Raw genomic sequence first — 288,358 nt, forward strand, 5'->3', positions numbered from 1 at the left:
TTTTTTAAAGTTGCATCCTAACTTTGAAAAATATCCCACCATACAACTAAGCTGATCAATCAGAGGTTGCACAGTAGCAATAAAAATTCACACATGGAAAATGTTGAATACATTAAGATATTATGACAACATTTTTTTTTTAAAAGTCAAAAATTCAACCAAGATGTTTGTTCTTAAGTTCCGACCTGTTCTACTATGATATATTTAGTTTAGCAACATATTATTTACTTCAATGTGCTCCTTTGATGCAGTTTGTGGTAACATGAAAGTTCTTATGAAACTGTACAGAGCAAAAAGATGTTGACAATGTTCTTAAATTTAAGTTAGAGTATTAAAATACACTCCAGAATACTTCTTGCTCAACACATTTATTCCTCCTATGTAGTACAGTGGATTATATACAGTTGTAGAATTGTACAATGCTTATGCGGTCCAATTAACTTCCCTGTGATGGTAGCTTGCTTCATTTACAGCAGAGATGACAAGTCATGGAATGCATACTCAATGAAGAGCCATTTAATGATGGCCAGAAACAGAAGATTCTGAAACAAGCACACAATTTAGATACACAGTTAACAGATACAGTTAAGTATCCACAGCTATGACTATGCAAAAATTAGATGAATCAGTACCTCAAAATATTTGAAAATTCTTCATATCTACAAGGGTAGCCTAATATTTTAACATTTACATAATCAATATTATTGGTTAAATTTGATTTAATGGGGGAAAAAGTTCTCTCTAAATTCAGGATATATTTATGTGCGGTAAATAGTTATTGCAGTACAGTGCAATGGGAGGTATTTTCATTTTACCTGTAAAGTTAGATAACATGTCTTTATGTACAAAATTGACTCAATTTGGAGCAAGTGAATTGTCTATCTTTTCAGTCAGAATTGAAATAGGACAATTGCTTTAGTGGAGGAGAAATAAGAAAATTATGACTTTAAAATAGTCACAAGCAATGATACTTAATCTTAAGGATTGCATATTACACTTTTACAAAAAATAATGTTAAAATGAATTAGTTTGTTGATAGCTAAAAATGGTAACCTAGTTAAACATAAGGTCTACCTGGTTAGATTAAAAAAAAAAAAAAAAAACTCTATAAAATGGTTAAGCCCATAAAATACATATTTTAGAACTCTTTTTTAAAAATTTACTTTCCTGAACTACCACTACTGTTCTGAGGCAGAGATTAACTTAGTTTATTACACAAAGGAAAAAGTATCAATGGAAAGTGGAGCAACAGCTATGTCACCAGGGTTGTAAACACTCTGACAATGATATCAGAGTAATAGAGAGAACTATAACAAAAACTGAAGGTTCCCTCTAAGATCTACTTTGCAATATCATAATATAAAACAAACTAAATTAAAATTAATATGTTGGTCTATTTGCTTTAAATCTCATGCATGGTTAAAATAAACTACAGAATACTCTGCTGTATAACACAAATACTTACTGTTTGCCACTGCTTTTTTACCTAGAAACAGAAGAAAAATTGAAATGTTCAAAATTTAGCTTTGCATTTTTCACTTTCATTTTCAAGTTTTAAGCTCCTGAAAAACTAGTATGCAACCAAACTTGAACCAATTTGCAGTGATGACAGGAAATTTACACGTTCTGAAAAGTTAAGCATACTGCAAAATATATTTTGTTAAAATAACTATCAAAACAAGCTGTTTAAAAAAAAATCGGTATTACTGTAATTTTTTTTATAAATGTAATAAAGTGTTATAAGATCTCATTATAGCATGCTGTTAAACCTGAGATGCAAGGAGAGTTTTTGGAAGAATTACGGGGACCACAAATTAAGGCTATAAGGCTTTTAAAGATATATATTTATACACATTAAGACTTCTAACTGTAAGTTCACAAGTTACCCAGGGGAGAAGATCGCACAAGTTTGTATAATCATATCCTGTACATTTAGAGATATTTATCTAGATTCTCTGTTGACACGATTATTTTGAGCCATACCGTTGGTTTACCTGGCCACAGGAAGATTTTCCTAGAGCAAAGGCATAGAGCAGGGATCGGCAACCTTTGGTATGCAGCCCACCAGGGAAATCCATTGGCAGGCCTGGCTGGTTTACCTGCAGCGTCCGCAGGTTCGACCAATTGCAGCTCCCATTGGCTGCAGTTCGCCATTCCAGGCCAATGGGGGCTGCGGGAAGCGGCATCGGCCGAGGGATGTGCTGGCTGCCACTTCTCACAGCCCCCATTGGCCTGGAACAGTGAACCACAGCCAGTGGGAACTGGTATCAGCCGAACCTGCGGACACTGCAGGTAAAAAAACTGTCCTGGCCCGCCAGAGGATTTCCCTGACAGGCCGTGTGCCAAAGATTGCCGATCCCTGGTATAGAGCTAGCAGTGTAAAACCAGCATAGTAGTGCCTACTGCACTCTAACTTCAGCAGGAATGGAGCCATGGTCAGATATCCTCTATGCTCTGCCAGTCCTTGTCAGCAGTTTCTAGCCCTTTATGGCTATTAGCAGTGGGCAAAAGAGCAGTCTTTAGGGGGCCAGCAAAACAGACCAGACTGAAAATTAGGGAAGTGCAAAGGTGAGCTTAAACCAACTTTGTAAAAAATATATGGAGATATACCTATCTCTCAGAACTGGAAGGGACCCTGAAAGGTCATTGAGTCCAGCCCCTGCCTTCACTAGCAGGACCAAGTACTGATTTTGCCCCAGACCCCTAAATGGCCCCCTCAAGGACTGGACTCACAACTCTGGGTTTAGCTGGCCAATGCTCAAACCACTGAGCTCTCCCTCCCCTCCTGCATAGTGCTGGGTGCATTTTGGCCAGTCTCCAGGATCTAGCATGTAAAAATGTGTACCTTTAATATGACACCTCACAGTGGTTTGCAAAACCACAGTTTTTCTGTGAAATTTGCTTCAACAGCACCAAATTACCATTTGTTCAAAACATCTGCTGTGATACTGGAGGTGAATACTCCTGGCCCAAAATATACCAAATTCATTAGTAGTAGGGCTGTCAATTAATCAGAGGTAACTCATGCAATTAACTAAAAAAAATTATTCGTGATTAATTGCAGTTTTAATTGCACTGTTAAACAGAATATCAATTTAAATATATTAAATATTTTGGATGTTATTCTACATGTTCATATATATTGTATTCTGTGTTGTAATTTAAATCAAAGTGTATATTATTTTTGATTTATAATTTTTACAGTGCAAATATTTGTAAAGAAAGAGTATTTTTCAATTCACTCATACAAGTACAGTAACTCCTCACTTAAAGTTGTCTCGGTGTTATGTTGCTGATCAATTAGGGAACATTCTTGTTTCAAGTTGCACAATGCTCTCTTATAATGTTGTTTGGCAACTGCCTGCTTTGTCCACTGCTTGCAGAAAGTGCAGCCTGTTGGAGCTAGCTGGTGGGGGCTTGGAACCAGGGTGTACGTCTCTGTCTGCCATGTTGTCTCACCTCCCTCCATTTGTTCTGCCTTGTAGAGTGTGAGGCTACATTAACAACATGTTAATCCTCAAGGGCTCAGCTGATTGCTAAATGATGAACTAGCAGTAAGGCATTGCCTGGGAAATATCCCACCCTCTGACCTCACCCAAGCTTCACAATCATCATTGCTGTGTACAGTATTAAACTGTTTGTTTAATACACACACACATACATATAGTCTTTGGTGAAAAAAATGTCCCTGGAACCAACCCCCTGTCCCCCCATCTCTATTAATTCCTATAGGGAAACTGGATTCACTTAACATCATTTCACTTAAAGTTGCATTTTTCAGGAACATAACTACAAGGTTAAGTGATGAGTTACTGTACTGTAGTGCAATCTCTTTATTGTGAAAGTGCAACTTACAAATGTAGTGTTTTTTTTTTGTTATGTAACTGCACTCAAAAACAAAACAATGTAAAACTTCAGAGCCTACAAGTCCACTCAGTCTTACTTGTTTAGCCAATCGCGAAGACAAACAAGTCTGTTTACATTTACAGGAGATAATGCTGCCTTCTTCTTACTTACGTCACCAGAAATTGAGAACAGGCATTTGCATGGCACTTTTGTAATTGGCATTGCAAGGTAATTACGTGCCAGATATCCTACACATTCATATGCTCCTTCACGCTTCGGCCACCATTCCAGAGGACATGCTTCCATGCTGATGATGGTTAAAAAAATAATGCATTACTTAAATTTGTGACAGAACTCCTTGGGGGAGAATTGTATGTCCCCTGATCCGCTTTACCTGCATTCTGCCATATATTTCATGTTATAGCAGTCTCGGATGATGCCTCAGCACACATTCATTTTAAGAACATTTAACACTGCAGAGATGATGCAAAGAAAAATGCAAACAAGATACCAATGTGAGAGTTCTAAAGATAGCTACAGCACTCAACCCAAGATTTAAGAATCTGAAGTGCCTTCCAGAATCTGAGAGGGACAAGGTGTGGAGCATGCTTTCAGAAGTCTTAAAAGAGCAACAATCCAATGCGGAAACTACAGAACCCGAACCACCAAAAAAGAAAATCAACCTTCAGCTGGTGGCTTCCGACTCAGATGATGAAAATGCATATGCATCGGTCCGCACTACTTTGGATTGTTATTGAGCAGAACTCATCATCAGCATGGACTTACATTCCCTGGAATGGAGTTTGAAACATGAATGGACGTATGAATCTTGAGCGCATCTGGCATGTAAATATCTTGTGACGCTGGCTACAAGAGTGCCATGCGAACGCCTGTTCTCACTTTCAGGTGACATTGTGAACAAGGAGTAGGACTGAGTGACTTACTGGCTCTAAAATTTTTAGAGTTTTATTTTTGAATGCAGTTTTTTTGGTACATAATTCTACATTTGTAAGTTCAACTTTCATGATAAAGAGCTTTCACTACAGTACTTGCATTAGGTGAATTGAAAAATACTATTTGTTTTTTTACAGTGCAAATACTTGTAATCAAAAATAAATATAAAGTGAGCACTGTACACTTTGTATTCTGTGTTGTAACTGAAATCAATATATTTGAAAGTGTAGAAAACATCCAAAAATATTTAAATAAATAGTATTCTATTATTGTTTAACAGTGTGATTAATGGCGTGATTAATTGCAATTAATTTTTTTAATTGCATGACAGCACTAATTAGTACACTCAAAGTTCCATTGGTTTTCAGATTTAAAAAAAAAAAAAAGTCAAACTACTAAACCTTTTTTTATTAAAAAAAAAAATCCCAGTTTTAACCTTTAAGGCACTTGCCATTCAAGATGAAGTTGCAGGAGTAAATAAACTTTGACTTAAAACAGTAATGTTGATTAGAAGTGTAATTTTTTAGAGACATTTCTATACCAGCAAAAGCCCTAGTGTAGATACAGGTGTAGTGGCACAGAAGTGCTTTTGCTTTTTTAGTTTATTTCATTTTGGGAACCAGTATAAGCTATAATGGCAAAAGCACTCTTTTTGCTGATATAAGCTCTATCTGCATGAGGAGGGTTTGCTAGTATAGCTTTCCCAGTAAACCTTTTCTAGTGTCTGGCCTTAGTGAGGTGATAAAGCAACTGCTGATACTTTTAAATAAAATATTTGGGCATTTCCAATTAATTTCAACAGTTTTATTTACAACAAAGGTTTCAAAGAAAGTACACTAAAGCTAAGATTGAAACAATGTAACTTACGACCAAAGGAAAGTTTGTAATAGGCATAGGAGGTTACGGCCAACCCAACCCATATTTCCTGGTAAACCGTAGTGTAGTAAATCCTCATGTTGCGCCACGTCTTAGTAAAATATTGTAACATCTGAAAGTTATAAAAAAAAATGGTCATGAAGATGAATTTTGCTATTACATCCTCACCTGATGTTTTACATGAATAAAGAAAGGATTTGTTCTTGATTGTACTTGAATCAGGACAAAATAAATAAGGAACTTTATATTTAAAGGAAACATTTAATTGTATCCATAAATAGGGTTTTAAAATGGTAACTGTTTAACCTATTAAAATTCTATCAGTTAAATGGTTAACCATTAAGCAGTTCATATGGAGGGGAACTATGGGTGCAAGGGGTGCTGCAGCACCCCCATGTTTTACATGGGGCCCCCGCTGCCGGTCCTGTGCCCAGGGTCCTGGCCTTGCACTTGGGGTCCTGGCTGCATGCTGGCAGCGGAGTCCCAGACACAGGATGCAGGGTGGCAGCAGAGTTTAATTGTTAACCGAAACCAATAAGACTGATGCTTATCGGTTAACCAGTTAAACTTTTACATCCCTATCCCTACGCTGAATTTAATTTGATTTCCTGTTTTTATTTTAAAATGTATTATATTAATTGAATGCTTGTGAAAAGTGCACATACATACATACCCCTGGGAACTGAAGTTCTCTATTGCCAAACCAAAAAATTGTATTAAATGGAATCAAGGTCAAGAGTAAATAGCAACACCAAAGGTAAAAAACAGTAGACCGATGTAGTTATTATCCCCAAACCAAGCATTAAAAACCCAGAAAATTCAGAGTTAAGGTTACAAGGGGTTGCTGGGTGATACCACAATAAAAAGAATGATGAATAAGGATAATGAGTCAAGTAATCTACCACTGAGAACTCTCGACACATATCCACTCATCCTAAGGCTGCTCACGACTCACTGCAACCAACAGAATTGTTGCATACAAATTAGACAAAGGGTGATTCATTGAGTTACCTCTGATATCACAATTATACCATTTAGAAGTTATCTGAACTTTTGATCTGATACTATCAATAGGCTATGTAATCGTAACTAGATACCATAATTGCTAACATATCTTATTTCTTCATATCTAGTTTCTTCAAATATAACTTATGTACAGATTACAATGAATTTTAATTACTTGGAAAATTTGAAGAGTTTTATTCCTTGATTAAGATCAGACTCATTGGAACCAGGCCCACTGATGGAGGGGGAGGGAAAGGGAAATTGCCCAGAGGCCTGGGGGCCCCCAGCTGCTGCTGTGGTAGTGGTGGTGGCCAGATGCCCCGGGCCCTTTTAGATTGTCTGGGTGGGCTACAGGGTGCCTAGGCACATGAGACCACATCAGGCCCTGCGGACTGGCGTGAGTGGTCCCGGAAGTGACAGATACATCATTTCTGCCCCAGGCCCCAGCGGCTCTAGGGACAGCCCTAGCCCTGGGGCCCAGAATTTCTGTTGGTGGGCCTGTTTAGAACAAAGAAAATATTAACATGCTACATTTCTTAAAGGACACATTTTAAAATGAACGTTAAACTAATTAGTGAATTTGCAGAATTGCAAATTTACAGAAAATCCACTCTATACTGTGGCAATGTTTGTAACAGACATCTTATCACTAGACACTGGACTGAGACTAAATATTTCGCACAGGCCACCTAATAGCCATCATGTGTCACAATGTATTTGTCTTCACAGGGAAAAGAGGTGTGTTCTTAATTCAAATTAGCTAACTCAAGGTAAAAGACTAGTGAAGACAAGGCCCTAAAGGTGAAAATGCTCCTTACACCCTCATTTTTCTATACTGTAATATTGTTACATCTAGGTAACAAGGATTTTTGGGGGACTGGGAGGAAGTAATTTTAAATTAACAATAATCAAGATGCCCTTCCTCCCCTTACCCCAAGCCAAAATTAAAGAGAAAAGAGTCTTACCTAGATTTACTTTAAAATAGTCGAGAGGGGAGATAGAGCAAGAACATGGTCCAGAACAACAGATGCCCATCCCTGTTCTACTGAGCTTTATTTAATAAATAAATACATTTAATTAAGAGTCTACCATTTCCTCTCCCAACACGGCATGTTCACCTTTACTCAGAAAAGCAGAATATATAGTTTTATGAGGCTGCTAAAAATACCATTTGACAGACAGTTCAGAGGTGATTAAAATTAACACCATTACTCCAAGTACACTATCTTTGACACATGGCCAAGCATCAAGCAATCTTTCAACATGTTTTATTTCTGTATGCCCATAGATTTGGTATTTACAAGTATTTTTGTGAAAAACTTGAGATATTTTAATATAACTTCTTCTCAACATTCCAAAAGACATGAGAGTATATGTAAGAGCACCACACTGTATAATACTTTACATTTCTGTAACATTTTACCTTGAGAAACCTAAAGCATTTAACAAACTACACACACAGCATATCTAAACCAACCACATGTGGATAAAGGACAGCAGCTAGAACACTGCAAAACTGTAAGAAGGAAGGACAGAGTCTGCAAGGGACTTCAGGTCCAGGTTCCACTGACCTATTTGCTAATAGTAAATAGGAGTCTCCTCCTGCCATGTGTGTGGAGAGAGAGGGGCAGAAGGGGAAAAGGAAGTGAAACTAATGTCATCTTTCAAGCAGAGACCATCTTTCTTTCTGTTGTTTGCTTACAGTGCCAAACAAAACGTTGTCCTGGTCCATTACTAGAGCTCCAAAGCACTATGCATCCACAAATAGGCAATATGTAGGCTTTCACTTAAAAGGACATTTAACCCTTCTGTGAAAAACTTCTCAATATACAGCAATGCAATGTTGTCTTCCCTGGATGACAACTCTATTACACCTGTTACCTTTCCTGATATGAAGCAGAATGAAGAAAAAAAACCACAGTGTTGCGTTTTCACTGCTGCCATTCAGAACCACGAGAAAGATTTCATGCATTTCAAATGGCTTCTACTTAGAACAAGGGTTAGGAGGCAATGCAGACTAACAGATACATATACCTATCAAAGAAACAGGAAACTGTGACGTAAACGGGAAAAAAAGGAACATATATGGACAAAATGCTTTTTCTCCCACTATCAACTAAATTGTATTGCATTAACAATAGGCTAAAATGAAATCCCCACTAAATAAACACACTAAAAAGCTCAGCACCCTTCAGCTACTGCGGGGGGAGGGGACGAAATCCGGGCATCCTACAAGGTATTGACCCCTCTTTTACATCAGCTTCTGGCAGAGAAAGCCTTTGCGAAGGACTCACCCACCATGACGTGCCTGCCATCCATCCACCCACCTTTGAGGCGGAACGTGCATCACCACGGAGGGAACCCCGAGACTGCCCCCCAGAGAGAGGCAGGGCAGGCTCCGACGAGACCGATCTCCGCGCTCTCCCTCCCCCGGCATCGCCAGGGCGCAGCCCCTGGATTTCCTCCTCAGCTGCCGTCCCGGGCCGGGCCGGCTCCTCTCCTCTCCCCGCTCCCCCCGGGCTTCTTAGCAGCCCGTCTCCGGCATGAATCCCGCGGGCCTACAGCGCCCGAGGAAGGCCGCAGCCCGCGCTCGCGGCAGACCCAGGGGAACCCGCCTTCCCGAAGCTCCCTCAGCAGGACGAACCGGGCCGAACCCACCTTGGAGCCAGTGACACACGGGCCGTTGGCGAAGGTCACGGAATGGAACTGCCGCTGCCGCCGCGCGCGGGACGCTGGGAAAAGAACCACCAACAAGAAGAGAGGCTAGAATGTCTCCAGCGGCGCCCCTCCCCCTAGACCAGAGAGGAGCGGGAGCGACAAGCAGCCCAGTAGGCCCTGCTTCCCTCGCCTCAGCGCCCCCTGCTGGCAAGGGCCCCGCAGCGCCTTTCTCTCACCATGCAACCTAGTCAGTGACCTTCCCTCCCCCACTGCACCCGTGCTAGGGAAGCCGCGCTTCTCAACGCCCTGTTTCCTATTGCGTGCCCTGCCCGGAGAAACCCGATCAGCCTCATGCCAATTGCCAAAAAGCCCGATCGATGCCCTGCCATCCCCACGGCACCCGCTACTGCGGAAAAGCCCGCTCTGCACTATGCCCGCTATTGCTCCCCCTGCTGAGGAAAAGAGATCCCCCTCCAGAGGAGAAGCTAGCTTAGGGCTCTGCCCTTGCCCTATGCCCCTTTGGTGGGGGGAGGGAGCACACTCAGCTGTTCCTTAAAAAAAGAACAGGAGTACTTGTGGTACTTTAGAGACTGATAAATTTATTTCAGCATACGCTTTTGTGGGCTATAGCCCACGTCATCAGATGCATAGAATGGAACATATAGTAGCCATACCAACTGTAAGAGGCTAATTAAGATGAGCTATTATCAACAGGAGAAAAAAACTTTTGTAGCGATACTCAAGATGGCCCATTTTAGACAGTTGACAAGAAGGTGTGAGGATATCCAGTGGTTGGGTCATTACATATATTGAACCTATTTCCCCATGTTAAGTATCCTCACACCTTCTTGTCAGCTGTCTAGAATGGGCCATCTTGATTAGCATTACAATTTTTTTCTCCTGCTGATAATAGCTAATCTTAATTAGCCTCTTACAGTTGGTATGGCTACTTTCACTTTTTCATGTTCTCTGTGTGTATATATATCTTTCTACTGTATTTTCCACTGCATGGATCTGATGAAGTGTCCCATAGCCCATGAAAGCTTATGCTCAAACAAATTTGTTAGTCTCTAAGGTGCCACAATTACTCCTGTTCTTTTTGCAGATACAGGCTAACATGGCTGCTACTCTGAAAGCTGTTCCTTCAGTGTGACTTCAACCCAGCACAATATCCCCCCTGCACTGCCCCAATGGAGAGTAACCCCCACAGCCCTTAGCCCCCTCCACAGTGGCTCCTGCGAGTAGGAGTATAACCATGCAATCTGGGGCATGGCTTATTTTAGAGGCAGGCAGCGGGATTTGCCAGGTGGGAGTCATACGGGTTATGGTGTGTGTATAACCTATGGGAGTGGTTACACGTGGATGCTATTGTTCACAGGGATGCTAGGGGGATTTGCTGAGAGTAGCTGGGATTCAGGGAGGGAGAGGTGCGTTACCCTGGGATGTGGGAGACATTGGCAGGGATGCAGGAAGGAAAGGGTGCAGTTGGTACCCTACTAGATGTGGGAGGAGGGGAGGCTGTAGTGGGGGGTTATCCATAGTACTGCACGAAGGAATTGGAAGGACCAAAGAGAGCTGCGAAGGGAACTTCGCGCAAAGCAGTGCAGTGAACCGAGCAGCTCCAGTCCCATCCCCGGCTGCGCAGCGTGAACACGTGGCTAGGGGGCGGGGCCAGCCGAGCGCGCGGGATGCACGTGGCGGCGTAAGGGGTTCTGGTCCGATCGACTGCCGCGGGGGAAGCCTCTAGCCCGGTGCTTTACGGCCCCGGCGCCGCCATGCTGCGGAAGCTCACCCTCGAGCAGATCACTGACTGGTTCACTCTCGGCAAGGCTGTCACCAACGTCGAGTTACTGGGCGGTGAGCCTCAGGCCGCCTGGCCCGCCCCGCGCCGCGGTGCCGGGCCAGCCGCGTCGGAGCCTCCCGCCGCCGCCAGGTGAGCGTGGGAGCCGCCCGGGGAGGGGAGCGGTGTAGTGGGCCGGGCCGGGATTATTCCTCCTGCCTTTGACACGGATCTGGAGCGGGCCCCAGCTGTGGCCGGCCCCACTGCAGCGGCGCTTTCCTTGGGCGGGGAGGTGGTGGGGAGCGGCCTGGGGATTAGCGGCAATAGGAAGCTCCCTCTGCCTGGTACCTTTGGCCCCCTGAGGCTCCTGAGCGGCGGCAGGGAAGGCGGGGCTTGAACCGGGAGAGCGCTGGAGCCTTGCCAGCAGTGCGGGCTAATACTGGGACAAGACTGTCTTGAGCCGAGACAGGCACACATCTGAGAAACGTAGCCATGAGGTGGGAGCTAAGACAGAGTGAAGTTCTTGAGTTGGGAGGAGTGTTGGGGGCAAAGAAGGGATTCAGATAACGTGGAGATTTGGATAATAGAGAGTAGGTACCCCTGGCCAGGACTGTGAGGAGGAGGAGGATGAGCCTATCTCCCCAGCTGTGGGGGAAGCCAGCCAGCCTGCAACTGAATGGCTTCTGCAGCAGCACAGGGAGTGCTCTGCAGCTCTGATGTCGTGGGAGTGAGTGAGCAGGGCTGTGACAGAGGAGCTGCAGAGGACTTTCTGTGCTGCCACAGTGCTGGTCACGCCCGATCCTTGAAGGCTCCAGGTTCAAGGAAGGCGTGGACTTGGCAGAGCAGAGCCCTGGCTCGGGGATGCGTCTGTGCTCCTCCAGAACTGCAGCCATGCCATCACACACTGGGCTTAGAAGCGGCAGCAAAGGGAGCCCTCTGCAGCCTGGTCTTACAGGAGTCAGTGAGCAGGGTCATGACAGCGGAGCTGCAAAGGGTTTGTTGCCATTCCTGCAGTTATCCAAACTCCCAATTATCTGAATAAAATCTCTGTCCCTTATGCTGTTCAGATAATTGGGAGTATACTGTACTCATAAATCTCTATGTCTAACTGTAAATACTCTGCTGTTTGATCATCTCATATTGTTTGAGGCTAGCCTTCTTTGGAAGCCCATGTTATTTCTATATTGCAGCAGAGTGGTGCTTTGACCACTAAGTCACTGATTTTTCAGCCTTGATTCTCTGACCTTAGAAGGAAGTAGTTTCACAACTCCTTTACCTTTTTAAATTAGAAAATGGCAAAATAGAAAGATACTACTACTTAAGTGGACTCCCATAGCAGAGATCTAGTGCATATGACCAAAATTTTCATTGTCTTAAAAAAATTAACTTTGTGTTTTTTGGAGCTGCACCAGAATGTGTCAACTCTGGAATGCTTAATATAGCATGTCTGAGTCCTGGAATTATAAACATTCAATTACTTTTCACATTCTTTTGCAGAGAGAGAGCTCAAAGTATAACTTCTTGGTCATTTGGGACATTTGACAATGAAAAAAATGTTATTCAAAAAGCTCAGCAGGTTAATCCCCTCTCTTAGGTCTCGGGAATCATGGTATATGCCCCTTTCACTTCTTCCCACCAAAGTGTCCCTGTTCTCACCCTAGGTACCAACTTTCTCCAGTGCTGGTAGGAGCCTGTGGCTCCCCCCTGTCCCTGGCCCCACCCCAACTCCACCCTTTCCTCCTAGCCTGCCCCCATTCCAACCCCATCCCCAAAGTCCCTGCCCTAACTCTGCCCCCTCCCTGCCTCTATCTATTGGTTCCCTTCCCCAAATCCCTGCCCCGGCCCTGCCTCTTCCCCCAACGTGCCACGTTCCCCCTCCTCCCACCTCCCTTCCTGCCCCGCAAATCAGCTGTTTTGCGGTGCAAGCGCTGGGAGGGAGAGGGAGAAGCAGGACACAGTGGAGGTGAGCTGGAGCCAGGGGCGGGGTGGGGAGGGGAGCTGCCAGTGGGTGCTGAGCACCCACCAATTTTTTTCCAACCCCAAAGCACCCATGGAGTCGACGCCTATGGTTCTCACACAGTCATCGCTCCCTATGGACTTCCTGAGACTTGTAGGAAAGGAACTCTACTTCTGCAGACCTGAGTGTTGCATGATGGTGAGGCTAGAGTAATTAATCAAGAGGGTGTTCACTCCGTTTCTTTCGACCTACTTTATATGCTCATTAGTTTCAAGAGGCTTTTTGTAGGGCTGCTGCCACTATGAGATGTAAGCTCGTTGGGCACCCACTCCCCGGGTGTGTCTACACATCCTGGGTCGACAGACCTGGGCTTGTGCAATGGTGCTAAAAACAGCTGTGTAAACCTTGCAGCTCAGTCCCAAGTGCAGCTGTTTTAGTGCTGTAGCATGAGTCTGCATCTCTGACTTGCCGCTAGTTGTAGCATAGATATACACACTGAGCTTTAGAATGCTTGTGAGGGTTCTCTCTCGTTTCCCAGTGTTTTTCATAGCTTATCCAATGAGTTACTAAATATTCTAAAAAGAACAGGAGTACTTGTGGCACCTTAGAGACTAACAAATTTATTCGAGCATAAGCTTTCGTGGGCTAAAACCAACTTCATTGGATGCATGCAGTGGAAAATACAGCAGGAAGATATATATACACAGAGAACATGAAAAAATGGCTGTTGCCGTACCAGCTGTAATGAGAGTAATTAATTAAGGTGAGCTATTATAAGCAGGAGAAAAAAACTTTTGTAGTGATAATCAGGCTGGCCCATTTCCAACAGTTGACAAGAAGGTGTGAGTAACAGTAGGGGAAAATTAGCATGGGAAACAGCTTTTACTTTGAATAATGACCCATCCACTGCCAGCCTTTATTCAAGCCTAATCTAAAGCTCAGAAGGTAAGGGGAGGGCCTATTCCTATGGGCATGGAAAACTAATCCATGTCTAGAGTTATAGACAGTTATAAGAGTATAAGCTCTTAGGAAAACAAATTCTTGCTTAACTAAACTTTCAGATTTTTTTTTTTTTTGAGACTGCCTTGCCAACACTAAATGAAGGTAAGGTAGAAGATAGTGACCTTTATCTCATGAGTCTATTTTCCAGGTAGTTTTTCGTACTTGGAATGTTCTTTGTATTTCCAAGCTTTTCAAAGTTTAGTGTTTTAAAAATTCGAATGTGTTCTTGTTTTGTCTACTCAACCTTAATTTCATTGTAACCTTTATTTTTTAATCTGGAAATCTATAGATGAATATCTCTCAAAGCTTCAGCTGTCCTTTCTCTACGTGTTGAGGAACTCTATTGAAGTGTCTTACTGGTATACTGTAGTAGGAGAATAAGCAGAGGAAGTGTTTCTCCATAGTGCCTTTGTGAAAAGACACTTAGAATTGAGGCCAATTTTTCTTTTTTTAATGATGTGACAGACTAACAAAAGGAAAGAACATCTGGAGAAAGAAGCTTTTTGTGTAACAAAAGTGTGCAGAAATCTTTCTTCTGTGATGGTGGGAGTTAAATCTAACCCTTTCACAATTGCAGCAAAAGTGTGTTTTTGCATCATGTTCATTGATTTTTCTGCTCTAATTGTGCCAGTTGCGGCCACAGTTACTACATGTCACTTGAGTCTAATACAGGAGTAGGCAACCTATGGCATGCATGCCAAAGGCGGCATGCGAGCTGATTTTCAGTGACATTCTCACTGCCTGGGTCTGAGGGGCTCTGCATTTTAATTTAATTTTAAATTAAGCTTCTTAAACATTTAAAAAACCTTATTTACTTGACATACAACAATAGTTTAGTTGTATATTATAGACTTATAGAAAGAGACCTTCTAAAAACTATAAAATGTATTACTGGCATGCAAAACCTTAAATTAGAGTGAATAAATGAAGACTCGGCACACCACTTCTGAAAGGTTGCCAAGCCCTGGTCTAATACAACTTTATTATGACCCCATATTGATGGCTTGGGGCAGCAACTTTTATGTGTGTGTGGTTTTTTAATTTTATTATTATTTTAAATTTCAAATGCCTAAGTAATGTATATCCTCTGGAACAGATTTTCATACTCAATCACCACTACAGAAAGCTGATTCTGTAAGATACCAAATCACTGAAAGTTATTCTACAGCCCTGATAATTAACTTTTTCCAAGAAAAGCAAAGAGATGAAGTAAAACCACTTTTATTTTGAAATAAAAAGGTATCTCTAAATCTCTTCAAGGAGAGAGAACCAGCCACTAAAGCTAGTTAAATATCCAGATTTTCTCTTCATTTGAGCAGCTTTGCAGTATTGCAACATGTTCAAAAAACTAACCATAAACAGTACAGACAATGTTACAACATTTGATTATTTTCCCTTTACAAGTTCTTGTTGGACTTGTGAAATAGTTTTCATCATCAGAACTTCTCCTCGGTTATACTGAATAAATAGTTTACTGTTTTAAAGCATACCTCAGACGCGGTATATTATTTCCTTAGAAGAATCTCAAAAAACTATGTAGATTACTGAACAGAAGTCCCTGCTAACATTTTGCACAGTGATCGGATATTGAAATATGGAAAATGGCTATTGGTTGTTACAGTAGATGCTATAGGTACAGTACAAACAGGATAATTTCAACACTTTTTGGAAAAATCTACAGTTATATATTTTTAATCTCTTTATATTAAAAGGTTCTCTTAAACACAATATCCTTGGAATAGTAATGGTAAAAAGGGTAATTATTTTAATTAAAGTTTTTAAAATGTATAGAGACTATAGGGATTTAAAATTCGGAGGTCGCAACAAAGGGGAGCATGTCATATTTCTTATTCCTATACGTTTTTATGTCTCTGAATTGGGATGATAAAAGGGAATTCAGATAACTGAAGAAAAATTTTAACTTGATGGATAGTAATATGGAAGATTCCAGATTCGGTGAGTAAAAGTGGGAAACATGCTCTGTGTATTTTTGTCAACGTAACTTGAAACTGTGGGAATTTCATCTTTGTCCGATTTGTTAGAGCTGTCACCAGGCACTGTGAAGTGTTCAGAGCAATTTGTATTCCATACATCTACCAGTTGGTCTTGTTGGTTTTCCTTCTCAATAGTAGTTAGAAAATCTTTTAAAACTTGCTTGAATATGTAGACTATTTCCCAAGGTAAGACATCATTTTCTGCCAAAACTTCACGAAATCTAGAAACAAAAAAGGAATTGAAATCTAATTTGTCAGTGCTGAAAACTATTCCAGCACACTTTTCCTTCTCTTCTCTTTTTTAGGGAAAAGAACTACTTTCTGGCCTCACTTGTTTCTTTTCTTCCAAAAAAAAAGAAGAGAAAAATAAAAAAGCTCCTACATTGTATTTGGATACAGTACAACTGTTAAGATCAGTGGATAGTAGGTTTTTTTTTTTATTAAGCCATCTTGGTAAATTGATTCAAACTGACTTTGCCCTCAAGTATTTTCTGGGCTTTAAAGGGAGCATAGGTTCTGTTCTTCCTGCACAGTCCTGGAAAATATATAAAAATACATCATCTGGGGAATTTATATATACAGTATCGCATAGAAAAAGTTAATTATTAATGTGTTTTAACTAAATGTTGAGACATGCTTAATTGCAATCCCTTTAAAATGTGAAGAGATTGGAGGCTTGTATGTGTTACTCTAACTCAATTCTGTGATCATCAGGTAAATGATGGGTGTCAGATGTCTAAGCATTGTGTACCTCTCTGGTACTTCGAAGATAATGCAATAAAAAGGCATTATAGAAGACCTTTAGTCAGTGTACTGTGTTATAAAATTAAAGAGTTTTATTTCTAGAAAAGCTATAGGAAGCTGTACAAATAAGTCTTCATTTAAATTCCTAATCATTGTTACTTTGGGGAAAAAACACAACCAAATTTTAACAACTTTGTAATTGTCAATTTCTAGTTTGATAATAAGAAAGAAAAATTGTTACCTGCTAAGAACAGTTCCAGTTTGGCAAGGTTGAATTTGTGAACAAAGGACTTCAAGCTGCCTTTGTTCAGTAGCTGGGATTGTGGCTTGCGGATTTTGGTAGTTCTTCAACCAGTTGTAATCCACACCATTTTTCTGGACTTTTTGTTCATTTTCAATCTCTTGTACTAATCTTTCACGCTCTTTCAGGTGCCATTTCAATTCCCTCAGCAAGGTCTTGGTCACTACTTCTGAGCCAGGATATTGTGCAGATTTGTAGGACTCATTTTTTGACCATTTCATCCAACCAAAAAGCGGCATTTTTTAGCTATGAGAAGATTGAACATTATAGTTCTTGGTATTGTAAACTGTAGGTTTGTTTTCCATGAAAAAGATTAATGGAAAATTCAGAATGCTTTATGTGGTGCATTGATATAGATTGGCATATGCTCATTATTAAAATATTTTGCAACACACTTTAAGAAGTTACTGATCAAAGCCTCCAAACTCAAATTAAATCTGACACGTTACAATTTTTACAAAGATTGAAAGAGACTTGTAGCAGTTTATCTCTTCAATTGTTTTATCTGCACCATTAAATCATACTAAAATTTTCTAGACTTTGAAACTGAATTGTCATCCTCAGTAGAAAATATCATTTGATAAATTGTCATCCTGAAATGCTTTTAATATATGAAGTTCAAAATGGTAAACTTGCAGTTAAAGCAATTCTTAAGCAGTTGTTGATCAATTTTTAGAGCTAGGTAGTGTGATTCTACATTTTTCACTCTTTAAAATTCAATACCTATATTTTATTTTCTTATTTACACATTAGCATTTGGAAAACTGTACTAGAAATAGATTAAATTATATATTTTTATTATGTAGGTGTAACTTGTCACATCTATTACAAAACAGTACACTAACTTGGGTAAAATAACATACTGTACCTTTGATGCACTTGTTTGTGAACAAGTTGTTGCGGTTGAGTTTGCTTGAATTGAGATCTCTTCTTATTCTAGCATATTCTGTTTCCGAGCTGTAACCACTATTGAAAGAAAAAGAGTTTCTCCATTTACTCACTTAAACTGTGCTTGGAAGAATAACTATCTGGATGAGCATGAGATTTCGATTCCTTCTGTTTTTAAGATTAATTCAACTTGTAAAGTAGAGAGAAATGCTGTTGACCTAGCATTGGCAACCAAGTACTTTTCACTGACTCCATTAAGGTCTCCTACCTTTGAATTGAGTTCTGCCTATGGCAGCAATTTAAAAAAAGATGGCAGCAATTTCAGATGCTTGTTGCTAAATACATCCAAAGGTATTGTTGATCATCAGATGAACAATGATATCTGAAGCAACTACAGATGCGCTCCTAGCTAAAGTTAAGACTGTCGCATGATGTGATGCTTGGCTGTGCATAGCTGTAGGTCATAATTTTTATGCCTTTAGAGCTCTAAATAACTGTTCCTTTTATTGTCTGTCTAAACTTTCAGGTCACTTAGATGCTAAAGATTTTTTCTTCTTCTGTTAGTGTGAGGAAAATATATATCAGACTTTCTGTTTACAGTTCTAAATGTATAACAATAATTTTCTGGTTAGACCTTGTGAAAGCTCATCTTAACTGAGCAGTGACAGTAAAGAGTGACTTACGAGGTAGCTGTTCAGAGATTTTTAGGCTATTGTAATACTCTGTTTTCTGATGAATTTCATCTCGTAGTATTAAAACTGTTTTTAGTTGTAGTGTTTAACTGTTAGCATTTTTAATTATCATTTCAAATGTAGTAAAAGAAGCAACTTTGCAACACTACAGTACCCCATGGAAAATATATTAATCCAATTATAATGGATAAAGGGTTAGAACAATGGCGTAAATTAAACTCAGACTGAAGTAAAAACAGAATTTTAAGTCTTACCATAGACTTTTTTTCCTCCCTTAACTGAACGTGTATCTCTTGTTCTTTTTTCTTGTTGATTATATTGGAAAATATCCACTTCAAGATTCATTTTCAGGGATAATATTGTTCATGCTAAAGGTCGCTGAAGCAGCCATTTTCCGTTCCAGTTATCAGGTCTGTTCCTATTAATCTAAACAGCAGGCATGATATATGAAATGCCTTCTGTTCTGCTCTCTGTATTGTTTGTTTTAATGACTCTGTCTTCTGCTTTAAGTATTGTTCTCTCCTGCTTTTACCTCTCCACTGTTTTGTTGAACTGTTGTAAGAACAGGGGTTGTGTAAATCTGTTCCAATGTCATGCAACATAAAGGATGATGTGTATGGCTGTTATTAAAGCTGATAGTACTTATACATTGGAAAAATTCAGATGTCAGTATTAATCATCTTCAACTGGAAGGTTTTCACATTGCATTGTATGTGGTACTATGAAAAAGGAAAAGAGCTGGGCTTATAATGACAGAACTGTCGTCACAAATTTTCAGTTGAAATTAAAATGTTTCCTGCCACCTCTCTTCCAGTACAGTTAGTGTGTCACCACTTTTTTCCCCAAAAAGTATATCAAATTGTATTGTATTAGAAAGCAAACTGTTGTAGAATACATGTACGATATAAACTTTAAAAAGCAAGAAGTTGAACACTGGAAGATACATGACTTTAAAACCACAGTGAGCAGTCTTTGAAGATATTGTATCTACAGTGCTTTGCTTGGTACCTTAATGTATTTTGTGGGGATATACATTGAAAATGTTTAACGTTCCACTGGCTTAAAACAGTTAAACCCAGCATCCATGCTATATGCCTTCATATAAACTTCAGATCCTGATTCAGTGAGGAATTAAGGATGATTCAAAGCAGAGCAATAGTTAATCTAGTCTGATATCCAGTGGCCAATCCTGAATGCTTCCTGGGAGGAATAATACCTCCCACTTACCACAGTACCATTAGAAGGACATTTCTGTTTGGCCTCAGCTGGTAAACTGGCTTATACCCTAAGTATTAAGGAATTTTATCTGAATTAGTAAATTACAGCTGCTATTATTACTTACATAAATTCTTATGAAAAATTCCTGTTTGCCTCAATGATATCCTTTATGTAGTTCCATAGTTAAATTACGCATGGCACAAAGTATTTCCTTCTTAACATTAAATATGTGGCCTTTTAATTGTGAGTGCTCTCTGGTTCTTATCTTACTGGAAATAGATGCATCTAACTGGCTTTTTCGAGATCATTATGTTAGCAATCTGTACTCTCTCTCTCCTCACTCTTGTTTTTCCTTCCTCACCTAGTAGATCTAGGGAAAAACTTTCAAAAACACTTAAATCACACTTTCAAAAGTGATTTAGGCACTTAAGAGCATAGATCTCATTGACTTTAAGACTTAGGAACCTAAAATCACTTCTGAAAATGGGACTTAAGTGCTTCTGAAAATTTTACCCTTAGTCCTTTAGACTCATAGACTTTAGGGTCAGAAGGAACCAATATGATCATCTAGTCTGACCTCCTGCACAAAGCAGGCCACAGAACCCTATCCATCCACTTCTATAACAAACCCCTAACCTATGTCCGAGTTATTGAAGTCTTCAAATTGTGCTTTGAAGACCTCAAGCTGCAGAGAATCCACCAGCAAGTGACCCATGCCCCATGCTGCAGAGGAAGGCGAAAAACCTCCAGGGCCTCTGCCAATCTGCCCTGGAGGAAAATTCCTTCCCGACCCCAAATATGGCGATCAGCTAAACCCTGAGCACATGGGCAAGACTCACCAGCCAGCACCCAAGACAGAATTCTCTGCAGTAACTCATATCTCATCCCATCACAGAGCACTGGGCATACTTATCTGCTGATAATCAAAGATCAGTTGCCAAAATTAAGCTATCCCATCATACCATCCCTTCCATAAACTTATCAAGCTTAGTCTTAAAGCCACATATGTCTTTTGGCCCCACTACTCCCCTTGGAAGGCTGTTCCAGAACTTCACTCCTCTAATGGTTAGAAACCTTCGTCTAATTTCAAGTTTAACCTCCTTCTCTCCACCCACCTCCAAATCAGTACATTTTTACCATTTTCATTGTCCTCCTCTGAATCTCTCGCTCATTTTTAAGATATAATGACCAAAACTATGTGTAGTACTTAGGTGAAACCATACCATCAGTTGATACAATTCTGTATATTTTTTCTATTTATTTTGCTGCTGCAGATCGAGCAGATGTCTTCAATTAGTTTTCCACAATATTTTTAGCTCTTTCCTGAGAGAAATAAACTAATCAGTATATAGATAAATCTCAAATTGTAGTCTTACCTTGCACTTTTCTCTAACTTAATCTGCCCATTGTGTTGCCCTATTATCTATTTTCCTTAGGTTCTTCAGGAATTGATCACAATCCTTCCTACAAATTCACTAATTTAAATTAGGTCATCAAATCGTTACCACACCATTCACCTCCTTTTCTAGATCACGGTAAATGTATGGAATGCTATTTCTAGTATTCTGCTTGGAGTGCCCCACTGTTATACATGTCGAGTTGGCTATGTACTCAACCATTGCTGCCGCTCTATTTTAAGTAATAATAGCCCTTTCTGAACTTCAGTGGTAGCTCCTCCTGTTATGCAGATAAGGCCAGAAGGCAGCTAGTCACCTTTTGGACTCACTAGCCGCCTTTCCATTCTCCATTTCCTAGACTTCCTCTTGACTTGTTTAGCAGGGCAGCTGTGTGTTCATTCATGTGCGCTCTCTCTCTCTTTCTTTCTCTCAGCAAGAAGTGCGCATGCCAGAGTGAACTACTTTCTTGAATCTCTTCAAGCAGTTTTGATAAGAGCCTTCCTTATGAATATGTTGAACAGAATTGGTCCCAGTACAGACCCGTGGGGGACACCACTATTCACCTCTTTCCATTCTGAAAACGGGCTATTTATTTCTACCCTTTGTCTCCTATCTTTTAACTACTTACTGATCCATAAGAGGACTTTCTGTCTTACCCCATGACTGCTTACTTTGCTTTAAGAGCCTTTGGTTAGGGACTGTGTGAAAGACTTTCTAAAAGTCCAAGTACACTATATCCACTGGATCACTCTTATTGACATCCTTGTTGACCCCATCAAAGAATTCTAGTACATTGGTGAGGCATGATTTCCCTTTACAAAAACCATGTTGCCTCTTCCTGCAGCAAATCATATTCATTTATGTGTCTGTTAATTCTGTTCTTTACTATAGTTTCAACCAGTTTGTCTGGGACTGAAGTTAGGCTTACGGGTCTGTAATTGCCAGGATTGGCTCTGGAGCCTTTTTTAAAAAATGGCGTCACATTAGCTATCCTCCAGTCATCTGGTACAGAAGCTCATTTAAATTATCCGTTACATACTACAGTTAGTAGTTCTGCAATTTCACATTTGAGTTCCTTCAGAACTCTTGGGTGAATCCATCTGGTCATGGTGACTTATTGCTGTTTAATTGATCATTTTGTTCCAAAACCTTTTCTTAATGACACCTCAATCTGGGACAGTTGCTCAGATTTGTCACCTAAAAAGAATGGCTCAGGTTTGGGAATCTCCCTCACATCCTCAGTTGTGAACACCAATACAAAGAATTAATATAGTTTCTCTGCTATGGCCTTATCATCCTTCAGTGCTCTATTAACATTTCAATTGTCCAGTGGCCCCACTGATTGCTTAGCAGGCTTCCGGCTTCTGGTGTACTTAACTTTTTTTTTTTTTTTTTTTTTTTTTTTTTTGCTGTTACTTTTTGCATCTTTAGCCAGCTGTTCTTCACATTCTTTTTTAGCCTTCCTAATTATATTTTTGCACTTCACTTGCCAGAGTTTATGCTCCTTTCTATTTTTCTCAATTGGATTTAACTTCCAGTTTTTTAAAGGATGCCTTTTTGTCTCTAACCGCTTCTGTTACTTTATTGTTTAGCCACGGTGGAACTGTTTTGGTCTTCACTGTTTTTTAATTTGGCATATACATGGTTCAAAAAAGAACTAACAGATTTCAAAAAAGAACTAAATAAATTCACGGAGGATAGGCCCCTCAGTGGCTTTTAGTCAAGTTGGGTGGGGCTGGTATCCCTACGCTCTGTTTGCCAGAAGCTGGGAATGGGTTACGGGAGATCAATCACTTGATGATTACCTGTTCTGGTCATTCCTTCTAAAGCACCTGGCTTTGGCCATTGTTGAAAAACAGGATGCTGGACTGGATGGACCTTTGGACTGACCCTGTATGGCCGTTCTTATATTCTTACATTTAAATTGAGCCTCTATTACAGTGTTTTTAAAAAGTTTCCATGCAGCTTGTAGGGATTTCACTTTTGGTACTATGCCTTCTAATTTCTGTTTAACTTCCTCATTTTTGTGTAGTTCCCCTTTCTGAAATTAAATACTACTATAGTGGGCTGCTGTAGTGTTCCCACTCTCCCGCAGGGTGAGGGGGACAGGGCAGAAATGGTCCCGTCAAAACCATAGAAAGTTCTCTGGATGCTGAAAGGACCAAGGATCCTTGCTTTGGCTAGTTCTGCCCCTAACTGCTGAAGTCTCTGGCTGGTTCCTCTTTGCAGTTTTCTACCAAGCCTGTTAAATTAATCCAATTTTTCCATAAGAATTAATATAAATGTGTGTGAGGGTTAGGTTCCAGGGAAAATTTTTTCGCTAGACAAAAGACATTATATACATATACTGTATAAGTTTTAAACTTAAACAATTTAATATAGGTATAAGTTTTAAACAAACAATACTGTATTCAGCTATGATTGTGAAGCTTGGTTGAGGTGGTGGAGGAAGAGGGTGGATCATCTGGCTGCTCCTTTTGCTGTTCTTGCTGAACTTTTCCAACTTGAAAAAACATATCTAGAGATTGTTTTGCTTTCTTTTTAATTTTTTTCCTTTGTAAATTTCTTTATAGCAATTCATTACATGACCAACTCTCCTAATCTCTTTGGAGCTGTGTTACCTGTCAGGATGGTCATCACTAAGGATTTGCAAGCCAGCTTCAGTCATTTGGAAAGCTTCAGAAAGACAATTGGTAGTCAAATTTTGGTGGGTTTTTCTTTTTACTTCTTGGCCCTCTTCTTCCATTGCTCTCATCACTTCTAGTCACATCAGATCTTCATTGGTTAGCTCTTCTCCATGTGATTGCAGAAGTTGTGTAATGTCAGATTCTTCCACCTCATCAAAACCTGCTTTCCTGGCCAAGCCAAGGATATCTTTCTTCATAGAGGGGACAACGTTTTTAAATCTTTTAGAGTCATTGACACATTCAGACCACAACACCCCCCCCCAACACACACTGTTCATGCATGCCTGAGTAACTTGAGCCCAGGACTCACCGATGTTGTTGATGCATTTGAGGATGTTGTAGTCATGCCAAAATTACTGAATCGTAGGCTTGCCTTCCCCATTGGTGCCTCTGATGAACTAGTTGAAAGTATGATGTAAGTAATAAGCCTTAAATGCAGCGATGGCTCCTTGGTCCATGGGTTGGATGAGTGATATGGTGTTGGGTGGCAGAAAGACAACTTTGACGTTTTTGCACAGGTCTTCCAGGTTGATTGGATGAGCCGGTGCATTATCAATAAGTAATAAAATCTTGACATCAAGATTTTCCTTGGCACAGTATTCCCAGCCATTCTGAAAAAATAGCTCCAGTTGTCCGTGCCTTCTTACTGGCTTTCCAAATGACCAGAAGGTGTTCCTTTGAAAATTCCTTCAGAGCGCGTGGTGTTTCGGATTGGTACACTGTCAGCAGTTTCATCTTCATGTCTCCAGCAGCATTACCACTTAGAAGCAAGGTTAGATGGTCTTTAGCTGCTTTAAATCTGGGTGCTGTTTCTCCTCTCGGGTAATGTAAGTCCATCCAGGCATCCTCTTCCGGTAGAGGCCCGTTTCATTGACATTGGAGACTTGCTTAGGGGAATAGTTGCCTTCCTCAATTATTTTCTTGAGATAGGGAATTTTTTAGCTGCTGCAGTATCGGCATTAGCCGCCTCGCCGGACCTCTTGATGTTATGCAGGTGAAAGCGCCTCTTGAACCGATCAAACCATCCCCGACTTGCTGTGAACATCCCTGTACCTGATCCTTCACCTTGGCCTCTCTTCAAATTGTCATACACACTTTTTGCTTTTAGCTTGTATCACTAGCAAACTTATAGGTGTGTTCTGCTGGTTTTGGTCCTCTGTCCACACTGAGAGAAGAAGCTCCATGTTTTCCATCAAAGTACTTCCTGATCAATTTATTTTAGTAGCACGAAGTGGTGTTACACACCGAGCACTAGCCCTGATCTTGTTGGCATTATTCCGAATTGTTCTCTCAGTGGTCGGAGTAAGACTTAGTGATGTCAATGTCTACTGAATGCTTGCCTGGATCAAATTGCCTTAAAATGTCTAATTTAGTACCCAAGCTAATGGTTTTCCTGGTTTTCTTACTGCTAGTGGTACTGCTACTGCTAGGCACTCCACTATCGCTTGCTGCGTGTTTTTTGACTCATGATGCTGGGTTATACTGTACAGTATAATCACAACGAGCCCTCCATTATTACATTTAAAACAGACTTGCACAGGGCCACTGGAACAATGTCCTATGTCAGCTCCTTGAGCCCCTTCTGTTTCTTTCTCATGCATGTTAGCAGCAGCTCCCCTTTCACCAAATCTCCCTGCAGTCACTGATCAGAGGATTTCTGGGGACCTGCTCAAAACTTTTCCTAAAGTAACCATGTTGATATCAGGTGGGATATTTCCCAGGGAATGCCTTGCTGCTAAATGATGAACTAGCACTCGGCTGAGCCTTCAAGGGTTAACACATTATTAATGTAGCCTCACACTCTACAACGCAGGAGGGAGGAGAGACAATAGACTCATGGCAGTGGCTGCAAACAATTCCCTGCAGAAACTGAAGGTGATGAATGCACGCTACCCCGGCCTGCTGGAGCGCACCACTCCCTCCTCCAGATGGTGAATGCACATACTACTCTTCACTCCCTTCAGCTTGAAGTGATTGGGGTCATGCAGCATCAGTCAACTATTGAAAGGGAAAGAATTTGGAACACCCGTCATTCTCCATGGTAATCTGCTCCCCTACTGGAAGCCCTGTGGGTTTAGACTAGGACTAGTTATGGAGTTAGATTCACTTGCAGGTTCTTAGTTTCACAGGCGCTCTGCTCGAGGACTAAAGGCCTGTTTTCCAGAGTATGCTGGAAAAACTGGCCCGACTGTACCTCCCATAGTAACCATGCACTCAGCACCAGGGCAGCACTGCAGCCAATGCAGCTGTGACTGTTGTAAGAGGAGGAAAATGTTTGCTGCAGGGCTGTGCTCCTCCCTGCTGTGTGCCTGCAGGGGCAGAGAGATGCAGCTGGCATTAAAGTGAATGGCAAAGCTCCCGTGGATTTCACACTTTCATGGGAGCAGGGCCAGGTTCTGTGCATCCGTGAGCCACTTCTCCCCCTTGCTAGAGTGAAGCAGGTTCTGGAACTTTATTAACTTGCTGCCGCCCTGTGTTCTTGAAGAGAGGGGAGTGGATGGAACGTTGTGTTGGCAGGCACAAGACAGTAAGGCAGGGCAGCTGCTGTGCACCCTCCACAGCTGCTTTGCAGGCGGCTGGTGGCCTCTGGCGGAGTCTCTGCAAGTGCTCAGCGTAGCACCCTATTCCCGAGGAGGGTGGCGGCTGGGCCATAAAGCGATGATGAATTTCTGGGGGGCAGAGTGCACGTGGAGTGTATTTACAAACATAATTGGGAGGTGCCCCCGCCTTACTCCATGCAGGCACAGCTCGCTGCAGACAATGAAGCGGGCAAGGAGGCTGAAGGTACCACATTAGGCTAGGAAGTGCCTTGAGCAGCAGCAGCTTCTCCCATTGCAACTTAGGTACAAGCACAAGCGCCGACTTTGTTGGGGGGGTGCTCAACCCCCTGCTGTGCCCCGAGACCCGCCACCACTCCACCCCTTCCCCCAGGGCCCCACCCTCATCCCAGCTCTCCTTGCCCCTGCTCCACCTCCTCCCCCGAGCACACTGCATCCTCGCTCCTCCCCAACAGCCTTCAGAACATCGCAAAACAGCTGATTGTGGGATGCAGGGGATGCAGGGAGGGAGGGGGGAGGCGCTGACCCGCAGGGCTGCCGGTGGGCGGGAGACGCTGGGGGATGGTGGAGGGGAGCTGATAGAGGGGCTGCCGACCCACTCTGGTTCCATGCCCCTATGAGGGTGGGCTGCTCTTCCAGAGAATCCTGCAAGCAGCGGACAAAGCAGGCAGCCAAACTGTTCAAAGGGCTAATACGATTCTTGGATGTATAAGCAGGGGACTATCAAGTAGGAATAGGGAGGTTGTATTACCTCTGTATTTAGCTACTGTGTCCAGGTCTGGTGTCAACAATTTAAGAAGGCTGTTGATAAATTGGAGAGGATTGAGAGAAGTAGAATTGGAAAATGTCTTGTAGTGAGAGTCTTGAACTCAATTTGCTTAACTTATCGGAGAGAAGGTTACTGCCTGATCATAGCCTTTAAGTACCTACATGGAGAAAAGTTATTTAATAGTGAGCTCTTCAGTCTAGCTGACAAAGGTATAACAAGATCCAATGGATGGAAGCTGACACTAAACAAATTGAGGCTGGAAATAAGGCTCAATTTTTTTATTAGTGAAGGTAAATTAACTGTTGGATAGTTTACCAAGGACTGTGGTGGATTCTCCATGAATGGCAATTTTTAAATGAAGATTCGTTTTTCAAAAAATTGTGTTCTAGTTGAAACGGGAATTAATTCAAGGAAAACCTGGACTGCACTTCGGATGATCCTTGAACTCTGGTATGAGTTTTGTAAAATTGCTAGTGTGTTGTTTTTTTCCTTTGAATTTTTAGACTTGTGGTCTCTTGGCTAGACCACAGTTGAAACCATTGCAAGGCTGGCTGAGCATGTTTCCTCCTTCTCCTGGATAGTGTAGATTGACAGGTCGCTGCCTTCTGTGATTTTGCTCTCCTTGTGATGGGTGAAGTCAGGATGTGCTTGAAATGGTACCTCTTCAATCAGTCTCAGTCTGTAGTGTTGGTAATGGATGCTTCAGTATTATAATTCAAGGCCTCTAGACACTAACCTTCATGTGGCTGTTTTGGCATTTAGCACAGTCTGCCTGGCCTACAAAGCATTCCTTTCCAGGGCTTGATCTAGGCTGAGTTATGCTAACGTGGAAGCCTGCTGCTTTGTTCCCTAGGATCATTTTTTGTTTTATGAACATTTCAAGCCTTTATGGTTGTGAAGAAGACCTTGTAAAGATGAACAGTGTGTAGCCCACTATATAGATATCTGCAGAGAGCCCAAAACAATAGCTTGAGAGGGGGAAAGTGCCTTATGCATCTCTATGATGGATTAATTTGTTTGGTGAGTTACAATAATGTAAACATTTCAATGATTTCACATATTAAAGCTTGTAAGAAAGGAGTGGGACAATTATGGTATGAAGGGTTATACAACCTGCTGTGACAGCTCATTTAAGTATCCTGAGTGAGTGGTTCATGGGCGAGTACTGTTACCCTTCCAAATTGTGCTGTGGAACCAAAAGACCACAGGAGAGAAGATGGAGCTCAGAGATCACAAAGGGGAAGCCAGTTCCACAGAGCTCAGCAGGGTATCCCAAGTGTCCTCTGATCACGAAAGTCATCCTTCCCCCAAACCCTCTTTAGGTAGTGAGGTGTTGTCTGCTGTTTTGGTGAGTGTGTGGCTTTCTCCCTGGTGTTAGTGGTTGCTACTCTTTCTTTTGCTGTAGAGTTGGCAGGATATAGAAAGTCTCAAAGAACTATTGTTATAGTAAAAGGCTGGTATTTTTCAGACACTTAAACTAAATAACTTTTGGTTTCACACAAAACTTTCTTTTCTGTTCTTCAAAATGAGTATTATGGTGGGGTTTGTTTTTTGGTGCTTATTCTTCAGCTGAAACTTGTAGTTGTGCAGTGGACTTTTTTTGACTTGTAACTTCCTAAGAGGAGGAAAATTGAGTAACTAGCATGAGAAACAACTGTGCAGTCAATTTAAATTTTTAAATAATGCATTTATTTTGAGAAAACAGTGTGTCTCTTAAATTTTGAAAAATCCATTATTACAGAGCCTGAGGGAGTTAAGAGCATAAAACTCATTGACTCTTAAAAATCCTTACCTTAGCTCAGCTTCTGTATTGTGTAACTCAATGTTTGATGGCTACACTTTCCTAATTCAGAACAGTAATATTTCCACTAGGGACTTCCTGTTGTTGTGCTACCACTTTCAGGTTTTTTTATTTAGAATGTAAATATAAAGCCCTGAAGCTGAATTTCTAAAATAATTCTGCATGTCTTGTCTGATTGAGTATTGGGACTTTTGACTAGCAATACATTTTCTTTTAAGTTAGCGTATCTTTGTAGTTAAGACTACATACTCAAAATATTGAATATCAACTGTCAGTAAAAGGAAAGTCACTTTTATTGTGACCTTCAGCAAACCCTAGTTGAAGGTTATTTGCTGTTATAGCAAATGTTCAGTTATGTAAAGTGTCACATTATTTTAGCTTCAGAAAAGAGGCCATGAAACAGTCTACTGTGTGTATTATACTAAAATTTTAAAGAAGTAGTATTGCTCCCTCCACTACAATTCTGTTGCAGCTATCCTTTTTCCTGAGGTTTGCGTGAAGGGGAGAAAAGAGGGAGCTATGCTGCTGGGAGAGAAGTGAGAGAGCATTCTTGTACTGGAGAGCAGCAACTTAGTTCAGACAATTTCTTATATGATCTAAAAAGTGAGTCACATTAGTTTTTATGTATAACTCTTAGTCCCATACTAACTGGTGTTATGGTGAATGAAATATGGAAATAATAAATGTATCAGAAATATGACAATTAAATGTTTTTGTAAACCTCACCCAAGAACACTTCGTTTGCGATCGTTCATTGACTGTTTTGATTAAACTTATGCATGCTACACAATTTAGGGTGCATTCACATCCTTCTTAAAGTGAAATTTAATGACAGATCCAAGACTGGAACGATTGCAGATTGTTTTTTTTTTTTTTTACCTTCTCCCCAAACAGAGTTGTATTAAGTGGAAAATTTCACAGTCTCTTACTACTTTGCCAGTAAGCATTCTCCTCCTTAAAAGGACAGATCCTTAACAATTTTTCTTGCCATTACACGCTTAACTTTCTCTTCATAGGTCAAGCATTTGCTGGGGGAATCACTCATTTTTCAGGGAACATCATTATGTATATATCTTTTGTATTTAACAGTTTTTAAAACACTGGTGCCTAAAACGCTCTGTTAAGTGCATATAAATATTTTAGCATGTTTCATTAACCAAGATATGTTTTCTTTATTTGGGCCTGGGATGTTAATGTAATATTGGCTGAGCTTTGTAATTTTTTCCATTGTGAAAACTGTTCGAAAAAGTCTATTTTGTTTTATATTTCAAAGACTGTTCCAATTTAAAATTTACTGAGTGTTTTCCTTTTATGTTTGCCTGGTTGACCTATTTGAGGGTCATTTTATAGCTTCAAGTAAAGGAAGACCTTTCTCTTAGTGAATTTATTTAAAGCAAGGCGCCCTCAGTGCACTGAGAGCATTTACAGCTGAATGTGCCAACAATTTCTGGTGTTAAACTGTGTTTCCCTTCCAGTAATTCTCCTGAAATGACAGTTGTATTTTGTTCATTTGACATTTTTTTTTTAATATTGTTTTGGATTTGTAATACTATCACAAAGGTGTCTGTTCCAAACAGGTGCCAATAAGTTACTTAAAAACAGTGGATGTGAAAAAAATAAAATCAGTACCAGCCCAGCAAAAATGACAGTCGTTAAATCATATAGCAAAAGGTAAATGAGGAAAAGTATACCACCTTCTATAAATATTTCCCCATAAACAACATCCAGGTGTCTTCGTGGAGCACATCTTGCCAGCCAAACTTCCCTTTGGTTATGTCTACCTGCCGTTAGACCTCTGCAGCGGGCGCCTGTCTCAGGCTCATGGGGCCCAGACTAAGGGGCTGTTTAATTGTGGTGTAGGAGTTTAGGATCCGTGTGCAGCCAGAGCTCTGGGACCTTTCCACTTCGGAGGGTCCTAGAGCCTGGGTTTCAGTCTGAATCTGAACATCTACCATGCAGTTAAACAGCCCAAGCCAGCTGGCACGGACCAGCTGCTGGTGTCTAATTGCAGTGTAGACATACCCTTTGAAGCCAAGGAAGCTCCAGCTCAGGCTTATCCACTGATCTAAAGTGTTTCTAAAAATAGGCAGGACACAGGCTATTTAGGGCTTCATAGGTATATACCGACATGTTATGTTCCAACCACAGACAGCCATGACAGATCATAGAGCATTTGTATTATATGTGGGGGCATTAGTACTCCCTATAGGTTGCTTAACACTTCGTATGTAAGGCATTGTTTTCAGTTGTGTATAACTAAGGCTGTGATTATGTCACGAAGGTCAGTGGAAGTCATGGAATCCATGACTTCCCTTGACCTCCGTGACATTTTTTGTCCCAGGGCTGGAGCTCCCAGCCAGCACCCCTGCAGCTTCTCACCCCTGCCCTGGTGCGGGAACCCCCTGTAGCTGCCCAGTGTGAGAGGGGAGCTGTCCTGCTTGATTGTTTGGGTCAAGGAAATATGTAGACTAGATGTTCCTACAACAAAGTGTTTCTGTAAGAACGTCATTGGAATATGGTTTGAACTAACAGTGGACTGAGATTAGCAATGGACTAAACAAAAGTAGCTGCGGGTGCAGAGCGCTAGTGGTAATATCTAATTGCCATAACATAGTTTTGATTTATGAGTTTGTGATGGTGTTCTGGGGTAGAGGAGAGACTGAAATGGTAGACTGGGAAGGGAGCAGAATGACTGAAACTGGTGACGAACTAGTTATTTTGTAGTCCAAACAAGCAAACAGCAATTATTAGAAAGGAATTATCACTAAAACTTTTTTCGCTGTGTAGATTTTGATATATCACTCTAACAATAAGCCAAATTGTTTACTTTTAATTATTTAAACTTTTAAATTCTTTATTGTACATCTGTTGCTCTTGTTTCCGAGGGGATCCATAAGGCAGCTTGTTTGCTATGTGTTACGTAGAACAGAACGCTTTATGAATTGGCAGGATGTAGAAGGGTATATTCCTGATTTTAGACATAACTAATATAACTTTGAGGATTTCAAGTGAGGCCATTGATCTAATGCTAGTTAATAGTGTTGTTCTCTCCCCTCCCTGCAAAAACAAAACTAAACCCCCCACCCTTTTTTATCTCAAGGATAACAAATTTTTTTAAGGTAGCAAATATTATCATATTTTCTCATGTTGCTATTCTGCCTCCAGAGAATCGTGCAAGATGGATATTAAAAAAAAAATTATAGTGTTCTGTTCAGTCTTTTCTTGGCAGAATTATCCAGACTTTTTGTCCAAAAGAAATCTTAATTTCTATTTTGTTGGAAAAATTAGGTACTAAATGGGCATTTCCCCCTCCCCCCCCATTATTGGTCACTCAGGGGTTTGGAATTCAGAGCATAAAGATGCTCAGAAAATGTGGTGCCATAACCAATGTAACATCTAAGTGCTAGGGACAGCATTGATGCCTGGGTGGTGCATTCTGTAGGGTAGATCCTGCCATGGTGTAATGTGGAGGCCCTGAAGTTACTGAGAAATCCTATTATCCCCAGGGATTTGTTTACTTTTTTCCTTGAGGTTGGAAAGCATACATTAACTGTTTTCATTTCTTCTTCAGGATACATAACAAAGAGAATGCTGGAGCTGAATATATTGAAAAGTACAGACAACTGGAGGCGCTAGAATTGGACAAATTTGACACCGTTCACTTTATCCGTGGACCAGGTGAACAATGAATGCTCTTTCCCCACTTTGATCCTAATATAAAAAACCCAAAAAGATTAAACTGTGGGGTTTGTTTGTGGAGTATTATGTCTGCATTTGTTGTATTTTGTTTAAGGATGGCCTGGTATTTAACAAGTGAACAGTTGACTTACATGTATAAGTGGGTTGTGTGCAGATGCAAATGCACAGATGCAGTGCACTTTAATAAGGTTATATATACTTGATTTAGAATTGCAATATATGCATATATTTGTGTGAGAAGGTTTATCCTTGTTTACTTAAAGAGGTGGTTTGTGGTAGTAATTGGGACCTAGTAAGCCTTTCCCAGTTGTAAACCCAACTGTGGGAAAGTAGACTAAATATAAAATATTCTAATCACCTGTAACAATAAATTTTGATGGAAAAAGCTACAAATAGAAGATGGACTGAATTAGTCCAAACAGAAAGGCCTATTGATATAACTCAGGCACTGTGTTGAGATGTCATGCCTGGTAAACAAAAGGAGTGTGGAATTGGAAACTAATAGCCTAAAGTTGATGGGTTGTAAATTAAGCCTAATTGGTGGATAAAATGAGAGAATGGGCTATTATCCCCATCACTCTCTTTTGGGGTCCTTTCAAAAAAGTAGTCTTTTTCAGGGAGAATCTCAAGTAATCTGGCTGGGAGACAGGTGGACTGTAAAGAGTGAGCTTTCACCATCATGGCTGCCACTTCCACTGTGGCCTGGGACCTTGGGATTCACCATCAGACCATTGGGCCTTCGCTATCCTGAGCCTGAGGGATGTACAGGCCAGAGAGAGGGACCTAGATGATTTTACCACCTCCTCTGGCTTTGGGTAAATCCTGAACACTGCCTGGAATGTGAGACTTTGTCTACTCCCTGCTTTGCTTCATTCACCCACCATATTTCTTCTTTTGTATCTTTTTGCCATCTCTTTAATTTGAAGAGTTGGCTTAGTCAGACAGGACTATATCCTTTGCAACACTGATGAAAGTTCATGACCGAAGAAGCAGCTAAAGCAATCCCCTAAATAGCCCTGATACTGGTAAAAATTTGTCATGTTTTGGAGTGGCTAATGAGACTGTTTGTTTGCTGGGCTGTGTTTCTCGAGCAGTGAGGTTGCAAATAGGAGTCAGCACCAGAGACGGTAGCTGTTCTTTGCTCGTCCCTTTTGTGTGTGTGTGTTTTCTAGGAAGCATAGTCTGGAGCTGTTAAAGTCCAGTTTTCTCAACTGACTTTTCTTCTCCCACTCTGCCTCCCAAAAGGACAGCTATTACCCTCTTTAATACTACTGGAAAAACTGTCCAACAAGGATTTTTTTTCCTTTTAAAAACTCTATAGCTAAAGTGAAAATGAATAAGGAATATTGTTAAAATGAAAGTCTTAATCTTACATTTCAAACACTGTTTTTCCTTTCTCTGTACCTTTAATAAAAGTTTTTTTTTTTTAAATTTAATGGTTTGCTTGCAGTGGCTCTAAGCATGTTGAGGTCTCTGTGTTCAAAACCTTAAACCAGGACTGTTTAGAGTTGTACAGTGACTGGGTCTCATTAACACCTTTGACTCGCTGGGCCCATTTAATCAATCAAAACAAACACAAAGTGTCTAATATAGAAATTAACTCTTTATTCTATATTGTTCCAGTTACCAATCCAATTGATTGTCATTTCTCTGAGCCTCTTTTTCCTGCACTGCTGTCATCCACTTCAGTTTATTCCTGTGTATGTGTGTCTCCCCCTTCAAAATGCCCTTAGTAGAGGGAAATTTGACTGCACCACTCTTCCAGCAGCTTTGGTAGAAGGAATGTGAAACTGACTAGTATGTCAAGACAGCTCAGCTTCAAACAGTTACCATGCTACTTAACCTCAAAATTAGTTGATGTAGGACAGCCCTTTTTTTGAGAAAGATACAGTGCATGCCCTAGTCTTTTCATGTCTTTCAGTGACGAGGTGAGAGGGCATCAAGTTGGCCCAGTTTGTGAAGTTTCATAAAAGAAATTAGCTAAATAGCCATTTAATTGCAGAATGCCTACTTGTACCATTATATATTACTAGTGATTATGGAAAAATGTCATTTGTACATCTTTTCCTTTGCTAACATAAGATTTCTACCTAAAGTATATTTTCTAGTGCTTTCACCAATTTATTTTTAAATGAGATTGGTGCTTGCAATACTTTCCATGAAAGAAATAGGAAGTTTATATATTCCAGCTGAAAAATCTTTACTGATATTCTGCCTGATAAATTTATCTTTTCCTAATTTCCTTCCATTTCTTCTATTTCTGTTTTCTTGGTCTGCCCTAAAACTTCTCCTTCATGTTTATGCCCTCAATATACTATAAATAGTTACATCCCTCCTTTAGTCACTTCCTTTCAGTCACTTACTGAAACAGCATTTATCAATTATCCCACTGAATATAAATAAAAACACGGAATCGCATATGGATGCTCTCCTATTATTTCTCTGTCTGCTTCCTCTCATCCCTTTTCTTTTCCTGCTGTTCCACTTCGTCATGATGTAGGAGCTCAGTTCATGCAGATTTGTGTGTTGCAGTCAGTCTCTTCTGATCAGTGCTCTGCCTCCAGCTGTATAGTATCAATTGAGGGGAAACTAAACAGACTAGATAGTGATGGGACTAGAAGATGCCCTGTAGCATTCTGGGACAAAGCAGCAAAAACCTAGCAAGACTTTCCGTATCACAAAACATTCAAGACATTTGAAATGTAGGGCTGCTACCACTTCTTCCAAATAAGCAGATTCAAGGTTCCTATGGCTGGATAGTGTTAAAAGGGAAAGCAGCATCTGAGTTTGAGAAAGGTGAGAACAATACCTTCAGCTTCAGCCTTTAGCTTCTTGGGCACATGGTGTCATGGACACCTCGCATGGACACATGAGGTGTCTATAGACATGGCTCAGATCTGTTTACACTCCGAACAATGACAAGCTACGCAAGCCACTGTCAATGCCCTCCAGGGTCATACACTTCCTGGAATGATGGAAAGACCCATTCAGTGTCTGTGTAGGGATCCCATTCACACAACCTCCATCAGCACTGATCTGAACAATAGACACCTCTCTGATAGACTGGGGAGCCCACCTAAACAACTGCAGACTTCAGGGAAAATGGCCTCCCATGGAAGCTGTACTCGATATCGACCTTTGGGAATTAAAAGCCATCAGAAATGCCTGTGAACAATTTCTCGCATTCATCAGGGATACTTACACAAAAATCATGACAAACAACATAGCGTGCATGTTTTACATAAGTCATGAAGGGGGCACTAGATCACCTTCCCTTTGCACGGAAGCACTAAAACTCTGAAATTGGTGCATCCACCACAATGTACTCATATCAGCCACTTGCCTGGCAGGGATATAAATGTATCAGCCGAAATTTCTCACATGACCATGAATGGGAAATGAACCCAACAGAGCTGCACAGCCTAGTCCGTTGAAGGGGGAACTCCAACAACAGACCTGTTTGCTACTTACCAGAAGGAGAAATGTCTCTGCTACTGCTCCAGAGCTGGACTGGGGAAACAGTCCCTAGGAGATGCTTTCCTTCTTCAATGGGGCAGAGAGCTGCTGTACGCCTTTCCTCCATTCCCTCTAATATTGAAGGTCCTATTAAAGATAAGGCAGGGAAAAAGCAGAAGTTATATTTATTGCCCCCACCTGGCCGAGACAAGTGTGGTACCTATATCTGACACAACTAGCAATGTATCCTCCTATTCCTCTTTAACCCCTTCCTCGCCTACTCTCCCAAAAAGACCGACAGATCCATCCGGCTCCAGGCTTGGCTTCTTCATGGTTCTAACACATAGAGAGCTGCTGCTCCGAGGAGATGAAGGAAGTGTTACTACATGGTAGGAAATTGATGACTCGTCGCACTTACCTACAAAAGTGAAAATGACTCCAAATTTGGTGCAATTCCATTGAAGTTGCTCCCTCTCTTTGATCTTAGACTATATACAAAAAACTCAAAAGGGCTAGTCTTTCTCTTATCTCGCTCAAAGTACATCTGTGGTCATAACAGCCTTCCACCAGCATGTGGGTGGATATTTAGTATTCACCCATCCAACAACATGAAGATTCCCCAAGGGCATGCAAAACCTCTTCCAGCATACCAGATGCCCCACTCCAGCATGGGACCTCAGTCTGGTTCTAAAGACCCTCACTAGACCACCCTTTGAATGTATGGCCACTTGCTGTCTTCCACACCTATCAGTGAAGACAGCTTTTCTAGTGGCCAGCATCTCGGCACAATAAATGGGAAATAGTGACATTGATGGCGCACTCACCCTTCATGGTGGGTCTTTAAAAACAAAGTCACTCTAAGGCTGCCCCCAAAGTTCCTCACCAAGGTGTCACAGGAACCAGCTCATTCCCCTCGCCATCTTTTTCTAAAGCCACAAGGTAACAACAGGGAGGCAATACTACATGATGTTAGGAGAGCCATAGCATTTTATTTACACAGGACAATGGGCTTTAGGAAATCTCCTAAACTCTTTCCCTCCATTGCTGATGGTTCCAAGGGCTCTGCAATATCAGTTCAAAGGCTCTCCAAATGGGTCTTGAATTACATTAACTATTGTTATTATGCCCATAACCTGTTACCTCCATCAGGAATTTGCATGCAGTCCACAAGATCTGTTTCCACCTTGGTCGCATTTGTTAAAGATGTTCCCGTCTCAGAAACCTGCAACGTAGCAACTTGGACCTCTGCTCATACTTTCACGGAACATTATGTGATTACTTGAGATTCAGCTTCTGATGCTGTCTTCAACTCCACTATATTATCATCAATAAAAGACTCCACTTTGAAGCTCTAGTCCTCCATAGGGGAATTCTGCTGTGAAGTCATCTCCAGTGGAGCACCCATAGGGACACTACTTGAAGAAGAAGAAGAAGAGGAGGAGGAAGTTACTCACCTTGTGCAGTGATGATAGTTCTTCAGGATGTGTGATGGTGCTCCATGACCTGCCCTTTCTCCTCTGCTTCGAGGTTCTCAATAAGGGGCTCTGCAGTAGGGAAGGAACTGAGGGCAGTTTGCCTGTGCAGCGCTAGATAGCCTTGAGGCAGTACATGAGGTTGGAGTGTATATGAGTGGGTTTGAACAGACATTGCTACCTAAAATCTCTGATCAGAGTGTAGATACATCTACAGTGGAGAATCCATAGGGACACACATCTCAAAGAACCATTGTTAATGAACAAGGTGAGTAACTTCTTCTGGTAAACATTCTGTACAGAGAGAAACCTGAAGCAAATTACACAATTATATTGTTCCTGATTTAGGACAAACACAAACCCATGGTGCCAGGAAAGTCAGTCAAAGGATTGATCCTCAGCCCATGTTCTGCAAAGCCCACCTTTGCAGAACATCAAAAGAAGATTAAGATGACCATAATGGAAAACAAGTGGTGTCACAGAAACAAAAAATCCAATTCTTATTGGAGCCTGTTGGGAATTCTGATCTCATGGACAGCTCCCACAACTGGTGAAGGCAGAGAATCTTTTTTTTTAATTTTAAGCAATCTTCCTGATTTAGTTTAGGAAATGGGCACCAGAAAAAGAGTGCAGCATCCACCAGCTGGAACAAAGTCAATCCTTGAGCCTCAGAGAACTGTTCCTTCCATGGATAACGGACCTGTTTTGGTTGCAATTGTCAGTGTCTGATAGGGTTTTGATAACAACTTTGGAAGAAAGTGATCCTTAGAGATTCTGTAAATCTGTTTGCCTTGTAAAAATGTGGAATTTGCATTTTTACAGACAATCTTTAGTTTTTATAGTTTAAAAAAAATATTAACTATTAACTGAATTTTATAGAAAATACCACTGTCACTTATTCAATGTGCGCAAACTCATGCTCCTTGTGACTGATTTTTTTGAATGCTCTTTAAATTTACATAGCTAAACATACTGTAATAAACTGCCTCCAGTGTATAGAAGTTACTCAGCAGCATATAGGGGTTTGTGTTTTAATGCATCTGAAATTACACTTCAGCCTCCAGATGTGAGTAATTAAAGTTATGGAAAGATCCTGAAACTTTAAAAATCACCCCCAAAGACTGTGTCACTGAGTTTGGCAGGGACGAATTTCATGTTGATGGTAATGTGCTGTTCTGTACTGTATGCAGCAAGGCTGTAGATTACGTTCGAAGGCAGACAACTGTAGAACACATGGAACTTGCTAAACCTAAACTGAATGAAAAGAAACAAAAACAAGAGGGTGAAGCAGCAGGGCCATCGACAACAGTAAAAGAATAATGAACTGTGACTGGATCATTCCAGTATTTTTGTGCATTTAACCCCCCCGTCCCCTCCCCCCCAATTCTATAAATATAAATACAGACATAGAAATATTTCGAATATGTAAGAAATACAAATTGCAAATCTATTTTATTATAATGATTGATGGAGGTGGTAGGCTTCGAACTTGCTTAAAATTGTAAATATATCAATAAAACGTGTTCAGCTGATACTTACATATAGTGGGTAAGGAAACTACAGTTCAGTGTTTGATTTTAATTGCAGAAAACCATGACTTTTTATATTTATTTTTATCAGAGAATTTTGGGTCATGGAAAACTAGAATCCCTCTCCTGGGCAGATCAAAGTTTCATGTCTGTTTACTGCCCACAAAAGTGGAGATGAACACTTGGCAGAAGTAAAATTTAACAGAATGGCTCCTACACCAAGAAATATCTTGCTCATCATAAGTCAATTTGGGCTGGTGAGTGCCTGGAAACAGTAAGTAAAATATTCTGTAACTTCCCTGTGCTTCAGGATCCAGAATATGAGGTCGTGAACGACCTCTTGCAAAGCTGGGCAAGGCCTCTGTTATGTCTTTCCACTTTTTCACTGCTCCCCAGATCAGGAACAAGAATGGCAGTAATACTGTTTTATGCCTTTCTGGCTGAAGATGGCTCTCAGGCTTGTTTGACCTCACATTGGATCTTTGAATGTGTCTGTCTCACAGATGAGGTCTGCTACTGCAAGACGAATCCTCTATCTGGGACCAAAAAGCTTTAAAATGAATACATGCCTGAAAGAAAAGTTAACAAATAGAGTTTATTCTGCTAGCTGGAGCAAAGTCTGTCGTTTAAGTACCATGTTAAACCAGTGTAACACAGCTTTAAGTTCCCTTCTGAGGACTTTATTTTGGATGTATAACAATGTCCAAGTAAAAAGATCAACTCTCTGTTACTAATAAAACTCTTAGCATGTTTACGGAAAAAGAGGTTTAGTACAAATCCCATCATTAAATGCTGCTTAGGACATCAGCCTTAGTCCTGCCCCTTAAGATCATAGAGCCCAAACTTGGAACCTCATTCTGCTCCGTAGAGAACTATCTAGATGGAACCCTGGCAGAAGGTGATGTTATACTTCCTATCCATTGTAGAGCTCTTCCCGATGTGACTCCAGTCAGATGAGGTTTTTTATTTGAAACTGAGATAGTCATAGAATATCAGGGTTGGAAGGGGCCTCAGGAGGTCATCTAGTCCAACCCCCTGCTCAAACCGGGACCAATCCACAAATAAATCATCCCAGCCAGCGCTTTATCAAACCTGACCTTAAAAAACCTCTAAGGAAGGAGATTCCACTACCTCCCTAGGCAACCCATTCCAGTGATTCACCAGCCTCCTAGTGGAAAAATTTTCCCTAATATCCAACCTAAACCTCCCCCATTGCAGCTTGAGACCATTACTCCTTGTTCTGTCATTTGGTACCACTGAGAACAGTCTAGATCCATCCTTTTTGGAACCACTCTTCAGGTAGTTGAAAGCAGCTATTAAATCCCCCCTCACTCTTCTGCAGACTTAAATAATCCCAGTTCCCTCAGCCTCTCCTCAAAAGTCATGTGCCCCAGCCCACTCATCATTTTTGTTGCCCTCCGCTGGACTCTTTCAAATTTTTCCCCATCCTTCTTGTAGTGTGGGGCCCAAAACTGGACACAGTGCTCCAGATGAGGCCTCACCAATGCCAAGTAGAGGGGAATGATCATGTCCCTTGATCTGCTGGCAATTTTCATACTTATACAGCCCAAAATGCCATTAGCCTTCTTGGCAACAAGGGCACACTGTCGACTCATATTGAGTTTCTCATCCACTGTAACCCCTAGCTCCTTTTCTGCAGAACTGCTGCCTAGCCGCTCGGTCCATAGTCTGTAGCAGTGCATGGGATTCTTCCGTCCTAAATGCAGGACTTTGTACTTATCCTTGTTGAACCTCATCAGATTTCTTTTGGCCCAATCCTCTAATTTGTCTAGGTCCCTCTATATCCTATCCCTATTCTCCAGCGTATCTACCACTCCTCCCAGTTTAGTGTCATCTACAAACTTGCTGAGGCTGCAATCCACACCATCCTCCAGATTGTTAATGAAGATATTGAACCATTGATCACTACCTGTTAAGCCCGACAATCTAGCCAGCTTTCTGTCCACCTTATAGTCCATTCATCCAGCCCATACTTCTTTAACTTGCTGGCACAAATACTGTGGGAGACCGTATCAAAAGCTTTGCTAAAATCAAGGACTAACACGTCCACTGCTTTCCCCTCATCCACAGACCCAGTTATCTCCTCATAGAAGGCAAGTAGGTTAGTCAGGCATGACTTGCCCTTGGTGAATCCGTGCTGACTGTTCCTGATCACTTTCCTCTCCTCTGAGTGCTTCAAAATGGATTCCTTGAGGACCTGCTCCATGATTTTTCCAGGGACTGAGGTGAGGCTGAGTGGCCTGTAGTTCCCCGGATCCTCCTCCTTCCCCCTTTTAAAGATGGGCACTACATTAGCCTTTTTCCAGTCATCTGGGACCTCCACAGATCGCTTTGAGTTTTCAAAGATAATGGCCAATGGCTTTGCAATCACATCCACCAACTCCTTTAGCACTCTCGGATGCAGCCCGTCCAGCCCCATGGACTTGTGCTCATCCAGCTTTTCTAAATAGTCCTGAACCACTTCTTTCTCCACAGAGGGCTGGTCACCTCCTCCCCATACTGTGCTGCCCAGTGCAGCAGTCTGGGAGCTGACCTTGTTCATGAAGACAGAGGCAAAAAAAAGCATTGAGTACATTAGCTTTTTCCACATCCTCTCTCACTAGTTTGCCTCTCCCTTTCAGTAAGGAGCACACGCTTTCCCTGACCACCGCCTTGTTGCTAACATACTTGTAGAAACTCTTCTTATTATTCTTTAACATCCCTTGCTAGCTGCAACTCCAAGTGTGATTTTGCCTTCCTGATTTCATTCCTGCATGCCTGAGCAATATTTTTATACTCCTCCCTGGTCATTTGTCCAGTCTTCCACTGCAAGCATTTCACTGTTAAGCCAAGCTGATCACCTGCCATATTTACTATTCTTTCTACACATCAGGATGGGTTGTTCCTGCAACCTCAATAAGGCTTCTTTAAAATACAGCCAGCTCTTCAGGACTCCTTTCCCCCTCGTGGTGTTCTCCCAGGGGATCCTGCCCATCAGTTCCCTGAGGGAGTCAGTGTCTGCTTTTCTGAAGTCTCGAGTCCCTATTCTGCTGCTCTCCTTTTTTTCTTGTGTCAGGATCCTGAATTCGACCATCTCATGGTCACTGCCTCCCAGGTTTCCGTCCACTTTTGCTTCCCCTACTAATTCTTCCTTGTTTGTGAGTAACAGGTCAAGAAGCGCTCTGCCCTCAGTTGGTTCTTCCATCACTTGCACCAGGAAATTGTCCCCTACACTTTTCAAAAACTTCCTGGATTGTCTGTGATCCGGTATTGTACTTCTAAGTCAGACAGGTAAACCTAACAAGTGTCATAGTATTCATTCCCTAAGTAAATTCAAGAAATATTTTCCCTTTAGTTAAGCATCAAAGTTCAGTCCTTAGGAGCACTGAAAATTTTTAGGCAGAGCTGTCATGTCTCCTGTATTCTGAGCTGATGCCACATGGCTGTTAATACGTAAGATTCACCAAGTTCTGCATATTTGTTGTCCATTCTTAGCCATTGTTAACTTCTACCAAAGAGAGGAAATTTCTCCACACTTCCGTGCCCAAGGGAAGTTAAGAAAATACTAGAGGTGGACTGATAGTGCCACCTTTTATTATGGTTGCCCAATGCTTCACGTTATAAGACCTGATTTTCGGTTGCTTATACCTTTTGCCAAACTCTAACCATTTGAGCTGAAATTTTCAGGCAGGTGTCTGCCTCAGCCTGAATTCCTTTTTTTTAATTTTTATTTTATTTTTTTAATTTTCAGTCAGAATGTTTGTTTCCAAGAATGAGGCTCAGGAAATATACAGTGTGTTGCCCATTTTATTTTATTTTATTTTTTTTAGACATGCTTAAGTACCCCCATATTTTTGGAGGAGGGACTTAGTGTCAGGGATGTGCCTTTGGCCAATCCACTTAAAATCTGGACAAATTTGGTCAAGTTATAAGTTTTTGAAAGATATTGCTGTTGACACATAGTACAGACTTGTTAGATATAATTAAAACCTCTGAAGATTTCATCCTCACTCTCTCTCACTGCTCCCACTGCTGACCAGACTGCATGTGTGCCATCCACATAGAGCAATTGATCTACAGTGGCTGAGAAGGACCTTTCCTTCAATTACTGCTCTGAGCTGCTTTGGATCAGGGTGGGGCCAGTCACTGGAACTGAGAGCACAGAGCCTCTCTCTCTCTTGTGGTCTTGTGCGCCCTCCCCTTCCCTTCATCGCCCCTCCCCTCACTTGCACCCATGCAGCATGGAAGAGGAAGCTATGTGATTCCAAGGCAGAAGGGACTAAGAAAGATGATGGAAAGAGGTAGATTGGGACACAGAATCTGGTCATTCGGGCTGGAGTGAGGGAGAGAAATTGTGACTAAGAATTGGGGAAGGGGTGGGGACTGGGACTATAATCTGATGAGGGGGTGGGACTGAAGTCAGTTGGCTGGCGAATGGAAGCATTGGGATAGGATGAGCAGTTGAGATGGGGAGACTATCTGGAAAGGAAAATGGGACTAGGAACCAGATGGGGTGGGAAATGGGGATTTGGGGGAGAAGAGACTAATTTGTCATGGTAATGGGATGCTGGGGGAGGACTAGGGGGCTCTGGAAAAAGAAATTGGGACAAGGACCTGCAGGGGCTGATATTGGATAAGGAGTCAAGGACAGGAGACAGGAAGCCAGTCGGAATGGGAGGAGACAGATCGGATGAGGATCTGGGGCTGTCTAGGGAAGGAGAGAGACCTGGAGATGGGGATGACTGGGACAGTGAGTCTGGAGGGTGAGTATGAGATTGATGGACTAGAAACTTGAGTAGTGAAGACTGGGCAGGCAAGGAGACTGGGATAGGAGCAGGTTGGAGGCAGTGGTGTCAAAGGGATTGAGATTGGGGGAAATGAGCAGAAGTCTGTGCCCACTAGGGCAGAGGTTCTTAACCTTTTTCTGTCTGAGGCTCCCCCTCCACCCCCGAATGCTATAAAACTCCATGGCCCACTTGTACCACAGTAACTAGTTTTCTGCATATAAAAGCCAGGGCCAGTGTTAGGGGGTAGCAAGCAGGGCAGTTGCCTGGGGCCCCATGCCACAGGACCCCCACAGAGCCTACATTGCTCAGGCTTCAGCTTCAGCCCTAGGTGATGGGACTCAGAGACCTGGGCTTCAGCCCCGTGGGGCTTTGGCTTTCTGCCCTGTGCCCCAGTGAGTCTAATGCTGGCCCTGTTTGAAGGCCCCCCTGAAACCTTCTCAAGGCCCTTAAGGGGCCCCAGGCCTGTGATTGAGAACTACTGCACTAAAGCACACCTCCTTCCAGAGCATAGAATGGAATCTGTTTCCTGATTCTCAACATTCCTCTTATGTCAGCAATCTGTGAAACCCATTTCGCAAGTTGTCAACATTTTCTTGTGCTGATGAACGTAGAGGATGACAACCTACTATTGTTATCGTTATTCCCTTTGCTTGAGAGGTGGAGGTTTGTGTGGTGGATCTAAAGCAGTGGTTCTCAACCATGGGTATGCATACCTCTGCGGGTACACAGAGATCTTCCAGGGGATACATCAACTCATCTAGATATTTGTGTAGTTTTACAACAGGGAAGTCAATACAAACGAAAATTTCATGCAGACAATGACTTGTTTATACTGCTTTCTTTATACTATACACTGAACTGTAAGTACATTTATTTATATTCCAATTGATTTATTTTATAATTATATGATAAAGATGAGAAAGTAAGCAGTTTTTCAGTAATAGTGTGCTGTCACATTTTTTTGTATTTTTATGTCTGATTTTGTAAGCAAGTCATTTTTTAAAATGAGGTGAAACTTGGGTGTACGCAAGACAAATCATACTCCTGAAAGAGGTACAGTAGTCTGGAAAGGTTGAGAGCCACTGATTTAAAGGTTCCAACCTGCTGATGAACCATGTCTATATTAGTGTGGTGCCACCCGATTTTTCTATCCTTTTCAGTTTGCTCTGTTAAAAATCTAGGAAATTAAACATGCAAAGCTGCGATGAAAGAACATTATTAAGTTTGGAAAGGCACGCATTTTAAGAGTAAAATGCTAGAATGAGAGTTGCCTGTGCAATCTTAATTCTGCTCCCTTGAGATTATGCATTATAATAGTCTGTTAATTATGTGGTCCCATGCTATCATAATGAATCATAAGATTGCACAGGCAACCTTAATTCTGGCATTTTCCAACTGCTGTATTTATTGACTTTGGAATCTTTTAAAAACTTTTTAATTGTTTTACATCCTGGAAATACTGCCATTAAAATCTTATTGTAATGTATGTATGGACCTTAGCACAAAGAAGAATAGAGAAATTTGTCAGTTTGTACCTGAAAGTTTCCTATCTTCAAATCATGGAGTCTAGAAATCTGACCCATCCTGGAGACAGTGGATCCGATAGACTGGAGAAGGGACTTGACATCTAAGGATTTGGGTTTATTATCGTTATGTGAGATTTCCCATATTCTGCAGTAGGAGAAATTATTGTACTTTTCCCTCCAAAGTGTATTTAATGCACATTGTGATTTAGGAAAGTAGACTTGAATTGTCTTGGCTATAGAAGTTATCTCAACTGGAGGGAGCTTCCTTGTGTGGGTCGTTTCCTGGCTGCCAATGACTGGCTGGGCTGGTTCTGTCCCCAAATTGCAAGCAGCTAAAGTGTGTAAACTGATCTGTGGACCTTATGACTTGAAGAAGGGAAACTTGATAAATTTTCCTATTGTGTGTCATCATTAAGAAATTTGAAATGTTATCCCTCGAGGTTAAATTGATCTTCCTGTTGCTCAATATATATGTGGAGTCTTATTGGCCCTGGCTACATTAAAGTTCGGTTTGTTGAGATTGGGGTTAGAACAGTTGTCTGTCAATAGTCCACGTACCACTTATAAGGATTCCACTATTGTGTTTAAATCTGCAATATATCATGCTTTTGCTATGTTAAGCCCTAGAGTGTAGAACTCATGCCATCTTTTTCCATCCTTTCCCACTTTTAAAGAATACCATAAAGCTTCTTTTAATAACTTGTCCTTAAAGCTACTGCCACATCTATATTTATCATCTTTTCATTTAATTCCTTTCTTTGCTTTTGGAATTGGACTTTCATGCTTATATCCTTTATATTTTTAACAGGGTGTTGTTTTTTGTTTTGCGGTACTGAGCGTAATAAAATTATTGCATGGAAATATCTTAAATAGCTTAAAATTGACATTATTTTAGGAACAATGATTTAAATACACTGATGCCAGAAGCATTTCCCTAACAGCTTGAGACTTCTTCCAGTGTTGGTCAAATCATGCAGAGCTACTGATGTCTCAGTAGTGACATCTTTGAATGTGCTAGAGGGCAGCCAGTTATTCTTTGCTTCATGTTGTGACAGAATGCTATATATGAGTTTTCCTGGGAAATGTATTTAGAATCCTGTCCCAAAAGTCTTTTAGAAAAGGACAATGTTAATATTCTTTAGGGACTTTTTGTTTTGATATGAACTTCTGTCTTGTCCGTATTTTGTTGATGTGAGCTGAACCAGTATGTAGCAATTATCTGAACCTATTGCTCTCATGTATTATATTAGAATCTAGGCTTCTCTACATTCTTTCCACGTTATGGGAAGGATTGTTTGTAGAGAGTTCCTGTTGACAGTAGAAACTATTCTAGAAGTGCCTAACAAAAAACTAATTGCTGCTTCTTGTATAATTACTTGTATTATTTAGCTCTGAGTTCTGATATGTTCGTTGTTATCGGTATAATAATACAGATATGTTACAAATGCGTAGGAAGACAGTCTCTGCCTCAGAGTTTTTAATCTAATCTGTGTTCTGTGAAAACATTCATAGTCATTATTCCTCAGAAAATCAACAAAACTGGGAAAGGTATTTATTCATAGCTTATTTTACTTTTTAAAATAAGGACTCTTCCTATTTTGAAACAACTTTGTTTTTACATTATGTAACTTTAAAGTTACTCTTTACCTGTTCATATAAGTGAATTTTATGACTTAAGGTGAAATCCTGACTCTTCTGAAGTCAATGGGAGCTCTACCATTGATTTCAGTAGGGCTGGGTTTTCACCCATAATATCTAATTGCACTTTCATAAAAGTATTTACCTACAAAGCAGGTATTGGGGTTTTTCAACCTGTTCTAAAGCTAGCATTTACTCTCTTTTTATTATACGTGTGCCATGGTGACATGCGCATCAAAAGGTTTTATGTTCTTCCATGTTTCCCCATAATAATTGTGCCCATAAATGAATTTGGAAATTCTCTTAGCTTGGTGTCCCCGCCACGAGACTGTAAAATTTATTTAAGAGAAAAGTTAATGATCAGATATTAGATGAAGAAGACAGTGTTTAATATCAGACTTTCATGTCCAAATTTGACTTTAGCTTGTAGTTCAAGGAGAAGGATTTCATTGTGAGGATGGGGGATGAAAGGAAACAAGTGGCGCAAGAGTGTAGTTAAGGGTCTTGCCATTTTATCCAGCTGTTTGGAAGAGTTGGATAAATTGGTAGTTGCTCTGAAAACCTGGATGTGATTCCTAGGAACTGGGATGATAGTAATAGTTGTGAGGACTGTGCAGGATATTTGGCTCTCTGAGGTAAAGAAGAAAGGAAAAAAGCTTTATGCAGAGAGTAGTTCAAATAGCATGTAAGATTGGAAAGTAGTGTGTGAGCATGACACTAGCGTACAGAAACAATGAGGTAAACAAATGCTTTCTAGAGTAACTACCAAAAAAATCCCAAGAGTTGCTCATATGGAGAAAGTTTGTTAGAAGAATTACGTAATACATTTCCGAGTATTAATAAGCAAATGCATGAGCTAAACCTTGATATAGTACTCCTGGTGAAATTCTGTGCCAAAAAAAATTCTGCACACAATATTTGAAAATTCTGCATATTTTATTTGTCAAAATAACACAATGTAATCCTGCCAATTTCAATTATTTTGGTAATTTATTTCAAAATATCTGTCAGTGAGTATGTCTGTAACAATACAGACCAAAACAAATTCTAGTCAATTTTTTTTCTTACAAATAGATTCCTCATTAGGCATATTAATGCATAACGTTGAGTAATTTATTTAAATTAAAATACAGAACTGTATTTCCTGCACCTGTAAGAAGTAGTGCAAAGGCTTGTGGGAAGTCAGGGATAATGGAGGAGTTGAAGGAGAGGGAAGGAACCTAAGAATGAACTTGGAAGAGTGTTGGGTGTGGGTGGGAGAAGGTGGTGGGTTTTTTTTTTTTTGTTTTTTTTTTTTGGGAGGGAGATTGTTAGGGAGTTGGGAAGCCTGCCCCATGCAGACCCTGGCTGACCCCAGGCCCCACCTATTCAGTCAGGCACATCTGCCCCTGTCTCCGCACTCCCCATCCCTATGGGTCTCTGCACTCTCTCCCCCATCCCCAGGCTCAACGTTGTAACCCCAGTAGTTCCTGAGCCTACGCCCCAGTCTGTCCCCACCACTAGCCATTCTGAGCCGCAGTCTGTGACCCACCAGCAGTCCTGTGTGCTTTGCTCTGTCCAAACCTGGCTCTTCCGGCAGGGTGCTGTGATGAACTTCTACTCTTGGGGGAATTCTGCAGCACTAGGCAGAGAATTTTTTTTTCTTCACTGAAAATAAGTTCCACCCCAGAACTGCAGCACTGCTTGCGCAAAATGTATTTTATGTGGGAAAATACAAAGTTATGCGGGACAGAAGAATTCTGTGCATCCGCAGATGTGCAGAATTCCCCCCAGGAGTAATATAGGGTCCTTTGAAGAAGTGTGCTTTTCAGGTACAATGAATGTATTCACTAGCTCACATTTCTGTTGTTGTAACTACAGGAACTTGACTTAGATTCTTTCTTTCTTTCTTTCTTTCTTTCCAGCTACTCCATCACCACTTCCACGTGAATCCCATGATGTGACTTGTGTACCAAAAACTAATTATAAATACCCTGATTTGCCCATAACCAGATGTAAGGAAGAGGTAAACTATAGTTATTGAATGAATCGAACTTCTGCTGTTAATGGACTAAAACTGCAAATCCACACTTATCAAAATTTTCCTTCTGAAAAATACCATATTAAATTCATCCCAGATTAAATGTATAGTTTCATTGAAAGGCTCTGTTTGTAGCACAGGGCCAATTTTTACTACAGTTTTTTTCATAATTGAAACATTTCAGTTACTGTTTCTAGCTAGACATTATTCTTCATGTGTATATATGTGCACATCAGTTTGTTACCTTAAATGAGTTCTTAAAAAAAAAAAAATCATGGAAGTAAATAAGGAAATTGTTAAATACTATTTGAAATTCTATACTGAAATATTTTATGGTCTTATGAGCATTATTTAAAATTTTTAATTTCAGGTAGTTTCTTTGATAGAAAGCAATTCAGTTGTAATTGTACATGGAGCAACTGGTAGTGGTAAAAGTACGCAACTTCCACAGTATATTTTGGATTACTACAGTCAGCACTCTACCTACTGCAACATTGTTGTTACCCAACCTCGAAAAATTGGTGCCAGCAGCATTGCAAGATGGATTAGCAGGGAGCGATCATGGGCATTAGGTGGATTTGTAGGCTATCAGGTATGATAATGTTTCAAACTGTATGAAGTGCATGATTTGGAAATGAGAGGAAAAAAATTCCTTTTCTGCTTTCCGTTATCATGTTGGTTATACCACAAGTAACCCAGGAGCAGTGTAAATAGCTTTTAAAGCAGAACTGTGGCAGAAGTGGAGGTTGTTAGCTGGTGGTGGTTATTAAAATCAAACCAATTTTCTCTTCTTTTTTAAAGTAGCGCAATTTAAATGATCAACCAGGAAATCCAAAAATTAGACTCCAACAGATATTTTAAATTGTCCACATTGTCTAGTTATTACATTTTATGGCATAGATTTTGCAACATAAATAGTTTGATTCTCCCTAACTGTGATTTCTTGTCATGGCCCAAATCTGATGAGTTTTTGCTATCACCTGTCACAATTTTGGGGGCATGGCAAGAAACTATGGCTTGTGGATATGGATGAGGGAGGGAGGGTGTCACCTGGTACATAATGGAGTAGTGCTGCTTCCCTTCCCCATGCACTTGCTGTTCTAGTGAAGAGCTGGCAAAGCCCTGCAAACAACAGCAGGGCTGTGGGACCAAGATAGCTGGCACCTCACCACCCTGAAGTGGTGTTTCACTGGAGCAGAGCATGGCCCAGGGAGGAGGAAGAAGTGTGAGTGAGGCAGGAGGATGAAGCAAAGGGTTTTGTACTCCTCCTCCTTTCCTTTCCCATTGCTTGTTCTTTCTGTGTCCCAGCAGCAGTTCTGTTTGAATTATTATTATTATTATTATTATTTTATTTTTTGGTTTCTGCTCAGCACCTCAAGAAAAAATGGAAACCGTGTGGCCTTCCTCTAAGTATTTGTCCATTCAGCTTCATTTTTCTTGTGAAACAGCGTTTTCCTTCCTCTTTGTAAAATAAAGATTCTGTCCTTGCTGCCTTCTCTTCATCTACAACTTGCTCTGCAATCCCTTCTCCTATTAATCCTCTCTGACCACAATCTCATAATCTTCTTTAAAGGGAATTGTGATGGGTTGGGTCACAGAGAGCCCCTTGTGACTGTCACCTGATGTGCTGAGGCTACCTCTGAGCCCGTTTTCTCTGCCAGTTTGGGCCTTTAGAACCCTGCCTTGTTGAGCCAAACATGCAAGCCTGCTGCAACACAGACCCAGAGTCTGAACCATGTCCCCAAAGCTGCAGACTTAACTGAAAACAGCTTGAGAAGTGCCCCTGTCTCCAGTACCCAGACACTCAGCTCCCATGGGATCCAAACCCCAAATAAATCTGTTTTACTCTGTATAAAGCTTATACATGGTAAATTCATAAATTAACTGCCCTCTTTAACACTGATAGAGAGAGATGCACAGCTGTTTGCCCCCCCAGGTATTAATTACTTACTTTGGGTTGATTAATAAGCAAAAAGTGATTTTTATTAAATATAAAAAGTAGGATTTAAGTGGTTCTAAGTAATAACAGACAGAACAAAGTAAATTACCAAGCAAAATAAAACAAAACATGGAAGTCTGAGCCTAATACAGTAGGAAACTGAGTAGAGGTAAATCTTACCCTCAGAGATTTTCCAATCAGCTTCTTTCGCAGACGAGACTCCTTCCTAGTCTGGGCCCAATCCTTTTCAGACTAATGTCGTGGTACATGGCCTGGGTCCAGCAATAATTCACACCCCCATAGTTAACAGTCCTTTGTCCCAGTTTCTTTCAGGCATCTCTTTGGGGTGGAGAGGCCATCTCAAGCCAGCTGAAGACAAAATGGAGAGGCTTCCAGGTCCTTTTATATTCTCTCTTGTGGGCAGAAACCCCTTTGTTCTGCTGTGCAAAATCACAGCAACAAGATGGAGTTTGTAGTGGCATGTCCATGAATAATTCAGCTTTTTGCTCTTCTTTTTTTTTTTTTTTTTTTTTTGCTTTTGCACTGTTTAATGTTATTTTGAACATTCCCAGGAAAGCTCAGATGAGGATTGGCGTCTCCCAAAGTCCATTGTCAGTTAAATGTTTCTTGATTGGGCACTTACTCAGGGTAGTCCTTTCTCAGGAAGCTGACCAAGTGCTTCACTGATGCTACTTAAAATCAAACACCTTGAGCTACAAGTACACAGCCAATATTCATAACTTCAAATACAAAAATGATACACAGATACAGACAGCATAATAATAACCAGCAAATTACAACCTTTCCATAGACACCTTACTTCATCTCCTTTTGTACAAGATTTGGTGTAACTAGAGGACCTTAGTTGCAACAATGATCTGTACGGTCATAGTTCATGTCAGTAATGTCACAGGAATATTTTAGATCAAAGGTATGGGCCTGATGAAGTTGGGTGCCACAGTGAAAAGCACTATTAAAACCCCAAAGTAGATGCTGAGCATGTTGTTGATGCTTAACAAATAACAAACTGTCAAGCATAAGCTTTCCTCTCCTAACCCCATTCTCCATTTTTTCCGCTTCAGCACCCTGGTCTTAGACTCACTTGGTTCTTTTTGAAACTCACCTCCTCTTGCACAGTCTTGGCTTTCATAGCTCTTCTTTTTCTTTCTTTCTTTCTTTCTTTCACTGGGTGTGTCCTTTTTCTGTTCTGTAGCATTATTCAGTGGGAACTATAGTCTTTCTGTTCCTTTGTTCTCTTTAGATAATGTCATCCAACTGCTTGGCTTTACCATGTCTGTGTTAATACCTTTAGATCGATCTTCTCCTGTCTGTCCAAACTTGCATCTGATTGTCTCAAACATCTCTTCATGGATGTCTTGGTACCAACAACTTCTCAACCTGTCGAAAGCTTAACTTCTTTTTCCTCCTAAATCCACCCTTCCCCATCCTGTCTCAGTTATTGGAGCAGCTCTGTCATCCATTCTGCTCCACTTGGTTACAACCTTGGTGTCACTTTCAACTCCTTCTCCACTCAAATATTGTCACTAAATCCTACGATTTCCTACTCCCCACAATCTCCAAAATGTCCATTCTCACTTGCAGAAGTTGGATTTTCTAACAGCAGTTAGATTCTGGACCTGTGAGGTTGGGCATGGAAAGGCAGAGCTGGCAGGAAAGAGCAGGACTTCATAAGATTTTGCTTGGTGAAAATTTTCAAGCACGTACTATGCTCATTTTCAGTCTACATTTCCTTCTCCCCACCAACCATGCAAAAGTGCTGTAGTCCTCACTACAGATTGTCCACGTCAAGTTTCGGATTTGAGCTGATTTTGCTGTAGCCTTTGTCATAACGTTTGGTTAGCTCAGGTGTCGGCAACCTTTCAGAAGTGCTGTGCCGAGTCTTCATTTATTCACTCTGATTTAAGATTTCATGTGCCAATAATACATTTTAACGTTTTTAGAAGATCTCTTTCTAGAAGTTTTATAATATATAACTAAACTATTTTTGTATGTAAAGTAAATAAGGTTTTTAAAACGTTTAAGAAGTTTCATTTAAAATTTTAATTAAAATGGTGGCCAGGACCCAGGCAGTGTGAGTGCCACTGAAAATCAGCTCGCATGCTGCCTTCAGCACATGTGCCATAGATTGCCTAACGCTGGGTTAGATTTTCAGGTCAGAAGGGACCATTGTGATCCTCTCGTCTGACCTCCTGTATAACACAAGCTGCGTAACTTCCCCAAAATAATTCCTAGAGCATAACTTTTAGAAAAACATAAATTAGGAGTCTTTATAGTGGAAAAGTTTGAGTCTTCACATGACTTCAAAAAAACTGAAGGAATTTTGCTCAGTCTTAGGAAAAAAGAGAAACACATCTTCAGACAGGGAGCAAGTATGGGAAACTTCCACTCCCAAAGGTGGAAATTCTAAATATTTATGTAAACATGAGCTTATAATTGAAAACTGTTTTATAACTTTAAGAAAAGCGGACACTGTTGCCTCTCAGTTATAATTTGGTAGAACAAATACATCCATAGAATATCAGGGTTGGAAGAGACCTCAGGAGGTCATCTAGTCCAACCCCCTGCTCAAAGCACTACCAACCCCAACTAAATCATCCCATGTCTCTGTCAAGCCAGGCCTTAAAAACCTTTAAGGATGAAGATTTCACCACCTCCCTAGGTAACTCATTCCAGCGCTTTGCCACTCCCATAGGGAAATAGCATTTCCTAATATCCAACCTAGGCCTCCCCCACTGCAACTTGAGATCATTGCTCCTTGTTCTGCCATCTGCCACCACTGAGAACAGCCTAGCTCTGTCCACTTTGGAACCCCCCTTCAGCTAGTGGAAGGCTGCTATCAAATCCCCCCCTCACTCTTCTGTGGACTAAACAAGCCCAGTTCCCTCAGCTCCTCCTCATAAGTCATGTGCCCCACCCCCCTAATCATTTTTGTTGCACTCTGCTGGACTCTCTCCAGTTTGTCCACATACCTTCTGTAGTAGGGGGACCAAAACTGGGCACAATACTCCACGTGTGGCCTCATGTCGTTCCAGTTACTTTATTTTTAGATGGGATCCTTTCCCTTCTACGCTGAGATTTTGAACTAAAAATCATATAATTGCTAGTTGGTTCACTATGGGAGGAAAAGGCTTAAGTGTAAAATGGTAGCATGTGTCCTGTTGTTTTCAGGATATTTTTCTTGTATATTTTTACCAGGATTTGTGTGGGCTGAGCACAACCCAAAGAAATAAAAAATAAAGAGGATAATTTTGCCCTGGAAAACTAGTTGAAGTCTAGCAGCACCCAAAATAGTTAAGGTTACAAAACTTACAAAATGATTAAAAACGCTTCTTTTAACATAGCTGGCCAGAACTTTCTTCTCTTTGGGATTACACAACCCATGTTTGGTCTCTTTCTGAAAATAGTCTCCTCCCCATTCCCTGCCAGGTTAATTTTTTGTTTAGTTTTGAGCAGAACATTTGGCCACTTTGAATGAAGATGAGATCAGCAATTTTTTTTCTCCTACTTTAAAATCTCTTAAAGAACAGTTTTTCAGGTTGGACCTACAGCAGGAACAGCTGAAGTTTCAAACTACTCTCAAACATCCTTGATTTATGTAAATTTCTTTATGGTTCTGAGATTTGCCAAGGAGATACTGTACCATTCCACCTTAGTTAATTGGCTGTGGGCTCTAAAGTTATGATGCATGGAAAAGACACTTCATTAATTGCTTTCATAAGTTTAAATGGGCCCTCATAACTGATTTACACTGCATTTCAATCTGCGGTGCTTCAGATATACTTGTTTATGGGAAGCCTCACACATCTGTGCTTTTTGCTTAGAATTTTGAACTGTCTAATAGCATGTCATGTATGAAACATATTTGGAGCAATGAAATATTTTCCCCCACGTTTTAGGTTGGGCTAGAGAAAGTAGCAACGAAGGACACAAGATTAATGTACATGACAACTGGAGTGCTCCTTCAGAAAATAGTTGGTGCCAAAAGCCTTGCAGAGTTTACACACATCTTCATAGATGAAGTAAGTTGAAGATAAAATCAACCTCAGTTTGAAGGAAAAACTCATGCTGCTTTTATCATTATTACTCTCATTTAAGAGAATTAAATTGAGTTGAGTTGTGAAGATTCCTTTGAACATTTATGAAGATCCTTATATGATTGTTCTGGGAGTATCATGGCTAAGTTCTATAACTTCTGACTTGACTAGGTTCCAAAGTGATTCTTGGCATAGAGATGTTAAAGGCTTGAGGAAATGTTTGTAACTGAAACGTTTATGAGGTGGCATCTAACTCTTCACACATCTCGTCAAATGACTGATGTCTGAAATCTACTATGAGGATTTCTGCAGAGGGGCTCATTGCTAGCCAGGCATCTCTTTGCCTCTGGGGAGGGGACTACTTTGTGATTGTTGCCTTAAACAAGGATCCTTGGTCTTCAGAGACTTCAGTACAGCACTAAAGGCTGTATTGGAGAAAAAAATATGGCCCTCCTATGGCCAGGAGTACAAGCAAGAAAGAACCGTTAGACTGGCTTTGCAGTTCTCTGCATTTTATTAGATCTGGTAAAACAAGGTACCGTTTTCATTCCTGATTTATTCACTGATAAGAGTTTTCTCTATTGCTGTCCTGAAACAATTTGAATAGATGCTTCCAGTCGATCCTCTCAAGAATGCCATTCATTAATTTTGAGTACTTTTTTATAATGTCCCTATTTATCCTCCTCTATTCTAAGGTAAATAGACCTGAACATTTTTATATAGGGAAATGCAAGTTCCTGTATCTAGAAAAAAGATAACGTAGGTCACATTTACAAGATGCATTGACTGCAGTGACACTGAAAAGGACTTGGGGGGTCATTGTACATAATAGATTAAACAGGAGTACTCCTGGTGTGGTGATGTAGCCAACAAGGTGGATATAATTCTTGAGTGTATAGGCAAGAGAATATCAGGTAGGAATAGAGAGATGGTTTTTAACTCCTGTATACAGCATAAACAAGACAATTACTGGAATAATACCCAATTTTGATGTCCATACTTCAAAAAGGAAGTTGGAAAAATGGAAAGCATTCAGAAAAGAATGATTTGAGGTCTGGAAAAAATGCTATTATAGTTAGAGATTTAAGGTGCTCAGGTTTATCCAGGAGAAGGTGTGATGGGGCCCTCATGCATGGAGTGCCCCTAGTGGGCCAGTGCAGGTCCGCAATTACATCTCAGCCTCCATTTCACTTAGTGGGCTTTCAATAAGTCCAATGAAGCTTATGTATATTGAATAGTGCCCCTTCAGGGTTCTGGTTTTCTTAAACCAAAGGCAGAACATTATATAAATAGGCCAGCATTCCAGCATCTTTAGCTGGAGGGAGAAGGGACTAAGTTAACTTTAGTCTGTCAAACTCACAAATGTCAAGTCCCTTACCAAGTGCCTTCTTGACCTGGTATCCTTTTCAGGAGTCAGGGCCTCTTATCTGAGGAAAAGTCTCTCCTCTTGGGTCAAGATCCCCACAGTAGTGAAACTATGACGACCCTTCCTCAGAACTATATATAAATCCTCTCATTTGGGACTTCTGCTGCTACTTGACAAAGTCCTTCCAGGTTTTGCTGGGACTTGGCATTCATAGTTGCTCCCTTTCTGAGCCTCTCCCACCTAGGCATATTCTTCCTTTGTTTCCTTTCCTAGTGAGCTCCCTCATCAGCTTCCCCAAGGAGCCCTCCACTTGGAGAGTTTCTCTTTTTGCATTTTGGGGACAGAGCTTCTCCTAGGAGCCTCTGTTCTCTAACCAGACCCTTTTAGGGGGTAGCTTTGTTTTGTCGTGCATGGGTGCTCCCTGCCTCTGCCTCCCACTCAGTGAGTCACAGGTGAACCTGAGTTGCCTCATTTCCCCCTTGTGGAGCCTGTTATTGGTAGGCAGAGCCCATGACCCCGTCAGAAGGCAACATACATGACTAGGTCAGTTTGCATGTTCTTATGTGCGAAAGATTTCTGATAAGAGAGAGCTCTTTAATCTTAACAGAAAAAGGCATAATGAGATCCTGTGGTTGGAAGCTGAAACTTGATAAACTGAGAAGGGAAATAAGGTGCATTTTTTTTCTAACAGAGTAATTAACTTTTGGAAAAGTTTGCCTTGGACTATGGTAAATTTTTCATCAGTCAAAGTCTTTAAATCAAGACTGGATATCTTTGTAATATATATGCTATAGTTCAAACTGAAGTTAATGGGCTTGATGCAGAAGTATTTGGTTAGGTTCTATGTCCTCTGTTATATGGGTGATCAGACTAAATTAGAAGTGGTCTGACTTGAAAATGTATTAATCTCTTCAGTCTCTCTTCAGATGAGTCCTGTCTGTGCCCCCTCATATTCTAGCTACTTAAGACCCCACTTTTAGTTCTTCTACATAATTTGAGGTAGGATGACCTGAACAGATCACAGGATTCTAGATGAGGATGTACCACTGATTATATAACAGAAATTTTAGTATATTTAATATTATTTTCCATCCCATTCCTTATGCATCCTAATATTTTGCTTGCTTTGGCTTTGCTGCTGTACATTGAGCAAAAAGGTCTTCTTTGAACTGTCAGTAGTGATTCCCAGATCTCTTTCCTTAATAAATATAGTTAATACAGAACTCATTAAGGTATAATATTAGTTCAGTTTATTCCCACCAATATGCATTACTTTATATTTGTCAATACTGAATAAATAATGGCATTGAATATGTACTCTACCTCCAAGGGTTGTCTGATGCCAGCCCTGTTTGACAGTAATAATTCAGGTATTATTGGTTTCAGAGTAGCAGCCATGTTAGTCTGTATCCACAAAAAGAACAGGAGTACTTGTGACACTTTAGAGACTAACAAATTTATTTGAGCATAAGCTTTCGTGGGCTACAGCCCATTTCTTCAATGCATCTGATGAAGTGGGTTGTAGCCACAAGTAGTCCTGTTCTTTTTGCAGGTATTACTGTTCCGCCTAGTGGAACTAGTAGCCAGTGGCTGATTATTAGCTACCTATCTTTACCCCACAAAGTTAATATTTTATAAAAAATCTTTAACAGGAATTTTCAGGTTGTCAAAACTGCTGTGGTGCTTAAAAAGACACACTTCCAGCCATGAAAATCTTAGTCTAAATTAGAAAAATGTAGAATGTGACATTAACCAGTAAAAGAATAGGTTAGGAAAAGGAGGAATGGAGGTTAAAACAAATATACCTGAATCATATGTATATATTATTTATTTTTCTAGGTGCATGAACGTACTGAAGAAATGGATTTTCTCCTATTGGTAGTCCGTAAACTATTACATACAAATTCACGATTTGTGAAGGCAAGTTTAAATTGCTTTCCACTCTTCTTTTATAGAATAACATTCTCAAGATCAGCTTTATTCGTTTGCATTCTGCACTGCATATAGTTTTTGAAGAGCTGATACGAAAATAGTGACTCACATTAATTTAAAATATTATAGAGTTCCTCAGTCCTAGTAAGTTACAAGGCTAACGGGCATTCTTCTTTGACCAATATAATGTATTCTGAGATTTTTTTTCTTAATGTTAGGATGCATTAATTCTAAAATGTGCTTAGGGCTACAGAAAATATAAGATGAATATTTGACTGGAATTAAATATTGGATGTTTAGGGCAGTGCTTCCGCTTGGATAAATATGATATTTTTAGGCACAAATGCATTTGTTATGCGTATTTTTCTTTTAATGGAGCAAAATTTTTGAGAAAATAGCAGAAATACAAATACTATGTTACCGTATATATACAGATCTGCTAATACAACTTTATGGTTGAAATTTTCTGTGCATATATGAAGAAATAAGTTTTAATTTTCTCCTTTGTGCAAATGTAGTGTGCAGAGTCTTAGTGTGGAAATGTTCAATCAGGTCTCTGCTGTTTAAGTCTTAAAAGTGACTTAAATTGCACAGTGGGCTGAGGGAATGACACAGATCATAGGGTAGTTCTGCCAGCCTAAACATTTAAGTGCAGCTCAGTGCTGGTTCTAGAAAATGTGGGTCCATGGTTGATGTCAATGCTCTTAAAGATTTCACCACTCTGGCTCTATAGCTCCTGTGGTATGGTATCCCACATTAGTGTGGAACTGCAGAGGCACTGTAGTCAGAGAACTCTTGTTACCTACTAGTAACAAATCAGATGTGTGTATGGTCTGATCTTATTAAATCTCTTCATTAATGATCTAGAAGGGAAATAAAGATTAATTCTGAGTTATTGTACTGGGAGGAGTTATAAACACCTAGTAGACCAGAGAAATATTGCAAAGGGGCCTTGAGAGATTAGAATTTTTAGGCAGAAAGTACCAATGAGACTCAGTTTGGAAAAATGCAAATTAAGACAATAGGGAAAAATAATATAGGACAAGTTAAGTAAGAGTAGATGTCTTAAAAGTTCAAATGCTTAAGTAGGAGTAATGCAAGATGGCAAATCAGATGAGTTTGAAATGAGAGTTGGAAACAAAGTCAGCTCAGTTTTGAGCTGCAGAGGCATCATGTCACAAAGCAGGAGGTAGTAGTTACTCTATATAGCTTTGGGAGACAGAAACTGCAATATTGCACTCACCTTCAGCCTTATGCTAAAAGAAAGATATTGTCAAATGGAAAGGGGGTTGGGGAATAGTAGCAAACATGATTAGGGTGTTGAAAAATGTATATGTGTGTGAGAAAGAGCTAATATAGCTTGACTAAGCAACTTGTGGGGATGAGGGGAAACTAGTCCATGGCAGTGGAATCCAACCTTTGATCCAGGGTCATTTATGGCCCTTCAGGGCAACTGTTAAAAAGACTGTTTGATCATGAAATATAAATATACTCATTGAGATGCACCCTGTGGGTTTTAAACAGAAGAGTGTAAATCAGCCTTGAGGCTAGAGAGCACCAGCTCCTCAACTGGCTGCCACTGCATTGCAACCCCAGAAAAATTTGTGATGTGAACTGGCAGCTCACTGAGCAGCTGCTGTAGCATTCCTGCTTCAGCAGCTCCCAGGCCGACCACCTACTGCATCACAGTGGAAGCGGAATAGTTCTGTTGTTTTGTTTCTGTTCTGGGCTGTAGGAACCCTCATAGTTAGCTTGACTGATCTTGGCCAAGTGTAGGGGAGCGTCTAGCAAAAGATGACTTCCATCCACTATAGTTGCTCAGGGCATCCCAGGAGAAGGAGAAAAAGAAGCTGAGAACTAACAGCCATTTGTAGTTCCCTGATTCTCTGAGATCACAAGTTGTTCCAACCTGGGCTAGCAAACTCACACCATCTGTGTGCCAGCTAAGGATAGCTAGAGGGATGTGCACTCCAGTGATTTGTTTGGCTTGCCCCAGTAAGCTTTGTCCCCCCAGGGAGGAATGTATCTAGGCTGATTATGCTGGCTGTATGCTTTTTGATGACTTCTATGCCAGGGAATTGCTAGCAGGTGACTTGTAGCTGACTTCTGCTTTCTTTGTGCTTCCATTGTAGCACCCATAGTATAGACTTGGCCTTAAAAATTATTTTAGGCAAATGTTAAACTTGGGTATAATTTCCCAAAGAGAGTGATAAGTCCCATCACTTGAGATGCTTAAAACTAGATTAGTAAATGAATCATAGGGGAGTAGTCTTGCTCTTCTGGGAAGGAAGTCTAGGTGACCTGTATCTCTTGCATTTAAATTGCCCTTCGAATTCACAAAATATCTGCCATAAGCTTTTCTTCTGTTAAGGATTGTGTAGGAATCATAAGCTAAAGAAGAGTTAAATATTCAGTTAGGTTTTCATTCATAGCAATAACTTCGTTTACTCTTTTGAATCTCAGTGTGACGTGATGTGGATTACTGCTAATATTTAACTAAATAATACAAATTCTTTTTAACAGGTAATCTTGATGTCTGCTACAATCAACTGTAAAGAATTTGCTGACTACTTTGTGCTTCCGATTCGTAACAAACTGTATCCAGCCTATGTGTTCGAGGTGGAAGGCAAGCCCCATGCCATTGAAGAATACTATCTTAATGATTTGAGGCACATTAGTCACATCAGGGTATAGTGAACAATATTCTGTTTCCTTTGTTATAATAAGATAGCAATTGGGATGGGCTCTTCAAAAATATGATCCCTTTATGTTCTTGATAAATTATTAAACTGGTTCTGAAAGTCTGGATACTAATTACAGTATTATGTGTTACAGGCGACTATACATTCTACCCAGCAACAGACTTTACAGTGGCTTAATGCCTCCACCAATCAGGAAGCAGAATGAGAAGACTTGTGAATTAGTATATAACCCCCTCCCCTCCACCCACTTTTTGTTCTTTGCTTCCTGCATTCTGGGAGCTTGGAGTAGTGGGTACCTCAGTCCTTATGCCTCTCTAAATCTGCCGCCTTTTCCTCCTTATAGTATAAAAAGAGCGAAGGTTTTTGTTCAGCAGTGCACTTTTTCTGTAGAGGGTCTCCCTCAGTTTTACGTTATGCTCTGTCCCTGTTGTTGATCTGAGCTTCACCACCACCCTTCCAGTCTGGTTTGCGTCATAATGAAGGCACGTTTCATTTTTGGGAACATGGCTCCACATTTCTCATAGCCTCAGCATCATTGTGCTGGAGTCTTAGATGATCTTTTTGGATTTGCGGTCCCAGTAAATGCTGCTATTGCACGCAGCCTAGTCTGGTGTGACAACCAGACTGGGTAACTTGCATCCTCCAATCTCCTGCTTCCCTCATCACTCCCACCTGCATCTATTTATCTTAGTTTCATACTGCTCCCATCACCATAGTACACAAACTCCTTCCACCTAAAATCAATAGCAATAGTGCAATTCCTAGTGGGGTTTCTGTAGATTGTGTGTCCTCCTTTTTAGGGTAAACACTGGGCTTTTTTGGTTGGTTGATTTGTTTAAGTGTTTGGTGGAGTGGGAGAGAGAACGTTTCGGTAGTTAGAGGTATCAATTTGAGAAGGAACCTCTCTGTTCCTTCCTGCTATTTCTTTAGGCAAGGAAAGCTACAAGACTGTGGAGACTTTGGGCCTTCACTTTCATATTTTCTAGTAAGTTTGTCAGCATTTGAGATCTACAAAAGCTGACTGATTCATCTGCAGCAAGAAAACCCAACCAACCAGCCAGGTTCTGAAAGCAAGTTGATCCCAGATTTTTGAGAGAAGCTTTCAGAAACAATTTCTGCTTGTTTGGCAGGTGGCCCCATTACTCCTGGTTCCGTGACCTGTGGAGCATCACTTTATACTGTGCTTTACTCCTGTCACAAAGTCTGGTTATTTTCTGCAACCCCACTGTAGGCAGATTTTTGGTAACCCCCCCCCTTCCATATTAGTGTCTCATCCTAATCTCTGATAGTTAGAGACGGGTTTAAGCCTTTAAGATTGAGGTTTAATATCCCTTACAAAATACTTGTTGTTACTAACTGTGGGTTTTCTTGATATCCATATGAATTTCTTATCCTCCTTTGAATGTTGCTAAATTCTTGGCCTCAGTGACTTCCTGTGGCAATGAGTTCCAGAATCCAGTGGCACGTTAAGTGAAAAATTATTTCCTTCTATCAGTCTTGTGCTCCTCAACTTTTAGATTTAATGGAATGTCCCTTTGTTCTTGTGACTGTTCTCAGGATACTCAGGGCTGTGAGTCACTTCATTACCCACCTGATTTCAGCATGAAGGTGTCAACTCCCTGACATCACCAGCCTGTTAGCCACTCACGCACTCTCTTCTGAGGTATTCTAGTCTGTCTTTGCTTTGCGGGTGCACCCTAGTCCCCGAGTATTTCTGAAGTGTTCAGCCCCTTATCCACTGAACACCAACAGTGTCCATGTCAGATTGTATCACTGAACTCATGATCAGCACCTTGCTTAATGTCTCAGTATTTAGCTCTATCTGTAGTGAAAACAAGAATAAGTTTATCAAAGATTCAAGGTTCAAGTGATTAGTGAGTAAGAAGGAGTTTCTCACTCCCTAAGTCAGGGGTCAGCAACTTTTCAGAAGTGGTGCACCGGATCTTCATTTATTCACTCTAATTTAAGGTTTTGCATGCTGGTAATGCATTTTAACATATTTAGAAGGCCTCTCTCTATAACTCTGTGTTATATAACTGAACTATTGTTGTATGTAAAGTAAAGTAAACAAGGTTTTTAAAATGTTTAAGAAGCTTCATTTAAAATTAAATTAAAATGCAGGTCTTATCAGTTTAGCTCAGTGGTTCTTAACCTGGGGTGCATGCACCCCCTGGGGGTGCGAGATGCCCTTTCTGGTGGTATGTGACATGCAAGATTTTTTTTTTTTAGAAGGTAAATCATTGAAAACACAAGTTAAGCACAGGCACATAAGTACAACTACTTTGTTTCATCAAACCTATGTATTTATTAACATTATACATGTTTTAATGATTACTGTAATATACAAAGTTTTTAAGTTTTCAAGTTTTTAAGCTAATTGTAGTGTAATTTTTTATAAGGGCTGCAGAGCCCTGGGTTGGCTGCCGGTACCCCCAGGCTGGCGGCAGGAGGGCTGAGCAGGGCCGGAGGCCCGGACCCCGGCTGGCAGGGGGCCGGGCGGCTGGAACCCCAGACCAGCAGCGAGGTGAGTGGGGCCGGCAACTGGTATCCCAGGCCGGCAGCAGGCTGAGCGGGGCTGATGGCTGGGACACCGGCTGGCAAGGGGCTGGCAGCCAGAACCCCAGACCAGCGGCAGGCTGAGTGACTTTTATTCTGGGGAAGGTGATTTTATAGTTTTTTTTTGTTTTGTTTTGTTTTGCTTTATGGCAGGGGTTGGCAAGCTATGACATGCGTGCCAAAGACGGCACGCGAGCCCGTTTTTAATGGCACACTGCTGACTGCCGGAATCCCGGCTTGCTCCCTTCCGCCCTCCACTTCCACTGGGCACCTCCCCACCGCGGGGGCAGGGGACAGAAGCTTGGTTCTTCTTCGAGTGGTTGTTCATGTCCATTCAAAGTAGGTGTGCGTGTGCCGCGTGCATGCCAGCCGGAAGATTTTTCCCTAGCAGCGTCCGTAGGGTCGGCCCTGGCGCCCCCTGGAGTGGCACCACTACGGCGCCCTATAAAGGGGCCCGCCTACCCTCCACCCCCTCAGTTCCTTCTTACCACCGGTGACGGCTAGCTGGAACTTCTCTTGTTCATAGCAAGTTAGCAGTGTCCTATCCTTGTGTAAGTCTGTGTATATAGTTACGTTAGTTTACTTAGGTCATTGTATATAGTTCTTGGTAGTTGGGGGGGTCTCCCCCTAAGTTTTTGTCGCCCGCTGGGGCATGCCCGGGTCTCCTGGGTTTAAACTCTGCAAGGACTGCGGGAAATTCATGCCCAAGAGTGACGTACACTCTGCTCATTTGAGGTGCCTCGGAGACAGCCACCAAAAGGACCTGTGCTCTATCTGCAGACGCTTTCGCCGGAGAACTCTCAAAGACAGAGCTCAAAGACTTAGAGTCCTCCTGATGGAGGCTGCCCTGCGGCCACCCTTGGACCCGGAACTGGCCGAGGCGGTACCCAGCACGTCTTCCTCGGTGCGGAGAGCCCTGGCACCGGCATCAGGACTTAGGGCCCAGCCCAAATAGTCTAAAACCCGTCACTGGATGGAGTCGGGTCATAGGAAGTCGGCCTCAGTGCGGCACTGCTCACCGTCGCTGGTGCCCGCTAAGAAGAGAGAGCCAGTGAGGGAACGGTCACCCCACCAGGACCCGAGGTCGACGCCGTCCGCGGGTGCAAGCGGACAGGCTGGGCTACAGCCCTCGGCTGCTCCGTCGACTCCCGCACTGCAGAGACGGCAGTCGAGTCCGGACCGGCCTAGATCCCTGGACCTCAGCAGAGACTTGCGCCTCCCTTTGATACCGGAGGTGTTCGAGGCAGCCTCAGACTTGATGGGACTCCTGGTGCCGGCCTCCCCGCACTGTAAGGAGTTGCCTACCGCGGTCCGTCCTCCAGTACAATCGAGGGGCAAACCGGCCATGCTGTCGCCTCCCTCCCTGCACCGCGCCACTAAGGCAGCACAGGACCAAATAAGAGGCTCCCTGCCGCCTCAGCACTGCTCTCCAGTGGCACCGGGTGCTGCTCCCCCTAGGTCCTCGTAGTCAGAGACTTCAGACTCAGATGCAGACTCCTACTGCTCCAGCCGATCGCAGAGCAGGAGATCGGTTTTGGGGGCCAGCCACCAGCGTTACCCACAGTGGCAGCAGCAATGGCATCCGCCCTCGCAGTGGCCGTTTTGGACCCCCTGGGCCTACCACCAGTCAGTAGGTCAGGCGCTGGGTCCTCGACCAAGGTCAGCCTCGGTCTCCTCGGCGTCAGTGGCCCCGCGCAGCTGCCTCCTCCACGGACACTGTCGCCGGGCAGGGGTGTGCCATATCTAAGTTCAGCACCCCCTAGCCGGGCAGCGGCACCAGCAGTGGCTACAGTTCGGGCTCAACAGGCACCACCCGATACGTCAAGCCGCTCACTGGCGACCCCGGTACCAGTTGCGGTGCCGCATTTAGAATCGGAACTGACCCCGCAACCACAGTACCATGTGCCACAGGACCCCGAAGGACTGCACGCACACGGGAGGAAGGGCTGATCCATGTAATTTCCTCATCTTCCTCCCTGGACGAAGCGGTCTCGGGCACGGCTGTGGTTCCGGCCCTGGAGGACACGCGAATCCTCCAACATCTGCTCCGGTGAGCAGCTCAGAGCCTCGCAGTCCAAGCTGAAGAAATCGAGGTGGACGCGGACCCTGTAGTAGACATCCTGGTTCCCTCAGGGCCATCTAGGGTGGCTCTCCCACTGATAAAGACCATAACGGATACTTCCCGCATCTTATGGCAAACGCCAGCCTCACTGGCCCCTACTTCCAAGAGAACGGAGCGGCATTATTTCGTCCCCTCTAAAGGGCACGAACACTTCTACCCTCCGGTGGTGGATGTGGCCAACCAAAGGGAGCGTCAAGGGTTTCAGGGGTCAACACCAAAGAGTAGGGACGCTAAAAGACAGCCTCTTCGGCAGAGAAGTGTACTCCATGGCAGGCCTTCGACTCCACATTGCCACCCAACAGGCAATTGTAAGCCGATATGGTCATAACACGTGTTCAGCCATGTCGAAGTTTACGGAGCTCCTTCCCCAGGACTCGAGGTCAGAGTTTTTGGCCCTCGTGGAGGAGGGCAAGCTGATCTCCCGAGCCTCTCCAGGCTGCCCTAGGTGCGGCGGACTCAGCCTTGCGCATCTCTGGTCAGGCGTCCGGTAAATCAAGACCACGATCGGGGCCTAGACCCCCTATTTGATGGTATGGTCGAGGGCGACCTACCTATCGAGACTCTGGATCCTTCTACCCCTACCTTTTGGGTCACGTCTGTCCCCCTTCTACCGTACCTGGTCCCGAATCACGTCGGACAGCTGGGTGCTCCGCACGGTAGAGAGGTGATATTCTATCCAGTTCTCCCTCCCTTCCTACCAGCCCCCCTCCCCGTCCCTCTTCAGGGACCCATCTCACGAACAACTTCTAATTCAAGAAGTGCAGTTCCTCATGGAGGCAGGGGCAGTGGAGGAAGTCCCTTGGGAACTCAGGGGCAAAGGCTTCTACTCCCGGTATTTCCCAATACCGAAGGTGAAAGGGGGGCCTGAGACCCATCCTAGACTTGCAGCAGCTGAACAAGTTTGTACGAGAGCTCAAGTTCTGCATGGTCTCCCTGTCCTCGATTATTCCCTCCCTGGATCCAGGAGATTGGTATGCCGCCCTCGACTTAAAGGACGCTTATTTCCACAATGCCATAATTCCCCGACACCATCGATACCTCAGGTTTGTCGTGGCCGATGCCCATCTGCAGTTCATGGTGCTCCCGTTCGGCCTGTCAGCCACTCCAAGGGTCTTCACGAAGTGCATGGCAATCGTGGCGGCCTTCCTGCGCGGGCGGGGCATCCAGGTATTCCCCTACCTTGCCGACTGGCTCATAAAGGACCGCTCCAAGGAGCAGGTGGAGACTCAGGTGTCGTTCATCAGGCGGACCTTTCTCAATCTCAGCCCCCTCTTGAAAGAAGCCAAGTCCACCCTGTATCCAACGCAACGAATAGAGTTCATAGGAGCAGTTCTGGACTCCACCCATGCCAGAGCATACCTGCCGGAATCCAGGTTCCGTGCAATTTCCGAGCTCATCCTTGGACTGCACCGCGCCCCGATTACCACGGCATGAGTCTGCCTCCAGCTGTTGGGTCACATGGCGGCGTGCACCTATGTGGTAAACCATGCCAGACTCCGGATTTGCCCGCTACAGTCCTGGTTAGCGACAGTATATCGCCCGGCCAGAGACCCCTTGGACTCAGTGGTGTCCATTCCCCACTTGGTGCTAAGCTCTCTGCGGTGGTGGCTCGACCCGCAGAAAGTGTACATGCGTGTCCCCTTCGCTGCCCCTCAACCCTCCCTCTCCCTGGTAACGGATGCCTCGGATCGGGGTTGGCGAGCGCACCTGGGACACCTCAGGGTGCAGGGCTTGTTGTTGCCGGAGGACCTCGAGTTGCATATCAGCATCAGGGAGCTGAGAGCGGTTCGCCTGGCTTGTTTGACCTTCTGGTCCCACCTGGCTGGCAGATGTTTCGGTCTTCTCGGAAAACATGTCGGCAGTCTTTTATATCAACAAATGGGGGTGCACGCTCCTCTCCCCTGTGCAGGGAAGCCCTCGCGCTGTGGGATTTCTGCGTCCAGAATGCTACCCACAATTCTACCTTCCGGGGGAGCAGAACAGTTTGGCAGACACCCTCAGCCGCTCGTTCCCGGGTCACGAGTGGTCCCTCCGATGGGACGTGGTACGCTCAATTTTCCACCTCTGGGGCTTTCCCCAGTTAGACTTGTTCGCCTCGAGGGAAAACAGAAAGTGCCGACAGTTCTGCTCCCTCCTGGGCTGCAGTCAGGGGTCTCTGTCGGACGCCTTCCTACAGTCTTGGTGGGTCGCTCTGCTCTACGCCTTCCCTCCGATCCCCCTGATACACAGAGTGATTTTGAAGATTCGCAGGGACTATGCACAGGTAATCCTGATAGCTCCTGCGTGGCCACACCAACATTGGTACACGTGACTCCTGCACATGTCCGTTCAGGCACCCCTGATGCTGCCCCTGCTCCCAGACCTGATCACACAGGACCGGGGCTCCCTCCGCCACCCGAAGCTGGAGTCCCTTCACCTCACAGCATGGATGCTTCATGGCTGAACCTGGTGGAGATGCAGTGCTCCCAGCAGATCAGACAAGTGCTGCTCGGTAGTAGGAAACTATCAACTAGGGCCACCTACCCCTCCATATGGTCGGGTCAGCGAGGTCACAATCCGCTGGGGGTCCCAGTCCCCATTGTCCTAGACTATTTGCTCCACCTCAGACAACTGGGCCTCTCCATCTCCTCGATTCGTGTTCACTTGTTGGCCATCTCGGCCAACCTTGTTTATTTTACAATACAACAATAGTTTAGTTGTATAATACATAGACCTATAGAGAGAGACCTTCTAAAAAACATTAAAATGTATTACCAGCACGAGAAACTTTAAATTAAAGTGAATAAATGAAGGCTTGGCACACCACTTCTGAAAGGTTGCCGACCTCTGCTTTATGGCCTTGCACAGAACCCATAATGTAACTAGGGAAATGACAGGTTACTTACTCATACAGATCTTATCCAAGCAGATCCGTGGTATTTTGTTTTTGTTTTTTAGAAGGGATTGTTGTGCAAGAGAAAAAAATCTGAATAGAAGTTACTGAACTTTTTGCCTCCTGATTATTTAAAGGGGTTTCAATAGTGCTCAAGTGATGCACATTGGGTTGTGTCAAGCAAAGGGTGAGGGCTTTATTATGTTGTTGTGATATCAGAGTTTAAGGCCAGAAGGGGACCACCAATACCAGCCAGCACTCACACGCTAAACCAAAAACTGAAATTAGACCAAAGCATTACAGCCCTCAGGAGATTAAGGTATAATGTGCTACATGCAGAGAATAAAAGGGATGGTGGTGCACCAGTGCCTCAGGCTACTGCAGTAATAGGAAATTGACTGAGATGTACCTAGATGATCTTAGCAAGTGACTATGTCCCATGCAGCGGAAGATGGAGACTCCCTCCCCCCAAGGTCATTGCTAATCTGACCTGGGGGAAAAATGCCTTTCTGACCCCACCATGGTGATCAGACCCTTAGCATCTGAGCAAGAAGCAGCTAGACAAAACCCCAAAAGAGAGAGTGCTCTGTACCATCTCACAACTCTATCTCACCATATCCAGTGTCCCCCTTATAGCTGTGTCCATCTCTGGTGCTTCCGAGGAAGGAGATAAAGAAACCCCAACCCAGAATGCACTGAGGAAGGAGGGAATTCCTTTCCTGACCCCTGCAGGTAACTTGCTGAAACTCTGAAGCATGAGCTTTTAGGAACATAAGACATGAACTGGAAGAGATGCCCGGAGCTGCTGAGCCCTGCCCCCACTACCAGAAGCAATCTTATTATACAGTACTGCTCATTGTCAATCTCTGTTAAAAATGGATTAAGTTGTTTGTGCCCTCAACGCCTATTGGGAGTCTTTCAGAACTACTCTGATGGTTAGAAACCTTATTCTAATTTCTAGCCTAAACTTACTCATGACCAGTTTTATACCCATTTGTTCATGTGCCAACATTGTCCTGGAGCTTAAATAACTCTTCACTCTTGCCTCCCTGGTATTTATCCCTGATGTATTTAGAGAGAGCAATCCTATTGCTTCTTAGCCTTTGTTTTGCTAGGCTAAACAAACCAAGATTTTAGTCTCTTCTCATCAGATAGACTCTATTCCTCTGGTCATCCTAACAGATCTTCCTTGCTTCTGTTCTAGTTTGAATTCATCTTTCTTGAACATGGGTGACGACAATTGTACACAGTATTCCGGATGAGGTCTAATTAATGCCTGGTACCAGGGAATTAATACTCCTCTATCTCTACTGGAAATGCCTTGTTTAATATATCTAGAACTGCGTTAGCCTTTTTTGCAGCCACCTCACATTGGTGGCTCATAGTCATCATGTGATTAACCAACACAACAGGTCTCTTTCTTCCTCTGTCACTTTAAACTGATGAAGCCTCCAGCTTATAGCAGAAAGGGTGTTGATATGTGCGAGAAGGATAATTAACCATAAAAAGTTATTAAACATTTCTGATAAGCAGAATCACCAGGTGCCACACATCTCAGTAGCAGCCCAGTGTGAATTTTTCTAATTTGTTGCATCATTCATAATTAAGTTTCTAAAGGGCATGGTACATCTCATTTGCTTTGTAATGGTGTTAGCACACATCATCATCATCATCACCGCAAATCCCAAAGGGATATAGTCTCCTTGCAGATCAAGTGCCAACCAGATCAGTCTTTAGCAAGGTCCTTAAGGTGGTCTGTCTGGTTATTCAGTTTATGTCCATCTTTGGCAAGCTTATTATGCCACTGAAGTTTTTGGTGGCAACATGATCACCAGCCATTTAGTGGCATTCCTTGATAAACACTTTATAATGTATTGACCTTCCTAATGTCCATTCCCAGAAAGCCTATGAAACTGAAACAGTGCTGATGGATGCAGTTGTTGGGTTCAGCTGTGAACATTCTCCATTACTGATCTTGTCCTGCCACTTAATATAGAGAAAGAGAAACTGAGTCGAAAACATCCACTTGCTGTTCTTCTGCTTACCGTGTTTCACTGGTGTACCAGAGTTGGTATAATTCTTATTTTGTAGCTCCACAGCATGATAGCAAGCTAGATGTCACTACATCTCCTTGGAGGCCACTGAAGAGCCTGAAACATTGCAGCATCCACTGCTGTACAAATGTCCACACCTTTTGAGCGTCCTTAAGCCTTGTCTATGCCACCTAAAAGGTATTTAGCAGTTGCCACTTGCTCAGTCTCCTGTTCAGAGAAGTTAATACCAAGCTGATTACAATCTGAAGTTGAAGGTTGCTTGTTGGTAATGGCTAGGGACTTAGTTTTATCTTGATTACTAAAAAGACCATTGCACTGTTCTTCTTGCCTGACCAGATCAGCCATCAGTATCCATGATTCACCAAACCAAGCCAACAAGACAATGTTATTGGCATATGCAAGATATCAAAGCAGAATGGTGGTCAGCTCAGCGCCACCAACAACTGCATCCTCAAACTTACCCATCAGCTACAGTGCTGATATTGAACAACGATGGTGACAGAATACAGCCTTCCTGAACTCATATGGAAATAGGAAACCATGCTATGGATCAGCTATTGAATTGAACCCAGCTGTTTGTTCCACTATAGACTTCTTCTGTCAATGATACTATCTTTTCTCAGGGACACTGCGTCGCCTCATCAGACCCTGCGGCTTGTTGAGTGCACTGAATCAAAGACCTGATGGAAGTCTATAAAGTGCTTTGCAAGGTTTATTTAATTAATCCATCTTCTCAAAAAGCTGCCTTAAGGTAAAGATCTGTGAAATGAGATCTAAAGCTGCTCTGAATATCCCAGCCTTTGCCATGAAGTGCATCCTTGATTCGAGACATTAACACAAAAGCCAAGAGCTTCTCTGGGACTGACAACTGCATAATTCCTCTATAGTTGCTACATTTGGGTTTATCACCCTTTTTAAACAGAAGCAGAATAACAATTTCCTTCCAGTCACTGGGGATTATATTCGTGGCCCAGATGGCCTGGAAGAACCTATGCAGCAGTGATACGACAGTATTCTCACCTGTGTTCATCAGCTCAGGGATAAAGTTACAAATCCCTGTTACTTTCCCAGACTTCCGTTTATGGAGTGTGATCCACTTGGTTGAAGGAAAGTGTTCTCTGGAACTTCCTGCCCCATTTCAAATGGAAGAGGGACTGCAGGTGACAGACAGTTGAGGAGAGTTTTTTTTTTGAAATGATCTTCTCATCTGGGCAACTGATCTTGTAGACTCTGGCTGATGCTGCCATCTCAATTCTTTACTGGACAACCTGGTGCTGTCTCCGCTAGCAAACATCTCAACACTGAATAAGGGCTGCAGAGGTTGTGCCTGGTGGCAGCATGTTCTAAACTGGCTTCGTGAGTTGACCCCCAGGTTTCCATATCTTTTCTTACATAATGCCTTGATGACATTCCAAAGTCGAATCCATTTGGCCTTTGCTTTTTGTCCTTGACAAACGTGTCTTTAAAGACTTGAATTGTAGCCTCGCTGTTTTTCTTACACCCAACTGCAGTGAGTGTCTCTGTCCTCCCTGATCCATAGATATTTGAAGATCTGAGGCCCCAGCACTGAGCTGGCAACAGTCAGCACTGATGACTTGAATTACAGTAATGCTGTTCCTCATCAGATGACAGAGGAAGTGAGGCTCAAGTCTCTAATGCTTCGGCAGCCTTCAGCCGTTCAGAATGGAAAGCTGTCTGAGAGCTCAGCTCTAATAAAAGCTTTTGTTTGAATTGGACTAATTAGCTGGCTGTCATTGAAGTGGAAGGTGCACTTTTGTCAGCAGAAGCCCATGGTTGGTGTCAAGTTCAGCACCTCTGCAAACTCAGACATCCATGACTGTTGACTGCCAGTGATTGTTAAAAGGACATGATCAATAACAATCCTAGTGAAACCCTCTGGACTGTACCAGGTCTGCCTGTGAATCTTTGAGCGTCACAAAACAATGATATTGGACACAAATTGGGATTATTCTATGTGCTGCATTGTGATACAAGGCTTTGTTGAAACATTTGTGAGGAAGCTTGCACTTGAATGTCCTGTTTAACCCTATTGCATTATTTTATAGTGGCATGGTGTGAGATGAGATTAGGAAACATTGTAGGTTAACAAGCTATTTGGGATAAAATGAAAAGCCTGTTTCTGGACCTCAGTACAGTGATAGCCTAGACTGGGGTGGCCGAACTTACTGACCCTCCGAGCCACACATGGTAATCTACAGAAGTTCGAGAGCTGGGGCGCACCTGCTGGGGTTCGGGGCTTCTTCCCTGAGAGAGGCACCTGCCACGGCTCCGGGGTGAAGCCCCACTCCTGCTGAAGCCCTGAGCCCCGGCAGGTGTGTCCCCTGGGGCTGATGCCTTCAGACCGCCACCCCCACTGGGCAGAAGCCCCTACCTCCCACCCTGCTGAAAGGCAGATGTCCCAAGCCTCCCCCAAAGTCTGGTAGGTGGAGAATGGAGGGGGCATGTGGGGGGCTCTGCAAGCCACACTTTAACTGTAAAAGAGCCACATGCTGCTCGTGAGCCACAGTTTGGCCACCCCTGGACTGGACCTTACTACAGGGATAATGATTCTAAAAATAACTAGGAGATGGAAACAATCCATCAACCAAACTTGATTAATTGAAGCTATTCATATAATGCCCATTGAGTGACACGTAATGTAGAAAATTGATGAATTAATAAAACTATAGTATATCTGGTTCCATTACAGTTTCTACCATATCAAAGGATAAAGCCTATAGAAAAAGGAAGGACCAGACAATTTTAAGAGGGTTAAAAGAAAGATTTAATTGACTAAATTAGTCAAATGTTTTTTTCTCTTGAACACGACTACCAAAGAAACTAATAGATTCCTGCAGCCATCAAAGTTCTGATGCATCAGAAAAAGCCTGCAAGAAATGTATTATAACAATGTCCTGTCAGCATTCATATATTTTGCAATGACATGTTGGCTCAAATGGACAGCATGGAAGAGATTATGTAATCTCTGATGTCTTTGAAAGATTCTTGATGATAGGTGGCAACAAAAAGATAACTGGGAACTTCGCAGAGAAGTCTGTCTATCAAGTTGCATTTATCAAAATGGTGGCAAGTTGTAGGTCAGTTCCCACACCTTTCAATCCAAAGATTGTGAACGGGATTGCGGGGGAGTTACTTAAGATGGATCATTTTTTTTTAAAGCATTTTGATTACTCCCCGTGTCGCACATGGCCTTTCAGTTTTAATTCTCCTGACTTTGTTTATTTCTTACTATTCTGCTCTTTTTTCCTCTTGGCTACAACTATTATTTGCTTAGTAGGGAGGAACAAACATAATGGTACAGGCAGCTGTATTTGTACCTTAGGGCTACTCAAAAGCACACACAAAACCTCCTGATTTTTATATGAGCAGGAGAAAAATTGGAAAGGAATTGTGAAGTTGTAGTTAATTGGCTTCATTGCACAGCTTTGTGAGAAATACAGACTTGGAAATTGTCTTCAGGTTATAGATGGCAATGTTTATTAAGAGGGTGGGCAAAGGAAAGGCTTATGGGGAGAAGGGAACTGTAAGTTTTGATAGCCAAAGAAAAATTGAAGTGTATTTTTTGAGACATCAACATGATGTACGGTAACACTATTATTGCCATACCACAACAGAAGTCCATCTATTACGTTATCGTACTTCTGACAGTGACAAATACCAGATACTAAAGAGAAGTTGCCAGTAGATTTTGAAAATTTGGATTAGAAGCCTAAGGCTCCTATTTTTTTTCAAATTTTGGTCTGAGTGTATAAAATGTGCAGTAATTTTCTTAATGGATTGAAAGCCTAAACAACATTAAAGCAATTATCTTTTGAAGTGACACAATTTATGATTTTAGTAAATACAACTTTAGCTCCTGATGCTACACTTCTTCACATTAATTCCATGAGTAACTTCATGTATCAGCACAGCACTTATTATTTAATTCATTAGAAGTTTTAATCTAAAATTGCAGTAGCATAAATCTTCAAATTAATTTTACAAAGCCTCAACCTGATTTAAAATCAATTTAAAAAAATTGGATGACTTAAATCTCGTCTTACATCACCTTGATTTAAATCAGTCCACATTGGTTTCCTAAAACCCATCTGTTACTTGTTCGCATATGCCATGAAATATGAGGCTTTATATTCCTTCATTTAAAAAAAACCCGTCTAATGTAACTGGCTGTTCTTATTATCTGGATAAATGTCTAATCCTTTTTTGAATTTGACAATGAGATCCACAGGTTGTTTTATGTGTGTGTTGTTTTTTTTTAATTATATATACATATACCTATTTCTTTTAATCAAATTCAATGTAAACATCTTTTCAAATTCATTAAATGTTCCCTTGTTCTTGTATCATGGGAAGGTAAATAGGCGGGCCCAGTTGACCATCTTTATATTATTCAGTATTTTGTGTACCTCTATCCTGTCCCTGCTTATAATACCTCTTATGCTTTGAATAGACGTATACTCTTGATCTGATGTATACATTGTCGTCGTCTTCACTTTTCTTCTAGAAGAGGGAGGAAAAGTGTTAGGTGAGGGAAAGGGAAGTCACTTCATAATATGTGCTTGTGCTTCCCAGTTGTGAGAGGATATGCAGAGGTGATGCTAGTCATTCATGACTGTAAAAAGGCATAAGGCATGATTTAGTGTAATTTCCCGAGGGCAGTATTTTTCCATTCTGTTGGCATGTTCAAGTATTTTATAAATTTGTTAGATGTTTACTTACTGTTTTTAACTGGACCATTATTTTATTGATCATATGTGCTTGCATATCAGCTTCAGGAGATTGATAAACTGCAGGGTGTGATATGGAAAGAGAAGAAAGGAATCAGCATAAACACAAACTTTAGAAGGTTGGCTTACAGCACTCTTGGAACATTTGGAATATTAATATATTCAAGACGCTGAATACAGTTCCATTCTTATGTACGGTAACAGTCTCTCCGAAGGTTGACTCTGCCAGGTCTTTTGCTCCTGGGTGTCAGGTCGTTGATACTAGGCCACTGGAACACCGCCTTCTTGCAAAGATATTTTTACCTTAGATGGCAGTGGGCAATAAATAAGCCAGTGCCCATGTGGAGCATAAACACCATTGTGACGTTGTATACTTTGTGGAAACACCCCACACCCCCATATTCATCCTTATATGATTGTGTGGTATCTAATGCAAAGTTTGTCATGTTGTGTGTCTTTGGAAGGCTTATGATGTGCTGAGCATTATTGTTATGGTAATGTTATAGTAATCGTTGTTATAGTAATGTTATAGGTTGTAATTTCATGTATATAGTTGAGGCTGAAAATGTGTCCTCATGGCTTAAATCAAGCCAAGGCAAAAACTCTCCCAAGAGCAGAGGGGCAGTTCATACCTCATCAGGGCATGTATGCAACAAACTCAACCCTGCCTCACAGGAACAAAGGACACTGGCCTAAGCAGCAACTAAGGATCTGTTGGATTCTCGAGTGAGTCATCCCCCTTCCTTTGGTCAGTTTGGGATTGTGATGAGGTAATGCTCAGCTGACTCTGAAGGGGGAAAGCAAAGCCAAGAGGGAAGAAAGAACATGAGAAAAGGGAGAGATGTTTGCCAGGCTCGTCTTCTTTCTTCCACCTCCATCTACAGACATCGTCACCAAGCGGCTGAAGCGCTGATCAAAGGGGAGAGCCTGGCTGAAGGGCAACCAGCTAGCCTGTGGTGAAAAGTATCTAAGTTTTGTAAGGGCATTGAAAGTGTTAAGATCAGCTTGGAATGCGTTTTGCTTTTATTTCATTTGACCAAAGCCGACTTATCGTGCTTTGAGTTACAATCACTTAAAGTCTATCTTTGTAGTTAATAAATCTGTTTGTTTATTCTACCTGAAGCAGTGTGTTTGGTTTGAAGCATGTCGGAGACTCCCCTTGGGATAGCAAGCCTGGTGCATATCAATTTATTTGTTAAACTGACGAACTCGTATAAGCTTGCAGTGTCCAGTGGACATAACTGGACACTGCAAGAGGGAGGTTCCTAGGGTTGTGTTTGGGACTGGAGATATTGGCTAGTGTCATTCGGTTGCACAATCCAAGGAGAAGCTTACAGCCCAGGAGTGGGGGTTCTCACAGCAGAGCAGGATAAAGGCTGGCTCCCAGAGTCAAGAATTGGAGTGACCTAGTAGCTCACTGGTCTGGATAACACCAGAGGGGAATGTCACAGTCCAAAGGTTGACTCTACTAGGACTTGCTCCTGGGTGTTGGGTTGTTGGTACTAGGCCAGTGGAACTCCTTCTCGCAAAGATTTTTTTATCTTAGATGGCAGTGGGCAATAAATAAGCCAGTGTCCATGCAGAGCATAAACACCACCCTCTAAATGTTCCAGGCAGTTCCTTTTTAAATGTGGCAAGTGAAGGTGCTCCCTGTCAGTTCACTTCTGTGTTTCTCATACTCCTTATGATCTAAGGCTCCATCTACATTTGGAACTAGGAGTGTAATTCCTGGCTCATGTAGACATGCTCACACTGGCTCTCATTGAACTAGGGTAGCCATGGTAACATGGGCAGTGGTAAGTGGTGGCATGGGCTAGCTGGCCTAAATACAAACTCACCTAGACCACCATGGATACATACTTGATTAAACTAGCCTGTGCTGATGCTCGTTGCTCCCTGTGCTGCTCCAGCTTTACTACCACCGTTAGCATGCTAACTCAACGAGAGATAGCATGAGTATGTCCATAAGAGCTGGGAATCGCACCCCTAACTTGAAGTGTAGGCATGTAGTCTTCATGTCACATCAGTGGCACATAGTGGCTTCTTTCAGTCTTATACTATTATATTTTGAGATGTTAGTTGGAGTGTTGCAGTGCATTTTGTAAGCAGCTGGACACCAGAAAGCCTGCACTGCCACCTGCCTTTGTTCTTCCCTGTTTCTAATGAATAACGTTTAAGAATGTTTCCTTTGAAAAAAAGTTGTATACGTTATTTGCAGTGAAAGCTTTGTCATTTGAAGTTTTGTGTGAGAAATTCGTATTTGGTAAAATCAGTAGTAAAGTCCCTCATTTCTTTTTATGGGGGTGACTCTTTTGTGTGTGTTTTGGACTGAATTTCTAGAATCCAGATGTCAGACAGTGAAGTGTATATATCAAAATCAGTTCTGCTTTTTGATGGGTTATTTCACTCATCTATGTTAGTACTGATGGATTTTATGCATTATCATATTGTTACCTTTTTATGGGCTGTGTGGCAGTCTTGTCATGTTGAGGAATAGCAAAGGGAGCTGCAGTAGCTCTGGCAAAGTGAAAAGACAAATTTGAAAGCTGTTCAAGCAGAGAGTTCAAAAAGCAACATCTTAAATTCAAGCAGCCAGGGGAGAGCAAGTCCTCATTGAACATGAAGTCCACAAAGAAAGGTACAACTTCATACCAAAGCCATTGAAATTAAGTTGATTTAAAAAAAAAAATCACTATACCCTTATATTTCAAGAAACTAAATAAACCTCAGTGGAAAAGTTAAATTCTTCAAGTCCTAGTTACAGCATTCACAAAGTTCATACAGCATGTGCTTGTGTCCTGATGTGACTGTTCAGTCTGAATTTTTTTTAATAATTCTAGTTTTATACCGGTAGAAGTGAAGTAGAATGTGAACAAGTGATAAATATGTCCTTACTCTGTTCTTTACACTCAGACTATCCAAGTTTTGTTTATATTCTCACCAAATAGTCCTCTGTCTTTCAGCTTCCACTGCCAGCTTCTTAACTGTCCAGCACTGTCTTGTTACTGTATTTTGGCTTCATTTAACATTCGCTTTTTCCCTAACTTATTCCACCATTGCTATAATTGGTCTTTCTCTCCCAGTGGCAGCCACAGTGGGTGTATTTCAATGATGGACGCTGCTTTTTAATCAGTGTCACATAATCCAGGTTTAGAGGATGCAGTGCTTAGAATGCCGGTTCCTTGACTTCTCTGGCATTCCCACTGATACTGCCACTGGAATAGTTGGACTGATGGTAACAACAAGAAGAGAAGTCCAAGCATAGATGAGGCTGTAATTCACATATGTGTAGTTCGCAATCAGGAGATGCAATTGCAGCTCCTGTAGTGATTCTTGATGTAGATTTCATCTGGCTAGATCACTGCTAACTTGAGTGACAATAGCAGTTATCTGTGGCAGCAGGGACAGAAGCGCATGAACCAGCCTCCTGAATATAAGCCTACTCAGGACCCTGGATATATACTTGAGCGGCTAGCTGCTGCCATGGCTACATTACTATTGTTGTTTGAGCTAGTTGTGGTCTACCTGATCAGTGGTTCTCAAACTTAATTGCACCGTGACCCCCTTCTGACAACAAAAAATACTATACAACTGAAGGGTTAAAATCCATGCGCATTTATATAACAGCCAGGTATATAGATTGTGCCAGCTCTTTTTCAGACCCAAAGTCCAGAATATAGTCAAGAGACCAGAGGCCTAGCAAACAGTAATCAGCTAAGAGAAAGCTGGGGTTAACAGATAATCTTGTTTTGCTAAAATAGGATGAGTCAGCAAATTGCCAGATGTTGGAGCTAAGAACTAAATAATTGTGTCTTATTCAAAGTTGCAAATTAAACAAAGAATCCCTGTTCCTATTGTTAGTTTCTTCTGTAGGGAGATGTTCTTCCCACAGATCGAACCTAGAGTTTATGAAAAGTTGGCACATGTCAGTATAAGATATGGCAACCTCCCACCTCCCCTTCCAAGGGACCAATGCCTGCCTTTAGACACACAGAAGACAATCTTTATTGCCATATACTTTCCTGTTTCTTTTGCTTTAACTCCTAGAAATGTACCTGTTGGACAATCAAAGGAGTTACTCCATTCCTATAGACCCCAAATCAGAATTCAACATATATATTTTATACTAATAACATTTTATCAAAGTATTAATTAAATGTTAGCTTGCTAACTTAAGACCATGGGCGGAGACACTATGTAACCTGTTAACCATTGGCCACTGTGCTATCTTGTCTTGCTACAGAACCTATCAGGTTTTATACCTATTAGGTGTAAAACTGCCTACCCCGTCACTTTCCCCTGCCCATGAAAAATCTATATATTCTATTGTAATCAATTGATTAACAGTGTCTCTGAGCCTAATAAGCAAGGTAACAGTCCGCCAGGGCTCTGCGTAATAGACTCCTATGCTTGACCCCTACACAGTGTGGATTTATGTCCTTCAACAACCCCAGAATTGGGGTCTGAAACCTGAGCCCTGCCTTCAGCACAATGTGAGGGGACTGAAGCCTGAGCCCCAGCCTCAGCCCTGAGCGGGTGAGGCGGGCTTGGGTTTTTACTTCAGCCCTGAGCCCCCACAAGTTTACCGCCAGCCTTGACAACCCCATTAAAGTAGGGTCACGACTCACTTTGGGGTCCTGAGCCAGAGTTTGAGAAGTGTGAAGCTAGATCAAAACTGGCTTGGGAATGCCTGCAAACTCGTGCCAAGACGCACTGTTCTCTCTCTGTCGTGACCAGGCCTAGCCAGTTTTGTTTCTGTGCTTGGCAAATATTCGTCTTCACTATTCAACTTCCTTTGACAGCTGCGTACAATTTTACCAGTGCTTTGTCACTATGGGTGTGCCTACATGAGTTGCACATACCCATAGTGACAAAGCATTCCTTGAGAGTGTTAAGCAGCTGGTAAAGGAAGTTGAATACTGACGAGGTATATTTGCTGACCAAATGAACAAAACTGGATGGGTCTGGTAATTGGAGAGAGAATATAGTGTGCCTTGGAGCATGAGTTCCAGGGCTCGCAAAGTTCATAAGAAGGAAGAGGCTGTGGAAAAGAGGCACTCAAGCCTCCCATTTTTTCAGGGGTGTGTTAAGTGACTTTGACAATGAGAAAATTTGGACAAATGTCTAATGAAGCATTTCAGTCAGAAAAGTCAAGAGTGAGCCAGATGGAGATGGTTGTGGAGGTTGAAGTTTGAGTGAACATGCTTTGAAAGCAGAGTCCTGGGTCAAGTGCACTACTAGTCTAGGATGTATGATTACAGTACATGTGGCCAGTGAAAAGACTGAGAGTACAACATTTAGGGGTAGTCTGGGAAAGAGTAGCTTGAAGAAGACCAAAAACCCAGTGGCTGTGATGAGAAGTATGGGATGCCAGAGGCTCTCCCAGAGATTGACTGACTTATTTCACAACACCAAAACATGCTAGCTGCTTAGGACATGTATAAAAGAAACCCACAACTTTGGTCGTCGTCATATTCTTTTTTAAGATGTGAAGCATTGGGTGGATAATGGACAGAGAGGTAAAGAAGGAAACTGATTATAGTAATAGGGTCATATGGAGACTCAGTTCTGGCATATGTGTTTTTACTGATACGCAGTGGAACCTGAGCTTTTTAGTTTCTTTTTAAATTATTCTAGTTCTTGTAGATCAGTGGTTTTCAATCTTTTTTCATTTGCGGACGCCAACAAAATATCAAATGGAGGTACGGAGCACTTTGGAAGTCTTAGACATAGTCTGAGGACCGTCAGGAGTCTGTGGACCACAGGTTGTAAACCACTATTTTAGATGGTAGTACAGAAGCAAGGTTAAGAGTGGATTTAAATAAGAAGAGGGGAGTGTGGCTTGGCATTCAGGTTTTAGAAGGCATGCCATATGTATGCGTGTCCATGATGAAATGACAAGGAGTCCAGTGACACCTTAAAGATTAACAGTTTTATTTGGACTTAAGCTTTCATGGGTAAAAAACATCACTTCTTCATATGCATGGAGTGAAAATTACAGATGCAAGCATTATATAGTGACACATGAAGAGACTTGAGTTACCTCACAAGGGGAGAACCAGTGTTGACAGGACCAGTTTGATCAGGTGGATGCACTCAGTGACTTGATGGAGGTGGAGCCAGCGTAGGCTTGGTTTGAGGTGGTGATCTCTTGAGCAGCTAACACAAATCTCAGTCTACTTAACTGCTGATTCTTAATTACCACTTGAACAGGTCTTTCAGAGGACTCTGCAAAGCCAAGTAACGTTTTAACTTGCAAAAAATCAACAGTCTTAAATAAATTGTTTTGAGATGAAACTAATTTATAGTCTGGCCTTTGCAGCAGACTGCAGCAAAAAAGGAGGAGATAAGAAAAAGTCCTGATCACTAATACTTCTGTAAAAAGAAATATAGCTTTAAGTGCCAGATGGTGCCAGCACAAACATAACACAGTCCTGTGTTGCTCATGTGGAACTGCACTTCCTATAGGAATTCTGACAGGGATTATTCCTCGCCTAGTATGAGGGTGAATCGATGCATTCCATCATCCTTTTGGATCTTGCAGCCTTATCTGTCATGACCTGCAAACTTTACTGGAAATTGGGAGTTGATTGTGCTTATCCTACGTAGGTAACTGTTACACGGAACATCTTTAGTATTTTTTTTAAAAACTGATGTACCCCAGTAGGTGTTGAACAATGCTGTAATGCGTGCAAAATGTCTGAAGAAATAATGTATTCAATAAGATCAGTTGTGGGAATCAAAAGTTCATCCCTCTGAGTAGATTAAGTTCCGTGTAAAGTTTCAGGTTGACTTTAGTGTCTTCTCTATTGGAATGGTTTTAATACATTCAAGAAAATTTGAAAGAATTCAGGTCAGGTGCTAGTTTAATTTTGAACTGAGAAAGTGTTTGGCAATCTACTCACAATGTTTAGGCTTGAAAGTGTTAGTGTTACATGTCAATATGTTAACATCAAGTTTTTTTCCCCTCCCTCTAGGTTTCTCCTCAAATCTTTGATGAACCAATGATTGCTAAAGAAATGTATGAAGTTGCAGTCTCTCTGATTCAACTGTTTGATGAGTTGGAAATGAAGGAAAGTGGGTAAGATGTGCTCCAGGTCTGTTTGTGAAGAACTTGTGACTCTCAGTCGAAATGAAAGTTGAATTCGGGAATATGATTCCTTGGAGTACCTATATTGCAATTCTGATGTGGCTTTTATTTTTTGCACTTTTCCTCCTTTTGTCTTGAATGATGACTTATTGGCGTGATTTCTGTTCACATTAATTGTATTTAGACCCCTTGTAGCTTTTATTGAATTTCTTGAATTTTTTAAAATACACGGCAGGGCACAATGTGTAAGTGACCATCAAAGCTATGTCAGTTGAAAACTTAATAGACTCTTGCTGCAGGCTGGGATTGAATGTTCTTCATATGAAGCAAAAATGCAGAACTCGGATTGATTAACAAAGGAATGAAGGAAAGTGGTGTTATATAAGAACCAATGAAGGCTGATGTCTTTTCTTGTTTGTATTTTTCAGACTTTCATGCTTAATGTGCATATTAGGTTAGAGTGTAGAACAGATTAAGGCAATTTCATTTGTCGTGCTCTGTAGCATTTTGTAAATTGGTATTCAGTATCTGCAGGAATGTGGTTAAAAAAAATCTAAAGCTAGTAGAACTTTTTCTAGTGCTGAATTGCAACTTAAAGCTACACTTTTCTGTCGTGCTGATTTTTTTTACGAAGTTGTAAATATGTACTGAAGAAATAGCTTTAATTTTTAGACTGAAAGCTTTTTTTAATGTTATTATGTAAGCTTTTGACATTTTAGAAAAAAATCATGAAACTTAAACTGTACCAGATTGCACTATAAAACGTAAGTGTCGATGGGGATGTTAATGTGATAAGTATGCTGCTCATTTATCACTTTCATTATGAGGATTATTTTGATCTTATTTTTTTCTGAGGAACTGAATACTCCCTATAGTGCTGCTTTGTTGGACTGTTTTAGAAGACTAGTCAAAAGCACCATACAAAATGTTCTCATGACCAATATTAGTATATTTATTATTGTAGTTTTTAATTTCAGAAAGGGAACTGCTCATAATAGAAAGAGACATTACTACCCTCTAGTGAAAATACATTTCTGGTATTGCTATAAATAAAACGTTTATATGTACAGTAAGGGAATAGTGATTTTCATGCTACATTTACAGAATACGTTACAACAGTATGAAGTTACTGCTACCAAGTATAAGATTTTTGTATTACATTAAATTGATTGTGGCCTCTTGTCTCTGTCACACACAGGCTTAAGCAGAGTGATGTCTCTAGCAGTTCATGTCATGGCTTAACTTATCAGTGCTTATGAAGTGAAAGGATTCCTTTTGTTTGCTATTGTAAAACTGACTCATTCAGTTGTAGCTTTGCAATTTTCCTTACCGTTACATGCTGCTTATAATAGGAAACTTTTTTTGTTAGAGCTATCTAACATAGCATTTTTTTAAAGTAAGGATAGAGTTTTTGCTTCACAAATTTTTAGCTAATTCTCAAGTAGTGATATCAGAGAGAGAGATTTTTATATAACACAATTTTGATGCAAGGGAAACAGGAGTACTTCTGCATGTGACGTAGTTCTAAAGGCCATGGAGCAGGTTTGCTTTCAGTATTTATGTACATGTTTTATGAAAAATATAGCTTTAGGTGATGTTTTGTATCATGTCTCTTCAGTGAACTTAAATAGCACAGCTGATAGGAAAAGTGCACTTGTGTTAACTCTTACAAGATAAACTGTTTTTTAGGGAACTGAAACATAATAGGTTGAGGTTAGTGAAGTATGAAATGAATTAAAATATATTTTTGATATTAGGGAGAAGAAAAATTTGGGCCTTATGTCAGAGCGTGGCAGTGTGTTGGTGTTTCTGCCAGGTGAGTACTGACCTTTTCTTGTTGTGGTTTTGGTGAGGGGGGATGCAGCTTGTTAGTATGTATTGAAATTGCATCTTTTTTCTCTGACATCACTCTTCCTCTAATTGATAACATGAACATCAGTACATATATCAGTCTTCCATTTTACCCCAACCCTGTATGAACATGGCAGCAAATAAAAAGTAACCTTCTTTGTAAAATACTCTATTCTAATCTTAGAATTTTTAAATAAAGTTGCAGTATAGCAAAAGATACCAACCCTTCTCTCCCCCCCCCCCCCCCCCCGTCACCTCCCCTCCAAATGTTTTTTGTTTCAGCTACTGGGTTAAATAGTGAATCATGTCATACTTGAAATTCTGCATTCAGTTTCTCCATTCTATATGGTTACACAGCTCCTTCATGTGACTGTATGGTGAGTAGTGCCTCATATCCAGCCTTCATCAAGATCCTTGAAGTTGGAGCTAAGCATCTTTTTTTTTTTTTCCCCCCTGTATGTTGCTTGGCACATTTTAAGCATTTAATAAATAATGTGTCAGGGACCACACAGCACTGCATGAATGAACAAGAGGCTGTATTGGTTTCTGAAGAACCAATTTAAGTTGGAAAAACTTAAACTCGCCCATTAGCCTTTCCAAAAGTATGAATCTAGTTGTGTAGCTACTACCAAACAAAAGCCATGTATCAAGTAATACATGTAGGGCTGTCAAACGATTAAAAAATATTAATTGTGATTAATCATGAGATTAAAAATAATTGCTATTCATTGCAGTTTTAATCGCTCTGTTAAACAATATAATACCATTTATTTAAATATTTTTGGATGTTTTCTACATTTTCAAATATATTGATTTCAATTATGACAGAATACAAAGTGTACAGTGCTCACTTTATATTATTTTTACTAATATTTACACTGTAAAAATATTTTTCAATTCACCTCATAGAAGTACTGTAGTGCAGTTTATCATGAAAGTGCAACTTGCAAATGTAAAATTTTTTTTACGTAGCTGCACTAAAAAATAAAACTATGTAAAACTTTAGAGCAGTTGTCCTCAATCTTTTTCGTTTGGCAGGCGCCAGACGATGAGCAGCGGAGGACTGTGGTGGCAGACGAGCATCTGCTGAAATGCCGCCGACAAGTGGCAACATCAATAGATGTCACCACTGAAATGCTGCCGACAAACAGCGTCATCCAGAGGCGTTGCCACCAAAATGCCATCACTTGTCGGAGGAATTTCAGCAGATGCTTGTCACCCGGCCAGTATGCGGGCATACTTAGACGCCCTGGCGGGTGCCATGACGCCTGCAGGCACTGCGTTGAGGATCCCTGCTTTAGAACCTACAAGTCCACTCTGTCCTTTTTCTTGTTTAGCCAATTGCTGGGTCCACAGTGACCTAGACAAATTGGAGGATTGGACCAAAAGAAATCTGATGAGGTTCAAGAAGGACAAGTGCAGAGTCCTGCACTTAAGAAGGAAGAATCCCATGGGCTGCTACAGGCTGGGGACCGACTGGCTAATCAGCATTTCTGCAGGAAAGGACCTGGGGATTACTGTGGACGAGAAGCTGGATATGAGTCAGCAGTGTGCCCTTGTTGCTAGGAAGGCCAGTGGCATATTGGGCTGTATTAGTAGGAGCATTGCCAGCAGATTGAAGGAAGTGATTATTCTCCTCTATTTGGCACTGGTGAGGCCACATCTGGAATATTGCATCCGGTTTTGGACCAGCACTAGAGAAGGGATGTGACAAATGGAGAGAGTCCAGCAGAGGGCAATTAAAATGATCAGGGGGCTGGGGCACATGACTTACGAGGAGGGGCTGAGGGAACTGAGCTTGTTTAATCTGCAGAAGAGAAGAGTGAAGGGGGATTTGATAGGGTTTGATAGCCTTCAACTACCTGAAGGGGGGGTTCCAAAGAGGATGGAGCTCAGCCGTTCTCAGTGGTGGGAGATGACAGAACAAGAAGCAGTGGTCTCAGGTTGAAGTTGGGGAGGTCTGAGTTGGATATTAGGAGGATGGTGAAGCACTGGAATGGATTACCTGAGGAAGTGGTGGAATCTCTATCCTTAAAGGTTTTTAAGGCCCAGTTTGACAAAGCCCTAGCTGGGATGATTTAGATGGTGTTGGTCTTGCTTTGAGCAGAGGATTGGACTAGATGCCCCCGCGACATCTCTTCCAACCCTAATATTCTGTGATTCTAAGACAAACAAGTTTGTTTACCATTTGTGGGAGATAATGCTGCCTGCTTCTTATTTAAAATGTCACCTGAAAGTGAGAACAGGAATTTTGCATGGCATGCTGTAGCCAGCAGTGCAGGGTATTTACCTGCCAGATATGCTAAACATTTGTATGCCCCTTCATACTTTGACCACCATTCCAGAGGACCTGCGTCCATGCTGATGATGGGTTCTGCTTGATAATGATCCAAAGCAGTATGGACTGATGTATTTTCATTTTCATCATTTGAGTCAGATGACACCAACAGAAAGTTGTTTTTCCTTCTGGATGGTTTGGATTCTGGAGTTTCCGCATCAGAGTGTTGCTCTTTTAAGACTTCTGAAAGCATGTTGCACAACATGTCCCTCTAGGGTGACCAGACAGCAAGTGTGAAAAATCAGGACAGGGGTGGGGGGTAATAGGAGCCTATATAAGAAAAAGACTTAAAAATTGAGACTGTCTCTATAAAATCGGGACATCTGGTCACCCTATGTCCCTCTCAGATTTTAGAAGGCCCTTCAGATTCTTAAACCTTGCATTGAGTGCTGTAGCTACCTTTAGAAATCTCACATTGGTACCTTCTTTGTGTTTTGTCAAATCTGCAGTGGAAGTGTTCTTAAATCGAACTACATGTGCCGAGTCATCATCTGAGACTACCATAACATGAAATATATGGCAGAATATTTGTAAAACTGCAGAGCAGGAACTGTGGTTCTCCAAGGTGTCGTCAGTGTGGGTCCCACAACTCGGCTTGTATCCCCACTTTTTTTTGATTTCTCTGTGTCTATGACTCTGAATTAGTGAGGGACTGGGGAGGGGTGGTTGGGGCGCACAGGGGACATATGCAGCACAGACATGGCCCACAGGACACTGCGATTCAAAAGATTTCAATCTCTGGATTGTGTAGTAAATGAAGATGCTGTACATAGGACTCCTGACTCATTTGTTGCAGAAATTAGAAAGTAAATTGTGCATGAGCCCAGAGAATGCAGATGGAGAGAAAGGAGGGTCTTGTAGTTATGGCAGCTGAATGTCACCTTGGGTAACTGGGTTCTATCCCTGCCCCTGCCACAGAGTTCCTATTAATAGTACCCCATTTTATGGGCACCCAACTTGCAGAGTTCGCAGTTTTCCAGGAAAAACTAGTTTAGGAGAGGATGCTGGTAAATACTGAACCTGTTTTAAATTGGAAAGAATAATTGCATCAGTGTCCAGCAAGTACAGAACAGATATTTTCAAATTTTTGACCCCAAGCTCCAGAGAATCCTCCAGCAAGTGACCCATGCCCCATGCTGCAGAGGAAGGCGAAAAACCTCCAGGGCCTCTGCCAATCTGCCCTGGAGGAAAATTCCTTCCTGATCCCCAAATATGGCGATCAGTTAAACCAAGACTCACCAGTCAGCATGCAGGAAAGAATTCTCTGTAGTACTCAGATCCCATCCCATCCCAGACCACTAGACATACTTACCTGCTTGATTTGATTGATAATCAAATATCAATTGCCAAATGAATTGCCAAAATTAGGCTCTCTCATCATACCATCCCCTCCATAAACTTATCAAGCTTAGTCTTAAAGCCAGATACGTCTTTTGGCCCCACTACTCCCCTTGGAAGGCTGTTCCAGAACTTCACACCTCTAATGGTTAGAAACCTTCATCTAATTTCAAGTCTAAACTTCCTAGTGTCCAGTTTATATCCATTTGTTCTTGTGTCCACATTGGTACTAAGCTTAAATAATTCCTCTCCCTCCCTAATATTTATCCCTCTGATATATTTATAAAGAGCAATCATATCCCCCCTCAGCCTCCTTTTGGTTAGGCTAAATAAGCCAAGCTTTTTGAGTCTCCTTTCATAAGATAGGTTTTCCGTTCCTTGGATCATCCTAGTAGCCCTTCTCTGTACCTGTTCCAGTTTGAATTCATCCTTCTTAAACATGGGAGACTAGAACTGCACACAGTATTCCAGATGAGGCCTCACCAGTGCCTTGTATAATGGTACTAACACCTCCTTATCTTTGCTGGAAATACCTTTCCTGATGCATCCTAAAACTGCATTAGGTTTTTTAACAGCCATATCACACTGGCGGCTCATAGTCATCCTATGATCAACCAATACTCCGAGGTCCTTCTCCTCCTCTGTTACTTCCAACTGATGTGTCCCCAAATTATAACTAAAATTCTTGTTGTTAATCCCTAAATGCATGACCTTGCACTTTTCACTATTAAATTTCATCCTATTACTTTTACTCCAGTTTACAAGGTCATCCAGATCTTCCTGTATGATATCCTGGTCCTTCTCTGTGTTAGCAATACCTCCCAGCTTTGTGTCATCTGCAGACTTTATTAGCACAGTCCCACTTTTTGTGCCAGGGTCAGTAATAAAAAGGTTAAATAAGATTGGTCCCAAAACTGATCCCTGAGGAACTCCACTAGTAACCTCCTTCCAGCCTGACAGTTCACCTTTCAGTATTGTAGTCTCCCCTTTAACCAGTTCCTTATCCACCTTTCAGTTTTCATATTGATCTCCATCTTTTCCAATTTAATAATTCCCCATGTGGAACCATATCAAATGCCTTACTGAAATCAAGGTAAATTAGATCCACTGCGTTTCCTTTGTCTAAAAAATCTGTTACCTTCTCAAAGAAGGAGATCAGGTTGGTTTGGCACGATCTACCTTTTGTAAAACCATGTTGTATTTTGTCCCAATTACCATTGACCTCAATGTCCTTAACTACTTTCTCCTTCAAAATTTTTTCCAAGACCTTACATACTATAGATGTCAAACTAACAGGCCTATAGTTACATGGATCGCTTTTTTTCCCTTTCTTAAAAAATAGGAACTATGTTAGCAATTCTCCAGTCGTACGGTACAACCTGAGTTTACTGATTCATTAAAAATTCTTGCTAATGGGCTTGCAATTTCATGTGCCAGTTCGTTTAATATTCTTGGATGAAGGTTATCTGGGCCCTCCGATTTTGTCCCATTAAACTGTTCGAGTTTGGCTTCTACCTCGGATGTGGTAATATCTACCTCCATATCCTTGTAGAACTGATAAATGAAATTGTTTTTAATTGTTCACTTTATTAATGTAACTTCTGTTCACCATTCACTACACCTGCCTACACTGTAACTTCTGTTCTATATTGTAATTCAAACCCCATTTTAAAACACTCACTCCATTTTGTAAAAGCTTCCTCCAACCTTCATTTTTGCAAACCCTGCTGTAATCTTATTAGTTTAGTTTAGATGTGTGAATGAGGTATGTATGAATGACGGAATCAACCTCCAGCCTCAGCCTGTCCTGATGAGATAAAAGTTCAAATACCAATGGCTGAAGACCTAGACAACAGCCCTAAACAAAGTAAGAAGCATCCACCTTAAAAAGAAAAGGACAACAGAAGGAAGATCAAAGCCAGGTTCAAGGCTGAAAGTCACGCCTGCAATTGATGGATGATCAATCTAAACCCAGAGGCAGCGTGACACAGCAAGACCTATAGACTTTGAATCCAAACTAAAAGCCTATAAAAAAGAAGGGTGAGATGAGAGACTCTGGGTAACATTCTGCTACCAACATGGAAGAACATCGGTGCCTGCCCAACAGAGATCCAGCTCGGCCTTGTGCCCGGCTTTCCTGGCCAGTTAGCCGCCACAAGCTATGAACCCAAGCTGCAAAATCAAGCCATGAACTTAAGCTATCTTCAGGACTGGTAACTATGCAGCAGCTGCAGAACACCTGATAAGTGTGTGTGTGTATAGGTATTAGGTATAGAGTGTGTGTGTGTATAAGAATTAAGATATTAGTTATTAGTCATAAATCAAATTATCATAATAAATGTGGCATCTTTGTCTTGTCCCCTTTAATAAGATCCTGCTGGTTTTTACTGGTCTAATATAATTGGTATAACATCCTCATTCCCATTTGTCATCCTACCATTATCCCTAAAGGCCTCATTAGCCTCATTAAAGACTGAGGCAATGTATTTGTCATTCCAGTGTTTAGTATTATAATTACAAATACCCTCTGCAGTTTTACTTTTTATTTGTACAACCCTAAATTAATCTATGAATCTACTGCATTATGTAACCATAATTTGAATATGTAATTAAAACAAAGTGTAATGTGGTGTGCATTAATAAAATGGCTTTTAAAATAGAAAATGCCTTAAGCTAGAACTAACAAGTTTTTCATGAGGTGGTAAAAATCATGATTTTATCTGGTAAAAATCACCTCCGGTAAATGGTATGCCATTCCTGCTGAGTTTTGACACCTAGGGCTTGATTTGCTGAAGTGCTGAGCAGTTTCAACTGAAGTAAATGGGAGTTGTGTTTGAATATATTAAGTGGTATAAGTGCTAAGAACTTTGAAAAATCAGGGCCTGGGCATCTCAGTTTGGGCACCCCAAATTAGTGGACACTTGAGAGTTTTGGACTTTATCTCTATTCTTTAGTTCCTCATCTGTAAAATGAGGATACCTCCCTAGATCACAGGGGCTAAGACAATGAATTTATCTCTGTTTGTGAGGCACTCGGTCACTACGGATATGAGGGTCAAAGTAAAGCCCATATGGAAACTAATAATGCAGTGTTCAGTGTAGGGTTGGATGATGTGGTATGAATAAGGAATAGAGCTGAACATTGAATGATGAGGATAAAAAGAAATCTTGAATAGCTACCCATTCAGTGACCACTGTTTTTCCTATGCCCTATACAAGGCAGAGGTCCTGTGGAAAAATACTATGTGATCATCCAATTAAAGATGGCAATACAGCAGGCAACAGTTAATTCTGGCACGTCCTAGATTTTCAGTGATTGACTTTGCCACTTTAATTGTCTTTCAATATAGCTTTCTCATGGGGAAGAAATATAAAGAATAGTGTCAGGCAACTTTAATTATGGGGTAGAACTGCTTGTTCCACATATAGTAAGTGTAGGGGTGTGTGTGTGTGTTTGTCATTTTATTTGTAATGTAATTTTATAGTAACTTTTCATTGCATCTTTGCTATTTAACCTCTCTGTTGTAATTGTATATGAAAAGGGATAAAGAAATAGAAACAGAATTAGGAATTAAGCAGAAATGAGGAGAATCCATTTTAGAATAAAATCATTAACTTCTTTGGTTCTGAGTGAGCATCAAAATGTTTAATTTAACTCAGCTGTTTATTCCCCCCTAGGTTTGGCTGAAATGAATTACATGCATGAACTTCTCACAAGCATGATTCACAAAAGGTAAGTTAAAATGAGTAACGTGGTAAAATATTTTCATATGTGCAGTTCTGTTTTAATTTCATTAAATTTCTGTTGAGTATTTTAACATTAATCCTTCAGCTATGTGAGTTGTAGTCCCAAAAGACATTGTGGGGCAATTACGCCCCTGACTACTGTGAACCACTATACAGATGTTACAGTGATGCATTTCCTCTAGGTTGCAAGTATATCTGCTCCATTCAAGTGTGACTTTAGAAGAACAGAATAATGTGTTTTTGACTCCAGTTCCTGGTTACAGAAAAGTAAGCAAGTATTGAAACATGGCTTAATTTTTATAAAAGAAGTGGATGGTTTTGGCCATAGCCTGAGCAGCTAATGTTGCCTAAGATCACTGTTGGTGGAATCTCTACTATTTGAAATAATTGTGAATTTTTATTCTTGGTTTTATAAAGAACAAAAAGACGTCTTGTTCTTGTGAAACTCAAATTAACTGTCAGTTAAAACAGTCTTTTTGATTTTTCTAAAGCATATGATACAAAGTCATATTCAGATTATGTACCTAGCATAGCAATATTTATGAACAGTGTTTTATGTTCCACCTAATGTCTTGGCAAGAATAAGTTTTTAGGAGATGAAGTGACTTGCTGAAAAACACAGTGCTAAATTCAAAGTAAAAGCTAAGAACTGGAATGTCCCATGTCACGACAGAATGAAATCAGACCAGTGAGTTTGATTTTCAGAAGTAATTTGAGCATTTAACCTCAAACTCCCGTTAATTTCAGTGGGAGTTATGTAGCTTAATCTATAGGTAGCCTTTGAAAATTGCAACCTGTAACTCAGGTTAAACAAACTCCTGTCAGGGATGGTCTAATTATGCTTCAGTGCAGGAGGATGGACTAGATGACCTCTTGAAGTCCCTTCAGTCCTAGTTCCTATTTTCTATTATTCTGTATTGAGACAGGTAACTGAACATTATTGGGACATATATATATTCAATGAGTATCATAGCTTGGTCACTAAACTCCAAAGTCCTCTCCCACAGTGAGATGAGGTTTCTAACCATTAGAGGAGTGAAGTTCTGGAACAGCCTTCCAAGGGGAGTAGTGGGGGCAAAAGACATATCTGGCTTTAAGAATAAATTTGATAGGTTTATGGAAGGGATGGTGTGATGAGATTAGCAGCAGCAAAGTATGCCATGTGGGCGGTGATGGGATGTTGGATGGGATGGGATCTGAGTTACTGCAGAGAATTCGTTCCTGCTGGCTGGTGAGTCCTGCCCACATGCTCAGAGTTTAGCTGATCGCCATAATTGGGGTCGGGAAGGAATTTTCCTCCAGGGCAGATTGGCAGAGGTCCTGGAGATTTTTCACCTTCCCCTGCAGCGTGGGGCATGGGTCACTTGCTGGTGGATTCTCTGCAGCTTGAGGTCTTCAAACCACAATTTGAGGACTTCAATAACTCGGACATAGGTTAGGGGTTTGTTATAGAAGTGGATGGGTAGGGTTCTGTGGCCTGCTTTGTGCAGGAGGTCAGACTAGATGATCACATTGGTCCCTTCTGACCTTAAATTCTATGAGTCTATATGGGAAACTACCAAACACTAATTTAAGCATAAATTCCTTTATTAAATCCAAAGGCTAAATGGTATTTATATGACTGCTCTGGACGTGCTTATTAGAATTTTTATACAATTTACTACAACCAAACAGTAACAAAAGCATTTGATCAAGATACTTACAAATGGACTAAACACGGGTGCTTAACCCCATTTTGGTTGGCTCCAACGTGGTCAGGCAGGTATTAGCAATGAACTGCTTTAAGAGTTTACTTTTTATATTCTTTAACAGACAAGTAATGTCATTGCCAATCACTGACTTCAGCTAAAAAACAATTTGAGACAATTCACCCTTATTTCCAGTCTTAATTCAGATACGTTTTACAGCCTCTTTTCTTCCCAAGGCCTTTCCTTTCTTATCTTCTCCCCGACTCTGTGTTTGTTAGCAGAACAGTGGGAAGGTTCGGGATTCTTTCTTTTAAAACAATTTTCCTTTGTCTTGTTACTGCAGCTCTTTGTTTTATTAGTTACTTTAGAAACCATAAATCCTTCCCACACTACAAGTAATACTACTTATTCTCATGGCCTTGTTTTATTTGCTGATTGGTGCCTCCTTTACAACACACATATATCCTTAATCAAACATAAGCCAACTTTTGATTCTTTAATTTTACTCTTCTTCTATAACTGTATAACGGCAATCTAGCTTTGTTCAAGTTAGAAACTGATCGCTTTTCTGGTAGATCAGAAAAGCATTCTTCAATTCATTTTTTTTAGCTGTTAACACTGACCACAGCTAAAAAAAAATGGATAGGGGCTATAATAGACTTGATGAAGTTATAATTAAATTATTGTATATTGCCCTATTCCTGCAAAGTGAACTGCAGATGTGGATTCCTGCTTCTGGGTGTCAATTCTCCATGCTGCATCAAGCCATATGTTTGTTAGCTTCTTGATTTCTAGTGCTGTTAGATTATTGAATAGTTGCTGTTAAAAACATAAAATATACATGCACTGTGAAGTTACAACAACTATTTCCAAAACTTTTTTTTACTATAGCACTCTTTGGTTTATTTTTTTTAAGCGCCAGAAAAATAAAATCGAAGTACTGTGACATCTTTTATTGTCTAGACACAATACTGATGAAAATGACTTTGGAAAACACAAATATAATATTTCTATTTCTATTTCATTCACAATTTTTCCTACCTGCCAAGGAAAGCTATATAAGTACATATATTAATATAGATGGATGAACTTTTCTTTGCATATTTTTTTTCTCTTTTTGGATTTGAACTAGATTATTCTATCTACAAATATGGCTGAGAGCTCTGTAACAGTTCCAGATGTAAAATATGGTGAGTATTCTATATCGTAATTAGGAATAAGTGTATCCTATATGTACTTCACCTGCATTTCCCTACTTTGGTCCTTCCCATCACCAATTGAAAAAGTCCTTTATCACTGCCTGCACTATGTAATAACTTTGACAGTGAGATTTCCACCCCCTTCCACTTCCTCAGCAGCAGGGATTCTCTTACAGACTTTCTTTAAAGGTAACAAGGAAAAGAGAGAAGAAATTAAGATTGACCTACTCTGCTGTATATGAATTAGGTAGTGAAGCGCTTTTAAAATGTGTCTGACTCTTGAAATAGTATTCCTGCTTGTGGATATTATTGTGGAAGAGGTAAAAACAATTGGTATGTCTTTAAGGCATAATAACCTAAGTAACTCTGTTAGAGGAATCTTTATGCTGTGAAAAAATGCTTACATGTGGTGGATAGTAACATTAGACATGAACCATTTAAGCTATGTGAAGATGCACCTTTATGACTGAGACTTTCAGGTCAACGCAAGCAACTATTGACAAAGAGGACTCTCTCTCTCCCATAGATTTGAAATAAGCATATCTTCATATCGCATCTTAGCAGCTCACAGGTATATCTTCACTGTGCTTATGAGCCCAACACTTGATTACAACTCCTTACTCTTGGACTTGCAGCCAGCTCGGAGTATCCAGACACATCGTGGTAGTGTTGGTAGCAGCTCTGAGGTCGGAAAGGAAATATATATTTTGATCAGAGTTCGCTCCATAGATAAAGCATAGTAGAATATTTGGAGATTTAACAACATTTCTGAATTCATACAGACTTGCTTTAAACAAAGATAAAAGCCAACTCCTGGCATCCCAAGCTGTCCTTCATCTATGGGGGTAAAGATTGACATAGGCTCCCTCAAGGTGTTTCTTTGGATAGCTGAAACCAAGGAAAAGTATAATTGAATTAGGTGGTGACAGTTGATTATCTGCATAGGTATCCTTCAGTCAGCAAGTGCATCCTACTGTCCTTCCCTCTGTCACCCTACACAGATTGTAAAAGTTACTTGGGAGGTATTTTAGTCCCTTGGTGGATGATTGCAATTGGATAACGAAAGAGAAAAGGGTCAGGGAGCCAGTGGTATTGGGAAAATGTGTGGGAGCTGATTGATGACTGGAGGGTGTGGGGTAGGGAATGGAGAAATGGATGGGATGAGGAGCTGGGAGAGAGAGAGAACTGAAACTGGCTGGACAAAAAGAATGGGAACAAGGAGTCAGTGTGGGAAAGTGACTGGGAGTAGTGGAGGAAGACTGGGACTTGGACAGGGAGTCTTGAGGCAGAGACTAGGACTGGCCAGGTAAGAAGCCTGAGGAGTGGAGAGTGGGACTTGGACAAGGAACTAAGGGTGAGCGAAAGACAAGACTGGGACAAGGATAGGTTTGAGGGGATGGTAATGAAGGGGTGAAGTGTTGGGGGAGGGGAGTCCAAAAAAAAACAGCCATAAGGTTCTGTGCCAGTGAGACCACCCTCCCCTTCACAGCCTGGAATGGAACCTAAGATTCCAGAGTCTCACCATTCCTTTGCCATCATCAGAGGTTGGTGAAATCTACTGGCAGAATGTTTAATCTTCCTCGGGTGCTGGTCTGCACACAGGATGACGCTGGTAGTGACTGTGTACCACAGACCCTCTGCAGCGGCACCAAGTGAGCCAACAGTGCTGCAAAAGTTCGGTACCCTAGTGTGACAGTTGGGAAGAACTGCAATCCTCATTACTTGGTACCAGGGCCCTGGTTCTGAGCACATACTGGCCGCTGGAATTCGTCTCGACATTAGGCTATGTAACACACAAACACTAGTCAACACCATCCTTACCCACTGACGAGTCTGACGGTGACCAGGAGGATCTCATTTCCCTGGCCTCTCACCATCATAGTACAAGGGGCCTCCTCAGTTCCATCAAGCTAACCTGCAATCATGGTATGGGCCTCCTTAGGGACCCCTTGCCCCCATGACCCCCCCCGATGGTCATACAGATCCTGTCTAGGTGCTGACTTTCCAATGTGTTTGGGGGGGGAGGTGCTTGACCGCTGGCTCTGCTCCAGGCCCCGCCCCCTTTCCACCCCTTCCTCCAAGGTCCTTCCCCCACTCCATTCCCAACCTGCCTCTTCTGCCCCTCCCCCCCAGCACACCGTGCCCTCTTTCCCAAAGCCGCCTGCATGCTGCAAAACAGCTGATCGCAGAGGGTGGGAGGTGCAGGGGGGGATAGGGGGAGGCGCTTATCGGTGGGGCCGCTGGCGGGCGGCAGACACTAGAGGGACAGTGGCGAAGCTAATGGGGGGCTGCCGGTGGGTGCTTAGCACCCACCATTTTTCTCTGTGGGTGCTTCAACCCCAGGGCACCCACAGAGTCAACGCCTATGGATGCTATACTTCACGGGAATCTAGTGTCTCTGAGAGAGAGTCTGCCAGACTGTCTCCTACAGTGTCACTGTTTGAAGCCCATGAGTCGGGGGAGGAAGGAGCTTTGGAAGAACAGGAGGAAGGGCTTGAAGGGGAAGCTACCCCTCCAGCAAGCTTCTTCTCGTCTTCACTAGACGAGGCTGTAACACCCCTCCTCCATTACTAGCTGATTTTAAGAACTTTTGGGATTTTACCAAGAGGGTAGTGGATGAGCTGCACATTCCCCTGCAGGAGGTAACAGATATACATCACAAGCTGGTGGATATTCTCCATACTGCATCCTCATTATATCTTATATCTCACAAGTGATTTACTTATTTCGTTCACATTGTTAGTGCTTTATTTGTAAAAGAAATTTAGCGGATGAAACAAGTATTAGGATAAAATATCCAAATACAGAAATGGTTGCTTTGTACGTATGTCATCCAGTGTGCACTAAGTTTCTTTTGTAATTCAAAGTAAAACTGGAATTCTAGTTCGGAATTATACTGTAGACATTCCGACTATTCTAAGTGTAATTGTGTATATATAGAGCTTTAGCCCACTTTCTTTAAATTCATTGTGTTTTTTTTTTTCATTTAAGATTATCCTTTATGGCTACACAAAATCAACCAATATTTGTTTTATTGCAAAAATGTTTGTCCTAATTGCAGTACTTGAACTACTATTTTATTTGTTTTGTTTTAAATTGCAGTCATTGATTTCTGTTTGACTCGAACTCTGGTTTGCGATGAAGACACTAATTATCAGAGCCTGAGAATTTGTTGGGCTTCTAAGACTAGTTGTAATCAGAGGAAAGGTAAGGCAACAATAGTCTTATGTTAAGAAGCTTCAGAGAAACTTGTTAGGTATGGCATAGGAGTTGTGCCTTGGCTTTTGGCAGCTTTAATATTTCTGTGAAACGGCCTTTTCACTTCTTTCCTTTGTGTGTAGGTCTATTGTAGCTTTTGGGTTATTTGATTTGTCACTGTTCCAGGATATTCAAATGTGATTTCATTAATATGTTGATACATACTGCTCAAATAATGTTTTTCTTTTTATTTCAGAAGTGCTTTTCATATGGAAACTTGCATAACACCCTAAAACTTGAGAGGATTGCTTATTATACTTTTAGAATAATGTAGCTTTAGATGGTACTTGCTTTTAAATGCAGAATTCTGTTTTTTAAAGTAAGGTATTTACTCCTTCCTTAACTCATACACTGTGTTCTCTGGATAAATTTAAAATGAACTGCCTTGCTTTTTTTAGCAAAATTTATTTGCACCCAAAGTGTGGTAGTGTCTATTATTAAAATGGGACACAGTTCCTCAGGTTAAATGTTGCCAAACTTACCTTAAATGTGTATTTCCATACTGATTCTGGAAAATGGATACATTCTTGAAAACAAAGGCTACAGCATGGATAACATACAAAATATTCTGCGTAGATGCTACAATAAAGCCCCAGGACCTTGGATTTGTGTGATATAGTTACATGCATTTTGCACTGTCCCTCTGCTTTGTCTGTCAGTTCTGTTCCTGTGCACAGGAATGGCAATTAAATGTTCTAGAATGTTGCTCTGCTTGCAAAAATAGCAGGTTTGCTGAATGGAAGAACAGTACTATATGTTCCAGCAAACCAAAACTACAGTAGTAGCTTGGTTTAATTTTCAGCATGCCAGTCTTGATCCTGTCGGTTCCATGTATAATGGAAAAATCAAAAGTTATAGTTCACTGTTATTAAAAAATCAGAAAGTGTAACCACTATATCACCTTTTTATTTTTATTTTTTTGGTGAAATTTTTCACTGTTGCTTTTAAGAACTTTTTAATGGTATAGGGATTAAAAGTGTCTAAGCAGTGCCTAAACGAGCACTCCCACCAGTGGAGTTGCACTAGTGCTAGCGCAGTTGTGGAAGAATTCTCAAAAATATGCAAATGTTGACCAGACTTAGATGCTTAATTGCATCCTGCAGAAATAAAATATACAGGGACATTGTCAGGTAGTTGATGCACTGTATTACTGCATTTGGGTTTTAGGTCTTACAGTTTACAAAATCAGGTATCAATAGGAATGCTTTAATTAAGTAATAATTAAGAGAGAGAACCATTCTCCCACCCCTCAAGCTTTCAGCAAACCTCTCTGTGAGCATATTGCATGACTGGTAATGTACTGGTCAGGAGAGGGTAGCAAGATAAGGATTAGTCCTAGTGCACCTCTCTGGATCTTGTAGATTTCCAAGAGAAAAGCTATGCTGGGAATTAAAGCTGCTGCAATCACATCTAACTTATCCTTTATGCTCTAAGTGGAGAATCAGTGGTAGCGCAAGGCTTTTGAGAACCATGTTGCCAGGAATATGCGGTTTAGGTGTATCAACAAAGGAGGCCAGCTCCCTGCATGATAGCCTCTGATCTGTGCAAATGTGGTTTTATTTCCCTAATGAGCCATAAACTCCATTTGGTATTTACAGACCAGACCCTCTATTCCAGTGCAAGGTCAGAACCACTTTTCCTTTCAAAGGGGAGAATTAAATGAAGTCCTTAATTTCTAGCAGAAATTTTTTTCTTACAGGGTTTTGTTTTTTTTTGGATGGGAGGATGATTAAATTCTAAGGTGAAATTTTAAAAAGTGCTCAGGTGACTTTGGAGCCTAACTCCCATTTCAGAAGTGATTTAGGAGCCTAAATCTCACTGAAACACTTTGTCGTTTCCTGTTCTGTGTGCATATAAATGTGGAAACGTAACATGCTGCATTGGCTTTTTTCAAACGATGTTCACTCTGTTCGCGTTATATGAAATCCATGAATCATCAGTGTACGAGGTGCTGTACAATAGAGGAAGTGTGCCTAAAAAATCCCAGCTCCAAAAAGCTTAGACTAAGGTGCTGATCCTGCAATGAGCTGTGTAGTTTGCTCACTGCAAGTTCAGGACTTGTGCACCTTTTGCCACAAAGTGATATAATATGCAGCCGGATATTACTATACAAAACAAACAGATGAACTCAGTATGGCTCATACACTTCAGGGGTTAGGTGGGTTATTGGATAATCTCAACTTTCTATACTACTTATAGCAACCATAATATTTGCGACTGCTACACACTCTTTAATATATTTATCCTGCCAACACCTTGGTGAGGCAGGGAAGTGCATTTATTCCCATTTTATGGATAGACGCTGAGGCCTGAGACAAAGTGATTTGCCCATCTTCTGTGAGTCTGTGGCAGAGCAAGAAATTCAGTCCAAATCTCCTAAGTTCCAGGCTACCATACTAACCACTAGTTGTCCTTACTCCCATCTTCTAGTTCCTGACTTTGGATCTCATAGGATTCATTCTGCAGTTGCTGCATAAGATGGGGTATCAGACAGATGGGGATTTTCAATTTGAATTTCCTTCTTTGAGTTTTACTCAGTCTTTTAGCTTTGCTGCTTTGTCTTGTAGTGAAATATTTTCTGTGTGTGAATGAATCTTTTAATTTTAGTATAACATGTTTAAGTCTGAGATTGTCGGTTTACAAATCATTGCCAAACCATGCCTTAATCTGCGGTATTATTTAAAGGCCGGGCTGGACGTGTTTCCAAAGGGTACTGTTATAGGCTTATACACAAGGACTTCTGGACAAACTGTATACCGGAGAATGCTGTACCTGAGATGCTGGTAAGAATTATTTTCAAATGTAATATGTTTTTATCTATATTTAGTGATGCAAGTGGTAAGTGTGACTACATTGTTGTTAAAGGTAATGTATAATTATGAAAGTTATTCACATATTCAAAGAGGGTAAAAATGATTGACATTTTGGAGTAGTAGCTAGTAATTTGACTAATATTTAGTAATATAGAACAAAGTTGGTAAAATACTTTCAGGATGCTTCTACTGGAAAAATAGACATATTGTGTTAACCATTTTCTCTTTGTAGAGGAAGGCATATCAGGTCAATAAAACTTCATTATCTTGAATGGTTCCGTAGCCTGGCAAAAGTAGAGTATATCCTTAGCTGTGGGAAGTACAATTCAATTATCTAATAGATTTATTTGGCTGTCTATATCTAAAATGTGTCTCTTATAAAAGGAAACATTCCATTAAGTGAGTTAACTTCTGCCATTTGTGGAAAGATAACACTTCCCAATTTATTTTTCCTTTCAGCGATGTCCATTAGGAAGTACAGTCTTAAAGGTTAAATTGCTTGACATGGGGGAACCAAGAGCCTTATTGGCAACAGCTCTGTCTCCACCCAGTATAGGTGACATTGAGCGCACCATTCTTCATCTTAAAGAGGTAGGCACTGTGACGGGTGCCTGGGACTGGGGTACCACTGAGCCCCCCAACCCACCAGCCTGGGCTCCCATTCACCCTGTAAAGCTGTAACAAGCTCCTAGTTTCACATTTTCATCAGCATACAGGTAGGGACACATACAGCTACATAAAAGAATAAATGAACACAAATCGGACATCAGGAATGGTAACATACAAAAGTCTGTAGGAGAACACTTCAGTCTTCTTGGACATTCTAGAACAGATTTTAAAGTAGCCATACTTGAACAAAACAAACTTCAGAAAAAGACTTCAAAGAGAAACTGCAGCACTAAAATTCATTTGTAAATTTAACACCATTGATATGGGCTTGAATAGGGACTGGAAGTGGCTGGCTCACTACAAAAGCAGTTTTCCGTCTCTTGGTATTGACACCTCCTCGTCAGTTACTGGGAGTGGACCACATCCACCCTGATCGAATTGGCCCTGTCAGCACTGGTTCTGCACTTGGGAGGTAACCTCCCTTCTCTTCATGTGTCAGTATAATAATGCCTGCATCTGTAGTTTTCACTCCATGCATCTGAAGAAGTGGATTTTTTACCCACTAAAGCATATGCCCAAATAAATCTGTTAGTCTTTAAGGTGCCACTGGACTCCTTTTTGTTTTTATCTAGCTGTAGTAACACACAAACAGGCTTTCTAACCAGCCCTTCCATGGGAAGGCTATTTAGCTAGGGCACTTACTAGCTTCCGGAGAGTAAACCCAAAATTATACTGTCTTGCACTTCACAGGGAACCGTACAGCACAAGCTCATGAAATTCACCCATCTCCCTCAATGTGGAGGAAAATATGCAACAGCTTTCTGCCCCCCCTTCCTGCACCCCCATTATGATTTCCACACACTGGTTTTAGACCAAGCAAAAATAAATATATTAACTACAAAAGATAGGTTTTATGTGATTATAAGGGATAGCAAACTGATCAAAGCAGGTTACCTAGTAAGTAGGAAAAAAAACAAACACAATCTAAGCTTAATATACTAAATGATGATGTAAGCAGTTTGCAGAGATTCTTGAGGGTAAGCTACACTTGCTTGCAGCTTCAAACCCCAGGTAGTCCTTTCACAGACTAGAAATCTCTCTAGCCTGGGTTCAGCCCTTCTACTCCAGTTCAGTCCTTGTTTCTCGGGCATTTCCAGCAGTTTTCTTGGGTGGGGAGTCAGTGAAGAACAAACCTGATGTCACTCCCCTGCCTTAAATAGCTTTTGCATATGGTGGGAACCCTATGTCTCCAATTTTTTAGTTATAATACAATATATGGAGATATACCTATATCATAGAACTTGAAGGGACCCTGAAACAGTCCATTGAGTCCAGCCCCCTGCCTTCACTAGCAGGACCAAGTACTGATTTTGCCCCAGATCCCTAAGTGGCTCCCTCAATAATTGACCTCGCAACCCTGGGTTTAGCAGGCCAATGCTCAGACCACTGAGCTATCCCTCCTGCCCTTCAGTGGAAAAACACAGGTATTCTACGATGGAGTCCAGTACCAGGTGACTTGGTCAGATGCCTCTGTAGGGCCACAGCAGCCATGAGTCTGAGGCTGTTTGTACATCCTCAGGAAGACTCCCCAGGCAGGCTCCCTGGTGGGAGATAGACATCTTCTAAAACCTATTGTTCTGCCTAATGGCCCTTCCCAGCCAACCATCTAGACTGATTGCTTTCTCTCTAGTGGGCTTTCCCCAGATGTAAACACATTTATAACAGATGCATAGACAATATTCCTAACTGCAGATACCAAAATGATACATGTATACAAACAGGATAATCATGTTCAGTGACTCATAACCTTTTCAATTATATCTCATTTGACCTATCTTGTATAAACTACATCATAGTGATGCCATAATCATATCAAATATTACTATGAAGAATATAGGACGTAATGCCAAAGGTACTTCTAATTGTTTTGCTAAAGCCCAGATAGTCTAAATATACTGTAAATATATAAATAGTCTGAACTTATGTCTAATAAGACATTTAAAGAGATACTGGCTCCTCATGGAAAACTGAAAAATAAAAAAAAAACTATCAATTTAGAAACACTTGATTTTTTTTCCCCTTATTGGGGGACATCACCCCCCTTTTTAACGTAATTTCTGCAGCCATCAATTTTAATGTTGCTACAACAGGATTATGGCTTCATTTAGGAGCAGGCACAGATGAATATTGGGGAAATAATCCTGTTTGTAGACAAGCATCCTTAATGAGAAAGTATGGAAGAAATAGTAGCAAAATTATAAGAATTGTTTATAAATAAAAGCCAAAATTCTGTCCCCCTCTTCCATACCGAAAGGATAGTGCGTGGGGAGGATGGTTCTGATATTGTGCAACTCTGCACAGGGCTTGTGCTTCCTGCTCATAAACACTGTGGGAACATTAATGACATGAAACATATCCTCCTTTCGCCAAACACGTGAGTAACAGTTTAAAAATAGCGTAGTTCATTTGTATCTTCAGTTTCTACCGCACAGGTTTCAGCTGCAAAAAAATGGGTTTTTTAACTTTTGGTTTAAGCTCTCCAACCTTTTTTCTCCCCCAAGCACCTATGGTGGTTTCTGCTACTAATTTCAATTATTGTTCTAGGCCAGATTTTTTTTTTTTTTTTTGGCTGCAAAGATCTTAGATGTTGGCAAAGTTGAGTCTATTAACCAGATAATTAATTTTATAAAGATGGGAGCACTTGCAATTAGTGCACATCCTGATGAAGAAAACCCTTATGATGGTGAGCTAACCTTCTTGGGAAGAGTATTGGCACAATTACCTGTGGACCAGCAGCTTGGAAAGTTAATAGTTCTTGGCCATGTCTTTGGATGTTTAGAAGAATGCCTTATTATAGGTAGGTGAGGGAACAAAAAGCATTTAAGAACAGTCATCATAAAACTACATCCAGACTTGTTGCAGCTCTCAATTTTCATCTGTTTTTGTTACAGCTGCAGCACTCTCTTTGAAGAACTTTTTTGTAATGCCTTTCAGGCAACATCTTGATGGATACAGGTATTTTATTTCAAGATATTTGACTTGTTTTTAAAACAAATACGCAGCCAGCCATGCTTCTTCTCCAGGGAGTCGTAGACTGTAAGCACTTTGCGGGGAGCGTGCGTGGGGATTTGATCTCTTCTTGTCAGTCACAATGCTAAGAACATATTACTTTGCCTTTTTACTATAAGAATAAAGCTTGTCTGTACAGAAAACCAAGCTTTCTCAGAACTGGACTGAAACACTGGAATGGACTTCCGTGTGAACTAAATACCACCCACCACCCCCCATCTGCTCTAAATGCAAGCCACACTTCATCCTTTGCCTTCTCTAACATAAATGCATATTTGTGTGCACATTCTAAAAAACACCCCGAACCCTTCTAAAACACTATATTACACACGGTTTGCCCCATCGGGTGGTGGCATGAGAGAGAACAAACCATACAAGACAGTTGCCTAATGCACTGTTGGAGGGCACTGAGATACTACCGTGATGAGGGTGATGTAAGAACCTTATAGAATAGCCTTAAACTTATTCATTGTTTATCTTGTGATACATTTTTGTTTGCATTCCCAGGAATAAAATGATTTTTTCTGGAAATAGTAAGAGTGACTGCATTGCACTTGTGGGTGCATTTAAGGTAATCCATGTTTTCTAGTATTCTAATGAAAGGGCTGATCTCCCAATGAAATTTAACAAACATAAAGATGTGTTTACTTAGCCTTGTAGAACCTCTACAGTGTCAATAGGGCTGATAATAGCTGCTTAAAATATAATCTGTACAATGTTAGTTTGAGCTACTTATTTCATTATTCTCCTCTTTAGTTGGTTTCCAAAAGAAGTTTCTATCATAACCCTTGTTTCTTCAAGTATGTGTCAGTGTGGAGCCCCCTGTAGGTGCACCCTTGGCTCATGCATGTAACGGAGACTTTTGAGTAGCAGTTTCTGGTGGCGGACCCTGTGCCGCATCGTGCTCCCGTGTGAGGGTATAAAAGGACAAATGACCCTCCCACAGCTCCTTCTTACTGCTGCGGTAGCAAGATGGAACCCAGTGATTATCCAATCCACTACTCTTTTCAGAGCTTCAAAAGTCTGGGTTTTTTTTCTCAGATCTTCTGAGAAGTTGTTGTTTTCCTCTTTGCAAATCCCAGAATTGGACATTTTAGAAAAAGAAAAGTAATTGGTACCCCTCCAATAATGAGGTGAGATGCTTATTGTAGTGGCATGGCAGACTCTAAACTCTGGATTCAAACTCTGCCTCGTTTTCCCCCTCACCGAATGCCTTACTTGATGTCTATTCTGCTTGGTGGAAAGTAACATCCTGTACCAGTGCTCAGCATGTTGGTCCTGTTCATCAAGGACTTGCAAATCTAGGGATGCTTGACTCAAGCTACATCTCTTAGTGCAGTCCATGCAAGTCTTTTCTATCCTCAAGGAAGCAAGATCTGCTAGACCAGAGCCGAAGAAATCATCATCAGCAACTAGCACTCCTTCAATCTGACACAATGATCCAGGACTGAAAAGTAGGCATTAAAGAGGGAACTGACAACATTGGCACAGACAACCTCAGCTTTTACAGATCTGGGCCTGTGCCCCCGACAGTGAAAGGCAGAACTGGGGCTGGACAGCGCATAAGCATAATGAATATTGCACAAGGAGGACTCCAACGCTAGTCCTCTAAAGATAAAATCTCCCAGTTTTCATTCGCTTCCAAGATGAACCACTAGCATGGCACAGTTGGCTAACCTGGCTAGTGACACCACTGGAGGGTAAGATCTGCTTCTCCTCGATGCAGCCTGCAACCAACTAAGTCACAGATATTTGTACTACTGACTCTGCCCATCAAAGACCGGAGATGTATCCTAATGGAGGAATCTGCATCCTTTCTTGAGAGATCTTCCACATCAAGACTACAGCTGGTGCTGGATCCAGGGTCACACCAAACTATGACATCACCATTCGAGAAAATATACTCATCACCCTTGCTGACCTACTTGTTTTCACTAATTTCAACTAGAGACCCCTCTGTCCCCTACAACTGGAACCCATCCCTAAGGAGAATGTGGGAAGCCCCTCAAGTGAGGCACAAGTGACACTGGGTCGGCCAACCTGTATTTTATTATGTTTTTACAATGTTACCTTGGCCCTGAATTGGGGTCCATCATCACACATGTTCTAGAGCTGATCCCTCTCCCATGCATCAAGGAGAAGCAGATCTTACTCTCCAGTGGTGTCACTAGCCAGGTCAACCATGCCTGAGCCAGACATTGGTCTCAGAAAGCACCTTGATGTGACAATGGAGGGACAGCACCAACCTCCATCCACGCCTGAGACATTGTCATTAACAGAGGAGAAAGTGATAACAGGTCTAAACACCAGCGATGGATAGCTTCAAGACCACCTCTCCTGGATTGCAGTGACCTTGGACATTGAAACCACAGTGACCCAGGAAAAGGTGGTGCAGGCTCTTTGGTGTACCACAACCCCGACAAGGATTGCTTCCTTATAAAAAAGCAGGGGATGATGGTCACCTCTGCCACCCTCTCAGAGGCAGTAGGTTTGATGGGGGGGTTTTGTCGTCACATAAATGGCAGTCCAGAGCCTGTTTACCACATTTGCCTTTCATCTTTCCAGTAGGCTTGGTCTCCTATAACAGCTGACAAATGGTTGCTAGGTGGCATTGCCCCAGGCTGTCTCATCTATATCCACTCCTTATGCTTTACCCACCCTTCTTCCCCATCCCTCTTCAGGGTTCACCCAGCTGGGCCTCCTGATGAACCCCATGAAAAAGTCTCTTATCCCATCAGACAAGATTGAGTTCATAGGGGCCATGATAAATTCCAGGTTGGTCAGAGTGTACCTGCCTCCTGTTGTTGCAGTCACTGTTACTAGAGAGAAAATCAAACCCGACTACAATAGTATGGACTTGCCTTAGGTTGTTAGGCCATCGGTCAGTGTTCACGTACATGGTGAAATGTCAGATTTTTTTTCCCCAGGAGGGATGTGAGCACAGGATCATTACCAGACCCCCTCCTTCTGCAGTAGAATTAAGGCCTGATATATGGCTTCTCACCAAGTCCCCCTTCCCTATCCTGGTATCCAAAATCACAAGATAGAGCCATGATCATCCTCCTAGCTTCCCGTTGTCCAAGTCCAGTTTTGGCTGGCAAACCTGCTACAGATGTTCATTCAACCACATTTCCAGTTCCCAGACCTGATTTCACGCCACAACTGTCAGATACTCCATCCAGACCCAGGGTCACTGAATCTGACAGCATGGCTGTTTGGTTAAATACCATGGACAGAGACTGCTCCCTGCAGGTTCAAGAGATCCTAATACAGAGCAGGAAGATGTCTACCAGAAAGACTTGGTACTCAAAATGAAAGAGGTTCTTAGTATGGGCAGCTTAGCACAGACAGGGCCCTTGATACCAAAAATCCTTGACTACTGGATGCATTTCAAATATTTCTGGCCTTGTGTTCCACTCCATTAATGTCTGACTTGTAGCAATGTCTGCTTGCCATCCACCTGTGCCGTCGTGCTTGGTCTTCTCCCGCCTGATGTAAAAAATTTTCTCCAGGGCCTACTGCCTGAGATCTCAGTATCATCCTTCTGAGGCTCACTGGGCTTCCCTTTAGAACAGGGGTGGGAGAACTTTTTTAAATTGCATACAGGGCCATGAATGTAGGGCTGGGGGAGGGGGTTGGAGTGTGGAAGGGAGTGCGGTGTGCAGGAAGGGGCTCAGGGCAGGGGTGTAGGGAGAGGTGTGGAGTGAGAGAGGAGGCTCAGGGTAGGGGGTTGAGGTGCAGGAGGGGTGGAGCAGGGAGCTCAGGGCAGTGGGTTGCGGTGCAAGGTACGGCATGGGGCTCAGGGCAGGGGGTTGGGGTGCGGCAGGGAGTTTCATGTGGGGTGTTGGAGGGGGTTGGGGTGCAGGCTCCAGCCTGGTGCCACTTACCGGGAGCAGCTCCAGGGTGGCAGCGGTGTGCAGTGAGACTGACAGGCTCCTTGCCTGCCCTGGCCCCGCGCCGTTCCCGGAAGCGGCTGGCATCCCATCTCTATGGCCCCTGGAGGAGGGGTGAGGGGGCAGAAGGCTCTGTGCTGTGCCCTCGCCTGCAGGTACCTTCCCCAAAGCTCCCATTGGCCACGGTTCCCTGTTCCTGGCAAATGGGAGCTTGCGGGGGCATGCCTGCAGATGAGAGCAGTGTACAGAGCCCTCTGCCCCCCGTCTCCCAGGGGCCACAGGGACGTGGTGCTGGCTGCTTCCGGAAGCGGCGTGGGGCCTGTGGCGCCACGGGAGTGGCAATCCCGCGGGCTGGATCCGCTCATCCCTGCTTTAGAACCTCTTTTGGAATGCTCCTTACATCATCTCATCCTGAAGACAATCCTTCTAGTTGCCATCACTTTGGCTGGGAGATAGTGAACTTCAAGCACTTAAGGCTGAATCTCTCTGAACAACATTTCATGTGAGCAAAATGGGGCTGAAACCTCACTCTTAAATTAATTCCCAAGATGGTCTAAGTTCTGTGAGAATCATTCAATCTCCCTATCTTCTTTCCTGAATCCCCACTCTATACCAGAAGAGAAGAAATTGCATTTTGCACGTTTCCAGAGCCTTGCTTTATTAGACTGATAGAACAAAACTGTTCGGGCTGTCTTCCCCGATAGACACTACTAATCAGAAGACTTCAATCTCGTGTGTGAGACGCATGCATCTCTACAGTGGGATCCACACAGACAGCTTCTTGAAGAACCACAGTTACCGTATGGTAAATATCTGTTCTTTTCATTAGCTTGAACTTCCTAATATTCTTTTGAGCTTAAATTTTCCATAGTTGTCACCCCAAAAGATTATTTTAAGAACAAAAGAATGGCCATACTTGGTCAGATCAGTGGTCCATCTAGCCCAATATCCTGTTTTCCAACAGTGGCCAAAGCCAGATGCTTCAAAGGGAATGAACAGAACAGGGCAGTTATCAAGTGATCCATCACCTGTTGTCCAGTCCCAACATCTGACAATCAGATTTAGGGACACCTAGATCATATGTTACCCACAGGGTTTCAGTATGGTAGGGTGGTCTCAGGAATTCCCCAAGCACGTGGCATAAGTGAGTGATGCAAGCATTTCAAACACAGAACACCTTTATTTTTTATTAATACAAAACTCTCTACTGCAGTAAGCTAAAAGCACCTCAAATTGCAATTGCATACAATCCAAGGTGATGCTTAATGAGCAGGGCCCCGCATCTGATGGTCAGTAATCTAGAGTCGGGTTGTTGTCTTTTCTCTTGTCACGTCTCTTTCCTGTTATGCTTTTGGCTTATTTTATAGTCTGAATTTTGACCATGCACCAACGTTGTGGTTAAGCCCTTGCTGCTGCACTCAGTGACACAGAATCATAGAAGGGTAGGACTGGGAAGGGACCTTGAGAGGCCTTCTAGTTCAGTCTTCTGCACTCAAGGCAGGACTAAGTATTATTTAGACCATCCCTGAGAGGTGATTGGAGATTTTTAAGAGCAAGTTAGACAATGATGATGGTTCCACAACCTCCCTAGGCAATTTATTCCAGTGCTTAACTATCCTGACAGTAAGTTATTCTTAATGTCCAACCTAAACTGCCCTTGCTTTAATTTTAAGCCCATTGCTTCTTGTACTATCTTCAGAGGTTAAAAAGAACAATTTTTCTCTTTTCCTTGAGCAATCTTTTATGTACTTGAAAACTGTGATCATGTCCCCTCTGTCTTCTCTTCTCCAGACTAAACAAACACAATTTTTTTCATTCTTCCCTCACAAGTCATGTTTTCTAGTCCTTTAATCACTTTTGTTGCTCTTCTCTGGATTTTCTCCAGTTTGTCCATAATTTTCCTGATGTGTGGTTCCCAGAACTGGACACACTATTCCAGTTGAGGCCTAATCAGTTCAGACTAGAGTACAAGAAGGACTTCTTGTGTCTTGATTACAACACTCGTGCTAATATATCCCTGAATGATATTTGTGCTTTTTTAATTTTTTTATTTTATTTTATTTTATTTTATTTTTTTTGCAACAGTGTTACACTGTTGACTGTTATTTAGCTTATGGTCCTAGATTACTTTCCACAGTACCCTTTCCTAGGCAGTCATTTCCCATTTAGTATGTGTGCAGCTGATTGTTCTTAAGTGGAGTCCTTTGCATTTGTCCTTATTGAATTTCATCCTATTTACTTCAGAGCATTTCTCCAGTTAGTCCAGATTGTATTGAATTATAATCCTATCCACCAAAGCACTTGCAACCCCTTCCAACCTGGTATTGTCCACAGACTTTGTAAGTGTACTCTGTATGCCAATATCTAAATCACTGATAAAGATATTGAACAGAACCCAGACCCAATCCATGCGGTACCCCCCTTGATATCCTCTTCCAGCTTGACTGTTGAGCCACTGGTGTCATGATATGCTGCCTTACCACTTTTCCATAAACTTGCTATTTTTCTGCCCCAGATCAGTCTATGTGATCTGCCTGCTTTCAGCTAATGGTAAGGGTTTCAAAATGGAGTAACGCTTGTTTTCCACTATCAGATTGGAATCTTGGGTAATAGCCATTGATGAACCTACCTTCCATGAATTTATCTAATTATTTTTTGCACCTGGTAATACTTTTGGCCTTCACAACATCCTATGGCAATGAGTTCCACTGGTTGACTGTGTATCGTGTGAAGAAATATTTACTTTACTTTTATTTAAATCTGCTGCTGGTTAATTTCATCAGGTGACCCCTAGTTCTTGTATTATGTGAAGGGGTAAATAACACTATCTTAGTCACTTTCCTTACAACATTCATGAATTTACAGACCTCGATCATATCCTCTATTAGTTGTTTCTTTTCCAAGTTGAACAGTCTGTCTTTATAATCCCTTCTCATATGGAAGCCTTAATCATTTTTGTTACTTTTATCTTTTCCAGTTTTAATGTATCTTTTTTGAGATGGGGCAACCAGAACTGCATGCAGTATTCAGGGAGTGGGCATACCAGAGATTTTTGTAGTGGCATTATGATATTTACTGCCTTATTATGTATTCTTTTCCTAATGGTTCTTAACATTCTGTTAACTTTTTGGACTGGCACTGCACATCGAGCAGATGTTTTCAGAGAGCTATCCACAATGACACCAAGATCTTTCTTAAGTTTTAAAAACTAGTTTAGACCCCAACAGTTTGTAGCTGGGATTATGTTTTCCAATGTGCATTATTTTGCATTTACCAACACTTAATTTCATCTGCCATTTTGTTGCCCAGTCACCAAATTTTCTGAGATTCCTTTGCAACTCTTCGTAGTCAGCTTTGGACTTCACTGTCATGAGTAATTTTGTATCATTTGCAAATGTTGCCAGCTCACTGTTTGCCCCTTTTTCCAGATCGTTTATGGATATGTTGCACAGCACTGGTCCCAAAACAGATCCTTGGAGGATCCTGCTATTAACCTCTCGCCATTCTGAAAATTGGCCATTTATTCCTACGCTTTGTTTTCTGGCTTTTAACCAGTTACTAATCCATGAGAGGACCATCCCTCTTATCCCATGATTACCTGCTTTGCTTAAGAGCCTTTGGTGAGGGATCTTGTTAAAGGCTTTATGAAAGTCCAAGTATACTGTATCCACTGGATCACCCTTCTCCACGTGTTTGTTGACTCCCTCAAAGAATTCTAATAGATTGAAGTGTGATTTGCCTTTACACAAGCCATGTTGACTCTTTCCCAACATATTGCGTTCATCTATATGTCTGATAATTCTGTTCTTTATTGTAGTTTCAACCAGTTTTCCTGGTACTAACGTTAGGCTTAGTGGATTGTAGTTGCCAGGATTGGTGCTGGAGCCTTTTTAAAAAATTGACATGATATTAGCTATACTCCAATCATCTGGTACAGAGGCTGATTTAAGCGATGTTACTTATCTTGGGTGGTGTTTTTGCAATTTCATATTTGAGTTCCTTCAGAACTCCTGAGTAGATACCATCTAATCCTTATTATTGTTTAATTTACCATTTTGTTCCAAACCCGTCCCTGTTGACACCTCAGTCTGGGACAGCTTCTCGGATTTGTCAGCTAAAAAGGATAGCTCAGGTGTGGGAATCTGCCTTGTATCCTCTGCAGTAAAGACCTATGCAAAGAATTTGTTTAGCTTCTCCACAATGGCCTTGTCTTCCTTGAGTCTCCCTTTAGCAACTCAGTTGGCCAGTGGCTCCACTAATTGTCAGGTGTTTTTGCTGTTAATTTTTGTGTCTTTTGCTAGTTGCTCTTCAATTGTTTTTTGGCCTCCTTAAATATACTTTTACACTTACCAAGGTTTATTCCTTTCTGTTGTCCTCAGTAGGATTTGACTTCCAATTTTTAAACAATGTCTTTTTGCTTCTGTCTCTTTTACTCTCTTGGTTAGCTACGGTGACATTTCTTTGGTTCTCTCACTATTTTTATTTAATTGGAGTAGACATTTCAGTTGTGCCTCTATTATGGTGTTTTAAAAACGTTTTCATGCAGCTTGCAGGCATTTCACTCTTGTGATTGTTAATTTTAATTTTTGAGTAACTAGCTTCCTCACGTTTGTGTAGTTGCCCTTTTTTAAGTTGAATGCTACTATGGTGGGCTTCTTTGGTATCCCCTCCACTCCAGTGATGTTAAATTTAATTATATTATGGTCACTATTACTGAACTGTTTAGCTATATTCATGTCTTGGACCAGATCTTCTGTGCCACTTAGGACTAAATCAAGAATTGCCTCTTCCCTTGGGGGTTCCAGGATTAGCTGCTTCAAGAATCTGTCATGTATGGTGGCTAGAAATTTTATCTGTGTCCCATCTTGAGGTGACATGTACCCGGTCAATATGGGGATAGTTGAAATCCCCTATTAATGAATTTTCTAATTTTGTAGTCTCTCTAATATTTCTAAGCATTTCATAATTGCCTCCACCATCCCGGGGTGTTTGAATTAGGGTAGAAAAAATACACTTGCTTTTTCCTGCTACAGTTTTCCATGCAAAGTTTGGAAAAAATATTTGTTACTTTTAAATGTGCTAAATCCATGTGTTGTGATAGACAATGCAACACGTTCTTGAGAACTAAAAAAGTTATGTGTTATTTTAGGCATGGCAAGCCTGCAGACAAAGAGGAGAACTGAGGCATCCGAAGGTTAGTTCATGTTTTTTTCATTTGTGGTAGAAGACACTGACACTGAAGTGTCATATTTCCAGTACAGGAAGCAAACTTCAAAGTAGTCTCTATGTTAATCTTCAGCTTCACAAAGTTGTAAATGGGAAGTACAGGCTGAGTAATTAGTCAGTAATCAGATGGTACAGCATTCATTCAGAAACATGAATGGTGAATTACGTTATATTTCATTATGAACTTTCACTCTGTGTTGCATATGATGTGTGGCTTTGTAAAGAATTATTTACAGCTATAAAATAGTCTTGCTGGATCCTGACCTTGCTCCCAATCCAACATTAATAAGCTGTGACTCTCTCTTAGTTAATATCAGAGATGGTCGTGATTCATGACTGTAGGGCTCAGTCATGCTGTATCTGGTGGTGTCCACAGTCAGCAGGTTTTGCATCCGCCAAAGTAGTAGTATATTGCCCACTTTTTGACTCCTGTCCTGACCCTTTTTCCCCCCCTTTTCCCATTTGGTCACCCTTTTCAGTTGTGCTCCTTTCTCTACCATAATGAAAGTACAGAGTAAAATGCACATTCCAAGTGGAAGAAATACTCCATGTTTAGGAAGCCTTTCTTCAGCAGTGCTGGTGTGCTAAAACTGCTCCCAGCCCAAGTTAGTTCCACCATTCTACTACACACTTTCTTCAAGGAAGTCATGAGCAAAGAGTGATGGATACCAGCTAAAGGGGAAAAATGACTTGAGGCAAGCTGCTGATGTGGTTCTGAACCCAGGAACCCAAAGGTACCTTTCATTACCTATTGAAAAACAACTCCTTTATTGCCTCCGTGGCAAGAGTCATGATACCCACAGAGGTAACTTTTTTCCCCATTAATGATCGCATCAAAAAACACATAGCATGATGTGGGCCATTTTGGCTTCTCTCAATACCCTTCTGATTTGTTACATTGTGAGCACCAGTGTACATTTACTGAAACTCCAGTGAGTAGCCAGGACAAATTATCCGCAGGACCTATCTGTCTGATGTCTGCTAAAACTGTGCATCCAGAAAAAGTGAAATCCTGTTTTCCCAGGGCAATGTGTGTTAAGAAGGAGATCATGTGAAAGGTTTGGACTGGTAGGTTTATTTAAGGTACTTATAAGGCCCCAATTGCTGTGGTATACGAGTGCCATAGTTATTATGTTGATTTAGTTGGGGATTGGCCCTGCTTTGAGCAGGGGTTTGGACTGGATGACGTCCTGAGGTCCCTTCCAACCCTGATATTCTATGATTCTATGTTTCTAATTGATACCTAGCATCTTTACACCTTTGGAAATACATGACTGACGAGCACATGGGTATGTAAATAGTGTGGCCTAATTCTGCAGCTTTCTATCGTGAGTCTGGACTGCTTATCCAATATCTATGCAGAGGGCGTCAGAGCCCATTAGTGGTACATTGCTGAATAAGTTGGGAACCAGTATGGAAATAAACAGGTAACAAATATTCCATGTATGCATTATATCTTTAATTTTCTCTGTGCCCTTCAGGAAGAACTTGACTGGGGTCGATCAAATTATATTCAGATCAAGAGAATCAGAGAGGTGAGTTGAAATGGGCAACAATGTTTGTGATATTTATCAAGTATGTCGCTTTCCTAATTTTCTAAATATATTGAGACTCTGGATGAATCTGCTGCTCTTTTAAAAAAATATTAACAATTAAGATATTCTACTTACTGGTTTTGGTATATCTTTGCAAGAAGACACTACATTTAAAGTGAAGTAAAACTGATAAGTATTTAAAACTTCTCAAGTACATATATCTTAACCTCATAGGCGTATGCAGCACATTTCATTAGGGTTGCACCCAGGGAATTTTTTTTTAAAGGCAAACATGTATTGAATACTCAATCAAAAAGGACGTTATTTTTATTCATCAAACAAACTAAAGAAACTAAAACTTAACTTTCTTTTTTTAGATTAACAACTAAACTTTACTTAAAAAATACAAACTTAAAAAATGAGACACAAAATACCAAATTTTTGCTCTAGTGATAACCAGGTGTATACAAAGATACAGTCAATTTTCATGATCTTTATCTTTAACCAGATAATGAGAGAACCCAAATTGACCAAAACAGATTAAGGTTTCTTCATCTTTCTGTCCTAGAGAATGAGACGTCGCTATCCAGGTGTTATGGACTTAAATTCCTCAATCACATCATTGTAATTAACTGACGAATCCAATTCTTGTTCAGTGTACAAAATCATGAGTGAGTCGAGACGCTGTTGGTACATTGTACTTCCTAGTTTGTTTTTTACATGTGCTAGTTTTGAAAATGCTCTTTCACATGAACAGCTTGTAACAGGTAAGACTGCAAAGCATTGAATAGATTTGTAAAAGGCCTGGAACATGGAAGACTGATCCTATTCCTTTAGCCAATCAAGCCACTCTCTGGTGGTATTCGTAGTGCTGCCTTTAGGAACAGATCCGTCATAACCCCGAAGCAATCTGACTTCAGCTTCCAACTCATCCAGGGATGCTTTAAATTTGTTGGCAGTGATTCTCATCTCATCCCTGCCAACATCTAAGCTCAGCAGTTTTCCCGTTGCAGACACAATTTTGCAGACACAAGTCTCCTGTTCAAATCACTGGTCAATGCCAGTAATCATTGAGTCTAGGAGTGGGTAAAATGAAGTTATTCTCTCCTGCTCCTCTTTTGTATCAAAGTGATGCTGGGACTCAAACACATCATCAATACGAGTGGATGTTTTTCTCTTCTTAACTGCAGGAATCGATATATCATTCTCTACACACATTTTCAAACTGTCCTTGAAAATAGATTGAAAATATTCTGAGCCATTTCTCATCGCAGCCAAAGAGTTATGTAAGCTTTTCACTGCCTGTCATTGCAGTAAGTAAGTTGAGATCTGGAGCTTGAAGAGCCTTACTCACTTTTACCCCCATCTGAAGAATCAGGTGCATCATGTGAAGGGCAAAGATGAACTTGAATTAATTTTTTTTAGGGTTAGCAAGGCGAGTTGTTTCAATAATCTCTTGTAAAGCTTGTAAAATGATGGAGTAGTTTTGTTTTCCAGCAGCCACTGCTTCTGCTCTGCATGCCCATCTTGTATTTGACAGTGACTTCAAAGTCTTCAACTGGGATTCTACTTCTTGTGAAATCTTCTCCTTTGCTGCATGTCGCACAGGACTCCCTTCCATGAAGGCATAAAGAGTCTGAATAACACCAAAAAAATCAAAGACAGTTCTGTTTTGTTTACTTGAAGTGCTTGCATCTACTAGGATGAGTTTCAAACAGTGCGCATAGCAGTGTACGTAGAGTATTTCACTGTTTCTTCCTTTACAGAACTCCCGCAGTACACCCAGACATAGTAGCTGCACCATCAAAGCAGACAGACATCAGTGACGACCAGTCAATTTTAAGAATGCCAAGGACATCATTTAACTGGTTTAAAATAGACTGAGCATCAACTGTTAATAGTCTCTGAACAGACACAAAGTGTTCAAATGGACTATGTTTTTCATTGTCAAAATACCGCTCCACAATGGACATCTGTTCATGGTGTCCACAGTCAGTAGTGTCGTCGGCAATTATTGAGACCATTTTTCCATTTAGTGAAGACACAATCTTTTGTTGCACATAAATCATTTTGGATGCGATTACTCGGATAAGTAACGTTTTGAGGAGATTGTTGCACATGCTTTGCTATGGGATCATATTTTTGGAGCATATTGACAGGTTTATTTCTAAATCTTTTCTCAAAACTGTCAGCTTTTTCATTGTGACCCCCGCATGGTCTCCCACCTTTTGCCAAACACAGAACGTCAATCAGTTGCTCCGTTACACTCCAGTCATGCACCGTTCTTCTTCTTATTTAGATAGATAAGCCTGCTTGCCGTCATCCAACAATACATCAGTAGGTTTCCCTTCATTAAAACTTGACCATGAAGAACAGCTCAATGCATGAGATTTTGACAGTTGGTGGTTTTTAAAACGTTTGTTAGCCCTATGCCAGTTTCTGAGTCCCTTATCCATAAATGCTGGATCAGCGTGACCTTGGTTTGCTGCATCATTACAGGAGAAGAAACGGCAGTAAAAGCAAAATGCTGCATCCTTTGATGGGCTATATTCTAACCACCTGTACTTTTCATACCAATCGGACTGAAAACTTCTTTGTTTATTCCCTATTTTAGTTCTAGGAAACATGCTCAATCTAGGCTGATAAGGACCTCTAGATAATCGAGGCCGGCGTTCTAATCTGTTTTTTGGAATATCACAGACCGGGCCATCAGATGGAATGTTTGATGGCTTTGAATAGGAGCTACACTGACCTGAACTAAGAGGCAAAGTCTGTTTCTGTTGGTCATGACTCAGTTTATTGCACGCACTGGAACTAGTGGCAACATTATCTTCATGTAAGTTCTGAACCGAGGAGTCCGAGATATTTACACTGCTATCAGCACATTCATTATAATTCAGTTTGTCTGCTCCTTTTCTTACCTTAACAACAAACTGATCCCCATTTTAAAATTAAAAGGAGGTATCATACGATTGAATTAAAACGTAAAGCCATGGGCTTGTTAAGCTATTTCAGTAGAGTACATGCGACAGATTACAAACACTGTAGACACTGCACTGGGCACGCCTTACGTGGCCGCTGATATAGGTCAAAGAATTTTCTAGAATAGTAGTCGGAGGGGGAGGGGAGGACCAATGGTAATGTGGCGCTGCAGTTGTGGGGACGCATGCTGCGAACAAACGTGGGCTTTCCATACATTTCTACAACATCTATATTACGCAATTCAGCGCTTATTGCATAATACAACAATCCATACTTTAAAACTAAAAGCGTATCATGCGATTAAATTAAAATGCAAAGCCACCTTTTTTTTGAGACATTAAGCACACCCCGTACACATGCCTGTGCTGAACCCTTCTCCAAGATTTACTTATTATACAGGTACCTGAAGTACACTGGCTGGAGTTGGAGTTTTGTGGGTAGTCCTTCCCAATGCAATATAACATTGTGCTCTATCGTTAGAGCAATTAAACGATTATTAGGACAAATGTAACAAACAGAACTGTATCGTGAGAATTAAAATGGGTAAGTTGCATGGCATTGTGTTACTAATGTTAGTCCTGTGGATAATGGAAACTGCTTATCACAGAAGTGCTTCAAGCTTAATGTGGCATGCTGAGTGAAAAATAATTAGAACTCCTGAATAACCTTGATTAGCTGAACATGCCTTTGCCCACTTACACTTGCTAGTAGCAAGGTTCCTAATTAGGCAACTGCTTTATTTTCTCTCCCTCACATGCACACACACACTCTCACACAATCCAAGCATGATTCCATCACAGAATGCTCATAGCATGAGTACTGTTTTACTGCAGTATGCAAAGTGCACTTCTGAAATAATATGAGGTTCAAAAATATGTAAAAAGGGAAAGCCATCCCATGAGGAATAGTGGTGAATGTTAAATTAAAGTACACTTATTTAGTTTGCATATTTGTCACACTTTGTTATAAACTATTGAATTGCAACATCTTACTAAAATGAATTTCAAAAAATTAAACTCACTGACAAAAATGCCTGCAAATTAACCAAGAAAAAAGTAGAGATTTTTTACATAAAGAAAAAGCAAGTTTAAGCAAAAAAAAGCCAATGCAATATATAGGTAACATATTAGGAGATTAAGATTGTAAAATTAAGCACACAATAGTTCAGAAATGGTTGCCTGTGCAACCTTTAAATTGGTGGTATTATACATATATTGTATGATAGTCTTTAATTACATGATCAAATACTATTTTTTCCACAGAATTCCAATTTCATTCAGCATATAGGATGGATGGTGCTAAGTGAATGAATTCAATATTTTTTTTATCCTCTTTCAATGAGTGGCCCCAGTCCTTAGTGCACATACTATCCAAATTCTGCCCTGAATGTAGAATTAATTTCCTCATAGGCTTTTATAAGGCACTCATCACCACAATATCTGAGTACTTCAAAATCATCATTATCTTTACAACATCACTTTGAAGAGAGGTGATGTCATCCATCCCCATTTAACAGCTGTGGAACTGAGGCACAAAGATTAAGGACAAAATTGTTGTGTGCTTTAAATTTGGGTACCTAAATTGAGATGCCTAGAGCTTGATTTTTCAGACTACGTAGCATTTTTGCCTTGGCCTGCTAAACCCAGGGTTGTGAGTTCAATCCTTGAGGGGGCCATTTGGGGATTTAGTTGGGGATTGGTCTAGCTTGGAGCAGGGGGTTGGACTAGATGACCTCCTGAGGTCCCTTCCAACCCTGATATTCTATGATTTTTCTGGCACTTCCTATGCTCAGCTTACAGGACCTAGTGAGCTTGATTGCAGCTGTGAGTCTTGAACACTTGTCCAGATATGGGCTCAGATATATCCAATTAAGCACCCAGAAAGTAAGAAATGCAGAGTTAGATGCTTCCTGTAGAAAAAATTGGTTTTTGTGAGTTGCCCAGCATCACATGGGAACTTTGTGACAGAAGCAGGGATACAGTCCAGTTTTTAATTGCGTATTCACGTACTCTCATAATGCACACATGCAAAGGGGGTGGGATGAAGGTTGCGTGGACGATCTTTCTGGCATTTCCTAATTTTGAGTACTTAACTTTGCAACTTCAGCTTTCTTTTTACTTAGTCTTTTGGATGTCATTTCCTAGATTTTTAAAAAAAAGCAAACTGAAAAAACTGACGTTTCACTGCAAGGGACTATATTGACTCCCCAACTCTCACACTTGGGTAATTAACAGAGTTGGAATATTTATATTGAAACCACAAGCTTCCGTCATGTGAGCTAATTGAATAAATGGTGCTGTTAAGACTATTATCTTCTCTATGAATCGGCAACTAAAAGTTGATGACACAGTTTGCCAGTAGGTTTCACAGCTGTTTTTAGATACCAGAAGAATCATAGAATATTAGAGTTGAAAGAGACCTCAGGAGCTTATCTAGTCCAGGCCCCTGCTCAAAGCAGGACCAATCCCAATTAATCATCCCAGCCGGGGCTTTGTAAAGCCAGGCCTTAAAAACTTCTAAGAATGGAGTTTCCACCACCTCCCTAGGTAACCCATTTCAGTGCTTCACCACCCTCCTAATGAAATAGTGTTTCCTAATATCCAACCTAGACAGCCATATGTGAGTGGATTTTCACCTGCCAGTATTCAAGTTCCTGTTCCAAAGTGTGGAGGCACTAGAAATTCTCATTAAAATGATTGCAAGTTTTTTTTTTAATTAAGAATTGGCCAAAATACATTTTCCCCAAAACCTTGTTCCTGGGAATTGCTGAACTATTTTTGTTGAAATTTTGTAGGAAAAAAATTTCAGGCATTTTCAACCTGAATATTTACAAATTTGCTAAAGTAAGTGACTGAAAACAGTGCCTTAGAGTGCAAAGTGTTAGGCAATCTTAACTATAAGCAATGCAGCCAGTCCTACCTATAATGAAGATGACATCTGGGTGACTGTATTTAATGGTAGAAATTGCAAAGATATTGGAAAAAAAAATAAGGATCCGTCTGGATAAAATTGTGTGAAAGGAGAAGAGTTTGTTTAAAGAGCCAACAGAATGGGAAACATTACTAAACACTTCAGAAAATTTTAATTATACAATGAACACAATACCAAAAGGAAGGTATTACAATATGTGATGAGATGACGACAGATTATCTTCAGTTGAAGAACAGGAAGAGCTTGTGTCTTGCACACGAATGCCTTCTAGGAAACATGGTTTCATGTCATCCTTTTGGCCAGGCTGCATATGAGCCCTAGAGAAGTTCGTGTTGACATAATGTTTAACAAGTCCAGTGTGCCCAGCCACTTCAGCATCCTCCCACAGAGTGCTAACATGCCTTCAAAAAGTAAACTGGCTAACTTTTCAGTTTGCAATTTTTAACTGTCTTATCCAGAAATGTGGATTTATCAAGGCAGCCATTTTGACTGGGCTTCTGATCAGGGTTGTTGTCCAAGAAAAAAATCCACAGGAGTATCAGTTTCCTGGAACGTTATGCTGTGTGATGGGCACTGTTGGTTCAGAAGGAATACCTGGTTGGCTACTATATTATAGTCCGACTGGACAGCATTTCCACAGTTGCTTCCCTCAGAAAGCAATTGCGTGGGGAAGACCTTAAGTGGGCATTGTTGCACAGCTAAGACATGTCTCTTATTTGGTGGACCCAAGCTCACTTAGAGTTCCAGGGGCTACAGGAAAGTGATGAGCAGTCTTCTAGCTTCACAGAAAGCTTAACAGAACATTCAGCTTTTAGCAGAGTAAGTTTGCCCACTGTTATAGTTGCAGAGCCAGGCTATCCCTTAAGGCAAAGCTAGATGGGGTTCTTGGCTGAGTTCCGGATGCTGTGTGCTTGATCACTGCCACGGCTCCCTGAAGATGCACACCTTTGTGTTGGCAAGTGTCCTGGGGTATGTCTGCACTATGGGATTATTCCGATTTTACATAAACCGGTTTTATAAAACAGATTATATAAAGTCGAGTGCACGTGGCCACACTAAGCACATTAATTCGACGGTGTGCGTCCATGGTCCGAGGCTAGCGTCGATTTCTGGAGCATTGCACTGTGGGTAGCTATCCCATAGTTCCCGCAGTCTCCCCCGCCCCTTGGAATTCTGGGTTGAGAGCCCAGTGCCTGATGGGGCAAAAATCATTGTCGCGGATGGTTCTGGGTACAGCCTCACCCCTCCCTTCGTGAAAGCAGCAGACAACCATTTCGCGCCTTTTTTCCTGGGTGAACTGTGCAAACACCATAGCACAGCAAGCATGGACCCTGCTCAGATCAAGACCGCAATAGTGGACGTTGTAAACACCTCGCGCATTCTTGTGCAGTCTATGGTGAAGCGGGACCTGCAAAGCCAGGCGAGGAGGAGGCGGCGGCTACGGCATCGTGGCAACAAGAGTGATGAGGATATGGACACAGAATTCTCTCAAACCACGGACCCCTGCGCTTTGGAGATCCTGCTGGTAATGGGGCAGGTTCTAGCCAATGAATGCCGATGTTGGGCCCGGGAAACAAGCACAGACTGGTGGGACCGCATAGTTTGGCAGGTGTGGGACGATTCCCAGTGGCTGCGAAACTTTCGCATGCATAAGGGCACTTTCATGGAACTTTGACTTGCTTTCCCCTGCCCTGAAACGCCATAATACCAAGATGAGAGCAGGCCTCACAGTGGAGAAGCGAGTGGCAATAGCCCTCTGGAAGCTTGCAACGCCAGACAGCTACCGGTCAGTCGGGAATCAATTTGGAGTGGGAAAATCTACTGTGGGGGCTGCTGTGATGCAAGTAGCCAAAGCAATCATTAAGCTGCTGCTACGAAAGGTTGTGACTCTGGGAAACGTGCAGATCATAGTGGATGGCTTTGCTGCAATGGGATTCCCTAACTGTGGGAGCGCGATAGATGGAACCCATATCCCTATCTTGGCACCAGAGCACCAGGGCACCCAGTACATAAACCTCAAGGGGTACTTTTCAATGGTGCTGCAAGCACTGGTGGATCACAAGGGACGTTTCACCAACATCCACGTGGGATGGCCAGGAAGGGTTCATGATGCTCGCGTCTTCAGAAGCACTGCTCTGTTTAAACTGCTGCAGCAGAATTACTTCCCAGACCAGAAAATTACAGTTGGGGATGTTGAAATGCCTATAGTTATCCTGTGGGACCCAGCCTACCCCTTGATGCCATGGCTCATGAAGCCATACACAGGCAGCCTGGACAGTGGTCAGGAGCTGTTCAACTACAGGCTGAGCAAGTGCAGGATGGTGGTAGAATATGCATTTGGCCGTTTAAAGGCGCGCTGGCGCACATTACTGACTCGCTCAGACCTCAGCCAAACCAATATCCCCATTGTTATTGCTGCTTGCTGTGTGCTCCACAATCTCTGTGAGAGTAAGGGGGAGACCTTTATGGTGGGGTGGGAGGCTGAGGCAAATCACCTGGCCGCTGATTAAGCGCAGCCAGACACCAGGGTGATTAGAAGAGCACACCAGGAAGTGGTGTGCATCAGAGAAGCTTTGAAAACGAGTTTCATCACGGGCCAGGGTACAGTGTGACTGCTGTGTTTTTTTTCCCCTTCATGAACCCCCCCCTTGATTGACTCCTTCCCTGTAAGCAACCCACCCTCCCCCTTCGATTACAGCTTGCTTAATGAAATAAAGTCACTATCCTTTAAAAATCATGTATTCATTATTAAAAAGTAATTATAAAAAGAGGCAGAGAGCTGACAAGGTATGCTGGGTGTGGTTTGGAAGGAGGAGAGAAGGGAAGGAAAAGGCCATTAAACACATTTCAATGTAAAGACAGCCTTTTGGTTGGACTGTCCACGGGGGTGGAGTGGGCGGGTGTACGAAGCCTTCCCCCACGCATTCTTACACGTCTGAGTGAGGAAGATATGGAACATGGTGAGTACTGAGGGTGGTTAAACATGGGCTGCAGCGGCACTCTGTTACCCCGCTGCTCTTCCTGAAGATCCACCAGATGTCGGAGGATATCAGTTTGATCACGCAGCAGCTCCAGCGTTGCATCCCGCCACTGCTGATCTTCCTGCCTACACCTCAGATCTTCCTGCAGCCACCTCTGATCTCGAGCGTCCCTCCTATCCTCACGTCGGTCCCTCCTGTCCTCACGTTCACTGGCATCTTTCCTGTACTTTGCTACCACATCCTTCCACTCATTCAGATGAGCTCTTTCATTGCGGGTTACTTCCATGATTTCCGAGAACATTTCGTCTCGCGTTGTCTTTTTCCTCCGCCTTATCTGAGAGAGCCTTCGGGATGGAGTAGGGAGGCTTGAAAAATGTGCAGGTGCATGAGGGAGGGAAAAAAGGGAGAGAAGTATTTTAAAAAGATACATTTTACAGAACAATGGTTATACTCTTTCACAGTGAACAACACTATTCACCTTACATAGCACATGTGATTTCACTACAAGGTCGCTATTGAGTGCCTGCGGCTCTGGTGTTACAGATCTCACAGACGCAGGTCCGGGCATCAGAATTCAGCTTGCATGCGGCCATGGTAAGCCATTGTCTTTCGGCTTCTCCAGCCTTCGTATACACAGTGCCCTCTGATGCTTCTTTCCTGTTAACATGCAGCAGCAGAAGCCAACCCCCCCCCATCCAATTGTCTAGGATGATTGCTTTACCCCTCCCCCCACCACATGGCTGGTATCATGGAAGATCACTGCTAATCACCCCCCCTCTCCACCCCCCTACCGCGTGGCTGGTAGCTGGGAAGATTCCTGCTAGCCAAACGCAAAAAAGCTCAGTGCTATCGTTCCTTCCCTCCCCCCGCTTGGCTACGTGCAAGGAAGGATTTCTTTTAAGCAACAACTTAGTAGGAAAATGGCCATCTCCGTCCCCTTAATTAAATTCCTGAATTTCAACCAGGTTACCATGAACGATATCACTCTGCTGAGGATAACAGAGCGAGATAAAGGACGGATGTTTCTTGAATGCCAGCAATCACCGGGACCATACGCAGCTAGGCTTTGTCATGCAGTGATACCCGATTACTTGCTACATGCATGGCGTGGTAAAGTGTCCTACCACGGTGGACAGAACAAGGCTGCCTTGCCCAGAAACCTTCTGCAAAGGCTTTTGGAGTACCTCCAGGAGCGCTTCATGGAGATGTCCCTGGAGGATTTCCGCTCCATCCCCAGACATATTAACAAACTTTTCCAGTAACTTTACTGGCCGCGAATGCATCCCAAGCCCTCATGGCAAATCAATCATTAAAAAATGCTTGCTTTTAAACCATGTTTTATATTTACAAAGGTACACTCACCAGAGGTCGCTTCCATGGCTTCACTGTCTGGGCTACTGGCTTGGGAGGGCTGGGAGGGTAATTCCGTCTGGGTCACAGAAAGTTCCTGGCTCTTGGGGCTAACGGAGTGCTGTGTGCTTGCTGCAAGGTCGTCCTCCTCTTCCTCCTCCTCCTCCACAGAATCCTCAGCCATGATTGAGATTACAGCCCCCACCTCGGAATCCACGGACAGGGGTGGGGTAGTGGTAGCGCAGCCCCCTAAAATTGCATGCAGCTCAGCGTAGAAGCGGCATGTTTTCGGCCCTGACCTGGACCTTCTGTTTTCTGCTTTGGTTTTCTGGAAGGCTTGTCTGAGCTCCTTAACTTTCACTCTGCACTGCACTGAGTCCTTGGTGTGGCCTTTTTCCATCATAGCCTTGGAAAGTTTTTCAAATGTTTTTTCATTTCGTCTTTTGGAACGGAGTTCTGTTAGCCCAGAATCCTCTCCCCATATAGTGATCAGATCCAGTACCTCCCATGCGGTCCATGCTGGAGCTCTTTTTCGATTCTCAGGAGACTGCATTGCTACCTGTGCTGATGAGCTCTGTGTGGTCATCTGTGCTGATCACAGCTCCACGCTGGCCAAACAGGAAATGAAATTCCAAAGTTTGCGGGGCTTTTCCTGTATACCTGGCCAGTGCATCAGAGTTCAGATTGCTGTCCAGAGCAGTCACAGTGGTGCACTGTGGGATACCGCCTGGAGGCCAATACCGTCGATTTGCGGCCACACTAACCCTAATCCGATATGGTAATATCGATTTTAGCACTACTCCTATCGTCGGGGAGGAGTACAGAAACAGATATAAAGAGCCCTTTATATTGATATAAAGGGCTTGTAGTGTGGACGGGTGCGGTGTTAAATCGGCTTAACACTGCTAAAATCAGTTTAAACGCATAGTGTAGACCAGGCCCTGGATAACAGAAGGAAATTCAGGCTGGTCTCTCACCCTTGCGTAAAACACTTTCTTCAGAGAGCACAAAAACCTTCGTGTCAAAGGTTATTTCAGCTCTTCTTCCTCTATATCTTAATGGATATACTTTTCAGCTAGGGAATTTTGCATTATAGAGAGCTCTCTTGGAGGATGGATCTGAATTGTTAATCAGGGAGATGGAACTCCATGCTTTTCCCTCTGTGGCCAGGTGGTCAAATCTCTTAATAGGGATTGCTGGACAGCCTTTCTAAGAGTAGAGAGATTAAGCCGGTGTGAAGAAATATTTATTTTATAGAATAGTGTTGATAAATTGTATAGTCAATTGCTTGACCACAGTTTGATTTGTTACGAAATGTACTCTAGAGCCCAAATAACCAATGTCAGTCAGGTTCAGTAATATGCTATTGGAAAAAATTCTGTACGATTCCAGTCTCCAAAGAACAGTCCCATGCAGCTATGTTATATTCACCGTATGCAGAAGGTGTGCTCCCCAAGGTACACATTTCAGCTGGTACTATTTATATGATGATTTTACAGATTACACCTCCCTCTTTACATGTCCCTAAAATCCAACCATCAGTTTGTCCAAGTTCTCTACCTTGTTGTTCTGTTCCTTCCTTATCTTTGTTTTGAATTATAGCTCTCCAGGTACAGGTCCAGGAAGTTACATCCCTATCTAGTACTAAGATAGAGAATGAAATGTGTCTTGATTTTGGCAAGTTTCCTATCTGCTTGTTCCAGATGCTTACTTCAGCAAATGCAAGGTGGTATGGGATACTTAGCATAAGTGAACATGATTATGATATAGGCCAGTTTTAACTCTATCACTTTTAGAATATTTTTGCTTAATGCTATTGGTGCTTATTTGCACTTATATATGTATTAATACTTATAATGTTATATTAATGTGCTAGACAGCATATATTAGTCAACAATAATATGTTGTATGAAATTCTTGTCTGTGGTTCCTACAAAAATGGATAGGAGGTTCCCCAGTTTGACAGACAGTTTCTATTGCAGGTTTATATATTTCTTATTTGTGTTTGTAAAGGGTTTTAATCAGTTTATCCTTACTTAGAATTAAAATTTCAGGTGGCTGAATTGTTTGAAGAGCTGAAGAATCGAGTAAAATCATTCAACATGTATATTAATACTCAACCACCTGTTATGGATCAGGAGTATATATACAAACAGCGCTTCATTTTGCAGGTAGGAGGATTAATATACATAGCTGGTTTCTTAATTTTTCTTTTGGAGTGGCAATACTTTAATTTACAGTACAGTAATTTATACTTATTAGCCTTGACTCGGTTGCCAGGAAAAAGTTATCTGGCAGTTGCTAATAAGCAGAAGTCAGGTTTGTGAGGCTGCAGCCAGGCAAGGAAGCGCTGGGAGGTGCTTTTCCTGGCTGCAGCTCTGCAAACCTGCTTGCAGGGAAGGCAGCACCTGAGGTGTGGGACAAGGTTGCAGTCCAGATGCTGGGGCTTTCTATGGGAAGTGGGGACAGTGGGACCACCCACAAAGCTGCATGCCTGTACCCCTCCCTGTGCTTCCTTCCTTGTGTGCCGTCCCAGCACAGAGCACAGTGTGGAAGATGGAGGGAGATGTGTGGTGTAGCTCCGGCATTCGGGCTGCAGCCCCTCTCCCTGCTACTGCTCTGCCCATAGCTCTTCCCTCCCGGCCCAGAGCCCCTTATCTCCTGAGTGGTCCTTGTGTGCAGGCAAGTTTGCAGGGCTGCAGCCAGAGAAGACATGTCCCAGCGCTTCTTCCTTAGCTGCAGTCTTGCAAACCTGCCTGCAGGAGGTCTCTGCACATCCCATTGCTTCCTTCTGGGGCTGCAGACTCACAAACCTGCCTGCAGGTGGTGCCTTTCTTCCAGAGAAGTTGATTCCTGAGGGAATTCTGCGCCTAAAAATTATGTACACAGTATTCTTAAAATTCTGCCAATTTTATTTGTCAAATAAATGTGGCTCCAACATGACAGTGGGGAGCATAGGCCACTGGCTGCACTGATGTGGGACATCACCCTGAAGCCCCCAACTGCCTGGGTACAGGGACTCAGCTGTGAAGGTGAACCAGACCCTGACACAGTGCAAGGGCCAGGCGTGCCCCAGAAACACCTCGGAGCTCTGCGCCAGGCTCACCAGGTCTTTGTAGGCAGGCTCGGCCCGGCAGGATCCAAGTGTGGGTAGGCTTAGTGTGTGGGGATCTAGATGTGGGGTGAGAGGTATCTTTGTGCAGGTGGCTCAGTGGGAGAGCTGGATGCACAGGGGCTCATTGGGGGGTTCCAGGTGCTGGGGAGTGGGGCTTGATGGGGTGAGGGTCCAGGTACAGCTGGTTGGGGTCAGTGGGGTGGGAGATTTGTCGGGGTAGGGCCTGTTTAATGGGAGAGTCGTAGCTGATGCCGAGGGAATGCTGCATGCCAGGCTCCCACTTCCCCCCGTGCTTTTCCTGTCTCCTTTTCTTCTCCATCTCATCCCCTTCTCCTACTGCCCCATGCCCCATCCTCCTCCCCTTCCCCCTACATTCTCCTTCCCCTGCTCTAGTCCACCCACTCTTCCATCCCCTCTGCCTCCTCCCTTCACCCCCTGTCAGAGTTCCTTCCCCACTCTGAACCCTGGGGTACAGATGTGGAGACCCACATGAAAGACCCTCTAAGCTTATTTTTACTAGCTTAGGTTAAAAACTTTCCCAAGGCACAAATTTCACCTTGTCCTTGAACGGTATGCTGCCATCACCAAGTGATTTAGACAAAGAATCAGGGAAAGGACCACTTGGAGTCCTATTTCCCCAAATTATTTCGCCAAGCCCTACACCCCCTTTCCTGGGGAAGGCTTGAGAATAATATCCTCACCAGTTGGTACAGGTGAACACAGACCCAAACCCTTGGATCTTAAGAACAATGAAAAATCAATCAGGTTCTTAAAATAAGAATTTATTTTAAAAAAGATAAAAGAATCACCTCTGTAAAATCAGGATGGAACATAACTTTACAGAGTAACAAAAAGATTCAAAATACAGAGGATTTCCCCTCCAGGCAAAACTTTTAAGTTACAAAAACAGGGATAAACCTCCCTCTTAGCACAGGGAAAATTCACAAGCTACAACAAAAGATAATCTAACGCATTTCCTTACTATTACTTACTGTTTCTGCAATATTAGATGCTTAGTTCAGATATGGCTTAGGGAGATGATTTTCCCTGCCCTGGTTTCTTGCTGACTCCGAGAGAACAAAGGAACACAAAACAAAAACCTTCACCCACAGATTTGAAAGTATCTTCTCCCCTTATTGGTCCTTTTGATCAGGTGCCAGCCAGGTTATCTGAGCTTCTTCACCCTTTATAGGTAAGGAGGGATTTTATGCTAGTATGTTTATGGCATCCCCCCTTCCCTCATTTCCCCAGCCCCATTGCGAGCACTCACTGTTGCACAGAAAACAAGAAGGCTCCCAGCACACAGAAAGGGAGCATGACTGGCACTAGAACCCAGGAGGCAGCATTCATCTGCAGAGTCAGCAGAGCTGAGATGTATCCTCCTTAAGCTGGGAAGCTCTGCACTTGCAGAAATGAAGTGGGGTGGGGGCAGTGGTACATAACCCCATGTTCCCCCTCCATGCCTCACCTCTGTTTGGGGGGACAGTCCTCCCTCAAATATTATCCAGGGTCACCCCCAACCCTATTGTGTGGCTTCCTTTTGCTTCCCTGACATTTTTTGCAGGGAAGCATAGAAATTCTGAGGCAGGGGGATTTCCCCCAAAAGTAAAAGTTGCTAATAATCACCATGCTATTGCTTATATTCTAATCCTGTTAACGTTGCAAAGAATCCTGTGGCACCTTATAGACTAACAGACGTTTTGGAGCATGAGCTTTCGTGGGTGAATACCCACTTCCTCAGATGCATGTAATGGAAATATCCAGGGGCAGGTATATATATGTGTGCTAGCAAGCAAGCTAGAGATAACGAGGTCAGTTCAATCAGGGAGGATGAGGCCCTGTTCTAGCAGTTGAGGTGTGAAAACCAAGAGAGGAGAAACTGGTTCTGTAATTGGCAAGCCATTCACAGTCTTTGTTCAATCCTGAGCTGATGGTGTCAAATTTGCAGATGAACTGAAGCTCAGCAGTTTCTCTTTGAAGTCTGGTCCTGAAGTTTTTTTGCTGCAGGATGGCCACCTTAAGGTCTGCTATAGTGTGGCCAGGGAGGTTGAAGTGCTCTCCTACAGGTTTTTGTATATTGCCATTCCTAATGTCTGATTTGTGTTAACGTTGATATTAATGGAATGGGATTGGTTCTTAGCTACATATTGTCACTAACTGGAAGTTGCTAATATCAGGATTGCTATTAAGCAGCATCTATTGTACTTGTTTTTAAACTCTTTGGAGCAAAGGTTTTTACACTTGAATACAAACAAGTGTCCATCATGTTTCAGTTTTTTTCTCCTTTTAGTTTTATATCCCAGTTCATATGGGATCATCATACGTTTTTTGATTTGTTAGTGTAGAAAATAGAGATATAATTCATGTTACTGTTATTTATGGATCAGTGGCTCTGTGACTATCCCTTCACTTCTGACAGTTTATCAGAATAAAATCTGATGAGATGTTCTTTTGCTGTGGCTGTCCAAATTAATCTTTAAGTCATAAAAATAAAGTAGTTTGGAAGGACACGCTCGAGGTAGAGAATAAAAATAAAAAATTGAGCAAATTAAAAGGTCCAGGAGTGGGCTGCGTTACTCCTCTGTGGTATGCCACATTTGGACCTTCATTGGCTCTGTAGTTACTGAAGAATTTGGACCACTTCCAAATTTTGTGCAGATAACCTCTTCAGTTCTTTGTCAAGTGACATTGGCTCTGGGCTGATAGGGAATGAGCTTATTTTGAGAGAGGTACTGGTGATGTGAAAGACAACCCATTATTTAGTCTTCAGTGAAATTTTAATTCAGTTCTGTGCCATCAGACGCTTTGAGGTCTAATGTGAATACTGTTAGTGTAAAGTAAGTGAGTCGTATGTACTCTACATAACCCTGTTCATGTAGTTATTTCGTGACAACTGTGGAAGTCAAGAATATTTTATGTGGTGATTGAGACACAGGGCATTGCCCACAATGCGAATTAATTTTCATAATTTGAACAGATTGTATGTACCTATATAAATACTAAAATACTGAAACTATTCTAGAAGCGAATCCCTTTTTATGAAATCATTCTTTAGGAATCTGCGCCTTATATAATAATATAATGTAGAGATATACCTATCTCATAGAACTGGAAGGGTCACTGAGACCAGCCCCCTGCTTTCACTAGCAGGACCAAGTACTGATTTTGCCCCAGATCCCTAAGTGGCCCCCTCAAAATATTGAACTCACAACTGTAGGTTTAGCAGGCCAATGCTCAAACCACTGAGCTATCCCCTCCCCCTTGTAATTTTAAACTGAAATGTTATGTTTCACAGTTGTTCCCGTAGAGGGGAGTTAGCCATACACCAGAGCTTTCATTAATATAGTTGTTCTAAAGTTGCATTGAAAGGCAAATATGACCCATTGACAGGAACTAAATACAATGTGTTGCATTTTAGCAAAATATTGGCTTTATTTCAGATTGTAATGGCCGGTGCTTTCTACCCAAACTATTTTACTTTTGGACAATGTGATGAAGAAATTGCTGTGAAGGAACTGGCTGGTGGAGATTCTAAAACCATTGTAATGGTATGTTTAAGGCAGTGAGTAATCTACTGTGTATTTTAATTACGTGAGATTTCAGTGTTGAGGGTGATATTTTGAAGTTTCATTCTCTCTTGCAACAGAAGAGGGATAATTTCCTGTGCTTTGATTTTATACAGAAGGACTCCTCCCCTCTTCCAGCCTCCCAGTTTTAATACCTGCTGTGTAGGTGGACTGTTTTGAAAGAATTCCTGTTAAGGACTGGTTCTGAGCATTTGAATGTTGGTCTCCTGTGACCAGCCAGCACTCACTTTGATATAGATTTAAAACATGTTGTAGGACTGTCCAGGGTACTTGTTAATAAGTATTTATGAAATAAACCCTTGGAGCCAGTAATTTAAATATTACTATTCAGTAATCTCTCCTCATTGCACATGCATCACATGCCTATCTTTTGCTTTAGGATTACTTATAAATGCTGCACTCCAGGCATTTTTCTGTTCTAAGTCTTGTTTACATTGTCCAGTGAACAAATGCAAATATGAAATGGCTGCAATAAACTTTAAAAATGGTTCATAAATACATAGATACTAGGTCAGATATATGTTAGGAAGTTTTATGTACTTGTCACCATGCTTTGCTGCTATTGTAATAAAAAAGTGAAACTGTGAAATTGTATGCTTATTTGTGCTTTAAAGAAGACACACCTCCAGCCTGATGTGCCTCAAAGAGGGTAAAAATTGCTAATGCAAACCACAGACTAGATTGTTAGGGAAAAGCAAGATGCACAACAGTGTACACATGAATGAATTTCCACATGCTTTGCTGCTTAGCTACCAAAGAATTGACCCATTCAGCAAATTCATGGAATAGAGACAAGCTTTCAGTGTAGTCTGAGACACTGTTATTTTTACCTAAATGTAACTTTTCTGATTTTGCTCATAGCCCAATTTTTTGTCAGCTTGGAGCGAGAAGTACTACAATTTCTTGTTGCAAGCAACCACTTCTTTTGCTGTCTTAGTCACATATGATAACTATATTCATGCACTATTCTGATTTATCAGGAATACTAACACATATGGAAAATCTTAGGAGATAATGGAATTCCATTGATATCCTCAGTTTATGGTAGCCTGCACACTGGGCATAGTCATAAGGAGAGCAAGGAAGACATGAATTCCATCTTCCTTCCAGTACAAAGCGAGAGAATGGAATTAACGTTAAGTAGCTTGGCTTGAGTAATACCATTGTACTGTACAAATGAATCTTAAGCTCTGCTTCCTGATCAAAGTGGGTCTTCTGGGTTTTTTTGTGAGGGAAGGTCATAGGTATTTCAATGTATATATTTTGCAAAACAAATTTAAAAGAAAAAAGAGGTGTGAGGTAAAACTAAGCCACTGACAGTTCACTTTTGAAAAAAAAATTCTGTATGTAGAAATACTTATGTGTGTAACACATTTTACACTGAAGTTAAACTATTCCTTTTGGTTTTCTGTCTTTAGGTCTATTTAGAATACTATTTAGCACTACTTTGGAGGAAGCAGGGCATCATTAATTGCAAATTCTTGGAACTTTGGGGTACCTATTTTTAAAAATAAATTGCAAGATACAAAATCTACCTTTATTCAAAATAACATTACAATTTTGATGGCATTTACTATAGATATAAATATTACATCTCTTTTGAATATTAGAGAAGGCAAATACTCCAAGGCTCTGGTTAAATGCATAATCCATTAAAAAATTTTAAACTGTGCCAGCCAATGTTAACTTTATTTTTTGTGACAGTTGAAGAACATTCCTCCCTATGGTTTCCTATACTATAAACAGCTGCAGTCAGTCTTTAGACAGTGTGGTCAAGTAAAATCCATTGTATATGATGGAACAAAGTAAGTAAAGATGTATTATTTTGTATGTCATAATTATGAAGCAATGAGTAGAGATTAATTTAAAAATCATGTCACTGCTTTTGTTACCCTGTGATCTGTCTGCAACATTTAGCGATCTCTCTTGTGATGTGATCTGTATAAGTAGTTGAAAATCAGATGTTGGGCAGAGTGAGAGAAGCAGGCTTGAGGCTTGGTACCTTTGTTTATCAGCTAGTAGTAGAGAAACCAGTCTTTTTTACCTACTGTTGTCATTTTCTTCTTTTGTGTAACAGTAGCCCCATAAAAAAGCTACCAGTGTTTGAGAATCTTGATAGCTTTGCTTTTCTCTTCAGATTTCAACACCTTTATGATTAATTTTATTGTATCTTCCCAAAACTCTTCCTATTTATATTGCTATGTCTGCAGTTACGCAGTAATCTTGAGCATGCTAGAATAATTTCATTTTAGCCATAATTGTATGTAAAAATGTTTTAAAGGTACATAGGACAGATTAAGCAGTGGCTGTGAGACTACAAACATTTTTGCATTTCTCTTACCTGCTCAGAAGTGGGCCAGGAGAAGAACTGATCCACTTTTTACTCAAATAAAGTACCTGATTCAGGGATTGGATGATTTGTGTGTTTTTTTGAAACAGAGCCTTTGTGGAGTTCTCCCGTAATCCAGCAGAGCGGTTTAAAACCCTTCCGGCAGTGTATATGGCACTTAAAATGTTTCAGCTAAGAATTCCGCTTGAACTCAATGTTCATCCTCCAGAAATGATTGAAGGAATAATGGAGGGAGTGACGTTGACAGGATTGAGGCACACAAGGTATTGCATTATGGAGAGAGACTAGTCTCTTCATAGTCCTAGATTGGAACAAGGTTTCTATTTTATTTTAAGATCAAGTGTGAACTACCTCTGTCATCACCAAAACTAAAACAGCCCACTTCGGATATCAAAGGCATAATCTTATACCAGGGAAGAATTATTCTGGAGGGTGTTAAATACAGAAATTGTGGTGAAATCATTAACTGAACACTTGGGGGGCGGGGCTACTTATAAGTCAAAAATGGCTTGGTCTAGGAACCAAAAATTTGTATTTCTTCTTAGTTGGGTGGGACTGGTGTGTTTTGAATAGTTTTAGGGGTATTTTGTTGGTTAAAATAAGTTTGAATGCATATTCAAAACCTGCAGAGTTCTTACCCATCAGCCTTGCCATATGGGGTTAATAACTGGTGAGCAACAGGTAGGCGTGTGTGTAGTGATAGTTGTGTAATCAACCTAATTATCTTTTTTCATAACTTAACCTTAAAAGAGATGCCATTGTGGAAAACTCAGTTGTTAAATCTAGACTTTTGTGAATTTTATAAGAATTTGGTTGGGCAGCTGCTACGTTGCATGTATCAGCAGGCACATAAAACATAATTTCTCAATGGTCTGTTGGATTTTCATAGCCCTCCTCCATTCTACCTTTATTTATTTTAAGTACGGACCATACTGTAATATATGCATTTGGGGGCCCATATCTTTCTTTCTAGGTATAGGTGTCTCTACTTTGTTTTAGACCCAGATAGAAAGTGACTCGGGTTCATTTTTATTAAACGGAACTTCAAATTCTCACTTCAGAAAAATCCCAGAACATAGAGCTCAAAGGATTATATTTGTATTCAATTATGTTTTTTAGAGTAAATGTGGACTTTCAGAAGCAAATCGTAGAGCCTATGCAAACCTCGTTCGGTGCTCTAGAACAGTCACAGACAATTACAAGCCTCCCCTTGTCCATCTGTGTCACAGAGGTAGGAAAGTTCTGTCACTAAAATACTAACCGTACCTAATAAATCTTTTAAAGATTCCTCTATACAAACACAGCTAAAAACTGGAAAATAGTGGAGGAGGGGTTTGAAACTTTTTTTCATGGAATAGGATCATTTGGGGAAATAAGCAACTTCTCTCAAATTTAAAACATTTGTACGTAAATAATAGTCTCGATATTGTAAGGCATGGACTGTGCCTTGTGTGTTTGTACATTTTGGGAGCTAGTAGAAACAAACAGTAACTGGAAGTGAAATTTAAAAAACAAATACATTTTAACTAGATATAACTCTTCAATCAGTTTTTACATAACCTGAAATCATGTTTTGTGTAATTGTCCATGTTCCCATTCTACTGATGGTACACATGCACCTTGTGTTAGAGATCAGTGTCTTTTTGGCCATCGGTGCCCACCCGTAGGGCATGCCTGTGCTCTCCAGTCATCATCCGGTGCTATGATGGCATATAAGGGCAGGCCGGCCCGCTACCATTAAGCTCCTCTCAGCACCTCATAGCTCAGAGATGGAGCCCAACAATCCAAGAGACTGACAGCATCCTTGATAGCCTTAGCTACCCAGCTTCAAATAGAGTGTTATTAGTTATTAGTTGTTTGTTTGCCTGTTTCAACTTTTACTAGTTATTTGCTAGGGCGTTGTTCAGCTCACCTAGGTTTAAACACTGCCCCTCATGAGAGAGCTATTCTAAGAAGGGCAGGGAGGCCTGATTTCATGTCTTCCTAATGACCAAATGAACGAGACCAGCTTCTGAGCTAAGCTGTCAAGTACACCCTGTCTGTGAGTCTTCTGAATCCAAGAGTGTCAATATGGACTTGTGACTTTGAGAGCTCCAACTTGAACAGTTGCTCCTAACTACAACAGTGATGTCACCCTCACACTGCATGGGGTTATAAGCCCCAGAGGTAGGTCACCCATCAGGGATTCCCCTAAGAGGAATTTCACAGCTCAGAACAGCTCTTGCTGAAACTCGGCACTAAGTTGCTTCAGTGCCACAACCCAGCACTTCTGCACTTCAGTATCTCTCACTCATCTGCTACATATGGGCTTAATCCCCTTCTATCTGCAGTTTCTGGAGGCAGTTCAAAACTGTAGCACCAGCCTGACCTAGCCATGCCCCTTTTTCTGGCCTGCTGCCAGAACTTCTGCCTTTTTGACATTTGTCCATGGTGGTTCTCTTTGCTCCCCACCTTTCCTTTCTAATTTTTTTTTTTCATTTTCAGGCAGTACTGAGCAGCCTTCTTTGTTCTCTCCGCCATCTGGACAGGGTATTTAGCACCCTGTGGAATGTTGATACTCTAAACAAGTTCTGTGCGTCTCTAAATTCACAGGACCTCTTCTCTTTGGAGAAAAATTGGACAAGATAGTGGCTGAAAATGCTGCCAAACCTAAACAGTCCTTCTGCTCTCCAGTTTGTGCTGTAAGAAGAAAATCCAAACCCACAATCAGACGGAATTGCTTCTTTCATCTTTCTTTCTCACAGAGGTTCCAGAGGAAAGGTAACAGATATGCAAAGGCAAAACTTTGGAGTGGAGCATGCAGAAAAACTTGAGGTACTCCCACAACCTTCCAGGGCTCCTTATGATGATGAGTGAATGTGCCTCTGCCCAGATCTGAACTTGGGAGGCAGAATTTCCCACTTTTCAGAGGGATGTGCACCATGGATACTCAAGCTAAGGGTTCCACTCCATCTTTTCATTTAGTCTCCTGTCACCAGCACCTTCACCAGGTGCACGCTTGTCCAGAATGAGATCTCACATCTCCTGGACATGCGAACAATAGAGTTCCCCAGAATAATGCTTCTCAGGGTTTGACTCCATCATCATCATTGTTCAGAAGTGCACTGGTAGAGTCAGGGCCATCCTCAATCTGAAAAGACTCAACAAATGTATGAAGAAAATAAAGTTCCAGATGGTGACTTCACTGTGTTAAGGGGACTTCCTAACCTCAGTGGATTTAGCAGATGCATACCTTCACTTTCCAGTGTGCCCCTGCCACTGCAGGCTCCTGAAATTGGCTTATGGTACGGATATCACCAGTACCGAACTCTGTCATTTGGTCTCTCCTCAGCCTTAAGGGTATTTACGGAGATGCTGGAGATGATCATAGCCCGAATCAGATCCCAGGGTATTCACCTGTTATCCCTTCCTGGATGACATAGGGAAAGTGATCCAAAAGATAAGACAAGAAGCAGCAAAAGTGCTAATGCTAACTCTGCGCCTGCCAAGAAGATCCTGGCTTTCCAGCCTGATACAACTAAAGCTGAACCACCATTACAGATACTGGTGAGGGCATACATCCTTTACTAAAGACCATTTCTCCATTAGGACCCAGACCATCTTAATCTGATAGCCTGGCTGTTGGAAGGGAAGTTTTAGCCATGCTTGGTCTGTCTTCCAAAGTGATAGAGACTCTGCTCTCTTTTAGGAGCATTTCCATTCTAATAGCCTGTTTCTCCATCTGGACCAAATTCAGTGTTTGGTGTCAAGAGCATAAAGTAAATGCAAGAGATCCTGGGTTTCCAGTTATTCTGGACTTCCTTCAGGAAGGAGTGGATAAGGCACTACAGCCAAGCACTCCAGGTGTCAGCCCTCAGTAGTGTACTGTTTTGCAGGCTCCATGGGCTACCTGGCCAAGAACCTCAGATATGGGTTCCTTAGGGAAGTTAGACTGGTTAGAGCAGCGATCAACCCACGCTTCCCAAAGTGGGACCTAACATTGGTGCTGGATGCCCTAACCATCCATCCCTTCAAATCTCTGGCATCTATATCACTATTTTATCTTTCTGCCAGAACCTGTTTTCTAGTTGTCGTCATGGCCACCAGATGAGTTTCAGAACTGGGGGAATCTAAGCAGCATCTTACTGCATGTTCCATGATGACCAGTTATCATAACCTTAGTCCCAGATTTGGACCTTAGCGTCCAAAATATGGGGGTTAGCATGAAAACCTCCAAGCTTAGTTACCAGCTTGGACCTGGTACTTGCTGCCACCACCCAAAAAATTAGAGTGTTTTGGGGCACTCTGGTCCCCCTGAAAAACCTTCCCTGGGGACCCCAAGACCCAAATCCCTTGAGTCTCACAACAGAGGGAAATAATCCTTTTTCCCTTCCCCCCTCCAGGTGCTCCTGGAGAGATACACAGACACAAGCTCTGTGAAACTACACAGAGTGACTCCCCCTCTCTGTTCCCAGTCCTGGAAACAAAAAGTACTTTCCTCTTCACCCAGAGGGAATGCAAAATCAGGCTAGCAAATTCAACACACACAGATTTCCCCCTGATTTCTTCCTCCCACCAATTCCCTGGTGAGTACAGACTCAATTTCCCTGAAGTAAAGAAAACTCCAACAGGTCTTAAAAGAAAGCTTTATATAAAAAAGAAAGGAAAAATACATACAAATGGTCTCTCTGTATTAAGGTGACAAAACACAGGGTCGATTGCTTAAAAGAATATTGAATAAACAGCCTTATTCAAAAAGAATACAAATCAAAGCACTCCAGCACTTATATTCATGCAAATACCAAAGAAAAGAAACCATATAACTTACTATCTGATCTCTTTGTCCTTACACTTAGAAACAGAAGACTAGAAAGTAGAAACTACTTCTCCAAAGCTCAGAGAAAGCAGGCAGACAGACAAAGACTCAGACACAAAATTCCCTCCACCCAAAGTTGAAAAAATCCGGTTTCCTGATTGGTCCTCTGGTCAGGTGCTTCAGGTGAAAGAGACATTAACCCTTAGCTATCTGTTTATGACACCAGTGCTGCTAAGAACTTCACAAACATTCTTGCCTATGGTAAATCTTCCTTGCCATGCCTTGCAGGAGATTGTCCTCCCTTCATTCTGTCCAAAGCCGCAGCTACTGATTGAGAAGCTATGGCAAAGCTTGGGTGTCAGAGGAGCACCAACAATTTATATCAAACATACAGAATCCACAAGGAGATCAGACTCTCTTCGTTTCTTTTCACCTGGGGAATCAGGGCCTTAGATATCCAAGCTATCCCTCATCAGATGGATCAGGCTGTGTATTCTTAAGGCATACAAGGCATCCAATGTCCCTGTTCCAAAAGGAATCAAGGCCCGTTACCCAAGATCCATGGCAACCTTGTGGGTCAAAAGAGTGTGTGCTTCCACCACAGAGATCTGCAGAGCTGCGACATGGATATAGGCTAACACCTTTATCAGACCCTATAAAGTGGACTTGGTTTTCCTCAGTGCCCTCCTTCAGCAAGAGGATGCTGCAAGCAGTGGTCCCATAATAACCTTGATATTTGAGCCATCCTGAAAAAGGGCAGTTTCCCCCCTTTTTCTTTGTTTGTTCTCCTATCTCTCTCTATTCCTGTCCACTGCTCTCTCTTTCCCATATGTAACAGAATTGCTTACTCAATAATTTCCTTTCTGCTATCAGCAACTCCAACAGTTCTTCTGACCCTGGTCAGCTCTCCCCCAGAGGGTCAACATTTGTTTGGATATTTACTGTATAAGCAAGGACTTATTGTTGTGACAGAGTTTCTCCTCTGTCTTGGTGGGTCCTGCGTTTATTGGCGGATTTGATCGCCTCTGAGATTCACCATGTGGGTCAGGGAACAGCCCAGAGACCATCCCCTCTGGTAGAACCCACAGTCCAGGTCAATTCCTCCTGTGTCTGATCAGGAGTTGGGAGGTTTGGGGGGAACCTGGGCCTGCCATTTACTCTGGGTTCCAGCCCAGGGCACTGTGGACTGCAGCTGTCTAGAGTGCCTCCTGGAACAGCTGCATGACAGCTACAACTCCCTGGGCTACTTCCCCATGGCCTCCGCCCAACTCTTTCTTTATCCTCACCACAGGACCTTTCTCCTGGTGCCTGATAATGCTTGTACTCCTCAGTCCTCCAGCAGTATGCCTTCTCACTCTCAACTCCTAGTTCCTCTTGCTCCCAGCTCCTCACGTGCACACTACAAACTGAAGTGAGGTCCTTTTTAAACTCAGGTGCCCTGATTAGCCAGCCTGTCCTAATTGATTCTAGCAGTTTCTTCTTAATTGGCTCCAGTCCTAATTAGCCTGCCTGCCTTAATTGGTTCCAGCAAGTTCCTGCTTGTTCTGGAACTACCTGTTACCTTACCAAGGGAAAAGGAATCTGCTGAATTTGGGACTAATATATCTGTCTTCTAACACTCTCCTGTAGCCATCTGGCCTGACCCTGTCACACTTGGTTGGCATTGGAATTATTGTTACTAATTATTTTCTACAAGTTTTTTACACAGCCTTGGAATAAATCCTCTGGTAGCTGGCTAGAGAACAGGGTGTGGCTAGCACAGGTTGTGCTACAGCTTTGAACTTCCTCTGGAAACTAGACAGGAGGGGAATAGCCCAGGCATAGCAGAATTGTAGGAAATGCTGCTAGCAGAAAGGCAAATATCGGTTAAGAAATCTTCCATTTGGGGAAGAATATGGCACCAGCATCAGCACAATCTACCTTAATGCCCCCAGCACTGACACTTCTGATACCAGAACTGGGCATCTCAGGACAGTGTACTGTCACTGTAGTGGTGATTACTATATCACCTCTACATCTGTTTATCAGCTGGCAATTTCCTGTAGGTGTTGTAGTAGAAATGGGTCTTGAAAGAGGTTTTTAAGGACAAAGTAGTGGCTCAGCATACTACTACAGGAAGGCTATTGCCTACCTAAGGAGTGGCATGGAAAAAATGGGAAGGTGTGCAGAGGCTGGCAGGCATCCTTAATGATGTGTAAAGGAAGGCAGATAACATATATCAGCAGATAAATAGGTAGGGCTTAAGTTGTGAAGATCCTTGGAAGTGAGAAGGGACCTGTATACGCCACAGTACAGAGGGACCAAATTCTGCAGTAGCAACACCTAAATTCCATAGCTACTTTCATGTATTCTGTTGCCTTGAAATCCTGTTATTCTCCATCTCCTTACCCCCCTCCTCCCCACACAAACCACATAGCTGTGGCTCAGAGTTGGAAAAATATTCATTGAGATAAAAATCTCTCATTATTTTTGAATGATAATTTTCAAAGAGGGATATTTAGTTGTACTCTCCAGGAGGCCTGGCGCCCATGATGTGGTCCAGCTCAGAATGGCCTTTCTGCTTGTGTCATGGCCAAGTGATGAGCTTGTAGCTGGCTTCAGTGGCTCATCTTCTCTCCTCCCCAGGTGTTGGATTCTGTGCTGTTCTCCAAGTACCTCTACTCCTAGCTCAGCTGTTCTGGCTTTGTCTGCTCTTTGGCTGGAACTTGGGCTCAGCTCTGGCTCCTCAGCTTGCTGGTGTCTGGCTTCAGGGAATGTGAACTGTAGTCCATTAATGTTCCTTTTTCTGGAGAGCTGAAGAGCAAGAGGCAGGTCCCAACTGAGCAAGAAGACAGGGAAAAGAATGTTGGGTAGCCTGCCAGTAGGACTCAGACTGGAGATCAACATGGTCTCAACAGAAGTCCATGAAGATAATTGTAGCATTTTGAATAGGCTTGGTGCGGGTAAGGTGGGTGTCAGGAAGACCTCAGAGAGGAGGAAGCATCAGAATCATACTACTTTTTGGAGAGACCAACTTAAAGGGCTGATAGAGCGATTGATTTCAGTTCATTTTACTACTGACAGATAATTCCTTTGTTTAATAAATCAGTTTTTAAATACAAAACAAACAATTACAAAAAAAGTCGCCTAATAAATAAATGTGCATCATCCACCATTTTCTAATGTAACAATGTAAAAATTAAGCATCTGAATAAATGTATGTAAAGCTATATAATTCTTTAAACGTGTATGGATATAATGTATTCTCCTGGTTAACAAAAGTAAGTACCAAATTTAGTGTCAAGGCTATATTTAGTTGCAAACCAGCCTCTCTTTAGAAAAATAACTAAAAGAGTACAAATACAAAATAAGATTAAAATTGAAGATTTAAATCAATCTATTATGCCAGTGTGCCTGATCTTCAACTCTTGGTATGTCAGGTTTTACAACGATGTTCATATAATAGGTCTCTTATTTACAGTATCTGGTGCAATGGATGTGAAAGTTATGCTTCTTCATTTAAGAAATACAGCAGTAGTTTGAAAACTACTACCATAAATGCTTTCCAAGATTAGGAATGCTTTAATGTATTTTTCCTGGTATGCTCTGTAACACTAAAAATTTTTTAAGCATTGTAAGAATAAAAATCATATGAAATCAGATTTTAATATGATATAAATATATAAATTTAATATAATATAATATAAAAAGATGACTTAAAAATTCAAAATATTTTAGCAAGTTGTATCCTGGTGTTTTTAGGTGGTAGAAGTTGGACACTTCTGGGGTTACCGAACAGATGAAAAAAATATGATTACTCTCAAAAGGCTTACTGCTGAGATTAACCACCTGGACCTGATGCCTCTACCAGTGCGTCCATATCCTGATTTAGTTTGTCTGGCACAGTTTACTGATTTTGAAAACAAAAGATACCATAGAGCCCAGATCTTGTATGTTTCTGGAGATTCTGCTGAGGTATAGTAATATGTTATGTTATATTGAATGGTAAGAACTAGTTGGATTAACAATCTTGTAGTTTCATATTTTTAATGAAATACTTTTCTGACAATTACAAACATCTTTATAAAGAAAGCAAATGTATAAAAGCAAACGTTAGCCAAAGTGCCGCATGAGAAAATGAATGATAGGTCAGAACACAACAGGGGAATGGTCACTTTGTGACATTGAAGGAGAATTTTCATAGGAGAGAACAGTGGGTCATGTAATAATGTGTACTGAAGTAGAAGGTAGCAAATGAAAAACTGAAAACAGGCTCCAACTACAAGATCTGTAGGTTTGGAAGAATACTTCAAATAATAATTATAAGTCAACTTGATGAATCAGTGTCAGCACATAACAACTGAGAAGGTAAATATGTTCATCAGAGTGGTCAGAAATCACAACTTGATGGAATCACGTGTTCTCAACTGTATGAAAAAGGATGACCAGTGCGTAGCCCTTATCTGCACACTGGGGAGGGATAGCTCAGTGGTTTGAGTATTGGCCTTCCAAACCCTGGGTTGTGAGTTCAATCCTTGAGAGGGCCATTTGGGGATTTAGTTGGGGATTGGTCCTGCTTTGAGCAGGGAGTTGGACTAGATGACCACCTGAGGTCAATTCTAACCCTAATATTCTATGATTCTATGAGTTGGCTTCTGAGGGCTTGTATTCACTACTAGGGAGATTGACGCTGCTGCAAATGATGCAGCGGGTGTTGATTTGGCAGGTCTAGCGAACATCCACTAAATCGATAGCAGAGTGCTCTCCAGTACTCCAGCTCCCTGAGAAGAGTAAGGTAAATTGACCAAAGAGCATCTCCCATTGATGCAGCTCAGCGAAGACGCCATGGTAAGTCGACCTAAGCTACATCAGCTCTAGCTGCATGAATAATGTAGCTGGAGTAGCATAACTTAGATCAACTTATCCCGGTAGTGAAGACAAGCCCTCAGAACAGTTACATGCTACCTCTTTGTGGTGCCCAGAGGTTCCCCTTCCAAGAGCCTTGATTGCACTGTAGCAGTGATCCCTGACCATTGGCTCCCTTGAAGCTAGGTGCCCAGCTACAGCTAACCACTCCTACTTATGGTAAAGCTTGTTTGAGGTTTGAATCAGGCCTTGCAGGTAAATTAGGGTTGTCCAGGTTTCTTGGTCAAGGCATAGTCAACATCCAGAGAAATAATTTAAAAAACCCCCAGTAACGATGATAATTAAATAACATGTTGAGATCCGTTAAAAAGCATTTGGCCATCTGGATTTGGCCAACGGTCCGCCTATTAACTAATCCTGATGTAGGTGTAGCCTCAGGCACAAGCTGGCTGGGCTTTTCTCTAAGGCCATCAGCTCTTATCATAGATGTGGTGCCCCTCAAATGCAGATGCAGTTTCATGGAAAGCTAGCAACCCTTTCTTGACTTTGCTGTTCCATTATTGGCATGATTTCCCAAAGATAATAGCAAGAGGCTTAGAGGAGGTATCTGAGCCTCTTGCTATTATCCTTGGGAAATCATGGGAGACGGGTGAGATTCCAGAAGACTGGAAAAGGGCAAGTATAGTGCCCATCTATAAAAAGGGAAATAAAAACAACCCAGGAAACTACAGACCAGTTAGTTTAACTTCTGTGCCAGGGAAGTTAATGGAGCAAGTAATTAAAGAAATCATCTGCAAACACTGGGAAGGTGGTAAGGTGATAGGGAATATCCAGCATGGATTTGTAAAGAACAAATCATGTCAGACTAATCTGATAACTTTCTTTGAAAGGAAGATGAGTCTTGTGGATAAGGGAGAAGCGGTGGATGTGGTATACCTAGACTTTAGTAAGGCATTTGATACGGTCTCACATGATATTCTTATAGATAAACTAGGAAAGTACAATTTAGATGGGGCTACTATAAGGTGGGTGCATAACTGGCTGGATAACCATACTCAGAGAGTAGTTATTAATGGCTCCCAATCCTGCTGGAAAGGTATAACAAGTGGGGTTCCGCAGGGGTCTGTTCTGGGACTGGCTCTGTTCAATATCTTAATCAACAATTTAGATGTTGGCATAGAAAGTACGCTTATTAAGTTTGCAGACGATACCAAACTGGGAGGGATTGCAACTGCTTTGGAGGACAGGGTCAAAATTCAAAATGATCTGGACAAATTGGAGAAATGGTCTGAGGTAAACAGGATGAAGTTCAATAAAGATAAATGCAAAGTGCTCCACTTAGGAAGGAACAATCAGTTTCACACATACAGAATGGGAAGAGACTGTCTAGGAAGGAGTATGGCAGAAAGAGATCTAGGGGTCATAGTGGACCACAAGCTTAATATGAGTCAACAGTGTGATACTGTTGCAAAAAAAGCAAACGTGATTCTGGGATGCATTAACAGGTGTGTTGTAAACAGGACACGAGAAGTCATTCTTCCGCTCTACTCTGCGCTGGTTAGGCCTCAACTGGAGTATTGTGTCCAGTTCTGGGCACCGCATTTTAAGAAAGATGTGGAGAAATTGGAGAGGGTCCAGAGAAGAGCAACAAGAATGATTAAAGGTCTTGAGAACATGACCTATGAAGGAAGGCTGAAACAATTGGGTTTGTTTAGTTTGGAAAAGAGAAGACTGAGAGGGGACATGATAGCAGTTTTCAGGTATCTAAAAGGGTGTCATCAGGAGGAGGGAGAAATCTTGTTCACCTTAGCCTCCAATGATAGAACAAGAAGCAATGGGCTTAAACTGCAGCAAGGGAGATTTAGGTTGGACATTAGGAAAAAGTTCCTAACTGTCAGGGTAGTTAAACACTGGAATAGATTGCCTAGGGAAGTTGTGGAATCTCCATCTCTGGAGATATTTAAGAGTAGGTTAGATAAATGTCTATTAGGGATGGTCTAGACAGTATTTGGTCCTGCCATGAGGGCAGGGGACTGGACTTGATGACCTCTCGAGGTCCCTTCCTGTCCTGGAGTCTATGAATCTATGATCTCCTGACAGTTTTAAGGGATGTATAAGTATGATTTTAATAGCTTCATGTGGGCACCACTTCTAATTGCATAAACAGTTGATGAAATCTGATTTAATTCTGTATGTACATGCCTTACAGAAGTCCAGTAGATCTCCAAATCTTTGGAATCTTTTTGCCATCCATGTCAGCAAGTGGACAGCAAAGCAGCTGATCGGATAGCTCGGACAGCTATCTGTCTGTTCCACTGACATTTTTTTTGCTTTGGATGGTTGTGGGGGGAGTGTAATCCTCGGCTGTCATCCTCCCCTAAATGCCAATCTGTGCAGTAACTATCTGCTAATCCAGAAACCACAAGTAGTTGACTTCATCCACTGCTGATGTGAGGTAAGATTATGCAAATTTCAATCTAAGCCACCAGCCCCAAGTCCATAATTAGTATGGACCAAGAACTGTTGCCTTGGAGAAAAGTTTGACTAATGCTGTCTCTAGTAAGCAGTTGTTTTTTGATTGATGGATGCGTAACCTAGGAAAAGATGGAGCAATAGGCAAGACAAAATTGATCTGTTTCTGACACATTCTGCCTCCAGGAACCCATTATTCAAGACTTTAGTTGCTATAAGTATTTGTCTTTCAGTTGGTTATGTAGTGTGTTGTGCTACTGAACTGGCTGTCTCGTGTAGCTGATGTGCAACTATTAAAAGTAATTTTATATACTGCAGTATGTCCATTGTGTGCTTGCTATCTTACATTTGCTAAACTTACACTTTCTTTACTGCTTTGGAATCTCCGCTGATTTTATATTTTCATTCCTTTCTTTAAGGTTTTCTTTGTCGATTATGGCAATAGATCAAGAGTGTTTTTAAATCTTTTAAAGGAAATTCCAAACTACCTTCGAGAGCTCCCTTTTCAGGTAATGCTAAATGATGTTTGCTTCTTTTTAATGAATGTATTAATATTATAGGCCAACAAGCTTGAGATTCTTTTAAACCTCAACAAAACTTTCCCAGATAATAAAGATCCATGACTGGCTACCATATTTTGCTAATCTGATGTGTGTGAAACTCTTTGTCACTAGTCATACATAAAGTATATTTGGAAGCCTAAGTGTTTTCCACCAAGAGAAGACCTGTTTAATAAGTAATCTTGTTTCATGTAACTGTGGAATAGTGGTGCCTAGCCTGTGGTTTGGGGTCCTGTGTAGTCCTCAAGGGTTATTGTGTGAACAATGTTTATATTTGATTATTAACCGTGATTGGCTCCCCCACCATGAAGCACAGGTCCTGCCAGCACTGCTCCATGCCTGCTGAGGCTTGCAGTTTGGGGGGACAACGCTGGCCCCATCACCCCAGACTACGCCAGTGTTAAAAAGTGTGGGGCCATGGCCCCCCGATTTTGATGCTGTTGGTGTAGATGTACACACAGTGACAGTCGGTATAATGAGATTTGTACCAGTAGTTTTATGGCAATCTTAGGAGTTCTCTATGTAAAATAATGAATTTAATATTGTTAATGGAGGAAGTGTTGTGCATGTGATGGTTTATCATTTTGATTGTTACTGACCTGAATTGTTTTGGTAAGAAAATCAAAATGTGTCTGTCACTTCTGGAGCTCATCATGCTTTCTTTAATATGTTTTAGGCTTTAGAATTCAAGATATGCAAGATGCGCCCCTCTGCGAAATCTCTTGTATGTGGAGAACAGTGGAGTTATGGAGCTAGCCAAAGATTTGCTTCGTTAGTAAATGACTGTGCTCTTATAGTGAAGGTGTATTCAGTTGTGCACAGTGTTCTACATGTGGATGTTTACCGTTACTCCGGAATGAAAGAAGTGAACATTCGAGACGTGCTCATTGAAGAGGGCTATGCTGAGCTAGCAGAAGAATCCTATGAATCCAAAGTATGCATTAAATAAAAAGCAGTGTTTTGCCATGCCTGTTAAGTTTCTTATGCTAATTTATTTCATCTCCTCTTATGGCCTGATACATTGGGCTGAGATCTTGACAGCTATGTAAGCTAAGCAGGGTTGACTCTGGTTAGTACTTTAATGAGAATGTATATTATAAAATGTGCACGTGTATGCAAGACTGTGTTTAATATAACTGGTCTTTGAGATGGTTTACATATGCTAAAGTAATCATAGTGTAGGGGGAAAAGGGGGCTAAACTAACTGTTTTTGAGACTCTCTTCCAAACCGACGTCTTCCAGTGAAGGGTATAATGCTTCAATTAGATGAATGTCTTGTATTAAGTACTGCTAAGTGCTTTATGATTCAGTGGAAGGTGTTAAGGCAAGTCATTGTTTTTTAATTCAAACTTGTGTTTGTCCACACAAATACATATACATAGTTTTGGCATGAACTGTTTCGTTTAATTTTGAGAAGTTTGAACATTTCACAATTTGTTCTAACTCTTTTCTATTTTTTATTTAGCAAAGCAATGAACTCAAAGAATTGTATTCAAAACAAGTAGAAAATGAGGAGAATGCGTCTGTAATTCAAAAAAAAACAAAACAGGAAGAAAAACGCCTTATTGAAATGTTGTTAAATCACTTTTCTGCCAATAAATTTGGTACACCAAATTGTAAGGTAACTTCAGAAATGGTTTCATTTCTATATGAAGCTATAAAAACATGATCTGGTGTTTGAGGTCTATGCCCAAGATTGAAAGCAATTTTTTCCAACAGGATTTGATTTTCTGCCTTGAAACAATATTAACTTCAGATTCAGCAATGAATAAAGATAACATAAATTTGCAGGGTTCTTGGAGATAGATTTGTCCATTTGTCAATCTCATTTCAGAGAATCAGTTGATAGCCAGAACCTCCCTCCAAGCTGCTCTAGATACACTATATACAGCTTCTACGTCCCTAGCCATGGTCATGGTTATGTGGAGAGCATCCATTAGGAAAGGGCAAGGGTTATCCTCATAGTGCCATCCTGACCATGGTAAGTGTGGTAATAGAACCAGCTTCACCCCTCCACGACAACACCTCTTCAACTTCCTCTTAGGAAGGCTCTCCTGTCGCAGAACTTGGGGACGCTGACCCCTCTCAACCCCTCATCTTTGAATCTTTGAGCCTGGTTTCTAGATGGTTATTGAGCATGGAACTAACCTCTTTGGATGAGGTCCAATCAGTTCTCCTATCTAGCAGGAAACCCTGTACTCACAAAACTTGCCTTCAAAAGTGGAAGCTCTTCCACTCTTGATGTTCCCTTCATTCTCCCCAAGCCTCAGAGGTTCCACTATCCAAAATCGTGGACTATTGGTTGGTTTTAGACAAAAGGTCAATCAATAAACTCAGAGTACATTTGGCTGCTATAACAGCTATCAAAAGCTTCTCACTTTGCCCACCCTAGTATAACTAGAGTCCTCAAGGGCTTATGTATCTTGTTTTCCTCCCACCATACGGAACCAGGCCCTCCAGTGGGACCTCAGTTTGGTTCTCCGTGCTGTGAGCTTTGAAACAATGGTTGCTTTTTCTCTCATCCATCTCTCCCTCAAGACTCCATTCCTCATAGCCTTCACTTCAGCTAGATGAATGGGAGAGCTTGGTGCTGTTGTGGCTGACCCCCATATACCACCAGATTCACTGCATCCCTATCCTTGCTTCCTCCCAAAGGTCTCTTGGGAATACCACATAAATCAAGAGATTTGCCTGCCAGTGTTCTGCCTTGACATAACTAAGACCTTACAGGCCTCTCCTAGGCTATCTGTATCATTTGCAGAGAGGATGAAGGGTCAACGTGTTTCCACTCAAAGGTGGTCTGACTGGGTTTCTGGTTGTCTTAACCTGCTGTGAATCAGCTGGGATGCAGCTCATGGTGTTGGCACATTCCACTACAGCTCAGTCCACATCTAGAGCATCTATTGAAGGATGTTCCCATAACAGACATTTATAGGATTGCAATATGATCTTCCATTCATACCTTTATCAAGCATTACATTTTCTTCCAAAGATGATACTAGTTTGATGACTCAGACCTCCAAGCCATCTTGGACTTACCTCCTCAGCACCCACCTCCTCATCGAGTTACTGCTTGGGAGTTTCCTACAGTGGAGCACCAACAGGGACACATACTTGAAGGAGAGGTTACTTATCTTACAGTAATTTGAGTTCTTCAAGAAGTCTTGTTCTAATGCGTGCTCTACCCTCCTTCCCCTGAGCTGTGGAGGCTCTGCTTTATAATGAGAAGGAACTGAAGAGCAGCAGGTCTGCACCTGCTTACATGCCCTTGTTTGTAGACTATTCTATGCAGACGCAGGCCCGTGGACACCACTATACATTCTCCAGTCGAGAGAGCGTGGGCGCACGTGCATCCAGAAGCAAATGCTGTGGTTCTGTGCATTTATTACTGATAACTTGAATGGTGATGCAAAGTTACTGCAGCACACTAAGTCCTATTGGTGATACAGTAGCTGGCCCAGGCAAACTCAAAACTGTTAATTTAGTTGCATCTCATAGGAAAGCATAGCCATAACTAAACAGTGAGTATGGATCATTATGTAAAAGTGTGTCATGTACGGTACTTTGATTTTGAGTTAACCCTCACCTATATTTTTTATATATATTTCAAATCTGGTGTCTGAAGTTAGGCTCCTGATTTATATTTCAGTCTTCCAAACACCAACATATATTCTTAATTCACACAAATGAGTGGCCCCACTCAGTGGGACTACTTTCGTGCAAAAAGTTAAGCATGTGCGTAGTGTCTACAAGATTGGGAACCTAGACACTTAGCCTGTTTTTCAGAGGTGGTATGGAACTCCAGCTCTTATTGAAGTTATTGAGAAACTGTGATTGCTCAGTTCCTGCGAAAAGAGTAATTTTTATGTAGGTGCCTAGATATAAATTTAGGAACTTAACGTTAGGCACCCAGGTTTGAAAACGTTGGATGTTAGTATATGCCCAATAAAGTATTAAAATAATATATTATTTTTTTATTTTCATCTAAAAACTGAAACTCACTTGAACTGTCTTGTTTCAAAGGCAACGCTTCATGGCCCCTTCAATCCTTATGAGCTGAAGTGTCACAGCATGTCCCAGATTTCCAAATTCAGGTATGATAAAGCTTTTGTCATGAATGGCAGGCAAACCGTAGGTCGTTGTGTTGGTAGATGTAAGAGTTACTGGAATACACACTTTCACATCTTTAATTTTTGTTATTAATTCAACGTTATGCTTGGATACTATTTAGCTCTAGAAGTAAAAAAAAAAAAACAAAAAAAACCATAATGTTAAAAATTCTGAGATGAATGGGAGTGTGAGACACGGTTCTAATGTCCACAGAAATGTATTTAGTATCTAGAATACAAGGCTGGGAGCCTGGATTCCATTCAAAACTTGACTCACTAACTAGAGTGAGTTTGATTGACTTTGCACACTTATGGCTGATTCATAATTTTAAAAGGATTTTTAGATACACGTTTCTACTGACTTTTCTTTCTTATTGCCAGTTAATACATTTTGTCATTTTTCCCTAGATGTGTCTGGATAGAAAAGGAGAGCATAAACTCTGTAATTGTCAATAATACTCCTGAGGATCCATTTCAGAAAATGTTGATTGCTGCTTCTGTATCAGTAAATGCAACTGGTAATCTAAATACATACTTGTGTTCCTTATTTTTCTCACTTCCTTTTCTTTAACTACTTAGCATTGTCCATATGAATAGCTATAGAACTAAATTATATCTGACACTGAAATTCTATCTACCAACTGCTTAGAGGTTCGTTCTGCTGTCAAGGCTTTCTGTTAATTATCAATTTTTGTTCTTTTTTGTAATAGGATCTACAATCTTGTTAAGAGAAACATCTCTGATGCCTCCTATTCCAGGGCTACCAGCACTCCTCAGTATGTTGTTTGCTCCTGTTATAGAACTCAGGTATATATGCATTTTTGAAGTATGATAGCAGAATGATGTGTTCTCTAGCATCCTTCTACACATCTCTTGTTTCTTCCATCCCTTACAGGCAGTTGCATATTATATTGCTAAGTTAATAATGTTGGATGTATATGTGAATTTGGAATTCCAGAGTCTACCTTCATGAAAACTTGTTTAAGTTCCTGAGATGTTGCTGTAAGTCTAAGGCCTGGTCTACACTATGCATTTATACCAATTTTAGCAGCGTTAAACCGATTTAACGCTGCACCCGTCCACACAGCGAGGCCCTTTATATCGATATAAAGGGCTCTTTAAACCGGTTTCTGTACTCCTCCCCGGTGAGAGAAGTAGCGCTGAAATCGGTATTACCATGTCGGATTAGGGTTAGTGTGGCCGCAAATCGACGGTATTGGCCTCTGGGCGGTATCCCACAGTGCACCATTGTAACTGCTCTGGACAGCAGTCCGAACACGGATGCACTGGCCAGGTAGACAGGAAAAGCCCCGCGAACTTTTGAATTTCATTTCTTGTTTGCCCAGCTGGAGCTCTGATCAGCACCGGTGACCATGCAGTCCCAAATCCAAAAAGAGCTCCAGCATGGGCCGTATGGGAGATACTGGATCTGATCGCTGTATGGGGAGACAAATCTGTTCTATCACAGCTCCGTTACAGAAGATGAAATGAGAAAGCATTTGAAAAAATCTCCAGGCTATGATAGACAGAGGCCACAGCACAGTGCTATGTGACAAGCGTAATGGAAAGCCAAAGAATCAAATGGACGCTCATGGAGGGAGGGAGGGGGTACTGAGGACTTCAGCTATCCCACAGTCCCCGCAGTCTCTGAAAAGCATTTGCATTCTTGGCTGAGCTCCCAGTGCCTGTAGGGTAAAACACATTGTCCGGGGTGTTTCAGGGTATATGTCGTCAGTTTACCCCCCCTCTGCCCCATGAAAGAAAAGGGAAAAAAATCGTTTCTTGACTGTTTTATATGTCACCCTATGTCTACTGCATGCTGCTGGTAGACGCGGTGCTGCGGCGATGAATAGCAGCATCCTCTCCCCTCCCCTCCCCAGTGGCAGATGGTACAATATGACTGCTATCCATCGTCGTCATCAGCCCGTGAGTGCTCCTGGCTGGCCTCAGGTGAGGTCGGCTGTGGGCGCCTGGGTAAAAATAGGAATGACTCCCGGTCATTCCCGGTAGATGGTACAGAACAGCTGGTAACCGTCCTCATCATAACAACTGGGGGCTGAGTTCCATCAGCCCTCCCCCACTTTCATGTCTAAAGAAAAGATTCTGTACTGCCTAGATTATCATAGCAGTGGGATGCTGGGCTCCTCTCCCCCCCCCCCCCCCACCGTTTAATGTCCTGTCTGGACTATCATAGCAGCTGGAGGCTGCCTCCCCCTCATTTTTTCTCACTAAAAAGTCAGTGTTTCTTATTCCTGCCTTCTTTATTACTTCATCACACAATTGGGGGACACTGCCACGGTAACCTAGAAAGGTTGGAGGAGAAGGGAATCAATGGGTGGGGTTGTTGCAGGGGCACCCCCCGTGAATGGCATGCAGCTCATCATTTCTGCGGGATCTGACACGGAGCGGCTATGCTCTCTGGTTCTCTGATACACTGGTTCTGTAGTACACTTGCCCCATATTCTGGGCAGGACTGACTGTTTTTAGATAAACCATAAAGGAGAGATTGACTTGGGGAGTCATTACCATTTTTGTCTTTGCGCCCCTGGCTGACCTCAACTAAGGCCAGCCAGGAGCACCCATGACAGCAGCAGACGGTACAGAACGACTGGTAACCATCTCTGCTACCTTGCAATGGCAAATGAATGCTGCTGTATAGCACTGCAGTACCACCTCTGTCAGCGGCATCCAGTACACATACGGTGACAGTGACAAAAGGCAAAATGGGCTCCATGGTTGCCATGCTATGGCGTCTGCCAGGGCAATCCAGGGAAAAAGGGCGCGAAATGATAGTCTGCCGTTGCTTTCACGGAGGAAGGAATGAGTGATGACATTTACCCAGAATCACTCACGACACTGTTTTTGCATCATCATGCATTGGGATCTCAACCCAGAATTCCAATGGGCGGGGGAGACTGCGGGAACTATGGGATAGCTATGGAATAGCTACCCACAGTGCAATGCTCTGGAAATCGATGCTAGCCTCGGTACGTGGACGCACACCACTGAATTAATGTGCTTAGTGTGGCCACGTGCGCTCGACTTTATACAATCTGTTTTACAAAACTCATTTATGTAAAATCGAAATAATCCTGTAGTGTAGACATACCCTAAGAGGAGGAGGAACTGTACCAGTGTTTGATCTGCCAGGGGGATGGGAGTTTTGTGTATTTTAGGGGCTGTTGAGGGACTATGTTGCTATTAAATTTATTATTTTCACCTATGTCAGTGTGATGGGGTGTACAAATCGCACACTGGTCAACAAGTGGTTAAGTGATTATTTTGGGCACTTTTTGATAAGTTAATGGAGTTTAGGGCTCAGTAGCTATTAGTCAAAGTGGTCAGGGATGCAAACCCATGCTCTTGGTGTCCCTAAGCTTCCAACTGCCCAAAGCTGGGACTTGACGATGGGAATGATCATTTGAAATTGCCTTGTTCTGTTCATTCCTTCTGAAGGATGTGGTAGTGGTCACTGTCAGAAGATAGAATACTGGAATCAGGACCATTGGTCTGATCCAATATAGCTGTGCTTACATTCTTGTGTAGATGAGCTCCTAGGCTGACAACGCTTTTGTGCTGTGATAACACTTTCAGAGTCTATCATTGTCTTGCTGCTCTCCTGGTCAAACCCATCTTGGAAGGAGCTTGAGAAACTTGAACGCCTTTAAAGATAGAAAATTCATGAATTAGAAATTGGAGGAAATAAAAAATCATTTGATTCTATATATTGATTTGAGCTGAAACATATAATGGAAACCGAATAACCACAGGTTGGACAGCAGGGGTTATAACCCTTAAGCCACAAACGGGGGTCAGTGCAGGTCACTGTTTCAACACAAGGGATGCTGCGTTTCTTCAAACTAAGTTCTGGTCTGTATATGTTCAATACTCCTTAAGGGTTGAACAGCTGCCAGTCAGAGCTTTGCCACTTTTAAACTAGCTATGCAGGGGAAAAGTGAACACTATTTTGTTGTGGTGCTGCATCAGCATGTCAATACATTGTTCCAGCATCACGATGTAGTGTCATGACAAGGTGTTGCATGAACCCTACAAGTTGTTCTGGGATCCTTATAAATCCCACAAGCTAGGCTGCATCAGCCACTTGGGTTTTCTTTGGCAATACAAATGTTTGTTCCTATGAGGGTATCGCTATACTGCAATCACCGGGTGTGATTGCCACTTGTGTAGACACACCTGAGCTATCTTTAATCTAGTTAGCTCAGGGTTTGAGGCGATGAAGCCCAGAGTTCCAACCATACTTGTACAGCCAGCATTCTGCAATAGCTTCACTGCTCTGATACCCAGGCTAGCTAGATTAAACTAACTTGTGTAAGTCTTCTTGAGCAGCAGTCAAAACCATCAATTTGCAGTATAGATATAATCTGAGCGTCTATCTTCATATTAATGCGAGATTGGTGTTCTAGATGGGGTTGCTTTGTTTTCTTCAATTTCGTCTTTCCAAAATTTCCATTCAAGTTTTCATTTTGTTAGGGTTGATGAAAGTGGAAGGAGTTTTACTGGTGTTCTTTGTGGTTTGGGGTGGAATCAAAGTCTTGGAACCCCACTGCTTCCAGAACATGACATGGAGCTGGCATTTGATGTGCAGTTTGGCATGGATGACATAGTAGAGGTAAAACTTGCATATGGATTATTTTCATTGTAGTAGTGCATATCTGGAATCTAGCAGATGTCAGAAATTGTTAGCTCTTGCAATTTTATTACTTGAGGTCTAGCAACCGTTGGCAGAATTTTAAAGTTGTCTAATTCTTTTAGTGAAATAGTCTGTTTATAATCTTGAACTGATCTTGTGTGTCAGAAACTAAGTTTAAAAACCCTAAGGTGGTTTCATTAAACTTTACTGAACAAAGTCAAATATTGAATACAGTACATGATCATCTTTGTAGACAGTTGTATATAATTAAGCCAGTAACTAAACAAATACAATTCTGTGTTAATCAAACTCCTGTGCAAGATGGGTCTTTTGTTTTTCTGTGTTTATATTCAAACCTTTTAATTATATTTTTGGTATAAAATAATGCTATTTAAAGATCCACTTAGTTATAAAATATTTGACATTCTTATAGAAAATTATATACATAGCTTTTCTCAGATGTCTTTGCTAATGTTGATCTAAAAATGAACTTTCAATGTTAACTAAACCGTTCTAGACAGACAGACATAGGCATGCACACACATCCCTAAGTATAATCTGAATTTAAACTGGAAATGTTGTTTGGGCTGCTGATTATCAGGTATCATTGAAATGTTCACAGATAAACATCCTAAGAACGGCCATTAACAAACTGGTTTGTGATGGCCCAAATGGCCCGAGGTATTTTGGGCAAGAGAGAATTGCACAGCTGCAAGAGAATGCTCGTGAGAAACTTTTAGGGTAAGTCTACTTTTATTAATGAGAATTTTGTTTATTTTCTTAGTTTATAGTGAATTCTGTTTTGCATTTGTTTTCACGCTTCTGTCTGGTACTATCCATCCTGATTTACTTTGCTTGTTTATAAAGCAGTAAATCACTAGTTTGAGCTTTGCTTTCAAAATATTTCTTCTTTTCAGCATCATAATATAGGCTTTAGACTTATTGTTTCCATTATCTATAATTTTACTGCTACTGTAACACTAGGTCAACAAGAAAGCCTAACAGTTAGTAGAATCATAAAAACTAAAGATATCAAAACCTGTTCCTCAAGATACTAGTTGTTATAGTTCCCTGTTCTAGGGACTGACAGACAGGAACTCGAATGGCTTCAGAACCTAGAGGGTTTCTTCCTCTCCCCCTGTGATGGAATCTCTTGGAGACTTTTCTTTCCAGATTACATCTGAGGAGTACACACTGCTGTCTCTCCCTCATCAAATCTGTGCCAAGAGGAGGTGTTAGCAGAGATAATTGCAAGAATTCTCCTTCCCTTATCCTACCTTAGTGGATCTGTCCCAAGAGAAAGCAGGGTAGTTACTGAGGCCACCTGCCTCTTTCCGGCAACCCTTCCTTGATTCTTATGACCAAATCAAAGGAACTGATACCAATATAGTGCAGAGTACTTAGGGTATCTAGCATCAGTGCAGCTCACAGTTTCTGTCTCCTAAAGCTTTCTACAGAGCCACCCCCCATATGAAGAGTCACTAGGGCAATTCTCTAAAGTATGTAGCTGCTAAGTGTCCTTGACGCTTTGAACAAGCCTGTCTGTCTCTGTGAATGTAGGGTAGGCATCTCTGTGCTAGATCTAAACCTTTAATAAACCTTTTAATCCCTATACACAGTGTGTGATGAAACAGATACAAATGCGATTGTTGGCAGCAGCCATCTAGCAACCCTCTTTTGCAGTCATGCACTAGCTGTTAACGCAGGCTCTCCAATGGTACCTTCGTACCTAGGAAAGATGCTAGTCTGTTTGCCAGAAGGAAATGCCTTCCCGAAGCAACTGTGCATTGAGGTGGGAGCAATTTCCTGATGCAGCTTCATGTCAAAATGGAGCAGAAGCTTTTAGTGGAGTTCCCCCGTGCTAAATGCCATAGGGAAATAGTGGTTGCTGTCACACAGAACGTAGAGAGAATTGATATGGGCAATTTCTATGACTCCCTTCTTTGGTGTACCTGCTCAATTCAAATATATGATTTGCCAGTGGTTACTATCTCAACTCCTTTGATGTATGTGAGCACTAACTAAATCCTTTGATGTATGTGAGCTGCTGTGGAGGAGACACAAGGGGTTGAGCTCGGCTGGGGCCCCGCACCTGCCAGCCGAGAGCAGCAAGAACTGGACGCTGCTTGGAGGGAGCCAGGCAGCCCGAGCCCAGGGCAGCAGCAGCCTCCACAGCAGCAGGGGCAGGCGGGGAGCGTAGCCTGCCATGGGGCAGGAGAGGCTGCGCTGCTGCTGTTTCCCACCTACAGCCGTCCTTTGCTTAGTTATCGTAGTCTTAAGATTTATGGATCATAGTTAGGGCCCTATCAAATTGACGGCCATGAAAAACGCATCACAGACCGTGAAATCTGGTTTCCCCCCGTGAAATCTGGTCTTCTGTGTGCTTTTACCCTGTACTATACAGATTTAATGAGAGGATATCAGCGTTTCTCAAATTGGGGGTCCTGCCCAAAAGGGAGTTGCAGGGGGTGTGGATCTTAAGGTTATTTTAGGGGGGGTTGCAGTATTGCCACCCTTACTTCTGTACTGCCTTCAGAGTTTGGCAGCTGGAGAGCGGCGACTGTTGGCCGGGCACCCAGATCTGAAGATTGTGCCCTGCCAGCAGCAGCGCAGAAGTAAGGGTGGCAATACCATACCTTGTCACACTTACTTCTGGACTGCTGCCTTCAGAGCTGGTTGGACGATCAGGATCCCTACACTTACAACACTGTGAACGTTCGGATTGAAATAGCTGAAATCATGAAATTATTGATTTTTACAACCCTATGTCTGTGAAATTGACCAAAATGGACTGTGAATTTGGTAGGGCCCTAATCACAGTATCCAGAAACAATTTCAGAAGTAAATTTACATCTTAGTTCCCCCTCTTTCCCTCCCCCCAACTATCAGAAGCTGAGCATACTCTGATTTTGAAGGAAGAGACCCTGCTAGCATAGTGTTGCATTGTTTCTTATTTTTCCCCTTCTATAAAATCTTTCCCCTCCTGTATTTCAGTTGTTTTCTGATCATTTTTTGTTTAACGCACTGAAAAAAATGCCTTGCTGAAAAGAAACTACTTACATAAAACTATTCAGGCTAAGTCTTTCATGGTTTCCTCTTTACAGTTTATTTTTTCAAATTAACTGTATTTACATCATGTCACCACTACTTAAGAGTAAAATGTGTATTTGAAAAACACATCTAGACAGAATTAATTAAAATGTATCGCTGTTGTACTTCACACAGCTTGAGGAAATAACTGGGGCATATAGACAATCTCTAATAATTGAGTTGTTACAGAAAACAAAATGATCTAAAAATAGCTAAACTAGAGCCAAATGAATAAGCATACATAAATGTGTGGAATAAATGACAGTTGCAAATTGTAGCACTTTGTCAAATAAACAACTTACACCAAATATTTTTCTCTCAGAATACAGTTTTAAAACAAACAGTTTCACTGGGGCATGACTTTATCTGTGATTTCTCACACTAGAGAGAGAGAGTCTAATTTGCTCATTTATCTAATACTAACATGAAAATGTTAACATTTCATCCAGCACCATAATGTAATAAATTTCCAACTATTTCTTTAGATGTTTAGAGTTAACTATATACCACTGGGTTTCTTAAAGATGTTTTTATGATATTTCAGTTTAATCTGCAAATCAAAACCTCGGCAAGTAATTGCTCCCAAGTGGTATGGGAAACCATACGATTGGAATCAGGTAAGGTTATAATTTTCTAAAAAAACTGAGCGAATGGGAATGGGTTATCATATTCCTTCATATCTGGAGACTTATAGTAGGTTCAGATCTGATGGTCACAAGTAAGATGGTTTTTGTCTGTGTATTCCTTTGCCATTATCTGTTAACCTCATGAGCAGAGATGGTTTGGATAACAGTACAGGTATTGTAGATGTGGTTTTCAGGTTCATGGACAGATCCATACACTCAGTTTTGGCTCTTCTAATACTTCCTGTTTAATTTTGTGCCTCCAATATTGATTATTTCCAAACAAAACACTTCAGAAATTTGCAGTGAACGATGGGTTTCTGGCAGGGAGTTATAATTTATTGGTTGCTGCTCAGTAGGATAAAAATTTTATTACTATCTGAATTTTTTTATTCCCTCTTAGAAATTAACCTTTTGGTACTGCCCATCAAAAAGGATTAAAATTAACTAAAGGAAAGGAAAGTTGGTGACTGGAGTATTTATGTTGTTTGTTTTGGAATTGTTAGCTCACTGCAGTATATGTTGGATTTTATTGCTGGCCATTGTTGTATAAACAGGATTTCCTTTTTATACTTTCAGGAAACCTGCTGGTTTTATGGTCAGAGAGAGAGGTAGTAGTCTGGAGTTTTCAAAGGGTTTCTTGCAGCACAGAAGTAGGGTTTTTGTTTGGAGTAAGTCCTAGTCTGCCCTGCTAGTCTGTTAGAAATCTTTCCTAACTTGGTCAGTAGGTTCCCCCATGCAACCAGATTCCCACCACATTTGGTTCATGGCCAGCTTAGTGGTCAGTTTTTAATTTTTTGTAAAAGCAAAATTGGTATGTAAGCCATAAAACAACAAGTCAAAGTGTATTTCAAGTCTGAGAGACCAGGACATCTTACTTTATATGATTACAGAATGCTTACATTCTTGAGTGTCCATTTGATAATTTAAGCCTGTGGATCTGAAATGGAGAATTCTGACACAGGCATGCCATGATGTAAATTTGGTTTTTATGGTAATATTTATCTAATTTTTAAGCAAGCCATAAAGAAAATGAGCAGAATTTGTATGATTTCGAACAACCAAAAAGTTATTTGAAAACAAAATAGTGGAGAAAAAAATCTTGTGTTTACAGAGTAAGAACATATGAACTTACATCTTTCAAACATTGTAATTTTGCGTTTTTTCATTAGGTGGATTCAAAACTGATCATCGACCAGTCTGAAGAGCAGAATGAAAGAGGAAAGGACACTTTTCTTTACCAGCTACATAAGCTGGTTGTGTTAAATACTTAAATATTTCTAGAAATCCTTAAAAGAAAGAAATGTTAAAGCCAGTTTTTAGTTTAATTTTACTGGTGTTTTCTGTATGATCCTTAAAAGTTGTGGAGCACATCCCTCTGATCCTAAAGAGGAAAGTAGTATGCAGTTTGGAGTGTCCTAGTGGATGTATTAATAAGATAAAAAATGTATTGTGACCTTTTCTCCCAGAGGTTAAGACTCAAAGTCCACCTATACTGAAAATACTGTTCGTAGAACAGATTTGTTTAGAGCAAAAGGCTCTCTTTTTCTTTTAATAATGTTTCTGAAATGACTTTTCAAAAAGCACCCAATGAACAGAGCGGGAGAAAATAGATACAGTCTTAGTTGTTTAGCTCTTTCACTAAAGTATACAGCAGTGAAAGATGAATAAGATTTTCTTTGTCTTTGAGATAAAACATATTGAGTTGCATGTTGAATTTTATATATGTTTTATTTTTATGTTACTAGTGTTTGAATAATAAATCTTACAGCAAGTTTACTAATTCTTTTGTATAATTAAAAAGTTAATGAACACTGATATTTTAGTTTATGTACTGGTGACTTCAAGGTATATTTGTGTACAGATTTAGCTCTAGTATATAATTAAACATCTCATGTTCGATATAATCACTTGCACTGTACATTTCTGACACAAAACATAAGTCAGATGTACATATTTTTTTCATAAGTGGAGGGGAAAAATCTTTTTGAACCTCTGATTCACTGTTCCTCCATTCTTTTTTCCTGTCCCCTAATACACAAGGTCTTTACCCCAAAAATATGAGGCTGCTAGCTTCAGAATAAAACACACAATTGGAAATAAGATATGGTGTCTTTCCCCTTCCTCTTTACAAACCTGGTTAATAAAAATTGAATTTACTGACTATTGATGTGCCACTAGATTCATAATATACAACAGATATTTTTAAAGTATTTTAATTGTATTAAACCAGTAGGTGGCAGTGCCAATCACCATAAATAGGCTAGCAGCTCAGAGAAACAAAGCTGAAGTGAGGAAATCTTAGAAGAATAGTAATTTTAGTGATACCGTGAGTCAAGAGAAACATCCATATAACAGACAATTGCAATGACCCAGTGTAACGATCACTTTCCTTTGCTCCCCTTTCAAGGGCATTTAAAAAAAAAAGTTTACAAAATTCTGAAACCAGCTGTGTTTAATAACACTAACTTGCATTTCTTGATGGGTGGCTCAGAGCACAGCACTTCTACATTGAATTAAAATGCACAGTGTGCTGATTAAAAGTATATTACATCTAGTAATCACAATTAGAGATTATTGAAAAGTCAGCAGGGGAATGAGAATGGCATAGGTAGATGTATCCTCACTTTGTGATATTACTGGTGAGAGCTTCTGCAGGACAGAGTACTCTGTAATGTCAGAAATTTTGGATATAAATACTAAACCCTGGTCTACACTGGGCGGGGGAGGATCGTTCTAAGTTGCGCAACTTCGGCTACGTGAATAACGTAGCTGAAGTCGATGTACTTAGATCTACTTACCGCGGTGTCTTCACTACAGTGAGTCGACTGCTGCTGCTCCCCCATCGACTCTTCCTGTGCCTCTTGCCAAGCTGGAGTGCAGGAGTCGATGGGAGAGTGCTTGGGGATCGATTTATTGTGTCTAGACTAGATGCGATAAATCGATCCCCACTGGATCGATCGCTGCCTGCTGATCCAGCCGGTTGTGAAGATATACCTTTAGATACTTTTGATTCTTTATTAACAGTGAAGTTGAGATTTTGAAACAGGCTAACGGATGTTCAGTAGGATTTAGGTGCCTTATTCACTTAGGCTCTCAAAATATCCGCACCTGAGTCTACTAAAGTGGTTATCTTCATATGTAATGTTTTGGAATGGCACTGAAGAGTTGTTTCGAAGTCTTTTTTTATATTATTCACAGTGCCAATATTACTCAGATATTTCTGTCTTCAGGCCCAATTCAGAACTCTGGTGGAAAGTTTTCTTCCCACTAAATTCAGTAGCACATGTGCAAGCTCTTTTGCTTACTATGGTCAAGAGGAATTGAATCTGGACTTGCACTCTTATCTCATGACCAGCGCACATGAAGGTCAAAAAGTTTTAAAACAAGGAATGTTTTGCCAATGTCATACAAAGGAACTTGGACCCAGAGTGAGCTGCCTGCAAGATATCTTCAGAGAAGCAGAATTACAAGGGAATTTTCCTTTCTTTGAGGGCTGGTCTCTTTAGGTATTCATTGTGTATGTGCAGGTGTTTTGTGTGTCTGGGACTGGAAATTCTTAAATAGCACTATTCATTGGTCCATCCCTGCACCTTCTCGTGCTCTCAGCCAAGAATGTAAAGGTGGCATGGACTGACCACCTCTTCAGTTTCCTTTCTGTCATTTGCAGCCTGGGATGGAGCCTCCTGTGTCCATTTCCACTCTTCAGTATTGTGGTACATCAAATCTGTAAATATTGTAAAAAGTACTTTGTTAGTTTAGCTTTTAGTGCTAGTTAGTTAGTTGGTGGGAGTGTTTGGGGGTGGAGAGAATCCCCCCCCCATTTCAGGCAGTTGTTTTGCCAAAAGTCCAAGGTTTTAAGCCTTGCTTGGTCTGCCCCCGGTCTTCCTGGTGAGCAGCCCACATTAGACCTGCCTATATTGCCTCAGGGGAGTATACATTGCCTTGAAGTGCGGCATCTGCTGTGCTTTCCCTGCACATAACAGGCAATCTCACGAATTCAGGCTCCAGAGGTACTTCATAGAGCTCTCCATGAGCCCTGTTCACATCCTGAGTCCTGCTTCCCTTCCACCCATCCAGAGCCACTGGACGGCACCCCACCGGCATCCAGTACTGGAGATTCGGAGTCTTCCATGAAACACAGGGACTCTGTAAATTGGAAACACAAGGAAGACCAGGACAAACACCCACGCAAGAAGAGTGACAAATCTCCATCTAAAAGAAACCCTCTTTGCACCTTCCTTTAGCACCGCCAAGACTCCACGTCTTAGAATGGGTGCACTTAGAGCTTGCAAGGAAAAGAGGGTGTCAATGGTACCAGGAGCTCCCAGTGTTGTGAAACCACACACTGAAAGGACAGTAACAATGCCTGTGTCACCTAAGGACAGAAGGGGTCTGCCCATGCACAGACCCTTCACATCCAAGATGGCATCAGTGGCCCAGGCCAAGCCTGAGACACCTGGCAATTCACCTCTGGTGGGACCTTGATACAGTCTCCTGGAGAACCTAGGTATCTTGCAGACCTGGAGTCCCCAATTTTCTTGTAGCCTGTCCTGCTGTGGGAAGTTTCCCCGTGGCAGTACCAGAGCCCAGCCAGGAACTGGAGGCTCAGCCTCAATCTCTCTGTGCTGCCCATCTACTCCCACTCCCAGTTGCCCAGGATCAGATCCCACAGCAGCTCCAGCCCTGCAATTGGAGCATGAGGAATCCCTTTTCACTAGACAAGAACTAGCTAGTACCAAGAGTCCCTCCTGCTACCTGATGAAGAATTGTCAGTTCAGAGGGGGCTTCCCGATCCATTATCTTGCTATCACGTCCTTGCCAACAGCAATTGTGGTCCAGGGACCAATGGTATCCACCATTGGGTCCACATATTTACTCCTACAATCCATCTCATCAACCTTATTGGGATCCCTGGGACCCATATTTCTGGGCACCTGAGTATGAGGACCTGCGTTCTGCACCCAACAGCAGTCACCACCTGATGGTGAACCACAGTCTCTCTTCAGGAGCAATTGATGAAGGAGGAATAGCCAGCACTGCTGCTACTGCTGGATCTCCCTTCATCCTCTCTAGATGAGGCAGTATCACCAGTCTCTCCCTCATTTCAAGATGATTTTAAGCAGTATCAGTACCTTCTCAGAAGAACTGTGGAGACTCTTCAGATTCCACTAGATGAGGTGTAGAATCAGATCCACAAATTCCTGGGCATTCTCCAGGCTATGACTCTCTCTGAAGTGGCACTCCTGATTAATGAGGCCATTGTGGAGCCTGCCAAAGTGGTTTGGCACATACCTGATACCTGTGCCCCAACCCAAAAGAGGGCTGAAAAATGTTTTTCATTCTCCCCAAGCAAGTGGAATTTTTATTTTCCCACTTGAAACCCAATTCCCTGGTTATGTAGGAACCCACAGAAAGAAGCTGGCTGCACCACCCAAGTTGACTCCACCAAACAAAAATGCCCGAGCAGCTAGAGTTCTGTAGAAGACTTTGGCTAGTTTAGCATTCCAAATAGTGAATTACCAAGCTTTGGTGTTGAAATCTGACGTCTTGAATTACAACAAGCCATAGGTGCCGACTTTGTGGGTGCTCTGGGCTGGAGCACCCATGGGGAAAAATTAGTGGGTGCTCTTCACCCACCAGAAGCCAAGCCTCTCCTCCCCCCTCACCCCACCTGCTCCTCCCCTCCTGAGCATACCATGTCCCTGCTCCTCTGCCTACCTCCCAGCGTTTCCTGCCTGGCCACCACCAAACAGCTGTTTGGCAGCATTATCACGCTCCGGGAGGGGGGGGAGGAGCAGGAACGTGGTGTGTTCAGGGGAGGAGGTGGGGCCAGGGTGGGGGATTTGGGGAAGGAGTTGGAATATTGACAGGGGGCAGAGTTGGGTGGGGACTTTGGGGAAGGGGCGGGAAGAGGCGGGGCAAGGGTGGGGCCTCATGGAAGAAGTGGAGTGGAACCAACATGGTAGACAGCCTGCACCACCATCCTCCGCTCTGCAATCTCCACCACATCTCAGAAAGTTTTCTGGACATGATGCCCAGCAGTCAATAGCCAGTCTCCACATTGCCTGCTACCACCCATATTGGTGGCTGCCTGGCCTGTTTTCTGACAACGTGCTGAGCTATCACAATGGACAAAATGGATCCTGGACACTATATCAAATAAATACACACTAGAATTGCTTCTGCCCTCCCCATCCCCCTTCAGGGATCCGTCCCATGAGAGGATTCTCAAACAAGAGGCAAATTCTCCAGGTGGGGGCAGCGGAGTCTGTGCCATCCCTTACTTAGGGAAGGGTTTTTACTCAAGGTACTTCCTCACCCCTTCAAAGAAGAGGGGCTGGAGACCCATTCTGGACTTTGGAAAGCTGAATGTCTTCATATGGCACTCAAAGTTCAGAATGACTGCTCTGGCCACTGTAATACCTTCCCTCCACTCAGGTGACTGGTTTGTGGCCCTCAGTTTGAAAGATGCATATTTTCATTTGGACATTCATCCCCTTTCACAGCATTTTCTGCACTTCATAGTTGGCCCAGAGCACTTTCAACACAGTCCCCCTCATGCCCCGGCTCCTCTAGTACTTGTGGTGGTGACTGCATACCTTCGCGGACAAGGAAGACTGATACCTCCTTACCTGGATGATTGGCTGATCGTGGGTCAGTTATGCCAGGAGGTACGAGCAACAGCCACCGCTGCACTTCAACTCTTTCATTCCCAAGGACTCCAAGTCAATTTAGACAAGCCCACTCTGACACCTACACAATTATAGAATTCATTGGGATGGACCTGAACTAATTAACAGCAAGGACCTATGTACTTCAGGTCAGATTCCTTGCCTTGAGGGCTCTTATTAGCCAGCTTTGGTTCAGATTTCAGCCCAATCCTGCCTGGTCTTGTTGGGCCACATGGCAGTGTGTACTTATATCATACCATTTGCACTACTGTACCTATGATGCCTTCAGATCTGGTTATGGACAATCTATGCCCTGAACAGTGACTTCTTGGACAAAAATGATTCTCTTCCATGGGATGCACAGACATTGCTCACCTGGTGGGAGAACAAAGACACAGTATGTCTGTGGGTCCCCTTTGTTCATGCACCACCTACAAAGACACTCATCACTCGAATGGTGACCAGACAGCCCAAGGCTCCTGGTCCCTGCAGGAATCCAGACCACATATCAACCTACCTGAACTTCAAATAGTTCACAAGGCATGCAAGTTGTTTCTACCCATTGTTCAGTCCACCGATGTCTAGGTCAGGTCAGACCATATGACCACCATCTATTATGGAAACAAGCATGGCAGAACAAGATCCACCCCACACTACAGAGGAGTGGTCTAGCTCTAAAACTGATACATCAAGGACAGAATCATCCTCTGAGCAGTTCACAACCCAGGGGTAATGAATTCCCTGTCAGACAGTATCAGCAGGCATTTCCGCATGGACCACTGGTGGGAAGTACACCTGTGGATAGCACTGTGATGTTATCTGATTAAAATATGACAATATAGATCAATCACTGTCATATATGTGCAACAAATCTTGTACGAAATGTGGCATGTAAGATCATAGAACTGGAAGGGACCTCGAGAGGTCATCTAGTCCAGTCCCTTGCACTCATTGCAGGACTAATTATCTAGACCATTCTTCACAGGTGTTTAACCTGCTCTTAAAAATCTCCAATGATGGAGATTCTGCAACCTCCCTAGGCAATTTATTCCAGTGCTTAACTACCCCAACAGTAAGTTTTTTCCTAACGTCCAACCTAAACCTCCCTTGCTGCAACTTAAGCCCATGGGTTCTTGTCCTATCCTCAGAGGTTAAGAAAAACAATTTTTCTTCCTCCTTCTTGTAACAACCTTTTACATACTTGAAAACTGTTATGTCCCCTCTGTCTTCTCTTTTCCAGGCTAAACAAACCCAATTTTTTCAATCTTCCCTCATTGGTCATGTTTTCTAGACCTTTAATCATTTTTATTTCTCTTCTCTGGACTCTCTCCAATTTGTCCACATCCTTCTTGACATATGGTGCCCAGAACTGGACATAATACTCCAGTTGAGGCCTAATCAGAGCAGAATAGAGCAGCAGAATTACTTCTCTTGACTTGTTTAGAGCACTCCTGATAATATATCCCAGATGTTCACTTTTTTTGCAACAGCGTTACACTGTTGACTCCTATTTAGCTTGTGGTCCACTATAACCCCCAGATCTCTTTCCACAGTACTCCTTCCTAGGCAGTCATTTCCCATTTTGTATGTGTGCAACTGATTGTTCCTTCCAAAACGAGTACTTTGCATTTGTTCTTACTGAATTTCATCCTATTTACAGATGCTCTCCGACTTATGCAAGCGTTCCATTCCGGAACGCCTTGTGTAACTCAAATTTTGCGTAAGTCAGAAACGTATACCTGACCATTACGCAAAAAAAAACCCAAAAAACTATTTCTAGCTCACAGAACTTTTTCCGTAAGTGCGGATTTGCGTAAGTCAGGGTTTGTGTAACCCGGGAGGAGCTTGTACTTCATACCATTTCTCCAGTTTGTCCAGATCATTTTGAATTTTAATCCTATCCTCCAAATCACTTGCAACCCCTCCCAGCTTGGTATTGTCTGCAAACTTTATGTGTACTTTATATGCCATCAAAATCATTGATGAAGATATAGAAAGTTGTCGATGGAAAGGTCATAGTTTGCTGAATGATTTATTTGTATTGCATGTATCATTTTTATATTTGAAGTTGAGTATTGGCTCTAACTTGTATTTCAAATGTTTGCTTCTAGGGTAACACCCATAATATATTTAGCCTGCACATCTTGAAGGGACTATTCAAATTAAGTGGCTCATCAAGGAGCACTTAACTCACAATGGTCCATGGGAGACACCTATCTACAGATAATGGACTTTCCTGCCATAACTAAGTGAAATTATGCAGGGACACGTGACTCCAAACTCACAAATTTACCTGTAATTTTCCACTAATTGCGCTGAGGGCTTTGTTTGAAACAATGGGTTTCCCTCCACATGGCAGAAGCTATAAAAGGCCCTGGAAACACCTCAATTTTGTTTTTTTTCCTGCTCAAACCTCTGGACTATAGACTTATACTGTGGAGCATTCTTACCAAGGGACTGAGGTCCTTCCAATAATTTGGAAGCAACCAGAGACTTATCAAGCCAGCAGTTTATTCCATCACTGCTACAAGCCTGAACCAAGATCTTTGCAATTACTGTATGTATTTGATTCCTTTAACCAATTTTAACTCTCATTTTTCTTTCTTTTTATGAATAAGCCTTTAGATTTTAGATGCCAAAGAATTGGCAACAGCGTAATTTTTGGGTAAAATCTGAGTTGTATATTGACCTGGGTATGTGGTCGGTCCTTTGGGATCAGAAAAACCTGTTGTTTGATTAAATTGGTTTAAAAAATCACTTATCTAGAAGTCTGGTGTGTTTGGTGGCGATACAAGGACTGGAGTGCTTAAGGAAACTGCTGTCCTGACTTCTTGTTAGCCAGTGTGGTGAAATAGAAGTTTACTTTTGTTGCTGGTGTGGTGTATCTCATGGGAGAATAACCTCCAGCTTTGGGGTGTATCTGCCCTATTTCTCAGCAGTTTGCCCTGAATTTGGTATTCTAAGTGGTGACCAATGAAGGCACGGTTACAAGCATAAAGCATATCTTTCAACAATGGTGAATCCTATCTTGAGACTCCTTTGCAACCCAGTTCAAAAAGAAGTGCCTGATACTCAGCTCTCGTGATGCCCAAAGCCTCAGCTCCGCAGGGAATGCCCTTCTGGTGCAGTGTTCAGAACCACTGACGTATTCCTTCCCTCCCATTCTGTGTATTCTCAGGAAGATCAAACTTGATAGAGTGACAGTGATCCTGATCGTGCCTTGCTGACCAAGGCAATTCTTGTTCACCACTGTATTACAGCTAGTCTCCGGCCGATGCATCAGCTACAATTCCTGAGCCTGGTGTCCGAGAACAAGGGCAAAGTGAACACCCCAACCGACCGTCCCTACACCTGGCAGTGTGTTTTTTGGGTGGATAACAAATAGAGAGCATGCTCTGAGTTTAGTCCATCCTGAATAACAGCAGGAGACACTCCATGGAAACGTTACTCCACTAAGTGGAAATGTTTCTCCCTTTGGTTCCCAGCAGCATTGCTTACCTGCTAAGGGATTGGGAATCCCCTTCATGCTGGAGTACAGTATATTCTCTCGCTGAAGATGTCTGGCTTATCTTTCAGATCTCTCTGGGTACATTCGGCAGCTGTCAATGCTTTCCATCCCCCAGGGGAGGGCTGCTTAGTCTTTATTCATCTCACTTCTGCAAAATTCCTGAAGGACATCATAAAGTTATTCTCTCCAATTTCAAAATCAGTCCTCTTGGGACCAAAACATCATCCTTTCTACTGTTATGAGATCACTGTTTGAACTTTTAGCCTCTTGTTCCTTCCTGCACCTGTTTTTGAAAATTGCCTTCTTGATGGCGATTACTTCTGCTAGCAGGGTTGGGGAGCTTGGCGCCCTTACAGCAGATCCAACTTGTACAGTGTTCCACAAAGACAAGGTTTTGTTGCGACATTGTGCTAAGTTCAGACCTAACATACTTTCTGAGTTTCATCTTAACAAGACTGTTCACCTTCTGGTGTTTTACCCTAAGTCTCACCAAAGCATAGAGACAAGACTTCGTTCCCTGGATGCATGCAGAGCTCTAGCCTTTTACAGGCACAGAACGGTACCCTTCCAGAAATCTCCAGTGAACGTGCATAGAGACCAGCACTTGGAGAAGAAAGGAAGGTTACTTACCATACAGTAACTGGAGTTCTTTGAGGTGTGGTCCCTATGTGTATTCACAACCTTTCCTCCTTCACCTCCACTAGGGTCATCTTGTGATTCACAGTAGTCAGAACTGGAGAGATGGTTAGTCTGTACTGCCCTTGATGCCCTCAGTTGGGAGCACAAGAAGGCACAGGGCGCTGGTGCAGACCAATGGATGTTGCTACTGTAGAATTTGGTCCCAGGCACATGGATTGTATGTGCATCCTCAGTAAATACCCATAGGGGACCACACATCTCAAAGAACTGCCGTTACTTACTATATTGCTTTAAAATAGTTGCTGTGCCAACCATATTTTACAAAATAGGATTTGTAGGAGAGAGAATAAGATTGGCGAGTTTTCTCCAAAGGTCCGGCTGGCATTAGTTTTATCTACAGAACAGAACTTTGTCCACAGGCAGTGACAGTCTTCCAGTATTCTCACACAGGCCCTCTTATTGTGTCAAACCCCTGAGCTAGACAGACCAAAACGAGGGATGATCATTCAGTGCTTGGTCACTTACCTGATTCTTCCAACCAGGTGTCAGTACCAACTCTGGTGGTTTGGCGAGGTGGACATTTCCACTATACGTTAATTTAAATAACCTTTTTGATGCCACTACCTTTTGCTGTTATTAGAAGGGCCTGTATTTCACCAAGATGCTCACATGACCCTGTGATATCTCAGCAGAGGGGCAGGAATTCTAAATGACCCAGACCATAGTTTATTGGGGAGATTTTCCTTAGTAAATATTTTCCTCTCTTGGCAACTGTAGTTCTGTGGTCACAGCACATGAGCAATCTAGGTGTCAAGTTTTTTTTTGTAGGCATCATGGAAAAGGAGAGTTTGAAGGATGATGATGAGTTAGCGTTTCAGATGTTTACAGGGAGCTCCTGCAAAGTGTGAAGGGCAGCGTAGTAGAAAGCATGAAGGTACTTGTTTGAAAGTTTAATAAGTGGGTGATGGGGGAAGTCATCATAGGCTGATCAAAGGGCAGGGATTGACCTTTTGATAGTGAATGAGATGATAGGGTGGGGATAGGTCATAAAGGGCCTTGAAAGTGAAGACATAATGTTTAATGAAACAAAGAAGGGGGGGAGCCAGTGGAGGAATGCAAAGGGAGGGGTTTCTTGGTCAAAGCAATAGGCTTTGATCATTGCAGTAGCAACCTGAATGGTACAAGTGAGGCAAGGTTGCATTTGTCAAGGCCAAAGAAAAGGATGTGGTGGTAATCAAAACATGAGATGATGAGAGCCTTGATGAGAGTTTTATGATGAAAAGGAAAGGCTGTATCAGAGAGGTGATGCCGGGGGGTGTGTGCAAAAGGGGCAGCGACATTAAAGCTCTGCTGCAGCGAAGAACCCTGCTTAAAGCACTGCCACAGCAGCGCTTTAACGTCATTACCCCTTTTGCCCCCTCCCCCCTCAGCCGCTGATGTGGGTAGGCAATTTAAAAGGGCAGCGGCCGGAGCCCCAGGCTCTTTAAATTGCTGCTGGAGTCCCGGGCTGCGCGGGCCAGGCAGTGTGGAAGGGCTGGCTGGGAGATGCTGACCCCCAGCACTGCCCCTTCCAGGGGCTGGAGCCGGCCCCCGTACTGTAAGTCTTTGACTTTACTTTCATCCCTGCCAAGGTGATGTGCTGGGGATATGACTGTACACCATAGGCAGTCAGCAAGACTCTATGATGGGGTAAGATGCTGACCCTAACCACCTCTTTAAGTGATTAAAAATGTAAGTGCTTAATGGACCCTGCTACAAGCTGGCTTCTTTCTGCTCTGCCAACATTTTAGGCAGGTGAATAGGAAGAGTTCCTATACCCCTACCTGGAGACTTAAGTCTTCTAACATCTTCCCAGAGGAACTGGCCTAACTCTCCTACATTGTAAAAAATGTTTACACTGGTGTTATTTTAACGTTCATCTCTTCTCATGTCTTGGCTAAGTTGACATTTTGAAATGTAGGTAATTTTTAAATACATTTGTGAAGTTTGTAAATTGTAGAATGACAACAGACTCGAGTACACGTGAAAACAAGCACAATTTATATGTGATCAACTGAAAACAGTGAAAGGCAGCTCACTTTTTCTCTTGTAGTGCTTGAGCCATAGACATTAATAATGAGATTTAGGATATTTAATTTCCAGGATATGATGGGCTAAAAATAATTAAGAAGTTACATGAAAACTGAATGCCAAGGAAATATTAAGATAATGTGAGTTGATCCAGATTTCCATGAAAAAGATACCCAGAGGAAAGAGATGATATTTTGCTTCATTCTAGTTAAAAGGGGATTGAAGTTTTGGCTTGTAATGGGAAACAAGATTGCACCCTAACTGTAAAGAAGCATATGTCCCCATAATTTAAATAATTTGCTCTTTATTATATTCACACCTCCACTTAACTGACACACTTTTTTCATGGGCATTATAATCAAAACTTGAATTCAACAGATAATCTACATTACTTACATTAGTGTTCTTTTTGAATGAATCTAAACAAATGGAAAAATATGAAGGGATAGATACATAGAGTTTAAGGCCACAAGAGACTCTCAAATCATCTAGTTTGACTTCTGGTACAGTATATGACAAGCTATTAAATTTCACCCAGTTACTTCTGCATTGCGCCCAATAATTTGTGTTCCAGTAATGCATATTTACCAGAAAGGCATCTAGTCTTGATCTGAAGATATCAACAGATGGAGAACCCATCCCTTCCCTTGGTAGATTGTTCCAATGGATAATCACCCTCACTGTTTTTTTAAAAAAAAAAAATTAATTACTCATTTGAATTTGTTTGGCTTAAGCTTCCAGCTGTGGGTTCTTGTTCTTTCTAGATTAAAGAGCCCTTTACTACCTTATATCGTCTCTCCGTGAAGGTACTTAAGCACTGTAATCAAGTCACTTCTCAATCTTCTTTTTGATAAAATAATCAGATTGAGCTCTCAAGTCTATCACTATAAGGCATTTTTCCAGCCCTCACATCATTTTTATAGCTCTTTTGCACCCTCTCCAATTTTTCAAAACCTTTTTAAAAATGTGAACACTAGAACTCGACATAGTATTCCATGGTCATTGGAAAGACTTGTAATAGTACTCCAACTGGATAGATAGTCTCATGTGGAAGGGCATTACAGTACAAGCAGTTTATGATCTGAAAAGATGCATGTAGGGTGCTGAAGGTAACTTGGCAAGTGGACACCACACGTAGTCATTCTAGAGTGGTGATATAATAGCTATGTGGTCATCAGTTGGCAAATGGAAATATACTCTTTCTCCATTAATTAAATTAATTGTCTTTTAATTTAAACAAACTCCTGTGGCCTTCATTAGGATTTTATTTTCTACATGATTGCAAGAAATATTTATTAAACCTGGCAAATTTTTACTATAAGAGTTCAAAGTTCACCAAGTAGAATTTATGCAAGTTGTTACCTATAAACCAGAAATATTCCTAACTATAAGTAATTAATTCATACTTATGAAGTGGTGTTGTGTTATGCAGCTGCACCCTATCCTCTACTAGTATTAAACACCATTCTATTGTTTTTCACCAACATCTCTTTAATCAGTAATCTTTCTAGTGGAAAATAGGGCTGGCTTTCTAAAATATTATTTTATAGAAATAATAGTAAAAAAAAAATATCAGGCGAGTGTAAATGGCATAAAAGGATGATTTGTAAGTAATCCTGCCTAAGGAAATTATGGCATTTTAACCAAATAGTGTTTTATGTCAATCTTATTGAGGGAACTCATTTGGAGGTACTAAAACAAATAATAAATTACTATGCTAATCTTGGCATTGTCAAACTAATCCTCTCCCAGGAAAGTAATAGGGTGTAATAAGAGGGCTTTTTTCCAGTTATGCGCTCAGCACAGGGTGCACGCTTATTTATTTTGTGCAACCTTGCATTAGCAAAACATGTCCTGGTGACATTAGGTTTGATCATTCACGTCTCTAACATGGGTTTTAGCAGAATTTCTCTCTTCCTTGTAATTGTACAGCATGCGGCAGCATATTTCTTCACAGATTTAAGCAACTATTATGTCTACCCTGTATTTTTTTATAGGGTCTGAATTTAAGTTGGTGGTGCTGCTTTTAAAACTTGGAATGGTGTATGCCTTGCTTATATTTGAGACTTTCTGACTGATATCTTCCCTCAGAAATCCCAGCACTTCCTTCCTTGGCTGCAGCCCTGGAAACCTGCCCTTCCACTTATTAGCAACTGTGGAATAATGTCAACTTTTTGCTGGCAACCAAAGGATTGCTAATAAACAGAATCTACTGTATATGCAAAAGTAAAGGAAAGACACATTTTTCATTCTGATTTTTGAAAGTCACATTTGAAAATTGTTGAAATAATTTTTACAATTTTATGTCTTTCATCTTAGGATCTCATAGTTTAGGAATCATGTATTTCATAGTGTCAGTAAAACTAAATGCTGGCACAAATGTTTTTGCATTCTCTGTAGCTGCTTATCATTAGGGAGCCTAGAAACCCATTTGCCACAGAAAAATGCAAAATTTGCATTTTTGCAGAGAATCTTTAGTTTTTACATGGGGAGTGGTGGGGGGAGTATATTAACTATTAACTAAATTTTACTGAAAGAACCAGTGTCACTTATTCAGTGTGTGCAACCCCTCCCTCTTGTGGTTGATTTTTGAATGTGCTTTAAATTACATAGCTCAACACACTCCAATAAACTGCTTCTGACATGTAGAGGCTACTCAACGGGGCATAGGGATTCATGTTTTAATGCACCTACAATTTCATTTCAGTGTAAGTTTGAAGATAGGCAGTTGTAGAACACATGGAAAGTGCTAAACATAAACCAAATGAATGGGTAATGAATGTGCCACTTTTTCTCCATGGAGAAACTCTTAAAGGATTTGGATCTAGTGGATGTACCAATTAATGCGTCAATGTATCATTGTCTTTTTTTTTTTTTTAAATGTTGTATTTATGTAGGTTTCCCACTGCTGTTGGGTGCCCAAGGGCGAGGCTGATGTTTCAAATCGCTACTTGATTCATCCATCAATCAATATGCCTCGAAGCATAGTTATGTCATTTGTAATAGTTACCTTGCATTATTAACTTAACTGACACCACCAATTTATTTCAGATAAACTATTGAGCAACCAGCAGATGTTAATGATGTTTGATCATTGCTTTCAAGATGATGACCTTGAAGTGTATATCATCATCTTACTAGTCTCCTGAGCCATCCAACCTCTTGCTGTCTTCAATACTGTGCTACTGTGTTATTTCTTTCCTTAGTAATCTAGCAAATTAACACCAAGATAAAAAACTGTTAGTTGCTGGTTGTGTGTTTATGTATATGTTTTCTTTCTGTGTGCTGTCCCACCTCTGCACAGATAGCCAACACAGCAGACCTCGATTGAACTGCCCACAAAGATCTCAGACCTGTTTCAGTAGCAAAGGCCTCCGGCCAGGTTTATTGTCAACAAAGCACGGTCCTAGCATTCTGTAGACTCTACAGGACCACGAACATGAGTATACCCATTATAATGGACCAGGTCAGTGAATGGCAGGACGTTCAAATCCCACCTCAGCTGGACAAACCCTCCCCCCGCCCCCCCGAGACACCTGTTTAGATACATCTATGCAAACAAGTTAGGTATTGCTCTTCTGACCTGGTTACTTAGCATCCTATACCTTATCTGTTGCTTTTGTCTGCATACCAAATGGATTGCAGGTGTGCCCTTGATTGCTACAGTTAACTGTTTTTGGGTAACTCATGTTAATATATCAGTTTTAGGTGTTAAATTGCTCATTCTCAGTTTTTCAGTCTGAAATTCTTTTTTATTTGTATTGCCTACTTAATTGTCCATATATAGTAGACTGAGGTGTAGTTGATCAGTCTGTTGTTTCAGGTATCTAAAAGGGTGTCAACAGGAGGAGGGAGAAAACTTGTTCACCTTAGCCTCCAATGATAGAACAAGAAGCAATGGGCTTAAACTGCAGCAAGGGAGATTTAGGTTGGACATTAGGAAAAAGTTTCTAACTGTCAGGGTAGTTAAACACTGGAATAGATTGCCTAGGGAAGTTGTGGAATCTCCATCTCTGGAGATATTTAAGAGTAGGTTAGATAAATGTCTATTAGGGATGGTCTAGACAATATATGGTCCTGCCATGAGGGCAGGGGACTGGACTCGATGACCTCTCGAGGTCCCTTCCAGTCCTAGAGTCTATGAGTCTATAAAGCACTTCATTTTTCGTTTCTTGACGCTTGGGGGGTTAGTCCCTGTGTAATTATTTTTTCTGAAGAAAAGGACCTAGGGATTAGAGTGGATGAGAAGCTGGATATGAGTCAACAGTCTGCCAAGCACTTCTAAGGTCTGGTCTACACTAGGGGGTGGGGGTGGAGGGAGGGAGGATCGATCTAAGTTATGCAACTTCAGCTACGTGAATAACGTAGCTGAAGTCGACATTCTTAGATCGACTTACCGCAGTGTTTTCACTGTGGTGAGTTGACTGCTGCCGCTCCCCCATCGACTCTGCCTGCGCCTCTCGTGGCACTGGAGTACAGGAGTCAACAGGAGAGTGCTCAGGGATCAATTTAACATGTCTAGACTAGACGTGATAAATCGATCCCCGCTGGATTGATCACTGCCTGCCTATTTGGCCAGCAGTGAAGACATACCCTTAGGGATGTTTGTGTTTTTGCAGTACCAGCCCCGTTCTTGCCAGGTTTTGTGAACTTACAAGTAGGCATGTTTTGTAACAGGGCTTGACTTCTGCCCACAGCCTGACTTTGCTTTGTATCACCAGGGCCTGACTGCTTTAATTAAGGCCATAGGCCTCTCATATCAGGCCTGGTGCCTCAGGCTCTCTCTTTCTACTACATTTTCCCACTTTCTGACTTTTTATGGAAAGGATGGTTTACTCATCATCCTGGAAAAGCATAATGCCTGGACTGAAGATCACCTAGTGGGCTAAACACTGTTCTATGGTCACCTTATGTTATTATCCACACATTCATGCCCCATCTCTCCCTTATTTTGCACATTCCTTCGTATGACTGGTGGACAGATTTTGTTTTCCAATTTATTTTTTTTATTCCTTATGGTGGGCCTGGGAATGTTAGGTCTGGGACTTTGAGGAATGTATTTTTATGACTGAGCCTTGAGGGCACTCCCAAATAATATATATGGATAATATGAATGTGGTATTTGTAGTGTATATGTCTACATATAACTCCACCTCATATCCAAGCATAACAATCCTTTTCCAATCTAGTGTTGCAGTCTGGCCCTTTTACTTTGCTACTTAGGAACACACTTCTATTAGACAATTACAGTTACCACCTGTATCATCATTAGTAGTGGGATGAGTGTTTTGAAATACTGGGATAGGCATTATCACAGTGTGTCCCACAGTACTATGTATATGAGAAGTAAAACAGAAATTTGCAGTAGTGACATTACAAATGAGGCTTTTCATATATGTATCTATAGATATGGATAGATATATATTTCTTATAATTAGTACTGTCTATCCATGTTATAGGTTACTCTTACTGCTGGTTGTCACCCTCTGGTAAGCTTTGCTGGGCAGGAAACAGGAATGGCTAGCTTCTCTGTTCCATTTGTTGCTTTGTTCTGTGATATACCAGTAGTTGATATAGATCCAGTTGTTTCTTACAGATGCTATGTTTCAAATAACCTACTGAATGGACAGTAACCAATTTATCAAATATTGCTGTGTCGGGATTCAATATTGTTAACTAGACACTGAACAAGATTGTTTAGAATAACATGTGCCTGGGTAAGAATTCAGTATCACTGACCCAGATTATGACTGGTACTAACAAGGAATTTGTTTACACAATTTGTAGTTACTAGGTACCTTAATAATTTCTTTACCAATTTGTTTTTTCCTTGCCTGCATGTTATTTGCTGCTATAATTTAATTTTTACTTCTGTGTTGATGAAACAGTTGAGCAATGTTATGCACATTGTGTATGATGCACATTGTGTGTGGTGTACACTTCTTAAAAGTATTAGTAACAGGGCCTGACTTTGCTTTATGTTAAAATCTTGACTTTTTTTTGTTCTCCTGACTTTTGACTGCATCTAAAACAATAAGAAACTAAATGCTCTTTTCTGCATTTTTGCATACATTTCCTCTAGTAGAAATTTCCTTGCTATTCCATTGTTGGACATTGACAGTAGTGTGAATTTACAGTTGGGTTCCACTCTGTAAAGTGGTTGCAAAAGTGACATTGCAGGATTGCATCTTAATATTATCTCAACAATTTCCACATCAGATTTGCTCAGTTTGCTAGTAAAAAAAATTCTTCCTAATTGCTAGCTTTGAAAAATCACCATAGGAGCTGAAAATTAAGCTAGGCTCTCAATTTATGCATCATCACTAGTTTAAAAAAAATTACTACTACACTAAGCAAATATTTCTTTGCGTATTTACAGGGATCAGGCATGTTGTTAAGGTGTCTTATTGACAGTCATGCTTCACAGCAGAGCCACCCATTAAATGCAGTTTCATTAGTTTAAAAAAATCCTCACTTATTTGCACTGTAGTGTCCGGGAAGTGGATCTCTTGTGTGGACTGGTCCAGGCTGAGGTTGACGGTGGGGTGGAAATTGTTGAAATCCAAGTGGAATTCTTCAAGGGCCTTGTAGTGCAGCTTTGTCGTGGTTCAGCCCTCAGCGGTGCTGCGGGGTATCCCACAGCCTCGCTCTAGTTCGCCGGCCGATGGCTCTGTGGTCGTGGGGAATAACACACGCTCAGGCCCTTGGAGCCGGGGCTGAGTCAATAGTCAAATAGCAGCCCAGGCCCTGGATCAGGGCAAGGCAACAAGCAAACAGTCAGAGACTCAGGCCCTTAGGCAGGGGCTGAGTCAGCAGTTAAATAGCACCTCCAGCCCTAGGTCAGGGCGGGGCAGCAGGCAAACGGTCAGGGACTCAGGCCTTTCAGCAGGAGTTGAGTCAATAGTCAGTTAGCAGCCCAGGCCCTAGGTCAGGTCAGGGCGGGGCAGCAAGCAACCCGTCAGAGACTCAGGCCCTTAGGCAGGGGCTGAGTCAGCTGTTCAATAGCAGCCCGGGCCCTCGGTCAGGGTGGGGCAGCAAGCAAATAGTCAGAGACTGAGGCCTTTAAGCAGGGACTGAGTCAATAGTCAGCAGGAGGTCCTAGCCTCTCCAGGCCAGGGAAAAGGGGGAGTCTGCCACCCAAGGAGTGGATGACGGGGAACGCAGGCCCTCCCACTCCACTGCGTCCCAGCTCGGGGCCTAGCAGCAGCAGAAACTCACTGCTGTCAGTGGGGATCCTGGCTGCAACACACTGACATAGGCTCTGGCAGTGTTGCAGCCAGACTGGGCTCGGCTGCCCCCAGGCTACTTCCACACTCCCCCTCGTAGGGTACCTGGGTCGTGCTAGCGTCCTCGGCTGTCTCTAACACCATTGGCTCCTCTGGATACGTGGTGAAGGGCAGGCTCAGCTTCTCTTAGGGGTAGCTGGCACGGGGCAGGCTCAGCCAGTCCTCCTCGGGGTAGCTGGCACGGGCCAGGCTCAGCTGGCCGGGTGCGGGCTCAGGCTGGCTGCAGGCTCAGGCTGGCTGCAGGCTGCTACTGTCTCCCAAGAGGGAGCTCAGCTGCAGACGTCAGGTCTCTGCGGTGGCTGGTTCTCAACTGAGCTCTGCAGGGGAGCTCTTATATTTCCAGGTCTGCGCCATGACCTCTGAGGGGCGGGTGCAGGACCCAGTGGCTCTGCCCACGTTGATGTCGGGAGGTCCGTCCCTCAGCGGGGCTGTGGGGTATCCCACTGCCTCGCTACAGGCCTCCTTCCCCTCAGTCCAAGGACATCATCAATGTAGTGCAAGTAGAGGAGGGTGCTAGGGGACGAGAGCTGGGGAAGCGTTGTTCTAAATCAGCCATAAAAACATTGTCATACTGTGGGGCCATGTGGGTACCCATAGCAGTGCCGCTGACTTGAAGGTATAAGTTGTCTCTAAATTTGAAATTGTTATGAGTGAGGACAAAGTTACAAAGCTCAGCCACCAGGTGTGCCATGGCCTCATCAGAGATACTGTTCCTGACAGCTTGTAGTCCATCCTCATGTGGAATATTAGTATAAAGAGCTTCTACATCCAGGATGGCCAGGATGGTGTTTTCAGGAAGATCATCAATGCATTGTAGTTTTGTCAAGAAGTCGGTGGTGTCTTGAAGATAGCTAGGAGTGCTGGTAGTGTAGGGTCTGAGAAGAGAGTCCAAATAGCCAGATAATCCTGCTGTAAGAGTGCCAATGCCTGACATGATGGGGTGCCCAGGATTTCCAGGTTTATGGATCTTGGTTAGCAGATAGAATACTCCTGGTTGGGGCTCTAGGGCACTGTCTGTGTAGATTTGTTCCCGTGCTGTAGTAGGGAGTTTGTTTTTTCTGCTCCATAGCCAGGAGGCAGAAAGAGAAGGAATATGTGTCTACTGATAGTAGAGTATTGAGTCTAAGGAACATCTAGAAATTCTCTGTAGTTTTTCTGCGTCAGAGGATGCACTTTGTATCGTGAGCCCCAGTGTAACTATTCAGGTTTCTATTCAGAATATCAAAAGGCAGGAATTTGGGTCATCTGTCCTGAGGATACAGAGATCATTTATTTCCTTTACATTCTAACTCTTTAGCGTGAACATTTCATATAATTAAATAAGAACAACCTTCTGGCTTAGATCAGTGGTCCATCTAACCCAGTATCCTGTCTTCCAACAGTAGCCAATGCCAGATGCTTCAGAGGGAATGAGCAGAACAGGACAATTATCGAGTGATCCATCAACCTGTCATCCACTCCCAGCATCAAGCAGTCAGAGGCTTATTCATTTTGGCTAATAGCCATTGATGGACTGATTCTCCATGAACTTACCTAATTATTTTTTAACCTAGTTATACTTTTGGCCTTCACAGCATCCCCTCGCAACTAGCTCCGCAGGTTGACTGTGCATTGTATGTAAAGAAATACTTCCTTTTGTTTGTTTTAAACCTGCTGCCTGTTAATTTCGTTGGATGACTCCTGGTTCTTGTATTATGTGAAGGTGTAAATAATACTTACTACTTCACTTTCTCCACACCATTCATGATTTTATAGACATCTATCATATCCCCCCTTACTCATCTCTTTTCCAAGCTCAAAAGTCAGTCTTTTTAATGTCTTCTCATATGGAAGCTGTTCCATACACTTAATCGTTTTTGTTGCCCTCTTCTGTACATTTTCCAATTCCAAGATATCTTTTTTGAATGGGGTGACCAGAATTGCATGCAGTATTTGAGGTGTGAACACACCATGGGTTTATAGTGTAACCTTAATTTTATTTAATGTTAATTAAACTTTAGTGGGTTCAGCTGTGGTAGCTACAGTCTAAAGTTCAACAGAGTTATTGATGTTTGTTTTGGATGCAGAGTCTATAGGTACACATGGAACCATAGACAAACAACACACACAGTTACAAAAGCATCTATCTTTTAGTAGTTTTATTAAAGTTACCAACAAAGTTATAAATGTTACAGCATATACAATTTCTAAAGATAAGTACAATATGTCAGTTATACCTACAAACATACTTACATTCTCCTAGATGGTGTTTGTTGGCCCTTTTATGGATTGATCATCAATACAGGAGTGGTTCCTGCTGGAGTTTTCCATAGGAAGTTCAATTTTCCTGCACCCCTTTCTTATAATGTGAGTTTATCTATACCTACATTTTGCGCATGTACATGAAAGTGTTAACCCTTTCTTTCTTATTGTCTGTGTCCCATTGAAATATAAGGGATCCTGAATTCTATAGGTTGTGTAGGTTCTTGTTAATATTGATGTACCAGCTTTATCTATCTTGCAGTTAAGGCCTGTGTTTGAGATAATATTTGTTGTTACCGCACTTTGTAATTTAAATTCAATCTTTCCAGCTATACTTCTGCAATATTACCACTTGGTACCTCTTTTCGTATAATCTCTTTGGTTATTTCTCTGTTGTTGACTTATGCCATCATTTCTTGTTTCCAAGGTCTAAAATAGCTAAGCTAAAATTTTGCAGAGCTCAGCCCACAGGCTCTTGCATTTCAGCTTGTCTTACTCATGTCTACTACCTAGTTCCTCTAAATTAGGGTGACCAGACAGCATAGCAAGTGATTGGTCAAAGGTATAACGCACCCATGTGTCCTTAGAAAATTTACTCCCAATAAATTGCAGTTTTTGTTTTGTTTGTTCCAAATTTGCTAGTGCAAATACATGTGTTAAGTCCCCTATTTTTATCACCACTGGTTTTGATAACACCTCTGTGATCTGGTTACTTGCAAATGTTGCTAACACACTGGGTTGTCCTGATGAGAGAGGGGATAATTCTGGATTTTTATCACTGATTATGCTGATTGAGGCTCCAGTATCAACAATAAATTGAAAATGGCGGCCCCTCATCATTGCTGATATTGTGGGTCTCCCATTTACATCTCTTCCTAAAGAGGCTACAACTGCATGGAGTCTTTTGGCGTCACACATCGTGAAGTGATGATTAGATAATAAGAGCCCAGTCACATACATATGACAGTAATGATTAATACAATAGCACATAACAAATCTAACTGATATAATGTTTAAATCTTATTTGTAACTTAAATCTGCATCTAAAGATTATATATAAACTTAACTCTATCTGCATGTCATTCTTTTATATTATCAGGGATTGGTTCTTTCTCTAGGGACTCTTAACTGGTGGAGCACTTACTTCTTTGCATTGCGGTGTGTAGTTATAATAATATGAAGCTTCTGGAACTTGATATGGACTTATACTCTGCATTTCTTCATCAGTATTAACATCCTCATACCCTTCTTTCATATTACTTCTGCCTGCTGCTGACAACAAGGGAAAAGAAACAGGCTGAATCATATGCCGCAGGGAGTTAACCCTTTTTGTACATATTGCTCTAAGTTTTTCTCCCATGTGACATAGGGTAAGGATGGTAAACATAGTAAGGATACTGTAGCCAATAATCCATCCGTTTAATCCAATTCCCATTTTTTTAGGTGTACTGTTTTGTGAACTGCCACTATCTAAAATTTTAACTATTGCTTGATTTGCTTTATCCGTGTTATTACTAATTTCAATTAAATGTGATTTTTTTCTAGGAGTTGTTTTAGCTGTAAGGTTAGTGGTGGTATATATGCATGAAAAACTGGAGTACTTTTTTTAGTCAAGTCCTGATCATCAGGGTTAACTCAGAATAATAGTTTCATTTTAAAAAATGGGTATCGGAGATATTGTTGTATGACCAATTTTTGTAGGCACTTGTAGTTTAAAACAAAAATGTGGATTTTTTTTTGACCATACATCTATGTTTACCATGATAGAATTGTTTGTGATTGGTTACTACGAAATACTGTCCTTTTTCTGCATAGGCTATTTGCTCCATAGCATATTTCTATTTAGTTAGTTGTACTGGACATATTATTTGTGCTGCATTCAAATCTCGTTGATACCTGTCTGGCTGACCACATAGTGGAGTTATTACTTTAAATACGTTACACCTACAGATTCGTTCATGCCCCTTTTGAGAGCAACAAGCCATGTGCGGGCCTTTCCCTGTTTGGGTATCGTGATGATACACTATTAGCAGAGGTACTTGTATTAATTCCTTGTAAATATAATTTTTTAGGTGGCCTATGGACTGGACAGTAGCCAATTGGTCAAACACATCCTTATCTGGGTTGAACATAGGTAGCAAGGGAGTGAACGAAACACATAAAGTTTGTGACATGTCACAAGCTTTTCTTAAATAACATGTATCATGATTTGGATGTGGTGTCACAGATTCCAAGTTTCTAATAGCCCCGAATGATATTTTCTTACATTTCATTTGGCATTCAGCTTTCTCTCCTTTACACTTTTGAATACACTGTGGGCAATACCAACTCAAAATTTGCTGGTCTCTAAGTCTGGTACCTTTTTCAGTTATAAAAAATGTAAGGTATTCTCAATGGTGTTGATTATATATGTCTCCATATGCTGAACAAATATTTTTTTCCCCCAAGGTGATTTCTGTTTTGATCGTTATTATACTTTAGCAGTTGATTGGTTTTTCTCTTCAGTTTTATTAAACAATTTAGTCATTTTGTGCATATTATACACCATAAATGATTTATCCGTTGGTAAACCATAAATTCCTTTTAACTTAATCACTTGAATAGCTTCTTCCTGGATTACATAAATGTTGATTATTACAACATTCACCTTATTCCAAATTTCAGAGGGGTAGTCGTGTTAGTCTGGATCTGTAAAAGCAGCAAAGAATCCTGTGGCACCTTATAGACTAACAGATGTTTTGAAGCATGAGCTTTCGTGGGTGAACACCCACTTCGTCGGATGCATGTAGTGGAAATTTCCAGGGGCCAGGTATATATATGCAAGCAAGCTAGAGATAACGAGTTTAGTTCAATCAGGGAGGATGAGGCCCTGTTCTAGCAGTTGAGGTGTGAAAACCAAGAGAGGAGAAACTGGTTTTGTAGTTGGCAAGCCATTCACAGTCTTTGTTTAATCCTGAGCTGATAGTGTCAAATTTGCAGATGAACTGAAGCTCAGCAGTTTCTCTTTGGAGTCTGGTCCTGAAGTTTTTTGGCTGCAGGATGGCCACCTGCAGGATGGGTTTTTTTGCTGCAGGATGGCCTTGGGTGGCAGGTCAGTCCTCGCCCACAATCTGCCAACCTGAAACATATTCTCATCAGTAACTGCACACCGCATCATACTAACTAGCTCAGAAACCAATCCAAGCAACAAACCTCGATGCCAACTCTGCCCACATATATACACCAGCGACACCCTCACAGGACCTAACCAGATCAGCCACACCATCACCGGTTCATTCACCTGCACGTCCACCAATGTAATAGACGCCATCATATGCCAGCAATGCCCCTCTCCTATGTACGTTGGCCAAACTGGACAGTTTCTACGGAAAAGGATAAATGGACACAAATCAGATATTAGGAATGGCAATATACAAAAACCTGTAGGAGAACGCTTCAACCTCCCTGGCCACACTATAGCAGACCTTAAGGTGGCCATCCTGCAGCAAAAAAACTTCAGTCTATAAGGTGCCACAGGATTCTTTGCTGCTTATTCCAAACTGACATTCCTGTACCAAACAATCCTGTAATACTATTTAGAATTAGCAAAAGCATCAACATGCTTAGTTACTAATGTCTGCATATCACCTTTCCCTTCTACAATGTTTTTTGGGTATGCATTCCTGGTATTGTTACAGTTGAAACAATGTCGCAAATGGAAATGACAACAGGTTGATTGTCTAATGCTGGTGCTGTAGTTATGCATCGCAAGTGATTGGTCAAAGGTATAACGCACCCATGTGTCCTCAGAAAATTTGCTCCCAATAAATTGGAGTTTTTGTTTTGTTTTTTTCAAATTTACTAGTGCAAATACATATGTTAAATCCCCTATTTTTATCACCACCGGTTTTGATAACACCTCTGTGATCTGGTTACTTGCAAATGTTGCTAACACCCTGGGTTGTCCTGATGAGAGAGGGGATAATTCTGGATTTTTATCACTGATTATGTTGATTGAGGCTCCAGTATCAATAATAAATTGAAAATGGCGGCCCCTCATCATTGCTGATATTGTGGGTCTCCCATTTACATCTCTTCCTAAAGAGGCTACAACTGCATGGAGTCTTTTGGCGTCACACATTCTATTCTTCTGAGTCTATATTTTCCTTCACTTCCTGGTTTTTATACTCCATGCATGGAGTTGAAATCCAGGATGCCAGTTCAGTTGCTATTACAATGGGTTGAGGTGGGGCATGTTGGCTGTCTAACATTATGGAATTCATTGGCCGCTGTATTTCTTGCCTTCCATGCTTTTGAGAATCTAGTGTTCCCTCTATTTGCTAAAGTTCTTTAATCATCATGTTCATTATAGGGCTAGGAGGTCGATAGATCAGGCTTCTTGGACGAGAGTGGTAATGATTCATGTCAGGCATGAATTGTTTTCTACTTGTGGTTGGTGAAGATGGTAAGGAGCATGTCCCTATCCCTTCATTCATGTTTCTAGGGTTATAGAATCTGGGATTTTGAATTTGGGGAAGTCGTGGTATGGCCCCCCCTTGGGTCTGATCTGATTTTAATATTATTATCCTACCCTTTTGGACCAGGTGATTGTCCCTGTGTCACTGTTTGTGGGGCCATCTACTTTAATTACTGGTTTACCCGAGGCTCCTTGAACAGTTACTATAGGAGGGTGAGTTCTCTTGGAACCTTTCTGTTGGGTTTGAATATAACTATAGCTTTAGACAATATGTCCAACACTTCTGGAAGAGTGCTCCTGAGGTTGACATGCATCCTTACTTTACCCTGAACTGCTGGTAAAGAATTGTTAACAAGAAAATTAATATATTGTGGTTCTGTTTCCTTTCTAGGCATTTTATTAGATATCCAAGCTGCAGAAAGTTTATTATGAAATTCACGCCGTGACTTGCCTTCCCATTGTTTCATGTTAGCTACCAAATAACTCCTGCCTAACCTAGGTGCATATATCTTTCTAACAGCTGCAGTGTCCCTGAATGATTTTTCCCCTTCTCAAAATTCTGGTGGCAACATATTCCATAAGGCAGGTCTGTTTACAGTTAACTGTAAAATCTTAGCCAAATCCTCTTCATCTTACTGGAACAACTTCTCTACTGTTTTTAAATGTACTGCGTGGTCAGCCACTGGATCTCCTTTTTTTCATTGGCCCTACCATTTTTGCAATGGCTTCTAAGGTTTTTACATTTGTCACCATGGCTATTGGAGAGACATGACTACTGGATTTTACTGGTTCCACATTAGAAATAGAGTCTTTCTCCTCTTTCACGGTTATACTGAGGAGTCTGGGTTCCTCTTTCTCTAGAGGGACTGGTATCTCCCAAGTTTGGTCAACTTTAGCAGTAGACAATTTAGGTGTAGAGTTTTGCCGTAATCCTTTATATTTTCTTTTGGCTGGGGTAGGTGCCTGTAATTTAGGAAGATTTGGCACTGGCATGGGTTTCTGTGGAGATTCTGATTTTGGCTCTAAAGTGGCTTGGAGTTAAGTGGATATATCAGATTCAAAATGAAATATGCATGCCACTTATCCTTTTCATTATTTCTTCTGACTTAATTGACTTACTCATCTTTGTCCCTCTTTTTCCTCACTCTCACAACAGCTACTAATTGCTTTTTGTTCCATTTCTTGCTTTAAAACTCTAATATTTAATTTCTTATCAAAACTTCCATTACAGTTGTTTACTTGACAATGAGATGCTGTTTCAGGAAGAAGCACTGCTAAGCAGAGATGGGGTCCACCTATGGAGGAAGGGGAAGAGCATATTTGGATACAGACTGGCTAACCTAGTGAGGAAGGCTTTAAACTACATTCGAAAGGGGCAGGTGACCAAAGCCCACAGGTAAGTGAAAAACATGGAGACCTGGGAGACAGACCGGAATTTGGGGGGAGCATGAGCAGGGATAAGGGAGAGACAAGACAGAACGGGGGGAGGAGGGGGAATTCAAATCAGTATCTTAGATGTCCGTATACTAATACAAGAAATATGGGGAATAAGCAGGAAGAACTTGAAATACTAGTAAATAAACACAACTATGACAAGTCGGCAACACAGAGACTTGGTGAGATAATAGGCGTGACTGGAATATTGGTATAGAAGGGTACAGCTTGCTCAGGAAGGACAGGCAGGGAAAAAAGGAAAGAGGTGTTGCCTTATATATTAAAAACATAAACACTTGGACTGAGGTTGAGATGGAAATAGGAGACAGGCTTGTTGGAACTAGAGTCTATAGGAACATATGAAACTATAGGCAGATAACATATACAAGTACAAAAGCATCTATCTTGTAGTAGTTTTATTAAAGTTACCAACAAAGTTATAAATGTTACAGCATATACAATTCCTAAAGATAAGTACAATGTACCAGTTATGCCTACAGACATACTCACAACCTCCTAGATGATGATAGTCTGTTGGCTCTCTCATGCATTGATAATCAATATGGGAGTGGCTCCTCCTGGAGTCTCCCATAGGAAGCTCAATTTTCCTGCTCTAGGCACCCTTTCTTATAATGTGAGTCTGTCTATACCTACGTTCTGCACATGTACACGAAAATGTTAACACTTTCTTTCTTATTGGTCTGTGTCCCCTAAAAATATAAAGGATACTGAATTCTATAGGTTATGTAGGTTCTTGTTAATATTGACGTACCACCTTTATCTTGTGGTTAAGGCATGTGTTATAGACAATATTTGTTGTTACAGCACTTTATAATTTAAATTCAATCTTCTTAGCCTTACTTTCGCAATATTACCAATTGGTACCTCTTTTCCTATAATCTTTCGGGTTATTTCTCTGTTGTTGACTTACGCCATCATTTCTTGTTTCCAAGGTCAAAAATAGCTAAGCTAAAGTCTTGCAGGCCTCAGCCCACAGGCTCTTGTATTTCAGCTTGTCTTACTCATATCTACTACCTAGTTCCTCTAAATACTGATCAATCTTATACTTTTATAATCCTACAAATCAACTCTGATTAACATACAGTGAATATATGTCATATTACATATTGATTAATCATAACATCACACAATAAATGGATACTAAACTAAAATCATTGGCTACAATACAGTGGCATTATATCATCTACTGTCTTATTATTTATACCTTTCCTAATGGTTCCTAACATTGTTACTTTTTTTTTTTTTGACTGCTGCACACTGAGCAGATGTTTTGAGAGAACTGCCCACAGTGACTTCAAGATCTCTTTTTTGAGTGGTAACAACTAATTTAGACCCCATCATTTTTTATGTATCATTGGGATTATGTTTTCCAATATGCATTACTTTGCATTTGTCAACACTGAATTTCATCTGTAATTTTTGTTGCCCGGTCACTCAGTTTTGTGAGATCCCTTTGTAACTCTTTGCACTCAGCTTTGGACTTAGCTGTCTTGAGCAATTTTGTATCATCTGCAAACTTTGCCACCTCACTGTTTACCCCCTTTTCCAGATCACATATGGGTATGTTTAACAGAATTGGTTCCACTATACATCCTTAGAGTACCCTGTTATTTACCTCTCTCCATTCTGAAAATGGACCATTTATTCCTACCCTTTGCTTCTTGTCTTCAAACAGTTACTGATCCATGAAAGAGCCTTCCCTCTTATCCCATGACTCCTTACTTTGCTTAAGAGGCTTTGGTGTGGGACCTTGTCAAAGGCTTTCTGAAAGTCCAAGTACACTATACTTGTACAATATACACTATATCCAATGGATCACCCTTGGAGGGGCAGAAGCTGTGAGGGCACTACCAACCCGCAGGCTCTGAGTTGAACCCCAAAGGGGCCTGCAGCCTGCAAAGAGGGCAGTGTGTGTTGTGATGGTGGCTGCAGCCCCTGAGGGGCATCTAGCAAAGCAGGGCAGAGTGGGTGAGGTGGGCATGAATCCTCCAGGGCAGGAGAATGATGTGAGGCACCCACAACACCAGAACACTGTTTATAGGAGGGGTGTTGAAAGCCATTGAACAAACCTGTAAACGCTGTACATGATGGAAGCCAGGCATTCAGTTGCTAATATTACTTCAGTCAAGCAGGCACATGGCAAGCAGCAAGCACAAAACGGACAGGCAGACAATAAACTCACCCCTAGGGTCATATAGTTACTTCCTCTCTTTTGGAGAACTGTCTCGCAAAACCTCCATTTGCTGCTCCTGTTGGCTAGCTCGAACATCTGATACATGAGCATGTAAGTTACGATATTCTGCAAGCATCTTGTGTGTGATTAAGTATATCGTAAAATTCAATAAAAGTGCAGACAAGTTTGTAATGACCTAAGAATATAAGAATTCGATCAGTAATCATTTTTGCATCAGTGTAGAAGTCTACACTTATCCCAAGTGACAAGTATAAATGACCATTAGATTTTTCTGAAATAGCTGGGAAATTACTCTGAATCAAAGTTTAATTTCTGTGGAAATCACTGACCTGTGACACACTCATACCCACTTCCCTTTTCCTCACAATAAGGAATTGGTTTTGATTTCTTGCAAATGACAAACTTCTTGCATCATCCCAAGTTACACACCCCTGCATGATATGAGAAGTGGCCTCTTCCACACCTATCATTTATTTTTGCAGAAAAAGCTACAACAGATGACATTTCTACCCCATTTCCATTTTCCAAATCTACTTGAATATTTACGGGGCTTTGACTTCTTCTAAGTGACAAAATATCTTTCAGGTCACCTCAAATTACATGTCTGTGTCATTAGATCATTCTAAAGATTCTGCAGTGAAGTCTATGACTGTTAATAAGACACCTTCTTGACATGTGTGAGCCTAGTAAGTAAATAGAGAAATATCTGCTTAGTTTAGTAATAATCTTTATTACTAGTCTTCTTGTAGGAAAAAGTGAGAACCTAGTTTATTTTTCAGATTCTGTGGTGATTTTTTCCAGAGCTAGCAATTAAGTAAACTGAACAAATCTGATGTGGGAATTCTTGAGACAATATTAAGATGCAATGCCATTTTTGGTCTCTTTACAATTAGATCCCTGCTGTAAATTGACACTATCCTCTAGTGTCTAAAAATGGAATAGCAAGAAAATGTCTACAATATGAAATATACAGTATTATAAAAAATGCAGAAAACAGCAGAGAGTTTCCTGTTGTTTTAAATGCAGTCTAGATTTAGGAGAGCGATAAAGCACAAAATTTTACGGGCAATAATGGAAGCTTATTTTATCTGGTGTTAATTTTCCAGATGTTAATACCCTACTATGTGTTTGCTAAAATGACAATTAACTCCAGAAGGCCTAAAAAGGTGTTTGTTGAAGAACTAAAAATCCAACATATTTCTGAGCTTTCTCTGTTCATTTCAGGGTTATTTGCCAGGCTAGATTTTTTCCCAGGTCATCTTCAATTAATTTTGGCAGATTTAATTTATCCAACTAATGTTGTGCTACTGAGGTAGACTGTAAATAATATAATTTGGAAGAGGGAAGAAAAGGGTTTTGTTTTTTTTAAAACTTTTTGGAAGTTGTAACTTTTCCAGAGTCCTTTATTTGACACATTTTTATGTATCTCCTCCCCAAAATAAAATTCTAATTAGTATTCAATATTTCCATTGTGCATGTTCACAGTAGTTTGTTGTAGCCTAATATTGTGCATGTTCAAATGTAACATATTAACAATATCACACTTCTCAGTTTTGTATAGGTAATCAGCCAAACGCTCAAGACTGGCCAATTTGTGCTTGATACAGATTTGTGTTTTTATGTGAAGAGTGGAGAATGCAAGTGCAGCTTGGTCCTCTGAAGACTACTTCGCAGCTGCCAGTAACCCCAAAGATCACTTTGGCAACTGGGAATCATGTGGATGCAGCAGCATCCTGTCCATGTCCCCTTCCTCCAGCCACACCACCTACATCTTGGACCAAGAGCCTGGGGCTTGTAGAAACGTTTGTGTCAGCTTTGTGGTAAATGTTTCTTAGGAAGCTAAAATTGGACCCTTATTCCCAGTTCCTTATCCAAAGGCTATTTAAAAAAAAATTGCTTTCTGCAGAAATGCTGCCACATTACACAACCCCATTTTCGATTTTGCAGCTGTTCCTAGAATCTGTAATTAGCTTTGACTTCCTGAACATGACAAACTATTTTTGACAGTGCTTTATATAGAAATGAAGCTTAGGGTCATGGAGTGTCAGGTTCCAGCTATTTCAGAAAGGTCAAATAGAAGTGATGTGTCACTTGGGATGGCCAGAGAGGTAGTCTGCAATTTTACACATCCTTAAATGTCACTCATTCAAATTATGAGGCAATGACAGTGGGCGAGATGGGGTCTTCGTTGTGTCTCAAAAAAGTATATTCTTAATATATTAAAAGGCATACATTTGTTTTCATGAACCGTGAATATTTAAATTTATATTAATGAGGTTCCTCCCCCCCAAGTTGGCTTTTTAATAAGGACAAGGGAACGAGGAATGAGGGACCAAGTTTGGTTTTGTGGATTTGGGGAAATCCTCATCTGAGTCATTTTAATTTTTTTAAACTTTGTTTCAAATTAATCGGGTTGCTTTCCGCCCCCCACCCCCATGATGCCGGGACCTGGGCGTCTGCTAGAGGTGCCAGTCCCAGAAGATGCCCTGCCCCCTCAAATGCCTTTTCTGCAGATGCCTGGGCGGCGGACAGGATCCGCGTTCATGCTCGCCGCGTCTCGCCGCTGGCTCCTCGGGCAGGGTCTCAAAGGCCGAGCACACGGGCGGGGCCGCTGCTCTTAGCAGGGGGCAGCAGAGTCTCCTTAGGGACAACAGACCCAAGCGCTGGCTCTGCCCGCTGGTTGGGGGGGCTGGGCCCGGGGACCGAGGGGACCTTGTCGCTGACCAGTTTCGGGGGGCAGTACCGCCCCCCCAAGCCCCGGTGTGTGGGTCTGTCTCCCCGGGAGTCCCAGCTGTGGGGGTGGGGGGACGTCCGAGCCTTCGCGCCCCAGGACCACTCGACCCCCGCGCCGGCCCCTCTCCCGGGCGAGCCCCTTCGAGGCCCCGCCTGTGGGGCGGGCGCTCCGGAAAGGGGCGGTGCCGGGAGCCGGCCGGTCCCCGCATGGCCTTGGCGCGCGGGAGTTAGGGGTCTCATTGTGGCCGGGATGGAGGCCGGGCCGCCCTCGGCTGGCGGGTTCCCCCTGGGCAGAGCCCTCTCCTGCACCCCGCGCCCGGCCTGCCCGCAGCGCTCGGGCTCCCTGGAGCTCGGGGGCGGCTGCAGGGCACCGGTGCAGGTGCGGGTGCTGGTGATCAACACGGGCGGCACCATCGGGATGGTGGAGGAGGAGAAAGGTGAGGGGAGCGTCTGGCGGGGCAGAGGGGCTGGTGTGGGCAGGAGCTGCGAGGGCACCACCAGCCCGCAGGCTCTGGGTCGATGGTGGCTGCAGTCCCGGAGGGGCACCTAGCAAAGCCGGGGGGGAGGTGGACATGAGAGTGGTGTGAGGCACCAGAACAGTGGTGATAGGCGGGGTGCTGAAAGTCATCGCACAAACATGTAAACACAGCACATGATGAAAGCCAGGTATTTAGTTGCTATTATTGCATAAACCTTGGGGTGCTGCTGCTCTCCTAGTTCCAGAACCCCTGGGGGTACCCACCTGTCTCGGCGATTGAAGAGTGGGCATGAATCCCTTGGGGGTGCACAGCAATATGCGGGGGCGGGAGGGATTGGGTGTGAGCTCCCAAGAGGAATCCAGAAATAACTAGCTCCTTTTTAAACCTAGGTAGGAGGCCCTAAATGGCTGTTTGATTCAGATATCACTAAAATGATGCTTGTAGGATGGGGAAAGCAATCTGAAAACATAGCCGGGACTGTCTCTCCCTATCATTGAGGGTGTGTGGCCACAGTTAGTTACATCATCAGTAATAGTCAGGACTAGAACTAATTGGGAATTTTCTAACAAAACAGGTTTTTGCTGGAAAATGCCAATTTTATCAAAACCTAAGTGGTGATGGTTTTAACCAACTTTCTTCGAAATGCAGGCGGGGTTCTGTCAGAAGCTGCCTAGTTTCCTGCCCGCCTATCTGAGCTTCCAGAGTCCCCAGCAGTGGGATAGCCCCACCATGTGGACTGCCAGGAACCCCAGAGTTTCCAGGGTTAGCAGCCCTGCCATGCTGAGTACCCTGGAGGCAGGGCTTCCAGGGTTCCTGCCATGGAGCCAGGGGACTAGGTGCTCTGGGAGCTCCAACTCTAGGAGGGGCACTGAACATATATCTACAATGCAATTAAAAACCCACGTCTGGCTCATGCCAGGTGACTTGAGGCTTGGGCTAAGGGGCTGTTTAATTGCAGTGTAGATGTCTGGGCTCAGGCCCAGGCTCTGTGACCTTGTGAGGTGGGAGGGTCCTAAAGGTTGGTTTCAGCACAAGCCCGAACATCTGTACTGCAGTTAAACAGCCCCTTTGCTCAAGTCCTGTGAGCCTGAGGCTGCATCTACACTACAGGATAAATTTGAATTAGCTTAAACCGATTTTATAAAACAGATATTATAAAGTCGATTGTGCGCGTCCACACTAGACACATTAATTCGGTGGTGTGCGTCCATGATCCGAGGCTAGCGTCGATTTCTGGAGCGGTGCACTGTGGGTAGCTACTGTAAAATAATGAGGCCAATAACGTCGATTTGCGTCCACACTAACCCTAATCCGATATAGTAAAATTGATTTTAGCGTTACTCCTCTCGTTTTGTAGAAGTAGAGAAATCGATTTAAAGAGCCCTTTAAATCGATATAAAGAGCAGTGTAGTGTGGACGGGTGCAGCATTATATCGATTTAACACTGTTAAAATCGGTTTAACAGCATAGTGTAGACCAGGCCTGAGTCAGCTGGCACAGGCCAGTCACAATTTTTCACTTCAGCATAGACATACCCTGGGGCTTCTAGCTCCTCACTCTGACTTTCTGGGCATACTAGAAAATCCATCTATTGGCTTCAGCTTGTGGAGAGAGGCGAGATGCTTATGGGTTGGTTTGTTTATGAGGGAGAGGGAAGGTAGGACATTAATATGGTCAGTAAGATTAATTCTGGTTGATCAATCTTGGTGACAGTGAGAGAAGATACATTGTTAGTTTTGTTTTCTATTGATTGTCGATTTTAAGAATCTGCCAAGTGTGGAATTGTTTTCTTGTTTAAACAAAGACATTTTAAGGTAAGAGCTTTCCATTTTAATTTTGGGTATTTTCTTCTGTCTTGTTTTAATCACATCCCTCTAACACTGAATAATAATCTTGTATCCACTGGTGTCAGGAGAGCTGTCTTCCTGAATCTAGTGTCTTATAGCCTCCCTGACTTTAGTGAAAACAAACTTATTCAGTGTTAAAGGAATGTGGTTAAAAGAATTGTTTAGTCTGTTTTTGTGTTTTGCTCTGGCTAGGGTAAATCATTAATGAATCACATTTTGTTTGATTAAACTTTCACTTTCCTTTTACGCTCTTTACAATGATACTGGCTTCATACTGACTACACAAAATTCTCAATGTGTCTCAACACATAACAGAAGATTTTCTGGTTCATCTCTTTCAGGGTGTTCAGGTGTCCTAATAAGTAAAGTCTCCACAGTTTGCTTTAAATACAAGCCTTTCTTTATATACATTAATTTCACCTCGTTCTCCTCGAACTTGAGTCAGTGACTAGAAACTGCCGTGAGTGTACTGTGTGTTAATAGCCCTGCATAAAAAGGCATAATTTATTCAAAGGTAAAGTAAACAAGCTTAATCCATCTGAGACAGATGAATCATCACAGGGTAAGACTAGGTCCTCTCACAGTAGCAGCTGGTTACGTTTAGGGGAGCATGTACTCCAATCATCGCACATCAGGTATTGGACTCTATTCCTCCCACACCCACACACACGAGGTTTCCCCACTTCTGCAGTCAAACAAGACACCACAATTGGTGCTTCTGAATTACTCTTCCCTGAGGTGTGGTTTATTAACATAAGTTTATCTTAAAGCCTTCTGCTCCAATCCATTGTGCCCTGCTTAAGTGATTTGCTCCTGCTCCTCACTGCAGGTAGCTCCAGCCAACCTTTCCCTTTGGCTGGTATGGAGAGGTTCATCCCCAGGCTTTTCTAACTCTGGATCCCTTCTAGGTTTTCTGCAAATCTCTTTATCTTTGTATCAGCTTTGGGCTATCCTGGTCATCTGACACAACCACTGGACCAAGCCCAGACCCCTCATGAGGGGTGTGGTAGATAACTAGGTCCAGTGAAACTGTGGGGCTAAACTAGAACTGGTTGGAAAATTTCTAATGAAACAGAATTTCATTGGAATTTTTCACAAAATCAAGTTGGGTTTGACACACTTATGCCAAATCACAGGCAGGGTTCCATTGGTTCCCTGCCAATTCACCTAATGAGCTACTGAGAAGCCCTGCCAGCTGGACAGCTCCAGGATGGAAGATTTCAGGCTTTCAGCTTCTACAGTGGTAGGACAGCCCTGGGACTAAAGACACTGGGCTTCCAGGGTCCACAGCTCTGGGACAACCCTTCCATGCCAGTGCCTTCAGGCTCCCTATCATGGAACCAGGCAGTCTTGCAAGTCTTGCGAGATCCAGCTCTAGCCAGGGGTCTCAGTCTAGGCCCCCAGCTCTGCAGCAGGGAGCCTGGAAACCCTGGAGGCTCACTTGGGCAGAGCTGGGAGCCTGGAGGTACTGGGATAGATTCTATGGCCCACGGCTCTGTAGCAGCCCCACTATTTGGACAGCCCCAGGGCCAGAACCCTAGGGTATCCAGACTCCTGGGCCAGCTGGTTCCCCATACGTTTGAGTCCTGAGCCCTGGGGGACTGCAATTTCTAGAGTCCCTGGCAGTCTGCATGGTGGGGCTGCCCCAGATCCTGGGATCTTTGACAGCCACTGACTGAATTTGACGTTAATAGTGGTAAAATTGAGAAGAATGTCAATTTCAATCAGTCTGTCACTGGTCTGTGGAGTGTATGTTTCAGAAATACCATGTGTCAGGCTTTCCAATGTGTAAATGGTTTTGGTTTTCCAGTTCCCAAGACATTTTGAAATATTTGGTTTTCTTCCAGTTGGAACAAAACCAGATTCTGGATCATAGAATCATAGAATATTAGGGTTGGAAGAGACCTTGGGAGGTCATCTAGTCCAACCCCCTGCTCAAAGCAGGACCAACACCAACTAAATCATCCCAGCCAAGGCTTTGTCCAGTTGGGCCTTAAAAACCTCTAAGGATGGAGATTCCATCACCTCCCTAGGTAACCCATTCCAGTGCTTCACCACCCTCCTGGTGAAATAATGTTTCCTAATATCCAACCTCCCGGACTGCAGCTTGAGACCATTGCTTCTTGTTCTGTCATCTGCCACCACTGAGAACAGCCGAGCTCCATCCTCTTTGGAACCCCACTTCAGGTAGTTGAAGGCTGCTATCAACCCCCCTCCCCTCACTCTTCTCTTCTGAAGACTAAATAACTCCAGTTCCCTCAGTCTCTTCTTGTAAGTCCTCTGCCCCAGTCCCCTAATCATTTTCTTTGCCCTCTGCTGGACTCTCTCCAATTTGTCCACATCCCTTCTATAGTGGGGGGGACCAAAACTGGACATAATACTCCAGGGGTGGCCTCACGAGTGTTGAACAGAGGGAAATAATCACTTCCCTCGATCTACTAGCAATGCTCCTACTAATACAGCCCAATATGCTGTTGGTGTTGGCAGTGAGGGCACACTGCTGACTCATATCCAGCTTCTCATCCACTGTAATCTCCAGGTTTTTTTCTGCAGAACTGCTGCATAGCCAGTTGGTCCCCAGCCTGTAGTGGTGCATGGGATTCTTTCTTCCTAAGTGAAGTGTTGACATTTCTCATGAATCAGATATTATTGAGTTTCAGCCTTCTTTACTCAACTCCCCTTAAAGGACCAGCCCACCCTGTGACAAAGCATATTCTGGGAAGCCTATTTAGTTCCATTTAACATAGTGAATCATAGGTTATTAGGGTTGGAAGGGACCTCAGCAGATTATCTAGTCCAACCCTCTGCTCAAAGCAGGACCAATCCCCAAATCCCGAAATGGCCCCCTCAAGGATTGAGCTCACAACCCTGGGTTTAGCAGGCCGATGCTCAAATCGCTGAGCTATCCGTCCCCCCAATCATGAATGCTTGGAGCTACTTTATAAACCAGTGGTTTCCCCTTTTTTTCAGATTGAGGGCCAAACACAGTATTTCACAAAGATCAAGTTGCCACATGCAGTACTTGGGAGCAGATGCTCTGTTCTGTTCCTCTTCCTTTATTCCACTCATATGGCACAGCGGGAGGTGAAACCACACACTAGTCCCTTGTTGGAGATTTTCTCAACATAGTTGTTCCCAGTGGTCATAGAGTTGATGTAGCCAGATCCTATGCCTTCCTCCACACCGTCCCTAGCGTAGGAGACATATTACTGATGGAGACAATGTGTGATGTCTGTCAGGAGCACACTATGCTCTAGCTTCTGCACCTGGAATATGGTCCCTAGGGAACTGTTGCCAACTCATTCAAGTTAGAGGAGCTCCTGGACTTTAATTGGGGCTGGAACAGAGAGTGAGGGATCTATGAGAGACTTGTTCTCTCAGCTTCTCCTCACTTTCCTCTCTCCTGGTTTGCCTGTGCTGTGTGTGAGGGGTGTCTCTCTTTTGCTAGCTGCTATGCTAGGCTCAGACAGAGCCATTTGAGTTCCTGTCCTTCTAGGGTCCATATAATTCAGCAGCTGAGCAGCCAGAGCTAATCTTTCTTCCCTTTGTGATCATAGGTGCTGAAACTGGGGGTGCTGCAGCACCCACTGGCTTGGAGTGCTTTCCATTATATACAGGTTCAGTGGCTCTCAGCACTCCCACTATATAAATTGTTCCAGCACCCTTGCTTGTGGTGCAGCAGGGGAGCTGCTAAGTAGCTGCAGTAGGGAAAGGGCTGCTGTTGTGTTCAGAGTGGTCAGAGCTGCCACACTGGAAGTGGTGAGAGGCAGCACCTGTCTCTTCCCTGTAGTGATGGGCTAATTCATACACTTCAGTTTGAAAAACAGAGTTTGGCTCAGGGACCGCAGTTTTGATTTAGAATTAGATATCCACTTTCTTAACCCAGATATGCTCAAAGGGTCCCCTTTTAGTGCTTCAAGGGCCACAGGGCAGAAACCACTGTGATAAACAGGTGTGTGTGGTGGTGGGGGGCAGGCTGTTTCAATGCTAAGTGGATCAGCTCTGATGCTTCTATAGAATTAAGCCTAGCAAAAAGACAGTTACTTAAATTTGGTGCAAGCTCTTGCTGTGTAATTTGGGACATACTACAAAGATGAGTCAGCCAGAAGTCCATTTAATATTCTCAGGTCCATTGCTAATCTGTCTTGCTTTTAATGTGTCTCTGTTGTCCAGGTCCCACTACAGATATCTGGGGTAAACTGAGCACAAGTCTGGATTTAGCTAGATATCTGTGAAATTAAAATCAGCAAATGGAAGCCCAAAACACTTGAAAGTGTGGGCTGTGCTTCTAAGGTGGAATAATTCTATGCAACAGCACCGCAGCAGAAGTGGCCATTTGTGATGAAGTTAGGAGCAGTATCTCCTTCACAGGAGGAGAGATTCTAATGGAACAAGTGAAATGTCTGAAGCTTGAAAGCATGTTAAGTATATTGTGTAAACCAAAGTACTCTGGCAATAGTCCAGACAAGTCCAGTTAAATGCTGTTGCTGTCTTGTGAGAAAGTTGGCCATGAAAAGGCCTGCTATTTAATTTAAGGCAAAGCCAAGAAAGAGATTAGCAAGTGCCTAAAATCAGTCTTTCCATTAGTTTGGAAAGTGCATAAACCCCCAGTCTAAATGGGCATAGCTTGGCATTACCTAGTATGCACACAGTTTCTCTGCTCGTTTTGGCGTTTAAATAACAATAAAAGAGACTTTGGTATTGAATCTGAAAAACGGGGAAATTGTAGATGCTGGCTCAAATAAGATGATTAGGCCAGACAAACTGGGAGAGCTAGGAAGTGGCGAATCAAAGAAAATGAGTGAGCACCAAACTAATGGCACTAACAATAGTCCAAAAACTGGGTTGAGAATTTGATTTCTGCAGTCTGAGAATGAGTTCTGGGAAGCTGAAATAGGTTTACTCATGTTAAGTTTGAATTGAATTGGATAATGATGCCAATAAAGAGAGTTAAATTTAATTTAAAAAAAAAAAGTGTTCCAGTTGAAATGTGTTGTAAGCAGTAAGACATACATTTTTTCTAAAGTTTTGAACAGACTTTGGACTTCAGGTGTGGGACTCTAGAATTATGATTTCTGTCTTGCTTAAAATTGGACTTCCATACCCAAGTTCATGACTCAAATTGGGAAAAATCTAAATGCACACAACTGAAAGTATCCTGGATCTCAGATCACTAACAGCCACTGAAATTCCTGCGTGACACTGTGGGTTGATAAAAACCAATCCCTTCCTATTCCTCTCATCTAAACTCTTTGGCTACAATTTAAAGGTCTTGTCAGTTCAAAGTAAACTCTGCCAACTGCAGTCAATAGGAGCTGCAGGAGCAGTGCCTGTGGGCAGCGGCATGCGGAGTCCCCTTTCCCCTCCCCCTCCCGCCTAGGAGCTGCTGCCAGAGGGGGGTGCGGATCGCTTTCAGGAGCTGCCTGAAGTGAGCACCACACCCCAACCCCCTGCCCGAGCCCAGCCTCCAGAGCCCACCCCCCACGCCCCTTCCCACACCCCAACCCTTGCCCCAGCCCAGAGCCTGCACCTTAACTCCCTCCCAGAGCCCATCCCCAACCTCCTGCCCCACCCCAGAGCCCACTGCCTGCACCCAAACACCTGCACCCCCTACTTCACCCCGACCCCCTGCCCCACCCCAGAGCCTGCACCCAAACGCCATCCCAGAGCTCAAATCCTCACCCCTCCCACACCCAAACTCCCTCCCAGAGCCTTAGGCAGGTGGGGAGGGGAGCGGGACTTGAACCTGTTCTGGGCATCACCAAAAATTATACAAACCTGCTACCCCTGGAGCAAGGGGCAGTGCGAGTGGACTTCCTTTTCCCCTCCCTTGCTTTTCCCTTTTCCCCCACCCCTTCGGGGGAGCAAAAGGCGGCTGCTTTTCCCATTAACCCACTTCTGACACCCGCTTCCCCGGAGCCAAGCCACCTGGAACTGATGCAGAAGCTGGGCCAGTCTCGGCCAGTGGGATGAGGGGGTACAGTAGTGGGGGCTTGGCTGTAGGCGCGGAGGGAGGCTGAAGATTCCGTGCCTAGGAGTGCATAAGGTAAATCCAGCCCTGATTATGGTATTTATTCTCCATCGAGATCTGGAATTAAAGGAAAATTGGGGACAATCCAATCTCCTCCAACCCAGCATGTTTTTATAGATGGTCCGTTCAGAATGGACCTTGGATAATTACAACCTCTAGACTGCAAGATACTAAACCTCCAAAATATAACGATTATAGGTAGAGAGGAAATTCTTCTTAGGAATTACTGAAGAAAATAAACTATGTTTTCATTTACAAGCCTTTATGTTGAGTGCCTCCTAGCGGCTGGGTGTGGTTCTTGCCCCTGGTGTTGTCATAAACAGATAGCTAAGGGTTAATGTCTCTTTCACCTGAAAAAAAGTAACCTGAAGCACCTGACCAGAGGACCAATCAGAAAACTGGATTTTTTCAACTCTGGGTGGAGGAAAGTTTGTGCCTGAGTTCTTTGTCTGTCTGCCTGCCTCTCTCTCAGCTTTGAGAAGTGATTTCTGTTTCCTGCTTTTTAATCTTCTGTTTCCAAGTTGTGAGTACAGAGATCATAAAAACAATAAGGGTTATTGTTTTTCTTTTGTATTTACATGTTTATAGTTGCTGGAGTGCTTTGAATTATATTCTTTTTGAATAAGGCTGTTTTATTCATATTTCTTTTAAGCAATTGACCCTGTATTTGTCACCTTAATACAGAGAGACTATTTATATGTATTTTTCTTTCTTTTTATATAAAGCTTTCTTTTAAGACCTGTTGGAGTTTTTCTTTAGTGAGGAACTCCAGGGAAAGTGAGTCTGTACTCACCAGGGAATTGGTGGGAGGAAGAAGTCTGGGGGACATCTGTGTGGGTTAGATGTACTAGCCTGACTTTGCATACCCTCTGGGTGAAGAGGGAAGTAATTCTGTTTTCCAGGACTGGGGAACGGGGAGGGTGGAGTCCCTCTGTTTAGACTCACGGAGTTTGCTTCTGTGTATCTCTCCAGGAACACCTGGAGGGGGGGGAGAAGGGAAAAGGTTTATTTCCTTTTGTTGTGAGACTCAAGGGATTTGGGTCTGGGGGTCCCCAGGGAAGGTTTTTGGGGGGACCAGAGTGCCCCAAAACACTCTAATTTTTTGGGTGGTGGCAGCAGTACCAGGTCCAAGCTGGTAACTAAGCTTGGAGGTTTTCATGCTAACCCCCATATTTTGGATGCTAAGGTCCAAATCTGGGATTAGGTTTTGACAGGTGTGTTTTCAGTGGCTCGGCCCCCTGGCCAATCACAAAGTCCAATAACTAACAGTCTGTTTGTCCTCACTAGGGTCTTGAGCCCAAGCTCTGGGCTCTTTACATCTGGCTCTTTGTTCGGGCTCTAAAATAAGGCCTAACACTTGGGGTTAATGCCACTTTACCTGGGGAGGAATCTGGGCCCACCCACTACTCCAGGTTCCAACCCAGGGACACTATACACAGCAGCCACATACTGCTTATTCCAGTCCATCACTGCTATTTCCCTGGGTCTCTTCCTGCTTGGCCCTTTTAGCTTCACCTTATCTCAGGGTTCAAGTTCTTAGATCCTCTCTCCCTGCAAGCCCAGCTAAGCAAAATTCAGCCAGAAACAAACTCTGGCAATCCTTCAAGCACCTGTGGCCGGAGAGGAGCCCCCTTCCTTGCCCTTCTGCTTCCAGTCAGGAACTAACCTGCTAAGGCCCTGCAACTCCTTTTGTCTAAGTCTGGTAGGTTCTGATTGGCTGCTTTTGAGAGGCTTCTCTAGGCAGGTCTGGAGTACCCATTTTTGCTGCTCCTTTTCTGTCCATTCGCTGCTTCCTGGGGCATGGTGTAGGAGGACTGTGGAGCCTTCTGTAGGGAACCACACAAGCCAGGTGCACCCCCTCAGACTGAGACTAATCTGTTATTGCTTGTTACACAGATGGATGTTTTCCAGATTCCCTCTGTAAGAAAAAAATGTGTTCATGTATCTGTGTCTAGCCAGCAAGACATTGCTGCAGATCATTGAAGCTAATAGTACAGAGCACATATGCGTCTTCTAGTGGAACACTGTCTCATTCATGCTTTGTATAATGTTTTGTACTACTCTATTTTACAGATACTGTCATTTAAAACATCTTCAGTGTCAGCTTGTGGAGTCTGGGAGATGAGAAATCCAGGCCTGATAATCAGGGTTATTTGTGACTCAGACCCTAAATCTGTATGGTCTGGACCATGTTAGTTCAGTATAATCAATTTGGCTGTGCAGCACAGAAGGAACCTAACTTTTTTAAAATGTGTTTTGAGACTATATTACAGACTGGAAGTAAATTTTTCAAAATGCCTAAGTGACTTAAGAGCACAAGTCCCATTTTTGTGAGTGATATAGGCACTTCGGAGACTAAGTATCATTCAAAGTCAGTAGGAATTAAACTCCTACGTCCCTTAGACATTTTAGAAAATATTACTAGGAAAACCTGTATTCTTCTGGGCCCCTGACATTTGGAAACCAAGGGAGGATTGAAGGGGATTTTGAGTGGCAAGGAGAGTGTTGTGCAGAACCTCATAGCTCCAGAGATGCATAGTTGTCTTTGCTGGTGGCCTTGACATTAACTACTGGAAGTCTAGTCCTCCACTTTCCCCCCTAATTTGGATCTCTAGGTGGAAGGGGAAGGTATTTATTTTCCTCTGGCTCTGACAGTTAGGGTTGTCAGATCTCTGTTTTTTGACCAGAACGCCCGGTTGAAAAGGGACCCTGGTGGCTCTGGTTGGCACTGTCGACCAGGCCATTAAAAGTCCGGTTGGTGGCGCAGCAGGGGTCTGGGGCTAAAGAGGGCTCCCTGCCTGCCCTAGCTCCACATGGCTCCCGAAAGCAGAGGGCATGTCCCTGTGGCCCTGGGTGCTGGGGCGGCCAGGGAGTCTCTGTGTGCTGCCCCCAGCACCGGCTCCGCAGCTGTCATTGGCCAGGAGCCACGACCAATGGAAACTGCAGGGTGCAGCCCTTGCAGGTGTGAAGGCAGCGTGCACTGTGCAGAGCTGCCTGGCCGCCCATGTGCCTAGAGGCTGCAGGGACCTGGCAACCGTTTCCTTGGAGCCGCAGTAAGTGCCGCTGGGACAACCCCCTCCCCCCCCAGAGTCCCCTCCTGCATCCCAAACCCCTCATCCCCTGTCCCACCCCCAGCCAGAGCCCTCACCCCCCCCCCCACATCCCAACCCCCAGCCTGGTGAAAGTGAGTGAGGGTGGGGAAGAGAGAGGGATGGAGCTTCAGAGAAGGAGCAGGGCAGGGGTGTTTGGTTTTGTGTGATTAGAAAGTTGACAACCCTGCTGACAGTGTCAAGGCTTTGAGTGGTGAAACACAGACTGCTATCTAACCTAGTCCCTTTAGACCAGGAAATGCAGTCAGGAGTTGGAGGTTTCTTAAATATATAACATTTTAAACTTAGACTCTAAGTGGGTTTAGACTTTGAAAGCTCCATTCACATTTAAAAATTGAGTTTCCATGTTTTAAGAGGCTAAGCATGTCAGAGGTGCATGTCTGAGAATAAAGATTAGGACTGCCTATAATGCAATACCCACCTTGCCTACTGGATTCCTGACTTTATCCTCCTCTGAGCAAGAGAGGAAGAAAATTTAAAATGAAAAATTCCTAGGATGCATGGGGGTTTTCAGAACCCAACTCCCGCTTGTCTATTACGGGTAGCATGGCAAGAAAGTTGTTTTTGGAGAACAGGTGGCAAGGAGTCAGCGGTGGGGCTGGAGAGAGCACACAGTGTTTTAAATGATTTCTGAAATGGCTTTGACACCATCTGCGTTCTTCATAGTCTGTCATTTTAGTTAAATTCCCAGTTGCACAAAAAGCTAATGGATTAATATCATTGGTGGCCGAGGGTCTTATAATATGGATAAAGAATCAAAGTTTGATGTGTAGAAAGGAGGTAACATCGTTGTTTTTAACTAAATAAAGAGTTCTCTTGTTTTCCTGATCCTGGTATGTGTCAGGGAAATATTACAGATAATTTGTTTACAATTGCTCAGATTTGTTGACAATCTCTAAACCTGCTGGTAACTGATTTAAAACTGATCTGGAAGAATATGCATTATAAACAGGATGTTTTCTCCTTTCTGATCATGTTAAGGTTTAAGCAATGATAGCAGTTACTTTTAATCTTTCTAACCATGTCTATTTAATATTGAGTGTTCTTTTTGGAGTAGATATGCTGGGTTTGTCTGTGCTGGAAAATTCATGGAATGTCAACGCAGGGGAGCAGAAGAAGCCAAAGAAAAATCAACGAGAGGGAAAAGAGAAAAATGAATGTTTCATCGGTAGTTTTTTTCCCTTTTATTTTCTAGGACTTGCTCCTGAACCTAATAGGTTAGTAAAGGCCCTGAAAAAAATGCCAATGCTGCATGATGAGGTATATGCGAAGGAAAACAAACACTGTGATTGCTCCAAGTTTCCTAATAACACCTTGGTGCTTCCGTAAGTAACTGAAAAAACGTCTCTCCACTCATTTTGAGAAATTTTTGTAAAGTGCTGTGACGTCTTAACATGAAGACTCCAATGTTCTTCTTGTGAAAATAATTTAACATAGTTTAAAATAAGATAACTTATTTTATGAGTGCTAAATTGTTATGCTTTGCAGGGTCATTAATCATGACTTTTTTAACTTGTAGAAGGCAAAATAATACCCTTCTTGATCAAAATGTTGAGACAGTCTAAAATAAGTCATTATTTGGTAAATTCTGGGATTTCAAGTAGATAATCCTCTGGATATGAATGTATAGTTCTTAGGCTTTTTCTTGGCCAGAGGGGAATATCAAGAGAGAATGTGTGGAAAATAAAATCTGTTCAGGTACCTGTCTTAGCTAGTGGAGTTACCTTTCATCTATGTTCTAACAGCTGATGTGTTAAGACCACAAGATAAATCACAGTAGGGTTAGCAAAAATATTTATATTACATTACTTTAAAATCAGAATGCTAAACACATTAGTTAACCATAGTATGTACTTATTTTGATCCACATAGTGCCTAATACAATCTCTGCTAGTTGCCAAACACAATTTATGTTACAAAACAATTATCAAAACCTAAGAAACGCTCTTCAAATCAACCATCTCACAGTCAATGTATGTCATGAAGCTTAAACCTTTCCCCCAAATATACAGTTTATCTATCCATGGGTGCTTATTTGACATGGTACTGTCACATAAATCAACGGTGGTTACTATGAATACTCTATAGAGCACTATGTAAATTATCTCCAATATATGTCTGAAGAAGTAGCAGCAGCAGCAGCTAATTAATACAGCTTTGAACTGGCTTCATGGTTTAATTCTACAGTCCTTGCTGCCGTTTAGAATCCCTAAAAGCCAATTGTCTCTTTCTGCCCCAAGTTTATGCAACATCATGGCAATTAGATATGGCCTTTATAATTAATCGGCATGGCTTTTTAACTATTGGGCAATGATTAACCGGCTTATAGGTTTTATTTAGAGGACCATATGCTAATTTTGTGTCTTCTCCAGCTGTGACGAATGACTGAATCCCTGTAAACAAGTTACATTACACATAGATTGCAGGAGTATATTTTACAAAATATTTGAAAAGTTAAATAGAATTATGGCTGTTTTGCTATAAGGAGTGGCGATTGAGGTTGATTATGGAAAATCATCTCTTTGAGGGGAAAATTAGGAGACACATAAGCCAAGAAATAAAGTAAATTTTTTTTTAGTTCAAACCTCAATAAATTGAAGCACTTAAAATAAAGAAATTAGGACAAAGGAAAGTCGAAAGGGGACAATACTAACTCGAGTTTATGATATACTTGATCTTGTTAAATAAAAAGTTATCTATGAGTAAGAAAACATATTTTTCTTAAAATAACCAAAATATTTAAGTGCTTATGTTTGAATAATTTGTTAGACATTTTGAAAGGAATTGAAAGATAGTGGAACTCTGTTGATGTGCCCTTTTTTGTGTCCTAAGTGCATTTCATGTGAAGTGTACAGACAGGGAAAAACAAATGTATAAATACATAAAGTATAAAAAATATGTTTCAGGTGAAGGACTGGCAAATACAAATCTTGTTTGTTCTTTAGTATTATTGATCACTATTTCGCAAAGGTTAGTGTGGCAAAATTTTGTTTGCCTTTGTAGTTTTTATATTTCAATGATTGCTTAGTGATATTTTAACTAGACAATTGAGAAATATTGTAAGTTTTGAAGGAAGAAAATGTGAACGGTTTAGTGGACTTTGTAGATCAGTCTGATAATTCTAATGTAATGAAATGGAACATTCTGTTGACTTAATGATTTGTTTTTGTGGAGGTGTCTCCACCACAGTAAAAGAGTTGACTGACCGTACTGTCATATGTCTCCTTTTTAAACAGCACTGGTGCAGAGGATCTCTTTTCACCACTGTTTCTTGACTTCCTTTGTAGTTATTTTAAAACCTTGCTCTCATACAGAGTCTGTTTTGTGTGCATAATGGTTAACATTAAAGGTGAAATCCTGTATAAAACCTACATTTCTTAGTTACAGTATGTCAGTTATAGAAGATTGAAAACAGAAAGTTTGTTTGAATGTTCACACTATAAACTATTCAAATATGCAGACCCACTTCTGCAATGATACCTATAAGAAATTAGCCAATTAATGAAGGATTTATGGCAGCTGGGGATAATTGACTCCTGTTTTGGCATATTTTCTATTGGTTTATAAACAGTGTATATAAGAAATGTATAAATCTGATTTTTCTTCTCTCCCACCATTTATATGTTTCTTGTAAGCTGCTCAGAGCAGAGTCTCATTGTTTTTGTACAGCACCTAGCACATGGGGATCCTTATCTCTATTGGAGCTTGTAAGTGCTACTGCAGTATAAATGTTAATAATAAAAGATTTTTAAAAACAAAATATGATAACTCTCCTCTATTCCATAGTAAGCATCAGAATGTACTTAATACTTAATCCTCAGATTCATAGGTTCATAGATTTTAAGGCAGGAGGGACCATTAGTCTGACTTCCTTCAAGACACAGGGCAAAGAACCTTGCCTGGTAATTTCTGTATCAAGCTCATAGTCCAAATGACCATTCGCCTTAATTACATCTGTATTCCAAGGAAACCCTGGACATACCTACTCAGAAGAGAAAATATCAAAAGCTGATTTTTGCGTTCAGATATTTTTTTATTTCAGCTAGCTTCTTGTGTGCCAGTAGCTTGCCATTTAGGAAGCTAATTGAAATGGAAAATATGAACAGTGCACTGCCATGTTTTCAAATGTTTGGATTTATTGCCAGTTTAGTTTAACCTTGTGACTGAATTTTAAGAGTTTTTACAGTATGTACTCTCAACTTACATTCACCTTAACAAATTTCTCTGCTTACCTGCCTTCTGGTGTGAGAATCGCCTCTTAAAAAAAACAAACAAACGCACGCTCACGCGCATGCCCCTCCCCCCATGAGGACTAAGGGAGAGAAAGGGGTCTTACATGGTGGGTATTCCATCTTATTTCCTGAAGTCTGCAGTGAGCAGTATCCCACTTTTCGGGGGTAATTAAGATCTGAAGGAGAAGAGATTTGTTTCTGAAGTCTTATGAGAAAGTTGTGAGGGGAGCACACAGGGGTGCATTGCTGTCTCCTTTAACATAGACCTTATGAGGGCCACAAGAGACCCATTCAGGGGAGGCTTAAGGGGTAAACTGCTTCACCTGCGATAAATGCTTCAGCCCTGTGGCAAGCATTAGAAGGCTTTTCAAAGCTGACCCAATTTCTCTGTGTACTCCACAGACAATGGGAGGCTTGTGGATCTTCTTAACCAACCTTAGGAGTTAGTTTAAAATGTTACTAATTTTCTGAAGTAGAGTTTAATAAACTAACTTTTAATCTTGGGCACTAGAGCTTGGTAAGATGAGTCCAGTAAACTAGGTTTTGTTTTTCCCTGCCTTCTTACTTTTTGGCACTTTACAGCAAAAAGCAAAAGTTAGGATTTTTTAAACCCTTTATATTTAGGGTGCTGTAATTCAGGAGCTCATGGTTCACTGCATTTCTACCTTGATAGAAGAATTCTACCATGGCCCCAGGCTTAACCTACTAAACTTGATGTCAATATTCCATTGCGTATTTTTACACATGTGAACAAAAACAGGCTTACCATGGATCATTCATTCAGTTAAAGGTTAAAAAATTATGAGCACACAATAGTTCATAGCCTAAAACTTTTTCATGTTCTTGTCCTTTTCAGCCTCTCTGAACAGAAGAAAAGAATTGTTTACACAATTCTGGAACTTTCACCACTGCTTGATTCTTCCAACATGACGACAGATGATTGGGCTAAAATTGCCAGGAATATTCAGGTACCGTAAGTGTGAATAGCCTTGATCATTTTTCAGGTGATATGCTGCAGTTTAATTATTTTAATCTTCTGATAAAATAATTCACTTGTACTCTGCTCATATCATTTATGTACTTATTAAAAGTACAATACTATTCAGTATTTTACGCAGCACGCTAGATTGCTGATGACTTATTCACTTTTATATGCTTATAAAAATTGGTGAAAAGATACATAGTAAATAACAGTTTTGCAAATAAGAGCCAGAGAGAGATTATGCTTTGTGAAAATGTCAGATTTATTAGAAATGTTTGAGCATTTAGCTATCATTGAAATAATTTTATATAATTGATAGTTATCTTCTGCGATTTATTTTTACAAAATTATGTCAATTATAATTGCAAGAAGATAATGTATCTGAGGCTCTGTGGTACTAGTCGCATGGATGATGAAAACTGTGAAGAATGGATTAGTTTTTTTCTGTGTCCCTTGTCTTGGACACTGAAACTAGACTGCTTAGGTTCATTAGTCATTAGAACAATATTATTGTGAATGGATTACCTACACTTGGAGAAATGTCTATTTGCACAAAAATAACTTACATTTATGAAAACAAGCTTATGAAATCCTTGAATTTTGTGTGGTTTAACAAAAATCGTCCTCATCCCCCAATCTAAATCACTTGTGTGCATTTAGGAAATAGATCGTTGTGGCAAAACACTGGGAAACATGAACATGTAGTTGATAATGTGCAAACTTTGAGGAAATTATATGTGACTTATTGCAAAATTAATCATTATGATTTTGGTTGTAAAAACACTGTGCTGACCTGGTTCTGTTCACCCTGCATGTTGGTTATGACATTTCAACTGGGCATGTGTACAGTGACTCTTTTTTCCCTCCACCACTGGAGTAGCACCAATGCAGTTCCACCAGCACTAGCAACTCTGGAGCACTGCTGAAGACCAGCTGCCGATGTTGTTCCTCTAACCCTAATTGAAGCAGGTCTAGTGACATCACTGTCTGGCCACTCCCACTCTTGCTGCTGCCACTGGAGCTTCACTGGTGCTGCAGCCATGAGGGGAGACTCAGGGCTGGTCCACACTAGGGGGGGGAAATCGATCTTAGATACGCAACTTCAGCTACATGAATAACGTAGCTGAAGTCGAATATCTAAGATCGGATTACTCACCCGTCCACACCGCGCGGGATCGATGTTCGCGGCTCTCCGTGTTGATTCTGGAACTCCGTTGGGGTTGATGGAGTTCCGGAATCGATATAAGCGCTAGATTAGACGCGATATATCGATCCCCGAGCAATCGATTTTAACCCGCCGATACGGCGGGTAGTCTGGACGTGGCCTCAGACAGCCATCTCTGTAGATTCAGCCAAGATGAACATATGCAGCCTTCAACTCGCATTGAAATGACCTCAGTGGCTTATGTTTGACTTTTAAAAAAAAATATTGATCTTTTAAAATACTAACTTGTTTATGAAGGCAGTTGCTCATGTAACCCACTGATGAATGGATGTTAATAGGTTTCCCTCTATTCCTGAGCCACAGAGGGCTGGAGACTGTTATAGCCCCCAACTAAAGAGGTTTGGCTTTTTAGCTCAAGATGTACCCCTCTTGTGCTTTTAGTTCTGAAGGTCCCTGGTTCAGTCCTGTGTGTCACACTGCAGAAAAAAAAATAAACGAACAAAGAGGCTTGCAGAGTTACAGCCAGCAGACTTTATATCAAAGAGCCACTTTTCTGCAACTAGGTGACTGTTTGTGAAGGATATTTGCACTCTGATTTTCACTTCTCCATGTTGGCCTCTCCCAACAGCAGATCCAGTACAAAAGAGAGCTCAACACGACTGTATTTCTTAAAAGTTGCATGTTAGCTTTATTTTAGCTTCAGCTCACAACAAAATGTCCTTTTTCATATGAGCTTCCCTGCTTGCTTATTCTGTCAAGGAACTTTTTCCTCTCTGTTAATCTGTAGCTCTCATTTCAGTTTTCCTGCTTAAGTGCATGCTACCACAAGGTGGAGACACATAATTTATCTTGAACATTTACAGAGCATAATGGTGGCATGCTGATGACTAAGAAATATACATTTTGATTGTTTTCTATTGTTTTGGAGCATGAGAAGGAAATCAAAATACATATTTTGATCAGTGTGCTATTCTTAGCTTCTGTATCATCTTATTGGAAAACTACTTGGAAGGAGGTGGCTAGTGGTGGTGGATTTGATCTCCATCTGTAGGGTACATCCTCAAATAGTGTAAATCTGCATAGCTCCATTGAAGTCAATGGAACTACACCAGTTCATACCAGATAAACATCTGGTCCTTAATGTGAAGCTAAATTAAATTTCCATCCATGTGTTACTAACACTTAGCAGTAAAGTACAAATAAAATAGGACTCTTGTAGTCTGGTTCCATGCTGAAAAATAACTCTGTAAAAATGGAATTGTGAAGTTTCACATTTGTGAATCAATGATCTTCAGTTTAAATCTGCTCAGGTTCCAAATTAAAAGATGTTTTTTCTAATTGCCAGCTCTTCAAACTCAGAATTTAAGTCAAGCTATGTTCTTTCTGGCTGATACATCATTCTCAATAAAGATTCTGCCACTGAAACATCAGTTAACTATATGTTGATGATGCACAGGCCAGAAACAAATCCAGCTCGCTCTCACATAACTGCATTAGTATTACAGTGCTAATGGGAATATTAAATAATAAAATTTACTTTTGTAGTGTAAGCAGATGAGACTCTGAAAAAACACAGGGAGCATATTGGTTGAGTAAGAAGGGACACATAATCATTTTTCTGGCCACAGCCGCCGTTTAAGCTTGATTACCTTGGACAGTCTTATCATGACACACCACCACAGTATCATGTCATAACTTAAGTGTGGACTTTAGCATGTTACAATTTGGCATCATGACATGGTGATTTGTCCCCAAAGAGATTTTTGAACCCTTTTATTTCCTGCATATTTAGCTTGCAGAACTGAGCCCCATCAAATTCTGAGTAGGTGGCAATAGTACCCATTTGAGTATCTGTAGACAAGTACAGAGGTAGAAATCAGCATGTGGTGGAGGAGGTGATATTATCAATGAAATAGTAGTGCAAAACTTAAACTAATGCTTGCTTATTCTGGCAAGTAACATCATTAAAAGAAATATTCCATTTCATGAAAACAAACAAACATGCTTGTGCTGACTTCCATGGTGTTGCTGGCACATGCTCAACTGAAAATCAAGGGTAAAATAGTAGTTAAAAAAATGAAGACAGCAGAATTACACTAGGAAATGTCTTGTCTGAACAACTCATTAAATAGTGAGAGGTTTTGGCCTTCCTCTTCCCCCTTCCAAAATCTAGCAGATGTCTTCATTCCAACAGAATCTGCTGTGAATTGCGTGCCTTTGCACTATTACAGCCCAGAATATTATGAGGCCTTCACATTCCTTACTTTTAAAATGTGTACATGTCTTGAATAATTCATATTAACAATAGCAGAGGTCCTTTTTTCTGAGAGCTCTTTCAGTTTGTTACTTAGCCATGGACCTACAGTAGTGACAATTTCATGCTTATTCATCTGCCTTTGTTAGAGAATCCAGATTGACAGTAACATGACCAACGAAAAGTTAAACATCATACAATAGTTACTTCAGTGTTAACTTCTGAACGGAAGAGGGCACTCTTACGCTGGCAATTTGCCTTTCTGCCAATTGGATTAAATGGGCTGTTTTTGGTGTGGTACGATAGTACTGGTTTGCCTAATCTGTTCTTGTAAATGGTGTAATCTCCAGAGTAAAAGCAGCTACAAGAAATCAGACTGTGCGACAGATTTACATATGTTAACATTCCTGTTTAAAGCCATTGCTAAACTTTTCTTAATTAGCAGTCTTCTGGTTTAAAAATGCTGCATTAATATGTATACATAGACGAATCTGTCTTTGACTCTTCCATAATTAGTTAGAAGAACTAGATTTTATATTGATTTGCCTTATTAACTCTTAATTATGTTAAACTGAAAACCTGGACTTCTCTAGGAGGAAACATATCTTATATATAAAATATAGTACTTTTAATGTATAACAGTTAAAATGATCACCCTGCAGTAGTAGAAGTAAAGCAATATTTGTCTGATTTGTGTCAGCTCCAGCACAGCATTATTCTAATTCTGTTTAATGTGAAAAAATGTCTTTCCATTTCCAGAAATACTATGAACAATACGATGGTTTTGTGATCCTTCATGGCACGGACACAATGGCATATACTGCTTCGGCTTTATCTTTCATGTGTGAGAACCTGGGTAAAACCATTGTTCTGACAGGATCTCAGGTAAACCTTAATTTTAGGCTGAGGTCAAATGCCTTTTTATTTTAGTGTGTCTGTATGTAAATTGCATAGTATATTGATTAACACTATATGCTTTAGACTTGCAGGGGCAGATTCTCAGCTGGTATGAATTGTCAATTGTCATTGATTTCAACAGAGCCATGGAAGCTCTCACCAGCAGAGGATCTGTTCACAGGTTTTTTTATTGTTAGTGATTCTGGAAATATAAGAACTGGCATATTAAATCAGACCAGTAGTGGTCCTAGTCCAGCTGCCAGCAGTGGCCAGTACTGGATGCTTCTGAGGAAGGTGCAGCAAATCCTGTAGTGGGCTATTGTGTAATAACCTCTTGATATCTGCCTAAAACCAGGCTGTTAGTGGTTTGTTTAAGCCCAGGAGCATGGAGGCTTATATTCCTTTATAAATTGTTATCCTGTCCTGGACTGTTCTGTGTGGATTATTTTTGTATCTGAGTGTAGCAATCACCCATCTTTTTATTGTGGGAGACAATTAACTTACTTTTTTCAATACTCTTTGTCTCTATTTTTAACCCTTTTATGATTGCCAGGACGGGATGCATGTGCTTCTTTGGCCACGGTGTGTCTAACATGATATAGGAGTGGGATGCGTTATGCCCAATTTCACAGTTGGCATGCTTCCTTTAATTTATTCATCTCCATCACCCTGGTGATTGGGCCTTACCATGTTGTGTCTGAAGCTGACTTTTGATTTTGCACCAGTGTGCATTTTCCACCTGCTGTTTTACCAGAGTGGCCTCTGCTGTTTGTTTAAACATAAAAATGCAACTCTAGTCTTAAAAATGACTTGAAAAACGGTATTGTGAGATTTCATCTTTTATCTTCCAGTAACTTCCACATCAAACATCGTCTGTTGCAAATAAAAATATTTGTTTATTGCTAGCTCTGAAAAATTAACTTGAGATCTGAGAAACATTCATTTCCCCCAGTAATAAAGGTCCAGGTCATATTATGCTTTTATTGACACAATAGGTAAGCAGGCAGTAAGTTATTATTACCACTCCTGATTGACTAAGAATTATGCACATCCTATTATTTTGTTTCCTTGCCTTCTCAACCTGCTTGTTGGTTTCATCCATCTGTTATGGTTTTGTTTTGTTTTGCTTTTTTAGACTGTAAGATCTTTGGGTCAGGGGCTGCCTTCCTCTTTATGGTTGTACAGTGCCTAGCACAATTGGACCCTAGCCTGATTGGCATCTAGGCACTATCACAATTAAATAACAATAATTGTGTATTCCTATTGTTGTCTCTGGGTTTGTGCAGGAGAGGCAGTGTAATCTAGTGTCTAAAGCACTGGACTGGAATTCTGAAGACTTGGATTTTATTCCCAGCTTCGCTACTGATCTACTAGGTGACCTTGGTCAAATCATGTCATCTCTGTGCCTCAGTTTCTCCATCTGTAAAAAGAGGAGGAGGATTCTTACCTCCTTCATAAAGCACTTTGAGAGCTTCTGATGAAATGTGCTATATAAGATCTGAGTGTTGTTATTTATTACATGACTGAGTTTGTACTTGGGACTTAGTAAAGAATTTGGATGATGAAGGAATAGAATGCAGGTCATTGTCTCTAAATTGTGGTGTGTCTGTAGGGTTAGCTGTACTGTTTACTTCATTAAAAAAATTAAGGATTTTACTTTCATTTTTTGCTGTATTATCTAAAGATCTGCCTGGCACATGAACCAGCAGCAGAGCATGCAGTCTTAACTTTTGCATTGTTTAAAGGAGCTCAGACATTAGGGATGATTTTGCTAATAAAGATTCATTCTAAAAAGGCTTAGAAGTCATCATCCTTTAAGTAACCACACGAAGTCTCTACATTTAGTCTTGTCCTAGTCTGTCAATAACAAAGTATCTGTTCACCTTTTATTTCCAGCCAGGAAGGGTAGGGCAAATTATATCCTCAGATGATGCTATGGGTAACTCTGAATGAAGTGAGGCTGTTGCTCATCTTCCTCTCTGTACATTTTTCTCCCTCATGCTTCCTCACTGAAGAACTGAGTACACACATTTTCTGTTCTTGATATTGTTGCTAACCTGACTTTCACTTCTGAAAGAAAATATGCAGTTGCTTAATAAAACCAGAATAATTTCTTTAACGAGGTGTTTTTTAAATAAAGCTATTACAATAAGAGGAAAAATATGAAAAAGCCAGTGATATATTTTATGAAAAAAAATCGGTTTTACATTCAGAGGGAGAAATTCCACCATCTGCTTCTGTCTAAAATAGTTAGTTTGGATGAAGAAGTAAATCTTATTCACCATAAATGATATAACGGGAAATTGCCTTGATTGATACATAAATTATTCATGTATTTATACTGGATTTGTATTGCATGAACTGGAATCTCTTCTTCTGTTTTTATATAAGAAATGAGGTGTAATTTCAGTCCCTTCTGTTTAGGTGCCTATATATGAATTGCGGAATGATGGTCGAGCTAACCTACTGGGGGCACTGCTGATCGCTGGACAGTTTGTAATTCCTGAGGTCTGTTTCCCTAGCATCAGAATTTGCTTTCCTGAATCTAGTAAAACCAAATGTTTACACTTTTAAAATATATCTGTTAACCAACAAGGAATGTGCATTGATCTTTAAAGGAACCATGTCAAGGCTAACAGACCCCCATCTGACACAGTGCGCACACTGTTGTTAGGCTTAACTTACCAGTATGATCCTAATGTATTGTATAGACTTGTCATGTCTCTGACATACTGGCACAGTAGACTTGACATCAAAGATTTTCATTTGCACACTGTGCTTGGGACTCAAAACAAGTAGTGGAGTGGTAGTGGAGGTGGTGGGAATAGTTTATAGAATAGAATAGAAGAGAAGTTTAGTGCTAGTGAAATGTAGAGAATTTCTGCCTCTGTAGAGATTGTATGCCTGTTATATTAATAAAGGACATCACACTCAGCAACTGTGGAAGCTTCCCCGCACTGCCTCACTAATATGCTTGAAATCTGACCAGCAGCATCCACCCAACAAGCAGAGAGAGACAGTAGTTCAGTTTTCACCCTCATTCAGTCTGTCTCTGTTCTGACACTGCCAGTTTGATGTGGGTTAAGACCAGTAGCTTACTGACCAAGATTTTCCAAAGTGACTAGTAATTTTAAGGTTTCAGAGTGGTAGCCATGTTAGCCTGTATCAGCATAAAGAGCGAGGAGCCCTTGTGGCACCTTAGAGACTAACAAATTTATTTGGGCATAAGCTTTCATGGGCTAGAGCCCACTTCATCAGATGCATGGAGTAAAATACAGGAGCAGGTTTAAATACATGAAAAGATGGGAGTTGCCTTACCAAGTGTGAGGTTAGTCTAACGAGACAATTCAATTAACAGTAGGATACCAAGTGAGGAAAAATAACTTTTGTAGTGGTAATGAGAGTGGCCCATTGCAAACAGTTGACAAGAAAGTGTGAGTAACAGTAGGGAGAAATTAGTATGGGGGAAATTAGATTTAGGTCAGGGGTCTCAAACACACGGCCCGTGGGGCTATTTCCTGTGGCCCACCAAGCGGCCTGCACCTGCCCCCCCAGCCTACCTCCAGGCGAGGGGTGGGCAAACTACACCTGCGGGATTGCCCCCCTCAAGCCCCATGCTGCTCCCTGAAGCGGCTGGCATCATGTCCCTGCAGCTGGGGGGTGGGGGGGGGAGAAGCAGAGGGTTCTGTCTCTGTGTTGCCCTGGCTTCTAGGCACTGCCCCCCACCCCTGCAGCTCCCATTGCCGGGAACGGGGAACCGCAGCCAATGGGAGCTTCAGGGGAAGTACCTGGAGGCGCAGCAAGCAGCGAGGAGCCCTGCATCTCCCTCCTCCAGGGGCCGCAGGGACATGGTTCCAGCTACTTCCTGGAGCGGAGCGGGGCCGGGGCCAGGGCAGGCTGCCAGTCCTAGCTCTGGCCCCGGCCCCGGCCCTGGTATGTGCCGCTGCCACCCCAGAGCTTGAAGACCTCCTGCACCCCGCCCCCCAACTCCCTGCCCTGAGCCCCCTGCCTGAACCTCAACCCCCTCCTGCACCCCAACTCCCTGCCCTGAGCCCCTTGCTTCACCCCACACCTCAACCCCATGCCCTGAGCCCCCTGCTGCATCCCACACCCCTTCTGCACCCCAATCCTCTGCTTTGAGCCCCCTTTCTGAACTCCAATACCCTGCTGCACCCAAACTCCCTGCCCTGAGCCCCCTGCCTGAACTTCAACCCTCTCCTGAACTCAACCCCCTGCCCTGAGCCCCCTGCTGCATCCCACACCCCTCCTGCAGCCCAGCTCCATGGCAGTGATGCAACACTTGGGCCAATGAACTAGCCCTCATGTGGCCCTCGTGGTCATTTGAGTTTGAGACCCCTGGTTTAGGTTTTGTAATGACTCAACCACTCCCAGTCTTTATTCAGGCCTAATTTGATGATGTCCAGTTTGTAACTCCCATCTTTTCATGTATTTATGCCTGCTCCTGTATTTTCCACTCCATGCGTCTGATGAAGTGGGTTCTAGCCCAAGACAGCTTATGTCCAAATAAATTTGTTAGTTTGTAAGGTGCCACAAAGACAACTCATTGTTTTTAGTAATTTTCAGTGCCGTAATTTTTGTGGAGTTTATCTTGAAGGGGACTGACTTTTCACTAAGCATGGAGTCACCTGATGCCTTTCAGGCATTTTAAATTGGGCACCCAAAAATGAATGTATCCAAAATCACTAGTCCCTTTGGAAAACCCTGACCATTTTGTGTAAGCCACCAAAAAGCAATTGGACTTTGATTTTCAGATGCTCATAACAGCTCTTTAAAAGTCCTCTCTTTTCTTCTCACCTACCTCCACTTAAACTTGACCAAAAAACCCCAAAGAAACAGCCTTCGCTGTCTTTCCTAGACTTTGCCTGCTCTTGTAAGGGAATTATGTAACTAGTTAACGTTTAACTTTTTAAGAGGTAAAGAACAATCCATAATGTGACAGGCATTCCACTTTAAAAAAAAATGAAGTGTCAGGGTTGTAAATCTGCCAACCTCTAAGTAATTCTCATTAGTTTAAAGATTTAGAAAACATTTTAAAAGGGGCAGACAACAGTATTTATTTATATCTTTAATTACTGGCTTCTACACAGACGTGCTTCTTTATTTTTCTTGTAGGTGTGCCTGTATTTTTATCATAAACTGTACAGGGGAAATAGGGTGACTAAGGTGGATGCTGGGAGTTTCAATGCCTTTTCCTCACCTAACCTGCCTCCACTTGCAAATGCTGAGGTTGATATTACAGGTAAGCAATTTCATCGTTTAAGCCCTGTAATTTATGACACATGCAAAAGCACACTACTTTCCTCAAGAGCTGTTTCAGGATTTGATCAGTACTTAAACAATTGAAACACACATTTTCTTAAGTATGGATGTGACTTAAAAGCATTGTGTTATGCCATTTGTGTCTTGACACCACTCCATGTGCCCTAGAAGCTGTTAAAATGATAGTTGTATAAGATACAAGAATCAGGAATTAAACTGCAGGTAGATTTTGTACAGTTCTCTATTATACATAGACATGGCTGGATTGATTCTTACCAAATATTCAGACTCTTGGGAGGGAAGCATTTGGGGAATATGCCCTTCTGCCACAAAAATGCTTGGTCTGGGGATAAAATAAGGTAGGGGAAAAATGAAAGAACAAAGTGGTTTAATCTCTTTAATGATTACACTGGGTCCCTGAAATAAGGCACAGCAGGTGGGGCAGCATCTGTACAGTTTTTGACAGATTGTTCGTGTCTGCACTTTGATTCATAGTCATTTGGTAAGGTGCTTTATTAGGTGCTTAAGAAACTAAGATCCTTTTAAATCAGAGAGACACTGTTAATGTTGGTAGGTCTAAAATTTAGTCTTTCTTCCTCATTTATTTAGATAGGCAATCTGGATGTGTGTTCCTTTTCTTTTTTTTAATTATTAAAAAAATACATAAGGATTTCAGTACCAGTATGCAAAATTAATGTCACAAGTGATTACGCATATGTGATGGATGAAGTTCCTTTTTGGTGAAGAAACTTATTTAAAACATCAAGGTATCAAGGGGTTGCTACAAACCTTGGCCAAGATAATTTTCAGAAGTATGAAATATATCTTTTTGTGCCGGTGTCCAGTTAATTTAAAAAATATATCTGGGGCTAAAAGTGGTACAGGGAATGGATGCACTAATCTTTCACTTCCTTCCCTCATCTCTAGTCCCTAGTGGATGTCTACCTAACTCTCCTGTTAGTGTTGTTGTAAAGACTGGTACTGTGGCTAAAACATTAGATTAGGATTTGGAAGCTCCGAGTTCTATTCCTGGCGGTGTCACAGGCCTCCTGTGTAACCTTAAGAATTCACTTAACGTTTCTGTCCCTCAGTTTTCCACAGTGAAAAATTAAGTTAATAATACTTCCCTATCTCAGAATGCTCTTGTAAGGATAATTCCATTAATGTTTATACAGATAATATGATGATGAGCACTGTTAAAAAAAAAAAAAAAAAAACCAACTATAATTTTTTTGTTTTAAATTTCAAGTAAATTGACAGTCCATTCAGCCACATTCCAAGATTGGAATAGTAGGCTTGTACTTCTCAGAACTGAGGTGCATCTTGTGAGAGTCCCCACAATAACTGCCTTCAGAACATCTGGGAGATAAAGGGAATCTCTTTCTTATTGTTGCTATCACAATTTAGTTAAAATTAACTCATGCAAATAAATGACTTCTGTAGTTAAAGAAAAAATACAGCTATTTAATATATTAGGTTAACCAGAACGCTTCCCTTTGTATTATTTCTGAATACTGGGCTGGGTTGTCTTGAATTTTTCCTTTGAATTTTTATAAACTGGGATAAATGACATTATAAATATTCGGTTTTCTTAATGATCAATAATGAAATCAAATTTTATGTAAATTCTTTCTTGGGTTCAAATGATCTGCTTTATGAGTACCTGTTTTTTGTAGTAGAAAAGCAATAAAGCTATCTGTTACTTTTTCTTGGCCATAATGTCCCATTAAATTGTAAGCAGAACTCCCCCATTGAAATCAATGGGGAGTTTTGCTTAAAACCTAATGACATGAATTGCCCCATTATTACTGTTTGTTTCAATTGATTGCATTGTTAGTATAGTGTCACTTGTCCAAAGTGGAAGTGTCAGTACTGAATGATTGTTTCATTTTGGAAAACCATAGTTCACAGAATACAGACAGTACCTATAACTAGTGCAGCTTTACTCTGTCTAAAATAAATTTTTTGAAACATGGTTATTTTCCCTGAACGCACTCCTAGAATCCTCCTGAGAAGCTCTTGTGGAGAAAAGCAATCATTTGGGGCTTTTAAAAACACACCAAACCAACCCAGCTATTTTTAACCTTTTAAATTGCTTGTGTACATTGTCTTCCTTCACTTTTTTCAGACAAGTCCATTTCTTTTGCTGCTTCCAGGGCTGGCTCCAGGCACCAGCTCAGCAAGCTGGTGCTTGGGGTGGCCCATGGAAAGGGGCGGCACGGCTGGGCCTTTGGCGGCAAGACCCTCAGTCCCTCTCAGAGGGAAGGACTGGCCACCGAATTGCTGCCAATCGCAGCTTTTTTTTTTTCCTCTCTCTTCACTGGTTGGGTCAGCAAAAAAGCTGGAGCCGTCCCTGGCTGCTTCAGTCTGCTTCCAATCTGCTGTCAGTTCCAGAAGGAGATATAGACAGTCTACAGAAACTTTCCACTGAGAATCCAGCTCCACAGGTCTACAAACTGGAAGACAGGCTGGGCTTGGGAGGTGTGAGAGAGAGATTAGGAGGAGCTGATTATCTGTTTCCAGCAAGAGAATGGAAGGTGGGAGTATAATGGGACCAGAGCCCACTATGACTGATTCATTGGTGCAGAAGGGCAAGGTGGAGAGATACTGCTGACTGTTAGAGAGCTATGCTGTGCTGTATCTGTCTCAGAACCAAAGAGTGAGGCAGAATAGAGAAGGTTAATCTGCATTCTGTACATCTGCAGCAACCTCTTCACCTCCAGTTGCTCTTCTCAATTTTTTCCCCATTGATCAATGCTCCCACTGATCAGTCCTTGTGGTTGATTTCAGACCTCATCAATCCTCTTTTCCTTTAATGTCCCTGATCAATATTTAGAAGTTTCCTGTGGCTTTGGCAGCACCTTCCTTCAGTCCCATTGTCCATCTGTGGACCCACTGGCTGTATCAACTTCCCCAAAATTTTGGATCTGGTGAGCTTGATTCTTGTAGGCACCAGTGAAAAGATTCCAGAGTGCTGTTCATGTGAACACGCCTCAGGAAGCACCCATGAAATACTTACTCTAAGCTCCTGATGCAGCATAGCACAAAAAGCATTGGAATACATTAAAAAATATATTTGTAGTATCGTCAGTGATCAAGAATAGACCTTGATTCCAGTGATGCCTTACAGATTTGGATGGGGCAGACAAAAAAGAAGCCCAGGCTAATTACTAACTACAGTGTATCAGGACAGTCTCAGTGCATTTCATAACTTATTTCTCACTTCAGCTACTCTTTATTCATAGAATAATAGAATATCAGGGTTAGAAGGGACCTCAGGTGGTCATCTAGTCCAACCCCTTGCTCAAAGCAGGATCAACCCCAACTAAATCATCCGAAAGTATTTTATTGCCTGAAAGTATCAAACTAAAATCTGCTTCTTTATTCTACCTAGTTTTTCTCCATCACACATGCATGTGGTTTGTTAGCATATGGATTTTGAGTGCTGAGGTTGTCATCATTGTGGTTTTGTTTGTTTGAAAGATTTATGCAGGAAAAATCAAGTACATAAAAAAATTGCTTGGACTTTGCAGATAGATATAACAGGGAAAGTTGAGAGGATGCACACTATCAACCTTAATAGCATCACTAATGTAAAAGACAGAGGATGGTTAGTTATCAATGGCCAGGTTACTGTGTTTTCCTTGGCAGTATTAGGCAGTTCCGGCTGTACATAGTAAAAAGCCCAAGTCATTTGTTTATTTATATTATCAAGGTAAATGCCAGCTCTCTACATTGAGGTATTTTTTTTTCTTACAAATACAGACATGTTTGTTGTTGGAATGAATATTTAGTTGGGATAGACTCATTTCAAAAGGCATGTATCAATTATGACAAATTATTGCCAGAAAAAGGCGGCTGTATTTTTTTGTCTTGCTTTCCACCTTTAAGAACCATCAATACGTTGGTTTGTGCTCTCCACCCATTGGCTGAATTCTAATGAACACTGGTGTAGCTTATATAATGGTACGACTTGCCTGTCACTTTGCAGAGGAGGGTGAGAAGAAAGTGCTGCTGTTTGACTGGAGCTTTGTGATCATTAAAAGCTGTATTTCTTGTTTAATTTCATAACTTTGAGTTCATTCACCACTCCTTAGGGAGGTGTCACTTTTAGAGCTATTGTACTCCTATAATGAATGAGTTCAAACCTGTATTGTGGTGTTTGTGTATGTTGCCTAACAAAAATTTGCTGCTTTCTAGAATGTGTTGTATTAGTTTGATTTCTTTCCCTCTGTCCTGCTGTATGGTCATGTCTTTATTAGATTCTCTTCTGTAAAGGGAAAACATTTTCACTTACCTTCCAGGACCTATGACCCTGGAACCTTCCACATTCTTACTCCTTTCTATTCAGTATTCTAAACGTTTCAAGTGAACAACATCCTCAGTACACACATTCTGACATTCTGTCATGGATATCTTAGATATTACAACTTGTGGGATATAAAACACAAATTTAAAATCTTAAAAAAGTCTGCACAATATACTAAACCAACCTCTTCATACTTCAACTGGATTGTATGGTAACAATGGTGTCACAGTCTGGTTCATGCTGGGGCTTAACAGTGGAACAGAAGCTAGCCAGACTTCTGGACACCACCACACCACCTGCCCCCCAATCCCTCTGCCAGAAATGGTTTAGCATACAGTAATGTATGAAGGTCAAAACTTCAAACTTGGCTGCTTAAAGTTAGACTCCTCAGAAAGTGGCCTGATTATCTCAGAGGGGTCTGAAATCAAAGGGAATTGTGAACGCTTGGCACATTTGAAAATCACACCACATTTGTAGGTGTCTAATTTTAGGCACCCAAATTTGAAAACCTTTAAGGTTTTAAATTTTTGTTTTTGTATCTCATACTCTTTGGCCTGTTTGCCTTCCTGCCCCAGGCCGTGTTGGACATTTAGTACACTAAAATATAATTACCTAACTTTTAAAATAGTATACATCCTCTTTAGGGGCTTGCCTGTTTCTGAGGAAGATGAGTAATGTGCTTATCTTTGTTCCTAAAATAATCAGCTTTGTACTCAAATTTACATAATGCAGAGGAGTATGTGTGCTACATCAGTTGAAAGCTTTTTTTTACAAGCATAGCCCATCCAAGTTGGAACAAGTTGCTCGTTATCTGTTGCAATGTGCCAAAAGCTCAATGAATAACTTCTCTAGTTAGCTAGTCATCATATAGAATTCCATAAGGCACTATTCTTAACACAGAAAGGTAGAAATTCTCATACTTCATCTGCCTATCCCTAAGCTTCCTTACTTCATATTGGCAGTTCTTAAGATTATTTTCATTAAACAATCCACACAACCTAATGTAGCTGCAGAAGTTGTGGGATAGCGTGTTCATCCAACAGAATGACATAAATTGTGCACAAATTGAGCTATGACATGGAAAATTTCTCCATTTCTTGGGTATTGTGTATGGTAACACAAACAGTGCAAAAGAATTACTGAATGAGTTTGTGTATGGCTCTCTGCATGATTTGAAATGGGTCAGAACAAGCCTTAGCTGGACATGGAAGGATTTACACTTTAGTTTGTTTGAGAACTAATCCAGCTCAGTTGGATTCATTAAGTTGGAAGCTAGAGCAGAACGTACGAGTGGTGTTAATTGCAGGATGGAAAAATGTTATTTATAAAGATAACTGCTACTCTTATCCCTGAAGTCATGATCTGCATTAAGCAGATCGGCAATACTCTTGGTGTGGGGAATGATGCTAACTAGAGGAAAGTTTTCTGGCTATATTAATTTTGTTTAAAATAGATCTCTCTTCTGGGATAAGTTACTTTCCTCCATAATGCTGTAGCATTTCGAACACAGAGCATTATTCAGTAGAGTGCATTTTCAAACATAGGTTCAGAAAATATAAGGTAAACATTAGACCTGTCCTGGTTATCTCAGCTTTAGTCTTCTTATCTTGGCATGGATCTCTAATGAGAGATGGTTTAATCTTATTTTGGCAAAGTTAACCAGGTTAAGTCTAATTCACTCTTCAGATTTTTTAAGAAAACGTTAAGTACACTGATAGTTTCTGAGGTAGGTAACATACATTCTGAAGAATGTTTCAGCAAAGTCTAATCTTTGACTGAGGATAGAAGAAAAAAAGCTTTCGTGTCCTTTAGGTGGCACTGGCTTTGAGTGTAGATGAGACTGCTTTAAAAAACATCCCTTGTTGCAGGGGAAAAAGAGAACTGGGGATTCTTGGCATCATAGTAAATACTGCTGCTGCTCTCTCTCCCCCCACCTATGGTTATGATTAACAGGGCTCAAAAATTTCTTTAACACTCACTTACCTGGACAGCCTCCTGGCCTGGGTGAGAGAACTGTCACATCTTCAACCCTCTACCAGTAATTTTGCCCCAGTAAATTCTTCCTTGCTAAATAGAATCAAGAGGTTGGAATCAAACTATTGGAGACTGAGTGGTAGAGATATACAAGTCTAGTTAATGATGTTTCGGTACAGTTCATTACGGGCACATATGAGAGTTTCCCTTGACACAATCCCAGAAAGAAGCTTTTGTTTGGGATATGAGTTATAACAGCTTCCAGATGCTTTCTTTTGTTGCAGCTTCTTATTGTAAACATTGTAGGCCACTTTTTCCTCTGTTTTATTTAAACCTAAGAGGACTTCAGCTATTCTGTGTGTGAAGAGGAAGCCATGCTGGATGCAGGAAGGGGAGCAGTTGAAACATGGTGGGAGACAGAATCTTAAACCAGTGTAAAATGATATAAAAGTGAGGAGAATAAGTGATGTTTGCTATTCTCATCAAATAGTGATTTGCTGCAGTAGAGTTGATCCATCTTCAAAGGTTAGGTATCGTAGTCTGTAGGACTGTTGTGGTGGAGTGCTTTTTGCAGCTGATTTAGGATCCTGCTTTGCAGTTGAAGTTTTATCAAACACAGCGTTTTTTCAGATTATATAAAGCATTTGCACGTTACATGATTAGAACATCACTTTATACGTTATCATCACTTGGACTCATTCTGCCTCTCTTGACGGTATGTTGCAGGCTATGGTGTATTTTCCTGCAAAAATAAAAATGGTCATGCAGAATTGCATAGTCCACTTTAGGCACTGAGGAAGCATTGGTCAAACAGGAAAAGCATTTGGTCCAGTAGTAAATCCAGCTGTGTGATCTCCTGAATTTAGCTGGTCAACTTCCCAGAAATTTTGTAACTATACGTGTTCAGGTTGAAACTGCACATACCCGCTGCTCTCTCTCATCCTCAGCACAGTGGGGATCCATTTGCTCATGAGTGGATGATTCTTTCACCATCAGGAATATCACTTTAAATGTGTTTCACAATTTATGAGTAAAACATTTATCCATATAATCTCCTGTTTGTTTTTTCTATAAGCACTGTCCTGAGACCCTTGTGACATATCTGCTGTCTTGCTTGCCAGGGATGGGACAGTGTTGGGAAGTTCATAATAACTTTATGCTGATAGATTATATATATATAGAGAGAGAGAGAGCTTGTCTTGATTGTTAGAAATTGGCTTGTCCTGGCATCCATGAGAGGAAAATTGTCTTACTGGGGTTTGGAGGAAGGCTTTTAAATATATATTGGATATTCTTGAAAGCAGCTGTGACCTTAGATTGCAAGAAATCAGGATATAGCTGAATGTTTTCAAGAGTGACTTAATTCCTTAGGAGACACAGGGCAGGTCTATAATATGTATCCTAATTTTTTATCTGTCCTTGCAGCCCAGGGGCTTCTCCAGAAGTGAAAAGAAACAGCTTGTTTTCCATTGTGAGCTAAGCTTTACAGCATGATATGTGCTTGATATGGTACTTAAAGCCATGGGTTGTCATATGCAGTGTACTTCTGGTGGAATTCTGTGCCACTGCGCATGCACAGAATTCATGTCCCCTGCAGATTTCTTTGCTTTCCCGCAGAAAATGCCTTTCTGACAGGGAAGCCATAAGAGAAGTCGTGTGACCTTCCCCAGCAGTATGTTTTGGGTGCCTAGGGCAGCCAGCAGAGAGGTAAATCACTGTAGGGCAGGGGGCGGGACTGGGGAAGACCTGGCTGGTGGCTCCTACCCTGCGCTGGGTTCAGCTTTTAGTCCCAGCTGGGCTAGGGAGGACGGGACTTCCTCTTCCCCTGCACGGCATCCAGGGCAAATTTCTCCCTAGGCTGCAAGAAGCTCTGCAAACTCCCTACTTATTGCTCCTCAGCTGCAGGGGAGAGGGATCATGATATGAGGAGCTGCTCCTCCATCTGCCCAACCCCCATGCACCCAGACCCTCCCTATACACAGACCCTCCTGCTGAGCCTCACCCCCCCAATCCTTATCCCCCCAAGAACCACTCTCTCTGCACCACCCCAAAGAGCCACCAGCACCTGGATCCCCACTCTACAGAGCCTCAACCAGCTGAACCTGGATCCCCGCCCCACTCCCCCAGCATCTGGACCCCCCAACTGAACCCTCCCACACCCCGACACCCCGGCCAAACTCTATCCCCACACGCACATAGACCCTGCCCTGCTGAACCCCAACCCCTTCACCTGGACCCCCCTGCAGAGTCCCATTACCATTGCACCCAGAACCGCCCAACAAGCCCCTGTGCATCCAGCTCATGCCTGCACCCAGATTGCCCCACACAGAATCCTCTCAACTCATACCTGGATCCCCCCCACAGTAAGCCCCACACTTGGATCCTGCTGAGCCTGCCTGACTGCATCTGGTGCACCTGGCAGGGGGGAGTAGGGCCCTAGGGTGTTTCTAGGGCAGGCTTGGTCCTTGCACTCTGTCAGGGTTGGGTGCAGCCTCACTGCTGAGCCATGTCCTGGGCGAGTGGGGAAGAGCTGCAGAGTGATCTCCCACCTCTGTGCAGCCAGTGGCCTGTACTTCCCAAGGCCATGCTGGAGCCTCCACATTTTTTTGACAAATTAAATGTGCAGAATTTTAAAATGTTGTGTACAGATTTTTTTTTGGTGCAGAATTTTTAATTTTTTGATGCAGAATGCCCTCAGGAGTAATGCCAAAGCCCCTCCTACAAGTTGTCAGTTACTGACATTTCTGTCTTGCATTGGAATAGTAAACTTTTTGGAATCCATAATGCATGATGTGGCTTTTAACAATGGAACACAAACAGACTATTAAACAGCTGGCATCTGGCTTTAAATATATAATTTAAGTTAAGTAAGTATCAGAGGGGTAGCCACGTTAATCTGGATCTGTAAAAGCAGCAAAGAATCCTGTGGTACGTTATAGACTAACAGACGTTTTGGAGCATGAGCTTTCGTGGGTGAATACGCATTTTGTCAGATGCATGTAGTGAAAATTTCCAGGGGCAGGTATATATATGCAAGCAAGCTAGAGATAACAAGGTTAGTTTAATCAGGGAGGATAAGGCCCTGTTCTAGCAGTTGAGGTGTGAAAACCAAGGGAGGAGAAACTGGTTTTGCCAAGATGTGGAAAAATTGGAGAGGGTCCAGAGAAGAGCAACAAGAATGATTAAAAGTCTTGCGAACATGACCTATGAAGGAAGGCTGAAAGAATTGGGTTTATCTGGTTTGGAAAAGAGAAGACTGAGGGGACATGATAGCGGTTTTCAGGTATCTAAAAGGGTGTCATCAGGAGGAGGGAGAAAACTTGTTCACCTTAGCCTCTAATGATAAAACAAGAAGCAATGGGCTTAAACTGCAGCAAGGGAGATTTAGGTTGGACATTAGGAAAGAGTTCCTAACTGTCAGGGTAGTTAAACACTGGAATAAATTGCCTAGGGAGGTTGTGGAATCTCCATCTCTGGAGATATTTAAGAGTAGGTTAGATAAATGTCTATCAGGGATGGTCTAGACAGTATTTGGTCCTGCCATGAGGGCAGGGGACTGGACTCGATGACCTCTCGAGGTCCCTTCCAGTCCTAGAGTCTATGAATCTATGAACTACAAAACCAGTTTCTCCTCCCTTGGTTTTCACACCTCATCTGCTAGAACAGGGCCTCATCCTCCCTGATTGAACTAACCTCATTATCTCTAGCTTGCTTGCATATATATACCTGCCCCTGGAAATTTTCACTACATGCATCTGAGGAAGTGGGTATTCACCCATGACAGCTCATGCTCCAAAACGTCTGTTAGTCTATAAGGTGCCACAGGATTCTGTGCTGCTTTTACAGTTAATTAAATCCATGCTATTTTATTTAATCATTAGTAACTACATTATAAGGTCTGGAGATGATTAGTGGCAGTAGTAACAACATCTGTCTTTAATATGACTTTTGGAATTTGTGTCACATCTTTCATAGTTGAGAAGATGTATTTTGTCTGACTTGGAGTACTTGTTGATATAGTTCCAATTACAAAATAATGAAGTCCCAATTAAAATGTGTAAAAAGTAAATGTTTAATTTACGTTAGACCTTCTTCATACCATTCTGTTGCCCCCAAACTTTCCGAGTATTCTAAACAGGTGAAGGTAGAAAGAGGGTAGTTTATAACAGGGGAGAGTAATGATGGTATAGGTGTAAGTGGATTATCAGTCCAGGACTTTGCACAATCACTGAATTACTTTACATTTTCAGAAGATTATGTTAGAATGTAGTGTCAACTTTTTTTAACAGCAGATCATGCTATTCTCTAGTAAGGACCAAACAGATACACTTGCATTTAATATTTATTGTCTTAAATTAGTATTTTATAACTGAGCTGCCGTATTATATAAATACATACATGGGGGAATAATAATGTGGAAACTTTTCTGCTGAATAATATTGATTTTTTTTCTGGAGATCTAAATTATTTGTAATTTTTAAGATTTAAAATAGAGCACAATGAGGCCTGACCTAATGGTTCCTTTGGACACTATTGAAATATAGGATCATAATAAAGATCAGCTATTGTGGTTGCCACTCTTAATTATTCCTTCTCTTCTCCTTTTTAATTTTTTTTGTATGAAGGTCATATTAACGAATTATAGTACAGATTTTAAAAATAAGGAAGTATGAAGTACTACAAATACACTTGATATAATGTTGTGAAGCTTAATTAAATGAGCAGTGAGACTTCTCTTTCTTTAGGGTGTTCTATTTCTCTTTAACAGTTAATTGGGAAACAGTGTGGAGAGCTAACACCACAAAGAAGTTTAAGGTCCACACTAACATGAACAGGAATGTTGGGCTGCTGCGAATCTTCCCAGGAATTAATGCTGCCACTGTAAGTATTCTGTTTTTAATTGTTGAAATAGTAGAAAGAGTATCCAAACACATGGCTGCTTGGCCTAACAGAGCTGCAATGATGCAATACCTGTTGTTATAGATGGAAAATTGATCAGATCTTTTTGTAAAGGGAAATCATGCCTCACGAATCTACTAGAATTCTTTGAGGGGGTCAACAAGCATGTGGAAAAGGGTGATCCAGTGGATATAGTGTACTTAGATTTTCAGAAAGCCTTTGACAAGGTCCCTCCCCAAAGGCTCTTAAACAAAGTAAGCTGTCATGGAATAAAAGGGAAGGTCCTCTTGTGGATCAATAACTGGTTAAAGGGTAGGAATAAATGGTCAGTTTTCAGAATGGAGAGAGGTAAATACTGGGTATCCCCCAGGATCTGTACTTGAACCAGTACTGTTCAACATAATCATAAATGATCTGGAAAAAGAGGTAAACAGTGAGGTGGCAAAACTTTCAAATGATACAAAACTACTCAAGATAGTTAAGTCAAAAGCAGACCGTGAAGAGTTACAAAGGGCTCTCACAAAACTGGGTGAATGGGCAAGAAAATGGCAGATGACATTCAGTGTTGATAAATGCAAAGTAATGCACATTGGAAAATGTAATCCCAACTGTACATAAAAAAAATGAGGAGGTGTAAATTATCTGTTACCACTCAAGAAAAAGATCTTGATGTTGTTGTGGATAATTCTCTGTAAACATCCACTCAATGTGCAGGAGCAGTCAAAAAAGCAAACAATGTTGGGAATCATTAGGAAAGATATAGATAATAAGACAGAAAATGTCATATTGCTTCTAAATAAATCCATGATATGCCCACATCTTGAATACCGTGTGCAGTATTCACCCCATCTCAAAAAAAGATGATTTGGAAAAGGTACAGAAAAGGGCAACAAAATGATTAGGGGTATGGAACAGTTTCCATATGAGGAGAGATTAATAAGACTGGGACTTTTCAGCTTGGAAAACATGACTAAGAGGGGATATGGACGAGGTCTGTAAAGTCATGAGTGGTGTTGAGAAAGTAAATAAGAGAGTGTTATTTACTCTTTTTTCCAGAGGATGTGAAGGCCAAGACTATAACAGGGTTCAAAAAAAGATCTAGAGAAGTTCATGGAGCATAGGTCCATCAGTGTCTATTAGCCAGGATGGACAGGGGTGCTGTCCTTAGCCTCTGTTTGCCAGAAGCTGGGAATGGGCAACAGGGCATGGATCACTGGATGATTACCTGTTCTGTTTATTTCCTCTGAAGCACCTGCGATTGGCCACTGTTGGAAGACAGGTTTCAGAATGGTAGCTGTGTTTAATCTGTATCAGCAAAAACAACAAGGAGTACTTGTGGCACCTTAGAGACTAACACATTTATTTTGGCATAAACTAACTAAAAACTAATTTCCCCATATTAATTTCCCCCTACTGTTACTCATACCTTCTTGTCAGCTATTTGAAATGGGCCCCCCTGATTACCACTACAAAAGTGATTTTTTCTCCTGGTGATAATAGCCCACTTTAATTGAATTGTCTTGTTAGAATTGGTACTATGTATATATATCTTCCTACTCTTTTTTCTACTCCATGCATCTGATGAAGTGGGTTTTAACCCACAAAAGCTTATGCTCAAATAAATTTGTTAGTCTCTAAAGTGCCACAAGTACTTCTCATTGTTTTTGTTGGAAGACAGGATGCTGGGCTAGATGGACCATTGGTCTGACTCAGTATGATCTTTCTTATGTTCTTAAGATGTTTAATTGTTTTAGTAAACAGCATTAAGCAGTGTACCCCAATTGTGTTGGGAAACATTCCTAGTAGTAATATGACTGAACAGTCCTAGCATGGAAAACTATTTATGAAGGTTTTAAAAGTACAATTAACCTGAATCACATGGGCTTTGGAATTGAAAATATATCACTTCCATGTGTCTGGAAGATGCATTTGAACTCTTGACAAGCACATGCAAGCTATAATGACCAGAAGTGTCTGTTTGCTATGCAGTCAAGTGTGTGTGTATAATATACACTTTGCCAAAGGTATGCATGCATATACAATATGGGGAAATGGAGTGAGGAAATTGTGCCTTTTCCTACAATTCGTGTTTCTTCCTGCAACTGGTTTAAGGATTCAGGGCTCTGATCCTGTTCTATGATATGCTAATGTGAACCCCTGCAGCCTTGTGAACACCTGGAGCCCTATTGATAACAATGGACTCCACAGAGGCCAGTTCTAGGAGGTTGCTTTGCAGAATTGAGGTACGGTATGGGCTAGATTCGGGTTCAGGTCCGCTGAACCCTGTAGGTGCCTAAAGTCCCTAGGCATCTAGGATTCCACCTTAAAGTTCCCTACCTGCCTAAATGTCTGCTGATGGGCATACATAAAGCCACCTAAGTCCTGATGCCACTGTGCAGCTTTGTGCCTAACTCACCTCTAGGCCCTGGCAGGATTCACAAACTAGGCATTTCCCCAGCCTATCTTGCTTGTGGGGCCAAATCCAGCTGGCGTATAGAGAGGCCACCTAAAAGCACCTTACCAGATCAGGCCCTGCACAAAATGTGTTGAAGTGGTGTCCCCTCCTGCCTTATATACTCAATAGCCCAGTGGTTAGAACACTCATCCAGGATATGGAGCATGGGAGTTAAAATCCCTCTTCCTAGGGCCGGTGCTTCCATTTAGGCGGCCTAGGCAATCGCCTAGGGCACCAGGATTATTGGTGGGTGGCGTTTTGCCTGCGGACGGTCGGCTGCTCCGGTGGACCTCTTACAGGCACGACTGCGGCAGCTCCACCAGAGCTACGGGAGCAGCCGACCGTCCGCAGCCACAACTGCGGCAGCTCCACCGGAGCCGGGAGCAGCTGACCATCCGCAGGCATGACTGCAGCAGCTCCACTGGAGCCGCGGGACCAGCGTGCGGGGTGGTGAAATTGCCATGCGCCTAGGGCGCTAAAACCCCTAGCGCCGGTCCTGCCGCCTCCTCCTGATTTTAGACCAGGGTCTTGAACCCAGGTCTTCCACCTCTCAGGTGAGTGCCCCAACCCTGACTAGCCACTAGTCAGAGGGTATTTTGGGATAGGTCTGTCTCTCCTTTCTGAAGCTCTTTCACTTTGCATGAAATGTGTACGGCTTGTCTATACAGAGAGTTAGTGCGTGGCAAACCGAGGTGTAAATCTATGAGCGTTCTGGTGTGCCATGCACAAACTGGTCATGTGGATCTTGCAGCTGCATACTAAAAATTCCGTAGTGTATTTTGACCTACTGATGTATCCACTAGGCAGAAGGGTGCCAGAAAGTTAAGGGTTGCAAAGTTCAGTATTGAAGCGCCGGTGTGTCTGTTTTTGAAGTTCCGCCAACCTGAGTTATCTTTCTCGTGGCCATTGTCAGCTTAAATTGCATCTAGTAGTTTAAGCAGAAATTCCTCAATTATACTAGTCTTTTTTTTTTTAGGTGAATCTGAACAGATGGAAATACAGTCGGGTGGTAGATTTGTAATAAAACTCCAACTGTGTAGTTAGCCTCATAGGCAACTGTAGTGTATTGCAAGTAGTTTATGTGATCAACAAAGAAATATCTAAGCTGTTTAAAATAATTTCACTAGATAACTACTTACATTGATGAGATACCTTAGCTGCGTGGTTACCAATTGGCCCATAGAAAACTACTTCTCCCTCCCCTCTCCTTGACTCTTTAATTAAATGAACCGTCTCTTGAATTTAAATTAATTCCTGCAGGCTGCATTATGATTTTGTTTTCTAATGGTTGGAAGGCATTTGTTCTAAACATGGTAGATTTTATCATTGTGGTTCAAATGTATCAAGTAAGAATTCTGTGAATGTGTTGTTCCATTTATGAATATTTCTGCATTTACAAGTAATACATTTACATTTATCAAATAGTGTTCGGTCATCATGCAAGTGCATAGCTTATGTAAGAGAGATAAGATGGGTGAGGGTAATAGCTTTTATTGGATCAACTTCTATTGGTGAAAGAAACAAGCTTTTGAGCTCACACAGAGCTCGAAAGCTTGTCTCTTTCCCTAGCAGAAGTTGATCCAGTAAAATATATTACCCTCACTCACCTTGTCTCTCTAATATCCTGGCACCAACATGGCTACAATACTGCAAATAGCCTATATAATGGATTTAAACAATCACTTGCCATCCTTTTCTCCCTAAGGTCATTTTAATCAGCCCTTCTTATAGAAAATTATTTTAAAATCTATCCCTTTGGGATTTTCATAGGAGTCTAAAGAAGTTGTTTCCCAACTCTCATAGCCTTCCTTTTGAAAATCCCAGCCTTATTTTTAAAAAATGATCACCACAAATGGCCAGTGTAGATGAAGGACTTATTATTTTTAAGACTCTGATTCCTGCTTGTGACATAATGGCATTTTAATTAAACACTTCTTTATGCACTTCTTATTGAGGCAACATGTTTGTAAGTACCATGTGATTATTAGTAATCATGGCATCACTTTTTGACAGTGCCCTTGCCGTGGAAAGCCATATGTCAGAAGTGGTATGAAAATAGTTTTTCCAGTTGTGCAATTTGTAAAGGCCGCACCCTTATTTATTAGTTGATAACCTCACAAGTGTAAAACATGCCCTTGTGATCATGAGGTTTCATTTTTGCAATTCATTTCTGCGTAGGGGTCCAAAGAGAGCGCGCGCGCGCGCACACACACACACACACACACACACACACACAATTAGTTCAGAATTCAACTGCATATTTCCTCACTGGCTTGAGAAACTCTAATCAAATTAAGTGTTTACCCTGTAAATCTTTTTATACTGACTCCTGTTTTGTGGTAGATTGACTTTAAATTGACGCTGTTGGTTTTTAATATCCTCAATGGTGTAGGCCCTTGTTAATTCCAGCTTTAGTCTACACTGACACTGCGTAACCTTTCAGGGGTCCCATATTCTTATTTGTGCTCTGATGTTATGTAAAATTTGGAACTTGTTTCCCACTGAAGTCCATCTTGGTCCATCCTTTCGCATACTTAAACTTATTTTTTTCCCTCAAAGATGCCACTACTGCCGCTATGTTTGTAAGCGTCTACCAACCTGTCTTGAACCCTCCCTTCCAATTTGTTTTTCCATGTACTTTGTTATTGGATTAGTCATATACAGATATAAAGCTCTGAACATGGTTAATATGTTTGTGCTACTGTATGGTACCTCGGTGGAGATACTCTCTATAAATACTGTCAATCATGGTAGCAAGAAGTTTAATTCCTTTTTTTTTTTTTTGGCTCGTGAGTGCCATTCACTGCTTTTGTAAGATCTTTTGAAAAACATTTATGGGGGAGAAAGGAGTTGCTAATCGAATTATATAGCATTAAAGACATGGCATTGTAATACTTTGACACCTTATTTTAAATAGGTGAAGGCATTTCTTCAGCCTCCAATGGAGGGCATTGTACTTGAAACTTACGGAACTGGTAATGCACCAAATAATCGACAAGATTTGCTAGACGAACTGAAGAAAGCAACAGATCGAAAAGTAGTGATTCTGAATTGTACCCAGTGCTTACGAGGGAGTGTTGCTGCAGTCTATGCAACTGGACAGGTGAGAGAAATACAGCAATTTCTGATTGCAACATTATGTAAAAGATATATTTCACTTATGTGATTGGCTGTATGTTTAATATGCTAGAAAACAAACATCTAGCTACAGGAAGATATTGTCTATAAAAACAACCATATTCAATTAGCTTTTAAATGGTTCAAGCTGATCTGCAAACAAGATTTTAAAAAAGCCTTTTATTTTAGACTGAATTTTGTAATTGGCTAGATCTGATCTCAGTTTACTGATTGTTGGCTTCTACTGTGTGTGAGACACCCCAGCATCCGTCTGCAAAATACTGTTGATGTCAATCCCAAAAGAACTCCAGTGAGTGTGGTGCTGGCTCACAGGGCAGACAAGTCAAGTAATACCTTTTCAGGTTTGCAGTTACTTTAATAGTTACAAAATAAAAACATTCAGTAAGGTGGCAAACTTCTGAAATATTCCAAACATCATCACTTACTTGACTTTCAAGACTCCCTTTAGGCTATCTGAATGTGCCAATGAGTTCAGCAGTATAGTATGTATTGGGATGTCCCTCTGAATGGAGGCCAGTAGTCTGTGACTTCTGGAGATCTGAAAGCAGGTGTAGGCTACTTTAAAGCAAATTTATATGCAGATACTGACACTCTTGGTATTCAGGGTATTCATCACATTTTAATAGAGTTTTCCTAACCTTATTTGCAGTTCACAACCTTTTTGGTTAGTCAAAATATTGGTAGGACTAATGAGCCTTACAGACGCCACCAGTGTTCATAATCTGTGTGAGAATTCTCAATTGTGGGAGGAAAGTTCATTTGTCTTGCTTAACTTTCCTCCTATTCGCTAGCCTACACCTGTTTTCAGATCTCCATTGACCATTCGATGGCTAACCTTTTTATAGTATGCCTTGCATTTATAAATGTCACTTAGTTCAGTCCTACTTGAGAAAGATTGTTTCTTATGCATAAAATATTTTGGTGCAGCTTCATTTTTTGTTTCAACAACTTTCTTATAACCTAATATATAACTGAGGAAAACAGGAAACGTGAATTGTGACATTACCCAGGGTACAATCTGGACTGTTAAACAGCTTTGTTCCCTCAAGTCTCCAAATGGGATTTTATACCAGCCTTTTACACTGCTTCACTGTGGGACCAACCATTCCTGGTCTTCTCTCACACAGCCTCCAGCATGTAAATTACTCCCAGCTATACAACAAGAGTGTTATAGCCAGCCACTCTTAATTACAGTGTAGAGCAATACCAGTAAACTCCCAGTCCCAGACTGTCCCCAGAAATGTGTATCTTGGACTGCCCAGCCCTCTCCTGGACAACACAAGCTCATATAAAGTCTGTAATTTTATTAATAGAAAATGATATACTTAAATCGTGTTATCTCAAATGAAGTGTCCCAAACACTTCACTTCAATCCAAGCACGCCAGTTTAGATAAAACAATAAAATAAATTTAACACTACAGAAAGATAGATAGATTTTACATGATTACAAGTAAAGAGGCATAAAAGTCACAATTGGTTACAAGGGAAAAACAAGTAAAATGCATCTAATATCTAACTTAACAAGCTAAGTGAATCAAAGCAAAAGTCCTCTCTCACCACATGTGTTAGCAGTCTTACTGGCTGAACTACTTTCAGACAAGTATCAGGGGGTAGCCTTGTTAGTCTGGATCTGTAAAAAGCGGCCAAGAATCCTGTGGCACCTTATAAACTAACAGAAGTATTGGCGCATGAGCTTTCATGGGTGAATACCCACTTAGTCTTAAAAAGTGGGTATTCACCCATGAAAGCTCATGCTCCCATACTTCTGTTAGGTGTCACAGGACTCTTTGCCGCTTTTCGTTTTCAGACAGGATCTCTCCCTCAATCCAAAGCTGTTTCTTTGTTGCTCAGGTGTAGTGGCTGCTGTGGGTAGAGAGAAATAAGGAAGGAATAACCTGGGGTGGCTATTCTCCATTCTTACACTTTTCCTCTTCTTTGAAAGTCATCGCCAACTGGAGCTCAGGAGACAGAAAGTCTGTGGGGATGGGAACCTCCAGCTGTTTCTTTGCAAAGATGTAAATATCTCGCTCACATCCTTTTTCCTGCCAAAGAATGGCGTCTTAACTAGGTGATAGTTAATTTGATTTCATTGACATCTGGCTAAGGTGTCAGTTTGCCTTTTGTCTCCAAGGAACTGGTTTGTGGCTCCTTTTTCAAACTCAGAATATGTCTCAGTAATGTCATTACAGTAGAATGTTATAACTTTACATATGATGTTGCCACAAATATTTTACCAAGACAGTAATGATTAGTAAATTATGAGTTTTCAAATAATACCTCACAAGGCATACTTTGTACAAAATTTATCATAGTCTTGTAAAAGGGGTGAACATAGGGATACAGACTATCTCAAATGTCAAAACAGCAGGCGTCACAAGATTTGAACTTGAGACCTTCTGAAACATAAGGTCAGACCTTTTACTGAGTAGGCTATAAAGTTTTGGGCTAACATAAATGGGGAATTTAGAGGGATTACTTTGACCATCATGGAGCTCCCATACATGTTGGTTAATGCAAAATATACGGAGAATGAAAAAAGCAATAAATAAACAACTTAATGTAAAAATTGAAACAATGTAAAGTTTGTTCCCAAGATACCTGAAACTGCAAAATTTCATGAGAACAAAATCTAATTTACTATATGACATTCTGCTTCAACAAAAATATAGCAATTTTTTCCCTATATTTTGGCTGAAAAATTCTCCATAAGTAAAGCACCTCTGAAAATGACTTCTTGTGTTTGATCCAAAGTGCTGTTTTTCTACTTTAATTTTATTAAACCTTTACAGGATTATTTAGCCACTTTCAGTCACTTGTTAATTCCTGGGCCCCAGCTTTTCAACGTGGTGCATGTATTATGTGGCTTCACCAACTTCCACTGATGGAGGGTAAACCCTGTTTATATTGGTATCTGTACAGGAGAACATTGCCAACGTGAACAGAGCCATGGTGTCTTCTGGCTGAATTCTACAGAATTTATTTAATGGCGGTTTTTCACTGCCCTTCCCTTTTCAAGAGTAACAGCTCTGTGGAGGAAACGTTGGCTGAGTTCTGGAAATTTACTATAATATTAATTTGTGTAAAAAAAATTGTATTAAATTTTTTATATTTAAAAAAAAGTACATCACATTTTGTGTAGCTGGTAATAACATGTTGCCTTCACTACATGTGGCTTCATGCTGTCATTTGTACATATTTTAGCTAGTCAGGTGATTTAGTGATTAAATAATCAGGGATTCATAGACTCTAGGACTGGAAGGAACCTCGAGAGGTCATCGATTCCAGTCCCCTGCCCTCATGGCAGGACCAAATACTGTCTAGACCATCCCTGACAGACATTTATCTAACCTACTCTTAAATATCTCCAGAGATGGAGATTGCACAACCTACCTAAGCAGTTTATTCAGTTTATTCATGGTTCATCTCAAACTCTTTTAATTACAGTAACTGAATATCTGGGCTCTGATCCATCTCCCCAGAACAGATTATAATTGAGGGGTCTATGTAGTGATAGGAAGTGAGGGAAATCACTTCCCCTCCTATCTATCCCCTGAAAAAGCCTTAGCTTTTTTTGGCTGAAAACAACTTTCCAGCACAGAAGGAAGTTTCCAGCACAGAAGGAAGTTTTAAATGGGACATGAAGATCTTAAGGAAACCTCCTTTGTCTTCATTCCATGGTTGGTATGCTTTGTAAGTGTACATACTGAAGATAGGTCAATTTGGTTCTGCTTTTGCATTGGTTCTATCATTAGTTAATTGCTGAATTGTATAAGGGAAGCAATCTGTCTATAGCAAGCACTATTTGGTTTTTGCCAGAACTGTAATTATGCAGTCTAGTCTCATATCCTAAATCATACACAGGTAATGCATCTTAGAATGGTCTGAAAACACCCATATTGGTAGCACACTGCAGTACTGGAATTCATCCAGGGTAATACCCCATAATAAATTGGTCAGTATGTTTGTGGGAAAATGACATATTTGGCAATTTTAAAAACACACTGCAGCTTTATAATAAGGGCTAACCTAACAACTGTTTATGTAGTTAATACACACCTATAATCTTTTCCTTTTAGGATAAAAAAAATGGTCATTCTGGGTCTCTAGTAATCCCATATGCATCAATATTGTATAGAAGTGTTTCTGAATACTACGCTAATTAAGTCAAAGTTTCTTTTCATTCACAAAGTCCTGTGGCACCTTATAGGCTAACAGACGTATTGGATACATGCATCCGAAGTGGGTATTCACCCATGAAAGCTCATGCTCCAATACGTCTGTTAGTCTATAAGGTGCCACAAGACTCTTTGCTGCTTTTACAGATCCAGACTAACACGGCTACTTCTCTGATACTTTTCATTCACAGACTCTCACTGCTGTAGGAGTAATACCAGGGGGTGATATGACACCAGAAGCAGCCCTAGCTAAACTCTCATACACACTGAGCAAAAGCCATCTTAGCTGGGAGGAGAAGAAAGAGGTAAATATTTCACTATTAGTTTAGTATACTTTTAATAGTGGTTGGTTTTCAAAATCTAATTTTTTAATATTTACTACATTGACTTCTGTCAAGTAAAATTATTTGACCTTTTATGTTGATTTATGAGCATTCGCTTCCACTATCTAATGTGATAACCTAACACTCTCTTACTTTATGCAAAATAATGTTGTTATAGGACTGTGAAAATAGGTAGATTTGAGGGGGGAGAAAATCCTCAGACCTCTGCACAGAGGTAAGTTGAAACCCAGCACTGATATTTAAAACTTCTGTTTTTAAATTCAGCAGTGGATCTGTCCTGCTGCTTTAGCCAGGGGTGGCTCCTGGCCCCAGCACGCCAAGCACGTGCATGGGGCGGCAAGCTGTGGGGGGCGCTCTGCCGGCTCTGCGAGGGTGGCAGGCAGGCTGTCCTCGGCTGCTTGCCTGCAGAGGGTTCACTGGTCCCGCGGGGCTTCGGCGGACCGTCCGCAGGCAAGCCGTGGAAGGCAGTCTGCCTTCCGTGCTTGGAGCGGCAAAATTCCTAGAGCCGCCCCTGGCCTCAGCACAGACTCCAAATAAATAATGTGCAAACTGAAACAGAACTGAGGTGAAATCCTGGCTCCATTGAAGTCAGTGAAAATTTTGTCACTGATTTCGGTGGAGCCTGGATTTCACCCAGGGTTTATATTTAAGTCTTCATGTAGTAACTGGCACATCTTATTATTCTTGTCATTTTATTTGAAGTCTGTGAGTCTTGAATGTCAATATTAGATGTAATTTTGTTAAGATGAAAAGATTTGAAATGAGTATGTTCTTTAAACACAGACCATTTCTCTGCGTCCCTGACTTTCAAGTGTTTATTAATTTGCTATATATTTATAATTACTTGTTAATGACAGATTTGTTTTGGTTAGTTAATGTCTTAGGTGTTGGGAAATAGATAGAGTTAATACAACACGTACAAATATATAGCTCTCTGTTAAACATTCTCTTTTCGGTGGTGGAATGCTAGCACACATATAAAAAGTTTTAGTGTATATGTGGTAAAGTCATAGTCTTGATGGAGTAAAGTTGTTATCCTGATTTTTGGATGATATCTACATGAGTCATTCTCTAGATTTAACCTATCAAACTAATGATTTTCCCCTCCATTGGATGTGCTAGGTAAAAAAATAAATAAATAAATCTGATCAGTTGTGAAAAAAAATCTATTTCCAAGTCAATACCTTCAAATAATGGCTGTAAAAAAGAAAATCCTATAGAATATTTATCTATGGGGATGGAGGGTGGTGGCTTTTCCTTTCTTTCCAGCTTTAAATTTAAATAGTCTTATAAACTTTGTAAGAGATTTACTAGCTGTCTGAATATGAAATTTTAATATATTTATAACTATCAACCTTGTCTTTTTCTTACCACTATCTAATTTAGTAATTTCTTATATTTTAAACATTTTCTGTGTGTGTAACTTAACAAAATCTTTGTCCTGGAAAGGAAGAGGTCTCTTTGCTGTGGGAGGAGCAACTCTGCACAACATACTTTATGCAGGAACACATTCAACAAAGGGTGTAGTAGAGAACATGGCTTATCGGTATAGCGCTGCCTAAGAAGCAGTGGTAGTCCATATGTGACCCCACAGCAATGAATGTATAATTTCTACTTTGCCTTTTTTTAAAACCTATTTTTTTAATGAAAGCTCTTCAATAGTGTATTTTAGCAGGTGGACCAATCTAAATTATGTCAGCCTGTCAGATCTGGAAATTTTCATGCACCCAATCAGTACATAACTTCCACTGATATACATGTAATGGGACTCTTCCAGCAGACAGGTACAATATTGTAACTGTTTAGGACTGTTTTTTTAATAAAGGGCATGTCTAGACACAGGTAAATCTGGGGCACTCTTTCTTCCCACATCACACCTTGCTTTCTTGCAAACTTGCACGGTCCTGCTTCTTAAAATTCTAATTGAGACAAAAAGAACGAGGAGTACTTGTGGCACCTTAGAGACTAACAAATTTATTTGGGCATAAGCTTTCGTGGGCTAAAGCCCACTTCATCAGATGCATGCAAGAAAGTGTGAGTAACAGTAGGGGGGGAAATTATCATGGGGAAATAGTTTTTACTTTGTGTAATGACCCATCTATTGGAGAAACTGCAGAACTGGAATTAATTTGCAAACTGGTCACCATTAACTTGGGCTTAAATAAGGATTGGGAGTTGTCAGCTGTTTGAAATGGCCCATCCTGATTATCACTATAAAAGTTTTTTTTCTCCTGCTGGTAATAGCCCACTTTAATTAATTAGTCTCGTTAGAGTTAGTATGGCAACACCCATTTTTCATGTTGTGTGTGTGTGTGTGTGTGTGTGTGTGTGTGTGTAATATATATATTTTCCACTGCATACATCTGATGAAGTGGGCTTTAGCCCACAAAAGCTTATGGCCAAATAAATTTGTTAGTCTCTAAGGTGCCACAAGTACTCCTTGTTCTTTTTGTTGATACAGACTAACACAGCTACTACTCTGAAACCTGTCACCATGCAAGGTAATTAAGGCAACTTACTGTTAATACTTATGGTGGCATCTTGACAAGAGAGAGCCAGAATATTAAATCAACAAAACAGTGGATTTGTTAATATTCATGATGTTCAGATTTGTTCCCTCTTTCCTCCAGCTTTTATGGAATCTTATTTCTAGGTTTAAGAGTGTCTCTATTTAGGGGTGCTGGAACAATTTGTATTGTGGGGGTGCTGAGAGCCATTGAAGCATTCTGTAAACCATGTGTATAATGGAGTCCACTTCAAGCCAGGGGGTGCAGCAGCACCCCTAGTTTCGGCATCTATGTCTTTGTTCTTCTCCAGTCTTGTTTCAGAGGCTGCTTCTGAGCAGGGAGTCTCTCATTGATGCTTGATCCTGATTAGTACTAAGGCCCTCATCCTGCAAATACTGAATACATGTTTAATGTTGAAACTCTGAAATCAACGGGGCTACACGCATGCTTAAAGTTAAGCATGTGCCTAAGGGTTTACAGAATCAGGGCCAAAGGGCCTGATTCAAAGCCTATTAAAATCGGTTTGAACCTTTCCATTGACATCATTGGGCTTTTGATTGAGTGATAAGCGTACAGTCAGTGCAAGACATACTAGTTAAACATTGCCTTGCTTCGTTACTCTAAAACACTGGACAAAGGCAGGATCTCAGAAGGCCCAGTGCTTTTCCTAAAGTCACCACTGATCTCCTAGTTTTATTTTCTCATTCAGTGTTTTAACTTGCTGTTCGTTTAAATAGGATGCTACTTAACATGCTGGGAAATCTTGACTACTTAAACCAAACCGTTCTCACACACACCCACACCCCAAACAACTTTCTCCGCCTTCTGGATTTTCGAGTATGTTCTGACATTTCTCTCTCTTTTAGGTTATAAACTCTTTGGAATGATAACTGTTTTTACCTTTGTGTCTTTTCCAGTGCCACTTCCACTGTGCTAAGCAAATAAATAATAACTCATAGAAAATTTTAAGTAATTTCAATTTTGTTCTTATTCTATGGGGCAAGACTAATTTTTACAGTAAATTGCATTCATTTGCATTTTCTGTAACTTTCTAGCTTAGGCTAATAAAAATTAACAGCATCAACCCTTTTTTCTCTTGTTTTTTATGATGATTTGTTTGTTTGCCCATTTTTCAGATGCTGAGTGAGAATCTGAGAGGAGAAATGACTGTAGTACCCACAGGAGCCAAGATCTCTCTTACAGATAGCAAGTTTATTCAAGTTATTGCCAAATCTCTAAGTGTCAGCTGCAAGGAGGTACCTACTTTAAATATTTAAAGTGAACTCATGTATAGCAGAAAATTAACTTAAACAAGCATATCTTAAAGGTGAAATTCAGTGCAACATTGAAAACGAAACACAGATTTCCTTGCTAAGTGTCCCAGCTAACCAGGCCATGGGGGGGCATTTGGTACAGCAGTAAGTTAAACCTTGAATTTCTTTTCTGTGTCTGTAAAATTCTCTTCATTTCTTCTTGGTTCACTGATGATCTATGCTATCACAAATACTACATAGGTCATTGTCATGCATGGTACTTATGGTGTGAAAGAAAATACTAAATTATTTTGAATTTTCTACATATTTTGACAGTATGGAACAATTGAAGCATAGAAGGAAAATACTGTAATACGCAAAATTATAAATGACTAGTACAGTGAGACAGTCTGCATGTATCTGTTAATGTGGAGTCAATATTAGTCACTGTTGATTGCACAGCAAATGTTCTATGGAGAACATTGCAAGACATAATTATCATGGTCTTCTCTTGGCTTGTTTTCAAGGAAGGTTTAATTGAATACCTACTCTAGAGTGCATGGGAGTAGGAGAGAAGGAAAAAAAAGGGTGAGGGACTGGGGTCACATGGAGTGAGTTAAACATAAAAGAAGACTAGGTTTAGAAGGTTACACGCTCTCCTGCTCATTGAACTCATGGAATTGGGATCATTCTGTGGTTGAGACAGAACAAACAAAACAAACAAAAATAACCCCCCACTTATAGCACAGACAGAGTGTTCCAGATTTTCTGCGGTCATTCTATTAGTGTCAGCGGAACTTGTTGCTGCTGTTCTTTGAATTGTGGGTCACTACGCTCTTTATCATGCTTTATGAGACAAGATCTCGCTAATGACCCATTGGGGAGGCTTGGAATGACCCCAAATAAGACTCCAGGGCTTGTGTAAATACAGTTTTTGTACTGCTTTAACTTTATCATTTATAAGCTATATAGTTAAATCAGTACAAACCTCTACTGTGGACACAATTATACCAGTATAAAGATTCCTTATAGTGGTGTGTCTTATAACTGTCTCTGGTAGGGGGTTGTACAAACTTAACTATTTTGGTTTAAAAAAATCACACAACTACTCAAAACAACTAATTTGGTACAAAAACTGTGCATGGATCAAGTCTAAGGAAGAGTACAAAGCAAAGCCATTGGACTCTTCGGCTCTTTTCATCTTTATGAAGTTGGTGTCTCATAACAAAATGTCTCTTCATAGTCCTATCAGAGATGAGTCAGAGCTTTATCGGCCACACTCATTCTAACATATGGGTGAGAGTGAAGTAGGAATGGTATGAAACTTGCAGGGGTGAGGTACATATCAAAAATATTTCTCTCTCTCTCTCTCTGTCTCTCTCTCTGCTTTACCTAATACACAGGAAGATCAGAAGTATCTTTATGCTGCATTTTTTGTTGGCTTTTATGAATCATAGATTCAACTTGTGTTCCCAGAGGCTGAGATCTGAGAGAATTTTGATAGAAAAGCACTAGTCGTGTGCCGTACTTCTGGGAGATGCTGCATTTTGCTCCTATTTTGATTTTAGGACTGGAGCTGAGACAGCATCTTTGTTAATCTGCAGGTCAAATGGGTGAATCTGCAGACATTGGGAAATAGCTTGTTTGACCTGGATAACAGCTGCTAGGCTGATAAATGCTTTATTGTGGAACAGCTACATCATTTCTAATCTCACGCACCTCAGGTCAATAAATAAATCTTTGGTGCAGTTGGACTGGATCAACACAGAGTCTGTAAGGGGAGAATACATGTATTGTTTGCTTTTGGTAAACCCTGACCCAGGTGGTCTGAGCAGATGGAAGGCAGACAAGGAGCTTAAGGACCCAAAAGTCTGGTCCACCTGGGCTAAATGTAACCTCAGGACTTGAAGCGGAAATTTGACCATGTTAACCCAATGCATGTGTCACTGAGCATAATAGTACAATGATAGGTTAAAATTAGGAAATAGGGAGAGCCCTAAGAGCAGGGCCGGCTCCAGGCCCCAGTGCTCCAAGCGGTTGCCGGGAGGGCAACAGGCGGCTCCGGTGGACCTCCCGCAGGCGTCCCTGCGGAGGGTCCGCTGGTCCCGCAGCTCCTCCTGCGGGAGAGCCAGCGGAGCTGCTGGACTGGCAAGCAGCAGAGCGCCCCCCGCGGCTTGCCGCTGTGCTTGGGGCGGCGAAATGGCTAGAGCCGGCCCTGCCTAAGAGACAACAGTGTGTTCCAGTGCATATAAGGGTCTCACACAGAGGTTCTCAAACTGGGGGTCAGGACCCTGAGGGGGTCGCGAGGTTATTACATGCGTGGTCGCAAGCTGTCAACCTCCACCCCAAATCCCACTTTGCCTCCTGCTTTTATAATGGTGTTAAATATATAAAAAAGTGTTTTTAATTTATAAGGGAGGTCAAATTCAAAGGCTTGCTATGTGAAAGGGGTCACCAGTACCAAAGTTTGAGAGCCACTGATCTAGCATAATGTGTGTTAATGTTGAAGGCCAGGGTGGCTGTCTACGGAGTGTTGAGTGCACCAGAAGTTTGTTGATGCTCAACCCTTCTTGCGAGTAGAGTTGGGCAATGTTTTTTACAACACATTGGTTTTTTTGTTGAAAACTGCATTTCGGGGGGGCCTGAAACTATTTGCCAAATTCAGGTCAAATTCCATGAATACCTTTGGTTGGAAAAAACAGCCTTTTAATTTCAAATGTGGCCAATAAAAAAGGTGAAGAACAGCCATATTGAAACAAAAAACTCGAGGGAGGAGGGGCACAAAAAGCAAAATTTGTTTTGAGTGGACCAAAACGTTTTGGTTGATACAAAATGATTTTTTTTTGTTTTTGATTAAAAGAAAAAATGTTTTGGTATGAATCAAACCAGATTTTTTTATCTGATTTTTTTTTCAGTTTGGCTCTGTACCAAAAAAATTCATTATTTGTGCAGGTCAAATAGTGAATGAGTAACATATGTTAGTATCATAGATATATCTTTTGGAGTTTATGCAGTATATTCTTCCACTATGAAAAGCATTTCCAAGCAGAATGATAAAAAAAAAAAAAATTAGCAAGTGTTGCTGTCCTCTGTTCAAAACATCAGTAGAAACTTCTCAGCATAATATATATCAGCAAATGATGTTATATGTATACTTTAAATGAACTTCAGTATTGTTCTCATAGTATGTTTGTTGGCTTAAAATCTCAAAAATGGCAGTGATTCTTGGATTGTTCCTATGTTTAGGTGCCCCATTTAATACACCTTATAGGGGTCTTACTTTCAAAGCCTGGATGATCTTTTGAAACTCAGACTCCTTTTTAAATTGCCTCAGGTTGGGTTCCCAAAAATGGAGACACCCATAGTTGTTAGTCCCTTTTGAAAATTAAGGCCTTGATCTCTTTAATCAGCATGAGTTTTCTAAGAGCCTTATGATGGTAGATCCATGATATGTCCATCATATTTATATATTTTACTCTTCAGTCTGACCAGCTACCACAAAAAGACAAAATATTGTAAATTTGTATGTGACTCAATCAGAGCAAGTCTTAAAATTTAAGAATCTTTAACAAATGTGGTTTAAAAAGGTCACACCTTATCGATATTAGGATGTGCCATATTTTGCAGGATCCTACTTACCTATGGGGCTTGTGAATACTGAAAAAGGTTGGTTATTAAATAGCTATTAGAATCAGCATCGTCAGAGTAGGACTCAGAAGTATCTTAACTCCATATTGACTTCAGGAAACTGATATCTGTAGTTAGTAAGGAAGTGGTAAGTTGGGTAATAATACAGTTTTCAGGCATTTAATTTATTATCTTGATCACTTCTTTATTGATTTTTATATAAAGTGGGAGATTGTTTTAAAATTAATTATCAAACTTTAAAGATGACTGCTTAGGGGCTTTTTCACTGCCACTTGCACTAGAAGAACCGACATGCTCATTGTTCAGGAAAATAGACGTTTTAAAATGCTATTCCAGTTGCATATTGATTATTGGCTAAACCAGAAATGGTTTCCAAAAAACTAACATTGGTTTGACATGAGCACATATTGATAATAGGATGGAGTTTTGCTGTGTAGAATTCATGTGTGGACACAGGGATGTCATTTGGGGGATCTGAAAAAAACTGTAATTAGCATGCATCCGACGAAGTGGGTATTCACCCACGAAAGCTCATGCTCCATTACATCTGTTAGTCTATAAGGTGCCACAGGACTCTTTGCTGTAATTAGCATGTGCGTCTGAAATAGCATAGTTCAGAAATCCTCTTAATTTAATTCCAGTGTAACTAGGAAGTGAGAAAAGTCTAAGTAACTATGGAAACAGGGTTTTATGAACTTGGGGGAGAGTATACATGTAACTTCTTTTCCCTCAAAGAATGTGAACAAAATTGTTTTTACTGACTGGTATCCTCATTTATTATATTTGGTTACTCTAGAAGTAAGCGTGGGTGCAATAATGTTCTTCTGATGTAAATATCCGTAGTTCTAAGGGCACAAATGGTAAATAAAAAGATATGTATGTTACTAAAACTTTTAAATTTTATTTTTTGTTTCCCAGGAGCTGGAAGCCATTAGAGATGCATTAATTCCTTCTTTGGCCTGTGCTGCAGCTAGAACAGGTGACACAGATGCACTAAAAGCCATAGGAGAAATGGTAAAAAATTAAACTTTTTACAAATCTTTTATTTATAGCTTAATACAAAATGCATTGGTAAGAAACTGGAAGCAAGCAATATGTCTGTATAATAGAGTATGGTAGTAACACCAAAAAAAAATCTACATTTTTAAGTTGCACTTTCACAACAAAGAGATTGCACTACAGTACTTGTATGAGGTGAATTGAAAAATACTATTTCTTTTGTTTATCATTTTTACAGTGCAAGTATTTGTAATAAGCAGTACTCATTTTGATTTCATTACAACACAGAATACTATATGAAAATGTAGAAAAACATCCAAAATATTTAATAAATTTCCATTGGTATTCTATTGTTTAACAGTGTGATTAAAACTGGGATTAATTTTTTTAATCGCGATTAATTTTTTTGAGTTAATCGCATGAGTTAACTGCAATTAATTGACTGCCCTGGCAATAATTCTTTCCTTGCTATTTTTAAATATGCAGGTTCTTTCTGGTTGTATTTAATATATGTATGCGTATTTATGTGTGCGTCTATGAGTGGTGCACATTCTTAGATTTGAATATTCATTCTTTATGACGAGTGGTCAGGCATTGTGGTAGGTTTGATGTGGCGTTCGGACCTGTACTTTTCCATTCACAGATTGTTCAAAGTATTGGAACTGGAGAAGTCACCAAAGAATTTCTTGATGTGGTAGAGTATCTTTAGCCTTTTGTGAAGGTTCCAGAGCTGAAGGAGGTGCCAAGGATGGTCCTGATATACAAAACTACTGTTTGTTACATCCATAGGTCTATGCATCTCAAAGTATACACGTTTACCCGTGACTACTGGACACCATTATGGGCTTGACTAACCAATTAGTTTCATATAAGCTTTTGAGAAACAGTTGCATGCAGGGGCGGCTCTAGACATTTCGCCGTCCCAAGCACGGCAGCATGCCACGGGGGGCGCTCTGCCTGCCGCCCTCCCAGCGACCGGCAGAGTGCCCCCCATGGCATGCCACCCCAAGCACACGCTTTGCATGCTGGGGCCTGGAGCCGCCCCTGGTTGCATGTTTAACGATTTTTGGTCTTTGGATTCAAACTCTAACCCTGGAGTAAGTATCATTATGTGACTGAGCCTCTGAACCAACCAGCCTCTGATGTACCTCTTTCCTTAGGAGTTTGTGTGTTTATGTTGTAGGGTGGAAACTTGAGCTGTGAAGATTATGATGGTCGAACTCCACTTCATATTGCATCAAGTGAAGGAAATTTACAACTAGTTGAGTATTTACTGAAGTATGGAACAACTGTTTACGCTAAAGACATGTTTGGTGCTACCCCACTGAAGTATGCAGTCCAATTCAGGTATTAAAAAAATACATTTTACACACAGATCTATGAGAACGCTAACCCCATCTCATTTCAAATGTACATCACTTTCAATTACTGGGTTTTGGTCAGCACTCTGCAATAGTGGAAAGCTGTGATCAATTCTGTGACAGCAAATTCTGTAGTTTTAAAGGATGTGTTAAATGGGTTGGCTATTTAGGAATTGTAGCTGAAGAAAACAGCCTTGCTGATGCCAAATCCCAGAACTAAATAAATCAAGATTCTGTTTTTTTTATCCCTGCCCCCTACTCCAAGACTCCATTATTTGTGGTGAGATTTCTTTATAAAAGAAAAATTTGACTTATTGTTAATTTTGTTTTTGAAGAAGGGAGAGTTCAGGAACTAGAGCAATACAGGAGAGGGGGCTGTCTCTTTTTACCTTCCCTTCCTCATCAGGAATGGAGGGTTTTAAAATAAAACAGGCTACTCCAGTAGGCTGAAGGGTTTTGTACCCACTCTCTCTTTCTGGGTCACCATGTTTCTGATTTCTCTCCCACATACTCCACACATTTATCAGCAGAGGCATGCACAATAGGCATGTGCTAGCAGCCCCCTTCAGTGATTCTCTCTCCGTGTTGGCAGTGACACCAATAATCCTTGAAGTTGGTCTCCTAGGCGGTGGTGATCTGTGGGCCAGTCATTCTGCTGGTCTTTATCCTATTGTGTAGGTTTATAGTGCCACAATTTATCAGAATATAAAAAGATGTCAATCACTGAAGCCGTAGTATTATTAATACTAATAAAGACTTGTAGTTTGGAGATTTACAACCTTATTGGTCCTCCCACCCATTTGAAGCCACAGATTGACTCTGTTTCTCACTTACCTATGCTTTCTCTGTTTATTCACCCTATCCTTTAGGCCATTTGTCTGTATTTTTGAGGGACAGTGCCCATTTTTTACTTAACAAAATATTTATCCTTTTTCACTCTGTGCCTCCAAAAGGTCCCTCAAGTCCAGTGCATGTCCTGGTCTTTCTCTCCAAATGTCTCTGTTATAGCTTTCAAATGTTGGCAGGTTCACCTGTTTGTGTGGGCTGGATCTGGCTCCCTGTGGAGTCTGACTGTTCTGTTTATGTAACAACTGAAGAAATCGCTGCAAAAGGATGTAAGGTTTTTCCCTTCCACAGGAGCTCAGAAGCTGGCTTAGCACTGATCCCAGTTTCTGCTAACCCAGGACTCTCAAAGCTCTGGATGGCTGCACATTGTGCTACTGCTAGACCGTTGTGTGCCCCTTACATCTTTATAGTTGTCACTGTCATTATCTTATAACTATCCAAGCCTTTTTGATATAAGAAATATTTATAAAAGTTGTACACACACATACACACCCACCCACCGACCCCAAGAACCAACTAAAAGCAAATCAAACAAACTTGCAGTTGAACAGAGGTGCCCCTAGTCCAGTGTGAGAAAGCACTGCATCACTATTAGATGTTCCTGCAAATCAGATACCTGCATTTATTTTACCACACCCAACTACTGCCTGAGGAATTTCACATGAGTTTGTTGTTTGGATTCCTTTTCATTGCCACTCCTATATTCGACTCCTACTATGCCTCTTTAAACCTGTACACCCATTCTGAAATGGGGAGTGGTAAAAGAAACACGAATCCTAACTATTTTTAGTTTTTGTTTGTTTGTGCCCTTATCAGAATGAGAGGAAAAGCTAAATAAATATGTCATTTTATTGTCTATAAAAATAGCTTCAGGCCTGTACTGCTAAGATACAAAACTTTATACTGAAGCTGAAGTGGTTCTGGACATTAGAAATCTTGAGAGCTAATTTACCTCTGATGTAGATGGGGGTGTATGAAATCAAATATGTGCTAAAAAGATGTGATTACTACAAAATATATTTGAATTGCATTCATAAAACAACTGCCTGTTGAAGCTGAAGAGAAACAATATTGGTGTTAAACTTTTGCATTTTATATTAAGCAATAAAGGGGGGAGGGAATGCATGTTTTAAAAATTAATACTAATAAATATTCTTTACTTTATATCATGGTCAGAATTGCAAAATATAAAATTGTGCTTTTTAAAACCATCTAAGAAATAGCCTTAACTTCACAGACCTTTGCACCAATTGATTCCGTTTTCTGGAAATTAATATTTTAGTTGAATTGGAATATAATCACTGATTTATTCTGTACAGTGTCTACTCTCAAAAGCTTTGTTTTAATGTGTGTGTCACTTCTCTCAATGATTTGCGTTTTTTTAGCTACTCACGTACATCAGAAAAATGACTGGTGATTTCTCTCTTCACTTACCATTAGTATAAATGGTCACAATTTGTGTTTCTGCCAAAAAGCATCTTAAGAGAGCACTGTTAACCTGTAGGCAAACAAAATGGCCTATATCAACAGTGGTCTCATGTTTAATCTCTTATAGCTTTCCTTAATTTTTAAAAATTAACTTGATATTTTCATTGCTGTTAAAATTGGAGTTCTTTTAAAAACTATAGTAATCTGCTGCATGTCCATCTTCCCTCCCATAATACATGTACTCATCCTCTTTATTACTGTGTATATACACATTCTCTTTTATTATAGGGCACCTCACACAATATCTCACCCCAGGAGATAACGTAGGTCCGTTGTTTGGACCAGTCAAAGTTAGCTACATCCCTTTGACTGCCATTTTCCCAGTGCCTTAATAGTGTGTTAATTTTCAAAACTGTAAAATAAATACTTTTATAAAGTAAACTTTTCTAAGCATGAAACAGGTGTCTCAGATCAAAATTTCATATATTTTATTTATTATAACCTTTTCCTTCTACTTTAAACTTAAGGACTAAAATGGCTGCAAAGAAAAAGTTGTATACAGTGTGTGTTGCACACTGCTGTGAGAACGTCGGAGACTATTGTTGGTAAAGTCACTTCCCACGTAAACATGCATTGTAATACTTGAAATCTGCAAGGTTAGGTTACTTTATTTTAGTACTTCTGGGAGAGAGGGAAAATCTACACCTCACGCTGGCTCTTTTAAATCACGTTGTAGTCTGTCTGATATTATACAGTTTCAGAGTTTGAAATTCGTAGTGGTTCAACATTGTGAAAGTTGAATGAGAAAAACTGAACCAATCCTGTCATAGCCATCTTAGCTGCTAGAGAAGCAAGGATCAAAAAGAATAAAGCTAATCAAGTTTAAACATACGTAATACCTGCATTTCTTTAAATGGCTGGTAGAAAGTATAGCCCAAGGTCCTGAGTCTCTTACACACGGGCTTAGTTTTGTGCACTCACGGTACATAAACTGTTGCTCAGAAGTCCTTGCAGTATCATTGTCTTAGGTACTTTTCTAAGGATAATGAATTAACTCTGATAACTCAGATTACCACCTATGGTGAATATTGACTTTTTAATGGCGACAATGGTATGTACCAGTTTTTAGGGATCCCAAAAGACTGAGGGCCAGATCATTCTTCTTGATCTTAGGTGTAGAGGAAGAGATAACAGGTGAAAAGAACCCATGCAAATGGCCAAAAAATTGTCAGAGGAAGGGAAATTTGAGCACAAGTAGCAGGAGCCCATTTATGGCTTTTGGGGAACTACTTTCTGCTGGCAAATGTATGTGGGAAATACCCACAAAACTTAATTCTAAACCTGTCAGCACAGATTCCCAGCCTGCACCTTCATACCTCCACATGGAATGAGAAGCATGGTTTTGTGGTTCAGACATGATTGTAATGCAAGGAGAGCCTGGTTCCTGAGCTGTGTTGTGTTACCAGTTAGAGTAAGGAGCCATGGGGACTAGCGGAGAAGGTCTGGCCCTCCATCGAGGCCCTGAGATTGGAAGGATTTGTGTATGGATTTAAGGTCATCTGTGGGGCAGTAGGGCTGCACCTCCTACCGCCTCTAAAGATCTCCAAATTCTGTCTACTAGACGAGGATCTGTTGCAGTGGAAACAATGGGCTCAAGACCATTAAGGTTTCAGTTTATATTTTAAAAAGAAAGTCTTGCCCACACACACTTCTGTCATCCCTATCAACTCTGTTCAATATATTTATTTAATGCTGCCAGAAAATGCCACAATGAAGCAATGGTCTTTTTAGGAGTGTTAGAAATGCCGAGTACTCCAGGACAGACCACTACCAAGGTAGCCGATACAGACACTGTTTTCATGTAGTCCTGTACAAAATACAAATTTGTGAGTAAATGTAAAAGCTTTTCTGCTATAATCTGTTATAGTTTTATTTTTCAAATGAGTACTAAACTGCTTGATACGTTGTGGGTAAATCATACTCTTATGAGTTGTATTATGTAAAGAAAAATAAATACAGCACTAGTTCCTACTTGCTGTCTCCAGGAGACTCTTACTGACAGACAGCCATGTCTCAAGGGACTCTTCTGATAAAATATTTAAGATAACTAGACCAACTTACAATATGTGCAGTTGCAGTACCTGATCATGCTTACTTTGCTGCAGAGAAACAAAGAAATGAAGATTTAAGTTTCACTCTGGGCAAAAAATTGGCCACATGATTTAAATGCTAAAATTCCATTGAGCAACTGAAAGAATTTAATTTTTGAAAAGGCAAAATTTTAAAAACCTTGTCATAAAGTTGTTACCAGAATAGCTTATAAGGAAATGCGGATCTTGTATCAAATTTAAAATTTTATATTTTAATTGGGCTTCAAATCATGATAAGCTTCAAGGTAACTTCTCTTTGTCAAGATGAAGATTTTGGAACACAAGCTGTTTGACCTACAGTCCAGTTTCAAAATGGGAGGGTATTATAGACTTCAAGAAGACTAAGAAATGTGGAATAAACTGAACATACATTTGAACTTATTTTTGTATTTGTTGATGAATTAATATTGAGTGACTGGTTTGTTCCTAAGGTATTGAATCCAGCCATAGATTGTTGATTTGGTTAATGAACAGCCTTGTACTTTTCACTTTAAAATGTTCCTATAGCCCCCTCCAAACAAAGTCACAATAGATGTGATTATACTTGAAATAGACATTTTGGAGCAGTTATGTTTTTGGTTGGGTTAAATTCTGCCTTTCAGTTTGGGAATTAGGCAGCACAATGAGGGCCAGTGCAACCATTTAGGCACCTAAAAGTCCCCTCAGGCGAGGAGGTGGAGTGGAGGTGAGCTCGGGGGGGTGCGCACGAGGAGAGCTGCCCGCAGTAATGGGGGTGGGGCGCGCACAGGGGAACAGCTCCCCGCCCCAGCTTACCTCCACTCTGCCTCCTCCACTGAGCACACGGCCCAGCTCTAAGTCTCCTCCAATTAGCACCGCAAGCCTGGGCGGGGAGGAGAATTAGAGCAGCGCCAGTGTGCTCAGTGGAGGAGGCAGAGCTGAGGTGAGCTGAGGTGGGCTACCCAGACAGGGTTAGCTTCTGTGGGGGAAGTTTCCCCAGGCAGAATTAGCTGACGTGGCGGGGGGGAGGAGAAGAGGGAAGTTTCCCCAGGCAGGGTTAGCTGCCGTGGCGGGGTGAGGGGGAGAGGGGTTAGCTGTCGCGGTGGGGGGGGGGGGTAGCTGCTGCAGGGGGGCTCCCTGGGTGGGGGGCTGAGTTACCTGCTGTGGGAGGGGGCGGGGTTAGCTGTGTGGGGGGTGCAAGATGGAAGTTTCGCCTAGGGCGCGAAACTTCCTTGCACTGGCCCTGAGCACAATAAATTAACATATTTTCTTCTCTTGAGACCTGGGTCCAAATCCCACAGGGCATTAGGTCAAGTTCTCCAACTATCATATTTTGGCTGATCATTTTCCCACAACTCGATATAGTGCCTCTTTATTATTACCCTTTTGGGTAATATATGCTCTATTGTCAAATTTTGCATACATTCCACAGCATTGTAATCCAAACAACAAAGTTTTAAGGAGTCATTGCAGTGGCCTCAGAGTTCTGTGACTGAGGAATGGGAGCCGGGCTGGTCATGTAGATCCTATCATATCTATCAGGCAGAAGAATGCACTCGTGGGAGAGGGCCAGCCAAAGCATGACCATGGGTGGGATTAGTAGGCCATGAAGAAGACTGTATCCAGTTGGGAAGAAACTTAGCAGAGGGGTATTTTGTGGGAGATTCTCCCAAAGGTCAATAACAATCTAAATTTATGGGTGCTTATATCATCCATGAAGTCATAGGAACTTTGGCATCTCTCATTTTAACCCACAAGGTTTCATTGCTAACATTTAAAAACAACAGAAATCTTACTTTGGAGAGAACCAAAATGCCTGCCTAATCTATCCCTTTATGTGGAAAATACACACAGAAATACTGTTACTCTGTGAATGCCTTCATTGTCTATCTGCATTTCAGTGCTTGAATTAACAGGAGCTAGAAATGGGGACAGTCAGGGGACAAATAAATAGATTCATATTTGAAAGGTATTTATGTTCCTTTCTCTTTGTTTTGGATTCAGTAATTGAGAATGTAGCATTTTTGTTAATTCAGTGTGCCAAGGTAGTTAAATGATGTGATAAGCCTTTGCCTCTTCCTTGCCCTACATCAGTGCAGAGGAAACTGGGTGGGGTTTAGTGGCCTCTGATGTGAAGGAGGTTAGAGATTATCTGTTGATCTCTCGTCTCTTTAAACTCAGGCTCCTTGAATGGAGAACATACTCATCAGTCTCTCTTTTTTTTTTTTTCTTCTTTTTTCTTTTTTTCTTGGAGGGGAGGGGTGAACAGGACATACCAATCTGAAAAATGGTGAGAACTAGTGTGTAAAATCTGTGTTTATGGAATACTTGTTTTGGTCTGTAGATGTTTTTTTCCCCAGGATATTTAATTGTTAAAAATAACTTTTTCTTATTATCAATTTTTTTCATAAAGGCATATAGAAGTGATTCAGTTACTGCGTGAAACTGGAGCTCACCTTTCCAGCCAAGAGCTAGAGAACATAGGAACAGAACTTTGCAGGTAAAGATGACCTAAGTTTAGATATTGCATTGTAGCATGATCCAAGTGTCAGAAGCCCAGCTAGCTCTCAGCCAGGTAGCTAGACAACACAGCAAGCTCAGCTGGGCTCAATGAGCCTTCTCCAGATGTGTGTGTGTGTGTGTGTGTTCCTGATGGGGCAGGAGAGCCAGCAGCCTGCTACTTGATCCTTGCAGTAGCACAGCAGCTGCTCAGCTCGTACCATGCCCACAGCTGTACCTGCCCTGCCTTGGCTTCCACTTCTTGCTCCAACTCTTGTTCTGCCTTGACTCATGTTGGCTTCAGTCTAGTCCTGGTCTCCCTGCCCTTTTCTAACTCAGACTCTGATCTATGGCTCGGCTTCCTGATTGTGACTTTGGCTTACCCTTTGGCTTGGTGTTCCCAATTCTGATTCTGGTTCTGACCTTTTGGCTTGGCCCCTCAATCTTGACTCTGGCTTCATCCTTGGATTGGTATCTGACTCCTGGATCTATGCTCGCCGTTACTCTGGACTGCCTCCACAACCACCAGGTAAGGTCCTGCTGCAACCACTAGGTAGGCCTCCCATGCCCTGGCATCTTACACCAAGTCAGCTATGCTAATATGCAGTAGTTACAGTTATGTCATCATCATCCTGTTATCTCTATTTTCAAGGGTAAATGATTGAGTTGTTAATATGCCCAGGACTTACTTTGAAATGGGAAACAAACAGGAGCTTTATTATTAAAGCAAACCAATGTAGTTGGGTATAAATTACCGGAGTGATACAATAATATGTTAGTGCAAACTAGGGATCCACACAAGGGGGAGTTACAGCACAGCATTTTGGTGTGCACTACAGTTCACACCTCCATAGTCTGAGCTGTGGTGCTGTCATAAACAGATTGTTAAGGGTTAATGTCTCTTGTACCTGTAAAGGATTACAAGCAGGGAACTGGACACCTGACCAGAAGACCAATCAGAAGACAAGATACTTTTAAATTTGGGCGGAGGGAAGCTTTTGTGTGTGTTCTTTGTCCGTTGTGGGTTCTTCTCTCGGGGGGTCTGAGAGAGACCAGACATTACTACAGGCTCTCTAAGTTTCTTTTCTAATAGTAAGTAAAAACAGGCGGTTTAGGTTTTTTAATTGTTTTACTCTATTTGCAATTGTGGATCTGGCTGGTTAACTTTTATATGTGTAGTTGCTGGGAATATTTTGATTTGTATTGATACTGGGGGGAAAGTTTCTTTCTGGTGTCTGTAAGCTATAGGACACTGTAATATTTACATCTTGAAGGTACAGAGATAATTCTTTACTTTTTCCTTTCTTTTATTAAAAGATGTCTTTTTTAGAAAGCCTGATTGATTTTTTTTCCCTTGTTTCCCTTGTGTTATTCCAGGGGATTGGGATAACTCACCAGGATGGGTGGGGGGGAGACGGGAGGGGGAGAGATAGAATCTCTCTTTGTTTTCCTTGAATCTGTTTGCCTCTTGGTGGAAGGGAAGGGAGATGCTGCTCTGTATGGTGATTTAAGAGGTTGGATCAGTATCTCTCAGGATAGCCCAGAGAGGGAAATTCTGGGAGGGGGAAAGGTGGAGGAATGGTTTATTTCTCCTTTTTTTAAGAATCCAAGGGATCTGGGTTCTTGGGGTCCCCAGGGAAGGTTGGGGAGGTCAGAGTGCCCCAAAACACTATATTTTTGGGTGGTGGCAGTGCTATCAAATCTAAGCTGGTAATTAAGCTTAGAGGATTCAGATGCTAGTGTATCATTTTCTGAACTCTAAGGTTCAGATCTGAGAAGGAATGCTATGATAGGTGCACTGTAGCAAGGCCCTACGGGTTGTAATCTTGGGTTGTAATCTTGATTCTGACACTGAGTTACTCTGTCTGTAAAATGGTGATTTTGATAGTAACCTGTTTCAAATGATGTGAGAACTGTTTCTCAAATCCTTTCAAGATGGAAAGCACTATATAAGTAATTATTATATATGCCAGGGACCACTGGGTACCTGGCATATACTATTTTGGGGCTAGAATTAATAACTAAAATGCAAGTAAAGGGACAAAATTTACTATTGACTGTGTGATATATCTGAAGTAGTATAGCAGAACTCCACAAGTGAAATGGAGAGCATTATGGAAAATATGTAAGTGGATTTGAAGCAAGTCTGTCCCTCTTCCTGATGCATTTTTATACATTTTTTTTTTATTACTTTTGGGTTGTAGTGAACTTGTGTTTTTGGTGTCTAGATCTTGCGATTAGAGCACCAGGGACAATTTATACTGAAACAACGGAGTGGTTTTATTCAAAAAGAATAAATACCTGTACTATGGAGGAATACTTCAACCTTAACTGTAGAGCGAGAATAGCTTCTGCCTCAAGAAGAATAACAAGAAAATCTCATAAATAAAGGTTCAGACCTGCAAATTAGTGAGAACTCTAGCCCCAGTTCACCATGCCACTTAAGTACATTCTTAACTTTAAGCAGATACATAGTCTTATTGACGTCAACATTTTCCATACACTGCTTTTCCATGCTGATTTTTCATTAATAAAAAATTGCAATATTTCATCAACTTAAAAGAAAATCATATGGCTTATTTTCAGAGGTGCTGGTGACTCAATCACCTGCAGTTCCCACTGAAAATTGTGTAAGCAGATTCTACAATTCTTAAAGTAACAGGCCTTTCTTTCTTTCTTTCTTTCTTTCTTTCTTTCTTTCTCATTCCCCCAACAATAAATTAAATACTAGTCCTCTCACCCAGACAGAATACTGAGCAAAGTACATTGTACCATGTCTTCAAGGGCTACTGCTCTGCTACCCCCACAGAAGGTATGGATTCCACAGTCGAGGGCCCTCTACTAATAACACCTTGCTACCAGCTCTTGGACATCTAAATATAGGGACTCTCTAAATATAGTGCCTCAACTGTTATGACAATACGCAGAAGAGAGATCTTTGGCACATAGCCTGCGACCAAACCATATAGAGCTATACTACATATTTCCCAGAACATTGCAGGTGATGGAAACAATGGAAAGACTTTTCAAATTAAGAATTTGCTAACTCTGATCCACCTGTCAGAAGTATTAGGGGAGCAGCTCAGAAAATTACATTCTTTCACAAATAAATTGACCCCATACATAGCCCCTTCTGCCCTCTGCAGAACCTGTTTAACTGGCTAGCTTGATAGTAGTAATACAAAAATGAGAGCATGTAGCTTTAAACAAAAAGAGAATGTGATGCAATTTGTTGTGGTACATTCAGGGAATATTTTATAGACTGGATCTGTATTGTGTGATCTCTTGTATTTTGAATGAAGTGGTAATGAACTCCTAAGGCTTTTGAGGCATTTTAAATTGGTTTTTAATGGTATTAAGCTAACAGGACAAAAAGAAACCATTTGTTTTAAAACTATCTCCTGTGCCGAGAGTAGAATATACATATGTGGAGAGGAGAATGAGTAGGCTTTGTGCGTGGAATGAGTGCATGAATTTCCTTGTCTTGAGACTTTCCACCACACAAAATGAACAGAGCATGAACCAGCTCTTTCACAGCCACCCCACCCACAGACAAGAATAGTGGCCTCACACCTATGGGGAACCCGGGACTACTGCATCAGCGTAAATCCTGTGGCCATGTCCCTTTCACTGACCTACACAGAGCTGATGTGGAGTCCAGTTCCACAGTGCACGTGGTATTGAGAGAGACACTGAACTTTGACTTTTCAGCAGGGCACTTCTGCACAAGGGAACCACTTCACTTATACTGCTCTAGACGGCCTTCGATGTCCCTTTACAGAGGGGTGAATTTCCTCCAGAGTCTATGAGCCAAAATGCTAAAGTGTTTGTAGGTAATATTGTTTTGTTGCAGATGTTCTGTCCTTCCAAGGTGTTAGGAATACTCACTTTGGGATATCATAGAATCATAGACTTTAAGGTCAGAAGGGACCATTATGATTGTCTAGTCTGATCCCCTGCACAATGCAGGCCACAGAATCTCACCTACTCACTCCTGTATCAAACACCTAGCCTAAGTCAGAGCAACTGAAGTCCTCAAATCCTGGTTTAAAGACTTCAAGGTGCAGAGAATCCACCAGCAACTGACCCGTGCCCCACACTACAAAGGAAGGCGAAAACCCCCCAGGGCCTCTGTCAATCTGCCCTGGAGGAAAATTCCTTCCCGACCCCAAATATGACGATCAGTTAAACCTTGAGCATGTGGGCAAGACTCCTGATGGCCAGTTTATATCCATTTGTTCTTGTGTCCACATTGGTACTGAGCTTAAATAATTCCTCTCCCTCCCTGGTATTAATTCCTCTGATATATGTATAGAGAGCAATCATATCTCCCCTCAGCCTTCTTTTGGTTAGGCTAAACAAGCCAAGCACTTTCAGTCTCCTTTCATAAGACAGGTTTTCTGTTCCTCGGATCATCCTAGTAGCCCTTCTCTGTACCTGTTCCAGTTTGAATTCATCCTTCTTAAACATGGGAGACCAAAACTGCACACAGTATTCCAGATGAGGCCTCACCAGTGCCTTGTATAATGGTACTAACACCTCCTTATCTCTACTGGAAATACCTCACCTGATGCATCCCAAGACTGCATTAGCTTTTTTCACGGCCATATCACATTGGCGGCTCATACTCGTCCTGTGATCAACCAATACTCCAAGGTCCTTCTCCTCCTCTGTTACTTCCAACTGATAGTCCCCAGCTTGTAAGAAAAATTCTTGTTGTTAATCCCTAAATGCATGACCTTGCACTTTTCACTATTAAATTTCATCCTATTACTATTACTCCAGTTTACAAGGTGATCCAGATCTTCCTGTACGATATCCTGGTCCTTCTCTGTGTTAGCAATACCTCTCAGCTTTGTGTCATCCGCAAACTTTATTAGCACACTCCCATTTTTTGTGCCAAGGTCAGTAATAAAAATATTAAATAAGATTGGTCCCAAAACTGATCCCTGAGGAACTCCACTAGTAACCTCCCTCCAGCCTGACAGTTCACCTTTCAGTATGACCAGTTTAATCTCCCCTTTAACCAGTTCCTTATCCGTCTTTCAATTTTCATATCAATCTCCATCTTTTCCAATTTAGCTAATAATTACCCGTGTGGAACCATATCAAATGCCTTACTGAAATCGAGGTAAATTAGATCCACTGCATTTCCTTTGTCTAAAAAATGTGTTACCTTCTCAAAGAAGAAGATCAGGTTGGTTTGGCACGATCTACCTTTTGTAAAACCATGTTGGATTTTGTCCTAATTACCATTGACCTCAATGTCCTTAACTACTTTCTCCTTCAAAATTTTTTCCAAGACCTTACAAACTACAGATGTCAAACTAACAGGCCTGTAGTTACCCGGATCACCTTTTTTTCCTTCTTAAAAATAGGAACTATGTTAGCAATTCTCCAGTCATATAGTACAACCCCTGAGTTTACAGATTCATGAAAAATTCTTGCTAATAGGCTTACAATTTCATGTGCCAGCTTTTAGATGATTTGAGCAAAACTCAGTGATTTATTCTTCCAGGTTATTCAGTTTCATTTTATTGACCACTCCTGCACCATCTTCCTAAGGAGTTTTCTCATACTAGGCATTGGCATATTGGTGAGGCTGTTGCATGTGTTCAGCCTGGTTAGAGTTGCCTTTGGAACAGATAGATGTTTTACTGACTCCTCCTCCTGTCTAATATAAGTGACCAACATCATGGCAATAGGCCCAGCCCCCAGAGTGTGTGGAGAGCCAAAGCTGACTTGTTCCTAAGTAGCATTCAAGGACTGGTCTAGCTAATTTTGGAATTGTCAGGAGTCATCTTGTATTGTTCTCTACCTGAATTAAGATCCAAAAGCCAGTTTTTCTCACTGCTTCTCTATTGTCAAAATAATTTGGTTTTATTCTGTATTCATTCATCTCCATGGCCAGTGCTTTTGCTGTTCTAACGCTAGCCCTTAATTTCCTTATCTTTAGACATAAAATGATTTAGGATTTAGAAATTGAAGTGGTCGGTTTAGTACATCAACTAGGACATCAGCTAATTACTGTAAAATGTCAGTTGGAATTCATTCTAGTGCATCTAGTGTAGGAAATTTATTTGCAAACAAAACGCAATCACGTTATCCAGTCTTTTAGCTGCCCCTTTTAAGAGTTAATTCATCCTGTTGTTTTTAGAAAATGAGATGAGGAATTTGCATTTTTAAGATGTTTAGTTCTTTGATCTCACGTTTCCATTTTGTCGAGATGAGAACTAAGTTTTCTTACCAGTCATCCCTTAGAATCTTCCAAATCTGTTTTCCTACTGCAGGAGTATTGCTGTCTTTATGCAAAACAAAACTGTGACAAGTCCAAGGCACGTAAAGGTGACTCCCCAAATTTGTTCAGAAAGCTACTCCACTAGATCCAGTTTAGCCACAAATTTGGTTTATACTGACTGGTTTTTTGACTGTCAATTAAGTGAATGTCACCTGGTCTGAACAGTCTGTGCTCAACAAGGCTGAAGTAAGGGCAGGAGGGAGCAACCACTCATATCACTCACTCATATCCTCAGACGTTCAAATATCAGTTTATGAAATCCAAGGATGCTCCTTTTCAAACCTGTTATCAGGATAACATACCTTTTTAAGTCTGATCACAGATGTTGGGATAAATTATAGTTCTGAAGGTACTGGGACCATGCTTCTAATACCTGGTTAACTTTCTGAAGAAATAAAATATGAAGCATGCTTTTATAATCTTAATCTCCCATCTCTCCTTGCAGTTATGAAACATGAACAAAAAGGCCTGGGGACACTGGATAATATGAACTGTATCCTTGAGTGCACTCTTGATAGAATTATTTTAGTCCCTCACAGAATCACTACCTTGCATATCAAGAATCTTCACCAGCAGAGAAACCTAATTTCTCTACTGTCTGGGTGGTGCTGCAGCTACAAATATCTCACCATTTCCCAGTGGCTTTAGTTACACATTGAAGAAGCAGGATTCCCACATGGAACTGTATGTCAGACTCCCCGAGAAAGATGAGGTCTATCCTGAGCTCACCAAGAGAAAGGAACTTAGCCTCCCCACCCTTTGCAAAATCCCACAAATGAGTCAGCAGTACCTCATGGTAAACACTATCAGTAGCCGCTAAGAAACTTGTAATTTCTTCTAAGCCAGTTAAAATGTTACCAAATTTTTATTCTTATTTTGCTGTCACTGCAATGTGTATTTTAAAAGTCATGAAGCACTGAGGATTCACAGCCTTCGTAACAGTTTTTGTGCTTGTAATCTAGTGCAACCTGCACATACTAGCTAATATTATTACATTTATCACTTTTCCATCGTCTTGACTCTTCTACAATCAAGTCATTCTGCCCATAGTGGAAATTCCTGTATTATGTAACTGTTCTATAATCATCCTTCCCAAACGTTAAAAATGCAATGGTAGTCTCATCTATGCTTCCTGCCTACTATGTGGTATGCCAAGCGGCACAAGAGCTTTGCAGTGTGTTGTTTTTCTCTCTCAACCAGTGTTGAAGAGTTATTTGTTTTGTAGGGTGGGATTTCCTTTTTTAAAATAAAAATACAAGAAGCCTTGAATGTTTGAAACTGGGCTAGTATTGAAACATGTTCTGCACCAGACACACTCCCATTTTTCTACAGAGCTTTTTTCCATCTGTGCAAGAAGGAAGCTCCTGTCTTGCAAACTTTGGGATCACCTCAGAAGCTTCCTTGGGTATGTCTACAATGCATTTGGGAGCAAGTCTTCCCGCTCGAGTCCAAAGACGCATGCTAGCATGGTAAAAATAGCTCTGTAGATTGCACTTTGATGTTGCAACTTGGGCTGGAGTATGGGCTTTCATGGCCGGAGTGGAGTTGGCATCCTGAGACCAAATGTCAAAGCACCATCTACTCACCTAGCACAAGCCCCACTAGCACAAGTCTGTGAACCTGGCCAGAAGGCTCTCTCCCAGATGTGGTGTAGACATACCCATGTGAGACATTTAGGAAGGTAGCTCTTCTGTTGTAAATTAGGGGAGTCTGCAGTAGCAGGGCTTCTCTCTTGTGCTCCTTCCAAGGCATGCCAGTGGCTCTCCTCTGGAGTCGCTCTCCTCTGTTGCCAACCTGTTAGGTGCACAGGAGGCTTCTGGCTGTGGGTAGGAGGCCCTGCAAACCTCAGAAGGTACATAGCAGTGAAGTTCCTGTTATGCAGACCTAAAGAGATTTCCTTTTTGGCACACCTCTGAAATTGGATTAAAGTTGTTTAGAATCAACATAATGTCTGTGAGATGCAAGATGACCAAGCCACTTGCATTCTTCAAGCATATCAAATTGATTGACCCTTTTCAATTTAAAAATCTCATCTAGGTCTTTACCAAAACCATTCCCCTGAAGCAGTAAACCTCAAAGGATGCCCCTGGCCCTATTTGGCTTTGATATCCTGGAGGGGAAATGTAAATTGGCTGTGAATTAATCAACAGGATAGAATAAAGGTCACATAGTGACAGCAGTGAAAACAAGTAATAAACATTTATCTCACTGGTTTTGCTCTTGGTTAGGATACAGTGGTACTAAATTATCTGTTTGTTCATTACCCATTTGAGCAATTGTGACTTGATAACCTGCCGTTCCTAGTTTTTGTTGTTAAACCTATGATGATGTCAGCACATTTGGACAAATCCAGACACAGAGATTGCATGTGTGCCACTACAGTCTTGAAGGTCAGCACCCTTTATTTGGCCTTGAATTAAAGCCAAACCCAAAAACTATTTTTTTTCCACTTCAAATTCTGTCATCCCACAAATTTAAAATAAGCATCTGAATTGTGGATGTGCATTACATAGTCAGTCACCAAATTGAAGCAGAGGAATTTTTTTTGCTAATCCTTAGGTGAAATGCAGGGTAATCAGCTAAATCTGTTTTATTTTTGGCTGGATAGTTATTCAGCAATAGTTTAAATTAACAAACTTCTGATGTGATTTTTTTAGATTTGCAACAGCCATTCATTGTTACAAGAAATCCTGATCAGTGAAGAGTATTATTTTTGTTTGTTTGTTACTGACTTAGAAGCAACTTCATAGTTTCAACCTCTGTGGCAATTTTAACTCTGATTGCCCTCTCTGAACAAGAGCTTTTGGATGGGCAGCGTGCAAGAAACTGAAGCAATTTTGTTTGTGGTGCTAACTGTGATACCATCTGAATTACCTGGGTTTGTTTGGTAACAGTGTTTTTTAATGTGCTCTTCTTTGGGCATAGTGATTTTTTGATTTGCATGATGGGTGGATGATAGACCCCTTTTTGGCAGCTCAGCACTTTCCTGTCCAGACTTTGAGAAGCTCTTGATTCTCATCATCTGGCTTTGATTTTTATAGCCAGAGAATCTCACCTTGCCTGTAGCAAAAGATGAATCTTCTGAAACAAATAAACTTTCATTTGTTGAGTAGCCACTGCTGTGAGTTACTCATTTCCCTATTTTTCTAATACTCTTGCTGTCTTGTGCAATTTATAAGGGCTCTTCCCTTTTAACTCACTATTAAACTCCTCCCTTTGATCTGTTGTCAGTGGGAAATAACCATTTTGCAACAACATTACTTTCCATTAGTGCTTCCTCAACATTTCGTCTCTTACCTATGCCTGCTCCCACTATTAAATTTCTCATACAAAACAAAGACCCTAACTCCTCTCCGTCTGCCCCATCCCATATCCCTTCACGCCATCTCAACAGCCAAAGGCACAGCCTTTGTTTTCTTCCCACCCTCTCAGGCTTCTGCTAGGAAAGACCTTGGAAAAGCTTTCTTCTCACCCACCCTCAGGCTGCTGCAGTTAGAGGTTTCCACTCCCCTTTACAGATTTTTTTTTTAAGTACCTAAAAATAATTATCAACAGTTGAGAAGTGGCTTCAGACTAGCAGGGAATAACAAATTTTGCAGACTTGACTGCAGAATGACCCTCCTACAAGCTGTCCTGGCTGTCTGCTGCTGAGATCTCACATGCCTTTACTGCACACACACATACACCCCTTCCCCAGCAGTCAAGTCTGCTCAGCCAGTCCACCACACTCAGGAGCCTTTCACCTTCCTCCTTACCCATTGCCTGCTGTTCTCAGTACTCCTTTCCTTCAGAAAGAGAGCGACATTCAGGGCAGCAGGTCATATGCCACAGACTAAACAAACAAGCCTCTAAACTAACAGGCCTTTTCTGTCCTTCACTTCAGTGAGATCCAACCTCACTGGAGAATCACCGGGCTATTTCTGTTCAGATATTCATCAAGTAGTCAATATTAATGTTTAAAGGCCTTACGGCTCCAGAGCTAACATCCTCTTGAGATGACTGGGGGTAGCCCCAGTTCTGAAAGTGGGTCAGGTTGCAGATCTGGGAAACAACCTTTCTAAGAAGCCAGCCAAGTTGCTGAGGGGTACACATTTTTCGTACAGCTGGGGGGGAGGGGCTCTGATTGGTTGCTTTTCCCAGGGCTGCTGCCGCAAGCAGGCTGAATTCTCCACTCCATCCCCAAGCAACCTGCACTACTCTCGCAGGGGATGGGAAGGAAGCAGAAAGAGTCCAGCGGCTCATGATGGCTCTGCTCTCCTGCCCTCCTGTGAGCAATGGAACAGCTCTGCTCCTCCCATCCTTGCATCCTGGGAAAGCAGAGAGGAGATCCCAGTGCAGCTCCGCAGACTTTTGGGGTGGAGTGAAGCACCCCTAGAGCTGTAGGAGGAGCAGAGGTGAGGCTGAAAGGGGCAGAATTGATTTGTGGATTGAGGGGCAGGATTGATTTGGGGTCAGAAATAATTGCTGGGGGGACAGGCAGACAGATGGCGGAGTGATGGTGAGACCCACCCACTTTTTTCAGACTACATGCTGTTCTATTGTTTCAGCTTGTCTGCACGTGACTGTTGCACTGGGGCACATCCAGGTGTTTTTCACACCACAGAGCTAAAAACACATTTTTTAAATGAAAGATTAAGTTCTTCAGATACTAGTGGGGCTGCCAGCAGGCCTGCAAGAAACTGCCTGTGGTGTCACACCGCAGATTCAAAATACACATGTCTTGATTCACTTTGATACTGTATAATGTTTGTCATCTAGAACTGATGGGCTTAGACCACCCTTAGCAGACTTTTTTTTCTCACTATGTGTAAAATGGCTGTTTATTGGCACTGAGTTTTATAAATTGCCCTTAATTTAACATCCAAATACTGTAGCATCATTACAATTATCCAAATGGCACCACAGAAACCGCTGATAGACTATTAACATTAATGCTAGAGGCAATATTGTATCAGATATATTTATACAACTTTTGGAGTTTGTTTTTAAGTGCAATATTTTGGTAGCATGTCTGCTGTCAATCTCTGTATAGTAAAATTTATTGAAAATGCAAAACTCTGCAACTCAAATGTGGGATAGCTCCCCCCCCAGTCCCCTTTAAACGGCATTTCACAGGATAAATATTGTGTTGTGAAATATGAAACTGCGTATCTTTTTTCCCTTTTAGTCATAGTCACACCCACTGAGTGAAACTAGCCTGTTGTGAGTTGCTTATAATACAACCCTGTTAATTTAGGAACTGATTCATCAAGCCGTGTTGCTGGCTCAGCTGTTCAAAGCTTTTGTAAACTTATCCCTCCCTTGCTTGTCACCCCCGCCCCCCCTCCTCTGCCCTGGCAGTCATGCTAAGATTGTTGTTGGTTTAGTGTTCACATTCGTTTCTCTGATAGTTAAGAGAACACAGTATTACAGTGAGTTTCCCTTACAGATTTAGAAAAAGTAAACTGTTCTTAATTGTTCTTTTTCCAGCCTCGCTGCTAATGGCGATGTGGAAGGGTTGTATGCCTGGTATCTAGCTGGTGTAAACCTGGAACAAACTGGGTATGATGGCAGAACTCCCTTACAAATAGTAAGTGTGACTGTTGCTTTACTGCATGTGGAGCTCTGTTAATCATGTGTTCTGGCATATCTGTTTTGACATGTCAGATGGTATTAGGTTGGGCAAATTAAATGCCACTTTGGTTCCGACCATTTTGATTAAAAAAAAGTCTTTACTTCAAATTAATGATACTTCCAGAACTTGTCAAATAATAAGTCATTCAAAGCCATCATTCTCCCAACTCTCCACAAGTAATTAGAGATTTCAGTCAGGCTTTAAGTAGTTTTGCATGCATGTGTACATGCAGACAAGACATGGCAGTACTCTTTACATTTCTGTTTACAGGCAGAGGCTACAGGGCATGTGGAGTTCCTAGACTTTCTTAATCAACTGAAGATAAAGCAGGTAATGGTTATTTTAAAAGTTCTTGTTTGTTGAAATGAGCCTGGGTTGTCTTTTTTGTTGCTGCTGCTGTCATAGGATGGTTTTGTAGTTAAAGGCCCTGGACTGGGCTTGGAGAATTCTGAGTCCAGTTCCTGGCTCTGCCACAAACTTCTCTGTGACCTTGAGCAAGATCTTTAACCTCTCTGTGCCTCAGTTCCCCATTTATAAAATGGGGATATAATCTAAATAGATTGCCTTGTCTGTTTAGATTATAAACTCTTTGGGGCAGGGACTGTGTCTACACAGGATCTATACAGCACCTAGTACTATGAGATCCTCAATTTCATCTAAGTGTTACTGTAATGGAAAAGAAAGAGAATTTACAAAGTAAAGAATGCATTAATGAGTTTCTTCTCTGCAGGTCTGACAACCAATGGTACATCAATTTAAATTTACTTAAGTAAACCCAAATCAGGAATATTTCTAGTCAGAATCAAAACAGACAAACTCAAACTACAACCATGCAAATACTTCAGAGTTTACATATTTCATTCAAAAGGAAAATGTCATTTTTTGTAATGTGTGCAAATAGATTACGCTTATAGCAACGAAGAAAATACATTAAGTGAATTAAACATTCCCCAAAACAAGTATCTTGATACTTAAACCAACAAGTTCCTTTCATGTAACTGTATGAATCTGTTTCATTGGATGTGACTTAGGAGTCATTGGGCAGAGGATGAGTTTAATTAGCTAAACAATCTAATAACAGCACTAGAGAAAACAGCATCTTTGGGAAATATGTATTGTGCCTTCACCAGAAACTTAAAAAATCGATTTCAGAGTGGTAGTCATGTTAGTCTGGCAACTCCCATCTTTTCATGTACTGCTATATATATCTTCCTACTGTATTTTCCACTCCATGCATCTCATTAAGTGGATTTTAGCCCACGAAAGCTTATGCCCAAATAAATTTTAGACTCTAAGGTGCCACAAGTACTTCTTGTTGTTTTTAAAGAACAGAGTGACACTTCAGCTCTGGTTACAACTGTTTTTTGGGGTATGTCTACACTGCAATTAAAAACTCGCGGCTGGCCTGTGCCAGCTGACTTGGGCTTGCATGGCTTGGGCTGTGGGGCTGTTTCATTGCAGTGTAGACTTCCAACCATTTCCATGTCAAGATTAAAAGACACGATGGGTTCATTTGCCAGAACAACAACTTGGGATCACTTCATATCATCCCACTCCTTTCTCATCTCATCCTTGGCATGTTTTGATGGCTTTTTCATCTGTCTTGTCTGTATTAGATTGTAAATTCCTCTGAGTAGCACCCTTGCCTCATATGAACACCTATGGCACTACATAAATGATAACACACACTCTGGCTCACTGGCTAGAGGACAGATTGTATTGTAGTTAGCCAGCACGGAAACCAAGTGGCGCAGATCTTCAACTAGACTGAATTCAGCAATGACAATTTAACCAGTAGAGCGTTTGCCCCCAGCTATCCTAACTCAGGATTTTTTTCCTAATAATGTAATTTAGACAATCTTAATTTAAAAAAAAAAAGAGAGAGAGAGAGACCTGACTAAGCACATGTTAGGAATTATTGACAATAGAAGACTTGAGTTTAAAAGGCCTCACAGATTCACCCTGCCATTGTAGATCCTGAATCAGGACAGTAGGAGAGATCAGGAATTTCAGAGATTGTCTGAATTCTAAATTATATGCACTGAATGTAAAAATTAACAGTGTTGACATATATCTTCTCCAGCCAACAGTCAAATGAAACTGGGAGAACAGTCAACCAAATCTTAAATGATGCGTGAATCTTTGGAGAAGATTTACCACTGAACTTGCCACTATAACTAGAGGAATTTTAAACACTTACTTTTTTTTCTCAAAATTCTACTCTGATGCAATCCTCTCACGTTGGAGATTAGATATCTCTTTTCCAGTGTACTGGAAAATCTAAGATATTGGAGAGGTTAAAAAAAAAACAACCCTCAGGATGTTTAAAAACTTTGAGTTGGATTCTCCACTGCTATGCACCTTGGATAGTCATTTACACCTGTACAAAAAGGATGTAAAACATTCCCATTGGTGTATGTGAGTGAGGAATTCTCATTGGTAGCATTCTATACCCACTACACTCTGATTTAGTGTTTCAGTAAGATTCAAAGATTTGTGGTGCCTTTACATTCACCTCAATATGATATCAGACTGAGAAGCATGTCACTTTAAATCTGTAACTCTCATATGGGCCATCTCTTGATCCTTTTTTTTTTTTTTTAATCTTCCCTACCTATAGGAAAGACAATCTGAAGGCATTCCTGAGTGTTGGATTAGAGTTTACTCAGTAGGCTACAATGTAAGCTCTTCTTGGAAGGGCTTCAGGCAAATTTGAAGTGGTCCACACTGCATGTCTTAAAGCTAATTGTTTCTTTATATGATTTCTCCATAGGTTATGGAAAATGAGCATTCCTGGAAAAAAGCCAATTTTGAACAATTAAACAATACCGGGCAATAATTTAAAAAAAAAAAAAAGAATTAAAAAAGGAAGGTGGAGATGATCGCAATTGCTACTAGAGTATATTGGGAACCTAGAATTAATTTAGAAATATATTTACTTTTTTCTTATCTTTTAAGATTATTTTCTTATGGCTGATATTTTAAATTTATTTTAAAAAATGAAAACCTGTTACAATAGCATGTCACATCTCAGTTTAGGTCCTTTTTCAGTGCCAAGTGTCTGAGCATATAGCTGTAATCAAATGAGACTGGAATGTCATGAGATAGTGTCTCTTACTGTATAAATATTTTATTTTATTTTTCTATAACTAGTATGCTGAATTTTTTGTTTTCTATAATTGGGACGCTGAGGTTTTATCTGGTAAATCGATGGGGGAAATGCTGCATGCAACCTGCAGCATTTCTGTTATGGGGAATTTATATTTGTGGGGGGGGGATTTAAAGTTGATTATATATGCATGGATTTACATTAATAAAATCTCTGGAAATAAACATTTGTTTCACTTCACTGGTTTTTTGCAATAGTTTAGATTGTGTCAGTAATAATAATTACAACAACTGTGTGTGTGTCAGCGCAAATAATTGCATCAATCAAGAGCATCCGCCTGCAGTTCTGTGCTAATATTCACCGATGTGTCATTTAAACTGCACTGTTTAAATGTATTATAAGGCTGACACCTTAAACACAGGGCTTGTTTGCACTGTGCCACAGTCCAGACTACAGGCTTCAGTATTGTGTGCCAAAATGTTGCTCGCTGCTCTGTGTGGATGTTTCAGGAGGTGTGTACTAAAAGGTACCAGTTCGCATTAACATGAACTATAGTAAGAGACACTTTGGTGCACTCTGCAATTTGAATCCCCATAGTTCGCACTGTGGCACAGTATAGACATAGTCACATTCGTTGATGGGACTCTTTAACTAAACTAAGTTTCTGTAACAATGATTTTACCTATCTTCTGAACAGGACGTAATCAGGATAGCTATGTTTGACATCAGATTGGATCTTGAGTGGCTAAAGAATTAATAGATTTCTGGTTAAAGCAATAATGCTTCTAGTTATGAAAGCCTAGAATTTACAAATATAGAGAATACTTATGGCAGATGCACAGACAGGGGATACAACTTTTGATTTACAGCTATAATTTCTGATGTTACGTCTTCCTCAAACAAATGGCACCTTTGCTGAAGCATGGAGGAGTTCCTGCCCCTTTCCATAGATACCCTTTCCATGCGGCCAATGCTCCATTGATCCTTTCTGAGCCTTCCCAGGCCAAGTTACAGACCAGATTTCCCCAGGAATATGGAGTGAACACTATGCCCATGATTGGAAGAAACCCCACTTTCTCTGCCAAACACAACTGTTCTCCTATGGAATAGACTGTAGACATGTGACCCAATTTTCACACCTAGAAATACATGATCTTGTTTTATGCTAACATACATTGGAGCATTCCTCTAGTCTTAAAAAATATCTTAATGCATGTACAAAAATACTGTCTCTCATTTCTACTATGTGAGCCTAATCCAGTATGAGTGACTGAACACTATTGTTGTATTGGGAACTTCTCTTACTAAGCTAACATCCTGACCCATTGCATTAATAAAATTTATTAGATGGCTAGCATTACATAGCAAGTAAATTATAGCTCTCACATTAATATGGATCAAGCTAATAAAATCCAAAGATAATGATTAAATAAACTTCAAAAGGAACAATGTCAAGACGTTTTAGGCCACAATTTTAACATATCCTTCAACTGGTAAATTATAGGCAGACTTAACAGTTTAAAAGCTGTGCACATGTATTATCCTGATCATAATGCACGGGAATAGTTTTATTTGTATAAGACCTAGACCGAGTGACATCTTAAGAATCAATCCTGCAATGGCAAACTTTCTAAAAATTTCTGGAACAGGAAATCCTTCACTAATAGTAATATGTCGCTTGAAGATAAATTAAATTTGGTACTGAAATGGTGGAATTTGGGGGGCGTGGAGGGCTTTAAACTGATTCTGGGAGACAAAAATAAATTCATCCATGGCATCCATTCTTAGTGACCCAGCAGAATTATTATTGCAATGCACAGTATACAAGAGCACTTATTGAGAAACCCTCTAAGGACCGACATACACTGTGGATACCATTCTGTCTTTAGAAGAGAACATAAAAAAAGCATATAAGCTAAAGTAGAAAAACTGGTGATCACGTCTTTAAAGTGTACAGCATATCTTTCTATACCACACTTCCTGTACAAGCATCTTAAAATGACTTAAAAAAAAGTACTAGCCTTCTGCATTAAAACTGTGAAAAAGGTAAGTCACTGACTTTTTTCTGCACATAAACCAGGTGAACAAATTCTGATTTTTTAAAACACTTGGGGCCAAGTTTTCAGTCATAGTGTAAGCAAACTCTGCTCCATTGAAATCAGTGGTGTGTTCAGCATTCCTAGTTAAGTTTGGGCAAAAGTTTAGAAATGTGATATACTAAGAAAAGGGTTTATATCCAAGAACTTAATAAAACCTGAGAACTAGAATGCAATACTCAAGTCACGTATGTGGAATGAACAGTTGCCTGCTATGGCTAGGAAAATTATAATGCTTTATAACTGAAGAGAAATATGTCAAATCCAACTAAAATACAATGATAAGCCTTTAACTCTGATGTAATACGCTGTTCGCATTCTGCATAAAGTAGCAAGCAATGTGAAAAGTTCCAGATAAATTGCTCCTGGCAAAGTAAACAGTCCAGAAGGTCTGCAAAGAATGAGTTTTTAAATTATGTAGCTGAGGTATATTAAAAGCATGAAAGAAAGACTAAGCATTTACCTGCAACAGTAAATAGTAGTAACCTTTTTATATGCTAAATGATTGTAAAGGATTCATGATGTAATTAAAATGGCAAGCAAAAGCTATCACAGGAAGGGAACAAAGCAGGGTTCTGAACCTTTGTAGCAGGCTATTGATACTCCCATTAAAGGGAACTGAAAAGAATGAAGCTATAGTGGAAACTCAGAGTTACAAACGCCTCGGGAATGAAGGTTGTTCGTAATTCTGAAATGTTCGTTCCTCTGAACAAAACATTAGGGTTGTTCCTTCAAAAGTTAACAACTGACTTAACACAGCTTTGAAACTTTATTATGCAGAAGAAAAATGCTGGTTTTAGCCATCTTAATTTAAATGAAACAAGCACAGAAAGTTTCCTTACCTTGTCAAATCTTTTTTTTAATTTTCCCTTTATTTTTTTAGTAATTTACATTTAACACAGTACAGTATTTGCTTTTGGGGGTGGGGTGGGAGGGTGGGGGGGGGATTACATTGCATACTTCCAGTTCCAAATGATGTGTGTAGATGACGAGTCAGTTTGTAACTCGTGTTCATAGCTTTCAGGTTCTACTGTATTCAAAAAGTAGCAGGGACCACCTTCAATCAGCTGTGGTGTTTGCTCAGACTTTGGCTGAAAGTTACTTTAGAGTTAGATCCTAACTAAACCAAGAGTTGTTCTCCTGTAGTCAACTGAATGGGGAGAGGAGTAAACGTGTCTTATGAGTGTCACCATGATAATTATGCCTTTGAATCATAGCACCCATGTGAAATATATATAGTACAAACAGTACAGCATAGGTCCAAGGGCTCTGCCCTGTGAGACCTCAGAGTGCAGCCAAATCACTTTAAAACATACTGAGCTTCAATCACTGAAGCAGCAATCCATGGAATTGGAGTTTTCCCAAGACCTTCTTTTACTTGGTTCCCCAAGAACTCTGACCCCAGGCTCACTCAAGTTCCTTTATTTGGCATATAGCAAAGCTACGCTGAGTTGGTCAGACTCAAGCATAGGGGCTGGATATAGGGCGTATTACACATCCAAAATTACACAGCAAAACGTGTATACATTTTTACTAATGCTAGTAATACGTACATTTTTAAATACACATTGCCTTATATGCTTCCTGATTGGCTTGGTTACTTTTTGGAAACCAATCCCTATACAGCATGATCTGTCCATGTGCTTTTCCTGTATAACTTGACTTTTACATTCCAGGTTTATTTTGTCCACTGTTTGTAGCACCAAGGTGTTCCTGCTTACCTTAGCTACTACAGACATCCTGACTCCAGCCTACTACTACTTGTTAAGCCCCTATTTAACCTTCAATTCACCTTCCCAATCATACACACTAAGAAATGAGGTCTGTCTTACGTTGTTACGATCCAAGCCAACACATGGTCAATGGGTTAAGTGAAGCAGTATGATCCAATATTATATTTGCTCAAACCACTAGTAAATACTAAGAAGGTTGGTCTCTATAAAGAAAGAAAGCCTGAACCTTGTCAGACTTCTCAGCAAGGTCATTAGTTCGGAGGAAATGATCTAATTAGGTTGCCAGAACTTTTTCAGCCTCTCTTGTCCAGAAAGGTCAGCTGTCAACATTGCTAGGACACAATAATATCTATGAATGCTAAAATTACCCAGGATTAATTAACTAAATCTAGCATCACCTCTAAAAGTTGATGATAAATTTTTTAGCTAGATCGGGTGGGCAAACTACGGCCCAAGGGCCGGATCTGGCCCATGAGTCTTTTTAAGCTGGCCCTCAAGCTCCCGCTGGGGAGTAGAGTCTGGGGCTTGCCCCACTCTGGCACCATGTGGCTTCTGGAAGCCTCCGGCACTCCAATGGGAGCTGGAGGGGTGGTTCCTGCGGATGGGCAGCATGCAGAGCTGCCTGGCTGTGCTTCCGCATAGGAGCTGGAGAAGGGACATGCTACTGCTTCCAGGAGCCGCTTGAGGTAAGTGCCGCTCAGCGCCTGCACCCCTGAGCCCCAACCCCCTGACCTAGCCCTGATCCCTCTTCTGCTGTCCAAACTCCTCAGTCCCAGCCCAGAGCACCCTCCTGCACCCCAAACCTCGCAGCCCCAGCCCAAACCTGCACCCCTGCCCAAGGCCTAATCTCCCTCCCACCCACTGAACCCCTTGGTCCCAGCCCAAAGCACCCACTTACACCCCAAACTCCTCATCCCTAGCCCCACCCCAGAGCTTGCACTCCCAACCAGCGTCCTCACACCCTCCTTCACCCCAACCCCAATGTTGTGAGCGTTCATGGCCCCCATACAATTTCTATTCCCAGATGTGGCCCTCAAGCCAAAAAGTTTGCCCACCCCTGAGCTAGATGATACTCGTTGAAAGTTTTGGAGGCATTTTGCATCCATAGGCTACTCTCATGTTTTCTCAGAACTCCTACTGGAATACATAACAGAGAGAATATGGCCTTTTGTTTGTAGACTCTGTTGCTATACATGGCTGTGCAAGGGATAGAGGGGTTTTGCCTCATTCCTGTTCCAACACTAGATGACATCCCTTCACGCAAGGGAATTTCCCCTGGTTTTACATGCTGTCAGCCTCAAACCATAGGGCACATCTAGGTCTTCTTGACTAGAAGCTTGGTGGTTGTGAGAGCCTCTTCACAGCAAGGGCATGCATGTTAGGCAGTGCAGGCAGAGTTTCTGGGTGTGCATTAGTCATATTGTCTGTCAGAACAGGTAATGGTGTGTGGGTACACAGTAAATACATTTTATTGCAGTAGGGCCTGTTGGACCAAACCCAATTGGGGCCCTACTGTGCCACGCACTGTACAAACACACAGTTAGACGTGGTCTCTGCTCTGAAGAGTTTACAGTCTAAATTCAGACACGATGTATGTGAGTTCAGTAAGCAATAGGGGAGGGCAGGGCAAGGGAAGCACTAAAACATGCATTTCCATAGGCATTTCCATTATTTCAAATAATTTAAATTATTTATATATAAGCAAAGTGATGATCCTGTGAGTTCAATAACCAGATAGTGTATCATGTACCCTATCGAAGCAGTCCAGGCTAAACTGAGAAGTAACTTAGCGACTGTCTTTTATCCAGAGGCAAGTAATTATCACAAGTGATTGTAATAAGGCCAGTCCAGGGAGAGATTTAAATAGTAAGCGAGAGACCTTGACATGGAGTCTGTATTCAGAGGGAAGCCAGTGCAGAGACTGGATGCTGGATTGATGTGTTACAGGGGCTCACTGGGCACAGGCTGCTGTGCTTTGTACCAGTTGGAATCAGGCCCTCTCAGAGGTCCAGAGGGGCCCGGGCCACTTCCAGCTTTTGAGGCCCCTGGCCATAATAAAATTAAAGAATGACAACATGTGAGCTAACCTTGTGCCATCAGAGCCAATATATTTTTATTAATATTTATGAACATTTTTAACTCATTATATGACCAAATCTATATCAGTTAACAAAAAGAAAAGTCTTTTAACAAATCACATCTCCTATTTGCTTAAATTTGAAGCTCTAAGCTAAGAAAGTGTGTCACATTTTGATCTGATAGGGATGTGCATAAAAACAAGTTGCAAAAGTTATCAAATGCCAAAAAACTTACAAGTGTCTAAATTTGAGGCCTCCCTGTGAGTTGAGGCCCAGGCCAAATGGCCCTTCTGGCCCTGCCCCGATTGGCCCTGGTTGAAATATTTTTCAGGGTGTGTGACTTCATTTGTAGACATGAGTTGCAATAATCAAGTCTAGAGGTCCCACGTGGATCACTGTGGCCAGGTCTGTTTGATAAGATGTGATGCCATGTTCTGGCCAGATAGAAGTGGAGTCTGCCCATCTGTCAGAATGTTTGTGCAGCCCGTCTAAACTTTCAACTCCCATGTTGTAAGACTGTAAGATTAGCTTCTAACACAAAAGTTCCAGCCATTCACATAGTTGCTTTTGGTGTCTTCCCATCTTTGCTGGCCACTGTGGGTATGGCTACATTGCAGTTAACAGCCTGTGGCTGGCCTTTGCCAGCAGACACAGGCTAAGGGGCTGTTAAACTGCAGTGTAGATGTTCAGGCAGCCCAGGTTCTAGGACCTTGCAAGATGGGAGGGTCCCAGAGCACAGACCAGCTGCAGGTGTCTAATTGCAGTGTAGACCTGAGGGTGAGGTAAAATAGGTCAGTTTATTCATTAAGAGTATCCTGGACAAACTTGCTGTCTGTAAACCAGTCCTCAGTTACAATCATACGCTTTGACTTGAAAAATTCCACCACAAAAGCCATGAAACCTGAAGAATCTGATGTCACGACAGCAAAGATGTTGAAAAATGGTTCGTCATGCAAACTTGTCCCCCTGCCATTGTATTCTTTATGGCTTGAGCTAAAAATCAGATACCAAATCTAAAGAGACAATCAAATTGCTAAAGAATAATGACTTTTTGTCTAGAGACATTTCCCAATAACAAATTATACTGACTCTTCAGAACCAGCTGTGTGGGTGAACGTGAACAATAAGATTAGAATAAGGTTTGTGTTAATTATTGCATTTCAGAGTGTAATTAAAAATGTACTTTGTGTCTGGCAACTAACTTTTTTAAATGTAAATTTCTTGGCTAAGATTTTCAGATGTAACTAGTGATTTTGGGTGCCTCAGTTTCCAGATCCCAACTTGAGACACCTTAAAGAGAGCTGATGTGCAGCGAGCAGGTGATCGCTAACACTGGAAAAATCTTGTCCCCTGTCTATTTCATTGGTATTTTTATTTCAAAATATAACAAGTTTACAGAATAGCTGAGTTGGGGGGGACGAAGGAAAGTCTTGGACCCAATTTCTCTGACATAGGGTTGGATGTCCAGGATGAACTTCAGAACTGACTCAACAGATTCAATTTATTTAACAATTCTGCACCCCTCTCAAGCTGACATCCTAAATGTTTGCAGCTCACTGAAGTTTGAAAGAACTACCCTGAATGCTGGGGTTACAATGGAAAGGTCACAGATCACTAATGTACAACGGGACTACGGGAAGTGGAGAAATATCCACTGATGATTTGAAATGTGCTTTTTCTAACGTTAGTGTCTTTGCTGCTCTTGAGATGCATGTAAATCTTCATCAGTGTCTAGATCTCAAATAAAAGGATAACTACTCCCAGAGGATAGATTGTGCAGATCAGTTTGATAGCTCTCAAGCTAGCCCTGAATCACAAGGATTGTCTTTAGCCCTGTTTTATATTTACTGATGCAAGAGCATAAGTAATTGTTGCAACCACTGATGAAACCTGCGTGCATGCAAAGCCTAGGTGGCTCTTTCTTATGCTATACCAGATACCAAAAGAATTGACTTGTGTAACAATGAACTAGAAGGCATCACTGTTTGTTTACTGCTAGCAATCATGTTTCTGTATGTTTGATCATGTGCTGGGTATTTTGTATTAGGCAATTTATACTACTTGGACCATTGGAATGAACAAGGTGTTGAATCAGAAAAGTACAGTATGTATCCTCTAGGGACTATGTTCTAAATTGTCAGGGGATGAACTAGACAACCAAGTAGGTCTTTTTATTGCTATTGTCTATGTTTAATGTACTAGACACAGATCCGTCTTCTATTACACTCATTTCTGTGCCTGACAAATGTCATACACACAGTGGTGCTGTTTTCCAAACTAAACAATGAATGTTTGACATCACATGAAGCTACTGGTTATTCATATTTTTATTTCTAGTTTGAGCTATCATTTATTTATTTCAAAGTAGCAGCTGGAAATTCCCTATAATCTTTACAAAAGTTCATAATTCTACAAAGTACAACCACCCCTTATTTCTCTGTATGTCACTTCATTATAGTAGTTATTTATATAGTAATTACAAATGTTTCCTATCTGAAGTTATCAGTAAATTTGAAACTATAAATCCAGGTGTTTATTACCTGAAGATAGGTTACTACCACTGTATTGTTATACGGGCATGTGACACTCAACAGGTTAAGTATCAGAGGGGAAGCCATGTTAGTCTGAATCTGTAAAAGCAGCAGAGTCCTGTGGCACCTTCTAGACTAACAGACGTACTGGAGCATGAGCTTTCATGAGTGAATACCCACTTCGTCTGATGCATGTAGTGGAAAACTTCCACTACATGCATCCGACGAAGTGGATATTCTCCTACAAAAGCTCATGCTCCAATATATTTATTAGTCTAGAAGGTACCATAGGACTCTTTGCTCCTCAACAGGTTGTTATACTGACAAACCAGATTACACTAACTAATGTAAAAAAGAAGTTGTAGCATCAACATTTGTTATGATTATATGGATTGGTGAGTCCTAGGGGAAACAGCTAATCAGTATGCAGCAATCTGCATATTATTTTATTATTTTTACAGCACCTAAGAACGTGCTAGTTGCTTTTCAGACAAGTAGAAGTCAAGATCCCAGCCCCAAAGAATTTACAATCTAATGTCAGGTGACCCACGGTGAGTGAGGATGGGCAAGCAAACAGAAGTGGGGAAGTGATATGGAAAGTCAAAAGTTACAATAATAGGATCGTGTGATTACACACTTAAGGCATGAACGCATCTTAATGGTTCAGACAGAAAGATACACACGGAGATTATTGAATGAACTCACTCTCTGTATATGACTGAGCCTGCAAAAACAAGGCTTTTAGGAAGGATTTGAATGGGGGACAGAGGTGGCTTGGTGAGCTCAGGAAGGGCGTTCTGTCCATAGGAGTGGCGCTGAAGGGACACAAGTGGAAGTGGGAAAAGGAAACAAAGGGGATGTTAGTGCTGCCACATTTGGCAGTGAGATTGGAAAACGTGAAAGAAAACCAAGCAAAAGCTGTGGAATAAGGCTAAGGCTCAGCTACACTTGAAAGTTAACAGGGATTAAGGTAGGGTGTGAATTTAAAACATGATTGGTCAAGCTAAACAGGAACAAGGCACTCGTTTTCCAAGATAAGTGTTTTCATGCATGGAGTTAATCAGGAACTGCTGTATGTGTAGACAAGCCCTAAGTATTGAAGGCCTTAAAAGAAAGGACAAAAGCTTTGAATTTAATATGCAGTGCAATAGAAAGCCAATGGGAGGGTTCAAAGAGGTTTGACATGGTTTGAATTATAAATACTGTATGGTTACTAAACGCAATTGGGATCACCACACAAGTCAGGTATCCCCATCCTCTGGCTTGATGAGAGCATTTCATTTTGGCTTATAATTGATACTATGTGGTTTCACAATGTAAACCACTAAACTTTGATTACACAATTACCCACTATAACTCCATTTTACTGCAGGAATAGAGCACGGGTTCAGCCTGGTTTGACAGTGGAGCTCCCACTTGCAGATAACACACAAGATAAATATGCAGATTTGGACAGTTGGGGATGCCCGTACCCTGAGTTGCTCCTGTTTGGAATGAAAACATCACAATGTAGTAAAACTGCTCAGATTTAAAAAACAAAACCAAAACCAAAAAAAACCACTTTCAGTTTATAAGAAAACAAATTGAGGATTAACTAGGACTCCTCATAAATCTAATCAGAATCTTATCATTACAGCAAATACTGTGCAAACAAAAATAATAGTATCAAACATACAGATTTCTTCAGTACAAAAGGTCACAGGCCACGAATCCTATGCATTTAAAACATGCACTGCTGATTTGCCATTTATGCCACCACTTCGTCCTGAACTGAACAAACAGCAAGTGCCCAGCTCTTTGAACAGGCTGTTAGCCTTCTCTTTGTGGTTATCTTCTTGCTGCGATAAGTAAAAGTAGGCCTGTGAGCATCAGCCTTCAAGCCAGAGATCATCACTTCCCATGTGGTACTGCCATCTCCCTTGGAGTCCAACCTCCCCCTTTTTTTTTTAACTTGGGAGTGGAATTGTCACCGACCCTTGGAGATGCATGAGCATGCTCAATGGGTTTGTGAACTCCCCCCTCCAGTCCCAGACTAGTTGGAGTCAGTGAATAGCTGCTCCACTCTTCTGGCAAAAAAACGCCCCCACCTACTGCTGTTTAAAGGAAGCATGGGTTACAGTAACACACTTGGAAAATGCTCATCTGTGATTATGTATCACACCCTTCTCCTTACTCTGATCGTATCTCCTGCTCTTATTGAATATCTCTCTCTCTTTTAGTGGGCTTCTCCTTTTTCTTCTGCATTAAAGCATGCTGATGGTAAGAAAAGTGGTTATGCAAAATGGCACTTTCTTACTCAACAGATCTGCTCCCTCTGTATTCCTGTTTCCTGAGTCCTACTGGCTTGCTAAAATAAGGCTTAATTGTGTTTGTTCATGGTTAGTACTACTATCCCTAATACCCTAGGCTGGATATTACTCCTTTTGCGCATCATCGTCAACAATATGTAAGGATAAGAGAACAAACCACGCGTGACAGATGAATCCTGTCTCCTAATGCACTACTAGCGTGCAGATGCTATAGTGAGGAACAAGGCATACAACCTTACATAGAATAGAAATAGAAGGTGTATAGCTTCCTTACACTTTAGCTCCATTGAAAAACTGCCTCCATATAAACGAGTTCTACAAACTCAGCCTTTGTCTGTTGATGTGCAGCTACGCTTTTCTACCTTTAAAGCCTTCAGCCTCTTCTGTGAGACTGTTTCTTCTAGCTAACAGAAATAAAAGGACATTAGGTAAGGTCACCGTTTTATAAACCTGAGACATTTCAATAAGAACAAGTAACTGAAGTTGTACTGTTTTGTTCAATGTAGCTGCATTCGTTATTTAGAAGGAGAACCGGGGTTTTCTGTAAATATAGAATTTGTATTATTTGGGCAAATAAGTATCTAAAAGAGCATATGTGAAAGTTTGAACTCAACTCTCCTGACTCTCAGTAACTGTACCTTGGCATATGTGAAAGTTTATGCACCTGCTGTGTGGATTGGGCCCTAGTTGTTTCCCTGAAAATAATTCTAAATAAACTATCACCCCAGAGTCTAGCCAATAGATCTTAGCTGTCTTTCATTATCCTCTTTCCTGAAAATAATGACCTTAAAATTAAATCAGTAAAAGGCACCAGCACGCAGTAAAAACTACACAATACATGAGGTTTATATGCCTATCTGATACGATAGCAGTGGGGTCAGAGTTTATATACCTGACTAGTTATGGTAAATGTGTGTGTTATATACCTGACTTGTATGGTAGTGTGGCTTATATCTGACTAAAGTGGTGTGTGGGTGGGTGTCATACCTGGCTAGTACAATAGCAGTGGAGGGGAGAGGTAATATACCTCATTGGTATCAGTGGGATATTTGTTAATACTCCATAAAAACCTGTTATAGAGATTAAGGCCAAATCCTTCAAAGAGAGCAGTGTGGGAATAGCCTGGCTCCCACCGTGTACCATTGGGTAAAGGGAGTGTGTCCTTACTGACCTCTTTGATTGCAACATATCAATAATGCACCTCCTACTGTTAGTTGGGGACTGCAGGTAGGACTCACTCAGGGGTCAGGTTTGCTCTCAGAGCAGTGTCTCTGCTAAGGCATGTTCAGATGACTAATGCGCAGGCATTGGATTTGGTCACTCCTCTCCTAGTCGCATGATACCCACGCTTACAGGGCATTTCTCCTGGTCTTGACCTGTATTGTCTATATATTTTTAATGTGATAGTTATCATAGTATTTAGGTGCCAAAATAACAATGCTTATGTAGTGCTTTAAATGTTCAAAATGCTCTACAAACATTAACAAAGCCTCACAACATGCTGGGAGATAGGAACGCATTCTCCCCATTTTATAGGTAGGAAAACTATGGCAGAGAAGTGCGGTGAAGGGACAAGGCCAAGCCATGCAGTGAGTCATTAACCGAGAAGGGTTTAGCATCCTGGCTCCCCACCTCTTGTTCATTTCTCCACATCACAATCATACTGGGACGTAGGAACAGCAGAGTCACCTCCCCTGCACTGCTAGAGGGAACTGCTGTTGAGCAACACCAGGACCTCCCTGCCTACCAGGGCTCAGCACTAACAACTGGGAGTGACAAACTCTAATGCAGTTGCTGGGCAGCCCATGTGACACATGGCTACTGTGAATCCCATGCCAGGTGCTGGTGTGTGTAGGCCTCTAAAGCATCCCCTTGGCTCTAATGTGTGGACCCTTGGGACTTTCCCTGCCTTGCACAGACTGAGGCTCAGCAACAAGGCATTAGCATATTGTGCATTTCTGATGAGTTGCTGAACCATTTAGAAACCCAAACTTTATCAGGAAACATCGCCGCTTTCTTTGCATGAAAGCACAGCAGAAGTCTTCCAGGGCTAAGACTTCCCTTTCTAATGGCACGTTCCATCCCAGCATAACAAAATATTTTGCAGATATTAATTTATTAATACATATCCACAACAATTCTGTGAGGAGGCACATCCCCATTATTGCTCTTTTGCAGATGAGAAAACTGTGATTCGAGGAGTTAAGGCCAACGTTTTCAAATGTATGTGCTTAAAGTTGGACTCCTAAATCCAAGGTTTGGAGCCTAATTAAAAAGGGTCCCATTTTGAGCTATGGCGTATCCTCCACTACTACGGAAGGCAATGCAAGCTGTTGAGTGCTCAGGACCTCTGCAAATAAGGCCAGTTACAGAGGTTTCTTGAGCATTGCAGGGCTGCCGGGTGGGGGGGGCAGGCAAGTGGGGCAATTTGCCCCAGGCCCCACAGGGGCCCCCATGAGAATATAGTATTCTATGATATTGCAACTTTTTTTAATGGAAGGAGCCCCCAAAAGTGCTTTGCCCCAGGCCCCCTGAATCCTCTGGGCGGCCCTGTAGTATTGAAACTTTTTTTAATGGAAGGGGCCCCTGAAATTGCTTTGCCCCAGGTCTCCTGAATCCTCGGGGCAGCCCTGTTTAGGCTTCTAGTTTTACGGGCCCAAGTGGCCCGATTTGTAGGTTGTTGAGCACCCACAACTCTTATGAAAGTCAATGGAATCTAATGGTGCTCAGCCCCTCTGAAAATCAAGCCACCAAGTTCCTGAAGCCTAGCCTAAGTGACTGACTCAAGGTCTCGCAGGGAGTCAACAGCAATGCTAGGAGTCAAACTCAACTCTCCCGATTCTCAGTAACTGTACCTTAGTCATAGGACTGCTTTCAATACAGTCCAGCACAAGGAATAGCCTCTTTCATAAATTGTCCAAAACCACTTTGTGGAAATAAACTATAGGGCCAACATTTTCAGACTTTGGTATCTTAACCCAAGCATTTAAATCCATAGTTAGGCACCCAAATAACCCACTTGATTTTCAAAAGTGCTGAGCAACCCTTAGCTCCCATTGACATAAATATGGAGGTAGGAGTGAAAACATAGAGCCTCAGGTTTAGGCATGTGAGTTTGAAAATGCTGGTCATGGTACAAATCCAGGTGCCGAATGTTTGCAGAGGGGTAAAGAAATGATGAGACCAAGACCAAAATGTGCAAACCTGAATGTTTACAGTTGGGGTGCTACATCTAAAGGCCTGACTTTCAAAGGTGCTGGGTACCTGCAGCTCCCATTCACCTCAGTGATGTTTGTGGGTGTCCAGCAGTTCTGAAAAGTGGGTCTTTTATATGTAGGGGCATTACTCTAGCTAGCCTAGTTACTCTAGGTCCCTACAGTCAAAGAGCTGATGTGTAAATAGATGCAGAGACACAAGAAGGTGTTTATGGATAGCAGGAGTTTTACTGGGGCATTAGAAAATCCGCCGAGAACATTAAAGACAAGCCTGTTGTCAGGCCAGGAAAGCAAAGGAAGCTGCCCGGGGAGGTTGCCAGCCAGTGGGAGTGTTTGTGGTAGGAGGCTGCTGGGTGGAGTTTCTTACTCACCTTTCTGAGCTACCCCCAGCTTCTGTGAAACCTGCTGAGCGGTTTCCCCCCGCTGCAGGGCGGGGGGAGGAAACGCGCCTCTTGGAACAGGTTTTGTCTTTTACCCGCTGACGTTTTACTGCCCCAGATGAGCGTTTGAAACAAAACCACCCTGTCAGTGCGAAGGCAGCCTGGAAAAACTGGTCGGGTCAGGGGCGAGGGCTGCATTCCTGGCTGCTGCTGCAGGGGACGGCGGGGAGTTGGGCAGGTATATAAGGGCCGGCTCAGAGAGCCCGAGCAGAGCACGGAGCCTGGGGAGTGCAATGGGCGACGGGGGAAGAGCCAAGCAAGCCGGAGGAGCAGAGGCAACAGGCGCTGCGAGAACAGAGGGGCTGCCCGGCTACCTGCCTTCCTCGGGGCAGCCTGGCGCGTGGGGACAGCTGGGCTCCCCGCGCTGCCTCCCGCACAAGCTCTAGGGGCCCGTCCGGAGAGTGGCTGTGCAAGGCTCAGCGGGTTGCAGCCAAGCTGGGAACCCCTCGTGCAAAGGGGGGGTGGGTGGGAGGAGGCTCCTGCACCAGCCAGTGGCCAGCTGCGTGGGGGGGCCAGGCCGGGGCGGCGCGGGTGTCTCCCCCTTGTTTGTTTTGTCTCGCAGGTGGGTCTGCGGCGGAGCCAGCGCCAGCCCCGGCGGTCGGCGGGCGGCCTCCTTGGTGCAGTGGTTCTTAACAGTTCAACAGTTCTCTAGCATAATTGTGAAATGTTTAGGACCACTTGACCAGGAAGGCCCGGGCATCCGGCGAGGAGGAGAGAGCGCGGCGGACGGCGGAGCCCTCGGCGGCGCAGGTGGGAGGGGAGCCGCGCCCGGCCAGGGGGCCAGGCCGGGCTGGGGGGCCCTGGGGCGCAGGGAAAGAGATCGCGGCTCGAACTGGGTCGGCGAGCAGGGGCTGCCCGTGCCCAGCTCTTAACGGGGCGGTGACCTGCTGGGGATGGAGCTGGAAGCGGAGCCCGGGAAGCTGGGCTGGACACTGACACGCAACCGGAGCCGGGGCGCTGTAGGGTGGGATTGTGCTGCCCAGGGAGGGACCATAGTTCACCTGGCTGCTCTTTCACAGCTTGCCTGGACTGGTACCTAGCAGCGCCGTGCACGCTACTGACAGACTGGGAGAGAGGATACCTGGCACGTGCAGAGCGCAACGGTAGCAAATGGATCCGCTTTAACTGCGGGAAGAAGAGCGCACGCTTAAAATAGGCTGCAAGAGCCGCTTATTTGCCTCTGTTTCCCCCTCTGTACATGCCAGCTAGTCATATATTCTAATATATCGTTATTGGCAGTGCCCAGTGACAGTGAGCCTGACAAAGACTGATACCAATGGAAACATTTTTAAAACGTTATTGTACCGTGTGTTGTAAGAACTGAAATGTGGCTAATTGTTTGACAAGGAACAACTGGGGTACACGCAGAAGCGGAAGGGTTTCTGTTGCCTTTTTGTTCTCTCTTAATTCATCTCCATGTTCTGTCTGTCTCTGTCTCACAACCATTACGTGATTAAAAACATTAAAGAAATGTGCTGCCTATGGAGGTTCTGTCTTCAGAAGTCAGATCTTTACATGCATGTTGGTGCTAGAGATCTGCCAGTCCACCTGTTGGTTCTTTAGCAATCTTAACGTTGTTTTGGGCTGTTGCATCACCTTGATACTGCTGTACTTCATGTGATGTTATTTTCAATATATACTGTTATTTTAGAAAGTTAGGGCCCAACCCAACGTTAGTCACAACTCAGGCTAATGACTTCAGTGGGAGTTTTGCTTGAGTTAAGACTGCAGGACTGGGGACCTGATACAAAGTCCATTGAAAAC

General features: G+C 41.5%; 3 protein-coding genes and 3 long non-coding RNA genes across 7 annotated transcripts; 2 read left to right on the plus strand and 4 right to left on the minus strand.

The window, feature by feature from the left end:
• Window positions 1-352: 352 nt before the first annotated feature.
• LOC127051655 (uncharacterized) lies at window positions 353-9,463 on the minus strand. Its single transcript, XR_007774563.1, has 4 exons — window positions 9,340-9,463; window positions 5,668-5,788; window positions 1,466-1,486; window positions 353-542 (listed from the first exon to the last, which is right to left on the minus strand). It is a non-coding gene; the product is annotated as an uncharacterized LOC127051655 (long non-coding RNA).
• Window positions 9,464-11,063: 1,600 nt separating this feature from the next.
• TDRD9 (tudor domain containing 9) lies at window positions 11,064-161,443 on the plus strand. The gene is given in 36 exon segments (XM_050954259.1): window positions 11,064-11,278; window positions 32,699-32,805; window positions 49,139-49,239; window positions 49,625-49,846; window positions 55,111-55,233; window positions 58,454-58,534; window positions 61,070-61,234; window positions 82,578-82,681; window positions 84,448-84,506; window positions 91,895-91,949; window positions 92,146-92,230; window positions 94,784-94,841; window positions 97,953-98,057; window positions 100,794-100,891; window positions 101,381-101,512; window positions 104,222-104,387; window positions 104,482-104,545; window positions 105,107-105,170; window positions 113,642-113,686; window positions 115,200-115,253; window positions 127,552-127,668; window positions 132,053-132,160; window positions 133,904-134,004; window positions 134,639-134,812; window positions 135,669-135,780; window positions 143,086-143,298; window positions 147,081-147,170; window positions 147,898-148,155; window positions 148,687-148,842; window positions 151,245-151,315; window positions 151,739-151,848; window positions 152,041-152,137; window positions 155,822-155,960; window positions 156,604-156,722; window positions 159,616-159,688; window positions 160,867-161,443. Coding segments are annotated over 36 exon segments (4,092 nt in total). The 5' UTR covers window positions 11,064-11,114; the 3' UTR covers window positions 160,969-161,443.
• RD3L (RD3 like) lies at window positions 15,996-17,356 on the minus strand. The gene is made up of 2 exons (XM_050954255.1): window positions 17,058-17,356; window positions 15,996-16,293 (listed from the first exon to the last, which is right to left on the minus strand). Exons 1-2 carry the CDS (start codon window positions 17,354-17,356, stop codon window positions 15,996-15,998), a joined length of 597 nt encoding a protein of 198 aa, XP_050810212.1.
• Window positions 161,444-179,167: 17,724 nt separating the features above from the next.
• On the minus strand, window positions 179,168-182,335 carry LOC127051661 (uncharacterized). Its single transcript, XR_007774569.1, has 3 exons — window positions 182,104-182,335; window positions 179,917-181,121; window positions 179,168-179,255 (listed from the first exon to the last, which is right to left on the minus strand). It is a non-coding gene; the product is annotated as an uncharacterized LOC127051661 (long non-coding RNA).
• Window positions 182,336-185,223: 2,888 nt separating this feature from the next.
• Window positions 185,224-193,067, minus strand: LOC127051658 (uncharacterized). Its single transcript, XR_007774567.1, has 3 exons — window positions 192,942-193,067; window positions 190,206-190,392; window positions 185,224-185,474 (listed from the first exon to the last, which is right to left on the minus strand). It is a non-coding gene; the product is annotated as an uncharacterized LOC127051658 (long non-coding RNA).
• Window positions 193,068-193,176: 109 nt separating this feature from the next.
• On the plus strand, window positions 193,177-272,043 carry ASPG (asparaginase). 2 transcript variants are annotated; one of them, XM_050954155.1, is made up of 16 exons: window positions 193,177-193,387; window positions 205,613-205,742; window positions 209,506-209,617; window positions 213,810-213,935; window positions 216,372-216,455; window positions 219,081-219,207; window positions 230,279-230,391; window positions 235,782-235,967; window positions 240,370-240,483; window positions 244,166-244,285; window positions 248,849-248,944; window positions 250,113-250,276; window positions 257,086-257,172; window positions 268,939-269,038; window positions 269,354-269,413; window positions 271,857-272,043. In XM_050954155.1, the coding sequence occupies exons 1-16, from the start codon at window positions 193,201-193,203 to the stop codon at window positions 271,920-271,922; spliced, it is 1,872 nt and encodes a 623-aa protein (XP_050810112.1). In that variant the 5' UTR covers window positions 193,177-193,200; the 3' UTR covers window positions 271,923-272,043. The 2 variants fall into 2 exon arrangements, with proteins under 2 accessions (XP_050810112.1, XP_050810113.1); XM_050954156.1 differs by lacking the exon at window positions 216,372-216,455.
• The last annotated feature ends 16,315 nt before the right edge of the window (window positions 272,044-288,358 follow it).

This window comes from Gopherus flavomarginatus, chromosome 5 (assembly GCF_025201925.1).
Source record: "Gopherus flavomarginatus isolate rGopFla2 chromosome 5, rGopFla2.mat.asm, whole genome shotgun sequence".
In the NCBI taxonomy this organism is placed as follows: domain Eukaryota; kingdom Metazoa; phylum Chordata; order Testudines; family Testudinidae; genus Gopherus; species Gopherus flavomarginatus.

Bases quoted from the DNA above. Each gene is read 5' to 3' on its own strand.
- RD3L (XM_050954255.1), bottom strand. From the start codon at position 17,356: ATGCCGCTTTTTGGTTGGATGAAATGGTCAAAAAATGAGTCCTACAAA. The intron at 16,294-17,057 runs GTAACAATTTTT...TTTTGTTTCTAG, and splicing joins ACTGGAACTGTTCTTAGCAG to ATTTCGTGAAGTTTTGGCAG.
- ASPG (XM_050954155.1), top strand. From the start codon at position 193,201: ATGGAGGCCGGGCCGCCCTCGGCTGGCGGGTTCCCCCTGGGCAGAGCC. The intron at 193,388-205,612 runs GTGAGGGGAGCG...TTTATTTTCTAG, and splicing joins GATGGTGGAGGAGGAGAAAG to GACTTGCTCCTGAACCTAAT. The intron at 250,277-257,085 runs GTATTAAAAAAA...TTTTTCATAAAG, and splicing joins AAGTATGCAGTCCAATTCAG to GCATATAGAAGTGATTCAGT.